We start from the raw sequence: 253,541 nt of genomic DNA, 5'->3' as shown, positions 1-253,541 counted from the left end.
ACAGTGCCAAGGGTGAGAAACCCTGGCTTAAGGCCAAGGCTTTGAAGTCAGAGAGGCCTGGGTTTGCCTCCTGGCTTTGCCACACATTGGCCGCTTGATCGTGGCCAACTTGTCTGACCTCTCAGAGCCTCGGTTTCTTCGCCTGTCCAGTGGGGTCAATAGTAAATACACTCCTCATGAAGATGACGTGAGAATTAAATGAGGTAACTGGCTATAAAGAGCCTGGATAAAGTGTCACACTCATCCTCCAAGCGAGCAGGGGCTGGGTTAGACTTATTATTGGGATCGACCTCCCACACCTGAGTCCTCAGTATGCTGGAATACTGTGGGTACTGAGAACATTTTAAATATTCATACTTTTTCTCTTTATTTTCAACCTAGGCCTCTTAAAAGCCTCCCCCCCCCCCCTTTTTATTTTAATTTGAGAGAGTGGAGGTGAGCGGATTAGCTAGAGGGGGGGGAAATGGCAGCTAGCTGTAATGCAGGAAAGAACCCCACTGCAGACTAAATGGGGAGAAATGGATCTGAAGTCTAGCCACAGCCTGTTTTAGGAAACACGGGATTTCCTTTTCTAAAGATCCTTGGGCCAAAGATAAAGATCTACTATTTATTCAGGATGCCTCAGGACAATGGGAATCAAATGAGGGTCATTTCCATGGCGGCAGTGCTGTCCAGTTCCACAGCCACTAGCCACACACGGGGCTTCCGGCGCACTGGGGACGTGGCCGGTCTGAATTAAGAAGTGCTGTAAATGTACAGTGCACCCTAGACCAGGAAGATTTAGTATGAAAACAAAATGTAACCTATCTCATTACTGGTTTTCAAGTAATAATGGAAATGATAATATTTTGTATATGTTGGATTAAATAAAATATATTATTAAAGTTAATTTCACCTTACGGTTTTTTTTTTTACGTTGAAAACGTTTTTAAAGCCCTGTGGTCTCCGTGGCTTGGCACAACGGGTATTAATTCCTCACTTAAGCTCCTCCATGCCACTGCAGATGTGCAGAAGGCTCTGCTCACCATAGTCACGCAGGGGCCCTGGCTGACGAAGCAGCTGCCACCGAAATCCCTGTCAGTCACCTTGCTAGAGAGAAAGCTAGAGCTCTGGAGGATGTGGCACTGGCAACTACACGCTCTGGACTAGAAATGATGTCATTTCTGCTAGCAGCTCATTGGCCAGAATTAGTCACTTGGCTCTCCACTCAACCACAAGGGGGTGGAGCCATCCCCGTCAGGTGCCCCCAAGGCAGAGTTCCAGAAATATTTGGCAAACAGGACAAATGACTAGCTCACTTCCTATCAGCCTTTTTGTTTTTTAAGAAAATACATATAGTAGGATATTAGAAAAAAAGTAGAATGGAATAAAATAGGAAATATATCGGGGCATCACAAAAACTTTTAAATCATGACTGAGTCTCAATAAATATACGGTATGTGGAATGATGAAAATTATTTTTTAACGGGGTCACAGCCACAATGAACATGTCTCCTCTGCATTAACACTAACAAAGTGCCTACCCACTGGTTATCTCATTTAGGGTATTATGGGCACCCCTCATGGATGAAGAAACTGGCTCAGAGAGGTGAGTGATGTACTCACGTCACCCAGTCGAATGGAGAGCTGGGACTTGGGACAACAGGGTAACTGAAACTCCCTCTTCCAGCTTCAATCTTTCTTCTCTTTCATTAATCAACCTTGAATCTTAAACTTGTTCGTTCTTTGCTTCTTTTTAAAAAATACATATATTTTATTGATTTCAAAGAAGGAGAGAGAGATAGAAACATCAATGAGGAGAGAGAATCATTGATCAGCTGCCTCCTGCATGTCCCCCACTGGGGATTGAGCCCGCAACCCAGGCATGCCTTGACCAGGAATCAAACCATGACCTCCTGGCTCATAGGTCAAGGCTCAATCACTGAGTCATGGTGGCCAGGCTGCTGCTTTTTTGTTTTTTTGAAATTAAAACTTACATTTTATTTATTTTAATAATTCTTTATTGTTGAAAGTATTACATATGTCTCCCTTTTTCCCCCATTGACGCCCTCCAGCCTGCCCTCACACTGACTCCCCCGCCCCCCCCCCCCCCCCCCCCCCCCCGCCCAGCCCCAGGCCTTCACTACCCTATTGTTTATGGCCATGGGCTATGCATATATGCATACAAGGTCTTTGGTTTATTACCTCCCACTCACCCACCCTCCCCCGCCTTCCCTCAGAGATTCCGACTCTGTTCCATGCTTCCATGCCTCTGGATCCATTCTGTTCATCGGTATATTTTGTTACTTAGATTCCACATACAAGTGAGATCATGTGATACTTGTCTTTCTCTGACTGACTTATTTCACTTAGCATGAGACTTACTCTCCAGGTGCCTACAGGCTGTCTCAAAGTGCTTTTTTAATAATACTGACATTTGCCATATACTGAGTTTAGTAATATTATTACTGCTATTTTTATAGCCAAGGAAACTGAGGCTTAAACAGATGCAGTGACTTGCCTAAGGTTACACAGCCACCAAAAGGCAGGTCTATGAGATTCAAGGCTCTGCCCACAATGCTCTTTTGAACCTCTGGCTTATGGATCTGGTTCTAGAAAATACGTGGATGGCATCATGAATAAGGTGTGAGGGAATTTCCCACAATTGTTTGGTCCATGTGGTCTTCACCCAGCAGCACCTGCCTGATGCCTTGGGCCCTTCTCACCAGCCTAATCCCAGAAAGGCAGAGACTCTGAGACCCTGCATAGAAGTTGGAGCTTCAATAGCCCATGGACATTAACCAACAGACCCACCAACAACCCAAAACTCCTTGCTATTCGCAAGTAGAACCAGATGACTAAATTATGCCAGGGTTACATTTTGAAGATACAATTTTATTTCTTGCTTTAGGGGGAATTGATGTAAGCTCTTAGAAATGTATTTTTATGAGATTCAAACTTTACGTGCCCTTTAAAATGTACCAGCACCATAAATAATAATAACTAACATTTAGTTCCTGCTATTTGCAGGCACTCTGCCTAGAACATTAACACGGATTATTTCATTCAATCCTCACAGTGTCAGCGAGGTCAAGGTGACCCAGGGCTGTGGGGGTGAGAAGCACCTTGACCCCTCAGTATGGTTGAGGAAGTGGCCGCAGCTGGGACTCTCAAGGTCTGAGACCCAGCGGCCTGCTCTGCCTCTATTGCAAGTTACTGATTGATACACTCTGGTCCTGAGATTCCACATCTGCATCAGTCTACCATCCAGCTGGATGATCTAGAAACTCCTGGAGAGGAGGGGCTTACCCGAGTCGTGCTGAGCCCAGTGCTTACCACATCAGGACTTCATCAACACCGCTATTGTTATCGAGACAGGGACCATATCCTCAGAAATGAAAACTCAGTGTGTGCAGCCTGACAAATGAGAGTTCTCATAGGGACTATGGACAGGGTATTTGAAATTGGAGCTTCCCTGGAAACTGAGTTACAAAGGTTTAGTTTGGGCTGCTAGCTTGCTTGCCATTAGGAAATGAGGCAACACTGATTCTTTTCGTCTTTTAAAAAATATATATATATTTTTTATTGACTTTTTAAAAATATATATTTTATTGAATTTTTACAGAGAGGAAAGGAGAGGGACAGAGAGCCAGAAACTTCGATGAGAAAGGAGAGGGACAGAGAGCCAGAAACTTCCATGAGAGAGAAACATCGACCAGCTGCCTCCCGCACACCCCCCACCGGGGATGTGCCCGCAACCAATGCACATGCCCTTGACCGGAATTGAACCTGGGACCCTTCAGTCCGCAGACCGACGCTCTATCCACTGAGCCAAACCGGTTTCGGCTTTTATTGACTTTTTACAGAGAGGAAGGGAGAGGGATAGAGAATTAGAAACATCGATGAGAGAGAAACAGCGATCAGCTGCCTCCTGCACCCCCTTCCCACTGGGGATATGCCCACAACCAAGGTACATGCCCTTGGCCCAAATCGAACCTGAGACCCTTTAGTCTGCAGGCCGATGCTCTATCCATTGAGCTAAACAGGTTAGGTCTGATTCTTTTTGTCTTTGATTAGACTGGTTCACATTTCCCCAGTGCTCACTACCTCCCAGACTCTGCACTCAGACATTCACCTTTAGTCCCCATAACACCCTATGTGGTGGAAACTGTGATTATCTCCATTTCACAGACGGACGACTGGAGCTTCAAGAGGTGAGCAATTTGTCCAAGATCTCACCGGTGGTAGGAGGTTGAGTCAAGACTCAAAGCGGGTACTCTGGGGGGTCCTCATTCTTATTGCCCTGCTTACCCTTCTCCAGCATACTGAGTTCCTAGGTTTGGGGTGGGGTAGATCCAGACTAAGTCTAACCCAGCCCCTGCTCACTTGGAGGATGAGTGTAACATTTGCTTCAGGCACTTTAATAGCCAGCTATCTCATTTAATTCTCACATCATCTTTATGAAGAGTGTGTTACTATTGACCCCATTTGACAGATGAAGAAATCGAGGCTCTGAGAGGTCAGATAAGGTGGCCAAGGTCAAGTAGAGGATTATGTGGCAAAGCCAGGTTGCAAACCCCGGCCTCTCTGACTTCAAAGCCTTGGCCTTAAGCTGGGGTTTCTCACCCTTGGCACTGTGGACATCTGGGGCTGGACAATTCTTTGTTGTGGGGGGTGAGCTGTTCTGTGCGTTGTAAGATGTTTAATAGCTTCTTTGACTGCTATCCACTAGATGCCAGTAGCACTCCTTCTCCAACTGAGACAACCAAAATTATCTCCAGACATGGCCAATGTTCCCTGGGGGCTACATTGCTCCTGGTTGAGAACTCTGGCTCCTGGTTGACCGGGCCACCTCTGATTCGAGGTTGGGGATTCTGGCAAGAAGAATTGAAAGGAAACTTTCATGATCTTTTAAGGGTCTGAGGGCAGGTGTTCTGGGCTCTGTAATCCTGAAATCAGCCTCAGTGCACAGAGAGGTACTGACTGCAGCCACTGGAATGAGCCTAGCACAGCCGCGGGGCCTTTTATCTGGGGACTGACCTGGCATGCTCTCACCCAGCAGCTTCTGTCATCAGTGTCTCTCCTGCCCAGGGCTGAATTTGTCTGGAGGCCATTAAGGAAGCTGCCTGATGATTATCTCTTGGCTCGACCTTGGCTTCATTTCTAGTCTTTGATTCTAAATGGGACTAATGACCATTTGAGATTCAGATTCTGCACCAACTGTCTAGCGCCTTCCTGGGCAGACAGGAAGCCCTGCCTGGTTCGCTGCTCCCATCTCAACAAATGCCACGGCCCCCAGGCAAGTGAGAGACCTGGGAATGACTGCAGATGTCTCCCTCTATCAACATCTAATATCAAGCCATTACCAAGTCCTATCAATTTTGGATTCTAAGTCTGATTTGGATCTTGCAATCCTGTCCATCCGCACTCCCCCAGTCCAAGACACCACCGACTTGCCATAGGGAGGGCACCCACTTCATTCACTCCTGCTTTCCATTCTGTTTCACACTGTAGCTAGAGTAGCTTTTTAAAAAATGTTAATATGAATCCACCCACCCACCTACCCCTACACACATTCCTACTCCTGCCCTAAATCATCAGTGACATTTCCTGTCTTTCTCCATCATTCTCTCTACTGGCTTGTCTGTTCTCAAAAGCACCACGTTCCTCCCACCTCAGGGCCTTTGCATATGCTGTCCCCTCAGTCTGAGTGTTCTGACTACCCCTCTTTGCTTAGGTAACTCCACTCATCCTTAGGGGAGGTCTTCCCTGACCACTGATGGCCCAACCCGAGTCAGGGACCAGATCCGTTGTTACATATTATTATAGCAGCATTTCTGCCTTCTTCCTTTCTCTTATCTCAGCTTGCATACTTATTTGAGGGTTGCTTATTTGTTTTAACTCCTCTTCCCCGTGAAACTTTAAGCTCCACAATGGGAATAATGTGTCTATTTTTGCTCATCATTATATCCCTAAAGCCTACTATATTGCATGGAACATAGCAGGTCCTTTATACATACTTGTGGAATGACTGAATGAGCTCATATAATCCAACAAGCCTGTGATAATTTCGCCTGAGGCTAGTGATCTTTTTCTGCCGTGCCCTTTGACAGCACCTGCTGTTGTGGCATTAGAAGATGGAGAGCAATAGACTCTGAAAGACAGTAGGGGGCCTGGAGCCTGACCACCTGGGTTCAAAATCCTCCCTCTGGCACTTCTCAACTGTGTGACGTTAGGCAAGTTCCGTAATATCTCCGTGTTTTAGTTTCCTCTTCTGTAAAATGTTGGCAATAAGAGTACCTGTCTCATGGGTGGTTGTAAGGAACAAATAAGTGAGCTTCTATAACATGCTTTTATAAGGGCTTGACACTCAGTGAATACCCCGTTAATCATACTTATCATCAATACTAGAGGCCCAATGCATGAATTTGTGCATGGGTGGGGCCCCTCTGCCTGGCTATCGATCGGGGCTGATTGGAGCCTGCCAGGCTTGGGGAGGGACTGTGGGAGGTTGGCCAGCCGCAGGAGGTTGGATGTGGGAGCACACGGACCACCAGGGGGCAGCTCCTGCATTGAGTGTCTGCCCCCTGGTGGTCAGTGCACGTCATAGCTACCAGCCAGTCATCCAGTAGTAACGGTTGCTTAGGCTTTTATATATATATAGACTAGAGGCCTGGTGCATGAAAATTCATGCACTGGAGGGGAGTCCCTCAGCCTGGCCTGCCCCCTCTCTCAGTCCAGGAGCCCTCAGGGGCAGGAGGCAACCAGGCGATCAAGGGAAGGCGACAGCCCCATCACACCTCTTCTGCTGCCACTGCCGGCAGCACAAGCCTCGGCCGGCCTGGTTATCTGAGCCTCGGGCCGGCCCTGGGCAGCTGGGGGGCTGAGGGGACTGGGGGACTCCGGAGGCAGGCGTGTGGAGCGGCCAGGCCCGCCTAGGGGTGGGCCCAGCTGTGCCGCACGCCTGCCACCCTGGCAGGGTTGAGGGGACTGGGCGCCACCATCTTGTGGCTGTGGGTGCCGCCATCTTTGAGGGAGTGGCAGTCAATTAGCATATTCCCTCCTTATTGGCTGTGGGCGCTGCCATCTTTGTGAGGATGTGACAGTCAATTAGCATATTCCCTCTTTATTAGATAGGATAGATTATTAACAGAAAAAGAATAGGTTCTGGGACAAGTCTGGTTTTCTCTCATATTTACAAATTATTCCCTATGTGACTTTGGACAGGTCATGTCATACCCCTGAGCCTCAGTTTCCCCATCAGTTAAAATGAGATCTCAAGGCCTACTTCAGAGAGGACCATTGTGAAGGATGGATAGGGTGAGAGTGAAGGACTTAGCCATTGCTCAGTGCCTGGGGTTCCCTTTCTAACGGGCTGAATTGGTCCTTGTTGCCTTTCAGACAAGCATTCCCTGAAGATAGGCTTCATGCCTGCCCTATTTAGGGCTGTTATGCCAAGCCCCTCTGTACCTGGCACATAATAGGTGCTCAATAAACAGTTCTTCACTAAAAGAATGAGTGAATCAGCAATGAGAGGGGCCATGCCTTGCTCATCTTTGTGTCCTCTCAAGACTAGTGTAATACCTAGCATCTAATTTCAATAAATGTTTGTGGACAGGATAAATAGATTTTTAAAATAGCTTTCATTTCTGTGCCCAATCCCACTTGATTTTCTAAACTAAACTGAGAAAGATACTTGTTAATTGACTCTCAATATGTCTAAGCCTTAGTATTCTTATCTGTAAAATGAGGCTATTAATAGCCTCATAAGATAGTCTTGAAAAGTAAATGAAGCAATATGTAATTGATACATAGAAAAGGTTACTTCACTATTATTCCCTATCCCGAGCCTCAGTTTCCTCACCTGTGAAATGGGCATCCACTCATTCATTCATTCATTCATTCATTACTCAACAAACACAGTACCCGTGTGCAAGACATTGTAGTTAAGATCTAGGGCAGTTAGAGAGGTGAACAAGCCATGGTCCCTGCCGTGCAGACCCCAGTGTCTGCTATGGGACAGCATATCAATAGTAAAAAATCCAGTGAGAAAAGAGCAACCGTATGTGTAAGGCCTCTGGGGGCTAGAGGTTCAAGGGTGGGTTGGGGGGTGGGATAGGGACCTCCATAGTTTCAGTGAGCTTGCTGGGGAGATTGTAAAGGTTATGGTAGCACCAACTCAGTATAATCACCAAAGGACATTGGTTGGAAATGGAGTTGTCCCTGCTGGGCTCTGGTTTTTGTAGCCTGAGTCTGTGGAAGGCATGTCAGTCTTACTGCAGCTCCACTTCCTTTAAAAGATTTTTTAAAATACATATTTGTATTGGTTTCAGAGAGGAAGGGAGAGTGAGGGATAGATAGAAACATCAATGATGAGAGAGAATCATTGAGCGGCTACCTCCTGGACGCCTCCTACTGGGAATAAACCCACAACCCAAGCATGTGCCCTGAGTGGGAATCTAACTGTGACCTCCTGGTTCATAGTCGATGCTCAACCACTGAGCCACACCAGCCTGGCAGCAGCCCCATTTGATACCCTGGTTCACCAGCACACCACAGACTGGTCCAGTGAGCATCCGGTTCAAACAGACATGTCCTCCTGAGACTCAGCCTTGCCTTCCTCCCATTCTCCTGGGTCCTACCTTCTCAGGGGACTGAATAGTGATTTCCTTACTCTTTCATCATGGAATGTGGGGTACTTTCAAGGAAAGCTGGGTTCCTCCCTGGTTCTCCAGAGTCAAGCCTGCCACTTCTGGAGGTCAGACCCAGCGAGGAGATGCTTAGGCATTGGGAATCAGGAGCGGCCAGGCCAGGTTTCTGGGCTCCTGTATCCAACCGGATCACATCCTTGTCTCTGATGATTCCAGGGAACTGACTCCTGCCAATCAAACTCGGCAAGGACTGAAACATCTGAATTAGAATTTGTGGGGTTGGAAGAAACTGTTCAACCCCATGGCCAAATTATTTGTACCTGTTACCCAGACCAGCTTTTATCTTCAACTGAAAGAGATTTACATGGCAAGGGTATTTAAATATCAGGGGAGGGTCTGCTGTCAATGGCCTGGCCAGAGGTACAAGGATGTCTGAGTCCCAAGAGCCCATCCGAAGCAGGCCTCAGGGAAGAAGCAAGATTTAGGAGGTGAGAGTCTGCCTGGGCCAATTCTTCTGTCGGGAAAGGCCTCCCTGCAGTATTTTCTGTCTCGTCAACGCTGCATTTCATTTTAAATTGCAGCTGAAAGCAGATATTTTCCCTCTTGCCTATTACACCTCTTAATTTGTCTCTCCCTCTGCTGTTATTTGTCTCAATAAAGTGTTTTGCATGAAAGACCCACACAGCACAATGCTGCTTTGCCCTGGGTTAGATTTAACAGGAAGGAAAGACACAGAGAGACTTAAGTCCAAGGAGGAAGGAGTGAGGGCCTTGAGGTGGAGACACAGGTCTGGGCAGTGTGCACATGTGCTGGGACCGATCTGTTGTGCATCTGTGGGTATGTGAATGCACATGCCAATAGTGGTACTAATATGTCTATGTCTATGTATGCTTTGGTATAATCACTTGGTGTCCACACCTAAATTGTTATCACACGTGTATGTAATCCATGCATAGGAACATACAAATGCATATAAACACATGCAGGCATCTAGGTACCCATGCCACGCGTGTGTGGTCCTCTGTGCACACAACCAGGTCTCTTTCTTGCCCTTCTACCGCTGCGGTTAGCATCTCTCCCTGCCCCACCCTGGGGTCCTGGCCCGGTTTGGGGCTGAGGGAAAAGGAAGGCAGAGCAGTGGTCTGCAGGAGTCCAGTCTACACACTGCCTTAACCCGGCCCAACAGCAGCCACAGCTCCCGGCGTGGCCACCCCTTCCTCACAGCCGGCCACAGCAGCATCACCGCAGCTTCTGCGGAAGCTCTGGGGTCCCTGGGCAAGTCCCCAGCACCCTGCCAACCTGGACTGACCCTGAGGGGTGAGAGAGGTTACCTAAGGCTGGCCAGAGCCCTCCAGACTAGCCAGATCTTCTGCCTCCCAGGGACCAACCACCAAGTGGCGGGGCGAAGCGGGGAGGTCTCGGTCGCTTCCAGGCCAGCGAACGCTGGGCACTAACCAATGGGCGACTGGGGATCCCTCGGAGGCAGCCAATGACCTCGCTCCGCTCGCCCCCCCACCCCAGGGCCCCCCCACTCCCCGCGCCAACCCAGCGCCCGGGACCGTTGGTGTCGGTGGGATGTGGGAGTGCACGGTGCTGGCCACTGGAGGGACGGGGCGTGGCTAGGAGTCCGGTCCCGCTCCCTCCCTCGCGGAGGCCCCGCACTCCCGCCCTCAGACTGGAGGCCAGCGGCCTGGCTGCGGCGCCGCGGCCGAGGTGGACCGTGGGCGCGCGCAGTGGGCGTGGTCGGAGGGCGTGGCCCGGAGGGAGGCGGGGCCTGGGCGCTGTCTCGGTGACTGCCGGGCTGCGGCGGCGGAGGCGGCGGGCTGGCCGTGCGCTCGTGTGGGGCGCAGGCTCGGCGGCGGCGGCTCAGCCTGCGGCGCGGCGGCTCGTCTGGAGCGGCCGCCGCGAGCAAGCCAGCTGCAGCGGGGGAGGCGCAGCCGGGGCTGCGCGCTCCGCGGAGCCGGCAGGGACCGGGAACAGGTGATCCCCGCGGGAACCCGGAGCCCTCCCGAGTTGCCGGGGCGAGAGCCCCCACTCCCGCGCGCAGCGGCGGCCGCCCCGCCGCGGCGGGTGGCGGACGGCGCCGGGCTCCGGACCTGGGCTCGGGGAGCCCCTGCCCGGCGGGCTCCGAAGTGTCGCTCCCGCGCCCGGCGCCGTCCGCGGAGGGCAAAGTTGTGGCCGCGCGCCGAGAGCCGCGCCGGGCGCTGTCGCCACCTGGCAGGTCGGCGCTCGGAGCGCCGCGGACACGCCGGCCTCGCCCCCGAGCCCGTCCTCTCTGGAAACTGCTTGTGAGGCTGAAACTTTGGGCGGAGGGGCGCGGCGTGGGGACGAGGCCTGCGGGCGCCTCTGCGTCGACAGCGGGCCCCGCGGACGGCATGTGACGGCTCCGGCTGCGGCCGCAGCGCGGGAAGGCGCGGGCCCGTGGGCTCCGGTCGCTGCGCGGGGGGCTGCGCGGCGGGAGGGGAAGGCTGCGGCGCGCGGCGGCCCTCGCGGGCCCGGGCCCTGGGCCGTGCTGCCTGGCTCGCCCGGGCCCCGCCGAGGCCGCTGCGCCCCCGCCCCGGCGCGGGAAGACTCGCCCCAAACTCCCTGAACTTCCTCCAGAGGCGGTCCCCGACCGGAGACAACTCGGGGCCCCCGCCCCGGCGGCGCCCCTCGACGACCGCCCCGGCTGACAAGTGCCTGGACTCGGAGCCGCAGGGCCGGCGGGAGCTGACGGTCGCCAGCCCCGGGCCAGGCCACGATGCTCATGAGGAAAGTGCCCGGCTTCGTCCCGGCCTCCCCGTGGGGGCTGCGGTTGCCGCAGAAGTTCCTTTTCCTCCTCTTCCTCTCGGGCCTCTTCACCCTGTGCTTCGGCGCCCTCTTCCTGCTGCCCAACTCCTCTCGCTTAAAGCGCTTCTTCCTGGCCCCCCGGACCCAGCCGCCAGGCCTGGAGGGGGTGCCCGAAGGCCCTGGACACCCCCTGGCCGGAGAGCAGGAGTCGCCCCCCAACCCGGCCCCCGCCGCGCCCGCGCCGGGGGAGGAGGACCCCAGCAGCCTCGCCAGCCCCCGCCGGAGGAAAGGGTGGGCGCGGCGGCCCCAGCCCACCAGGCCGCGGGAGGAGGCCACGGCGGCCCGCAGCAGCAGCAGCGGCGGCGGCGGCCGCGCGGAGGCCCCCCAGGAGGGGAGCCTCCCGTTCAGCTTTGACTTCCACGCGTTCCGGAGCCGCCTCCGCCACCCGGTGCTGGGGACCAGGACCCGCGGCAGTGAGGAGCCCCAAAGCCTGGTTCAAACCCGGCGGGAAAAGATCAAGGAGGTAAGGACTCTCCTCCCCCCCGCCCCCCCCAAAAAAAGAAAAGACCCTCTTGGGCTTCCATCCACTTCCCCGGCCGTCACGCCTGGCCCCTGGTCTACTCAAGACTTGCCCGGCACACACTGCACCCTCCTCTCCTCTCAAACTTCCTACCTCGATTCCTGCCTGCTCACTTCCCCACCGTGGGGTTCCCTTAATGATCCCTACCCCTGGCAAGTGGCAGCCGAACCACTGGGCTTCCCCCACCCCCAGTCTCTGGTCCTTCCAGTCCAGGCCCCGGCCCAGGTGGGCTCCACTCCTTCCTGTGGAGCTGCCAGTAGAGTTTGGTGCTGTTTCTGGTAAGGTTCTTGATGGACAGCCTATCTGCTTGCAGGAGTCAAGGGCCGTGTTCTTTCTCACTGGAAATCCTGACTTCCCCCAAACGGCTATAGGGTCTGCTACCTGGAAACCCAGGGTTTGGGGGGCATTTGGTAACCTACAAACCAGAGTATGATGTGCATTCTTGCTAACTATTGCTGTTGAGCCTTGGAACAGTTGCACATAATTGTATGTGATGCGGGAAGAAATGATCAGTAAGATGGTAGTCATGTTACAGACGCTCCAGGATTATTGGCTTAATGAAGCAGTTCTTGGACTTGTTCCCTGAAGGGATTGTACTGGGGAGTGGTTTAGAAGGATCACTTTGATCGGAATCTTAGTCTTAGTTTAAGAAGCCAAAAAAGCAAACGCAGCCTCACCAGGGCTTGAAGACCGTTGCCAAGCTGCCACTGGTACCTAAATACTCTGCCCTACCACTGTTAGAGCTGCCGGTGGGAGGTTTTTGCCCAGCAGTGCATAGGGGGCTGCGGTGACACCCCAGGCCACCAGGGGGCCTTGGGCAAGCAGTGGGCCTAGAAAGGAGGATGCTCTTTTCTGCCCCCCCCCTCCCCCCCAGGAACCCAGGAGGAAAGGGCTGCTTCTCTCTGGACTTCTTGGTTTGCGGCAAAGAAGTCAGCAGGTCTGCTGTGATTTCCAGGGGGAGCAGGCAGCCAGGTCAGGACCTGCCTGCTGGGACCTACTCAGCCAGTGGAGAGCCTAGTTGTCCCCCTCTCCTTGTCCAGATTATCCTACCCGGCGCCCACCTTTTCCCCACTCCTTGGGTCGGCTGCTACTCAGCTCTTCTGCTCTAAGCCCTGTTTGGAGACTGTCTTAATTAGTATTTGCAGGACATTTTGTGACATCAAGATAGAAAGCCACAAAGATGAGTCCTTGTTGTATGTGTGTGTGTGTGTGTGTGTGTGTGTGTGTGTGTGCATTCTCACCTTCCAAATTATTGTGGAAATCTCAAAGGTGAGTTAAAGGCTGGGACTTGCAGTCATTAAGGAGGGGTTAAGAAACTGTTGTCGAATACTCACCTGGACCACACACAGCCCCCTTTCTCAAAGCTACCTTTGAGTTTCTGCCCTTTCAGACCTCCTCCAGAGGGCAGTAACCCCCAGGCAAATGACATATAAACTGCAAGGATGCAGTTTTTCATGGGGTATCCAGAGCTGCCAGAGATTTTCAAAAGGATCCCCAAAGGATTAAGTATTAACTACTGTCCTCTTCAGAAGCGGTGTTTTCTGCATTTGTATCTGGATGTGTGACCCATTTCTGAAAGCCTGGGGTTGGGAGTCATGGTGGCCTGGCTACTGAGGACTTGGTTTTGCCCCTCTATACAAAGACAGCCTCCCTTGCCGGCAGAGGCTGTGGGCGTGACTTGCTGCAGCAGCTGGGGGTGGGTGGGAGTTGGGAGGTATGGGGACTATGCTTTGCAGGTGGGTGTAAAATAACATGATGGGTGGAGGTCCATGTTAAGTGCCACATGTCTGGATCTTTCTATGTGGCATCTCCGTGTGCCCCAGTAGTAGCTGGAGGCCTCCTTGCATTTGCCTGAAGTTGATGTTCAATGAGCCCTCTCTTACTATCTTGAAGACCTTAAGCTCCTCAGAATGGAGTGGCCTGGACTATATACATTATTATGTTTTGAAGCCTCGTGCCTCTTCAGACTTCCTGAGTTTGGACTCCCGCCCTCCCCTCCTCCCTCCCAGCTCCCACTCTTTCAAACAACCTGAATAATGTGGGGTTGAGTTTTTGGTTTAACTCTTAACCCAGAGTGACCTTGTTCCCTGGTGTCCTGCCTGATAGGGAATGCATATGACTATTGCTGGAGAATGTCTTTATTTCCTCCTCACTTAAATTTCTATCTGTGCCATGCCCAGGGGTGGATCATTTCAGAAAGGTGCCTGTTTTCATAAAAGGTATTGTAGCTTTTCTCTCCGGCTTGTTTATTTCCAGACATGGATTGATTAGACCCCAGGAGCAGAGGGGGAGCTAGCATCAGATAAAAAGGGCTCTGTTCTTATAAGATTAGTTTGTTTTTTTTTAAAGTGAAAGTAAACATCAAGAGAGAGTCAGAGAGGTTGATAAATGAGAGTAAATGAAGACTGGACACTGGGCTCTAGATCGACGAACTATATTTATAAACATTCTGGTTTGAAAGATGGACACAAGGTCTGTGCTGATAAGTTGGGTTGGAGCTGCATGCTCTGGTACGTGCACCAGGAAACAATCTGTCACGCAAACCAACTATTTCTCCTCACTTTGCGATTTTGGAACCTAAGAGGAGGCAATGTGGTGTAAAGGGGAGACCCAGAGGACGTGGGTTTTGACAGTTTAGCTCAGCTGTCAGCTGTCTGACTCTGGGCAAGTCACTTCATCTCCTTCCTGGACCTTATTTTTCCTTCTGTGAAATGGGGTGAGGGAGAGGATAATAGGCTGGCACATACACTCTTGCTTCCAGACCCAGCCTCCAACTAGACTGCCAGTCTTCTCTCTCAGCAGATGGGCTTCCCCAGCTCAATATTCAACATGTCTTAGTTCCATGAAGTCGGGACAGAAGTGTGTTGCTGTTGATGGTGCTGGTGTTTATGTTGTATCCCTAACACCTAGTCGAGAGTAGACATTTATAGAGTTGATTAAGTTAATTATTCCTATCGCCCATAAATTGAGTTTAGAGGTGAGATTGAACAGTGACAGATCCTCAGCTTGGGATCATGAAGAGTAAAGGGCTGGCGAAAATGTAAAACGGCTTGCCAGCAGTCTTTCCTTTCAGATCTGATGATGATCTAGGAAATTATTGTTAAAATTAGTATAGAGACCTCAGCTATAGCTGGGTTTCTGATGAATTTAAGTTCAACAGACTCTTCTCAGTCATGACAAGAATGAGGGGTATATAGCTTGTCAGGGTTACATCCCAGTGAAGGGATTCAAACTCTCTTGGCCCCTATTAATGACGATTGGTTGTTGATCGGGGGAGCCTCAGTTGTCCCGTCCAGTGAAGGGGGCTTTTGTTAAAGGGAATTGAGCAGTCTGGGACAGTGAGTATTAGAGTGGGGCTGCCCTTAGCCCTATGGAGAATATGGGTTAAATTTCAGCCTCGTTCCCATCCCCTCTACCCTTACACACCACTGTATGTGGCAGTCCCACTAAGAATCCAACCTGTGTCACACTATCACCCCCAACCTAAGAGGAAAATCCCTATTAATCACTGTGCCTCAGTTTTCATGGTAAAATGAGCAGACTGGCATTTAGAGGATTCTTACCTCTCCATCATCCCACCTGTTTACTGTTTTGTTTATGGATCTGCCCAAGCACCGGGAGTGGGGTACGGTACCTAGTTGGCTCAGATACTTGAATGAGTGGCTGCAGAAAACATCTATAAACTAACAGTTAAGGTTACTTTGGCAGAGGCTGGCTCTTCTTCCTAGGGTGCTTGATTCTGAGTCTCAGAGTAGGGGGCCACAGCCAGATTTGGGGGCTTCTAAAAGACTCAAGAGACCTTACAGGAGTGCAGTAATTTTCCAAGTCCAAGTTTAACTCTAAGGGAGTGGGGAGGGGGCAGCCATGAGTGAAATCTTTCATGCCTGGATAGCAGGCATCTGCGGGATGCCCGAGTCGCCCTGGAATGCCTGCAACTTGGCAGGGAGTGCCCGGGCTCTTGCCGTCCGTGCCTGCTGCGTTAAGCCTCCAGGATATTGCTGGTTATGATATGTGGCTATGTCTGAGTAAGTCATCTTGGCAAATGATCTTTGCTCCCCATTAATGGGCTGGTTCGTTAGTCATGTGTGGTTTCTCTGTATGTCTGATTTATCACCGCCAGTGTCAGGGACAGGTAGGAAAATTAAAAAGCTTTGTGTTCTTTGTAGCATGTGAATCTGAGCCTGTGAGATGTTAGGATAATTAATATTAGGAACGCCTCAGATTTACATAGCTTTCCTTTGAAGAGCTCTGTTTAAATTGCAAATCCATTGAATGTTGGATGGATCCCTCCCCTGTCCTTCAGTTTTACTCTTGTCCTGCTCTATGATACGTTTCCTCTAGATGGGAAGAGTGGCCTATAATAACTGGGAAGGTCCCTTGGGAGACCTTGCATCCTAAGCTCATTCACATACCTCATCCTTCCTCCTCAGAGCTGAGTACTGCAGGAAAGCTTAGAACTTGTCCCCGCCAGGTGTACAACTTACCACCTGCAGGTTGGGTGGATCTCACTTTCATTTTGAGTTGCACCATCACTTGGGGGAATTAGGAGCAGACATTCCAGGAGCAATTGCTTCTTGGGCCTCAGATCCCTAACTTTCTTTAGTGTTTGGTTTAGAAACGAGTAATCCAATGACTTTTAAAAGTCAGCTGCTTATTTCACGTTGTAGTTAGCAGGGGGGTAAGAATGTAGATTCCCATGCAGTTTTCAGAGTGACTGATTTACATCCAAGCTCAAGAAATGCCTTTTCTCTAGCTTTCCCTGAAGACTGATCCATTACTCCACCGAAAATAAATATTGTGATAGATATCAGGCATACTTTGCTCAAAGGGACTTACATCTTTTCTCTTATTGAAAAAAATAAATCAGGCGTGCAGATGGGAAGGCCCTGTGTAGGGAAGCTGTTTGGTAATCTAGGTGGGCACCCAGCCTTGAGGTACTGCCTGTGGCTGGGGGAAGGTGCCTGTCTCTGCATCCTAAGTGGAGTCTGTGTTAAGGGAGGAGGTGGGAGCTCTAGGAAATTCTCTCCCTGCCTTGCTTTCATGGGTCAGGTCAGGAAAGCCTTAGCAAGGAAATGATGGACAGGATTCAGGAGAGTAGTTGCCTCAGGTGAATTCATGGGCATTTATTACATTTCTTTAAAAGAAGGGCCATGCACAGGGCTGGGATGAATGTCATAAACCAAGGATTATTATTATTCCAGTTCTGTACACCTGCAGTCCAAAAAAAAACAAACAAAAAACAGGCTCATCAAATAATAAGCCCTGGTTCTTGATTTCCCATTACCCTGGGGCCAAGGCCTTATGCACAAGTGTTTGAATAATTTGGGGAAATTTCAGCTTTCTTAGCTCTGTATTTTCATGGCAGGTGATGGTAGGAAACAAACTGGAGATCCTCAAAGAATTTTGAGGACTCAAAATTCACCCTCACTCAGCTCTGGGGACTCGTTAATAGGTGAGGCAGCATACTTGGTTCTCTCTCTCTCTTTTTTTAAATCCTCACCCGAGGATATTTTTTCCATTGATTTTTAGAGAGAGTGGAAGAGAGAGAAAGAGAAAGAAACATCGATGTGAGAGAAACACATCGATTGGTTGCCTCTTGCAAGAGCCTTGACTGTGGCCCAGGCCGGGGGGAGGAGCCTGCAACTGTGGTATACACCCTTGACTGGAATCAAACACGGGACCCTTCGGTCAGCAGGCCAACACTATCCACTGAGCCAAACTGGCTAGGGCCATACTTGGTCCTTTTAAATGCAGAGATCACTGTAAGCCACACTTGCTGTTTGGTGTCTCCATTCCTGGAGAACAGAAGCTATAGAGATCACATGACCTCAGTGTGATGGCCCAGCTGAAGGTGTTTCTTCCCCTGAGAAAGCTGTTTTTGAAGATTTGGGGTGAGAGCTCCGCAAACTCGGCAGCAGAACAGCTAGACTACAAGGCAGGGGTCCTCAAACTTTTTAAACGGGGCCAGTTCACTGTCCCTCAGACCATTGGAGGGCCGGACTATAGTTTAAAAAAAACTATGAACAAATTCCTATGCACACTGCACATATCTTATTTTGAAGTAAAAAAACAAAACGGCAAAAACACCCGCATGTGGCCCGCGGGCCGTAGTTTGAGGACGCCTGCTACAAGGGGTCTGAGTATGTCTCTTAACTCTGAATTTTCATTAATTAAAGGCCAGGCAATTGTCCATCTGTGTTAGCGCAGCACTGTTAGTGGTCACTTTTACCAAAGAAACTTTGACATACTGATTAGTGTCCTCCTTAATAGATAAGCAATATTTATGCTCTTATCTGGAATGTTCTGGGAGTCAGCTGCTCCACAGGTGAAACTTACAGGCAAACAGTTTTCACTCCATAGCCACCATTTTCGCGGACCGAAGAATAGATTTTGCTCCTCTCCTTCCGTCTCTGCCGTGACGCGGTGGTCACATGAGTCCACCGTGCAGCACAGCCGTGCTCTGTAGACGCGGTGGTCACATGAGTCCACTGTGCAGTACAGCCGTGCTCTGTAGACGCGGTGGTCACATGAGTCCACTGTGCAGTACAGCCGTGCTCTGTAGACGCGGTGGTCACATGAGTCCACTGTGCAGTACAGCCGTGCTCTGTAGACGCGGTGGTCACATGAGTCCACTGTGCAGCACAGCCGTGCTCTGTAGACGCGGTGGTCACAGAAGTCCACTGTGCAGCACAGCCGTGCTCTGTAGGGCCTGGTGAGGCGCACGGGTAAGACTCTTGGCCTCTCAGTGCCTGTCCCTTGTGTTCTCGTCTTTTTTTTTTTTTTTTACAACAACCCTGTGATACAGGTACTATCTATTTATTTAAGTATAATTTATATATAGCAAACTGCACAGGTCTTAAATATACAGTTTGGTAAGTTTTAACAAATACAGAAAGCCATATAAACCACTCCCCTATCAAGGTATGGAGCATTTCCACCGCCTCAGAAAGTCCCCTCTGCTCCTTCCCAGTCAGTCCCCTATCATCCACCTCCAACCACTGTTTTGATTTGTCACCAGAGATTAGTTTCACCTGTTCTAGAACTCCACTTAAATGGAATAGCACAGTATATGCCTTTTTGTACAAGGCTTCTTCATGCATGTGGGATCAGTACTTCATTTCTTTTTATTGTGGAGATGTATCCTGTTGTATAAATATACCACAATTTGTTCATCTACTGACCTGTTGTTGGGCTTCTTGGTTGTTTCCAGTGTTTGGCTATTATGAATAAGCTGCTATGAACATTGTATGTACAAGTCCGTGTAGGCATGTTTTCCTTTCTTTTGTGTAGATATGTTTGCTCAACTTTAAAAGAAACTGTGACACTTTCTCCAAGTAGTTAGATTATTTTATACTTCCACCAACAGTGTGTGAGGATGTCTTCAGCAACACTAAGCATTGTCCACCTTTTTAAGTTTAGCTATTCTGTGTGATGTGTACTGATATTTCATGTTGATTTTAATTTTTGTTTCCCTGTTAACTATTGATAGTGAACATCTTTTCATGTGTTTTATTTGCCATTTCCGTATCTTCCTTTTATGTGCCTATTAAAATATTTTGCCCTTTTTTGTTAAAAAAAAAAGAGCTCTGTTTATAATCTTATTGAATTCTAAAAATTCTTTACATATTCTAAATGTAAGTTCTTTGTCAGGTATATATGTATTTGCTCCCCTTCTATGGTTTATCTTTCCATTTTCTTAATGGTGTCACTCAGAGAGCAGAAGTTTTACATTATTTATTTTTTAAATTTATTTTTTTATTATATTTTTTATTTTTATATATTTTTATTGTTTAAATTATTACATATATTAGTACATATATCTCCTTTTTTCCCCCCATTGACCGTCCCCCAGCCTCCCCTACCCCCTGTCGCATGCCCTCATCCCACCCCCCAGTGTCTTGGTTCATTGGTGTGCTTATATGCATGCATACAAGTCCTTTGGTTGATCTATTTCCACCCCCGCCCCAACACTCCCCAGCCTTCCCGCTGTAATTTGACAGTCTGTTCGGTGCTTTACTGCCTCTGTATCTATCTTTTTATTCATCAGGTTATAATGTTCTTTATTTTCCATAAATGAGTGAGATCATGTGGTATTTTTCTTTCATTGCCTGGCTTATTTCACTTAACATAATGCTCTCCTGGTCCATCCATGCTGCTGCAAATGGTAAGAATTCCTTCTTTTTTATAGCAGCGTAGAAGTTTTAAATTTTAATGAAGTCCAATGTATCAATATTTTTTATGGTGATTGTTTCTGTGTGTACTTAAAAGAAAATCTTGCCCTGGCCGGTTTGCCTCAGTGGATAGAGTGTTGGCCTGCAGACTGAAGGGTCCCAGGTTCGATTCTAGTCAAGGGCACATGCCTGGGTTGCGGGCTCGATCCCCAGTAGGGGGCGTGCAGGAGGTAGCTGATCCATGATTCTCTCTCATCATGGATGTTTCTATCTTTCTCTTCCTCTCCCTTCCTCTCTGATATCAATAAAATATTTAAAAATAAATAAATAAATAATAAAAGAAAATCTTTGCCTACCCTAAGGTCATGAAGATTGTCTCTTTTTAATTCTACAAGCTTGATAATATTAGTTTTGACAGTTAGGTCTCTCATCTATTTCAAATTAATTTTTCTATATGGTAGGTAGGGGTTGCAGTTCATTATTTTCCATTTAGATGGTCCAGTTGCTTAGCACTGTTTTCTTTCCCCCATTGAATTGCTTCGATGCCCTGTTAGATTAATTGACCATATATACATGTGGTTCTGTTTCAGGACTCTTCTGTTCTATTGATCTATCTTAATGCCAATTCATACTATTTTCATGCTGGAGCTTTAGTAACTGTTAAGAACTTAAGGTCATCTGATTCCTCCATCTTTGAACTTCTTTTTCAAAATAGATTTGGCTATTACATAGGTGCTTTACATTTCTGCATATATTTGAGAACAAGCTAATCAGTTTCTATGAAAATTTCTGTTAGGACTTTGATTGGATTTTCCTTGAATTTATAAATCAACTTGGGAATAATTGATTTCTTAACAGTATTGGGGCCATGAATGTGGTATCTCTATTAATTTAGGTTTTCTTAAATTTCTCTGAACAATGTTTTGTAGTTTTTAATGTAGAGGGCTTAAATATCTTTTATTAGTCATGTCTCTAAGTATTTTATATTTTTTATGCTGTTGTAAATGGTATTCTTTAAATTTTTATTTTTCAATTGTTGCTACTATATAGAAATACAATAGATTGTTTTGTACATTGACTTTTCATCATGTGACCTCATTGAATTTATTTATTAATTTTAAAACATTTTTAGGATCTTTTATGCATATACTCATGTTGTTTGTGAGTCAAGACAGTTTTACCTTTTCCTTTCCAATGGCTATGCCTTTCATTTATTTTTCTTGCTTCATTGCACTGGCTAGGCCTTCCAGTTCAATATTAAATAGATGTGAGAATTGACATCTTTGCCTTGTTCTTGATAACAAGGGAAAAAAGTCTTTCACCACTAAGTATGATGTTAGGTACAGTTTTGATAGATGCCTTTTATCAGATTGAGGAAGCCCCCTTCTATTCCTAGTTTGCTGAGAGTTTTTATCAGGAATAGGATTGAGTTTTTTTCAATTTTTCCCCCTATACTTATGGAGATGATCATCATATGATTTTCTTCTTTAATTCTGTTAATATTGTGATCATATTGATTTTAACAGAATGTTAAGCCCAACATGCATTTGATTTTCTAGTATTTGATATTTTTTGCTGGATATAGAATTTTCAGTTGACTTTTTTCTTTTTTTTACATAAAAGACCCATTGATTTGTAACTTGCATTGTTTCTGATGAGAGGTTAGGATATATTCCCTTGTGTGTAATGTTTTCCCCCTTTCTTTCAATGCTGTTAAGATTTTCTCTTTATCTTTAATTTTTAATAATTTGACTATGCTGTGCTTAAGTGTGGATATCATTGTTTATCCTTCTTGGGGTTTGTTGAGCTTCTTTGGGTAATATTTTTTTCATCAAGTTTGGAAACATTTTGCCCATATTTCTTTTTTTTCCCATAAAGAAGAAATTGCATGATTTTTATTAATATATTCAATTTTCTCACTGTTACTAACAGAATAAACCCAAAGTTTTTAGTATAACAATTATGTCCTTCCATCATTGATTGAGGTTTATGTTTCATCTTTATCATATATATATATATATATATATATATATATATATATATATACACACACGCACACACACACACACACACACACACACACTTAATCTTTATTGTTGAGGTTATTACAGATGTCTCTCTTTTTTCCCCCCATTGCCCCGGTTCTGGCCCCATCCCAGGCCTTCGCCACCCTATTGTCTGTGCCCATAGGTAATGTATATATGCATATAAGATCTTTGTTTAATCTCTTCTTGCCTCCCAACCCCTTCCCTCTGAGAATCATCAGTCTGTTCCATTTCCATGCCTCTGATTCTATTTTATTCACCAGTTTATTCTGTTCATTAGATTTCTTAGTCGTTTATTTTTAGATTCAATTGTTGATAGATATATATTTGTCGCTATTTTGTTGTTTATATTTTTTATCTTTTTCTTCTTCTTCATCCTCTTCTTACAGAATACCTTTCAACATTTCATATAATACTGGTTTGGTGATGATGAACTCCTTTAGCTTTTTCTTGTCTGTGAAGCTCTTTATCTGACTTTCAATTCTAAATGATAGCTTTGCTGGGTAGAGTAATCTTGGTTGTAGGTCCTTGCTATTCATCATTTTGACTATTTCTTGTCACTCCCTTCTGTCCTGCATAGTTTTTTTTTTTTTTTTGAGAAATCAGCTGACAATCGTATAGGCATTCCCTTGCTTTTCTCTTGCTGCTTTTAAGATTCTCTCTTTGTCTTTAGTCCTTGGCATTTTAATTATGATTTGTCTTGGTGTGGTCCTCTTTGGGTTCCTCTTGTTTGGGACTCCCTGTGCTTCCTGAACTAGTAAGTCTATTTCTTTCACCAGGTAGGGGAAGTTTTCTGTCATTATTTCTTCAGATAGGTTTTCAATATCTTGCTCTCTATCTTCTTCTGGCATGCCCACAATGTGAATGTTGGTAGTTGTCCCAGAGGCTCCTTACACTATCTTCATATTTTTGATTCTTATTTCTTTTGCTCTTCTGGTTGGGTGTTTTTTGGCTTCCTCATATTTCAAATCGTTGATTTGATTCTCAGAATCCTCTGCTCTACTATTGAATCCCTGTATATTATTCTTTATTTCAGTCAGTGTATGCTTAATTTATGACTGGTTCTTTTCCATTTTATTTTTGGAGGCTTCTAGAAGATTCTTGAATAACCTTATAACTGTGGTTTTGAACTCTATATCCAGTAGTTTGCTTCCTTCCATTTCTTTCATTTGTGACATGTTTCTTTGTCTCCGCATTTTGGCTGCTTCCCTGTGTTTGTTTCTATGTATTGGGTAGAGGTGCTATGTCTCCTTGAGTTGGTAGAGTGGCCTTGTGTAGTAGGTGTTCTATAGGGCCCAGTCACCTGAGCTGGGATCTCTAGGTGCACCCCTTTGTGGTCTGTGAGCACAGTTTTGTTGTAGTTGAGACTTGATTGCTTTTGGTGTCACTGGGAGGAATTGACCTCCAGGCCAATTTGCTGTGAGGACCAGCTGTAACTATAGTGGGAGAGCTGCTGTGTAGGAGACACCCCTATGGAGCAGAACTTGCTTCAGTGGGGCTTTGGTGCTCACTGAGTCTGCCCCCTGAGTGTGTCGCTTATGGATGTGTAGAGTTGTAATCTGCTATGGTCTGACACTGACCACTGGGTACACTGGCTCTTGGGTCTCCAGGGAGGTGCAAAGTCAGCCACTGCCTGGGGCCACCCAGCAGGAGCTACAGAGATCTGCAGATTCTTCCTCTTTGTATTGGGTTTGGAAGTGCCCAGACGAGGCCCAGCTTTGAAGCAAGGCAGGCTGGTGCTGGTGCCGGGTCTTGGGCCTTTTATTGATAGGTCTGGAGCTCCCTGACCCAGCTGCAGCTTGTTTGCCAGATTTTAGCCTGAGCAAGGTCAGGCCATTCATATGAAAAAGCTGCTGCACACAGCTTGGTTGGGGTTGTAAATTGGATGAGGCAGGGTCTTAGGGAATCACCAGGGCGGAGCAAACAGAAATGGTTGCCAGTCAGCCCTGCTACATGGGAGGTCCCAGCATAGGAACAATGATCCCTGAGAGCACCTCCGCCTGGGAGAAAACTGCCCCGAGTTCCTGCCCTGATGCCAGACAATCCAGTTCCTCCTCGTATGTGTCTGTGTCTTCCAAAGCCTCGCCCTGGTGCTGGAGCTCAGAGGAAGTGGGACCTTGTAAGTTCAGTTTGTGGTGCCGGCCTTTTAAGAGGAACAGCTAGGTCTCCACCAGCCTCTGTGTCACTGAGCCCCAAGCAGCACTGGTTTTTACAGCTTGTAGTTAGGGGGACTTCTCTTCCAGCTCTGGGACCCTGGGCTGGGGATTTGGTGTGGGGCTGGGACCCTTGCTCCTCACAGGTGGCCTCTGTAGAGACGATCTTCCTCCAGATTGAAAACGCAGCACACGTGGGTGTTGGACCAGCCCATTCTGTGCCTCTGCACCTCCTACCAGTCTCAGTGTGCTTTCTTCTTTACTTAACTAGTTGTAAGACTTCCATTCAGCCAGCTTTCCGGCAGTTCTGGATGATGGTTTCTGCATTTTGGTTGTAATTTTGATGTGGTTGTAGGAGGCAGCGAGTACAGGCATTACCTATGCCGCCATCTTAGTTCCTCTCCTGCCCATATTTCTTTAATATTTTTTTTACCCCAATCTACTTTTCTTTTAGAACTCCAGTTACATATAAGTTAGATTTCTTAATATTTTCCTAGAGGTCACTGAGTCACTATTCATTTTCTTTTCAGTCTTTCTTTCTCTCTGTGCTTTGGTGTGGATAATTTATATTAACCCACCTTCTAGTTTACTGAACTTTTCTTCTGTAGTGTCCAATCTGTTATTAAGCTCATCCAGTGCATTTTTTTACTTCTAGAATTTTAATTTGGACCTTTTCTTTATTGTTTTTGTTTCTCCAATATTCCCTCTATTCACTCATTGTTTTAAAAAAAGTCTTTACGTTCCAGTAGGTGGGGCAGGCCAAAAAAAAAAAAAAAAAAAAGTCTTTGCTATTTCCAACATCTTTGTCATCATTGGGTCTTTCCCTATTGACCATTTATCTCCTGGTTATTGCTCACATTTTCCTACATGTGTCCACTCAGTTTTTAAATTTTATGACAAACATTGTGAATACTACTTTTTTGAGATTCTAAATTTGTCTGCTTTTAAGTAGTTTTTCTTACCCTTTATGCTAGGGCCTAGCAGCTAGGCTATCAGCTGTCAGTGCTTTTAGCTGCCAGGATACCTGCCTCTTGCTGCTTTATTCTCTGCTCTTCCTATTTTGCTATTTTCTAATCTGCAGTTAGCTAGGAAACCATTCAATCTAGCTTGTTAGCATTATGTAAAGTACAAATAAGCAGACTTGAGTAGGTCTCTAAGGACTCCTGAATCAAGTGCAGAACTTTAATGTACATATTTTAGTGTAGTTTAGATATTTAAAGATTCTTATTCACTTTTGGTAATTGGTATTAGATGCATGAAATATACTATTGTGTTGAAACCATGCCCTGAATAGAGACAATAGTTCTCAGAAGGGCTCCTAATTTCTGGTTGATGTCATCTTAAGTTATGTGTGCATATTTTTGCTTTTCTGCTTTTAGATGTTAGAAGAAATATTTGTTGATATTGTGATGTTCCAGCAGCCTCCATTAGTGTGACTTTCCTCTTAGGATTTTTTAACGCGTCTAATATTTTCTCTGGCTCTTTGCCTTAAGTCTAATGACGGCACTTTAAAATTTGGTTTGTAAATCCTCACATTAAAAAAAAAGTACTGTTTGAGTAGGCCAAATAGCTGAATTACTGATCAGAAGGAAGCTAAATGTACATGGCTAAAGGATTTCCAAGGTGCATTTGTGAGATTTGATCCCTTATTTCCCCTTGTTCAGGAAAGCTCAGAATGAAATAAGTGTAGTATCTTTTTGAAAAGGCTACCTTTAATTGCATTTGTCTCATTGGGGTATGTGGGAGTTGAAAAAAAGTTATGTCTCTTACTACTTAAGATCCTTCTCCCCATTTGCATTCGTAGAATGAGCCTCTCAGAGGTTAAACCTACATTTTACCAAGTAAATGCTGGTTTCCTGGGAAGACATTTGGCATCTTTTTGTTTTTCTTTACTTGTGTTCTTGACCTAAATTAGCAAGTTTCCCCCTTTTCCAACTCTTCCCGAAGACACTCTTCATGTCTTGTCCATGTCATACCTGACAGAGCTCGGTGTAGTCTTGGTTTTTAATTATAAGAATCATGGGAAAAGAAGACTTTAGTGTCTTGCTTTCAGAACTGGATCTTTTAGAGAACAGCTTATCAAATACAAGCAAGTTTGCTACTTTAGATTATAAGGAAACCCTCTATAAGAAAGGTTCATGTATTGACAGAAAAATAGAAGCTCGGTCTAGAGACTTTTAGCAGTTTCAGATACAGGCCTTCCTGGGTGTATAATATTATGTAAGGGACTTCACACTGCTGTCTCTCAAAGGTGGTCTTGTGTAATAACCTCCCTATTATCATTCTAGGAGGTCTATGTCTAATTATCCATCTTTAAGTAGGGAAGAATGGTACCTGAGTGGCAAGAGTCCAGATGGGACTGAGGGAGACAAGCAATGTTAGACATTTCCTGTGATTAGGCTGGATTAGATGGAAGCATAATAAGATTTTCTGTGCTCTGAGTAAAGTGCTCTTCAACTTGGCACCAATGGGAGCAGAATTCCAGTTTGTCAGCCGTGGAATTTGAAGTCTTCTTGCATGCTAGAAAAAGGGTTTCAGGCTCTCTGGCCTCTGTATCACCCATTGTCTTTTAAATTCCCAGGAGAATCTCTAGGGGGCTTGCTCTGGAGGGAGTGGGGCCTGGGTTGGGCTGATGCCCACCCCCGAATAGACGAATCAGATCAGTAATTCCTCCAGTGTGTGGTATTCTTAGTAGAGCCCTAGGTTCCCGGTAAGAATTTAGCTGATCCCCACAACAGCCTCTGGCCTACAGGGCACGTACTGTAATTCCATTTTATAGCGAACATAACCAAGACCTTGAAAAGGAAGTGACCAGCTCCAGGCCCTGCCAGTTTAAATTGTGATGCACTGACTTCAACCTCTTCCCCTGACGCTTAGGTTGACATTCTTTCTCTTACATCATCTGAAAGCTAATGAGTGATAATTAGAGGAAGAGTTCACTTTGGGATGGAATAAAGTTTCAATTGTCGTAGTCTTGGTAGATATTCAAAAGAATTGGTCTCATTAATCTTTAGAACAGGGATTTTTATCTTCATTGCAATCTGGAACCCACTAGGAGATCTTAGTAAATACTGAGGCCCCAGTTCCTCCCCCCCAGAGAGTCTGATTTAATTGGTCTGGGGTAAAACCTAAGCAATAGAATTTTTAAAACCCTCCGAGGTGGTTCTATCATGCATCATGGTTTAGACTCATCTATGTCAGTTCTGTCTTCACCTGGGCTGTATCTCCTTTCAGGCTAGATTTCCCTTTTACCCATTTGTGGAAGAGGTTGGACATTTTCTATATTTATTAAGACCTCAACCAGGATTGGGAAGAAAAAAATGAGCTGGGGAAAAGACTCCATTAAAATTGAGTTTTCTAGAGTTAAGAGCACATGCTATTAACATGATCAACAAAAGCCATGAATTTATTAAAACTGTAAGAAAAATATTAAAAACAACAACTAATTGAGCCCCAGTTATACACTGAAAGCTATATGAGCTGAAGGAACAGCAAAGACATCTCTGGCTTTAAGACATTTTATAGTGTAAGATTGTCGTGTGTCTGAATCACTTCCCACCACATGCAGATGTATAGAGGGAGAAAAACATTGGTTAGCTGCATAAATATTTGCCTGTTCCACCTAAATCTCTTTTGGGGAAGCAGGTGGGGCATAAACATCTGAAATGAAAATAGGTGCTTGCCCAGAAGTAGATTTCCCAAAAGGCTATCACCCTCTCTCCTGTGGCTGCTGCCTCTGCCGCATTCCGGCTAACAGAGCAGCCTTTTCACATTGCTGCTTGGGCCTTAAAATCGAGTAACGGCTGCTCAGGAAAAAGGAGATATTGAAGGAGTAGAAGAGCCAAACCCAGTCTCCAGTGTTCACATTCACAGCAGCTGCAATCATATCTTCTCCACCTTGCCAGGAGCCGCATGTGGCTTAGCCTGAGAATTGCTGTCCTGGGTTGATCAGATCAAATCTATCCGGGCCACTTCCGGGGGAGGCTGCGGAAGGTGAGAGTACACTGTATGTGAGTGTGAGTGTCCTCCCTGCAGTTTAGTGACGGTCCCCTGGAGAGCTGTTTCCATGTAAGAAACCTTTGAATTCTCAACCAGTGCCAAGTTGCAATCTTTCTTCAATCTGTCCCCACTACTTCTAGCAAATTCTTTGGCTGATGTGGACTATAGAACAAGTCCTTTTTATCCTAAACTTATTTCATTCCAGCTTACAGGGGGTGGGCATTTAGAACTAATGGAGAATCAGACTTCGGAGAAGAAATTTCCTTCTGTCGTTCAATCTTATGTTTGAGTGAGCTCACTCGGAGGCGCTGGCTGCAGGAAGCAGTGACGAGGATGGAGCCTGGCAGATGGCTGTAGCTGCGGCTTCCTGCAGGCCTGTGTGGGGAGATGATTGTTTGTATATTGGTTTTCATTTATGTGTTGGTCTTATTTTCATCTTCCTGAGGTACCCAGATGCTATGGTGATAGATTGGTTGGAAACGACTCATTTGTCAGGGTTCCATGGGGGACGTGGCTTTCCTTCCTGTGTGCAGTGGAGTCTAAAATGTTTAATTAGATGCTGAGGCATTTCTGCAAGGGTCCATTTCTGCCAGTTCTCCCAGGTGGATGCCAGTCCTTAGGTTGGAGAGGGTTTGGGCTTTTCTGAGCCCAACCTTCTTTCCCCTCATTTCTGTCTTGATATAATCCTCATCTACCTCCTTTTAGCTGCTGGGGTTTTGTTCTCTATCATTTTTGTTCTAGAAACTGCCTTCATGTGACTGTCAGAATTTGCAGAGCTGATGCGTGTTAGAAATCTAGTTGTCAAACAGGTTCAAACCAGACTTTATGGAATAATGTAGTTGAACGATACGTAGTGAGAGGAATATTAACAACCTGCTGCTTATCTGTCTCGTCCCAGTTCAACTTTTCCAGAGAACTTACCTTGCTCTGTCTGCGTGCCAGGCAGTGCCCTGGAGGCTGAGGATGCAGAGATGAGGCTTCTGCCCTCAACGAGTGCAACAACGCGTACACACTGTGACACCATGAAGGTGCCAGAACAAAGGAGTGAACAAAGGGCTGGGCAGTCATGTCAACTTGGTGTGAGCTTCGGGGGAAGGATGGCATTTCAGGCAAATGTGGAGAGTAGTGGGGCAGTGGGCTTGCAAAAACAAGGAGCTCCATGTGCTGGGTCTGGGGAGGTGTCATAGGGTGGTGTGGGAGGGGAAGTTTGAAATGGCTAAGGTTTCCACCTGGGGTAGATGGAGACATCAGGAATTGGGAACGGAGAAATCCAGGGAAGGGGACAAGAGTTGAATTCTAGACAGGATAAAAATGATGCGCTTACAAAATCTAGGTGGTTGGGAATGTGGGTGTGGGACTGATGGGGTGCTGGGCCAGGAGATGCAGATTTAAAAGTTGTCATATGGTGTGCCAGGGGTTGAGGCTTGAGCACAAAGCTATCTAAGGAAAACCTGGACTGAAAGGCACAGGGGTCACAGCCTTCAGGACAAGGGAGAGTTAGGTGGCAGGGGGGCCAAGAGAGCCGTGCCCACTCTCCTTTTCCTTTCACCGGCTGGTCGGTCACACCTGGCTGCCCATGGAGCCCAGTGAGCAGTTCTCAGCCTCATGCATGTATGGTCAAAACTATCTTTGAAGATCTCTCATTGCCAGGATCCAGGCCTTTGGAGGCTCAAAATTATAGCTTTTTGTGTTTGCTTTTCAGGGGTAGTTTCTCTTCCTGGAGCAGAGGAAGCCAAGGTCTTGTTTGAGTGAGAAAAGGGTAATAGGGAGAATAAAGAGATGGAGTGGCAGATAGGTAGGATTGATTGTGTGTGAGTTAAATGTATACATAATGTGACTCCTCCGTCCTTCTCTCTGTTGTACTGATGGCTTGAGACCTAGGGTAGGTGCGGGGCTGGGCAAGACCAGAAAGGCTGACATCAGAGGCTCTGGGGCTGTGGCATGTGCTGCAGGGATGTCCTCTCACCCTGCATCACATCGCTCATGGGGAGATGGAGTCAGGCCATCATAAACCCACAGCAGGGGTGAGGTGGGTCCCTTCACCGGAACCAGCCTCTGGGAGCCCAGCCCGCATCTGGCAGAGGCCTCCTCTGGGGCAGGTGAGCCAAGTCAGTGCCACCTTTCATGCAGTGTGACAGTTTAACAGCATTACAGTTTAGTAGTGATGCGTCTACATTCACTGCCTCCTTGGAGCATCTGGTAATCAGGAAGCATATTCCCAGTTTACGGATTGCAGCTTAGAAAACGAGTGGCTTTCACAGTTCCATGATGAGGAAGCGACAGAACTGGCATACACACCTGGGACTTCTGACTAGATTCAGCACTCTTTTTATTGTGTTCCACTTCCTGGGGAAGCTGTCTGATGTCGGTGCTAATCTTTCCCTACGTTCTCTTTGTTGGAACAGATGAGAGTCTTGGGGTCATGAGGTGCCAAGAACCTGGGGGAGGATCAGGGTCATGTCTGATTCTTACACAGGTGGCTTTTGCTCTACCTGGGCTCCGGTCAGACATGAGATGGAGCTGCTTTCTCTGGCTCTGCCAGGCCACCTTAACCCCCCCTTCATCCCCCCCAACTGTCTGTGTCCCTTTCTGGGCAGCAGCCTCCCAAAGAGACAGATCTTATCTGAAGTTGGCTGATATTTTGGGGTCGAGCCTTGGTTCTGATGAGGCAGAGTTAGCATCTCCTGCCGCAGCCCCAGCTTTTAGCAAATGGTAAACGCTACTTGAGGGCAATATTCAATTATGAAAATCTATTTCTCTTGCCACATTCAAAAAGTCTCCTAACGTGCCTTTGTGCACACACAAATTTAGTGACACATCACTAAATGTGTATGTGGTTGCCATGGAAATGTCTCTCTTCTAACATGGCATTCCAAAAGCAAAGAGGAGGGAAGTTTTCTTTGTAAAGAGAAGCAGAGCAGAACTTGGCTAATTGTCATCGCACTAATCCCCAAACTGTCACTCTTCCCTGACTACCTGTCTCCTACTTCCTGTCAACAGTGGAAGCCGAATCAGCCTGCTGCTGTACTTCCTTAGGAATTTCACAAGCATTGTTCTAACTTTTATGCCAGGCATGTACCGGGAAGGACCCCAGGACTCGCAATTTGAATTTTCACCTGACTTAGTGCACCGTCCTGGACCGCCTGGCACTTGAGTCTTATACACACTCGTGTCTCCAAAGAACTCTTGGCACCAGGTCTTCTGAAGATGCTTTGTGTTTTCCACCAGAGACTCTGAGCCTCAGTTTTAGTCTTTGTGACAAATGCATGGTATGATGGTGTACACAAGGTGCTAATACCAGGCACTTTTTGAATGTCAGAAATTCCAGACATGTTCCTGGTAGCGGGTGTGAATCGGCAGAGGGTGGGAAAGATGGAGGACTTCAAAGGCCTCAGCCTTCTGTCTCTCTGGCCCACGCTCACCCCGTTTTCACCTCTGCCCTATTGACTGTCTTGACTGAGCTCTTGGCCAAAGAAGTCCTTGTATTTCTGGATTTTACCGGCACCTTCTGGGGGATCCTTGGTCCATATTGGCTGATCCTATGCCTAAGTCATTGGGCTGTACCAGCTTCCCCAGTCTTGGAGCTAGGTAGCTGTTTTTTGTGGTTATGAAGTTCAAGTTGATGGGTCGTTTTGCTACTAGAGTTCACCAGTGGCGAGCTCTGAGGCAGAAACCTTACCATCTTGCCCTGAATACCTGCCCTGGGAACCTGTCATTTCTATTCTCAGTGGCTCTGCATTTCTCTGCAGGCCCCTTTGGCCTGTAAGATGCCCCTGTCATTTCATAGTCAAGAGATGGTTTGGGGGCTTCAGAGGCCAGTTCGTCGAGGTGCATGTTTCTGTCCCTGGAGTACAACACACGGTGGCTTCTAGGCTGAGTGTCCCAGCGCACTGGACTCCCTGCCTCCCAAGGGGACTTGTGGTTCCCGGGGTTCTGACAGCCTGCCTGCTGCTCTTCTCCAGCTGCCCTGCCTCTGATGGAAGCATCTGGTCCCTGACAGTGTCACAGAGTGAACTCCAGAGGTTAAGTGTATTCCAGCCTTGTTGCTTTCAATGCTTTTAAAACTCTAGATGCTCCATCTTGTCCATGGCTATACTGGCTCCTAAGAAGATCTTTGGCCACAGGCCATGCCGAGTTGCCAATGGGGTGGGACAGAGCTTCTGACTCTCAGAGCAGAGGATATAAATGCTGCCGGACCCCGTGTACACAGATCTGCATCCCCTTGGGGTCCTGTGCGTCTCCACTTACCATGGGCATGAGGCGGGTCTTTTCTACCAGAAGACAGATTTTTCTTCTTCCTTTTATAAATCAGGTCCTCAGCATTGTTTCTTACCCAATGTTTATTTATTCTGCCCTCAAGGAATGAATAAGGAGGCATCTGGCTCATTGCTGGGCTGTGACCTTGTGGAACACGTGTAAGTTTGACCCGAGAGCCAGAGAGCCGAGGGGATCCAACTAGCAACTGTGTAGGAGTTTGGGGCCTTTTGTTTCCAAATCAGTGCCCAGTGCTCACCATGCTGAGGCCTCTAGGAGACGCGTCAGCCTCTGCAGGCAACCACCGCTCCAGGCTACTTCCGTGTAGTTGTTGCTTCTGAGGTTGTGCTGAGCTTATTTTCAGGTCTGTGTTGAGAGCTCATGGCCTGCCCCGAGAGAGGCTAAGTCCGACATTGCCTGCTTGACTGTGTTCTCTCAATGGTATAACCCAGGTCTCCCCTGCAGCCAGGAACAGGGGCTTTTAACAATAGAAAACTCTATTTGGGACAATATAGAAGTTATCTCTGACATAATCATGTTCTGATTTCTCTCTCTGCCATTTTAGACGCTGATAAATCTGCCACACTTGGATGTATAAATAGCTGTTAGGAGAGCTGGCTGTCCCTTTTTGCTCTTGGCTTGTGCAAGTAAATGTCAATTTAGTTCTTATAGAAGAAAAATAATGGAGGTTTGGTTGTTTTTCTAATCCACAAACCCTGTAATTCTAACCTGGAAAATCTGGCTCTCCTATTTCAAATCAGTTTTAATGGCAGAGGCTAACAGAGGCTTTATTGCTCTTATCGGAGCTTATTTTAAAACTTTTTTCACTTGTTTGTTCAGTAAATAAGAACCCCTCAAAGGAGAACTGGAGGGGACCGGTTTAAGAGAAAGAGAGTACATGACCACAGAAAGAGTTGGCTGAGAAACTCGGTTCTGGAGAGATTCCCACCGGCTGTACACTCAGAACGGTGTTCACCAACTAACGAACAATCTTTCTAGAAATCAGCGAATGCCAAGAACCAGGGGCTGCTCGGCGGGCCACTGCTGAGGTCCGGAGTGCCAGTTGGAAACCCCCTCCCATTCTTTCTTATGTCCCAGAGGGGAAGTGCAGACTAGCTCTTGCTGGGGACTCCTGATGGTAACCAGGCCCACCGGGCCAGAAAGACAAACTGCCATGTTTGAGAGGAAAAGGGTTCTTGGTTCTTCCAGACCTGGCCCTGAGCTTGCTTAGCTCTTCAGCTGTACCTTAAGCCTCTCCCAGCTCACTGCCCTGTTCCTGGGGCTGGAGGGTTGCTTCAGGCTGCTCGTGGTCCTGTATGAGCTGGACAGATTCCTGTTCCCATTCTGCCTGTGTCATTGTGGGCAGCTTCCCAGCAGGTGGGAAAAGACAGCCATGCCCAGCAATGTGACAAGACTCCGCAAAGCAGTGACCTGCCTTTCTGTGTCCGTGGGGCTGTGACCCAAGGAACGCCATTTCTCCAAGTAAGATGCTCTCTGCAGGGAGAGACTAATGTATGCGCCTCTCTCTGGCTCCTGTCACCGAGCAGGTCACACAGAATTAACGTGTTCGTCCTTTAACCGCAAACTGATGCTCCTGGCCTGTTAGTGGGAATTCTAATCCCCGCCCTGGCGGAGGCCTGAGGTCAGTGTCAGAAAGAAAGTCTCCCTGGGAAAATATGTGCTTTATATCAGGCTTCTTACAGGTGTTTCCTCAGACTCCTGGGTGTGGGATTTAGAAAAGCAGGGAGTGTGTTCTATCTGAGGGGTGTTAGCATCCTGGTCCCATATCAGTGTCAGGGGGTCCTGAGGGGGAGGGAAGCTCCTGCAGCCTGCCAGCCCACAGTGGCTTTAGACCAGCCTGAGCAAGGATGGCTGAGTAGTTTAGGGACTCAGCGGGCCTGTCCTGCTTCCAGCAATGGCACCCAGAGCCAAGTGCTTCATTTTTCCAATTTGCCCCTTCATAGTAGCTCCTGACTCCTAGGAGTCTGACTGGCTGACCGCCAGGCCTCCAGGCCCTTCCCGAGGACGCTGGTAGACACTCTACTCCCAGATTCCCAGATGAGGATCCTTTGCCCCAAGTGTCAGAGCTGGAAGGCTGTGTGGTCCCCGGCAGAGGCCTCCCTGACCGGAGGTCCAGGCAGCGCCCGTGGCTCCTGCCACCGGAGGGCTGCCCCCTTCCTGGTTGCTGTTGGGAAACAAATGGCTTCTCTAAAGGACGCGGGGACTCCTGCGAGTACTGTTTGCTGCCAAAGAAGTATACTCAGTGTGGAGAAATTGTGCTCTCCTAGGAAGTGAGACTCTGCTAATGTGTTCTCAAGTTCTGTTCCAGCTGGCGCCAGCTGTTCCTGCCCCACCAGCTGGAAGGCCTCTAGCACCCACTCGGGCATGGGGCTGAGCTGGTGGCAGCACTTGGCATGTGGCTGTTTAGCAAAGATTGCTGCTGCCTCCAGTCATGCCATCTTTCCCCCCAACCTTGGTGGGTTTTTCGAGCTGGGGCCAGAGCCCCAGGAGGCACTGTCATGAGGTTGCCTCCTCCTACAGCAGAGCTTGGGTGCACAGATGCAGGATAAACAGGGGCCTCAAACAAGTTACTTAACTGCTGCCTCAGTTTCCTTTTCTGCACAACAGGTGAGTTGGGTTGGAGTATTCATAAATTACTTAGCATAGTGCCTAGCACATAGTAGGTATTTAATCATTATTAGCTTCTATTGTAACGTCTCTGCTGAGACCTCTAAAAATTTCCTAGCACTGCTGGTCATGGCCCATCTCTCCAAGGATCCCTTACCATCCTTTTGTGTTGTGATGTGACTGTGCTCCCCTAATTCAAATGCCTGCTAATCGGCTGTCCTGTCACCCCACTTGGATGCTCAACTCCCTGATTTTTCTGAATCTGAACCGTCTTGCACCCAGCAGGTGTCAGTGTCCTAGGCTGAGGGGCCATGTTGGAGAGGGTATTGGTCTTAAGCTATTTCCCCAGAATAGCTTAAGAGAGGAAGGGAGAGGCAGAGAGAGATGTTCTGGCCTCAGCTTCCCTCAGCCTGACTTTTACAGGAAACTTGCCGAGTAGCCCAACTATTTCCTAGGGGGCAAGGCACATTTGGGAGGACAATACAGGTAACTGCACTCTGAAATCTGCTGTCTTTTCCAGTTCTCAACTGGGGTAACTCCCCCCCCCACCCCCGCACCCCACCGCCCCAGCCCAGGGGAAGGAGACATTGGCAATGTCCAGAGACATTTTTGTTTTTTTATTTTTATTTTTTTAAATTTAAAATATATATTTTATTGATTTTTTACAGAGAGGAAGGGAGAGGGATAGAGAGTTAGAAACATCGATGAGAGAGGAACATTGATCAGCTGCCTCCTGCACACCCCCTACTTGGAGATGTGCTCGCAACCAAGGTACATGCCCTTGACCGGAATCGAACCCAGGACCCTTCAGTCTGCAGGCAATGCTCTATCCACTGAGCCAAACCGGTTAGGGCCAGAGACATTTTTGGATGTCACAACTAGGAATGCTATTGGCATCCAGTGGGTAGAGGCCAAGGATGCTGCTGAACATTGAAAATGCACAGGTTAGCCCCCTACAATGAAGAATTATCCATCCCAAAATGTCAATAGTGATGAGGTTTAGAAACCCTCATCTATTCCTGGTTGAACAGGGAGACAAGTTTGGGAACTCTAAGAATTGTAGGAGCTGTGCCACCCAGATATTCAGCCTGAGTCCTTCATTCATTCCTGCCCCCCTGCCCAAAACCTAGAACTACTTATCTCTTACAGAGATAAGTAAGGGCTCGATCCCCAGTGGGGGACACACAAGAAGCAGCTGATCAATGATTCTCTCATCGTTGATGTTTCTATCTCTCTCTACCTCTCCCTTCCTCTCTGAAATCAATCTCTTTTTTTGGCTTCAAGGGAGCAGGCTGTGCAACTGTGGACAAATTAATTAACCCCTCTGAGCCTTGTGTACAGTGATAAGGGGGGTTGCCTTTCTAGATGAGGATCTATCAAGGACTTCAAGTCTAGTGTAGAGATTGTTGTCTTAGGAGACACTGTTATATGGATTCATGAGGCACCTGACTCCTTCCAGAGCGTAAGGCTTTGTAAAAGAAAAGCAGTTCTGACTTTTATTTATTTATTTATTTATTTATTTATTTGGGGGCGGGGGGGAGTGTTGAGTTGGATCCAGTCTCTGAGTTAAGGAAGTTATGACCCACAGGTTGAGTGGACCTCCCCACCCCACCCCCAGCTCTCCCAGGTCCCAGGACCTAGCCATTGCCGAAGCAATTTTTCTCATCTGCAAATAATTGTCCTTTCTTCATGCTTAGTGGAGCTTTCACCATAATCTGTGTATGGCCGCATTGGGAAGTCTGACTTTATGGCAGATGCTATGGAACGTAATCTGCTCACATTTAGGTTGTAAATTTTCCGTGGTTCCACAGTGCTGTGGAGTTCACCGGAACACATGCTGTTCTCTGAAAATTGACGTGGCTTAGAACAAAGAAAGGCCTTATTGGTTTGAAATAAACATCTTGTGAGCTAGGCTATTTTAAAATAGCAACAAAACTTAGAGCCTATCTCTGATAGACACTCCAACCTGCTTCATCCCCAAAGGTCATGGATTAAGGAAATCATTTACTGTGTGACCTTGGGTAAGTCTTTTAGCATCTCCAGGTCTGAGTTTTATATGTAAAATATGGGGCCCAAACTAGTCCCATTCCTGCCGCAGCCTCTCCCTCAGCTCCTGGAGGTTATGGAACTTGGGGAGGGACTCTGCTATCCGTGACTGCTCTTTCAGAGCTAAAATCACCCTTCTAATAAGTGTGGGCAGTGCTGGAGAGATGACCTTCTCTCCTCACCTCCATGATTACAATTCTCAGGTGCTCTCAAGAAACCAATCATGCCTGGCCGGTGTGGCTCAGTGGTTGAGTGTCAACCTATGAACCAGGAGGTCACAGTTGGATTCATGGTTGGGTTCAGGGTACATGCCCTGGTTTGCGGGCTCGACCCCCAGTGGGGGACACACAAGAGGCAGCTGATCAATGATTCTCTCATCGTTGATGTTTCTATCTCTCTCTGCCTCTCCCTTCCTCTCTGAAATCAATAAAAATATATTCAAAAAGAAACCAATGACTAGTTTAGTTACACCGAATGGACAACTCTTATAGTTTAAATCTCTTTTCTTAGCTTCAAGGGAGTGGGCTAAGTTTGACAAATACAAATGGAAAACTGTCCTCTGGCCCTTGGGGACAGAAGATGATCGATGTGTGGGGCAGAGTGTAGCAGGTTAGAAGGCCGGCTCTCCCTCTCCCATCCTCCACTCCTGGTTTCTCTCCTCGGGTCTATGGTTGGCCTCGTATTGGGGTACTGACTTCTAAGTCTATTGGTTAAAATCTCTTCCTTTTACAAACTGTCTAGAAGAAGCCACTTTTCCCTCAGGGAATTGTGCCAGTGGTTAATAGGACAACGTCAAGAAGTTCACTCTTACTCTGAAACCTCAATTGTTCCTGTTGCAGTTTGACTTAAAGAAAAAAATCTCATCCTGGAGCCTGTCAGAGTGAAATAGCTCCCCCGGGCTGGGGTGGGCGGGCGAGCCCAGGGCCTAGACTGGGGTCCTCAGGAGCTGCTTCCTCTTGGGGTGGGGGTGTCTGCAAATGGATTGTGTGCCAAGGACTGTCTACAAAGCTGATGTGGGTCTTAGGTTGGCTCATATGTCCCTTTAAAGACGTCTTTTCATAATATGGCTTACAGGTACATTTGGCACCTTCTCTAGGGCTAGCGATTTTAGTAGTGATTTGCCAGAGTGTTAGCTGAAACACTTGCCTCAGTTTTATAGGGTCAGCTTCATATTTGGAATAAATAAGCCTGAGTATTAAATTCCTTCTGGGTCTCTACCTTCTGCAGGTAATTCTGTGTGTATTTCTCTGCTATCCAGCTGTGCTTATGCCTGCCTAGCTGTAGTGGTTCTTTTGTGGGTGCTGTTAGAAGTAGAAAATTAAAGGACAAGACATTTTTTGATCATGCTCATGCTGGCATCTTGCTATCTGTTTAGATTCATTGGCCAGGGAGGAGCCAGAGATGAGATAGGGGTTGAGACAGACCAACTTGGGTTGTAGCTAGGCAGAGGAAAGGTCTGAAATCTGGATATAAAATGAACCCCAGGGCCTCAACCTTCTAAGTAAGAACCCGTCATTGTCATGAAACTCACTAGGAGTGAAGAACTTTCCTTCTGAGAAAGCCACCCTCAATATGTGCCTTGTTCCAGAGGTTGGAGAGAAGGAGGGACAAAGGTTATAAGGATGGGGGTGAGGGTGTTTTTGAGGAGCAGAGGAGCTTGAAATATAGGAACAAAGCTATGAAGCAAGGCCCCGAGGCTCTAAGTGGTGGTGACTTCCTTTTTCAGTCAGAGTTGCTCACCTTCTAGTGAATCATCCATACACACAGCAATTTATGGTCTTCATTATTCTTTAGCAAGAAATAATTTCCTACTCATCTGTCACTTTGAGACTAAGGGCCTTACACTTCCTGTGCTGAGAATATAGTAGCTCTTTGTACATCAATTCTATTTATGTCCCATTTGGGGGCTTGGGGATGCCCTTTGACAAACATACAAAAAAGTGATTTAATACAGCAAGAGCCATAGAAAAACGAGAAGGCAGAACTAGGGAACTCAGTGACCTAATGTTGGGCCCTGTTACCCACAGGGCTTTGGCCTCAGTAAGTTATCACCGCCCCCCCACTGTCTTCCTTTTATATATTATTCTTACTAGAATAAAAACATCCATGTAACTTGCACGGCAAATCACTGCCCTGTAGTAGTCAGGGTAATGAAGTCTAGGCCATGGCTTGCCTCCAGTTTTCGAAAACTACCTTCCAATTCAGGAAAGAATCTGCTCATATCATTGACAAAATAAATTCTGGTATGTTTTTGTTATTTCATTTTTGTCTTAGTTTTTTTTTTTAATCCTCACCCCAGGAGTGAGGATATTATTTCCATTGATTTTTAGAGAGAGTGGAAGAGAGAGGGAAGGGGGTGAAAGAGAGAAACATAGACATATCAATCGGTTGCCTCCCACATGTGCCCCAACTTGGGGGGCAGGAATCAAACCTGCGACCCTCCAGTGTGCAGGCCTACACTCTAACCACTGAGCAATGCCAGCCAGGGCCATTTTTGCCTTACTTTTTAAGATAAATGAAAATATCAACCAGTGCTCATGTGGGAACTACACCTTTGCCAGGACACCACTAGGTACAGCTTTGCTGCATGGCCCATCTGTGTTACCACTTCAGTGCCTTGACTGGCATGCCCAATTCCCCTTTCACTCACTGACTCGTTTATTTAACAAATAAGTATTGAGTGTATATTATGTGCCCGGCACCAGAGATGCAGCAGGGAACACAATAGACAGTAATCAAAATCAATATGTCAGCCCCATAGTTTGCATTTCCAACCTCTTCCCTCCTTCGAGGCACAGGTGCCCCCTCCCCTCCGTGTCCTGATCATCCCCACCAAGAGGGAGCTCTGCCTCCACTGTGGTCACATCTGTCAACTTTGCATTGATGGGGATGCGCCGTGGCTCAGCTCGAGGGCAGCGTCTGAGCAGAGCCATGTGTGCATGGTATGGAGCTTGAATGAAGGCCCAGGATTGAATACTAAAGAAGCTTTGTGGGAGAAAGCCAGTAAGCGGGAAGCAAAGTCACAGTTTCTTTAGAGTTTGTGAAAATGGGATGCACCCTCTCAATCTAATGATTTGTTAGCTTTTCTCTGTGCTATGAGGTTGAAGGACGCCTAAAATGAGACCTTTGCACCTGAAAGGGCTTAAAAATATTTAATATAAGAAATATTACAGGGTAGCCTGCTGATTCACTCATCTATTTGTTCAGCAAATACAAATGCCTACCCAGAGCCAGGGGCTTGCAAGCTGTATGAGCTGCCAACCCAAATTATCCACGGTCTCTCCCTGTGAGGGATTTTCAGACTCGTGGGGCAGTTTATAATCCATATTGCTGGCCAGTGAGCAGAAGCCGTCCCTGTCTCTTTGGAATCAGGCCCCGTGGATAGTCTTCTCTTCTTTCTCTGTTCTCCCCCTGCCTAGCATTCATCTCAGTGTGCACTTATATGTCTCTGTCTATGCTTGATGGATGCCTGTCTCTCTCATAAGAATGTTGGATCCAGAAGGGCAGGAACCTGTGTCTGTCTTGTTTATAGGGTACAAGTAGGCACTCACTCAGGAGAAACTTGTTGAATAAGCAAAAGGAGGGAGGAACAAGCGTGGAGGAGGGAGATTGATATGAATGAGGGGTCCAGAGGGCATTGGAGGAAGAGGCTTGAGCTAGAAGAACGAGCCTTCATTCTTTGACTTGGGCCGGGTGAAGCCAAACTCATGCACTTGTCAAAGTCCAACCCAAGCATCACCTTTGTTGCACAGCTTTGTCTTATTCCTTCTCTGTGGCTAGATCTCTGGGACAGAACACAGCAATTTGCATTAAAGCTTTATGTGATTCTTAACCTTTTTTGAGTCACAGATTCCTGTGTTAAGCGGATAAAAACTATAAACCTTCTTCCCCAGACTAATGCTCATGGTGTGCACATGTGTGCACAAAAAAGCACACAGTTTTCCTTTCCTTTCAAAGGATTCACAGGCTCCCCTTCCAACCAAAACCCCAAATCAAAAATCCCTGCTTTTAAAAATGATTCCCCTTGACATAGGCATGCATCTTGTTCCTCTGTAGCCCCAATCTCAAACATGGTTCTGACATAGAGGCATTACTTAATGTGGAATAGTGGGTAGATGAATAGAAGGATGGATGGGTAGATGATTATGTTAAGAAGTGCCCTGATTTGCCATGACCTGTTTAGAGTTGAGCTAATAATTCCATTGAGGTCATCAGGGGGAGACTTCAGCTTTGAGCAGAGAATGTAGCACTCTTTATACCACTGCTCTGTCCTTGCCCTAAGAGTGTGGTTCTGCCCACACCAGAGAGGCCCACCAATTCCATAAGACCATTTTCCAAATAAAAGCTTAGGACACATTGATAATGGGACAGAATATTTGAAATTTGGCCTGTCTCAGAAAATCAGAGATTGTGTGATTCTAAAGGAATATAACCTCGTCCAGAGGCAATTGGCCTGTTCTTGGAGCTTCTTTAAACCCAGAAGGGGATGATCAGGGACTAGGCTGCACTCCCTATAGAGACCAGGTTAGTCCTCCAACTCTGGGTAGAGGGGTCCAGCATGGCAGGCCATCTGTCCTCCAGATTCTTCTCCATGGTCCCTGTGTTAAATAAGTGATCCCTAGAGGTACCTCTAAATGTTGTCCATCTTTTGCTCATTACTGTGCCCGCTCCCCCCCCCCCCCCCCCGAAAAGGCAGTGTAAATCCCTGGCTTTAAAAATATTCAACTCTAGAAGCTTGAACATTTTTTTGCTTCTATTTTAATCCCTATTTTTCACATTAGGGCATTTGACAATGTTGATTTTTAGACATCAGAATAGTTCAAAACCATGGGGTAAAAACCCCCACAGTACTATCATTTGCTTGTAAAACAGTCATCAAGGAAATGGATTTTGCAAAAACACTTCCCCCAGGAGAGCTCTCTTTCCATGTATCCCCACGTTGAACATTATTGGCCTGTGCGATATTGATAGGCAAAGGTACCGTTGGTAGGTAATTTGTCTAGCCAACATCTCATCATGAGCTGAAGCCCTTGCTGGCAGGTTCTCAGGTCAGCAGCTGATGGTGGACGAAGTTTAAGTTCAATTTATAGTGCATCTGAAATGTTCTTGGACTTACAGGAATGACGGAAATGTTCTTGGCCCTGGCTATAGACTGGGGAATAGGATTCTGCAAATTCTATTAGCAGACCATGGAGGTGCCTGATAAATGGAGCTGATATTCCAAAACTTTGGTCGATTAAAAGAAAAGGTGAAGGCTCCTGGGGTAGGGGCTGTGACTCAAGGTGCTCACATAAGGAGATACCTATCTCATGATGAGAGTGCTGGAGCCCAGGCACCAGCCAGTGGGACTTGGAGAATTCGTCACCGTTAGACATGCCAATGTATGTATGTGCTGCTCAGTTGTGATCAGACCTTGCAAGTGAGGCTGGTGGGTTTAATTATCACTGGAAAGAACTTAGTCGAGGAAGTGCTGCCCCAATTAGAGTTATGGCCACCAATGCTGGCAGGTTAATACAGACCTCTCTAGTCCCATAGAAGTGCAAGGTCCATGTGTAGACAGGAGAGTTGCTGACAAAGAGGCAGAGAGATGGCTGTGTCTCCGTTATTCCCATTTGTGTGGGGATCTATTGTATTTGCAGTAATCTTTAATTATAAAAGCTATTACCATGGGATGGATTATCAATGTTATTCGTTTTTGTCATGTTGCCTGGTAACATCCCTTTGTGCCCAAGACACACATTTCTGTAGTTACAGGCTGAAAAAGTGAAACCTTCTTTCTTAGCCATTTTACCATCACAATATTATAAAAAGCTATTTTGAGAGATAGTCGAGTCGTATCTGGGGGGTAAAAAATGGACCTGATGACAGCCCGAGTCTTTAAAATTCTTTAAAGACTTTTGTAAAGCTGTTTTCTGGGTACTGAATAGGAGAATCCCACTGCACCATTGGAGCTCCCTAAGGGCAGGGACCAAGGCTCAGTCTATCTTTTTTAAAAATTTTTAGAGAGAGAGGGAAGGAGAGGGAGAGAGAAACATTTATGTGAGAACAAAACATCAATCCGCTGCCTCCTGCACACCCCCTACTGGCGATTGAGCCCACAACCTGGGAATCGAATCAGCAATATTTCAGTGCACAGGAAAACGCCCAACCAACTAAGCCACACTGTCCAGGACTTCTTTTGAACCAGAGTAGTTCTTTATGATGCAACATTCCCCAGTAGCAAGACAGAAAAACAAAACAAACAAACAAAAACCCCACTTCTGAACAGTTGACTGCATTCTGCTCTCCTCTTTCGGATAACATTCTGCCCCATTACAGACCGATCTCTACTACGGGATCCATTCTGCACACCCTTACAGACTGCATGAGAAGGGAGAAGTTGTGAATCTTTAGATTTTTGATGATTTCCAACCTCAGAAATGATCACCAATGGAGAAAATAGGAGATCAGATAGTGGAAGTAGAGTCTATTTGCACTCCTGTGAAGTCAGGTTATCTCCATCACCCTGCTGGTTCTGAAAATGCCCCATTAGTGGAAGAAATGGTGGCAGAGTTATCACCAGAAATACTCAAAATCATTCTCTTTAAAGGTCACACTGGTGGAATTTTCAGATAACACTTGGCATTGCTATTTTTCTTTTAAGTTGGAGGCAGCTGCTCTGGGCATGGGGAGAGGTCATCTATTGGGTTTCAGATCTCAAAAGTGGTTATCACTTAAAGATAATTACATTCTACATTTTCATGCTAAACTCTTGATATGGACTGATTGGCATATTTAAATCTCATCTCCTAGGCATTTTCTAATCATCATAGCCTCATTGGGGGGAAAAACACCTAATCAAATAGCTGTTTAGAGATGCTTTGCATTTAAAAATTTTGCTGGGTTTATCCCAGGAAAAGAGGAAATGTGCTTCTGATTTTCATCTGGTTCTTTCCCTGACCTCAAGAAAGTTTAAACTTCTAATGGTTAAATAGCCACAGTGAATCACTCAGGAAATGTTTTTGCATTTACATTCTCTGTCTCTTTTGCATCATTTCCACCCCTGACCCCCTTTCATCACCCTGAATGAAGCTTTCTCACTTAGTGACTTCCCAGACATGAGGAGGCTGTGGAATTCCAGCTAATGAGGCTCATCCTTTTTTTTCTTTTTCTTTCACTGTAAGTGGTACCCGCCAGGCCTGGAATCGGATCTGAGAGTGAACAGTGACTCACATCTTTCTCAGGTTCATAAATGGGACACCAAGTCCACAGTAAAAGTAAGAGGACTTTCTTCCTCTTGCCCAGAAAAAGACAGACACACAGAGCAGCTTCTCAGTGCTGCAGGGTGAGCAGAAGCTAACCTCCTTAGAAAAGGCATCCGAGACGTGATGTTACTTTATTTACAGTAGCTGGAGAAGACCCCATCCCGCCAGCTGAACTGATACCATTTTATGCAATTTTTTTTTTCAGGATTGTGCTCAGAATTGAGGATGGTTTTCTTCCTTATACAGAATATACGGCTGTCAGTGACAGAAATTTCACCAAGGCCTTTCTTTTGTCGGGAATGTTTGAAAGGGCCTGTCTTTGAGATTTATGAAAGAGCCCCAGTGAGCCACCACCACCCATAGTTGTACCTCAAAAGCAAGACAGGGAAGAGAAATTGTGTGAAAGCTCCATCACCTGTCACAGCCATCAGTCCGTCTGTCTGCCTTCTGTGAAAGGGTCTGTTTTGCCGGCTCTGCGGGAGCTGCCACCTTCCTGCCATAGGTTCACAGGCCCCAGCAGGAAGCTCAGATCTGGTGGCAGCTTAGTAAAGAGAAAATCCTGATTCCATTAGAAGCCACAGCAGCGGAGCTGGGGCCGGGAAATTCAGTTCTTTGGGAGTGGGATGTGTGCATTTGAGGGAGGTGGGAGGGGAAAGCAGAAAATCAAGCCAGGCCTGTCTGAGCTTTGATTCTGGTCATTCAAACAATTCAAAAATCTGTGACACTTGATCTGAGTTCTTTCTCTCTCTCTCTCTCTCTCTCTCTCTCTCTCTCTCTCTCTCCTTCTCCTTCTCCTTCTCCTTCTCCTTCTCCTTCTCCTTCTCCTTCCTAGTTTGTCCCATTCGTTCATCAAGATTAGAGCCTTTTGGTTTTCTTAGTTATTCTGTGGTATTCTATTTCAGGGTTTTGGAATCAAGTTACTTGATGTTTTACTCTCTCCCATGTGATTAGGTGATCTTTCACAATAGAGCTGTAGGAATCCTTTTAAGATCACAGGACTTCGGCTCAGCACCATCAAGGAACGTGCCCATGAAATTCAGTCTTATAGGAGTGAGAAATCTCCATCAGCCCCTGATTATGAATCCAGAATATCCCTGCACATCATCCATCTTCACAGACCTAGAAAAAATGAAAAGAAAACCTATGCTGAGCTGTCTGATCAATGCAAAATTAAGGAGCTTACAGGATGGCAGCTACTTGGCTTCCTAGGACCAATGAGCTCCAAGACCTGAGTCACTTTAACGGTTTTTGTAGGGCTGAGGCGGGTCTGTTTACTGCTTTGAATTCTCTCTCCTAGTGTGAATGGGTAACCTTATCAGTGGAATTTTGCAAGCCTTTCTAGCCAAAAACAAAACAAAAAACAAAATATGTACTTAGAAATCTCTGCTGATGGGCACCTAGGAGGAATGAAGAGAAAAGTCAAATGCATTTCTCAGTTACATGTGAGAAACAGAAGGAGCTTTTATTTCAGATACTAATTAAGATCTCAGTGCAGATGTTCTCTTGGAGGCCTTCCTTGGTCACCTCCACCCACTGTCATCCCGTATCCCCTTCCCTTGCTTGATTTTTCTTCATAGTGCTTGTCACCATTCCGAGTTACCCTGCTAATTTGCTTCTTTCTTATTGTCTCTCCCACAGGAGGGAACACCAGCCATGAAGGCAGGAGCTTTGCCTGTCTTATTTACTGCTGTAGGTATCAGAACATGGGGTACATAAAGGATGCTCAATAATGGATGCTCAATACATATTTTCTTTTTTAAAAAATATATTTTTATTGATTTCAGAGAAGAAGGAAGAGGGAAAGAGAGATAGAAACATCAATGATGAGAGAGAATCACTGATCAGCTGCCTCCTGCACGCCCCACACTGGGGATCAAGCCCACAACCACGGCATATGGCCTGACCGGGAATCTAACCGTGACCTCCTGGTTCATAGGTCGACACTTAACCACTGAGCCACACCAGCTGGCCTTAATACATATTTTCTGAATGGATTTCAGATAGGGGGAGGTTGAGGAAAGAACAAAAAGAGGTAAAGGTTGGAACCAGACCTGGGTTTGAATCTAAACCTTCCACTTACTGGTTGTACGCCCTTGGAATAGTTTCAGAACCTCTCTTAACCTCAGTATCCTTATCTATAAAATGGGCATAATACCTGCTTCCTAGAGTAGCGATGGAGGATTAAATGAGATGTATGTGATGAACTCTGACACAGGGGCTGCTACATGGAGATGCTCAGTGGCTCATTCTCCAAGCTTTGATTGACCAAGCTTACTGGACAAGAAACAGGGCCTTTTCCTGCCCATGAGTGTCCAGGAATTGGATCTCCAAGGATTCTGTACCCAGAGCTGGTTCCTCAGAGATAGCGATGTTGACTGGAAAACAAGGTTCCTGTCAACCTGAAGCCTTTGTTCTCATCCTCAGCCGAGGGCTTCCCTGTGAACCCCAAAGGCCCAAAACAGGACACCCAGGCCACTGATGTCTAGAAAGTGATGATCAAGGCTGACCTTCCATATTTCAAATGGCTTTGCCTCCCTGGGAAACCTGGCAACGGAAATTACTCCTCTCCGTGGTCCAGTCAAGGTCTCTCTGCCTTTTACTTTGGTATTTTCCTTGTTTTCACTTAAACCTGTGTTTGTTTGTTTTTTCTCTCCAATTCATGATGTTTAGGCAAAAGAACTGATTCTACCTCTTTCTCATTTTCAGAGGCTCCAGGCTCAGCTGGGGCAGCTTTAAAGCAGGTCATCCATTCCCTCTAGCAGACTGAGCCTCTGGGAACAGGGAATTTAGACATTTCTTGTTTTCCAAGAGATGCAGAACCTCAGGATGGGCCAGTTGGCCCAGGCACAAGGCAGCAGCCGGTTCTCGTTTTGAGTCTCGGAGTGCCATGTGCTGTCCATAGGTGGTGGGTCGATGTTTCGTTCATTCATTAGACAGCGAAGCAGCCTGGTGGGATGGAAAGGATACCACAGGCTTTTGAATCAGCCAGACCCCAGCTTCAAACACTGGCCCATCCACTTGCCAGCTGCATAGCCCCAAATGCTGGGGAAAGAGGCTTGTTGAGTGGGAGGCAGTGTGCTGCCACAGCGAGAGTGCAGGTTCCAGTCTTCCTCCTGCATCCGTTGCCTGGCTCTGCCACTAATTTGTTCTGTGTCCTTTGCAAGTTATTTAACCCTCCAGGACTTGATTGCTTCATCCAGTAAAATAGGGATGATAATAATGGTAACCTGCCATGAAAAGGTTGGTGCAGGGCTTGGCCCAGTGCTCGGCGCACAGTAAGTGCTCAACAGATGTCCACTACTGGAAAACAGAGGTAACACATGTAGCCATCATTATTACTATTTGACTTCCTCTGTTTGGCCAGGCTGTGTGCTAGGGGTTGGTTTGCAGAGATGAATAGGTCACAGAGCTCAAGGACAGGGGAGGCAGACATGAAAGGAATTGCCCTGCAGAAGGGTTAAGTGTTATTGATGGAATCTTCGAGTAGAACGGTACCATCTTCTCTGGGCTCCAAGGAGAACCACCAGGGAATGTAGACGATGCTGGTTCCCATGCTGCAGAATATCAGAATTTCTTCTTGTGCACTAAAAGGGCTATGGTGGAATGGAAAGTGCATTGGAGATGTAGTTTATTCATTCAGTTTTTTGTTGGCAAGTGCAAGGGCCTCAGGATGATAGTCAGTTTCCTAGTGCTACAGTAACAAATCACACAGACTCTGTGCCTTAAAACAACATAAATTGATTCTCTTATAGTTTTGAAGGTCAGAAGTCCAAAATGGGTCTCACTGGTTTAAAATCAAGGAGGACCTTTCACTTTGCAGTCAGGGAACCGATCTCAGTGCAGTGACAGAGCTCGGATTTGCTTGTGATCTTCTTCATCAGCTGCTTTTGTCCATTTGCGAACTCCATACCTAGATCCTAAAGGTTCTCAGTAGGAAAGTGTCTCATCCATTCTGGATCCCCACTGTGGCCTCACAGTTGGAGCTGTTCCTTTGTTGGGCCTTTGGTAAATCCCTGTTGAGGCAAAGCCACTGGGCAGTGTGTGTCTGTCCCAGGCATCGCCATTTTCTCATGGTCCTCACAGCAGAAGGGGGTGGGGGAGGGAGCAGGGAGATTCCCCCTGTGTTGTCACCACTCTTAGGCATTTATTCACCATATTTTCATGGAGGGCCTCTAAATGCTAGGCACTCTGCTAAGTGCTGGGGAACAATAGTGAGCAATGTAGTCTACATTCTGGTGGGGGGAATAGGTACTAATTGTGTGAATCAACCACACAATTAATATAAAATTCTGATTTTAATATTCCTCCTTATAGGGGCATTCAAATGATCTAGGAGTCTAGGCTTCACTAGGACATGGCAGCTAAGCCGAGATCTGAAAGATAAGTGCTATTTGCCAGGCCAAAAGAGGAGTGACGGATGGTTCAGGGAGTGGGGCTATGGTGTTAAGAGGCCCTGTAGCAGCAGGAGGAGTGGATTTTTGAGGAACTGAGAATGGAAGCTAGTGGGCTGGGACAGAGATGGGGAGGACAAGCTGAGGCTGGAGGCAGGAGTGGTGGGGCTCTGCAGCTCTTGATGGGCTTTAATGAGTTTGATCTTTATAACTGATGGAAGTGTGTGAGTGTGTGCTGGAGGGGGGCAGGTGGAGATATGAATAAATTTGCATTTCAAATAATCTCCCAGCTACAGTGTGGAGGAATGTGTAGGAGGCCAGAAAGGACTCCTCCAAACCAGTTACAGGCTGCTGCAGGAGTCCCATGGAGAAATGCCAGGGGCTTGGGTTACAGTGCAGAGAGAAATGGGTGGAAAGATACTTAGTAAGTAAATTATCTAGCAACCATCTTATGGCTGCTTTTTATTAAGCACTTATTATGTACCAGCTGCTGTGCTAAACATTTCATATATGTTATCTTATTTACTCTCAGGGCTATTGTAAGGATTAAATATTCCTATCCTCCTTTTACAGATAAGGAAACTGAGTCTCAGAGAGGTTAGGTTACTCATTCAAGACCACACAGCCAATAGGTGGCAGAGCCCTACAGCAGTGTCTAACTTTATTTTTTTATTAATCCTTACCAGAGGATATTTTTTCCATTGATTTTTTTTCTTTTTTTTTTTTTTTTTTTTTTTAGCGAGAGTGGAGGGAGAGACAGAGAGAGAAACATTGATGTGAGAGAGGCAACAATTGGTTGCCTCCTGCAAGCACCCTGATGGGGCCGGGGATGGAGCCTGCAACTGAGGTACATGTCCTGGACCAGAATTGAACCTTGGACCCTTCAGTCCAAGGGCCGATGCTCTAACCACTGAGAAAACCGGCTAGGGCAGCAGTGTCTAACTTTAATGTGCATTTGGATCACCTGAGGATCTTGTTAAAATGCTGGCTCTGATTCAGCAGGTCTCGGGTGAGGCCCAGGATGCTGCATTTCTAACATACTCCCTGGGTGTGCCCATCTGCTGGCCCCGAGACCACACTTCGAGCAGCAAAGGTCTGTTTGCCTCCAGGGCCCACACTTGCAACCATGGTGCCTCAGAACAGCGAGAGATGGGGTAAGATTTCTGAGACTGATCAAATCTGAATCCCCATAGGCAGGATGTGGGAGACCTGTGTGGACCTCAGATAGGTAGGGAGTCATATCACATTTTCATTTCCTACATGTGCCTTTTTTTCTTTCTTTCTTTTTAATATACTTTTATTGATTTCAGAGAGAAAGGGAGAGGGGGAGAGATAGAAACATCAATAATGAGAGAGAATCATCAATCGGTTGCCTCCTGCATGTTCCCCAATGGGGATTGAGCCCACAACTCGGGCATGTGCCCTGACTGGGAATTGAACCTGGGACTCTTCAGTCCACAGGCCGATGCTCTATCCACTGAACCAAACCCTACATGTACCTTTCAATAACTCATTGAAACCCGAAAGGGAGAGGGTTCTACTCCTTTCCCCACTCCCAGCAGATAATCAAATTCCAACTGCATACAGCTTCTGAACTATAGATTGGGGGTTATGTCTCATCACCAGCCACCAATAAGATCATTTTGTGGGGTACCCATAGATGGGGGTGAATTGAGAAATCTAACAGATGATGTTCAGGTACCAAGCTGTCTGCTGTTTCCCTGGACCTTGCTAAAAGTGAAGGAAAAATATCAACTCGATATTCTGATCTCTCTATGTGGTCATTAGATCCCAGGATTATTAGAGACCAAATCCTTTCCCATTTTGCCCCTGCTAACAGGGCCAGGTGTCTCTGCTGGGAGATGCAAATAAGGTGTGAGGACATCTTTAATGACTGGGAAAATCCATTTCCCTTCTTGGCAGCCTCGAGTTGTTGCAGCTATGGTTCTGGGCCAGACTTGATCCTGTCTGCGTGTGTGTGTTATTTTAAAAAGAGGAGCATAGCCCTAGCTGGTTTGGCTTAGTGGATAGAGCTTCGGCCCCACACACTGAAGGATCCCGGGTTCAATTCCGGTCAAGGGCATATATACGTTGGTTGTCAGAAGGCAACCAATCGATGTGAAACTCTCTCATCGATGTTTCTCTCTCTGTCTCTCCCCCTCCCTTCCACTCTCTCTAAAAATCAATGGAAAAATATCCTCGGATGAGTATTAACAACAACAACAAAAAAGAGCAGGCAATAAAGGGAGAATATCTCACTGTTTCCATGCTTACCTCCTTCCTCCCCAGGTGCCTTTAGAAAACTTTCCAATGCAAACTTTCTATTAGTTTTCCCCTCTGGAGGTGGTCTGTCAGTATTCCCATTCCCTCCCTCCTCAAATGCAACCTTTCTCTCTTGGTTCCATTGTTCTGAGGCTCCCTGGCTGGGGTGGGCTGTGCCTGGGCGAATCACTGAATTCTAGTCACTTTTCTGCAGGAGAGAATCCTAGAGTTCCAAGACAGGTAGAAAGAGCATCTTAAATAAAATAATAATATCTTCCTCACACTAGTAAACTGTTTTTCACTGTAAGATTTCATGTCATTGTAATTTGTTCCGGTGGACAAGAAGAGCTTTCGTCTGAGAAAGAACTGACAAGCTGTCTTGGGACTCAGCACCAATTGCTCTGCCTGTCTCCCTATCACTGGAGCTTTGTTTGCTGCCTTCACGGGGCTCGGTGAAGGGAAGGCTTTGCGGGCTATTGTTAGGTGTTCTGTGAACCCATAAATCACAGACTGATGGAGGGAGGGGCCTCCAGAGACCATCTAGAGCTGCCTGCTGTCTCTCGCACAGGCATGTGCACACGCACATGATAACTGCCTGCGGTGTAGTTCTAGAACCCAGTGGGAGCAGAGGTATGATTTCTCTTGGTGTTTACTTCTCATGTCTCTTGATTCTTACAGTCATATTGTTGAGTGTGTCCCAAATTTCGCGCCACAGCTCAGGCCGCCCCAGGCCCAGTCAGTTGCTTCACTCTCCTGGCCCATGGTTTGGAGACACAACTACCCCTCTGCTAATGACGTCTGTGTCCTGGCCATGACCAGTCACTTCCCCTGTCTGGGTCTCACATGTACAATGTGGCTTTGGGACTAGATGATGTCTCTGGCACTCAGATTCTGTTTGACTCTGAGATTCTGGTTCTTGATTCTACTTATGTTGTTTCTCTTGTTGATTGGCCTTCTCTCTCATCAAAACCCAGCTCCATCCCATCCACCCCATGGCCAACCACCAGGCACTTCCTTTTGATTTACGAGTAGCACCTTATCATTTATTCCTATGTTTTTCATTTTAACAACCTTTAATTTTCACATTACAAACATTTCTAGATATTAACCATAAAAAATCCAGAAAATCTAGGTCAGTAAGAAGAAAAAAAAATAACTTCTGACAAACATAAACACTGTCAGCATTTTTCGTATATTTTCTTCCAGTCTTTTTTTTTTTTTAATTTAATAAACTTATACATAGGCCAGTGAGTTTCATACTATATAGTTTGGTATCCTGCTTTTCCACTTAATATATAGTGAGCATTTTTTTTTACATCCCTAACATTTGGAAACATCATTTTTTTTTTAATTGATCTTAGAGAGAGAGAGAGAGGGAGAGAGAAACATCAATTGGTTGCCTCCCATATGCACCTCAACCAAGGATCGAAACCACAACCTGGGAATGTGCCCTGACTAGAAATCGAACCCACTACCTTTTGGTGCATGGGATGACACTCCAACCAACTGAGCCACACCAGCCAGGACTGGAAACATAATTTTTAATATCTGTTTAATTCTTTACATCTCATACTTTATTTAGCCCTTGCATGGTTATTTCTGAATGAGCAATACCTATCCTGTCAAGCCCACTGGACTATCCAGATCAAAAGAGATAAGCCTTTCTATGTGTCGTCCTCTTCTTGTGCCCCTCACAGTCCTACTTGGCCATTGGGACACTTGGGTACCCACAAAGCTCCCTTGAGACACAGGCTTACTCTTTTCTGAGCACCTCTGTTGCTCATAGACCCTTCCCTCTGACCTGTTACGTATCCTGTGCCATGTATGGTCCACATTGAGTCTCCCAGCCATATATTAAGCTCCAGAGACAATTTTCTTGTGTGATATTCATTCAGCAAGTATTGAATGAACACCAGTCATATGCCTGTGATATCCCTGAGTGAGTTGCTGGGCTTGTGGCAATGAATAAGGGTAAGGGGACTGACCAAATAGTTGCAAGCATAAAAGCTTGGCTGCAGGCTGCTAAGGGACTGGGTATCAGGAATGTGGGGTAGAAGTAGGTTCCTGACTGGGGCTTGGCTGGGGAGGAGGTCTTTCTGCAAAAGTGCCCTTTCAGCTGGGATCTGAAGGAAGACGAGCCATTGGCAGGGAAGTAGAGGGTGGGAGTTGGAAGACACTCCCCCATAGCAGCAGTCCAAACTGTGGCCAAGCACAGACAGGACATCTGGTGTGTGCTGCTTTGGGTGCGTGAGGAAGAGAAATGAGGACTTCTTGGCTGGGGGTCTTTCCTGTTCACTGCTCATCCAGTGCCTGGGCTGAGCCACTCATGACTCAAGGTAGGAGACCCACGGTTTGCGAGTCTGTGTGTACTGTGTGTGTGTGTGTGTGTGTGTGTGTGTGTGTGTTCGCGCATGCGATTGAGAGAGACTCTGATGGCCTTCTGAATCCAGTCCCCAGTGACTCGGGATCACTGGTGCCATCGTCCCCTTCATTGACGTGGATGGCTATGAGAACGTCCCATGTTCCAAACATCTCAGCATTCCTGCAGTGACAGCTTCTTTGAGAATATGTAGATACCTGTGATTTTCTTAATTACTCCTGTACACCCACATCTCTCTCTCCCTCCCTTAAGCAGGAGGGCATATTGAGGATAGGGTACTGTCTTTCCCCCTCCAGACCTCTGCTCCTCCTTTCCTGCTGTCATTTATGTTTCACAGCCTCCTGCTGCTCTTCCGCCCACCACCGCCTTTCCCTCCCCTCACACTGACTTACTCAAGGGGCTCCGCATAAGAGAGACTGAGGGAGGAGACCAGACTCCCTCAAGTGCTCATACCCAGCAATTAGTTTCTGTTATTGGCAATTCAAGATAAATAGAAAATGACAGAGGAATGGAACCAGGACCAAAGCCCGTGCAAAGTGCTTGGCATGCATTATCATGACATTTACATGTGTGTCACGTGGGCCAGGCACGCGGGGGGGTGGGTGGGTGGGGGGTCAGGTCCGCTGGCCTGGGAGTTGAAAGAGCTGGATTCCAGCCCTGCTGGCTGTGCCGCCCTGAGCATTTTCCAGTTGTGGGCCTCAGCTTCATCAACAGTGAAATGGAGAGACTCTAGGTTATTCTGCCATTGATAGAGAGCACAGGCCATAGATGTGTCACGTCTGCCCTCCTGGTCTGTGCAGCAAGCACAGCAGAAGTTACTGTCCTGATGTGCCTAGAAGTGATGGAGCCGCAGAACACAGAGGATGCGGGTGGAAATGTCCAGAAGGAGGGGGCTGAGGCAGGAAGGGAGGCCAGAGATAGAAGAAAAACAAAAGAAAGCCTGGAAGTGAGGTGACAAAAAATAAACACATCTGATAGGTCAGTGTTCTCACATGTGGCCCGTGGACCAGCAGTGTCACATGGGAACTTGTCAGAAAAACAAACTCTTGGGCCCACCCCAGGCCTGCTGAATCAAAAACTCAGGAATGGGGCCCTTTTTACAAGCCCTCCAGGTGATTCTGGTGTGCGCTGAAATTTGAGGACCTATAGGATGGAGGGAAGGAGGGGTGAACAGAAGAGGCTAGGCCAGTGGTCGGCAAACTCATTAGTCAACAGAGCCAAATATCAACAGTACAACGATTGAAATTTCTTTTGAGAGCCAAATTTTTTAAACTTAAACTTCTTCTAGCACCACTTCTTCAAAATAGACTCGCCCAGGCCGTGGTATTTTGTGGAAGAGCCACACTCAAGGGACCAAAGAGCCGCATGTGGCTCGCAAGCCGCAGTGCCGACCACTGGGCTAGGAGAACCAGATGGGTATGTTAAAAGCTGACCAACCAGTGTTTGTTGGTCACTTGCTGTGTCAGGTCAGAAACCGGGCATTTCATTTAAACCTTTCAGGATTGTGGTAGAGCAGGCCTGTTATTCCCAATTCAAAGATGAAGCAACTGAGGCTCAGGGATGTTTAGTCACTGGCCAAAGTCAAAGAGATAGTGACAGAGATAGAGTTCTTTCCACTGTACCAAGCTGCTCCCCACCCATCTGTCCCTTAGCTGCCTGCCCTGGTTCCCTCCTCGGCCTCACAGTCACCCCAGAGCTCTGCTCTGCTCTCCTGCTCTGCAGCCTGCTGCAAAAGCAAAAAGGCGGCACCATAGGAGCAAATAAAGGAGACCCTAGGGAAGTGGGCTGGGGCCACTGTCACCTTGCATTCCTCCAGCTCAGTGCCAAGTGCAGCCAGGGGACCAAGTTCCAGTGTAATGCTCCCAAGGAGCTGACATAGTTGCCTTAATGTAGTAACAACTCACATGCCTACCTGTGCCAAGCCCTGTGCTGGGTGCTGTGGGAGAAACTGAGGCAAGATCCAGGTAGTTTCTGACTTCAAGGGGTTTATAGTTCAGAGCCAGGAAAACAAAAAATAACAGTGACCAGCTGGGGTACCAGGGAGCCTGGGACAGCCAGGGTAGGTCCAGCCAAATGTTGGAGGAGTTCGAAGAGACTCATGTGAGGACAGCACCAAGGCTTTGGGGACAGTCTTAACGCTTCGGAGCCAGAGGCATGAGTTCAATTCCCAGCACTGATTCACTGTGTAACCTTGGGCAAGTCGCCTCCTGTATGACCTGTCTCCTTTTCTACAAAATGGATTTCGCTATCCTGCGCTCGGGGATTGTTCTATCTGATTGTAACGGGCATCATTCAGTGAGTTGTTCCTTCCTTCCGAGGATCACTTGAGGTCAGAGCAAAACAGAGGAGCCTTCCTGGACGAGGTGGGCCTTTGCTTTGGCTCCGACTGTCTTCTCTAGGAAATCTATGCCTCGGTTCTGGACACGTGGGGTTGTCCAAGGACAAAGGCCTTCCGGGCAGCTGTAACTAAGAATAAAATTATAGCAAGAGGAAGTCATTTTCCTCAATTTGGAAGATTATTTTTTGAATGTGATTTCAAACCCTGTTGCAAAGGGCAAAGCCGGGTGGCCCGTCCGTACTCTTGGGAGTCGCCATGCTCATGTTGCCCACCTTTTCTTATAGATGATGCAGTTCGCCTGGCAGAGCTACAAGCGTTACGCGATGGGGAAAAACGAGCTCCAGCCCCTCACAAAGGACGGCTACCAGGGCAACATGTTTGGTGAGTGGCTGTCGGGGAGGCCCACTGCCCCCCGGTGGCTGAGCTGAACTTATTGTTGCTGTTTTTACCTCCTGAGCTGTGTACCTATTTCTCCAAGTCTGGGTTCCTTCTGGACTGGTTAGGTTTCTGAGCTTTCTAGATCTGGGGCAACCATTACTCTCCTCACACACTTCTTTGTGTGCCCCGATCACTTACTTCTTAGCTCAAACGAACTTGGAAATGTAAGTGGGGACCGTGAGTGATGGAGACTCGTTTAACCCACCCTTCCAAGGACAGCTGTAAAACGACATTGGGTGTTTTCACAGAGAAACGGAACACGTTTCCAATGAGATGGCCGCGTACGCTGCCTTTAGGGTCCGGGGGGCGGGGGGGGGGGGTGTCGCGCTCTCTGACTCGGTGAACGTGTGAGGGAGTAGCACAGGTTCTGCATGTGTTGGTGGCTTGTCTTTGGCCTGTGACTCTCCTAACCCAGCACCTCAAGAGCCTCTCTCAGCCGAAGAGACTGCAGGGTGCCTTATTGTGGGCAGGGCCTTGGGTTTCAAATTTAACGCTCATCCAAGTTGCCAGCTCCCCTCTGTGCTGGTCTCTTATGTGAAAAGATGCTGGAGGCAGCCTGACTCCCTTCTTCCCTGAGAGGCAGGAGCTAGCTGGGGCTGGAGACGGAAAAATTCCGTACCTGTATTCCTCATCCCCTAGAGACATAGGCTCCTGAAATCGAGACCCAAAGAACCAAGTCAGATCACAAGTCCCAGGAAAATCTCAAAAGCAGGTTTATAAGGGGCAGCCCCCCAGTGTATGGCCCTGGCAGGAGGACTTGTGTTGTGGGAAAAGGGACCTCCCTTCCTTCCTCTAACCGTCCAGCTTCACAACCGTTCCGGCTGTTCAGACAATTCACCCCCTTGTGAGGAGGTGGGTGTGTATTTGGGTAGCTCCCCTGCCCCCCAATTATCATAGGACTGTAGGGAATTGAGAATGTATAAAAAAAAAAGGTAAAGCAGGCCAAAAATATCTCTTTCTACCAATAGATGCAGCCTCTGCTGACATCTTGGCTCATATCCATCCAATCTTTTCTTCTGTGTGCTTTTCTCCCCTTCTATATACTATTTTATGTCCCTTCTTTTTGTTTTCTTGACTTAATGTTATATCATAAGTGTTTCTCTAACTCATTTAAATTTTTTCATAAAGAATGCTGTTAGTGGTTGCAGTTATTGCCGGGATGTGCCATAATTCATTTAACTATCCACTAATGTTGGACAAAGGTTGTTTCCAATTTTTCGCTCTTAAAAATAATGTAGCAATTATCATCTTTGTGCATAAAATGTTGTCTTAGGATAAATGCCTAGAGAGGACTCCTGAGTGAGAGGGGAGGATGACAGATGTTTCTTTACCCTCAAATAGGCAATGTGTGGATTCCAGGTTAGGTGCGCAGCTGCCTTGCCTGCCTAGAACACAGACCTTCCCCACAGCCCACATCCACACTGGGAAAGATGGCTGGTGTGGATCTGGGCTGTTGGAGCTTTGGCTTCTAGTGTAAGTCAGGGATGTGATCCAGGAGGCTTCTTCGCTCTTTCTTCCTAACCGTCTGCAGATAGTCAGGGGATTGGTGGAGGTTGGGGCAAGGCTGTTGATTTCTGACCCTGCACAGCATGGGCGTAGCTATTAATCAAACTGTCAACCGGGGGAGAGGGAGCGCCATGGGGAGCACTCTGGGAGGAATTAGGCTAAACCAAGTCCCATTTTGCAAAATTCCTCAAGGCCCCAGATGTAAATCTCAACCCTCCTGCCCCTTTCCAATCTGTGAGCCTGGTGGAGAGTGGGAGCCTGGAATGGTGGAAAGACACTGGACCTTGAGTCAGAAGACCTGAGTACAAGTCCTCATTCTGCCTTGAACTATCTGTGTGACTAAATTCAGGTCACTTAACCTCTCTGGGCCCCTGTTCGTTCATCCTTCACACTGGGCTGCTATGAAAGTGTGCCTGAACCTGCAAGTATATAGGAGTGATTTACAATTTCCGTTGCAAGAAATGTGTTTGGCAGTTGCCCATGTGAGCCCATAGAGGGTTCTGAGGTCCCATGGGTTATCTGTCTCCCAAGTATGGCTTTGGCAGAGCCCTGGGTGCCCCAGTACCCAGTGCCTACAGCTGTGCTGGCAGCGAGCAGAGCCTTCCTTCTGCAGTCAGAAAATGAGCCACAGTGGGTCCGGCTCCTGGGAAAGGAGGATGTGTAAGGACCCAGGCACCAGCAGGGAGAGCTGGTCTTGATTTACTCACTTTTTCACTCAACAGATGCTTGTTGGGTGCCTTGCCCAATGCTGATTACTAGGGATATGGGGTAAATGGCACAGTAGAAACTCCACCAGATCTGCCAAGACATACATTGGCAACCCTCCCCGGGTCCCTGAGGTCTGTCCAGGTGCTCTCAGAGAGAGGGACAAGTAGAAGGTGATCACAGGTGAGCACCTGAGCAGTCCTTCACTGGCTTTACTAGTAGATTCTGTGCCTCAAACCCAACAGACCAGGGTTCAAATTCAGACTTCACAACTTCCTGGTGTGTGACCTTAGGCAAGTCATTTCTGTCTGGGCCTGATTTTTTTCTGTAAAGTAGAGCTAATAAAGACATCAACCCCCAGCCCAGGCCTGCCTGACACACAGGACCTGCTTAACCGGTAGGGCTATGATCACTGTTACCACAAATGGGTCTTGTGATGCGGAGAAGAGGGCTTAGGGCAATCTAGGAGCCTGGGGGAGGCAAGTTTGGGGTAGACCCATGTGGGGCTTTGAAGCCAGGCAATTTCCAAAGATAAAAGGAGATGAACTGGCCTGAATTACACTGCTTGTCTTATCCCACTTCTTTTTCTGGACTCATGTGGGTGGCTGGGCAACATCATTCCTGGACCCTGGCTGCTGCCATCATCAGTGACCTCCCACTAAACTGGGACTCTGGGGAAAGATCAGGTGGCAGCAGTGCCCACCCTGCCCCGCCTGGCTGAGTGGATGTGCAGGGGACCCTGGGCTGCCCCTGGTGCTGTTTGGACACGGGCTCTTGCAGCCTCCTCTCTAGGCCTGTGGGGCCGGGAGGGCTGGATATGGGGAAAGGTAATGAGTTCACACCAGGGCCTGGCTTTGCAGGATTTACAGGAGCTGCAGCGAGGACATCAGATGGTAGCCTGGTCTTCCTGTGTGGCATTGCACCAAATTGAATCCCCCTCCCAACCGATCATGTGCCCCTCCCTGAATATGTTCTTACTTTGTGACAAGACCGCTAAGTGAGGTGTCTCTCAAGCCAGTTCTTGTGTCCTAAGCAATTCATTGTCAAAATGGCTTCCTTTTTACCAGCCTCCTGCTGAGCAGGCCCCATCAGGAAATGTTCCCAAGACTCCAGGGACTGTGAGCAAAGAGGACATGGCATGCTCCCCACCTGGGCTCCGGCCCCTTTCCCTTTCCTCTGAGAGGTGGCCAGATGGGACAGTAAGTGTCAGTGGGGTGGTGGAAATAGCATGGACTTAGGACCCAGTGGGCCTGAGTGGAAGCTCTGAGTTGCCATTTAGCAGCTGTGTGGACTCTGACTGCAGAGTGGGACAGAGGCCACTGCCTCCTGGGCTTGTGGTGACAGTTAGAAGACGTGTGCAGGGCCTACTCCCATGCCAGGCACAGAGCTGGCACTTGATGGCAGTGCTCTTATCACCATTAAGTCACAGAGGAGAGCCTGCCACTTGCAGAATGGAATCCAGGAGTGGAGAGTAGAGGCACCATCTATAAGCAGCAGAGGCCCAGCTTCCTCACCTATAAGAAGGGGCTGCTGCTAGAATGTGGGGGGGTTTCAAATAAGCTAAGTGAAGAGCATGGGCTCTTGGGGCCAGGTAGCTTGGATTTGCATGCTGTTGTGCCACTTACTAGATGTGATCTTGGGCACGTTTCTTAACCTTTCTGGGCCTTGGCATCCCAGCTATAAAGTGGGGACAACAGGACCTACCCACAAGATTGTTTTAAGAACTAAATGAGTCAACACGTGAGAAGTGCTCATATTCATGCCTGGCACATAGGCAGCAGCATTCTTCAAATGCAGCTGCTCTGAGGAGGATATAAGGCCCCTGGAACAGTGTGTGCTTCTCCTGCTTTGACCAAGGTGTGCCTAAGCCCTCTGGACCCAGGGACCCACAGGAGGACTCCAGGACTTTGCCAGCCTGATCCCTCCTTCCGTTCCCCCAGCCCTTGGGTGTTTATGGCAGAGATTGTGTATGGGCAGCCCACTAGTAGGCATTGTACCTCTCACCCCTTCATTTAAGCAGCTTACAATTGCATTTTTAACAGGGGAGAGGCAGAGGAAGATTAGGGTTCAAGGCCGTGAGATAAATCGGCCTCCTGCTAGCATTAGGGTTTCTGGGCGAGGAGTTAGTGACACCTCACACTGGGTGCCAGCTGCCAGCCTTGAAGCACTTAATGAGCATTCATGCTCCTAAGAAGCCAGAGCAATCTGTGAGAATTTCATCCTGCTTGGCAGTGGGGAAATCTTCACAGGGCACAGAGTGCTAGGAGGTGGCCACCAAGAGGCCCTCCAAGGCAAGTCTGACTCCCTCGTCTTAGAGTTGGGGAAATCAAGCTCAGAGAAGGGAAGGGTGGCATAGCATATTAATTCTAGGACTGGCACCACCCACTCTGAGGTTGGCAAAATGTCCAAGGCCAGATTGTTGAAACATGGGCCTGTGGTCATGGCCAAATCACCACCAGGAACTAGACATTCTCAAAACTTTAGCAGGAGCAAGCTGTGGGGAAGTGTATGATTTGGGGGGCAAGATGCTACCGCTCCCTGTACATGCGTCACATCAGGCATTGTTGCTACACTCCCTTGTATTCTCCTCACAGCCCTTACCTATCTTATCCTCATTTCACAGATGAGGAAACTGAGACGTGGTGACTTTTGGGACTTGCTTGGTCACACAGTTATCAAGCAGGGACTTGATCATAGGTCTGTTGGATTCCAAAACTCAATTCATCAGCCACCATGCTGCCCTGTCCCTCAGCGGTCACACACAGTGGCCATGGAGAAGGGAACTGGGCAGAGGGATGGCCTCAGGGTTGGTGATGTTGCATCTTTACTCCACTGCCCTCCTGGGAGCCGGGGAAGATGTGTACTTCATGGCCAGGTTCTGCAGCCACCCATCTGTAGGCATCAGTATTTATTGGACATCAACTGAGTGTTCAGGGCTTGGAAAAAAGATTCAGGTGTCCCTCCTTCCTCCCAGCACAGGAAAATATTTAACCCTGTCCAATAACCTAAAAACACCTAATTGAAAGCTGAGAGGTGCATGGATTTGGGAACCAGACAAGCCTGAGTTTGAATTCTGGCTCTGCCACTTACTAGTAATGTGGCCTGGGCCAGTTTCTTAACCTCTTTGCACCTCAGTTTCTCCATCTGTACAGTGAGGATAATACCTATTTCACCCAACAGTTGTGAGGATTAGATAAAGCAGATGTGTCTAAACACCTGCCCATGTACACTCACTAGCTATAAGCTGCTGCCATTGTTATATTTATTATAAAATAATTGTGAGGATAATTATATTCCAAGGAAAGGATCATAATAGGCTCTTGGTAAGTTTTGTAGAATGAAAGAATTGCCTCTTGCAGTCTCTGCCTGCCCTACGTCCTGGGTTTGGCTGGGGAAGGGCTGGGCCCTGCTTTGCTCTCTCTTCCTCTCATTCTCTTCACTGCCTTGACCTCTTCCTCTGTCACAAAGTGCAGTTAGAATCAGCAAACTGACCCTTTAAGAGCAGCCGTCCTGCCTGGTCAGCAGATGTGATCTCAGGCATCTTCTCTGTGGAGGACAGAGGTGCTTGCATGGCCAAAAGCAACGCCCCCTCTCGAGCTGGCCCAGGATGACTGTGAGAGCCCCAAATTGGATTCTGCCTCTACCCTGTGAATCCCTGATGGAACTGCCAACCAAATCCCTATTTCGAGGGATGATTTATGGCCTTGGGTGAGTTAAGAGGCAAAATGAACAGAGCATGATTTTCAGATCACAGGCTGGGAATGCTTGGCCTTGGCAAAGAGAAAAATCATCTTTGCCTTGTAAACGGAGCAAATATGATGTTGAAGAGGGAATAAATCCAGGCCCCAGGATGTCATTTTTACAATTGCTTTCTGGCGTGTGACTCAGTAGTGCCTTCTGCAAACTGTTCGCAGCCTTCTACACGTGCACACCAGTCTCACTGGGTCTTTTTGTGGGTGACAGTTTCTCTACCAGTTGTGGCTGCCTGGGGAACTGCACACTTTGCCAGTTTGTGAAAACCACCTGCTTCCCCAATTTTCCTTGAATCTCCATGTTGTTTCCACGGATCTCTGACTTTGTTTCCGGGAGGCAGCAGTTTTGACTTTGGATATACGCCCAGGCTCAAATCCCCAGCATTTACCAACTGAATGAAATTGGACAAGTCACAAAGTTCTCTGAACCTCAGTTTATTCACCTGTAAAAAGGGCAAGGGGGCAGGGGACAGGGTTAGTAGCCCCAGCACACTTTCTAGCACATAGTAAATCCTCACAGAACTTGAGTGTTTTTTTCTCTGCACACACACACATCCTTCCTAATTTCCTTTCCTTCTCCCCTTTTATTGGGTAACAGAGCACTTTGATGCATCTGGCTGAAAATACTGCAACCTCTTTTTATGAGTTTTGTTTTATGAGTACTTTTTCTTTTTTGAAAAAGAAAAACAAAATACCAAGTGTCCATAGTTCTTGGGAAATCACTGGCAGGCCGTTGCGCACATTCCTGACCCAGGCCTTGAGTCTGTTTGGAGAAAGAGCTGTCATCAGCCTCGGAAGTGGTGATGTAGCAATTCCTTGGATAGAATGGGTCAGTCTTAAGGGCAGCAGAAAAACCTTCCCGGGAGTCACATGTTTTTGGAGCCCTAGTTGCTCCATCTGGAGGCCAGAGGCTGTCACATTGCAGAGCAAATGGATTAGAGGCACCTGGTCCCGGCAGACGGGCCTTTAGCACAAAGAAGGGAACGGGATTAAAACATGAGCCCCCGATATGGGAAGGACAGGCAGAACTGGCAGTCACAGGTCAGATGCTGTCACCCAGGATGGTCTCTGTGGCCTTGAATGACACATCCATGAGTCTTCAGCCACCTTCTGAAGACCAGAAGGTCCCATGGGGGCACACTGGGAATTATCAAAGCGAATCATTCATCTCCAAATTAGCCTGCTTATTTTCACACTGTGGTCCCGCTGACCATTCATGGCGTGGCGCTCCGCGCCCTCCTGCCTCAAAGATTTTTTCCCAAGCAGTTTCTAATTAAGATGCATCTTGGCTGTTCTCTTTGACTTTTTCTTTAAAAGGCTTCCTACCAGCACAGAGCATAATTTATTTCTCTAGAAAATATAGTAGCAGGTTGTTGTAAAAAGAAAACGCGAGGTTAGGAGTCTTGTCTTGGGTCCCCGTCCCAGCCCTGGCGCCAGCAGCCTCCTGAGGCGGCCTCCTCCTTTGGGCCTCGAACAAAGAGGTCCGTACCCTGGGCCCTCCCTGTCCTCTCTGTGATTCCGGGTTGGTTACTGGGTTGGTTTTGTTGTTGTTTTTTCACCTCTGCTGGGCTCTTTGGGCTGTGCTGGTTCTCTTGAACCTGAAATTTTAGTAGCAGGTCTTGTTCCTGTCGGGAAGGAGTGAGTCAGGGTATCTATTCCCAGAACAAGTTGCTGGGGAGACATAAGATGATTCATATGAAACTGACATTCCGGGTGGCGACGTGCTCCCACCCACTTTCCATAGATCTTTTCTTCCTTAGAAACAAGGCTGAGCACACAGCAGCCAGCCAGCCCCCTTTCCTTTGCACGGCATTGAGGCAAGCATTTGCCAAATTGCCCAGCAAACTCAGTGGCAAATAGGTGTGTGAATTCCCAAAATCTCAGACTTGCGGTGCCAGTTGGATTCTTTGAAACCAGCTGGTCCAATTGTCTGATGATGGGATAAAGGGCACTGAGAGGGACAGGGACTCGCAAAGGTCTGACAGCCAGGACTTGAACCCTGCTTTTTAACTTGAGCCTCTATCTTTTTCTTTTCCTTTTAATTACTTTTAAAATTTGAGATGTAACTTATAACTTGCATACAGTAAAATGCAGAAATTTTAAGTACACAGCAGAATGAATTTTACATACGGATTCATCCCCGTAACCAACCCCGCAGACAAGAGCATTTCCATCACCACAGAAGGTTCCCTCAGACCCTCCTAGTCAGTAGCCCCCAAGAGTCGCCACTGCTCTGACTTCTATCACCTTAGATTTGTTTTATCTGCTTTAAAATTTCATATCATATTGTATATACTGTTTTATGGTTTACTTTTTTCACTCATAATTATATTCTAAACTGTAGTTCATTTTTCAAGTTTACGCATTCTAGTCTTGCTGGACAGCTTTGTTTCCAGTAGTTAGTAATTATGAGTCAAGTCGCTTTGAACGCTTTTTTTGTTTTAGTTTAAAATTTAGTGACTGGTTATTTTCATTAGCCCTCGGCCATTACTAATATACTTTCCATTCCTATATAGCTTTGTCTAATCTGAACATTTCATGTAAAAGGAATTATATCTGGCTGTTTCTTTCACTTAGCATATTTCAAGGTTCATTCACATTGCAGCCAAGTATCAGTACTTCATTCCTCTTTATTGCCAAATAATATTCTACTGTATGGACATACCACATTTTATTTATCCATTCAGCAGTTTTGGACATTGAGATTATATCTACTTTTTTGGCTATTATATATAATGCTGCTATGAATATTCATGTATAAGTTTTTATGTGGACATAGGTCTTCTCTTGGGCATATGCCTAGGAGTAGAATTGCTGGGTCACTTGGTAACTCCATGTATATCCTTTTGAAGAACTGCTAGACTGTTTTCCAAAGTGGCTGTGCATGCTTTTGAGAGTTGTAAACACTTTTTGCACATTTTTTGGCAGAAATAAGCAGTCATTTATGTTGAGTTCCACCCAGGATTTGAATTGCTAGGTCATACTGTATTATAGTATGTTGAGCTTAAGTTGAATGCTGCCAGTTTTCCAAAGTGAATAAACCAATCGGTAGTCCCACTAGCTATGATGAGTTCTAGTTGCTCCATTATCCTCACCAATGTTTGCTGTTGTCAGTATGCTTAATATTAGCCTCCTGCTGAATGCTTCCTCCCTCCTAAACAAGCCTCCACCTCACCCTGTGTTCAAAGCCCCAGCTTCCTGGGCCTGTGGTCCCTGGAGCTGAGCTGCCCTGTACCGCCTGCTCAGCCCTGGTCTGGAGAGGGTCCCTGTTCTTCCTGCCTTAACTTAGTGGGGAGTCTGGGCTCCCAGGCCACCTGCTTCAAGTGCTCCTTGCAGAAGGAATGGTTGGCAGTGTCCTCCTTCACTATCCCCACTCCACCTGTCTTCCCAGTGAAATGGGGTGGCCTCTATTTCCCAGCCCACCCCAGCTGAGACACACAGGCCCAAGAGGGCATGAACTAGAATTTCTCTAGTTCAGTTACTATGCCTAGAAAGGGGAGAAAATGTAGACCTGGGAGTCAGAAGACTTGAGTTCTCCAAATCCTGCTCCGCCCATGACACGGGGTGAGTGTCATGTTTCCTTTCTGGGCCTTGATTTTCTCTCCTGTGGGATGGGGATGATGACACCTTCTTACATGACTGTCACTGGGATCACAGGAGAACATTTCTTTGTCTGTCAAGGATTGTTCAGTGCCTACTGTGTGCCAGACAGTGTTCTAGACACAGAGGAAGCAGCAGGGAGCAGATGGACACCCTCATGAACCTCCCAGGCTAGTGGGGAAATGAAGGCATGGACTTGTAATTTCAGTTAAGGCAATATAAGTGCTATGAAATACAAACTCACTGCAAGGGCTCCTTAACTCATTCTGGGAGGGATCGGCTTCAAAAAGGTTTCCTGGGGGAGGTGACCTCTACACTAGGGCCAGAAACATGAATGAAGAAGTATAAGAGGCCCTGGCTGGCTAGCTCAGTTGGTTAGAGCATCATCCCAATATGCAAAGTTGCAGGTTCGATCCCTGGTCAGGGAACATACAAGAATCAGCCAATGAATGCATAAATAAGTGGAACAACAAATTGATGTTTCTTTCTCTTTAAAAATCAATAAATAAAAGTTATTTTTAAAAAGAGATAAACTTTTTTTTAAAGAAGCATAAGAGAAGGGTTTATGGGCACAGAAATACATGTGCACAGGCCTAGAGGGGCGATTGAGTAAATCCATGGCCCCCTGGGGTCTGAAAGATGTTTAGTGGGACCATGGTCGGTGTGGCTCAGTTGGTTGGGCATCATCCCATGCACTGAAAGGTTGCTGGTTTGATTCCTGTTCAGGGCACATGGCCGGATTGGGGGCTCAATCCCTGGTAAGGGCTGTGCAGAAGGCAGCTAATCGATGTTTCTCTCTCTCCCTCTAAAAATCAATAAAATGTTTTTGAAAAGTGAAGTTCTCTCTGATTCTCTCATTATTCACCTTGGGCTCCCTTAAAAAAAAAAAAAGCTGTTTAGTGGGGTGCGGGGGCAGGGGGCAGCATGGTAAGAGACCATCTGTGAGCACTGCTGGTATATAAATAGGGCCCCAGGAATGTAGCTCCCAGTACTTTATCCCCACCCCAGGCCCCAAGAGCCAGGAGAACTGGCTTCTAATTGCTTCGTGGCCATCTATCTGTTCTGTGACCCAGACAAGGCATGTCTCTCTCTGAGCTTCTCTCTCCACATACAGCGTGGGTGTCTGGCACATGGTCTCTCATGTTACTTGTAGGTCCTAAAATAGGAATGATTAGGCCACTTTTGGGTGTGTTTCTCCCTGGCTGAAGAGAGCCTCTGAGTTAGGTGCATCCAAGTGGTCACCTAACTCAGTGATGGAGGCATAGATGCCACACTAGTCACGGTGGCACCACACAGGGTGAGGACCAAACTGGAACCACTTTTCTGGGAGGTGGGAGCCAAGACTTCATTCCCCCCACCCCTTGGGGCCTCTCTGACAGGCAGTTCAGATCCCTGCTCCACAGAGGGCTGCTCTCCAAAGCATGAACGGTCGGATGAGAACATGCAGGGCTCAATGGGAATTGTTGCACATTTCTGAAGAGAGCCTGGAGGGGAACAAAGAGACCCGGAAGTGTGTTGTCAGCACAATTTGGGGCTAATACTCAAGTTTGTTTTTCTTTTCATCAAGTCTGCAAGGCGGTTTGAACTCCAAGGCTCTTGCTTTTTAATCACTGGATAAAGCACAATTGCATTTTCTCCCCCAATAACTTTGAATTCTGGAAATAGACCATGTGGGGATAATTGCTGTTGTCTAATCCCACCGATGGCCAAGCAAACGATTAGGACGGGGAGGAAGGGAGCCACCGTGGCGGAGGCCATCAGCCTGTTTCTTATCCAGCAGGCAGGGCTCAGCTCCCCAAATAATACTGTTCCCGAAATAGAAATCGCCCAGAAATGCATCTGCATATTGTTTTGCAACAAGTAACTGATAGCATGTGGGGACATGGAGAGTTTAAGTTATTTCTTAAGTTTTAATTTAATTCCACTACTTTGCATTGAGTACCTACTGTGTGCCAGATTCTAAGCTGGGTATGAAGTGAGAAAGAGGGTGCAAAAATGAACAAGACATGATGAGCTCATTGGACAGGAGACAGATAACATCTGGCTGTGCTGCCAGACAGAGCGCGTGCCTAAGACACACGAGCAGGAGAGAATGTGTCTCTCAGGAGAGTTGCTGAGCAAGTTCCTGAGACTGTTTACCAAGTTTTCATGAAGTTCCCCACATTTCATTGCAGGGGAATCACAAAGATAGTGGCATTTGAGAGGCATCACCTGGGAGAGGTTGGATTTTGACAAACATCAATGAAACGTTATAGGTGAAGGAACAGCACAGGCCAAGCCTAGGAGGTCAGGCGGGGTGGAGTGTTTTCTCTCAGAGAGAGAGAGGGGTGCTTGAGGGGAGACAGAGGCTGCAGACCTGGAGTGAAGGGACTGAGTCTGAGCACCCGGCACCCAGCTAGGCACTCCCCAGCTGCCCCTGCCCCGGGCCAACGTCTCCATTAGGCACAGTGCCCGTGTTCACAAAAGTACTTTAATTTCTTTTAAAATCAGAAGAAAAATATGAATATAATAATGAGCAGATAATAATGACTCCAGCCTGAATTATATTCAACTTTATACCAATGCAATTGTAAAAGATGGTTTTTAGTATTTTTTTTAATGGTAGTGGGGCCCATGGAAGTCGGAGGACAGCCCTGCTCCTGCGTCCTTGTCTTCCTCGCCAGGTGAGGGGCCTAGCAGCCTGTGCCTGCTCAGACTGAGGGGCAGGGTTCCCTTCCTCTCCTGGTGCTGCTTAAAGCGGGCAGATAGAGCCACCAACAGCTCAGGTTCTTGGTCTCCCCTAGTGGCCGGTGGGAAGGGTGTCGCCGCAGGTGCCACCTGGTAGCACAGGCACCTTTTAGTGCGTCTCCTTTGTTCCTCACGGCCCCCCTCTGAGGCAGGTGTTGTTATGACAAGGAAACTGCGACTGAGAGGAGGAGGAACTTGTCCGCGCCTGCAGAGTGGCGGTTCAAACCAGGCTTACCTACATCCAGAGCCCACACGTCCGGGTTCCTGCCTCGTGCATCACTGGGGTAGCATCAGGCCCAGGGGTTTTGGCGGGACCCAGAGGTAACAGTGAATGGCAAAGCAGGGTCTTTGTGTATATTGATTGAAAGGAGGTTGTGACGTTCTCTGCTGACCCTGTTCAGCCTTGGTCCATTGTCCCTCTCCCCTGCATTAGGCTGTACAAACAAAGCCAGCGTTGTTATTTATCTTCCCCAAACCACAGAAGGACAAAATCCCAAGCACCCCCGACAAGGCATGACCCTCTCCGCGGTCTGAGGGGACGTCAGGGGGCTGGGCTGGGAAATGCCACCTCTCCGGTTCTTCCCTCTGTGACTGGCTTCATCTGCAGGGCCTTGAATTCCTGGGCCGCGAATCACACCCAGACCCAAACCTAAGTGCAAAAGCCGGTCCCTTGGCCAACGGCCAACGAGACCTACTGTCGGCTCCCCCAGGTTCCGAGGGTCAGGGCTGCGGCTCTGCCTCCTCCTTCAGGGTGCAAAGCTGGACAGCTCTACAGAGATCATTTCTCCAGAAACATCCCAGAGTCTGCAGTTCAACTCACTCGTAAGAGGAAGCAAAACCCCTGAGAGAGGATCCTGGTGATTTGAGGCAGTTACACCAACTGGTTAGGATCACAGGCTTTGGCACCAGGCTTCCTGGCCATCATTTCACTACTTTCTCACTGTGTGAGCTTGGGCAATTGAATTAACCTTTCTGTGCTATAATTTTCTTCCATAGGGGGGAAAAAAAGGGAATAACAATACCTACCTCATAGAGTGGTTGTGAGAATCCAGTTAGTTAGTACATGTAAAGGCTTAGAGTAGTATCGAGAAATAGTAGCTGCTAATACCACCATCGCCATCATCTGTTAATACTGTCGGAGCTGCCCAGGAAAGCAGGAGAGTTGTGTCCATCCCTGCTCTGCCAGTGACTGCCTGTGTGACCTTGGACATCACTCTTTCCCCTCTCCTCCCTGGGATGGTCTTGCTATCTTTGAAATGAGTGGTTTGGACCAATCTGTGGCTCTTAACCAGGGGAAAGCATCAGAATTACCTGCAGAGCTTTTGCAAACATGGACATCTGGGTTCCACCCCATAAATTCTGATTCAGTGGATCTGGAGCGTGCCCAGGATCTGTATTAAAAACAGAATCTCCATCAGTGGTTCTGATGCACAACCCATTAGGAACCTCCTCGTCTAAAGTCCATTGCTCCCGAAGTGATCAGGCCCCCTCCCACAGCCCCATTTGCCAAGGTGCCTTTGCCAAGGGTGATCCCCTGCCCCTCTGTGCTGAGTCTGCCGCCTGGGTTGGGGTCCTGCTTTATCGGAGGCGGCAGGCCCCCGGGTCAGCAGGAAGGCTGTGTGGCCTGGAGAGCATCTGAATGGTGTGAGTGGGTGGGTGTGTCCAGGGGTTTTCACTCAGCAGCTGTTTGGTGAACAGGAGCATTTGCAAATGGCAGCAGAACAGTTGTGAAATGGGGGTGCTTACTGGCACTTGGTACATGGGGGCCAGCCTGCCCTTAGGTAACATAGTATATTCTCCCTGTAACTTGGCACTGTTTCTGAAATGTGGCTGAGAAGGGCTGGTGGTGTGGATGTGTCAGCCCCACCTTCCTACATACCCAGCAAAAATATTTTGGATGCTTTTGATAAGAAAAGCCTTGAGGAGCTTTTTTATCATAAATGGCCCGTCTCCTTGGGCACTGTTGGACCCTACCTTCCCCCCTTCCAAGGAAGAGCTCATCCCGTTGCCCAGCCCACCTGCAGACCCCTGCTTGCCGTTCCAACCTGCTCCTCACCACTTCAGCATATCTCTGCTCCCTTCTCTGGTCAATAAGAGGGAAAGGGGCAACTTTGCCCCCTTGGTCTCTCCTGAGGCTCAGTGGCAGAACAGCCTCTCTCTATCCCCTGTGTTGTCCTCCCTGCCTCCAGTCCTGCTGTTCCTTTTGGAGGTATATTAGATTTGTGTTTCTCTCTTTGAAGAACAAGCTCTGTGGTAGAAACTGCTTCCTGAAGGCAGGCACAGCTTCTGACTGACCCTTACAGCAGTTCAGATGCTGGAGGTGGGCAGGTGAATAAACCAGTCAGCTCCTGTCCTGAGTCCAGGTGTGGGGAGCAGAGACAAGCAGGCCGCTGGGCACGAGCTTGCTGAAGAAGCTCCATAGTGACTATAGCTTACCCATTTAACCACTTCAATTTGGCATCTGTCTTGAGGTGCTGGGTAAGCATCTTGTCAACTTCAACACAGCTGACAAAGTTATGACACGGAGATGTTTAGACTTCTGTTTCCCCCGACCTCCAGCTGAGCCTGTTAAAATGCCTCTCCTTCCAGAGAGCTGATTTATGCCCCAAGGTTCCTCATCTCAGCGGGAAAGGTCTCCTTTTGGAGTCAAATAGAAATTTGCTGTCATCCTGATCCTCCGATGTTGAATTCCCCGGGAGGAGGGCACGGTTCATATCTGGTTTGTTGCTGACTTTCAAGGTTGGTGTCCCACGGGACGGAGCGATGGGGAAGGACACATAAGGATGCTGGAGACACTTTCATTTTGAAGCCACTCTTCACAGACACTAAACCTTGAAACGTGGATTTTCCCTCTTCTGAGGCTGCTGTTGGTCATGCCTCTTCCCAGTTGGAGAGTGATGCGTTTGAACAAGTCCCTTTATTCCTGTTGGAATTATCTGAGTGTGAAAACCTCTTTCTACCCTAAAAATTACTTTATCTCTTTTTTTCCTTTAAAAAAATGTTAAATGTAATATATGACCACTGTGGAGAAATTAGAAATTACAAGTAAGAACTGGAAAAAAGGCTTCTGAAATCCCACCAGCCAGAGGTGGCCCATCGTTTCAGGTGTCTCTTTAGATACATCCTGTGAAAATGAATAGATATAAATATGTATTTTTGCATCAATAGAATTATATGATAATACTGTCTTGTTTTACTTATCAGTATTTTGTGATTACCTTTTCAAGCTGTTAAATACTAAACACCTATATTGTCAGACTTAATGGCTGTGTGGTATTCTGTTGTCTGGATGGATTTTATATGTATGTGTGTATGTATATGTATATATATTCACATATATATGTACATATTTTATATATATTCTCATTCCTATTACTGCAAATTTAGATTATATCTGATTTTTTTTTACTGTTCTAACCAATGGTGAGATTAATTTCCTAATTCAATTCACTAATCTTTGCATACTTATCCTAATGTTTCCTTAGGATACATTTTTAGACCAGGACTAGCCAGCATGTCCAAGCATTTACCACATGTCACTCTGCTGAGTGCTTTAGATATATTGTCTATTAGATCTTACAAATGATTCTGTACAGAAAGAGCTGCATTTTACAGATGAAGCTACTGAGGGTCAGAGAGGTTATGTACCTTGGCCGGGTCACACAGCCAGCAAATTGTAGAGTGAGGATTAGAACCCAAGCCCTTTGACCCAGAAGCTTCTGATACAAAAGGTTAGACCTGTTTCACCTCCCACTGTGTGGTGTAAGGCTGCCTGTCCCCTACGTCCTCCCCAGCAGCTCTTCACTCAGTGATTGCCTGGCCTGAGACCTGGCCTCTCAAACTCCCCTCAGGCCCACAATTGCACAGTGGGAACAGGAAAGGAAGAAGCAGTGGTATTTGTGCTGTGTCACTGTAACCTAGAGGTGGTTCTCAGTCCCTGGGAGGTGCCTTCTAGGAAACCAGCAGGCCAGGAAGAGGCAACTGGAGACCCACCACAGGGGAGCGTGAGCGTGAGCATGCCTGCACAGCTCAGCAGGGTTGGATGGCCTGGGGCCGGGGCTGAAGTATAGCCGGGCTGAGCGAACACTTGTGCTGGGAGGATCTGAACAGGCTCCTTGCAAACACTGGGCTCTGGCTGCGGGATCTTGCAGGCCACTCTGTGGAGAGTTGGGCATGCACAAGGCACCTGAACGCTCAGCAGGAAGTGCTGGGAAAAGAAGGGTATGAGGGAGAGGCATATTCTGGAACAAGGGCTGTGGGGCTGTGCTGGGGAGATACTGCTAGACTGGGCAAATCCAAGGTCAGGGCCAGAAGGTAAGACCTGTTTTGCAGGGACTTACGAGTGAACACTAGGACAGGCTTGTAGCCTGGAGGTGAGACCAGGGCTCTCTTCTCATGACCCTCACTGGCCTGGCTCAGCAGCCGCAGCTCTGCCCGTTGAGGACAACAGAGGTCCCGCTGCCTCAGACCTTGGAGCTCTGTTGTGGAGCTGGGGCACGGAGTGTGACGAGCCCTGATACGTGGACATTACAAGGGAAAGCATCTCCGAGGATTCCACTTGGCAGGGAATGGATGTCTTGGCCCAGCACAAGAGCTGGATGGGGAGGGCTTGCCCTCCACTCGGCCCAGTTTTCTCTTCCTGATTTATCCATAGATTGAGCTTGATGATCCAGACTCATATTCATTCAGCTAATCACGCGAGTTATTTCTGCAATTTAGGTCTTCGAATAAGTGCACTTGGTTGCTGAATATGTGATCAACCACAGATTTCTCATTCTTTAAAACCCAAGGAGCGGAAATGCCAACATAGAAAGCCATCGCACAAAGGCAGAGATTTCTGAAGCACTAAAATCAGGCCGTTCAATGCCCTGGCCTCTGGACCTCCCATCATGCTGCCTCTTGGCCCATCAGTGCTCCATGCAGAGCTGGGGGTGGGGGTGGGGGTGAGGGGAGGGGATGGCTGTTAATCTATAACCACCCCCCCCCGGGGAGTGGGGTACTGACAATCAATAGATAATCTGCTCACATTCTCTTTACTTAACCAGAGAGTTGGGTGCCTCTGAAGTACTTTATCTTGAGAAGAAAATGCATTTGAGAGCTTCAAAAGGGTATAGGACAACTGGGAAAGCTACTGCAGGCTTTGAGGTTGGAAAGGTCAGCATCTGTTCTCCCTGCCCAGACGCTGTTCTTCTGCTATAACCTTGAACAATTTTACCTCTTCCTCCCTATGTCATCCTCACAGTCCTATCCAGCTGGGCCCCTGGTACAGCAAAGTAGTCACTAGACAAGACTTATCAGTTATTGATTTATTTGTCTATTCAATGAGCCATTGTTGAACTGCAGAGTTCCAAGTATTGGATTAGACACTGGAGATTTCAGAGATAAATCAGACCTGGGCCCTCTTACATTGCTCGTAATCTCACGGGAAGACAGCTGCAAACAGCTAAGATGCAGGTGGTGGGAGCAGAAGGGAGCAGGTCTCCAGCCCCTGTCCCAGGGCAGGAGCTCAGTTTCTGTTTCCTGTCCACGGGGGCCTGGGATAGATCACATCTGAGGTCTCAAACTGGCTATGGAGAAGCTGTTTGTTCATTTCTCTGCGGAGCGTTCAGATGCTGCAAACTGGAGTGGTTGATAGAGAAGGTGTTCCGGGAACTGGTGACAGCTCCACCGCCTACCTCAATTGGAATCTTCCCATTGCCCAGAGCCAATGACACTCACCACAGCCCCAACGCACGAAGGAGGGGAAGGTCTCCTGCCAAAATAAGTATTTGGGGGCAAAACCCAAGAGCGTGGCCTGAGATAACAATGCATACTGGAGCTGTAATCCTGGGACAGCCCTTCTTCCTTCCAGACTGACAGTCTCATTTTATTTGACCTTAAAACTTACTGTTTTTAGCTCGCTCGGCAGGTGTGGCTCAGTGTTGAGTGTTGACCTGTGAACCCGGAGGTCATGGTTCCATTCTCGGTCAGAGCACATGCCCCGATTGCGGGCTCAATCCCCAATGGGGGGCATGCAGGAGGCAGCCGATCAGATGATTCTCAGTCATCATTGATGTTTCTATCTCCCTCTCCCTTTCTCTCTGAAATTAATAAAAATATATTTTTAAAACACTGTTTTTAAAAACAAACCTCCTAGAATAACCTAAGTGACTCATTTTTTTTCAAGGTGGGCTCCTTCAGAGGATAGCTTACGAGTTCCCCGATGCCACAAGCCTCAAACAGCTCAACTCTCCCATCTGAGAACGGCTTTCAGAAGTCAGCATGTGACCCACACCTTATTTTGTCCTACTGATTTCTTGTCACTCACAGACCAGGACCCCATTAACTCTGTTTCTAGAAAGTAGGTCTCTGCCTGCCATTGTGGAGATTCAAAACCTGGGTTTGAATTTTTTGCTTTACCACTTGTTACTGTCATTACATTGGGCAAATCACTCAGCTTCCCTAGATTTGTTTCCTCATCTTGAAATGGGCACAATAGCATCTAACCTGGGTGTGGTACCTAATGTGGTGCCGGGCACACTGTAGTACTAACCCCTTTCTCCCTGTCTCTCTGCTCCCCACCCTGCCTTATTTACGAGAGGGCATGAGATATTTAGTTGAAAGACCACTGGACTGAGCCAGGTAGGAAGACTATGTGATCCTAAGGAATTCACCTTCAGACCTCAGTTTCCTCATCTGTAAAATGGGAGGCTATTTTCTAACTTTGGCGGCCAGCCTCAAAGGGTTAGGGTCAGAAGGATGAAACCAGAAGACTCATATGACAATATTTTTTAAATGTTAGAAAACTACATATGTGATCTTAGAACCTGAGGTGGTGGTGAGTTCAATCCCAAGTCAGTACCAAAGGGCTGCTGTCTTGGAAAGTATTTGAGAAAGTCCCTGAAAAAATATATTACTCACTCAGTTCAAGCCGGGGCTTAGGCACTTGCATCTTCCTGAGCCCAGGACCTGGGAATGCATAGATCTGTCCAGATGAAACACAGCCAATGTGCACTGCCATGCAGGAGTCCAAGACCTGCTGAACTGAGTAACCCTAGGGCACTAAGCAAGGGAGCACTGGAGGGGGTGGAAGAGCATCTTGCCCCCACCAATCAGCATCTGTCCTAGTTAGCTGGGGCTGCTATATATAAAAATACCGCAGATTCAGTGGCTTAAACACTTATTTCTCACAATTCTAGAGGCCGGGAAGTCCAGGATCAAAGTACCAGCAGACTCACTGCCTGCTTTCGAGCTGGCTTCCTGGTTCATAAATAACCATCTTCTTGCTGTGTCCTCACATAGCAGAGGGTGAGAGCGCTCCCTGGGGTTCCCTTTAAAAGGGCCCTAATCCATTATGAGGTTTTCACCCTTATGACCTAATGACCTCCAAAAGGCCTCACCTCCTAATACCATCACATTGGGAGTTAGGATTTCAACATATGAAATGTGAGGGGACACAAAGATCCAGTCCATTGCCGCATCACCATGTTCCAGGAGGGAACAGGTTTTCCTGCTTGAGAAAGGAAAGGCAGGTATGGATGGCAATCCCTGTTGCTTTGGTTATTTCTAAGCTGGTGAGGCTTGGATTGTAGGTGATATTTCCTGCTCTCAAAGAGAAGGACACTCAGGGACCTGTAGAAGAAGAGGTGGCCAAAGACCAAGGAGGCTAGTTGAATTTTAAAAAGTCCAATAGGCCCACTACTTATTTTGCAGTCATAACAGTAGCAGCTCCAGAGTCTCAGTGTTGGCATATAGTAGGTGCTCAATAAAGTCTGTAGAGGCAATGAATGAGTCCCATGGAAAGGAACAGTGCTGGGTCAAACTAAGGCTCTAGATGCAGTGGTTCTCAACCTTTCTAATGCCGCGACCCTTTAATACAGTTCCTCATATTGTAGTGACCCCCAACCATAAAATTATTTTTGTTGCTACTTCATAACTGTAATTTTGCTACTGTTATGAATCGTAATGTAAATATCTGTGTTTTCCGATGGTCTTAGGCGACCCTGCTAGCGGTTCTCAATCTGTGGGTCGCGACCCACAGGTTGAGAACCACTGCTATAGAGCCTAAGACCATCGGAAAACACAGATATTTACATTATGATTCATTAACCAAGAGGGCAGCAACCATATCTGATTGATTAACACAACTAAGCATAGACCACGATTATTCACCTCTGTTCTCTCTAGTGTTTAGCCTAGAGTGGGTACTGGAAAAAGTACAAAATGAATGAATGAATAAGGAAATGAATGAATGAATCTATCAATCTCTCCCTCTCCCTTCCTCTCTGAAATCAATAAAAAAATATTTTTTAAAAGTCTTATTGATTTCCATAATTTTTTACAAATTGGAAAAAGGCTACTGTGGTTTGTTTTATGGCAGGACACATGGTTACAATATGTGGGTACCCAATGGCTTTCTAGGAGTATGATTCTAGAACGTCAGAGGTAGCAAGCTGGGAACTAGTGATATATAGTTTGCTTCTTTATGACTGCTCAGCGACCTTCAAGGTACCTGCTCCTGCCCTTTTGTTTAGAACTTGAGGGCTGATGGCTTACAAAGATGCAAAAGGGGTTCTTGGAATAAGGTCAGCATCCAGTACAGTTGAAAGAGCCCTGGGTGAGTGGTTCCGTACTTGGACTCTTGTCACTGGCAGATGTGATTTTAGGGACTGTCTCTTCCCTGTATGGACCTCAGGGTACCCACCTGTTTGGAATGCTGAACTCAGTCTATCCTGATGCTGTGGAACAAACCATCTCAAAATAGTGACCAAAAACCATTTATTTCTCATGAGTCTGTGGGTCTTGGCTGTGCTGACTCATGTGTTTACAGTCAGCTGGTAGGTCACCCAGGGACCCATTGGTCTAGGACAACCTTGCTTGGATGACTCGGCTTTGCTACATGTAGACTTGGACTTCTTCTCACTGCAGAGACAGGTGGAAGGAAGCAGGCACAGCCTCTCAAGACCCAGGCTCAGAACTGCCAGTCATTTCCTTCACATTCTGTTGGTCAAGCAAGTTAAAAGGCCAGCCTAGGCCTAGGAGTAAGGAGTAGATTCCATGTCTTGATAGGAGCTGCTGCTAAGTCACGTTGCCAAAGTCATGGATACAGGGAGGGGTGGAGAAACAAATATTTTTTCAAACCACCACACTGAGATTCCTTCCTGCTCTAAAATCAGATAGCTCATGGATCAGTGTGAGAGAAAGAAGCTGAAGTTCCATCGTCTCAGGCCAAGGCTAGATGTGCCTTTCCTGGAATTGGGATAAACTGACCAGGTTCCTAGTCACTGTTGGTGCTGAGTTCAGCTCCAAATGGACAGAACTCAAGAACAGGTTTTCCCTCAGTACCTCACTCTGCATTTATGGAGCACCAGGTAATGAGCGAAGCCCTAAGGAGGCAGACTGGCCTCGCTGGCAAGGCACCCTCAGGATCACAGACACAGAAGCACTGTAATGCAGCACACACAGGTGCTCACGGGGTCACGGAGAAGGCACTATCAGAGACCTCCCTATGGTCTGGCCTTCCTTTAGCCCAGTGCTGAGGCAGATCCGCAGGCCTCTTTTCAGACGACTTACAAATTAGGAAGCCTTAGGGCCCAACAATTCCACTTAAACTCCATGGCTCTGGAGTTAGCCCCGTCCAAACCCCTCCAGCACTGGGAAGCCAGGAAATAGGAAAAAGCACACGGTGTCCAGAACCAGCGTGTGGACTTATTAGCCTCCTCCTGTGCTCCAAAACTGTCTCCGTCTGCTATTTGCAGCCGCGACCCCAGGCTGCAGGTTGGTTACTCATGCACTTGCAAGCAACTGGGGCTTCAGAGGGGGTTAGAAACCGAGGTTCCTGCGGCCCCTCCTCAAATAGACACCCAGCTGGCATTTTCCCTTAAATACCACTCATTTTTAAAGGGAGAAAACTGTTGGAGGCATTGAAATAGATCACATTTTAAAACGCAGAGAGTCCGTTCAAATTATTCTCTTAATAGAGTTTTTCAGAGTGAGGAAGTGGCAAGGGCACATAACAGCTCGTTGGAGAAAATCTAAGGACTGCAATCCATTCGTCTGCAAATGTGTCTCTTAGGTACAAATTGCAGCAAGCCATCCATTCCCAGGGTAAATGGTCTTTAATTAAAGTCGGTCAGTTGTCCCTGGTGTTTGAGGGAAGGGGAAGGTTGTTTGAAGCCTCCTTCCCTTCAAAAATGGAAAAGAACGTATTTTTTAACTTATGTTTTTCCTTGATTTGAACATTAGGGAAAAGCTTGGTTTATGAATAAATCTATTCTGGCCCTCATTCATGAATAAAAACTTGGGTAGTAAGGCCTCAGGAAAGCAGTAGAAGAATTTCCGTAGCCATCCTGGTAAAAATGCATCCTCCAGTATTGATTTTTGTGGCTGAAGTGCATTATGTGTTTTGCATGAGCTTTTGAAAGCTTAGATAAATGAGGTGGCTCAGAAAACAGATTTAAAAAATGGGAGGAAATTATACCGATCCAAAGGAAGATAAATGTCCACTAATTCCCAGATTAACATTTTAGACTCCTGTATTTTTATAGGGGGATTTTTGCAATGCTGATAATGTGAGATTGGTTTACAATGTCACATACCAGTAGAATCAAGGAGGCCTTGTTTGAGTTCTGAGTCAGCTGCACTCGAAAGGAAGTAGAGTTAATGCAACAACCTGGTGGTGCCCTGGCACCTGTGTTAGATGGCAGCACTGCCCCCAAGATGACATATTTTAAGGGTGACATTAACCTCAAGGTCAGCTGTGTTAGTGTGCACTCTCTGAGTTGCAAGAGACGAAGACTCAAGCCCATTTGGTTTAAGCCCAAAATGAACTTACTAGATCGCTTACTTGAAACCACTAGGCATAGACTTCAGTCACAGTTTGATCCGGGCATTAAATGAAGTCACCGAGACTCAGTTTCTCTGTCTCTGGCCCTACTCTCTCTGGGTTGGCTTCATCCTCAGATTGGTTCTTCCTTGATGATGTTACCGAATTAAAGGGGTTTGTTCGCCTGCATGCATCAAAGCCCAATCAAATGCAAACAGGAGTTTAAGCCAAAAAAGTAAAGCTTCATTTTTAAGGAAATGGCACTATGTCTAGGGTCACAAGTGAGTTTGTGCTCAAAGACCTGGCTTCCTAATGGCTTCCAGGGAATGGGTTATACGGGGGAAATCATTAATCATGGTGGCTAAGGGAGTTAGAGTCATGGCCAGGGTCATGGTCTCTACTGATTGTTCGGTGCTAGGGTTGGGGGTAGTCCATCATCGCCGCTGGTCCTGATAGCAGCCATGGCGTCACTGTTTAAACAAGGGTGTGGTCAGTGGGGTCATCCCGATTTTCTGGAGCTGAAATACAAATGAGGCCTAGATGTTATCTCTAGTTTGACTAAAACTCTGTCTCTATGGTCTACAGGCCCAAGGCTTTGTTCCTAAGATTATTTAATGCTGACCTCATTGTCCTGAGGGCTTAATGATTAAGGGAGTAGACTTGCAAGGGAAAGGAAAGTGGGTGAGTCAGGGTGCTAGGTAAGGCCAGTTTTAATAAAAGGAGAGAAAGGTGAAAAGTTCATATTAAAGAAATGAAGTTTCTGTACAATTACAGTAACAACATGTTCCAGGTACTTTAGCTTTAATCTGTGTGTGGTATAAAATAGCTATTGCCACTTTCTTGATTGTTTCCATTGAAATCCCAAGATTAGCTCTGACAAGCTTTAATTAGGCCCATGGCTCTGTCTGTCTCTAATTCTTATGTCCGGAGAGATGAAAGGTATGGATTGGCTGAGGTCTAGACCTCCTGCTCATTCCCTTTGCTGAAGGTTTGCAGTTCCACCCCAAGAAGGGCATGGACTAGGAGTGAGGGAGGAGAGGAGGTACCCCAGATGGCAATTTGGGGACCTGTTAACAAGAAGGATGTGTGGATACTGGCCTTTAAAACCTAAGATTTCTGTTACATCGACCTTTCATTCTTCCTTCAACAAACATCTGAGGTCCCATAATAAGCCTTCTGGAGCTGGGTGCAAGGATTTTGGTGGGGGACGGGAGGTCCAGACTTTCCCTCAGAGAGCAAGCACATAGTCTATCCTGTGTGTGTTAGTCATCTCCGCTACCATAATAAAATGCCATAGATTGGGTGGCTTAAACCACAGAAATTTATTTCTCAAAGTTCTGGAAGCTGGAATTCCAAGAATAAGGTTCCAGCAAAGTGGGTTTTGTCTGAGGTTTCTTCTCTTGGCTTGTAGGTGGCCACCCTCTCTCTATGTACTCACATCTCATATGACTTTGTGTACATGTGGGAGAGGGAGGGAGGGAGGGAGGGAAAAGAGAAAGAGTGAATGCTCTCTGGTATCTCTTCCCCTCCTCCTCCTCCTCCTCCTCCTCCTCCTCCTCCTCCTCCTCCTCCTCCTCCTCCTCCTCCTCCTCCTCTCCCAAGGATATTTTTCCATTGATTATTTTTAGAGAGAGTTCAAGAGAGGGGGAGAGACAGAGAGAAACATTGATGTGAGGGACATCGATTGGTTGCTACTTGCACGCCCTGACTGGGGCCAGGGATCAAGCCTGCAACCAAGGTATGTGCCCTTGACCGGAATTGAACCCGGGATCCTTTAGTCCTTGGGCCGATGCTCTATCCACTGAGCCAAACCAGGCATGGATCTTCTCTCTTCTTATAAGGACACTAATCCCACCAGAGGGTCCTACCCTTAGGATCTCATCTAAAACCTTATTATTTCCCAAAGACCCTATCTGCCAGTATCATCTTATTGGGGGTTAGGGTTTCAACATATGAAGCTGGGGAGACACAAACATTCAGCCCATGGCATCATGCTGGGGCTTGAGCCATGTTATGGTCTTCCAGGCAACTCAGTGTTTTTCCTGAGCACCTGCTGGGCCCAAGCCCTGGAAACAGAACCATGAGGAACACCAGGGCCCTGCCCTCAAGCAGTACATAGTCCAATCTTCATGGTGGTGTCCAGGAGTCTATGGCACTGGGGACATTTTCACTTCACTTCTCTTTGCCTTTGCTCATTTTATTGCTTGGTGTTGGATTCTCCCAGAACTAACAGAAAACCCTAAAAAAGCAACAGCTTAAACAACAACAACAAAAAAGATGTTTATTTTTCTCTCAGTCACAAGCCCAGGTAGTTAATTTAGGACTGGTAAGGTGACTCCACTCGCATCAGGGACTCAGGTTCCACCATTCATTCTTAGTAGTGGTTCTACCTCGTGGTCCAAGATGTCTGCTCTGGTTCCAGTCATCATGTCCACATTCCTTTTAAACACACTCTCCAGAGCTGCACACGCCACTTCCAATTATATCTCATTGGCTGGAACTTGTGCACATGCCTACACCGAGCTGCAAGGGAGGCAGGGAGATGTAGTCGTTATTCTCATGGCCATGAGCTCAGCTAAAATTATGGCTTTTGTTTCTGTAGAAATCAAGGAAGAATGAATATTAGGGGGCATCTAGCAGACACAGCCACGCTTACACTGTTTGCTCTACTTGACAAGTCCATGCCCTTCTGTATCTCTCTCAAATTCACTTTGTGGATTTTTTCAGTCTGGGAGTCCTTCAGTTTTGGAAAATTTTCTTGAATTATTTTTTTAATTACCGTATTTTCTGTGTATAAGACACCTCCATGTATAAAGCGCCCCCCACTTTTCCAACCCAAAATTAAGAAATCAATATTTTAAACATTTTGCTGATTTTTCTCTTAAGGCCTTCTTTTTTGGCATCTTAAGGAGTTGTTCTTCCTGTTTTCTCCACTGTCTGATCATACACTCAGTGGAGGTCCAAATTGTCTCTCTGCAGCTCTTTTTCCATGCTCTAGTGCATAGCTGATTAAATTCAGATTGAATTTTGCAGAGTAAGACAATCACTTACTGGTATTTAACTTTTTATTTTTTGACATCTTTATGGGCTCAGAACGCTCCGGTCCCTGTTTCATCTGCGCACTCTCCACCTCCACCTCCACCTCCAATTACAGCATCAGCTGACATCAGTAACAATAAGGCTCGTGATTGGAGGAAGCCTGTTTGACAAGGTCTGGGCAGCTATGCACCCTAGCACCCTCGTGGCTCTCTCCTCCGCTGACTTGCATGGCTCCCTCCTCCACTGACTTCTGTGTATAAGACACCCCTCGATTTTCAGTCTAACGATATTAGAAAAAAATAGCATCTTATACACGGAAAAATATGGTAATTTTGTCCTCTATTTTCTCCATTCCTAGAATTTCTGTAGTTTGAATATTAGACCTCATGAGCTGGTCTTCTAATTTTCTTATCAATTCTCTTCTATTTTCTCCCTCTCCCTCTTCTTTCCTCCCTCCCTCTCTCTTTGGTTCTATTCTGGGAAATTTCCTCAAGTTTATCTTCCAACTCTTGTATTGAGTTTTCCATTTCTGCTGTCAGAGGGTGTATTAATTCCGAGAGCTCTGTTTTATTTTATGAATGTTCTTTTTGAGCATCCTGTTCTTATCTCATAGATGCAACATTTTACTTTGTGTCTCTGAAGATATTTTTTGTAGTTTCCTTCTTCTTACAGAGAGCCTCCGTGTCCTTTAAATTTACTTTTCCTGTTTGTTTCTTCCTTGCATGTTAGTATTTCTCAAATGTTTGGGGATTCTTGGCTGTGTGCTCGTGTTAAATGTGAGCAAAACTAAGATGGCTGGAGCTCCAGGGTGGTGAGTGGGTTCTGTTGGCCAGGGTGGTGAGTGGGTTCTGTTGGCCAATGCCTCACTGTGGGCTGACGGGACAGGGACACTCTTGATATAGGTGTTTGCGATCTAGGGCTGGTCAGGTTCTGCATAGACAATGTTTTCATTCTCCTGTCTAGAGAGTGGACCCCTGGCTGCAGCTTGCTGAGAGCCAGGTGATCAGAAGGGCTGAGGGACACAGTGGGGCAAGGATGGTGCCCTCTGCCTCTGCCACGTGTCCCACAACCCAGAGGACCTTTGTCTTACTCCCTCCAAAGATTTAACCCCTAGTTCTCTGCTGGGACGAAGGGGACATTTTCTTAGCTGGGTAGAGGCAGGGAGGAGATCTATGCGTCTTACTTCCTTTCATGCTGCCTTTCAACAAACCCTCCTGTTATTCCACTTCCAGAGACGCCTTGTGTTGCCACCCATCCCAGAGCCCCTGGGGGTTTCTGGTATAGACCCGAGAGCCTGTTTGCTTTCGGTGTCGTGGCTCAGATTCCTACATGTCTTTCTCCTTTCCAGCTGCCAAGACTTTGTTGCTATTGTGTTTCCCCTGTTTGCTTTGTCCTTATGGGTTATGCCTTAAAAAAACAAAAACAAAAAAACCCTCATACTGAGGTGTTAGCACTGTTTCTGTGGGGAAATAGAAGTAATGCATTCCTTCAACCCACTCTCTTTAACCTCAATCTCTTGCTCTTCTAATTGCTTGGTTTCCTGAGCATCATCATCATCTGTCAAATGGGGCAAATGATCCCTGTCCTGACTACTTCCCAAAAGCCTTTGTGAGGATCAGATGAATTTTTGCATAAGGATGTACTGTTCAAACGCCAAGATACTTGGCTGAGGGTACAGGGTACCTTCTAGAGGCTGTGGCTGGAGAATGAGCCACCCTGGGCTGAGGGATACTATATCATTTATCTGTTGTCACAGTGATACTGCATTACAAACACCCACAAACCTCACAGCATGCAACAGGAAGTGTTCATCTAGCATGGGAGTCTTCATGGCTCAGCTGCTCCAGGCTGGGTTGGCTAAGTGACTCCGCTGATCTTGAATGGGTTCACCCTCATGTCTGGGGGCAGCTGACTTGGGCCGTCCCCTGGCTGGACAACTGGGCAACACAGGTCTCCTCCACGCGTCTCTCCCTTTCAGGAGTCTAGTCCAGCCGTATTCTCACGGTGATGGTAAGGGGGCAAGAAAGCAAGTGGAAGCATGCAAGTGCTTTTTCAAGCCTCTGCTTACATCACATTTGCTCTCCTTGGCTAGTGTTAGCCACATGGCTGAGCCCAGAGTAAGACGACAGGGCAGGGCACCCTGCTCAGAGTGGCAAAGGGTGTGGACACGGGTATGAGGACACTGGTGGCATTGATTCTGCCTCTCTGCCATGGTGCCCAGGCATGGCTCTGGAACAGAGCACTTCCCACCTTCAAGTTTTCTTCTGTTAAACCCTGAATTATTTGCCTAAACCAGTAATGTAGGGTCCTGCCACTCTGATGGATACTGCTGAAAGAGTCACTCCTTTACTTACCACTCAGAAGAAACCGCTCTCCATCTCTAACACGATCAGAAATGCTCTCTCTGACAGAGAAATGCACTCTCCAGGCTCGGGCTGGGGCTTGGCAACTGATGTAATCTGCTTAATTATTTGATTCAATCACAAGTTGGCTTAATTATTTTCTTGCTTCTCACCTCTTTTGAATCCATTCTGGAAACTAATCATGTCTTTAACACCAGCCCAGAGAGAAGCGTTTCAGTTGGGAAATGTAATTAGCCAAGGAAAATGAACGTGGGCGCTGCCCTTTGTCCAAGCACCATTAAAACCCAACTCTGGTCAATACCAACGTCGTCTGGAGACAGAGGCTCAGTTTGTTCCTCTCCTCACGGGAGAGGGAAGGCCCAGCAGGAAGTGGGGAGTTAGGCATCCTGGGATCTTAGCGTGAGGCTCATTCATTCACTCATAAGCCATTTCTAGGCCAGTTCTGGGCTGCTGCCAGAGATGCAGAGGTGAGATAGCCATGTCCCTTGCCCCCAAAGAGTTCTCCTAGAGAGAAGGATCCACATGTAGTTGAGAGATACAGAGTGCTGGAACACACAGGAAGGAGCCGCTGACTCTACCTCTGGAGCTTTGTCAAACTGGGTCTCGAAGGATGAGCTGGAGCTTCCCGTGCAGAGAAGAGCAGACTGCATTCAGGTCGAGGGCACAGCATGTGCAAGGGCATGGCGTTGCGCGGGCCCAGGAGCTGTTGGAGGCGGGCTGGAGCCAGGCTGCCCGGGGCCTCTGAGGTCATCCCGAGGCCTCAGAGCAGGTGTGCAGTGTGTCCTTGGGCCATCCCGTCACACTTTTCAGTTCCTCTCTCCCCTTCTTAGTCCACTAGACAGTAATCTGAGCCAGGTTCAGCAGGCCCCATAACAATCATGGTCACTTGTTTAGGACAGTGGTCGGCAAACCGCGGCTCACGAGCCACATGCGGCTCTTTGGCCCCTTGAGTGTGGCTCTTCCACAAAATACCACGTGCGGGCGCACATGTACAGTGCGATTGAAACTTCGTGGCCCATGAGCAGAAGTTGGTTTTCGGCCTGGGAGAGTCTATTTTGAAGAAGTGGCATTAGAACACTCAAGGAGCCAAAGAGCCGCATGTGGCTCGCGAGCCTCGATTTGCCGACCACTGGTTTAGGACATCCTACATGCCATCCACTAAACTGAGCATTTTATTCTTAATCCTCATAACACTCTACAGCATAGCAAATTATATTATCTCCATTTCCAGATAAAAGAACGGAGGTTCAAAGAGGGTAAGCAACTTGTCCAAGGTTACCCAGCAAGTATGCACTTTGCCTTTTAAAGTGTTTAACAGAAGTTTAAGGTGTTTGACATTTAAGGGAGGCTCTAAACAATCTGAAAGGTGGAGGGTGGATTCAAGGCAATTAGAACAACAGCTGTGCACTCTAGAGATGAAGAATAATAGGAGGGCAGGGAAGGGAGGGCATTCTGGGCAGACGGGCAGCCTGGGCAAAGGCTTGGTGTGCTGTGTTGAATGGAGTGCGACTGTAACCTGAAATGAAACGTGGGTAATGAGCTGCCCAGGTGGGCAGGGGCTAGATCACAAAGTGCCTTTTAGAGGGTAATTGGAGACCAGCTCCTTGGTCTTGGTGTCTGTGTTGGGGGGACTGCAGACACGGGGCCTCTCTAACACTGCGGCTTCAGCCCCTCTCCTGCAAGCGTTCACTTTTTCTAAAGCCATGCGTCCCAGAGGCGTGGTCGCTGGTTTGCTTTGATCTCTGATCTCTGCCTGAGACGGAAGCCTGTCTGGAATGTGGTGGGGTGGAGAGGTTACCTGGCCAGGTGGCTCTTGCACCTGGGGAGAGGACGGGAGGACCCGCTGCCACCACGGCCAAGAAAGGTTGTTGAGCCACCACACCTGCACCCACTTGGTTCCTATTCACCTTAACGCCCAGCCATCCTTACAAAGAAAAATTCAGCCAAGAGAGACTATGAGCTAACATGCTGCCAGGCCCTGCCTCACTCTGAGACGCACACCACTGTCTACCATATCCCACCCATCTGATCTGTGCATACTCATGGTTTTAAGGGAGTTCTGACCTGCAGGTGTGCAGTTTTATAGCCTGCTTTTTCACTTAATAGGATTTTATAGTCTCTTTTCCTACCTTGGTTCCTGCTTACTTGCTGTGTAACCTTGGACAAGTTGCTTAACCTCTCTGAACCTCAGTTTTGTCATCTGGAAATGGATATAATAGAATTTGCGATGCTGTAGAGTTTTTATGAGGATTAAAAATAAAATGCTCAATTTAGTGGATGGCAAGGCATGTAGGATGTCCTAAACAAGTGACCGTGATTGTTATGGGGCCTGCTGAACTTGGCTCAAATTACTGCCTAGTGGACTTGCTGGGTGACCTTGGGCACCAGTAATTTAATCTCTATGAGCCCCAGTTTCCTCCTCAGTGAAATAGGGGTGATGGCATCCCTTGGGTATATATAAGAATCAAACACATGCATTATTGTGTGTGAAAAGACTGTGGCAATGGATGCTTTTTGTCGTTGTTGTGGCTTCATAGAGTCTAGTTCAGGGTGTTGATGGTTTCACTCCATCAGGTGATTTGAGAGCTCCTGGCTGGAGCTCCTGGCTGGAGCTGGCAAGCAGGGCAGTGGGCAAAGGTGAGGGAGCACAGGAGGGAGGCCAGTGTCTGCACCTGCTCGCCCAAGAAGAGGGCAGCGGGGCCAGGTATACAGAATGATGTGGCCTTGCCCCTGACTTCAGGCTTAAGAGACTGGGGATGGGGCATTCTCCATCCCCTGCCCTCAAGACACGGAAAAGGAAAACCCCATCAAAAGGACATGTAATGACCAGGGTCCTGTTAAAGTTGCCCAAGGCCAGATCCAGCTCAGCACATCACACATTGCTCAGGCCTCGCTCCTGTCTTCCTTCCTACAGGGTCTCACACCAGTCCTGGGCTGGGTCTGCAGAACTCCTTAGGAGTGGAGTGCATGGTGAGCCTCTATTCCATCCAGAGCCCCTATTCCCACCAGACTGCCTGACAGAACACTCAACCACACAAGGTTCTCGAATCTCCAAAGGCAGCAAGTGTGTGCCCTGAGTAACAAGCCTGGCAGGAGGGCACCAGAGCAGAGAATGTGGGGGCTGTGCAGAGACAAGACAAGGTTTTGATAACAGTGTCTACCTGACATGTCTGAAGAATCAGGCGTGCCTCTTCCTGGCAGGGCACGCAGTTTCCTGGTAATGAGTTGTGAGAGGCTGGACCAAGTTACCAGGGAGGCTGGGCCGACTCCACCAGGAGATGGAAGCCAGGTCCCAGGCGACTCAGCTATATGGAAGGCATCTCTGCGGAGGGGCGGAACTTCAGCCTGGAGTGAGGACCCAGGCTGGGTCAGAATCTGCTGGGGGATCTCAACCCCTTGTTTCTCCAAGCCTGGGCTGCACTCCCCCTGCCTCAGCAGTGGCTGGGCAAAGTCCCCCTCCTTCAAGCTCTCGGAGAGACCTAAGCCAATAACACTTCTATGAACGGCACCTCTGCAGTACTTCCCGGCTTGCAAAGCATCGCTCACATTTGTCGTTTGGGGCCTTCACAAAAATATGCAGTAGAGAAGCTGAGGCGCAGAGAGGTGAAATAACATGCCGAAGGTCATTCCATTTAGTGGGTGTATTTATTTAAGGTAATGCTAGCTGCTGTAACAGATAGCCCCCGAGATCTCAGGGGATTGAGAACAGACATTTCTTTCTTGCTCATGTAAAGTCCAGTTGGTGGGAGGAAGAGGGAGTCTGCTTCTCACGGTCACTCAGGGACCCAGGGTGACGGAGGCTCCATCTTCTTCAGATTATGACTCTCAAGGTTGCCTCAGCCTTGGAGGACCCCATAGCTGGTGCTAATGGACCAGGCCTCAAGGGGTGTATGTAACTCAGGCCCACATTCCACTGGCCAGAACTTGGTCATAGGGCCCCACCTAAATGCAAAGGGGTGACGTGCCGTTCCTGACTGGGCAGCAGTTTCCCCACAACGGCTGTGCTCTGAGGAAGGGGAGCAAGTGTGTTGTTGGCCATCGTAAAGGCTATTTTCCTCCAACAGGGCTGGGACCTTGGATCCGTGTGATGGGGGGCAGTCATTTAAAAGTCAATAAACCCCAACATGGACTGAGACCTGGAAGAAGACACAGGTGTCCCTAACCCTTTGAGGAGCCTGGATCACACACTGTCCCAGCCTTCTCCACCTTCTCCACAGCCTTCTCCTTGCCCCTTAATTAGCTCCTGATCCACACAGCTGCTCATGGGCCTGGCCCTGCTACCACACCCCCATGGCTCCCCAGTGCCCTCTCAATAAGGCCCAAACTGCTTAGCCGGCATCCACAGACCTTCACAGGGCTCCAGCTTAGCTTGCAGCATTCCCCTCTCATTCCCCTTCCCACATACCTTGTGCTCCTCCTCCCTGACCAAAGTCTCCCCGCTGGGCCTTTGCTGGAATGTCCTCCCTCCAGCTCTACCCCTGCAGACTCCTCCTCATCCTTCCTGATCCAAATCAAAGGTCATCTATGGGGCCTCCTTCACCAGTGTTAGCTGCTCAGCCAGCACTGAATGAGAACTGGGTATGTACCAGGCAGTGCCTGAAAGGCTTCACAAGAATTAACTCATCCGTAACCTTCCAAGCCTCTGAGATGGGCATCCCATTTTATAGATGAGTCTCTGAGATATAGGAACTTGTAAGGTCACACAGCTAGTGAGTGACAAAGACAAATTCCAAACCCAGGTCTGTATGCTCACAGCTGAGACTTAACCACTGGGCCAACTTCTGCCTTTTATCAGCACCTGCCACAATTCATCACAACTACTCGTTCACTGAATAGTTTGCTATGAATTTGCTGTTTTTCCAAGAAAGCAGCTGCAGACTCCTCGAGGGCAGAAGTCACAGCTGATCCATCCTGGACTCCTCCTCCCCACCACCCCCACCACCGCCAAGCCAAGGCCTGGGTGGCGATTTTCTCTCAAATAAATCCCTCACCTTCCTGAGAACCAGAACCAGAAATTCCTCAGATTATCATCTGTCATAATCCCCTCCCTGCTTGCCTGTCAGGTTCTGAAAGTTAACCTGAAACGATTTGAAAATGATCTAAGAGGCATGGACCAGCCTTCCCTGAGCGTGATTAAGTACGATGGCTTTTTAATGATTTGAGCAGTGCCTTCCTGGATTGACAGAAATGGATTACCATAAATTTCTGAACACGGCGCCGCCAAAACCAGATCTTCTTTCATTTTCTCAGTCATCCTCGCAAACCTTTGCTGAGAATGACAAATACTCGGGCTTTAATTGTTCAGTCTCGTGAGGGCGGCGCCTGCTGAGTTCCCAGAACTGCTCTCGCTGGGAAAACCTTGAAGGGCTCCTGGGGCTCCATCTTCAGGAAATTGAACTGTTTTCTCTGAAGCAGAGAGAGCTGTCTCGGGGCCGTGACACGTTGGCTGCATTTGTGAACTGCTTTGGCCCCGAGATCTAGAACAGAGGCGGGTCTCACCCAGGAAGCATGCTCAGGGCTGTCCCACCAGGGGCTGAGGACTGGGTGGGCCTGACGAGTCGGGTAGGGGCTTCTCCCTGCCCAGCCCATGCACAGACCCTCCACCTCCTGCTCCTCCTTTCTGCCAGACTCTGTGCCTCATCCAAGCTGCCCACACCTACGGCTCAGAGAGGTTAGTTGTGGTCACACAGCTGGCAATATGCAAAGCCAAGACGCGAACATTTGACCAGAACCACTCTTACTGCTGCCTGTAAAAGAAGTCAAATTAAATTGAATAAAAGGTGGCTCACAGGCATCCCCAGAAGCCCATTTACATTTAAAGAAAAAAAAAAACACCTTTACTGTGCACCTTCTAGTGCCAGTCTCTCTAATAATATGCATTCTCTGACATTATCCCCATTTCACAGATGAGGATGTTAAGGCTCACATGGGTGAAATAGCTAACCAAAGGTCACACAGCTAGGAATAGCCAATGTAAGATTTTACACTATGTCTACCTGACTCCAAAATAAGTTCCTGCTCCATTTTCTGTAGGAAATAAAAATCTGTCTCAGGAGGATGTGGTGCCAGGCTGGTCTAAGTATATCATGGGCAGGGTTCCTGCAGGAAGAGACACTCACCTCTTCTCATGCAGTGCCTGCTACGGAGGGCCATTACCCAGCACACGGGTAGGGGTACTGCCAGGCCCTGAGGAGATGGCCTGGGGTCTTGTGGCTGTGGGCACCTCCCTGGGATCCTCGCGAACCCTCTGAACCTGGCCAAGTTCTCAGATATTGCACAGGAGCAGATGTGACAGTAATAAAATGCAGAGCCTCCGAAGCAGACAGCGGAGTTGAATTCTGGCTTCCCCATTCAACAGCCTTGAGACATTTACACAACCTCTCTAGCCTCAGTTTCTGCATCTGTAAAACGGACACTAAGCACCCTCCTCATAGGGCTGTTGGGCTTAAAAGAGGGGCTGCCTGTGGGGCGCTCAGCAGCACGGTGTCTGCCTCCACACGCTGATCGCCATCGCTGAGGCCTGCCGTGTTTACACACACTGTGCTCTCTACGCCTCAAGATAGTTCTGCAAGGTGGAGGTGTTGTTGCTCCCATTGTACAGATGAGGAAACTGAGGTAGCTAGAAAGTGTGGCTCCAGGGCTCAGCCCTTTCTGCTGTCCCATACTTTGCAGCTCAGCCATCTCAGTGCCTGGAAGGACCCTCCGCGGGGGCTCCATTCTGTACCAGGTTCTCCCAGCACTGCCTCTGCCGTCTCTTTGTTTCTTGGGTTGAATAGGGCCTCTTTGATTTCCTTTCTTTCCCCCTTTCCAATAATCATCATTCATCTTATTATCAGAGCCACGCATCTGCGCCTCTTGGCTCTGGCCCAGAGGCTAACTTTGCCATGATCAATGCATAAGTCTGTGTGGCCACAATGTATATCCAAGATGGCATTGTGGCCCTGTGCCTGCGGGCCTGGGCTGCCCTGGTGCTGTCAGAGGACAGCTGGCATCTCCCCTGATGGGGCCGAGATGAGGCAACTGCCCGGTGTTGCTCTGTGCTGCCCTGTGCTCTGGGTTAATTCATCTTGTTCCCTACGTGGTAAACAGCTACCTCGAGGGGTCTCAGTGACAGGCCCAGTGCTCCCTGCTCCCTCCTCCCTCCATAAGAGATTAGTGGGCACTCAGCAACCCAGATCAACAGCTCCCCGAATGACCCCACATGGGGTCCTCTCTGGGCCACTCTTCACTCAGCCGCAGGAGGATCATTTCAAAACACCGGTCAGAACAAGTTTCTGAGCCATCCCCACAGCCCCAAGGCCCTGGGTGGCCCGGCCCCTCCCCCTCACCGCCCACTGCCTTCCCTCTTTCTCACTGCCCTGACCTCTCTGCTCCACAAACACAGCGAGACTTCCCCACCTCAGGCTGTTCTGTTTGCTGTGCATTCCGCCTGACACGCTCCCATCCCCTTTCCTCCTGTGCTTCCTTCAGGAGGCAATGCTGCCGCCCCCACCCTCCTGCCACGCTGCTGCTTGCTCACTTTCCTTTATCACACACATTACTTTGTAGCCAGATGTCATCTGTGTGGCGCCTGATTGGTGTCTCTCTCCCAGCAGCTCTCTGAGGGTGGAGACCAGGACTGCCGTGCCCCACTGTGCTCTAGCATCAGGCGCAAACCCCCCCACCCCACCCGGCCCCAGCACTCAAAAATGTTTTTGGTTGAATAAATAAATCTTGAGCGAGTGACTCAATTCCTTGAAGTCTCACTCTTCATCTGTAAAAGAGAGACAATAATAGAGTTGTCATGAGGTTTAAAAAACAAGATGTGTGTGACACGTAGCACAATGCGTGGCACCAACCAAGTGTTTGGTCACTGCTAACTGCAATTATTTCTATTAGCCTGTGATGGAAAGGGGTGGGGACTGGCGTTTAGGAGAGTTCCACATCCCACCAGCAAACCTTTGTGGGCTGTCTGCCCTGGGCCAGGATCTTGGGGTTGATCTCTGCCCCCGGGACCTCACTCCACAGGAGCAGCCGCTGGCAAGGGGCACTGGCTCTCAGGGAGGCCTCCTCGCCTGGGTCGGAGGCGGTGGGAGGCTGCCCAGCCCTCAGTCAGCAGGTCGCAGTGACACCCCGACTCCTCAGGGCCTGTGCCGGCTTGGAGTGACGAGGCTTAGACTCAGCCTGCAGATACCCGCTGCCTGGGACGGATTTGAGAAACTGCAGAAATGACCCAGGTTACTCTATTCCAAATTGGAAAGCAGTTCTTTCCATAGAATTCCGAGGAAGAAGACCTCAGGTCCACGGGGAGAATCAGAGATGCCTGCATGGTCCTGGACGAAGCAGCCTTTTCTCTAGGACTCAACATCCATGTGTGGCTTGGGCCATGGTGGGGGCATGTTGGGTTACAGCAGGGCATTTGAAGCAGAGGGAACAGCTTGAGTCAAGGGCCGGATGGCTAGGAAGAGTGGACCACATAGAATCCATTTTCTAGCTGGAGTATGAAAAACATGAAAAGACTATTAAGAAATAGGGCTAGAAGGGCATATTACATTAGTCAGCTGTTTCCAAAATAACTCGTGTAACAAATTACCTCACAGTGAGTGGCAGACAGCAGTGAGCATTTATTTCTCATTTGTCCAGCGGCAGAGGCTGGAGTTTGGGTTATACGGGCTCCGCTCAGCGGAACCCAGGTCTGCTCCACCTGTCTCTCATCCTTCCTGGACCAGTGGCCACCTGAGACTGACCTTCTCATGACGAAGAGCAGGAGCACAGGAGGGGCATGTCCACTAATCCCATTGGCAAGTCTCGTGGCCAAGCCTAGAGTCAGGCAGAGTTTACTGCCCCACCAACAGGAGGCCAAAGCAAGTTACATGGGCAAGAGCGAGGTTGATGGGACAGGGATGTTTACCCCTCCCATGGAGGTGCAGAGTACTGAGCAAGCAATCATCTGATTTACAGGGAGAAGCCAGAGCATGGAGTGACTCGAGGTCTGCCCTGAGGAGCCGCCGAGAGTAGCCAATGTGTCTTAGTGTTTCTTGGGGTGAGCAGCTCAGGGCTCTGGCTCTGGCTCTTCTCCCCATTGAGGCAGGAAGAGTATTAAAAATGCCAGTGCCTTCCTGACAGCCCACACTTCCTGCCTGCCTGGCGCAAAGGCTGTGTCGTCCTTCCTGCTGAGCAACGATTGATCTGCAAAGGGTCCTAGCTTTGCCATCCCTGGTGTGGCTTCCTCGACTGGAACTGAGCCTTATGATAACAGCCCCATGCTTTGAGCACCTTCTGTGTGCTGGGTATATAAAATTCTCTTATATTGAGTGCCTGCTGAATGCTCTTTGTATGCATTTGTCTGAACTGGCCATACCGTTCTAAAAAGGAGACCTCATTGTCCCATTTTCTGAGGCCCAGAAGGGTCAAGTCAGTTGGACAGGATCACTCAGCTGGGAAGGGAGGAAGCTGGGAGTGGCCCGGAAGGTGGTATCTGGTTACAGCTCCGCCCTGAGCGGCTGAGCCTCTGTGAGACTTTGGAGAATCACCGCAGCATCCTGGGCTCCAGTTTCTCTGTCTGCCTCGTCTTCTCTGAGATGTTCTGAGATAAACGCCGTGCAGAGCATGATCCACAGCACTGTCAGAGGGAGTTCTTAAATACAAGTTTCCAGGGCCCAGGGCCGACAGCACCCTCAGCTCTTATTTAACAACAAACAAATAAAGCATTAACATTTAAAAAAACAGACCCTTATTTCCAACGGAGGCCTGTTCAGTAGACTGGTTCAATGAGCCATGTCCGGCCTTTCGTCACAGTGAACCTCATCCAGCCGTCCACCCCAGCAGGCATTCTCCAGCCGGCCGTGGCAGCGAGTGGCATCTGTTTGGGAAAGCTGGAGGAAGCCATTAGTTCCACCAGGGCCCTGATGTCTGCGGCCGCCCATCTTGTCCTCCAACAGTGTTTTCCTTGGAAAGCTGACCACTACTGCCCGCGGCGTGTTTTCTCCGAGGCCAGGAGGCCCTGTAAAAGTATTTGGAGATCCCTAGGAAAGCACTGTAGGCATTGCCACTAGCCGATCATTCATTCAACAGTTATTTGTTCCCATCTCCTCTGTGCCTGGCCTGGGGATGGATGCTGGGGCCCTGGGGAGAGTCAGGTACCGTCCCTGCCCCGGGACTCACAGGCATGTCAGCACAGGGACAGGCAGCCCTGGGACGGAAGCACCTGCCGCAGAGCAGGATGGGCTTGCAAAGGAGGGGTGGTTAGGTTTGCTCGGTGTCTCGGGGACTTGACATTCGAGCCAACGCCAGAACGATGAATAGTTGTTTATTAAGCTATCTCGTAAAAGGAAGGCATGCAGGCATAGGGACCCGTGTCAGCAGACACTCCAGAGCTTTTGGGGAGCTGCTAGTGATCTGATGTGGGTAGAGCATGGCATGCAGAGAGAACAGTGGAGACGCGAGGTCTGAGAGGTTGGCAAAGCCTAGACCACAGGCATCCTGCTTGCTGTGCCCAAGACTTTGAACTTGGGGAACAGGGGCATTGGCAGCTTTTAAAAAGGACAGTGACGTGGTCAGATCTGATCGTCTTTTATTAATCAGCCTCTAGTAAAAGCATTCTGTTGGGTTCCAGAAATAGTTCCCAAAAAAATATCGTTAGTCCTTCCAGAGGCTCCAAGAAACCTTTGCCTGGAAACAGCCTCTGAACACAACTTTGTGACCCAGCAAATAGCCATTATGGGAGGATTCAAGAAAAATTCCTACTGGAGGGGAAAAAACAACACAAAAACCAGACCTGATAGAAATGGAGAGGTCCTAAACCCTACACGAATTTCATGCAGCCAGAAGACCTCACCATATACTAGTAAGATGATGTGGTTTTAAACAATGTACTTTGGGGTAGTGGAGCTATCACTTTAATTAATCTTCCTAGAAACCCACGTGGCAGAACATTCCAGTTGCTACTGCTGCATAACAAAGTACTCCCAATCTTAGTGGCTCAGAACACTTGGTTTGTTATGTTCACAGATTCAGTGAGTCAGGCATTCAGAAAGGACTCAACAGGGACAGCTTATTTCTCTACCGCCATGTATGGGCCCTTGGCTGGAAGGGCTTAGAGGCTGGGGGTGACTGACAGCTGGAACCTTTTTCACGCACATGTCTGGAACTGAGGCTGGCTGTTGGCTCAGCGCTCAGATGGGCTGTCAGTCAAAAAACCATACACATGGCCTCTCCCTATGTTCTCTGCTGTGGCTACCTTGGGCTTCCCTGCAGTATGGTGGCTGTTTCCAAGACCTGGCATTCCAAGAGAAAGTGGAAGCTACCAGTTTCTTAAGGTCCGGGCCTGGAAAGTAGCACATGATCCTCCTGCTCTCTTCTGTCCAGGTAGCCCCACAGGTCACCCAGGCTCAGGGAGGGGAGCCCTGGGAGGAGTTACTCTTGTGGGATGGGATGTATTTCCCATCTTTGGAAGCGGAGAAAAACAGTTGTGTTGTTTCTTCACAGATTAAGAAGTCTCTGCGGATTATATCATCAAGTTAAATGCAACCATTAGTATATGGCTCTGGGGATACTGTGGTAATACGCCTTGGGTGATTTTTTTCTTCTACTAAATGTTCTTCCTGGAGCTTATGTTGCCCAGCCTGAGCCATTTATCTTTGCTAATATAAAATCACATCAAAAAACCCCACCATTGTCATTAATATGGCAGAACCAGGAGAGGACAAACCACAGCCCAGCAGGGCAGGGTGGTTCCTGGCCAGGCGGCCCTCAGAGAGGAAACTCCAGGAGCTGGGCCGGTCCCTGTAGAGCTGACACACACACGACCAAGAGCTTTGCACAGGGCAGTGGTGCCAAGCAGACTGGGAAGCTGCCCTGGACATGGTCCCCGCAGACAGTGGGCTCAGTTTGTTCAATGGACATGTTTACCTTTAATGCCTCTGGGGACCATGCACTGAGAGGTGTGAGTGGGCCACTGCCCCCTTGATGCCTCCCCCAGGGGGAGCGGACCCTGCATTCCCAAATACTTATCGGGCCCCTGTGAGGGGCTGGAAGGGGTTCTGGGCGGAGGAGGACAGCAATGGACAGAGCAGAGCTCTCCCCCCAGCAGCGTGTGCTGTCAGCAAACAGGAAAGCAGACCCATGTGTACCATCCCTGGATAAAGGGGCTGAGGAAGAAGAAAGAGGGTAGGGGAGATCAAGGGAGTGCTCTTTCCAGCCAAGGCCTAGGGAGGGAGCAGGCTTCAGGAGGGTTTCAGGAGCAGCGTGTGACTGGAGGAAAACAAAGCCATGGGAGGGTTTTGAACAGAGGAGTCGCATGATATGACTTGCATTTTCAAAGGCGGTAGCCGGAGGAGGTGAGAAGTGGGTGGAGTCTGGAAATGGTGAAGATAGAGCAGGATGTGGGGGTTGGAGCCACAGCTCTTGGGAGAAAGGGGTTGGCATTAACGGAGGTGGGAAGACTGCGGAGCAGGTTGGGAGGGAGGAGCAGGACTTGCTTTCAGAGAAGTTGAATGTGAGATGCCTGTGGAGCTCCACGTGGAAATGTGGGAGGGGAGCTGTTGGATAGGTGAGTCTGGGTTCAGGGACAAGGTCCTGGCAGGAAATTTAAAGCTGAGTTCATCAACATGTGGAGGGAATTTAAGCTGTGAATCACTAAGGGAATGGAGGGGGATAGAGAAGAGAAAAGGCCCAAACAGAGCCCTGGGCACCCCAGTCTTTAAAGGGTTAGAGATGAGGAAGAACCAGCAAAGGCAGCTGAAAGAAGCCATCCCAGGGTTCGAAGGAGGAGCAGGAGGAAGAGGGATGCCGCCCTTGTCTTCCCACTTTCACTCTCGGGTGTTTCTTGAGCTTGGAGATGACCCTGATGCAGACTAGAGCTCCTGCTATTAGGGAGGGGCAGGGACAAGTAAATCCACGATTCCTTTACAGTGTGACAAGAATGGGGGAGCACTTGTGCTAGAGATGGGGATAGACAGCTTGGGGGCATCCAGTGTGGCCGCGGAGGGCCCAGGGAACATGAAGGAGAGTCAGGGAGGCTGAGGCTCCATGTGGACCATGGGGTGCAGATCACAATGGCTTCATGGGCCAGGGGTGGGCTCTAGATTTCCACAGGGGAAGGTGGAGTGGGCAGGCAGTCCCTAGCAATTATTTGTAGAAGTGTCACAGAGAATGGTGGGCGGCCCATTTGGGTTGGGACTCTGGCCTTTGGGGTTGCTTGGAGACAAGGAGGGGAAGAGGTGCAAGAGAGGCCATGAGAACCTTTGACCTCAAAGAGACAAAGCCCCACAGTGCAGGGTGGGAGGAGGTTGGCTGGGGAGGATCAGGGAAGGTTGCCAGGAGGAGGCGGGCTTTGAGGAATGTGTGGGCATTGAGTATGCCCAGATGCACAGAGAAGCTTTCTTGGCAGAGGAGACCATCGTGCAAAGGTATGGAGGCAGGAGCTTGCAGTATGTCTCCAGGAAGCAGAGCTTGATGGCAGATGAGATTAGCCAGATCTTTGGGAGTCAGACCCGAAAGGTTTCGCCTCCTTATTGCATGGTTACTGGGAAGCCATTACAGGTTCCTGCGGTGTGGAGGGACACAGTGGGATCTGGTTTTAGGAAGACAGGTCAGGCAACAATGTACAGGGTGAACTGGAAGAAAAGGGAGGGGGTCCCGGAGGTAGGAAGATACCCAGGCAGTTGCACACCCAGGTCAGGGGTGGTGATGACCTCAGCAGTAGACACAGGTCAGTCCCATGTGACTCTTTTCCTCTAAGTTGGGCCAAGGGTTTTTGCAAATTGCAGTCTCAAGACCAGACTGCCCTGCAGGGTGCGGGAGAGGCCAGAAATGCAGGAGTGCCACAGGCCACCGCGACCCCAGAGGACTTTGGTAGGAGCTGCCCAGGGCCAGTTGGAGGGAAGGAGGACTACACTTCTGTTTACTAGGTTAAGCTCACGTGGACCCAACATCTTGGGTACTTTCTGTCCACTGCCTCCGTTTAACCCTCCCTGCAGCCTTATGAGGCAGGTCCCACTGTCATCCCATTTGCAGATGAGGCTCAGAGAGGTACAAAGCTAGTATGTGATGGAGCCGTTTTGAACCTACATCTCCCTGGTTAGACCAAGGTTTCAAGATGAGCTGAGGGACCACAGAAATAACCAAGGAACTGATTTGTCAAGTACTTGCTCTGTGCCAGGCACATACAAATGTCCTTATCAGGTGTATATGATACATGTACTTGTATCATATATGTATCTGATATCCAGGCTCAGGAACCTGCAGTGTGTCCCCAGTGGTCCAACTTCATTTACAGATGAGAACTTTGACACTTAACACAGATGTGTTGCTGGCCTGAACTGAGATTTGAACCCAGAGCTTTGTTGTTTTAAGACCCTCACTTCCTCCTGCCCTGGCAGGGAGGGGATGAGGAGGGGGTCCTTTGTGAGCAGCAAGTGTTCAGAGCTGGAGTTGGGGGGTGAGCCAACCCAGAACCCTCCCCAGGCTTAGGCCCAGTCCAAGCTGACTGCCTGACTTTTGTGCCCTGTTGGTTCTTTGCATATAAGTTATGGGCCTCCTTACTGAGTGGGCATGTGTCTTTCCCCCTCGGGAAGCTGCCCAGGCTGCCACAGGTACAAGTAGAGTTGAATTCAGGATAGGGCCTTCTTTCCTGCCCAGCCTGGCCGCTGAGTAACCTCTGGCCTGGAATGAAAGGCTTTCCAATAAGTGCCTTGCTGGCCCACAGCCCAGCTGTGTGGTAGGTGGGTGTGAGGGTGAGAGATCTACCAAGAGAAGGATTCAGGAACCTGAGAGCAGGGGCAGAATCTTGCCAACAAATCTCTTAGCAAGCTGCCTTCTCAGCCGATGCCTCTAGAGGGTTTGGGAATGAGAGCTGGTCACGAGGAGCCCTGGCCGCCTTCCTGGCCCAGCCAAGGGCCGGGGCCTCTGGACTCAGGCTCAGCCCAGGGGAAGCAGGTCCCATGGGGTGAAAACACTAGGCAGCCCAGGGCAAGAATCGGAAATCAGATATTCTGGGCCACCTCTCCCTTGACCTTGAAGAATGCACAGCACACAGTGTGGGTTTCTCTCCAAGCCTTCCTGCTCAGAGCAGCCTCCTACCCCTGCAAGGTTGGGGCAGGGTCAGCAGTCAGATCTGATATTGTTTTCACAGGGAGCTGAAAGGCATCCTGGTCATGAAAAACACATCACGCTCGAGGGGGGCTGGGGCTCCACTCCTCCCTTGGTCTAAAGTCTCATCTTGGGCCATCCCAGCCCTGCTCTGTGGCCCTCATCTATGACATGAAGGGGTTGGGCAGCAGGATCTCGAAAATCCCTTTAAGCCCTTAAAAAATCGGTCTAAGGCTCTGTGGTGTAAAAGCCGGCCTCTGTGGCCGGGGCGTGTCTCGGACTGTCCATGTGTGTCTCATCAGTGTCCGTGCCTGAGCACCTCAGGAGGGCAAAGAGTTCCCTTTGACACCTACAGGGGAAGCAACTGGGATAAACCAGAAAAGGCTCGACTTTGTTTGGCTTTGGGTATGTTTTCCTACAAAATCCTTCAGTATAGGAGGGGTTGACATTCTAGAAATTCAGCCCAAAGCCCTCCCAGGTGACTCCGGATTGGGAAGCCCCTCTCTTCCCCAGCCCTCCCTTCCTTCCGCTCTGTCTTACAAATCCTCCCTTCTGGAAATGGATTCTTTAACCTCCGGCCTTATCTTTCTCCCAACTTCTCCCTGATCTCCCTCCGGACATTTTCCAGGCAATGCCCTTTTGTTTGAGTTTCAGAAGGATTCTCTGCCTGCAAAGTCAACACAAGTGAGCAGTTAGGGAACACTAACTAAGGAGATGAGGTGCTAACTGAATGCAGAAGTGCCCACAAAGACAGCTGGAGACTCGAGTGGCGCTCAGCGCTGTCAGTGAGCTCTGGAGTTCCACTGGGAAGGCCGAGCCTGCTCTTCTCAGTGCTTTGAGCCCCTTGCAAGGAGGGCATTGAAGGAACAATTACTTCTCATAAGCTGCCCTCTGGTCCCTAAAGGAAATGGCTGCTGACTGCAATGACTATAGTAGCAAGGAGTTGATGGGAGGACGCAGCCACCTCTTCCAGGAAGCCCTTTTACCTTCCCTTCCTCCTTCACAGTCCTCTACTCTTCAGTCTCTGGTTGTGCCACATGGGGAGGTCTCCCTCATCTTCTCTAGTTTGTGGTCTGGAAAATTCATTTTTGCACATTTTTTCAGCCTTTATTCCCAGGACAAGATTGAAGTCCCGATGGCAAGGGCCAGGCCTCATAGCTCATGCGTGTGTACTCCCTGCCCAGAGCAAGCATCACTATGAAAATCTTTGGTTTGTGGATTTGTGTGGTTTCTTTGGCCAAACTTTCTTTCCTTTTTTTTTTTAATGGAAATAAATTTCTCATTATAAAAATAATTCATGATTGAAGAAATCAGAAAGCCTGTAATGCCAGCACTGGGACTGACCACGGAATCAGGTCCTGCCAGACAGTTCTGTGCAGACACACCCACATCTGACATACAATGAAGAAATTATACTGTGCTTTTAATTTGTTTTTACAGTCTACTTTTTAGAAATTATTTTATTAATTTTTTGAGAGAGACAGAGAGAGAAACATTGACTGAACCCACTATCTATGTATGTGCCCTGACCTGGAATCGAACCCCGCCACCTTTTGGTGTACAGGACAATGCTCCAACCAACTGAGCCACACTAGCCAGGGCAAATATCCTCTTTTATATTTGAGCCACGATTTATATAACTAATCCCATATTGTTGGACCTGGGATGTTCCCCCATTATATATGGCACTGCAATAAATACCTTCCTAAGAAAATCTTTATGAACATCTTTGTATTTTTTTTCTTAGATGTAATTGAAGAGCTAGAGGACTGGCATGTTTGTTAAGACTGTGTAAGCCAAATGTCAGTTCATCCTTGCCCCCAGCATCACAGAGGAGTGGTAGGTGCCCGACTGGCACTGAGGGTGGACTTGCTGGCATGTATCAGTGGCCCCAGGTCTGGGAAGTGGCTCAGCCCATGAACTCAGTCTCCCCTGCCCACTGCCTGCCCTTTACTGCCCTGAGGAGGAGCAGCCCCTGGGGGACACTGGGTCCTGGGCTTGCCTTCCAAGGATGGTGGTACTGGATTCTCCCTGGATTGTTCCTGAGCTGGCCTTGGCCTTGGAGACTGCCAGGCATTTAGAGGAGTCTGGGGAACGGTGGCTTGTGTGGCTGGATGGGAAGGGTAAGAATGACCCTGGGTCACGCCTTCGATCTTCTGTGCTGCAGGAGGCCTCAGCGGGGCGACCGTCATTGACTCCCTTGACACCCTCTACCTCATGGAGCTGAAGGAGGAGTTCCAGGAGGCCAAGGCCTGGGTTGAAGAGAACTTCCACCTGAATGTGGTGAGTCAGAGCCCTTGGGGTGTTAGGGCCAGAAGCAGCTGGAGAGGTCATGGCTCCACCCTGTCATCTCTGCGACCCAGAGGTGTGGAGGCTCTGGTCCCAGGCCGCCAGCAGAGCAGTCCAGCTGTGACCCTGCCTTCCCCTCCCTGGGGCTCCAGGCACCGTGCTCACACCCAGGAAGACCCTTCTAGGGCTGCATCTGCCACAAGAGCAATAGGGGAAGTGACTGTGGAGAAGTGACTAATCTGCTCAGAGCGGCTCTTAGCTGGACCTCCTCCCCTACTCCCCCCCCCCCCCGTCCCCGTCCCCCCGGCCCGTGCTGCCCTCCTGAGCTAGCTGAGAGGCCATGACCAGGTCTGAACCCTCTTGGTTTCCAGCCTCACAGGCATCCCTGGTCAGGGACCAGAACCTTGGGGAGGAGATGGGAATGTGTCTGGATGGCACAAAACCCTTAACTACCAGACCTCACCCCCACTGATCTCCCAGCTCAGACTAAAGTAACCGATCCATCCTGGAGGCCTTGCTCACATGGGGAGAGGCTGCTTAGATGGATTTGGGGAGCAAGAAATTACAACAGATATGGGGGATCCATCAGGCTCCACGAGTGAGAGGTCCTGGAGGGAATGGGGCGGCTCCTGCAGCTTATGGCCGAAGTGAGGCCAATATCAGCACAGAGGGGCAGAGAGAGCAACGGGAAAGTCTGGGAGAGCATCACTGCAGGGGTGCTTCTCCGGCTCGGCAGGCGCCTGGGGGAGGCCAGCCTCCCTGGGCCTCAGAAATTACACAGCAGCAACAGTAATGATGCCCGGCGTGCAGGCTGGTGAGCCTTAACTATCCCGGAGGTTGTAAAAAGCATTTTATAACCATGAAGTCCAACACAGATGTAAGTGGTGCTGTTATCATCATCACCATCATGATTATTTTGAGGCTTGTTATGACTTCCGATGGTCTGTGTGAGGAGAGGAGTTTAGAATCCCATTTCCTACTGCATCGAATGGAAGAAAGGCAGAGGTGGAGGAGGGAGGTGTCTTCATAGACCCACCTTGTCCCTCTGCAGATGGGGGGTAGAGAGTGGGCGTCAGGCAGCTGCCTGAGGAGCCAGATGGGGACCTTCAGGCAGGCTGGGGCAGGTTAGGGGGTCTCCCTGGAGGAAATCAAGACATGGTCACTGCCCCTCTCTGAGCCTTGGCTTTCTCATCTGAAAAATGGGAGTGATGGCATCACCGTGCATTGTGAGGCTAACGGAGAGTATGGCTTTGCCAGTGCTCAGTCAAGGGGAAAGCTCTCCCAGATAAAGGGATGATCATTGTTCTTGTCAGTAATGAAAGGCCATGACAGGGGAAGTGCACCAAGGAGAGCCCTTGGGGGGGGGGGGGGGCAACAACAGGCACCTTTCTGAAGCCGCTCCTGGCACTGGGCGGCTCCGCACCGGCACCACTGCCTCTCACCTCTGCCCTGCCCGGGACGAAGGCACCGGGAGAGGGAAGGCTGAACGTCTTGTTCAGAGTCCCAAAGCCAAGGAAGTGGCTCAGGCAGGTTTTCACCCAGATCTGGTCCTTGGCATGATGCCCAACACCCCTGATTCACAGACAACATTTCAGAGAGAAAATAACAATGATTCTGGAAGGTTGGGCGTGCCCCAAGGGCTGCAGCTCCAGCAGAGAAATTGCTGTTTACCTACAAGCATCTGCTTGGCGCGCCTCCCTCTCAGGCTCGGCCCTGCCCCGTCTGCCCCAGAACCTCCTCTGAGACCCTTCCTCTGGCCCTGCCACCTCAGGGAAGGGTCACACCGGCTTCCTGCTGCGCCCGGCGGCCTGGCTAGAGGAAGATTGCCTCCCCTCAGGCTAAGCTTCAGCCAGCGGCTCCCCGTGTGGGTTCTTAAGCTCCTTGGAGAGCGGCCAGGCAGAACTTTGCTCTGATGGCCTCGGGCAAGGGCTGGGGAAGGAAGCCAAACCCCGTGTTTATTTGGGATGTTGTAAATGTGCAGTGGCCGCCCGCCTGGTAGGTGCCTTTTGTTCTCAAAACCACCACTGCATCCGGGGAACCAGCCCAGGTGCAGCCAGATCAGCAGGGTGGGATGGGGCGCAGTGGTGTGTGACCGGTCTCGAGGGCCTGGCTGCCCCTGAGAGCCCAGCAGGCATCTCACAGGTGTCCCCACTGCCCTGCTCCTTCTTTCTGCCCTGCAGAGTGGAGAAGCTTCTTTGTTTGAGGTGAACATCCGGTACATAGGAGGACTCCTCTCGGCCTTCTACTTGACAGGAGAGGAGGTGAGTTGGTACTTCCAGGCACCTGGACCATCCCGGCTGGAAAGGGCTTGGGAGCAAGCACATCCATCCCATCCCCCCACTTCCCCAATGAGGAGACAGGATCCAAGAGGATTTGCCCAGGGCTACCCATGCCCCCCACCTCTGTGATGCCACCTGCAACCTCTTCTGTCTGGTGCTTCTGTTCTGCTGCCCCGATGGTAGTAAATTCTCTAAGGGCAACGACTAGGTCTGCTCACCATCCGTGCAGCTCCTTGCAGGGCGGGCAGCAATACCTGGGCTCGGTGTGGGCTTGCCGAGTGCTGGGCTGGTTATTGCAGGTGCCGGTTCGCAGGATGGATGGAGCCAAGACCATTGTTTCGCCATTTCTACCCAGGGGCCCCTAGGTCTTGCTCTATACTCCACAACCACCCCTTGCCCTCGTTTCTGGGCCAGACACCAGCTCCAGGTCTCGGGGGCAGTAGGGGAGATGGAGCAGCCACATGTTGTAAATCCCAGGTGCACTGCGCTGCCTTCCAGAGGGCCGTGGGCAGTCAGGAACCTGGACCTCCTCCCCACCCCACCCCTGCCTGTGGCCTCAGCAGGTCCCTTTTCCCTTCCCTGGGCCTCACTTCCTTCCCCACCACGGGGATGGTCCTAATCCCCCCTTGAGTCAACAAGTCTTGTGAATGGGCTGGTCCTTGGGCCTGGGCTCTTTTTTCCTCACATTCCCCCTCTCTCTCCACCCAGAAATGAGGCATTGAGCCTGTGGGGGCCTTGGAAGTGAGGCCAGCTTCACCGCTAGAGACAGCTCCTGTCTGAGAGTCAGGTCCCCTTCACTTCATTTCAGGCACACGGCTGAAGCCGAGAATTTAGAGGCGGCGGGCATGCACTTTAGCTCTCCAGTCGCTTTAGGCCTCTCTCCATCAAAAATAATCTCCTCAGCGGAGATTACCGCTTGTACCAATTTGTCCCCAAATAATTGTAGATGGGAGCCCTGGGCTTGGAGCCACCCAAGGCCTGAATTTCATTTGAAAACCCAGGACAGGAAATGACATATGGAGCAGAAAAAAGCATTCGTGTTCTTCACGGGCCCTTGCCCACCTCTGTCTAGGTTGTGGGAGGAGGGGGTGGATGCAGGGAAAGGGAGGCAGTGATTCAGGGGGCTTATGGGGGCTGGTGTGGGGGCCAGCGGCTCAGGATGGAGCTGGTGCTCCCCAGACCTGCTGTCCCTCTCTCCCTGCTCTGAGGTGTCTGGGATTCTGAGAACTTGTTCTGAGGCCTCGGCTCCCTAGAAGAGACCGTCAGCCTGTCTTTCCAGAATGCAGACCAGACAGTGGAATGTGGATAGGAGCACCTGTGACTTAGAAATAGTTTAAAAGGCCCAAGGAGAGGCCCAGGTGGCTCCGAGTCCCTGAGCAGGCAGGCTCCTACCTTCCAGCCGCGCCTTCCTAGTCCCCTCTGTCCCCAGCACCTCCACATGGCAGAGATGGGACGTGTGCACCATGTCCTCGTTCCTCAAACAGCCCATGGAGTGATGTCTTCACCAACTTGCAGGTGGAGGATCTGAGACTTAGAAATCACTTGCGCAGGTCACAGGCTCTGAGGCTATTTTGAGTCAACTTATGACCCTGTGACCTCTCTGCCATGGGTCCTCGTTCAGCCTGGCCCAGGGTCACCCTCCTCTCAGTCCTTCATTTCCCACACAGAAGGTGCCTGAGGAGTGAGGTTTTCTTAAAATCCCCCATGAGTATTTGCGGAATGAATGGTGAAAGAGACCCCACCCCCCCTCCTGGGCTGAGGCCTTTCTTTGCTTCAGAGGGAACCTGTGGGAGGAGAGTCCCCTGCAGGTTAGCCAGCCCTACAGACACTCCCACGGGAACCACAAGCACAGCCACAGCCATAGCAGGTGGCATTGACATAGCACTTTACAGTTTACATAGCACATTCACTATACACATCCTCTTATTTGGTGTCTAGAAGGACCCTGTGAGCTGGGGTAGCAATACTTATATCTGACAAAATAGACCTCAAAGTGAAGGCCATAACAAGAGATAATGAAGGCCACTTCATAATACTAAAGGCATGGATACAACAAGAGGATATAACTCTGGTAAACATATATGCACCCAATACAGGAGCATCCAAATACATAAAAAAACTTCTGGACGATATCAAGGGAGAGAGAGACAGCAATACAATCATAGTAGGGGACCTTAATACCCTATTGACATCATTGGATAAATCTTCTAGACAAAAAAAAATCAACAAGGAAACAGCAATCCTAAATGACTCACTAGATCAAATGGAACTAATTTCAGAACATTTCACCCCAAAGCTACAGAATAGACATGCTTCTCAAGTGCACATGGGACATTTTCAAAGATAGACCACATGTTAGGACATAGGCTAAGTCTCTACAAATTCAAGAAGATTGAAATCATATCAAGCATCTTCTCAGATCACAATGGCATGAAATTAGAAATCAAGTACAGTAAAAAGTCAAAAACAATAAAAGGACCCTGTGAAGCAGCCAGGGCCATCACCATTCCATTGTGCGGATGAGGCTCAGAGACAGTGCATGGCTTACCCACGGTCACATGCCTGCTAAGTGACTCCCAGAACAGTGCCCGTTTCACTCTACAGAATGTAGTTCTTGCTGGTTTCTTTCATCTCTGTCTGGAGCCAGTAGGCCACTGCCCCGCGCTTACCGTGGCTGCCTGAGGCCTTTCTGTGTTGGAAAGGCAGCTTGGTGTCCTGGAAAAGAGTCACTTCATAGCTCCTCTTCTCGGGCAGATTGCTTTGCTGAGACTCAGTTTAGTCCTTCTCCAAGTGGGTCAACACCTTGCCCGCGGCGGCTGCAAGGGATGAAGGTCCTGGAGATGAGACACCTGGCACATTGTGATGTTGTGACTTATAAGAAATAGGTATTTGGTCTTCATCCTGTTTCTGGCACAGAGTTCCTAAAACCATAGGCATTTCCTAAGCAATGACAATGATAAGTGCCTTTTGTTATGTTATTGAGGTGACTTTTGGACCCCATCTAGGATGGAGGCTGGTTGCCAGGAGTAACAGTCATGTGATTAGAGGGTTGGAGCTTTCAGGCCTTCAAGGAGGGGAGAGGGGCTAGAGGATGAATCAGTAGCCAGTGGCCGGTGATTCCCTCAGCCGTGCCTGTGTGATGAAGTCTCCATGAACACCCGAAGCACTGGGTTCAGCAGGCTGCTGGCTGTGAGCAGATGGGAGCCGGGGAGAGTGGACTTGGAGCACGGAGGCTTGGTGCCCGGCCCCTGTCCTGCCCTGTGGACCGCTTCCATCTGGCTGGTCCTTTTATAATAAACTGGCTCGGTGAGTAACATGTTTCCCTGAGTTCTGTGAGCCGCTCTAGACAAAGAATCAAACCCAAGGTGGGGTTCCTGGGTAACACCTGCTCTTCTGTTGGCAGCTGAAAATGGGGGGTGGGCGGTCTTGTAGGCCTGAACCCTTAACATGGAACCTGATGATCTCTCCATTGTAGACAGTGTCAGAATTGAGTTGAATTCTTAGACATGGAGCCTGTGTCTGGAGACTTGCTTGGTGGTATGGGGGAACTTCCACACGCACATTGGAATTGGGTTCTGAACCCCTTACACACACACTCACTTCCAAGATGACAAGGAGGAAAGTGGGCCTGCCAGGGTCTTTCCACATCTACAAGGGTTCAAGAATCTGGAGAAGGGGCTGTGCATAAATTAATTGAGAGATTAGAGAAGAAATATGAATTTGGAAGGCATTTTGGGGTGCCAGACGGAAACTTAGTTCTAGTGACTAAGCTCCCCGAATCTCCGGACCCCCGGCTTTTTATTCCCACATTTTGCCCTATAGCAAAGCAGATATACATATCAAAGGTAAGGCCTGGTAAACAATAAATGACCATCAGGTTGGGGGAATTGCCCTCAGCTGTCCAGCAGCAGGCAATAATATATGCAGATCTTCAGCCCTGCTGAAGCCCCAAGGTTCATCAGCCTTCTGATGAACTTCTTGCATTTATTATATTAACTACTGGAATTTGCTTTCAGTATGGTCCCACTCTTGTCCGCACACACTCATTCAGCATCCTCCCTGGAGTGTGGAGACCTGCACTGCCAGCAGGCAGCAAGACCTTCCGAAGGAGAAGACAGGGTTTGCTGGCTGAGGAGAGCATCTAAGAGGAGTGAGCGTGGAGTCCTGCAGGCAAAAGGCAGCAGACAGCAGCCTGGAGCCTCAGCCTTGGGCTCCAGCTTGGTGGGTCCCTGTGTGTCTCTGGCTCAGCCTCCTCAGAAGCCTCACACGAGAGCTCTTAGTTGTTGCTAAACCAGTGGGTTTTGTAGTGACAGGGGACTTGAAATCTGGATTCTAGACAAGCTCCCAGAAATTCAAACATAGGTGTCCCTGTGCCCACTTCTGGGACCTACTGTCTGGCACTGGCATTAGCATCTTCTCTTCCTCAGCACTGCCAGGCCTCATGCAGTTCTTTCCTCCTGCTCCTTCCCTCCTGCCCTCCTCTTTCACCCCTCCCTCCCCCTTCCTAAGCAAGGACCACACCCACCGAGGCCTGTCATCCACTTCCCACTGCAGTCCCTAAACAGCTGACTCAGCATTAGTAAATTGCATGTGTTGGGGTTGGGGGACCTCAAGATGACTTTGTTTTGCAACGACACGCACGAGGTCAGCAAACTGGGTCACCCTCGAGCTGCAGAAGTAAAAGGAAACGTGTTGTCCCACTGGGAGCGGTTGCTTAGGGACTTGCATCTCATCTTTTAAAAGATATATGACGTTTATTGTGGGTTTTATGATAAAAAATGGCACAGAAAATAGATACACCATGAGACGGAAATAAAAGTCCTCCGTGAGCCTACCCCTCCCAGGAGACCCTTGCTAATATTTCGGTGCACTCCATCCTTTCCCCAAGTGTCCATATAAATATAATTTTTACGAAAGTTGAATTACACTATTTTGACATACTTTTCTCTTAATGCATTATAAACCCTTTCTTTGCTATTACTAGTAAATATTCTCCTACAGCATCATTTCAGTGGCTGCATGGTGTTCCCTTGCAGGGATAAGCCATCATTTAACCACTTCCCTATTGTTTGCTGTTTAGAGTATTTCCATCTTCTCCTCTAACAATGCTGGAATAAATAGCCATAAGGTTAAGTCTTCACAGCATCCTCGATTATTTATTTCCTTAGAATAAATTCCTGCGAGGGACACTGCTGAGTCAGGAGGTCACAGGTGCTTTTGAATTAATCAGAAGAACAGTTTGACAGGTCAGAGCCTCGGGCAGGGACCCTGAGGCCTGGGGCCTCCTCGTGGCTCCCTGGCCATCATGTTGGTGGTTCAGGATGAGCCATTCTCCTTCTCCTTATTCCATCTATAAAGTGGAAACAGTAGGCAGAATCCGAAGGGGAAAGGGAAGAGGCCCTTCCCTGGTTTTCAGTTGGGAAAGGGTTGTCCAGAAGGAGGCCATGGCTCACTAAGAAGCACACAGATGCCAAGCTGTGAGACACGGCCTGGAACCGGGTGGGGTCTGGCTCCCCATCCAGTGCTCTTTCTATTCTGTACACAATGTGTTTCCCACGAGCTCAGCCTGTGGCAGCTGGTCCCACGGTGTGGGCAGGCATAGACCCTTGTGACCCACCGCCCTGATTGCTTCATCTTCCCAAGGGCCACCCAAATCACAGTTATAGTCACTGAGCCTTCATCGTAGTCCTGGCACCCCGTAAGTGCTTTATAACTGTCACCTAATTTGTATTCCTCCCAATAACCCTCTGAGGAAGGCAATACTGTCATTATTTTATGACCAAGGAAACTGAGGCTCAGAGAGACGTGCCTCCCCTCAGACCACAGAGCCAGGAATGAGCGGAGCCAGGCTCACACCCCGGCCGGTCCCACTGCAGAGCCTAAAGCAGTGCCACCGCTGCTCGGGGGCCGGCAGTGCTGGCGGTTTATCCACCAGTGGCACCCTCCTGCAGTGACTGCACTCCACCCAGCCCAGTGCCCTTTGACCCTTCCAGGTGTTCCGAATGAAGGCCATCAAGCTCGGAGAGAAACTCCTGCCGGCCTTCAACACCCCCACGGGAATCCCAAAAGGTGTCGTGAACTTCAAAAGGTAGGACACGTTTGGCTGTATCTGCATGGAAACTGAGGCACAGAGAGAGGGGACCATACACGCCTCTGGAACCACAGCCAGTCAGCGGCAGAGTGAAAACTGGCCTCCTGGGCGGGTGTTTGTCACCAAGCCTGGCTCTTGGGGGTTAGGACACCCAAGACCTGATCTTCAGGGGTCGGGAGGGGCAGCTGTTCCTCGTGCTTGTCCCACAACACTGCCTTGGCTCAGCCCTCCAGTGCCCGCCCTCCCCAGCCAGGGTCAGGCACACCATACCCTCCTGCCGTGAGAAGGGACCCAGCGCTGCCAGGGGGTTTCAGGACCCTGGGCAGAGGGACTCCTGGTCTGCCGCCCCCACCCTCAGGGCTGCGTCTCAGGAGCCCAGAGTCAGAACACAGAGGGGCTCTGAGGAGTGTCAAACCCCCCGAGGAGGAAAGTATGTGACTGGCTGAGATCATATAAGCCAGTAACTGACTGTTCCAAGATCTAAACCCAGGAGTTTAAAAGTTTTAATAATGATATTGGGATTTCCCCTCTATAAAATAATAAATCCTCATTGCAGAACACGAGGTTTATATAAAAAATGCTGGATGAGACTGAAAAGTCACATGTGGTCCCACTAATGAAAGAACCCACTAGTAGTGTTTCCTTCCTTAGCTCTGTCTTAAAACATTGATTTTTATTGGCCGCTTTCATCATTTCCCCTCCTGACCTGTTGCTTAATTCAGTGTGTGAACTAGGATCTCTCTGGGCCGTCACCAAGTCAGAGCCAGAGGGACACAGCCAGAGCGGGGGAGCCAGGGCTGCAGCTCCGCCCAGCTCACCTGTCCCCTCAGCGTTCCCCTCTCCTGGGCTGGGAGTGTATTTATATCCACCCGTTTTCCAGATGTGGCAACCGAGACCCAGAAAGGGGAAAGGACAGGGTCAAAGCCAAGAAAACTAATGGCCCAGCCAGCTTTAAAATACCTTGGGGAGCATGAATCTTGCCCCTGGACACCTCAGATGTGCCCTGTCTTGCCTTCTCTCACTCTGTTGCTTCACTGGATTGCCCGTCTCTCACAGCTTCCCTGGCCATCAAAATTCAGCTCAGATGCCACCTTATCATTGAGCCAAAAGCGTCTGTGCCTGTCCTGGCCTCGGGCACTTTATCTCCATTCTCCTGGCCCTCGTCACACTCGTCTTCATGTTCCCCCACCCAGGAGCTTCTCAAGGGCAGGATCCCCATCCAATTCTTTGTGCCTTTGACACATATTCCTGCTAGACAGTGTGTGTGGGATAAGAGTGAATAACAGCAGTGGTCCTACCACTTATTAAGCACTTACTATGTGCCTAGCATTGTGCTAGGAGTTTCCACACATTGCCTCACCAAACTTACTGCTCTCAGCAATCCTTTGAGGGTATTTATATTATCCCCATTATGAAAACGGAGTCTCAGAGATGAAATAACTTGCCCAAGGTCTCATAGCTAATAGGTAATGGGGCTAAGATTTAAACTCATTTTGTGACGATTGATGGAAAGCTCTGCTCTTGCGGCCTGCCAGCCCGCCCTCAGGTGGGAACCCTGCTGCCCCTGAGCTGCGTGGAGTGGGCCCCTGGGAGACCTTGCAGAAGGCACCCAGAGAACTCTCTGGGGCCATCCTCAAGCCTCGGGCCCTCCTATAACCCCAGGCCTGGGAGGAAGGCTGTAACATTTCCATCGCACCAGACTTCCCCCTTCCACCTCTTACAGTGATTTATCTCAGGGCTCTCAGCCCAACAGGGGCTTCAGCCAGCTGCCTGGGCAGGAAGGAGGACACTGGAGGGGAGGGGGGCCCTGGGCCCTGGTGAGAAGCCCGCGGCTCCCTCTAGGTCTTGGGGAGGTCCTGCCCTCCTTCAGCCTGGGCCTTGCAGAGGAGAGAAGACTTGGCATCTTCTCTTACTGTCCTCTGTGGCCCGAAAGCTTTCTCAGGGTGTGACCTCACGTAACTCTCACCAGCATCTCTGAGGGCTGGGGAGGGCCCTCAGGGCCAATGGAGTTCCATCTCGGGCCCAGGGTTGACTCCCCAGGACTAGACACTTGGATCTCTGCTCAGATTCCTTCCCACAAACACTAACCCTAAAGAAACGGGACCAGCTGGCATGGAGCCGGGACACAAACGCCCTTTCTTTCCAGCTCTCCCATGTGCAGCTTCTGGGGCCTTGCTGTCTGGGGTCCCTAGGATCCTAGCTCAGGCACCTCTCCCTCCTCTGTGTGTGGCACTGCCAGTCCTACAAATCACAGCCCTGGCCATCTGCATTACCCAAGTCCCTCAGAGCCCGGACCTGATACACACAGATCTGCCATTTCTGATTAAGAAAGCACACGTATTTGGGGCTGTTGCATGCTGCCGGTGCTGTACACACAGATATGCATGTGCTGGTTTCCTGGCAGCACCCCTTCCATTTTCTGGGTCGGAGTCTGTTGCTAAAAGTGCGTCCCTGTTCCCCAGGGAGAGCGTCAGGGATGTATGCGGCCCGAGTGGTGCTGACTCTGCTCTTCGGAGGGTGTCTGGGGAAGCTGGGCCACACGCTGCCCCTGTTCTGGGCAGGGCTGGTGATGGGCCCCAGCAGGAGTGGGGACTGGCCCTGCCCCCAAACTGTCAGTCAGGAGGACCCTGAGGGGAGGTGGTCCCCTAGTGAGCTTTGCTGCTCCTCCTCCCTGGTGGGGAGGTGTGTCTTTGCAGCCTGGCCTGGGAGGCAGAGGCAGGGTAACCAGGGCCTGTGACCCGCAGGGACCCCTGGGCTATCTGGGAGAGCGGCAGTGGCCACTCCAAGGCCCTCTGCAGCTGACTCACTGGTTCTCACACACATTCCACTCTACTGCCACCCATCTAAACATAACGGCTCAGATACACAAGCTCGCCTTTGTCACACACACTCTCACGTCCATAAATATGTGTGCGCACGCACATACAAATATGCATTTCCATATGCATACACACACTGAGGTACATATCTTACATGTATACTAGAGGCCCAGTGCACGAATTCATGCACCTTAAAAGGAACTGTGGGCTGCGAGGCTGTGGTGGGCACAGGGGCGGGTCTCGGTCCATCTTCCGTGCCCCTGCCTGGCCCCTCCTGCCACAGCCCCTGGTTCCCTGTCTGCCAGCAGCTCTGCTCCCATAGCAGCTGCTCCCATGCGCTGACAGTTCTGGCCCCGCTCGCACCCGCTGCCGGCGCCGAGCTATCGGGACCAGCACCGGGCGCTGGCAGCAGGTGCCAGCGGGGCCAGAGCCGGCAGCAGGTGTGAGTGCCCCGGCAGGACCGCGGTGCACAGGAGCAAAGAATTTTCAGTAACCACCAGAGGCTCACCCTGATGAAAGCGACCAGTGCCCGCCTTGGTCTGATGCCCCTGCTCACCTGCTCCCCCATCCCGCCACGGCCAGTGCCTGCCATGTTCCACGCATGTCTCCTGGTGGTCAGCGCACATCATAGTAACCGGTTGTTCGGTTGTTCTGCTGTTTGGTCTATTTGCATATTAGGTATATATGTATACACACACACACACAGTATTGATTTCAGAGAGTAAAGGAGAGGGAGAGATAGAAACATTAATTATGAGAATCATTGATTGGCTGCCTCCTGCACTCCCTCTACTGGGGATGGAGCCAGCAACCTAGGCATGTGCCACGGGACAGGGAATCAGACTATGGCCTCCTGCTTCATGACTCCCTGGTTCATAGATTGACACTCAACCCCTGAACCACACTGGCCAGGGGTACGCATCTGAATAATTACCACCATTTAGTGAGTTTTCACTGTGTGCCAGGCCCAATATGAGCCTGTGACATAGATTCTCTTTTTCAGTCTCACAACCACCACATGGATTCCATTTTACCAGTGAAGAAACTGAGGCTCAGAGAGGTGAGGTATCTTACTCAAGGTCACTCGGCAGCAAAGTGAAGTTAGAATCAGAATCCAGGTCTGGCTGCAAAGTTAATGATTACATCATACACAGGAGTGCACACACAGGCACACACACAACTCTGCCAGGCTGGGGCGGGGCATTGTGGAGCGGCCCCTCCCACAGGGGAGAGAACAGGGGCTGACCAGAGGACCCTTGCAGGCCTCACAGGGCTGACCAGAGGACCTCCGGGCGCTGTCTGCTGCTCAGAGAAGAGGCATTTGGGGGTGGATTTAGATTCAGCTCTGCCGGCTTTATCACTTACTGTGTGGCCTTGGAGACAGTGTCTCCCCTCTCTGAGCCTGAGCATCTCCACCTATGAAATAAGGATTATGGTATCTACCCTCCCAAGTTAGAGGTGAAGTTAAAATAAGATACCACAGCTGCCTGGCACATATCAGGAACTTAATAACTCTAGCAAACAACACATAATTTACATGTGCATAATTACATAATGACAAAATGACAGTAATTACATGCATAATTTATACCTCACAATGACTCTATGAGGTGTGGGTACTGTCATTTAACGGATGAGGAAACTGAGATCTAGAGAGATTAACCGACCTGCCTGAGATCAGCGGGGAAGCCAGCATTTGGAGCCAAGCAGGAGAGGGAAGGCCCCTGCCCGCCGCCCGCTCGGCCCTGGCTGGCATGGCCTGTCGGCCAGAGCAGAGCGGCTCAGAAAGCCCTCCAGGGAGGTGAGCATTGGGGGGCGGAGGAGAGGAAGGCTCCTGTGGGGGAATGAGAACAAAAGACGGATGGTGGCTTTCTTTGTACCTTGAATCTCTGCAAGGGCAGGAAGCACCGATTATTCAGGAAACCTCCTGCCCACTGAGATCACAAGCTGGAGCGACGTCTCGCTTGTGAAGAGGGACAGTGGGGACAGCTTCCCCTTTCCTCCGGGCGGAGGCAGGGCCACCTGGGTGGGACACCCCTTAGGAGGTGCCCTGCAGATCTGTTTGAATCCCACCCCCACCACCTACCAAGGTGACCTTCGACAACTCACTTCCCTCTCTGAGCCTCAGTTTCCTCTTTTGCATATCGGAGTTAATGATGCTTTACCTGTGAGCTGTAAATGAAATAATGATGCAGGCAGCTTTCCCCAGTGCCCGCCATCTGTAGCAGCTCAATAAGCGGAAGCTGTTTTATTTATTATTCAGGAGCCAAGTGACCCCTCTCTACGAACCCATCCCTCCCCACCTGCCCCCTGCCCCCAAATCAGGGAAATGCCCCAGGAAATGGAGACCGGAAGAAGGGACCGGTGGTCTCCTCTATGTTTACTGAGGTCACCTGCCCCCAAAGATCCCAAAACGAGTGTCCTCTCTTTCTAGACGCTAGGAGACGTGAGTCTCTGACCCTCCTGGAAACCACATCCAGGCCAGAGAATGGAGTTTAGAAAGGAGAAGGGGAGCCCCAGCCCCACCCCAGGAAAAGCTGCCACCTCAGGTGGCAAACTGTGACCTCCCACACCCACGCCTGCCTTCCTAGGCCTCACCCTAGGAGGCAGAGGGACAGGCGGGCTGTTCCTGGGAGCCTGAGCTATCACAGCAAGGAAGCAAAGGGCTTCCCCCAGCCTCCCTCACGCTCACTGCACCCTGGAGCCCCTGCAAATGGGGAGCTCACTCCACCCCACTCTGTCCCCACCCCGTCCTCCGCCTTTACAATCTCTTGCAGCAGGAGGTTGATCCCTGTCCCTGCCCCAAGTTGTCCTAAATGTCCCATAGGAGAGATCATCATGATGCATATAAGGAAACTGAGGCACAGGGAGAGGAAGCAGCTGGCCCAAGGCCACCCCCATTCTGCACCTTCCTCTTCTCTCTAACCCCCCACAAAAGCCCTAGGACGGAGACTGGGAGGTATTGTCCTTGCCCACTTTGTCCGGTGCAGAAACGAAGTACACAAGGAGGAATGGTTTACCCGGGGCCTCTCGGCTAACACTCCTGGCTGTGAACCCCAGGGAGGTGTTAAGTGAAAGCACCTGGAAAGGCAGCGTCCTTGCTTATTATTATGTAACTAAAAGCATGGCGATTAGGTGGTTAGGACATCAGCCCAGCGTTGGGACCCAGCTGCTTCACTTGCTGTGTGATCTCCGTGGGTGACGTTACTGCCCTGTGCCTTGTTTTCCTCATCTGTAAAAGGGGCAGGTGGGAGGGTTACTGGAGGCCCTGCGTCCGCACTCCTCCATATATATATTTAATTTGTTTTTTCAGAGAGGAAAGGAGAGGGAGAGATAGAAACATCAATGATGAGAGAGAATCATTGATCGGCTGCCTCCTGCACACCCCCTACTGGGGATCGAGCCCACACCCCGGGCATGTGCCCTTCACCGGAATCGAACCTGGGACCCTTCAGTCCACAGTCCGATGCTCTATCCACTGAGCCAAACCAGCGAGGGCTGCACTCTTCCTCCTCGAAAGCACCCAGTGTGTGCAGTTCTTTGACAGCCTTGTCTGGCGAGGTGGCGGCGTGCTAATATACCTCATTACTTCATCTAAGGTTCTTGAGAAGCGCATGGTTCACCGGTGAGGAAATCTTTGCTCCAAGGCCCCTGCTTCTCTTACTCCTAACCTTGGCTTCTCCAGGGTCAGGCTCCAGGTGTGTGGTTGTATCAGAGCTGCCTGCCTGTCAGGTGCGGGTTCCATGAAACTCTAAGAGGGGGGCATTGTGTCCTTGGGCAGCATTGGCAGTGAGGGGAGAGAAAAGGGCCTGCTTTTCATCTGCCGCTGTTCAGACCCTCCCTCTCCATGCAGCGCCACTGACTGAGCAATTGGGCTGCCTTCAGCCACAGGGTGGAAATGGAGTGTCTGTGGGTCTTTATGGTCCATCACAGCATTACCGATATCACCTATAATTTAGCAAAGCACGTGTGCCATGTTTTGGCCACCAAGACAGCTTTGCTACTGTCCTGCTCAAGCCCAGTCTTACAGGGACAAAGACTATTGCAAGTCAGACAGGCCTGGGTTCAAATGACCTTCAGCAAGTCACTTCATCTCAAGCTCAGTGTCCTCATCAGCAAAATGGGTCTATTACTAGTACAGACCCCCAGGGGGGATTAACTGACATTATGTGGCTAAAGCTTTTAGGACAGTGCCTGGCACAGTAGGTCTTCCCCTACTAAGCAGGGGAGTTACCCTCCGTAGAGGAGCCAGCCGGAGGCGGGGGGACGTGGGGGTGACGATGGCTACTTCTGTCTTTCCAGTGGCTCCAACAGGAGCTGGGGCTGGACCACGACCGGGAGCAGCAGCATCCTGGCAGAGTTTGGATCCCTGCACTTGGAGTTCTTACACCTCAGTGAGCTCTCCGGCAACCAGGTCTTCGCTGAAAAGGCAAGTCTTCTCCCTGCTCCCTCCCCAAGCAGCCCTCCGCCTTTTCCCCACAGAGAGCAGAGGGGTGGGCACTCAGCCCTGCAGGCCACAGGAAAGGCTCCCAGATCAGCACGGTGGTGTATGGGGAACACAGAGCCCCCTAAGTTACTGTGGGAGACCTGATCGTACCCAATCCCAGGTGGCAGGGAAGGCGAGCACGGGGAGTCGTCGGGACCCTACAGAGGGCAGGGAAGAGACAAAGCTGCCGGGAGAAGGTTCTCGCCGGCATGTGTCAGCTTCTGGCAACCACCGCACGTGGGTCTGCAGAAAGCGCAGCGGCGGAAACCTAGGCACCAGCTCCCGTTGGCAGGAATGGGCCACCGGCTGCTAACGCCGCCTTTCCAGAGACATTTAGCTTTTTCCTGCGAGATCTGCCTGGCCTTTCCTTCCAGATGCCCGACTAGCTCATGCCATCAGCAGGCTGGCAAAGCGATTTCCATCTCCGGGAGAGGCACGTGGCCGCTCCTTCTCACTGGCACCAGGCTGGCTAAGGCCCCGGGGAAGCTGAGCGATGGCGTCCAGGCTGCCATCCATCTGACAGCTGCGGTCCTCTGTGAGGCCCTCCAGAGGGACAGTTTCTCCCAGCCTCGGCAGTCCCACTGTCTGGAAGTGGCACCGTGGGTCTAACCCTCAACCCTCAGAGGACACTCAGGCTCCATGCAGGGAGATGAAGCCCCGCCCTCCAAGAAGAACCCTCTGGAGGGCCCCACTCCCAAAGCCTTCTTTTCCCCCTAATGGTTAGTTAGCCAGGGGGCTGGGAGCTCCTAGAGCCACTCTCTCCCCTGTGGCTCCCAGTGTCCTGTTAGACCGCCGGCCTCAGAGCATCACCCAGCAGGCCCTGGCCCTGGGATCTGCATTTTTAATAAGTGCTCATGTACTTTCTGACACGGGGTTTAGGAGCACTGCTTATTCAGTGTGGGAATCCACCCACATTCTTGAGAAAACACTTAAGAAGAACAATTCAAATCTTTGATCATTTCCTCTGTACTGGGGCTCACTATCACCCTTAAATAGCCCATCACATTGTCAGACCTTGTATGGAGAGGACTCTGCCTCCCTGTGACATTCCACCTCAAAAGGTTAGTTTAATCCCACTTCCCAATGAATCTTACTGGCTGATCCTTTTTCCCACCTCCACGTCCTCCCTCCCCCCCAGCCGCTCTGTTTCCATTGCTCTTGAGCCAACTCCTCCAGGAAGATTGTGGCCGGCTCAGAATGGAGAAGGACGAGCAGCTCCCTCTAGTCCCTGGCTAGTCTGGAGGTAATTAGCTACTACTGCCTGAGCACCTACTGTGTGCTGGGCACCTTAGAGTGTCTCTAATCCGCCCAACAGCCCTAGGAGTCAGGTCTTCCTGTCATCCTCATTTTACAGGGAAGGACACTGAGACTCAGAGGTTAAGTCACTTGTCCTGGATCATCCATCTGGGAAGTGCTAAAGCCAGGTTTCAAACCCAGGACTTCTTGTCTCTAAAGCCCACGCTCATTCAAGAGCAGATTAACACGACAGGGCTTTTCCTCCAGGGTCCACGCTCCGTTTCTCTGTCTCCCTCTACATTTACATTCTCCAGCTATGTTCATCCCCCAGCCATGCCTCCCACAGAGGCGATTATTGGCAGTCAACAAATTGGCCCAAATTCTAGAAGCGCCCGCACCCTCTGGGGGAGCTCATTGAGCCTGCTCCACTGCTTATCACCAGGACAGCCGGGAATAAGTCAGGTACAAGCGCATTCCTGTCCCCATAATGGACTGCATTAGCATAAATGGATGTGAAATCTGACGTGGCGAAGCAATGCCGTCCCCTGAAAAGAAAGGGCTGACAGTCAAAGGCTGCTTTCCCTGCTCCTTGCCCTGCAGGTGAATCTGTGAGCATTACACAGTACGGTCCCCGCGGGCCTTTCTCTCCCGCAGGTCTGCACTGGGAGGGTTTCATGTATCCATGAGGGATACGGCCTTCCCGCTTTTATAGCCCAAAGCCCCCTTGCCCTTGGTCTCCCCAAAGGTTGCAAACCTAGCTTCCTCTTGCTCAGGTGGGGCAGCCTCCGCTACACGTCGCTGCATGGCCCGTGTTGGACCCAGGGACTGCGCCGTTTGGTCAGAAGTTGTCCTGGCCCTGACACGTACTGGGTAGCCATGGCAATCACTGAATCTCTCTAAGATCCGGGTGTCTTGTCTGTTAAACTGAGCTAGTAATACCACATAAGTCGTTCGATGATTGGAGATGTTGTGTATAACAGTATGGCTCAGAGGAGCTGAGAAATGTTATTAAAAGGGGCCTATGGTGTATCGAGGAGCCCAGGCCTCCCCTCTGGAATGGTTCCTATGGTGTCAGAAAAAAGAACATATTACCAGGTTAACCATAGGAAATTGCCAATGTTTGACCATTTCTGACCTATCAAAAAGGCATGGTATTTACAAAACAGCTACCATCCCTTAAATGAATCCTCCCTCCCATGAAGACCCTCCCCGCCAAAAGCAACATGCAGTGAGGAAGGGGTGAGATGGGGAGACGCGGGGGGAGTGGCGGGGGGTAGGGAGCCTGGCAGACCCCGGGCAGAGTGGTCAGTGCAGACGTGGTGAGTCAGGCCCCTGTGGCACTCCTGCAGCGCCCGCACATGGGCACAGGTCAAGGCCGTCCCACCAGCTCTGGTTGGAGCCTGCTGTTGGTTTCACAGCTCCCCCTTCCTGCCTCCTAGGAATGGTTTCCTCGGGGTCTGAACCAGCTGCCCGGTCCTTGGCGAGCTGGGAGGGGGCTGGCTTCTTCGGAAAAGTGAAGGTGTGCCTGGTGTCCATCTCTCGGCAGGTCAGGCACATCCGGAAGTTCCTCAGGAAGATCGACAAGCCATTTGGCCTCTACCCCAACTTCATCAGTCCAGTCAGTGGGAACTGGATACAACGTGAGTACAGAGACACGCCCCGTCCTTCAGCGGGTTCCTGCCCAGCTTCCGGGGGTGGCCCCCGCAGGGCACAGACCAGTCACTCGCTCAGTGCGCCTGGATGCCCCGCCCCGCCGGGTAGCTGGGGGAGCTTTCACTATGGCCAGCTGTCTCCAGCCTCCATGAGGGCTACAGCCTCCATCTCTGTGCCCGCTGACGCCGCCATCATCCCTCACCCTTCCAGGAGTGTTCCTCTCCTAGCCCCCTCAACTTTAGATTTTAAAACTTAAGCAGAACCTAACTAATACAGCGATATAAAAACCACGAATCTACTGCTGTGTCCGGCACGTGCCAGAACTGGTCCCAGGGCTTCCTGCTGTTCTCCGTGCAGAGACTTGCTTCTCAGCCAGAGATGCTGGTCACCTGGTCACCTGTGGAGCCTCGTTCACAGCCCCCAGCTTCACCTGCTGAAACAGAAGGGGCTTAGGGGGACACTCAGGCGGAGAGTGTTGAAAAGTCTCCAGGCCCCTGGCACTGCCCCTGCTGAGAAGCCCTGCTCCACCTTGCCCCCTGACCAAGGCCCCGGTCGTGTCTTGTGCTCATCGACAAACTGGTGGCAGCAGCTTCCGTGGGCCCTGCTCCAGGGCCTTCCCAGAGCCCACGCCTCGCTGCCTCTGCCCAAACAAGGGCCCCTCTCCCTCTACCACCCCCTCCTGCCCCAGCTGTTAGGCATCAGCCAGGCTGGCGTCAAAGGAGACATGGGTCTGATTACTGCATGGCCGGGAGTGACAGGGGTTCATTTTATCTCTGAGCCTTGGTTTCCTCTCCTGCAAAATGGGAGCAGAACTGGAGATGTTATTTGTGCACTGTGGAGGGGGTTGGAGTAATGGTCAACAGCTGCAGGAAACAGATTTCAGTTCATCTGCTGGAGACGGGTTGTCTCAAAAGGAAAGAGGGCCCATGAGTAACAGCGTGCAGGCAGGGCCCGGCAGGGGGGTGGAGGCCGCAGGGGCCTTGTCCCTCCAGCCCCAGCCTCCCTGATCCGCAGGTCTAGAGGCCCAGAAAGTTCGACCCAGGACGTTTCCCTGGTGATGACCTCACTCCCAAGCGGCCTCCTGCAAAAACCACTTCTAGAAACGCACAGTATTTTTAACCAAACATGCCATGAAATCCAAAAGTGCAGGAGAAAACGAAGGTTTGAATTACAGATTATGGCCACAGGAAGAGACAGTTCCATAACTGTACTGCTTTTAATTGCGAGGCCTGACTGGACAAACAGATAAACTGCCCAGCTGCTGGCCTCAGCTGCTCCAGGACAATGCAGCAAAACCCAGGAAAGGAGAGGGTGTGGCTTCCAGCTGACAGCTACCTTGGCAAATTACTGGGGAGCCCCACCGAGACGCATAATTTTCTTTTCAGGCCGCGCCAGGGGTCACAGGGCTGGGCAAAGCCGGTCACGTGTGAACATTTGTTTCATATTAATAAAATACGAATCCACAGCCTGCTAAAGAGCAGATAGGGTTACAAGGCCCGCTCATCGGGCGCCTGCTTCCTCCTTCCCTGGCTCTGGCGCCTGGGGTTATCTCAGGTTTTCATCAGGGTGTTTTTTTGTGATTGTGTATTTTTCCAGATGATAACATTCCCTACTTGCATAAGCTAAGTGTGTTCACATTCTTTTTTCTCCTTGAATCCTGTTTAGCCGATTTGCAACCGTAGAAATTGTAGCTTAGAGAGGCAAAGGAGGAACTGGGGTGCTCTTGGCAGCTCCCCACTCCTGCTTGAAGCTGAGCTTCAGGGAAACAGGGGAGACCAAGACCTCTGGCTGCTAGGACCTCAGCCGGAGAAGCCGCCAGGCTCCTGCTGGCACCCATCACGGAGGAGAGCTCAGAGAGCTGCCAGCCCCGGAGGGCTCGGCCTCCTTGTCCGTTGCCTGAGTCCCACTCTCTCCTCGGTGGGAAGGAAGTGGCAGGTCTGGATTCTCCCAAAAGGGAGCGTGAGCTGCCCGTCAGCCCCAGCCTGGCAGCCTCCCCAGTGCGTGCTCTTCTGCAGGCAGAGTTCCCGGCCGGCTTGCAGGGTGGCTGCTGCTTGCTGCCCGGTGTGATGAGTGTTGACGTGGTCAGGAAGCAGCAGAACCCGCCTGCTCTAAGGCCCATGTACACCAGTGGTTGGCAAACCGCGGCTCGCGAGCCACATGCAGCTCTTTGGCCCCTTGAGTGTGGCTCGGCGTTAGAACCACTTCTTCAAAATAGACTCGCCCAGGCTGAAAACCGACTTCTGCGCATGGGCCACGAAGTTTCAATCGCACTGTACGTGCGCGCCCGCACATGGTATTTTGTGGAAGAGCCACATTCAAGGGGCCAAAGAACCACATGTGGCTCGCGAGCCGCGGTTTGCCAACCACTGATCTACACCAACTCGGGCTCCCCTTTTAAAAGCATTGTACTGGAGAAGACTGAGGACCGGTAGGGGAATTGGCTTGCCGGGAGCTAATAGCAGATCCGGCCTCTGATTCCCAGGCCTATGCTTCTCCCAGCATATCACCCAGCATTGAGCGACACCACACACACACACACACACACACACACACACACACACACACTCACACAGCAGCTAGAAAGCAGTGGGACCTCCAAGTGAGAACTGTCCACTTCAATCAAGGTCCCCTGAGGGACGATGCACACCTCCCCACGCGGGTGTCAGGTCTCAGCCGCCTGTGGAATCCTGGCGACCTGGCTCTCCGCTCCGGCACACACTTGCCAGGTGAAGCCCTGCTCCACGACACACATGTAATGAAATCCGAACTCTTAGGCTTTCCTAACCACTGGGTGCTTTCCCCGGGCCAGGCCGTGTGTGTGTGTGTGTGTGTGTGTGTGTGTGTGTGTGTGTGTGTGCGCGCGCGCCTTATCTCCCTCTCCCTCATGGCCACCCTGCAGGGAGGGATGGGATGGGAAGGGGTCCTGAGAGCACAGGGGAAGCCTTTCTGAGGGCAGGAAGCTGAGGTGTCCGTGAGGAAGCCTAGCCATGCAAGGTGGTGGAGGGGTAGTCACAGGTGAGAAATGGCAGGGGAAGGCTGGGGGTAGGGATTTGGGGGGTGGAGAAACAGGGAGGGGAGGCAGGGCCAGGAGATGAGTGTGGAGGTGGCAGTGCCCGGCTGCAACCTGTGAGCCAGGGCTCCTTCTGTGGGCTGTGAGCTTCAGCGGCTCTGACTCAGTTTGCTTACAGCCTTCCCCCCATCCCTGCTCCACACAGACCTCCTTCTCCAACATGGACACGCCATGGACATGCTGGGCCTGGCACACCCCGCCCCGCCCTTTGTGCTTGCCCAAGCTGTGGCAAGGAATAGGGGGTGAGGGGGGTGCTGTGCTGGTTCTCTCTTCCCTCTTCACTGGCAAAGCCCAGCCCACACTGACCCCCTCCCACTCCTCAAGGCTCAGGCTTTATCTGGTTGGTTCCAGTTTTTGCCAGTGTTTGTTCCATTCCTGAACCCTCGCTGGCCAGGATTTGTTTGTGGAGGGCCGAAGGGCTGGTTCACTGCGGGGGCCTCCTCTCAGCCCTTTCCCGGTCCCCGGCTGCCTTCACCCTGGTCCTCTGTGCCCTGTCCTTTCTCTGTGCATCTTCCGTTTCGCCTCGGTTGACTGTGTGACGCTGCGGAGAGAGCGCTCTGCCAGCTTGGTGGCCTCCGATGAGCGGTTTAGGCTCGCTCTCATTTTCCCGTCTGGTAAATGGGGTTGATAGTGCTCACCTTGCAAGGTTCAGGGGAAGATGTTATAAATAATACAATAAAACTCCTAGCCCACCATGGACCTGGTAGCTGTCGGTGTATTCTCTATTTCTTTCTCTTTTTACTGTTTCTGCAAAGGAGCTGAAAATATTCTTCCCATTCCGCCACCCCTACCTTAATCCATCCCCCCCCCCCCCCTTCCTCTGTCTCTCTGCTTAAGTGAATCATAACAGGGAACTGGCGTTTGCTCTGCGTTATATCATTAAATGCCTGTATGTTTCCCCGTTGTTACTTTTTAAAGCATGTGAGTGTTTTCTGTCCGTGTCTTGCTTCTGTGGTTAAGGGTTCCTCGGTCACCCCATTTTTCTCCCAGGACAGCCCTGGGTGGAGATGCCTCCTCATTCAACCACAGCCTGCAGGTCCTGCTCCATGGGGACTGCGGGCGATGCCACCAGGCAGAGAGGGGCGTCCTCAACCCCATTTGTCCTCCCCCTGCTCCTTTGAACTCCATTCATCCCAGTTTGCTAAATTTAAACTCAGTTTTTCCAGAAAGGCTCTGTACCCTGACCGCCTAAATCAAGCCTCTCCTTCCTCCTCTTCGTGGCCTTTTAGGAACGTTCCCAGCATTAATTACCATGTTTGTCACCAGGTAATAAAAATCTCCACTCCCTGCCACCAGATTATATTTTTAAAGAAATGCAGCTCATTTCCAGTTAATAACCAGAGCCCTGCTGTCCTCGGCCTGCTAGAGCGACATGATTTATAGCCCCTGGCTGAGCCCCTGCACCTGCGTGCAGGGCCATTGCTCTGGAGAAGGCCTGGCTCCCCGAGTCGCAGGCTGTGTCTTTCTCTCAGCCGCTGTTCCGGGCTGGGGGGCTGCTGATTAAACGCTTGCTTCACCCTCACGCCCCGCCCGCACGCAGCACCCAGGCCAGGAGCCCAGTGGGCAAGATATGCGCTCCGCTGGTCCTCAGCGATGGAGATAATGTTCTGTCTGCTTTCCCCTCACAGACCACGTCTCGGTTGGAGGCCTCGGGGACAGCTTTTATGAATATTTGATCAAATCCTGGTTGATGTCAGCCAAGACAGACACGGAGGCTAAAGACATGTACTACGAAGCCTTGACGGTAAGACAGCACCTTCCCGGTCCTCCGCCTCCCATGCTCACACAGGCCCGAGCGCCAGGGCCTTGTCCGCCCATCCCCCACAGCGCGCTGGCCGGGGAACCACAGGACAGCGGCCGCCCATCAGTCCCTGCACACCTGTCTCATAACTCTTCTCCACACCTTGAAATTAGGGCCTGTTAGCGTCCTTGTTTCACAGATAGAAAACCCAGGCGCGAGGAGGTGCGCTCATTTGTCTGAGGCCTCGCAGGAAGCGGCAGGCGGTCTGATTCAGAAACCTCGGTATCTAGGCTTCAGCTGATGTGTCGGAGCCCAGAGCGCAGCAGGCGGTGGCTGGCAGCCCCCACGCGGGAGGCGCTAAAGCAAGACCCTCGGCCGTCTTCCTGCCAAGCCAGAGGCGACAGCTAGTACATCCAAGTGGGCGGGGCCTCTGTCAGTGGAGCATCCAGTTCTGTCCCTTCTCTTTATGGAGATGGAAACCGAGGCCCAGAGAGGGAAAGCACTTACTCAAAGCCTCACAGCACGGAACTGGCAGAGCTGCAGCCAGAGCGAGGTGGTGGAAGGATGGCCGGTGGGTGGGTGGGGGGTATGGGCGGATGGATGGATGACCTCTCACTGCCCTCCGATCACATGAACCTAGCCAGCAATGGCAGTGCTTAAAGGAAGCACACTGAAACAGGCCTGCAGGGCTGTGGACTCTTAAGCTACAGCCTCAGTCATGAGTTTCCCCTGCCCAGCGCCCAGGCACCAGGACTCAGTCATGAAGCAGCTCCTGGGACTCCAGTCCCAGCTCAGCCTGGCTCAGCCCCGTCCACGAGGTTCCATGGCTGAGCCCAGCCCACAGCCAGTGTCTCCTGTCGCATCTGGTTCCGCTGGGGGCCAGGTGTGCTGCCCTTCCTGCCACCCACATGCAGTTAACGAGCAGCCTAGTTCCCTGCCCTCAGGCGCACTGTAGTTGAGGCTTCAGGGGAAGAAATGGCCATGAATTATTTAAGCAAACGGGGAGCTTTATGGAAACACTTGACTGAATAGGAGACAACTGGCTTTGCTCCTGTATTTGATCTTCCCCTGCAGTGTCTCTGACCCTGGTAAGGGCTGGGCCTATGCCAAGTTTGGGGCTTTGAAGAACCTTCTGGTGGTTGTCAACCTTGTTGGCCTGTTAACCTTTTGCACTCGGATGTCGAGTGTGACTCGACACGGTTAGCATTAGAATAAAGGAATCGAGAAAAAGCAAGCAAGTGCAAAGGGTTAAAAACCCTGATGGTCAGCCCTGGCTGGTGTGGCTCAGTTGGTTGGGGTGTCATCCCATGCACCAGAAGGTCCAGGGTTCGATTCCGGGTCAGGGCACATACCTAGGTTTCAGGTTCGATCCCCCCATCAGGGCACATGCAAGAGGCAACTGATCAATGTATCTCTCTCACATCTATGTTTCTCTCTCTCTTTCCCTTCCTCCCTCTCTAAAAATCAGTTTAAAAAAATGTTTATCCCAATGACCGGTCTGCACCCCAACAAGGTTACATCAGAACCTCTGGGTGGGACCCAAGCAACAGCCTGGGAAGCCGCTGGGCTGGGGCTGGGGGCAGTGTAGTGTGCAGGTTAGACCAGTATCTCGGTGGGCATGGGGGCTTCAGACAGGCTGACTGGGCAACCCCCAAGGTCATGGGAGAAAGGACAAGAAGGACAGGGACTAGGCACTCAAGGTCATTCTGGCCTTCTCTGGGCACTACATTTAGTGCCCTAGGCCCCATCTCACAGGTGATGAAACGGAGGCTCAGAAAGGCTCAAGATCACACAAGTGTCAGGCAGGGTGCAAACAGGGTCCGACTGCCCGAGGTGCAGTGCTCCTGCCTCCACTTACCAGCTGCCAACTCACCGAGGAGCCTGGCTTGCCAAAGGCCCTCTCGGGCGGGTGCAGGGGGAGGCGCGGGTAGGGTCCCATCCAGGAGGCTAAGGAAGCCAGAGCCTCTGAATAGCCTCACAGCCCGCCCAGAAATTAGTCTCGTTTTACAGATGAAGAACGGGGGTCTCAGGAAAGCGGAATACGTTCGTTGCCCAGAGTCGCCCCGCTCTCAAAATGCAGAGCTGGGGTTCCAGCACCGCCTGCCGCTCAGTCAGCTCTTTGCTGTGTCTCTTGCCGTGATCTAAGCCTCCTGACCCTCCACGGCAGCCCGTGCTGTCTTGTGTTTCTCTCCGTTTTAGAAGCCTCGGTTTGTGTGTTGTTATTTTTATCTTTGCATCTGCCATCTCAGTTGTCTCTTCAAAGAGAAACTGCGTTATCATTTCCTCTTTACCGAAGTTACTTAGCTTGGGGTCAACCCCAAATAGAAATAACCTATGGGAGACAGTCTTGAAGATGAAGATTTTCGGCTGCAGTGTGAGACTTTCTGGGATCCCCTCCAACTCATGTCTGTGTTCTCTCCCAAGCACTAACCATGGGTAACTGAACCATGTTTCTGCACCTGGACTAGACCTGCCGCCCGCCCCTGCACCTGCATGCTCAGGGATGCAGAGCAGCTGCCTGGACCCAGCTCTGCCCAGCCGTGGCCAGCTGTCCACGCCTCCCCACGTGAGCAGGTGCCCTGGCCTGGCCATCAATATTGCTTCCCCGTCTGCTGCCCAGTGAGGGCCCTGCAGCCAACCCACCAGCCAGACCTTACAGAGAAGAAGGAAAAAACACTCAGGGAGCAAGTTGGGTTTGAGCACCTTCTGTATGCCAGGCCCTGGCTGGAGATTGCTGGTGGTGGCTTCTGTCACACGCCACGCAGAGTCCTGGGAGAGACACGTTCCATAGAAACATACGTGAACATGTGTACGCAGAGTGGGGACAGCACCTTGTAGGAAGATAGTGGGATAGTAGGATAACGTGGCAGCAGTGGTGTGGGCTAAGCTGTCCGCTCCAAGGACGCACCCCGAAGAGGCCCGAGGCCAGGCTGGAGTTAGCAGTGGGACGGGAGCAGCGTGCAAAGCCTGAGACAGGAACCCTCATCTGCTTCACGCACATCACCGTGGCAGAGACCTCTGACCTCACTGCAAAGCAGGACCCCTCCCCACATTTCCCTGGCCTGTCCCCTCAATTTGTTTCATTCAAAATGCTGATCACAAAGCGTGATATTCGTGTGTATTGATTTTGGGGGAAGTCTCTGTGCTCACGAGTGAGCTCCCTAAGGCAGGGCCCAGGCCCATCTTCAGGGGCTGTATCCCTTGCACCTCCACAGCCCTGGCACCAAGGAGGTGCTCACAAAATACTCATTGGGGTTGGGGTGCAGGAGTGAAGAGGCCAGTGGGCTGAGGAGGGAGGGCAGGAGACCGACTGGAGAGGAACTGTGAAGGCCGTTTATTGAAGACTCTCTCTGTGCTGGGAGATCGGCTGAGCTCTACAACACATCTCATTTAACCCTCATGACCCTATGAAGTGGTTCATGTTCTTACCCGCATTTTATACGCAAGGAAGTTACAGCATGGAGAGAACATAGCACCCGCCCAGAGTCACACAGCTCCAAACTGGTAGAGATAGGGTTTGAACCCAAGATGGGGTCCTTGTCCCAGTCCTGGTATGACTGCATGACCCGGGACCAGGCACTCGGCCTCTTGTGGTGAGCACTGCAGACTCTGTACCTGGCTTGTCCTGGGCGTTAAAAGGGAAGGCGTGTGATGAGGGACTGTGGAGAGCACCTCTCAATTTTCTATCGTTTTCTTGTTTTGTTTAGAATCTGATGGAATATATGTGCCCTTGTCCCATGAAAATGCACATACAGCCCTGGCTGGTGTGGCTCAGTTGGTTCGGCGTCATCCTATGCACCAAAAGGTCACAGCTCAATTCCCAGTCAGGGCACATGCCTAGGTTGCAGACTCGATCCCCCGTAGGGGGCATGCAGGAGGCAGCTGATTGATGTTTCCCTCTCACATCGATGTTCTCTCTCTCTCTCCCTCTTTTTTCCTCTCTCTCTAAAATCAATAAAAACCATTTTTTAAGAAAAAGAAAATGCACATACACAAAAGTGTCGTGTACAATTTTAGGGGCATTTGTGACACCCTGAAGCCCATCCACGGGTTAAGATTCTCTAACCAAGGAGGGTAATAATTCTTAAAGATACTTTGAAATGTTTTGTATGTAGATTTTCAGGTCTGTGTAAGAGACTCACCCTGGGGAGCTACCTTATGTCTCAGCCTCCAGCAGGCTGCAGGGCGAGTGGCAGCGCTCCCATGGGCCCCATCAGGGCCAGCGGCCGGCTGGGGTCTGGGCCGCCTTTGCCTGGATGGAGGGCTCGGTAGAGCCGCGTTTGCTGCTGTCTCCAAATACTCACTTTCTGTCCTCTCCGCTCCTTCCCTGTGCCCTCCCACACCCCCTCTCCCTGCCCAATTCCCACCTTGCTCCCAGGCAATAGAGACCCACTTGGTGAATGTGTCTCCCGGGGGGCTGACCTACATTGCCGAGTGGCGCGGGGGGAACCTGGACCACAAGATGGGGCACCTGGCCTGTTTCTCCGGGGGCATGATCGCCCTGGGCGCTGAGGATGCTGAGGAGGACAAGAGGGCCCACTACCGAGAGCTCGCAGCCCAGATCACTAAGACGTGCCACGAGTCGTACGACCGCTCAGGTAACCCTGCCAGGGGACAGGCCGGCAGGACACACCGAGGCTAGACACCTGGAAGAACTGGAAGTCCGGCAGAGTGGGGGAGTGCAGGGAACCGTGGTCTCAGGGAAGGCTCGCCTTCTGCAGATAGGCAGAATTTGAACAAGGGACATGCTGTCTATGTACTGAGGTTGAAACCTAAATTAAAGGGGAAATAGGGTGATGTATTAAGCCCTTTGTGCGTGCCAGGTATTGTTCAGCACTTAATATGTCATTGCTGAGCCTCACAACACAAATGAGGAAACTGAGGCTCAGGGATGATGTGGCCACAGATCACATGACGAGGCCCCATGAGTGGGACACAGAGCAGAGGGTCCTCTGGCCCCTGAGGCAGAAACATTGGCCTCCCGAGCCTAGAGAATTCCTTCTCCCTGACCCCCTAACCCCCAGCACCTCTGCTTTTCCTCCCCAGAACCCCTCCACTTAGTGGGGCTGGGCACCTTCTGGCACCACCTTTTATCACCCTCTTTGATCCAAGCTTGAGCGCTTCTTGACCATCCGCTCAGCACTCATGCAATACAGTCAAATGCCAGAGTCAGAAGTCACGTTAGAGAACATGAACCCGACTTTCATTTTACACATGGGAAACTGAGTCAGTCCAGAGCCGAAGTCACCGCTGTGAGTGGCTAAGCCAGGCCAGAACCCAGGTCTCCTGATGCTCAGCCCCCTCCTGTGTGCTGCCTCTGAACAGCGGCCCTCAGCGCTACCCCCAGCCCCCCAGGGCCCCAGGAGGTGCCCGCTACTCGGAGTTTAACCCCAGTCTTGGCTGGAGGAGATGACCCAAGATTTGCAGTAAAAAATTCCTGGTTCAGGTGCCACTCTGCCACTCACCAGCTGGTGGCCTCCGTTTTCTCGTCGGTTCAATGTGAACAGGAACACGGGTCTCCAGGACGGGGTCTCTACCTGACCCCAGAAAGCACATTGCCAGCGCCCTCAGCCAGCAGCATGGGAGGGTTTGTTAGGTCCACCGAGCTGTGTCTGTGGCCGCAGCAGCTGAGTCCTGACTGAGCTGTTCAGAAAACTAGCAATTCACAACGGGTCCTAAAATTGGTCTTCAAGTCCCCTCAAAGAGCTCTCTCTGTCGGCACCATAAACAAATAGGAAATCTCAGGAATAATAAAAAGCTTGCTATTTGTCTGGGACAATCAGCCCCGACCATAAAAGACAGTCCGCGTAATCGAGCATATTGTTCCAGCCAGCCTGGCTCGTCCGCGGGCGGCTGCAAGAGGCGCTCTCGCCCTCACCCCATTAGCAGCTCGGCAAGACGGCTGTTCTCTGGTGGTAGGAGCGCCTGCACCAGCGGAGAGGATCCGAAGGGCCTGGCTCTGGCTAATTCCTCTCCCAGGACGCCCTCCGCAGAAGAGGAGGACATCCTGCAAACTCGGGGCCTCTTGGGTCCTGAACCATGGGGGAGGAGGAAGGGCTCACAACAGAACCAGAACCAGGCCCTCGGCCAACCTGGACAGGAAGTGCAGGCGTTAAAGAGAGGAAGACCCAACCCGCATGCTCTAAACTCGAGGCCTGGAGGGTCAGACTCGGGAGGGAAAGAGAGAGGACACAGCCTAGGGAGGGGGCATCAGACAAATCCCGGGTAACATCCCAGCCCAGCCTTAGCGCGCTGTGTTCCCCTGGACAGATTACTTAGCCTCTCTGATCCTCAGTTCCACATGCAGGGTAGAGGGGTAATAACACCTCCCTCACCAAGAACACATTTCTTTAAGGACTGAAGTAGTAAAGCACCCAGCACAGCCTTTGAAATCACAAATGGTGGCTGCGGTGGTGGTGATGTAATTGTGGTCATCCACAAAACAGGAATGGCAGTAAATTGTCCACAAACGAACAAAACAATGGCAGCAGCAAAGCCAGACCTCACCAGTCTTGCTCAGTCCGCTCCCTCTGCCCGAGTATGAGTGTGCATCTTCTGGGCAGGTCTCTCCCTCACCTCCATGTCAGCAGTCTCCCAAACTCTGGAAGGCTGGTTCTGAGAGGAGCTAACAGCAGCTTCCTGAGGTCTGTGGAGAAGCTTCATTGCGTATGAGCACATTAAAGGAGCTGATGAGTCCTGCATGAGTGAGACTGTTTTACTTTTTTTTTTTTTTTTTTTTTTTTTAAATATATTTTATTGATTTTTACAGGGAGGAAGGGAGAGGGATAGAAAGCTAGAAACGTCAATGAGAGAGAAACATCGACCAGCTGCCTCCTGCACACCTCCTACTGGGGATGTGCCCGCAACCAAGGTACATGCCCTTGACCGGAATCGAACCTGGGACCTTCCAGTCCGCAGGCCGACGCTCTATCCACTGAGCCAAACCGGTTTCGGCTGTTTTACTTTTTTAACCCACTGCTCTCCAATGTGTTTAAACCTGGAACCCTGGCTTGGCTGAGCTCTGATTAACATCTTGCAGGGCTTATATCTCAAAATACGCAGTTAGGGAGCACCACCCCAACCTTTGTCTCCCGGACTGCTGGGTAGTTCATTTGGATTCTCAGATTCTAAAATTACAAAGTTTTGAGGCCTCAAGGGTCTTGCTTTGGCCAGTCTGGGCCAAGAGGGAAGTTGTATATCCGCCAGGCTCAGCCTTATCAGGCAATCCAGGCAGACCCACCCCACACCCTCCATCACCCCCTGATCTACCCTGGGCAGCAGGTGGACGGTCTGACCCAGGCCCTCTGGTTGGTCATTCCACAGATACCAAACTGGGGCCCGAGGCCTTCTGGTTTAACTCCGGCAAAGAGGCCGTGGCCACGCAGCTGAGCGAGAGCTACTACATCCTGAGACCCGAGGTGGTGGAGAGCTACATGTACTTATGGCGACAGACCCACAACCCCATCTACCGGGAGTGGGGCTGGGAAGTGGTGATGGTGAGTGGGCTGGGCTGGGCTGGTGGAAGGAGGGTGGGGAGGCTTAAACGGGTGGCAGGTGCCCCTGAGAAGTCAAGAGTCCAAAACCCCGTGGCTCAGGCGCTGAGAGGAAGGTCAAGCCAGGTTGGCATCTGGCTAAAGTTCAGAAATCAAGGGTTAAGGTTATAGTTGCAGAGCCAGGAATCTCCAGCTGGGTACAGTCAAGCCAGGAACTTGAAGAGGGTTCGAGGCCCGTAGCCTTGGGGCCCTGGCCCGGTGCCAGCAAACTTAGAGGGGCAAAGACAGGGCAGCAGCCAAGGGGGCCAGGGCACATGCGGTCACTGCTTTCTGACCCCGAAGCCTGGACCAATGCCTCAGATGTCGCCTCTCAAACAGGAACAGCTGCCCGGCCAGCAGCTCCCCTCCCTCCTCTCTCCCCAGAGCCAGCCCAGCCCCTTGCCACCCCGCCCTCTCTGGGCTCTGCTCACCCACCCACTCCCCCCACCCATCTCTCCTCTTGTCCCCAGCTACCTAGTGGGAAATGTCATGCCCACTTTAGGACAAGTGTCAGAGGCAGGTATGGGGACTCTGGAAGGTTCCTTGATGGATGCTGAGCCTTCTCTGTCCTCCCCTCCTTCCCCACCCACTGCTCTCCTGGGGGAGCCACACCCCGAGTGTCATACTCAGGTGGGCACAGGCCTGCTCAGGATCATTGTCATGGCTCTCTGGCCAGAGTCTCTTGCTTCCCCAAGGCCAAGTGTTTGTGCTTCTGTGCCCATCTGCAAACCCTCAGTGGGTGTGAAATGCATTTCTACACCAAAGACAGAGCCCATGGCCTGCCCACCTCCAGCCCAGGGACCAGGTCTTCACGGAGAAGCCTGGGATGACAGTCCCACACCCAGCCCATGAGAACCACCAGCGCCTTCCTCTGTCCCCACTGGGCACGTCTGACATCAGTCTGTTCCCTGAGAGGCAGAGAGAAGCCTCTAGGCTCACACCAGGTGGAGAGCTCGGGCACAGCTCTCCCACTGGGACTGAGCTCCTGGCATCAGGACCCCCAGCCTGGCGGCAGGCGCTGAACCTTGAGAATAGCTCGGCCTTCTGCTTCCACAAACACCAGGGGTTCCCCGTCGAGGGGTCAGGGGCCTGCCTATTGGTGAGCTTGGGGGTCCTCTCCTCTCCCCACACCCAGGCCTTGGAGAAATACTGTCGGACAGAAGCAGGTTTCGCCGGGATCCAAGACGTGTACAGTAGCATCCCCAACCACGACAACAAGCAGCAGACCTTCTTTCTAGCGGAGACGCTAAAGTGAGTCGGGGCTCGGTCACTGTTCTTTCCAGCGGACAATGCGGCTTTCCTAGGGAGGCGGGCGGGCAGCAGTCTGTCCCTTCCCCAGATCAGGGTCTGCAGTCACAGGAAGGGGGCCCTCGGGGTGGGGCCTTAGCATAGTGTGAGACCCCGCCCCATGGGTGAGCCTTGGGCCAGGCCAGTTTCTACTCAGAGAGTGAGACTGGGTTGGACTCTACCCCTTAAAGCCGTGGTCGTGTCGGCAAACTGCGGCTCACGAGCCACATGCGGCTCTTTGGCCCCTTGAGTGTGGCTCTTCCACAAAATACCACGGCCTGGGCGAGTCTATTTTGAAGAAGTGGCGCTAGAAGAAGTTTAAGTTTAAAAAATGTGGCTCTCAAAAGAAATTTCACTCATTGTACTGTTGATATTTGGCTCTGCTGACTAATGAGTTTGCCAACCACCGGCCTAGAGTATTAGCTGTGGGACAAGTTCAGTTCTGTAACCCGTCTCCTCGGGTTCCTTAAGTTCCATAAAACTGAGCTCCTTCTGCAAACTAAGAAGAAGGTGATGGTGTCGACAAGCTGGTGACTTCCCTCTGCAGCGTTGCTGCACTGTTCCCTGGGCTCCTTGCTGCTCCCCAGAGCAACACCCTTGAGCCTTAACCCTTTCTGGTGAACTGGAATGGTCCATTCCTTCTCATAAAAACCCACAGGCTTGGGAAGCTGGGGTTCTGGAGTCACCACGCCCTGTTCATGTTAGTGCCCTAACATGGGGGGCACAGGGAGCAGCCCAGGAGCCTGGCCCAGTGCGGGCTCAGGCCCCCTGCACAGAAAGGAGAAGCCAGGCCCTACGGTGTCCTGGCAGGACCCCCACAGAGCAGGTGGGAAAGGGCCCGAATGAAGCTGTTGGGTGCGCGGGCTGCGGCAGGGCCAGGATTAGACCAGGGCTGTCTGCCCCAAGCCCAGTGCTCTTCTCGGCGTGCACAGCATCTTCCCTGGGCCCCACCCTCTGAGTGGATTTGGGGTCTTGGCCCGCCCTGCACCGGAGGCCCCCGAGGCTCATTCCCGGGGCCCTGTTCCCAGAGCACTGACGGCCGTGTCTCGCCCTCCCTGCCCGGCACAGGTATCTCTACCTTCTGTTCTCGGAAGATGACATGCTGTCCCTGGAAGACTGGGTGTTCAACACGGAGGCCCACCCGCTGCCTGTGAACCGCTCGGACAGCGCCGGCCGGGGGGGCGGCCACCTCTGACCCAGCGCCCTGCCGCCCTGAGCCGCGGGGACGCCTCGCCTTTTCAGGTTTGGGGACTGTTCTCAAAGGGATTGGGAACGTAGGCCCCACTCCAGACAGATGTGCTGGACACGCCTCTTCTTCTCCTCTGTGAGGAGACAGGCCGGGAGACCGCTGTCACACCAGGCCCGACATTCCTTTCTACGGAGAATTTCTATGAAACCCACTGTTGCCATTCCAGGGCCAAAGGACTGGAGGTTTGCGTACCGACCCCGTGTATTTGGTTCACTTCCTTTCGTATTGGGGATATTTTGGGTTTTGCTTGATTTTGCCTTTTCTCTTACAGTTGTGTTTTATCACAAATTATAAATTAGTTTTCAAAATCCCATGCTTTCAAAAACCATCACCTTGATCAACTAAACCTTAAAGTATTTGTACACGTACAAACACCTTGACCTTATTTCTATATTTTAAATGCCTCTTGCCCAACATTTACTATTCGTTCAATTACCTGTCATTTACCTTATCATTTGAGGAGGGGTTCCCCTTTGATTTGGGTTTAAGTGTTACGAATACTAGTGCTATTTTCATTATTGTAATGGAGAAATCTGAAAACTTACAATAAAAGAGTTTATTGAATAAGAAATACGATTGGGTTCATTGCACATCAGTGATTTCTGGGAAAACTATTGCAATGTTTTCAGAAAAATCAACCAGCAGTTGGTTTAAGGTATAATTTAGTAAATGACTCCAACTTCTATTACCTTCCCTTAAATAGGACCTAATATATTCGGAAAGGGGAAAATACTTTGAAAGAGTTGGATATTTATACTTAGGTCAAGGCTTGGAAGAGGCCCAGAGAGAGGCAGCAACTTGCCTGAGGTCACGCAGCCAGTGAAGGCAGAGGGGACCCAGCCCCTGTGATTTGCCCACCGCCCCAGTCCTGTGTTCATGTGCTCCATCCTTCAGCAGCTGCTCGGTGCGGGCCGCAGGGTCGGACGTGGTGAGATGCCAGAGACACTGCCCTCAGGGGGCCTACAAGGCAAGGAGGCAGAAGCACAGTAAGTGGCGTGCCTGCGGGTTATACGGTATGGAATGCTGCAAAGGAGACAAGCCGCCGAAGGACTAACGGCGAGGGCCTATCTTGGGGGTCAAGGAGAGCCTCCCTGACCAGATAGCCTTCAAGCTGAGACCTAGAAGCTAAGAAGGAACAGTGGGATGAGCACCCACAAATCCACTCTCCCCTGTGACCATCCCCTGCTTCCCTGAGGCCCCCCGAAAGGAATCCAGGTCCCAACAGTGAGGTGAGCGCGCGTCCTCCCCTCGCCCCTCCCCCCTCGGCAGCTTGTCCACACAGCTTACTTCACAGGGACATTGTGAGCCCTGGCGCATGCTCAGCCGCTTCATGTTGGCTCTGTATGGACCCGAGGAGCCCCTGGGGTGTGGGGCCCGGGGCAGGGGACTCACCTCTCTGGCTCATCTTTTCCTGCACTCACGTGGTTGCTGTGAGAGTCAGGGGGAGGCCACTGGTGCCTGCGGGTGTGGGGAGTGGAGGGCAGAACTCTGGTGTTTCTAGCCGCTTCTCACGCAGCAGCCAGAGCTGTCGGTGAGTCCACCTGTCGCAGGAGCCTGGCACTGGGCGAACAAGTCACTGCCTGAGTCCAGCGAGTCACTTCACTCCTGAACCCGTGGCTTTGGTGGCTCACCTGTGCCCATAAAAAATAAACAAAAACAGCCTAACTAGTTTGGTTCAGTGGATAGAGCATCGGACTGCGGACCAGAGGGTCCTGGGTTTGATTCTGGTTGAGGGCACTTACCGTACCCTGGTTGGGGCATGTGCAGGAGGCAACCGATCGATGTGTTTCTCTCACATTGATATTTCTCTCTGTCTTTCCCTCTCCTTCGACTCTCTCTAAAAATCAATGGGAAAAAATATCCTCGGGTGAGGATTTAAAAGGAAGGAAGGAAGGAAGGAAGAAAGGAAGGAAGGAAGGAAGGAAGGAAGGAAGGAAGGAAGGAAGGAAGGAAGGAAGGAAGGAAGGAAAGAAAGAGAGAGAGAGAGAGAGAGAGAGAAAGAAAGAAAGAAAGAAAGAAAGAAAGAAAGAAAGAAAGAAAGAAAGAAAGAAAAGAAAACAGAAGAACACGTTACACAAACACTATAGAAAGGTCAGAAAATAAAGATAAGCTTAAAGAAAAAGCATTCACTGTCCAGCCCTCCAAGGTGAATACCATTATATTTTCTTCTAGACCTTTTTCTGTGAATGTGCAGGATATATTTTTTGTAAATACTGTGCACCCTGTTTTATTACAATCTGCTTCTGTGCTAAACTATGTATTATAGACATATTTTCATGTCAACAAGTATATATTTATCTCATTGCACAGTATTCCCTCATGTGCTGACTCATGCGATGGGTCTAAGCCCCGATTGCTGGGCATTTGGGTTCTTAGCTACAAATAGAAGCCAACTCCCTCTGACGTAAGCAGTAATAATAATCCTCCTATCTAATAAAAGAGTAATATGCAAATTGATCATCACTCCAACACAAGATGGCTGCCCCCATGTGGACACAAGATGGTTGCCACAAGATGGCCAGCAGGGGAGGGCAGTTGGGAGGGACCAGGCCTGCAGGGGAGGGCAGTTAGGGGTGACCAGGCCTGCAGGGGAGGGCAGTTAGAGGCAATCAGGCTGGCAGGGGAGCAGTTAGGCATCAATCAGGCTGGTAGGGGAGTGGTTAGGGGGTGATCAGGCTGGCAGGCAGAAGCGGTTAGGGGCAACCAGGAAGGCAAGCAGGCGAGCAGTTGGAAGCCAGCAGTCCTGGATTGTGAGAGGGATGTCCGACTGCCCATTTAGGATCAGGCCTAAAGGGTCAGTCGGACATCCCTCGAGGGGTCCCAGATTGGAGAGGGTGCAGGCTGGGCTGAGGAACACACACACCCCCGTGCACGAATTTCGTGCACCGGGCCTCTAGTAATAATAATAATAATAATGATGATGATGATGCTTTGAAATGCCTTGGGGAGGCTCATGAAATCTCAAGAGAGTGAACAGCCAGACCTCAAGAAGGACGAGGAAGAGGATTTGGCCGGGGATCCAGGCTGCGGGAGCCAGGGGCAGCCTCCCCAGGCACACCACCAGGACAGGTGAACCCAAGTGTTTCCAGATCCGGCCTTTTCCCTTCAGGACATGAGCTTCCAATTGGCCTTGCCTGTGTCATGTGCCCCAGCCAAGGGAGGGCAGGGCATCTCGACTGGAGAAAAAAATAAAGTTGCTACCAAAATAATAGACCTGCACGGGGCTGGGCACCAGCAGTGGACTGTTCGAAGGTTTTGCTTCAGTGTTTTTCAGTATCATAAAGAGAGTTACGAGAGCATAGTTGGCCATTCCTTTCCCTCTATCCAGCTCCTCAGAGTCAATTCCTGGAACATCTCCCAACTGCAGAGTCACTTCCAAGTTCCCTGAGGCCCCAGGCTCCCCGCTGGGCCCATGTCACTGTCCTCCTCTCCTCCCCCAGCATCTCATCTTCTCCATCTTCTCTGTTATTGCTGGGAGCAAGTTGTAAAAATGAATATTTTAAAATTCATCCTCCAGGAGGGCCCTTGCAGGTGAAGAAACATCATCCTTTAGGCAATTTAACTCCATCCCAGGGATAAAAAAAAATAAGTAAGACCCAGGGTAGGCTGAGAGAGGAATTAAAGGATGAGTCATCCTCACTGAAGCAGAATCCAAGCTCCAGAACCAGGCCCTGAGTAGACCCTCCTTCGGAGCCGGGGTCAGCGTGATGCTGGGCTCATTGAAGCCTCCTTTTTGCCCTCGCTGTGACGGAACCCTTTTGCACCTGTTCTCGTCATGTGACAGCTTGATGCTGGTTCCTTCCCAGAAAGCTTCACTAGCACCTGGCTCCAGGCACTGAGGCCTGCAGAGCATGGCACCCCTGGGAAGAGGGGGACACGGCCATTTTCCAGATGCCTCCCTTTAAGTGACTGTTTGCTTGTTCGGACTGGCTTCGCGCACCGCATTGTGTCTTTGGCAAGTTACAAAGTTCAATAGCCAAATGCATTAGAAAGAAATGCAGAAACAGAACATCTGATTTAGAGACAGCATCCCCGAGATCCAAGATGGGATTCTCAGTTCTTTCCCTGTGCTTTGGAGAGGTCAGGCTTCGTGGTTTGAGAAGGTGCTGGAGATGGGAACTGGGCCAGCTCCCCCCAGCTGCCCCTTTGGGGTCTATCCCTAAAAACACACTCCGATGCCTTTTATTTTGTTTCTAAAAATATGTTTAGTTTCCTATATTTGGGACAACATATTGATCCCACTCAGCCTGTCTCTCAAATCAGAGCTTCTCAAACTTGAATGTGCACCTGAAACACCCAGGGATCTTGTTAACATGCAGGTTCGGCCCTAGCCGGTTTGGCTCAGTGGACAGAGCATCAGCCTGCGGACCAAAAAGGGTCCCGGGTTCGATTCTGGTCAAGGGCATGTACCTAGGTTGCAGGCTCCTCCCCAGCCTGGGCCCTGGTTAGGGGAGTGCAGGAGGCAACCAATCAATGTGTTTCTCTCACATCGATGTTTCTCTCTGTCTTTCCCTCTCTCTTCCATGCTCTCTAAAAATCAATGGAAAAATATCCTTGGGTGAGGATTTTTTTTTTTTTTTAAAGCAGGTTTGTATTCAGTGGTTCTGACATGGAGCCTAAGAGCCTGCACTTCCAACAGCCTCCCAGGAGATGCTGATGCTGCGGGTCCTAGGACCGCACTTGGAGTAGCAAGGCCTCAGCTAATGGCCTCTCCTTCGGTGTCTGCCTTGTGTCTGCATCCTGGAGTTGTAACCTCTCCAGAGTAGAACAGAGGGACTTAGATGTTGGGATGGCATCTAGAGGTACCTTGGCTGCAGAAGAAGTGACCTTGAAACAGGCGTGGCTATTGCCTGCCCAGCAGCTCCCCCTCCTCCAGGGCCGTCAGGATAAGAAAGGAGCAGGCTTGCAGGTGGCTTGGAGCCACACTGCCCAGTAGAGCTTCCTGTGACAATGGAAATGTCCCGTGTCTGTGCCGTCCTGTAGGGTAGCCACAGGTGGATGTGGAGCGCTTAAAATGGCAAGTGCAACTGAGGAACGAATTTTTTAAATATATTTTTACTGATTTCAGAGAGGAAGGGAGAGTGAGAGAGAGATAGAAACATCAGTGATGAGAGAGAATCATTGACCGGCTGCCTCCTGCATGCCCCACACTGGGAACTGAACCGTGACCTCCTGGTTCATAGGTCAACGGCTCAACCACTGAGCCACACTGGCCAGGCTGAGGAATGAAATATTTAATTTTGTTTCATTTTAATTAACTATGAATAGGCACGTGTGGTTCCTGGTCGCCGATCTGGACAGCGCAGTCTCAGAACTTAGAAAGCCTGTCCTCTGCTCACTGACTCCCTGACCCTCCACCAGTGGCATCATTACAAAAATAATCTTCCCTTGAACGTACCTGGTTATTTTTATACTCATCCCAGCCTCTGATTGTTTTCTGCAAAAGCCTCTGGCTTTTATTTTGTTTTGTTTTCTCACTCACTGTCTATCTGCAGACCACTGTGCATTAGGGCAGGTTGAAGATGAGGAAAGCAGAGTGGCAGGACAGAAGAGAACAAGAGCAAGGTGAAACCTTTCCCTGGCCTGTGTGACCTTAGGCAAGGCCCTTAACCTCTCTGAGCCTCTGCTTCCCCATCTGTGGAAAACGAGGGTGATTTCAAGGGTTGAGCTCCCCAGTGTAGAAATGCAATACATATAGTGATGATTGCTATTATGTGAATGTCCTTTGTAAACTATAAAGCCTTGTGAAAATATGAGGCAAAACATTGCTGTCAAAATTCTTTTTTTTTTTTTTTTAAACAAAATGCTCTGAAACCTGAAGGAAGCTGCGTCAACCAGGCCCAGGAGACAGACCGAACTCTCAAAGCAATAAATCTGAACATTTTATGCCTTTCGCATTGAGCAAGCATCTTGTTGTTGGCCCTGAATCTATGAAATTGGGAGGGAGATTTGTTGACTGTCCCAGGGCCTTGGGGGGTGCTCAGATCGGGGTGGAGGATTGAAGGAAGATGCTGAGAGCGTGCCCCGGGATCTGGCCCAGAGGTGTCTCTACTTTCAGGGAAGGTTGAGGTCCAATTCATATTTCCTCTTCATGGCGTCTGGAGTCTTGACGAATCCTGTAGGCAGAGATTCACAGAGGAGGAAACCGAGGCCCAGAGAGGCCTGCTCAGGTCTAACAGCTGCTCTTGGCCTCTGGGCAGCTCTATGGAAGCCCAGAGCCGAGTCCCCGGGGTGATCCTTTCCCCAGAGGCTTGTAAACCCACCCACCCCAGCACCCGGCTGGCCTTCCCAGTCCCAGCAGCGCATCTCTCCAGCCCTGGGTCCAGAGACCGGCAGGGTGTCCGTGTCTTTAACAAAAAGCAAGTGTAATAAATAAAAGTTATCTGGTAAAGAAAACTTCCCTCGTTTATTTTGCAGGGGCTTTGGCTCATCAATCTTCCCCTCCTAACCTGCTTTGTGCTCTGTTAGCTTTGCTTCCTGATAGAACGGAATTTGCTTTTCTAATGGCATCTGCCGTATGCTGCGTGTCCCCAAACATTAATGGTAACCAGCTGGAAGAGGCACAGTTAGAAGCCAACACCAGATGTCAGGCCCTCAGTGGGTGCCACTGAGGATGTGGGGCCAGAGCGCTGGGCAAGGGCTGGGCCCAGGACCCACAACTCCTGGTCCCTGGGGGTCATTCACCCAAAAGACATAGGCGTGCCCACCATGTGCTAGGTCCCGCGTGGCGCGGGGGAGACGGGGCCCTGCGTGCATGGTGCTGTCATGCCTGGTTACCCATGAAGGACAGCAGTGGTGGGAGAGGCAAGCCCCTGACCCCACGCAGTTGGCTGGGTCATCCCCTGGGAGGTAATCATGGCAAGAGATTTGACTCAGATAAACCTAGGTGCCAGAACTCAGGCCCCTTCATTTTAAAACGAGGCAAGTCATCCTCACCTCACCCGGTGGCTTGAGAGCAAAATGAGGTCACGTAGGGCACCCAACACCCAGTGCCTCGCACAGTGGGTGCTCAGTGCCTGTAAACCCCGCTGACCTCCCACACCTGGCAGGTGCACCAGCGCGGGCTTGGCGTCTCCAAGGACGGCGCTGCTCCCCTGGGCTCGGTTCCGTCCAGAGACTGCCCTCTCCTGGGAAAGTGCAGACAGAGCCCCAGCTCCTGGGGACTTGACAGACAGGAAAGTATTCCCTCCAATTCCACCCACCTCCAGTCCCCAGGTCACTCCCAAGCATGCCCACTGTTGCTCTCGGGAAAAACCACGCCAGTGCCACGCAGGCCCAGCAGGGCAGGGGCGGCCAGTGACAGCCCAGCCCCACCAGGGAAGGTTTGCCCTCCTCACCTCAACCCACAGAAAGGCTTCTTGACTCCTCCCTGCGGTGGGGAAGGCTGGGCCCTGACAGGTGAGGGTGCCCTGGACACGTGTTCTCCATCCCTGATCCATTGCAGAGGTGGCCTTCCAGCCGGACCGCGAAGGGAGTGAGCGTTAAACTCTGCCATCTTTCTAGCTGACATTCTAGAAGCAAGTGGAGAGGGGCTGCCCATCTGCTGCTGGACGGGCAGGGCCAGCGGGGTGGACACGAGGCCGGGGGCCCAGGACCCCGATTCCCAGGACCCCCCTCCCCAGGAAGCTCTGGGCTGTGCGGTTCCCCCTCGCCCCCGTCCGCCTGGAATTGCTCCAGCCCCCGCCTGCGGGTGGGATGCGCGGCCTGGTTTGGGCTTGGAGGCTGATGTGCAGGGAGGAGGCGCGGAGATGGCGGGAGGACGGGCCTGAGGACGGCGGGCCGGCCCGGGGCTCTGGAGCCCTCTCCTCACTCGCTCCGACCGGCGCCGGGCGCTGGGGGAGGCGGGCGCCTCGACACGCGGCCCCCGAGGGTCGCGGCCCCGCCGCCCAGAGGCCGCCCGCCCCGCCCCGCCGCCCGGGCCGCCCCGCCCCGCCCCTCCCCGCCGCCCGCCCGCCCGCCCGTCCGCGTCCCCGCCGCCCGGAGCCGCCGCCATGGGCCGGTCCCGGCCAGGCGAGCGCGGGGCCCTCAGCCCCGGCCCCGCCGCGCCCCCCGCGCCCCCCGCGCCCCCGCCGCGCTGCGCTCGCGCCCTGGCGCTGCTCGGGGCCCTGCTCGCGGCCGCCGCTGCCGCCGCCGCCGCCCGGGCCTTTGCCCGCTACACCGAGGCCCAGGCGGCCGCGCGGCAGGTCCGGCGGGGGGTGGGCGCGGGGGCGCGGGCACCGGAGACTGGGGGGGAGGGGGAGGGGTGCGCGGGGCAGGGGCAGGGGCGGGGGGAAGGGCGGCCTGGAGGGGGACGGGCCCAGGGACCGGTGGGCTGGGGTGCACGGCCTGGAAGAGAAGGGCCAAGAGGGCCCCGGGGTGGGGCCGCCTTGGCGGGACCGATGGGGAGGGAGGCAGGGCTGAGGCAGACGGCAGGAGGCGGGCGGCCCAGGACCCGGCAGAGCGAAGCGGGGACCCAGGGCGTCTGGGGGCGCCGGGAGCACTGGGACCGCAGGAGGCGGGGGGGGGGGGGGGGAGACAGGAAGGACTGGGCCCAGAGAGGGGGCCGTGGGGGGGGGGGTGGAGGAGGGGCTTCAGACGGAGGACCTGGAGGGGTGGGGAGACCTCCGGGAGCTGGTGTCCAGCTGGGTCCACCCGCCCTTCCCCGGCAGGAGGCGGCGCTGCAGGCCCTGGGGGCAGAAGGCCTCTTCCTCTTCTCCTCCTTGGACGCGGACCAGGATCTGCACATCAGCCCGGAGGAGTTCCGGCCCATCGCGGAGAAGCTGACAGGTACCCGGAGAGGCGGGGAGAGGCGGGAGGAGGGAGCCAGGCGCCGCCCTCTGCTTCTCTGCTCTCAGCCCAGGGGCCACCGGAAGCCGAGGGAGACTGTGGGTCCTGGCAGCCCTGGGGTCACCCTGGCCCTGACACTTTCCAGCTGCTGGTGAGGGCAAGCTGCTTGCACACACAACACACACACACTCACACACTCACATGCTCTCCAGTCTGTACTCCTCACGTGCGAATTACTGGTTAGCGTTCCCTGACCACTTCCTCGGGGCCAGACATGGCTTTAAGCACCTCATGTGCGTTCTCTCTTTACTTTTTGCAATGCCCTGTGAGGCTCACACTGTCACATCCCCATGGTTACCGTTTGGGAGATGGCACAGGGAGGTCGCCGGCCTGCCCAAGCTCGAAGGTGCAGAGCCAGGGCCATCTGGCTCCAGGTCCTGCCCAGCTCACAGATGTCAGGATTGGAGAGTATCAGCCCGGGGCTGGTCAGCAGTAGATAGTCCATAGGAGCTATTCTGATTATTTTACTAAACAGTAAAACTCTTAGGTGCTGCCAGATGCCTGTCCCATTCTCGCTACCCATTTTTGCCTGGCTGTAACCAGTGGTTGTTGGATTTTTGTTATTGTTGTTGTTTTATAAAGGTGAAGGCCTGAAGCATCTAATCTACATATATAGAAGCCTAAGTGACCGAAAGACCGAACAACCGGTTGCTATGACGCGCACTGACTACCAGGGGGCAGACGCTCAACACAGGAGCTGCCCCCTGGTGGTCAGTGCGCCGATGGGTCCCGATCAGGACTGGGGGAGACCCCGATCGGCCCAATCGCCAGCTAGGCCCAGGGACCCCACCCATGCACCAATTCATGTACCAGGCTTCTAGTGAACTGTAAAATGCTCTCTCACCACCACCCCAACCTCTGTGTCCATTTCTGGTGACATTTCTTGAACTAACGATCTTGGGCACCTACTTGTTACCCAAGTGGCCCCGTGTAAGGAGGTCAGTTGGTGGGAAAGGCAAGAGAGATGCCAGCTGCTCTCCGGTGAGGAAGCGCCAAAGCCCCGTGTTGAGCTCTCTGGGTCTCGGGGTGGGCCGGTGGCTGTGGTCACGGCCAGAGGAGAAGAGTCAGAGGGAAGCTGCTAATTTGCCAGAGCGGACGTGGGCCCGTGTCTTCGTGACAGCCCGTTCTGTGGTAAAAGCAGATGGCAGGTGTGCAGGTCAGCCCCCCGAGGATTGGCTCCAAACTCTTGATTTGGACACACTCCTCTACGCACCCACACAGCCACCTCCTCGTCCTTTTTTATGGCCGGTGATCAAGAGTAATGCCATGTTGGCCAAGCCTACTGGGCTTGGGGGCCATTTTAATTTTTAAAAAATAAGTCCCCTTACCTTTGAGGCCACTGTGAGTGCAAAACTGGACCAAGTTTTGGGAAAACAAAGTTAAAAAACACACACAAAACACCAAATCTAAGCAGTGACAAGGGGCCAACATTCTCTCTAGTTGGTACAGTTATGAGTGTTTAATTTTCTGCTTTATACCTTACAAGTTTCACAAACTGTCTATAATGAGCAACTGTTACTTATAAATCAGGAAATAAAACTTTTTATTGAAAAACAAAAGGGCCATAAAATGCTGGGCATTATTATTAATAATAATCTGGACAACAGTAAAATAAGCAAGCAGGCTAATAACCCTGTTCGTGCCTGCTGTCCCTTCCTCTGAGGTCCCCAGATGGCCGGTTTTAGGGAAGATTTGCCGCGTGGACTTACAAATGCAGAAATGTCAGTGATTCTTTAGGACTGGGATTTGCATTGGGTGCCCTAGGGGTGCCAGTTAGAAGGGCAGTTCGCTGATTCCAGCCCCTTGGGTTCCTGCTCGGCAGGTCTGAGATGGGCTCTGGGCATCTGGAAGTACAGAAAGCATCCTGGGGGATTCTGATGGTCCCGGTTAAGAACTGCTTTGAGCCCTGACCGGTTTGGCTCAGTGGATAGAGCGTCGGCCTGCGGACTCAAGGGTCCCAGGTTCGATTCCGGTCAAGGGCATGTACCTTGGTTGTGGGCACATCCCCAGTAGGGGGTGTGCAGGAGGCAGCTGATCGATGTTTCTCTCTCATCAATGTTTCTAATTCTCTATCCCTCTCCCTTCCTCTCTGTAAAAAATCAATAAAATATATTAAAAAAAAAAAAAAAGAACTGCTTCGAACGCACCCATGCAGTCTGTCAGCAGATGCCACCACGCGGGGTCCCTACCAGGAACCTGCCCTGGGAGAGCGGGTGTGACAGGACCCACCGCTGCTTTATTCCGGTCTGTGTCCTGGGGCCCTGCCCTTCTCTTCGTCACCTCCTTTGAAATAGGCTTCCTTTCTCCCTTAAACCTTCATCATGACTCCTTCTACACTTGAAAGGTTACAGACTTAGTCGGCCCCTCTCTGAGCAGGAAGAGATCTGAGAAATCAAGGTCAGCCACTGCCAGCCCAGCCCTCCTCATACACACGTGGAAATGATGCCACCCAGGAACTCAGGGAGAAGCACGTCTCCTCACCCCCAAACCAGTGCTCTTCCCATGACACTGAAGGTGGCCTGGTTCTGTTCCTTGCTTCATTCTTGGAGGAGGCTGAGGCTCTGAGATCTTACCTCCCCCAGAAGAGGGTCGTGGTCAATCGTGGGTTTGGAGTGACACCGGCCTGGGTTTGAACCCTGACTCCCCACTGCCTCACTGTGTGACCTTGGAGAAGTGAAGCCACCTCTCTGAGCCTCCAGTTTCTCATTCATCACATGGGAGTTGGTAGTGATGTTGTCTGCCTCACAGGGCTACTCTGACACAAAAATGTGACACGTGTTGGTTCTTACTTGGGCGATTGCTACCTGTTACCCCCCAGCTCCAGGCCTAGTTCCCTTAGTCCCTGGCCAGAGTGGATGCCTAAGGGCAGGGCCCTCCCCGTCTGTGTCTCGTAGGGTCAACTCCTACAACCAGCTACGAGGAGGAGGAGCTGCCCCCTGACCCCAGTGAGGAGACACTCACCATAGAAGCCCGATTCCAGCCTCTGCTCCCGGAGTCCATGACCAAGAGCAAAGATGGGTTCCTAGGGGTGAGTTGGGGTGGGGCAAGGGGTCCCCACAGGCGGGACCTTAGATAAAAGGGCCATCTGTGTGCACTCGCCACCCGAGAACGGGGCCGTGTTCATCTTTCCTCCCCGCCTTCCTTCATCAGCTGCCCTCTGTGCACCCCGTGCGCCAGGCCCTGGGGGTCCCGAGGCGAGTGCGATGCCACCCTGCGGTCCAGGCACAGTCAGGTGGGGAGGCAGGAGGGATAAGCATGAGCCTGGAACCCAGATGGGGATCTGGGACGGCTTCCTGGAGCAGCGACACCTGACAATGCAGGAGGAGGAGGGTTAGCCAGGGGATGCAGGGCAGGAAGGACTGGCTGGAGGACACAGCAAGTGCACTGGAGACTGGTGCCGCCGCCTCATTAGAATCATTGCTTTCTGCAAGTCGGTCTTCTCCCCGCAGGCTGTGTTTGCTGAGGGCCAGGCCTGTGTCCCCCACGTTTGTCACCCCATCCCCAGGCCCCTAGCACGATGCCCCGCACCTGACAGGTGCTCCATTGAACTCCGATGACTCAGACCTGAGGTGCTGCCCCTGGCAGGGGTTGTGGGGTGGGGAGGATGCCTGACAAACGCTTTGCTGACCCGCCCCGCTCGGGCCCGAGGCCCTGTGGACAAGGTCCAAGCCCATCATGGGACCTAAACATCCCCGGATGAGGACCCTGAGAGCAGGTGATGGAGGAAGGACAGCCTGGAGGATGCGGGTGGGAGGCGCAGGGCGTGGCTACTAACGGAAAGTGACAGGGAGGATGACTCAGGCTTCGGGCCGGTGGCCAGGTGCGTGGTGGCCGTTAGCCCCATGGACCGGAGGAAGGAAGCAGGTCTGGTGGAGACAGAAGGGGGGCAGTTTGGACAGGCTGAAGTTGAGGCATTTAGGGGATGTCAGGGGGAGTCCAGGAAGTGGTTTGAGCCCAGGTTTGACCTTCCATGCAAAGTTCTGGGTGGAGATGGGTTTGGTGGTGATGAGCCTAGAGTTGGGTTGAAGCTAAATGAGCAAATGAATCCCCTGCAGAGCAGTGAGAACCTGCACTTACAGGGGAGGTGGGTGAGGAGCAGCACCCCAGTCCGCCCCCTCGCAGAGCCCCGCCCCTTTTGCAGGCAGCTCCCTGCAGGGCTTGCCCCCCGTGAGCGGGACCCTGTGAGCAGGACCCAACGGGCGGGCGGGCGATGCCTGGCCCTGCACAGCCAGTGCTGCCGTGAGGACCTGCCTGTTCCGCCCCCCTCAGTGGGAGCTCCCTGCCCCTCTCTTCCCAGTTTCCCTTCTCTCTCAGCCTGTGCCCCACCCACCGCCATCGCCATCATGGTGGGGACGGGAAAGGGGCCTGCTGCTGTCAAAGACAGAGGCAGCTTCCTGGTGGCTGAGTGTCCCCGGGGAGCCAGGCGCTCAGGTCGTGGGGCTGAGGCCTCGGTGGGAAGGGACGGCCCCTGCAGCCCAGAGGGCAGGGAGGAGCTGCCGAAGGGGGTGCTCGGCAGGGGGCCCGCGCGCTCCACTCCAGGCCGGTGTCCGACTGGCCCGCACGGTCTCCGGCCCTCATTCTCCCTGCCTGCGGCTCATCGGATAGACGTGAGCCGGGTACCCAGCCAGGGTGGCCCAGGCGCCCTCTGGGGGTGGCCTTTCCTCCCCCAAAAGGCGGTGGCTGCCTCTCTCCTCAGACTTAGCTCCAAACCCAGTCTCTGACCTTAGCCTCCTCCGCACACGGGACAGGGACCCCCAAGTCGCGGTGCTCGTGCCCCAGAGCTTCGGCTTTCCGGCCCAGGTCTCCCGCCTGGCCCTGTCCGGCCTCCGCAACTGGACAACCGCAGCCTCGCCGAGTGCACAGTTTGCCGCCCGCCACTTCCGGCCCTTCCTGCCGCCGCGGGGCCGGGCAGAGCTGGGCGAGCCCTGGTGGATCATCCCCAGCGAGCTGAGCGTCTTCACCGGCTACCTGTCCAACAACCGCTTCTACCCGCCGCCGCCCAAGGGAAAGGAGGTGAGGGGAGCCCAGGGGAGCCCAGGGGAGCCCTGGGCCCTGCACCCGCCCAGTCTGCACCGGGACCCTGTGCCAGGCCCACCCCCCTGCTGTCCACCTCCCTCCGGACCCGCCTCCACCCTGAACCCAGGCCCGCAGGCCCACAGCCACTGGGCCCCGCTGCGCTGCCATAGGTCATCATCCACCGGCTCCTGAGCATGTTCCACCCGCGGCCCTTCGTGAAGACCCGCTTCGCCCCGCAGGGGGCAGTGGCCTGCCTGACGGCCGTCAGCGACTTCTACTACACCGTGGTGTTCCGGTGCGTGGCCCTCGCAGCCCGGCCTTCCCCTCCCTCTGGGACCTGGGGCTCCAGGCAGCTCAGGGGCTCAGCTAACACTCGGCACCTGGGGTCTTGGGCTCTGAGCCTCAGCTTCCCCTGGTGAGGATGGGGCGGGGGACTCCCTCCTGGAGGAAAGTGCGCAGCGCGCTTAGCACAGGGCTGGTGCTGTGGTGGCCGCCCACAGAAGGGGGGTGTAAGGAGCTGTGACCCAGTCACACCAGAGCCGGTGTGAGCTCAGAGGAGGGTCAGGCGAGGCTTCCGAAGGCTGCATGTGAACCAGGCCCTGGGGATGGGCGGTGCTTGGAGGCCCGTGCCTTCTCCCTGCCCCACACTCTCCTGGCCCCCTGCCCAGCCCTGTCCCCAACACAGAGCCTGGGTCCCAGGCTTTGGGGCAGATGTGGGGGACCTGCTCCCAGCTGGGCGCCTTCCGCCCCCAGGATCCACGCCGAGTTCCAGCTCAGTGAGCCGCCCGACTTCCCCTTCTGGTTCTCGCCCGGCCAGTTCACCGGCCACATCATCCTCTCCAAAGATGCCACCCACGTCCGTGACTTCCGGCTCTTCGTGCCCAACCACAGGTGGGGACTTCGGCCCAAGCCTCCAGCTCCAGGGTTGGAAACGGTGGCCAGAGGCCCCCTCAGTCTCTGCCCCTTCTTTGCTCCCAGAGCCACCTCTCTAGGGAGGGACCTGGAGCTGACCAGGAAGAGGCAGCTTGAGGCAGATGGAGGAGGGTCATTTCATCACTTGACAAGCATGTCCCAGGTGCTGCATGGGCCTGGCCCACCAGCTCTGTGCCCAGGACCCAGTGCAGCTGGAGCCGCCCCACCCTCCTAATGCTGACCCATAGCCACCGCCTGCTCATACCGCCCTAGGGGGAGGCCAGCAGCTGGGCAGGGGCTCGGCTGGCTAGGGTCTAGAAGGTTTCTGAGAGAAAGGGGCATCTAAGCAGATGGGGGGTGCGGAGGGTTTAGCCAGGCAGAGGGAACAGCACATGCAAAGGCCTGAGGGCAGCAGGCCCTCACTGCCAGTAGTTGCCACCACTGGGTCTCAGGGGGCTCCGACTGGCTCAGGGTCAGCCTCTTGTCGGGGGGAGTGGGGGGGCAGGGGACCTGGAGACCCGGGTTTCAGGTCTTTCCTGATTCGCAAGTGGCTGCTTAGTGACTGTACAGGGACACAACGTGGGCTGGGCGCAGGGAGGCCCAGAGTTAAGTTTCAGCCGTGACACCAGCGGACCGCATGTCTGTGGGCAAGGCCCTGGCCCTCTCTGGGCCTCAGTTCCCTCATTTTCTAGACAGGAGGCTGGCAGGGGTGAGGGGATGGAGAGTGTTGCCCCAAGGAACAGAGTGGCCACCTCTCGCTCCTTTTCCTCCTCCTCTCGCCGCTCAGCAGGCAAGCACCTGCCTCCACCCCAGGGTTGGAGGTGGGGGTCCTGGGCTGGATGAAACAGAAGGAGGGGGGCAAATGACCAGGCCCAGGGACTGCTGACCCCTTCCCAGGGCACCCGCTCACTGTGCCCAAAGTGGTTGGTTGTCAGTCCTCGGGCGCCCCCATGTGGCAGACCTGCAGGTGGCACCTGGTCTGGCCAGACCTGCTGGAGGACTGTGCCAGGTTTTCACTCCACTCCCCTGTGGCCTGGGGGATGCACCGGTGAGCTCTGCCCGGAGGGGCCGAGGGCAATACAAGAGTCATGGGTGGGAAAGCCCTTGGTGAACGGTGAAGGCCGGGCCCCTGCAGGGGGTGCTTGGCCGTCTTAGGAGGAGCAGCCCAGGGGGAGGACAGGCCCGGGCTCTGCAGTCCGAGTCCCAGCAGCTCTGAGCCCTGGGTTCAGCTTGCCAAGCCTCGGTGTCCTCCTCTGTAAAACGGGGACAGCTGTGTGCTTTCAGCAACAATGCCCAGGGCCTTGCTAACGGTGCTCGGCCCCGGCCACCCTCCCGCCCGGCTCCAGGTCTCTGAATGTGGACATGGAGTGGCTGTATGGGGCCAGTGAGAACAGCAATATGGAGGTGGACATCGGCTACATACCCCAGGTGAGCGCACCCTGGTCCCTGCCGGCGAGGAAGGCCGGGCTCCTCTGCGAGGCTGTCGCAGGGCCTCCCAGCCTGGCTGAGGGGGTGCCCAGCTGGCGAGGAGCCTCAGGGCGGTGCAGGGTGCAGGACGGAGCTCCTGGCACCTGTTTCTGCACACGGAACCCAACATCCGCCACGGCCCTCAGACAGCTTCCCGCAGGGAAGGAGCCCTGGCTGGACCCTGGCCTGGCTTCCCTGGGCCTCCGTTTCCCCACCTCTGCGATGAATGGGGTGTCTTTGAGGGTCTCTCGGGGCCCCTTGAGGATTCTTGCCCATCTCTGAGACATCCCTCACTGAGGCCATCCCTCACTGACCTCCGGCCTAGATGGAGCTGGAGGCCACAGGCCCCTCAATACCCGCTGTGATCCTGGATGAGGATGGCAACATGATTGACAGCCGCCTGCCCTCAGGGGAGCCCCTCCAGTTTGTTTTTGAGGAGATCAGGTGGCAGCAGGAGCTGAGCTGGGAGGAGGCTGCACGGCGCCTGGAGGTGGCCATGTACCCCTTCAAGAAGGTGAGGCTGGGCATGCGTGAGGGCAGGGGCAGGATCTATGGGGCAGGGCAGGGGCTGGAGCTGTGGGAGCAGCAGGTGGGCACAGGCCGCTGGGCTGTGTGTAGGGCTTGCTACTTGGGCTTTCTCCCTGCGGGGCCCAGGGTGCCTGGGGAGCCTCCCTTTGCCATTTAGAACTGGGAGGAGGTATCCCCACCTCAGCAGCACCCCTTCTCTCTCTCTCACACACCCACACACACACACACACTATACGTGCATATACACACATACACATTACACACCCGGCACCTGAATGGGACCCTGGCTGCCCACAGTAGCTTCTCTCTCGGCTTGGCCCCAGGTCACCTACCTGCCGTTCACCGAGGCCTTCGACCACGCCAAGGCCCAGAACAAGCTGGTGCACTCGATCCTGCTGTGGGGGGCCCTGGACGACCAGTCCTGCTGAGGTGAGTGAGAGAGGCCTGGCCATCCCCACGGGAGGATGGGAGAAACTCACGCTTTGTGGGGTACAGGAGGCTCTAAGACCTTGGGCCTCCCCTGTAGGAGCACGAGGGGACTGCACAGGGCAGGGGCAGGGGCAGGGGTGAGGGCTGGGGAGGTTTCTGTGCTGAGCTCAGAGGAAGCTGCTGGATACAAGCTGAGCCCAACTCCGCCATTTTCAGCTTAGAAACCTTGGCCAAGTGACTTCTCCCTGAGCCTCCGTTTTCTCACAGTAGAGGAGGGAAACGTGCTTACCTCCCGGAGGGGGGAGAAATGGCTGGGAAAGCGCCTATGCTCTGCACCATGTGGCACACAGAGAGATAACAGAGACGGAGCCGAGGCTGGGCAGGCATTCGCGTACTCAGAGCATCCGCTGGAGACCTGCTGGGCGCCAGATTCTTTGGGTGTCACCCTGTGGGTCCGAAGATGAGTAAAACGAGGAGGCTGTCCCTGCCCAGTCAATCAGCTAACATCCTGGGCCTCCTGGCCCCGCCCTAGGCTGGGTGCTGGGGGCCTTGCAGCGTTATACCGGCAGGTCCGGGGGCATGAGGGTGTGTGACTGGGGGGCCAGGGGAGGCTTCTGAGAGTGACATTTAACCCTTTGCACTCGCTTGCTTTTTTCTAGATTCCTTTATTCTAATGCTAACCGTGTCGAGTCACACTCGACATCCGAGTGCAAAAGGTTAAGATGAGACTGAAGGATGAGTAGGAGTTTGTCAAGTGAGAGGAGGAAGAGTATTTTCGGTGGAAGAACAGTCTGCAAAGGCCTGGGGCACAGTTTTGTGGATTTGGGGCTGCAGGTCCCTGGGTAGGGCTCACCCTAAGTCTCCGCCCAGGTGCCAGGATGTTCTCCATGCGAATTACAGCTGCCATTTATTCAGCACCTACAGACTCTGTTATTTCACCTGGGTGCGTAGTCCATGAGGTTATTTGCTGATTGAAACCCAGCGAGACGTGGGGTTGCCTCACTCTCCTGGCCTTGCCTCTCCCTGCACAGGTTCAGGGCGGACTCTCCGGGAGACGGTCCTGGAAAGTTCGCCCATCCTTGCCCTCCTCAACGAGAGCTTCATTAGCACCTGGTCCCTGGTGAAGGAGCTGGAGGACCTGCAAGTGAGTGGAGGGTGGATGGGAACAGCCTCTTGGGAGCCCCCAGGACAATGCTGGGGGTCAAGGCCTCGAGAGTGTGCCCCGCTGTCCCCACAGAACAACCAGGAGAACCCGTCCCACAAGCAGCTGGCAGACCTGCACCTGGAGAAGTACAGCTTCCCCGTGGAGATGATGATCTGCCTGCCCAACGGCACCGTGGTAGGTCCCCCCCCCCACCCCAGCCCAGGCCTGGCACTGTGGGTAGAGGAAGCAGCCAGCCAGGGCACAGGCTCACAGACCTCATCAGGCTTCGGGTCTGGCTCCCCCACTTCCTAGCTGGGCTCTTAGCCAGCCTGCGCCTCAGTGGTCACATCTATAAAATGGGAATCCTGATGCCCAGTCCGCCTGCCTCGTGCAGCGGTCAGGACGCCCCTCTGGGAAGGGGGACCCCAACAGCACCTAGGGGCCCGGGGAGCAGTAGGCACAGGGTAGCAGCAGCGTGGAAAGGACCGGGGCCTGGAGGGAAGGCTCACCTGGACCACTGCAGTCAGCGCTGGGATGGAAGGAGGAGGGACAGGCCAGGGACCCCCACCCCACCCCACCCCAGGCCCAGCCAAACGTCAAGACCCTACCTCTCCCTGAGGGCCCCTTCCAAGCACCCAAGCGCACCCTGTAGTTGGCTTCTCACAGCAGCTGGGAGCTAGATGATTACAAACAGCCGCTTTACAAACAAGGAGTCCGAGGCTCCGAAGGCCCAGAGATTGGGAGACAGTTGCACAAGTAAGAAATGTCCTGGGCCCTGGCCGGGTGGCTGCATAGGTTGGAGCATCGTCCCAGACACCAAAAGGCCGCAGGTTCAATTCCAGGTCAGGGCACATACCTGGGTTTTGGATTCAGTCCCTGCTCGGAGTGCGTATGGGCATGTACAGGAAGCAACTGATCAATGTTTCTCTCTCACATCAATGTTTCTCTCTCCCTTCCTCTCTCTAAAAAAAAGAAAAAGAAAAAAAGCATATCCTCGGGTGAGAATTTTTTTTAAAAAAAGGAGAGCAGTGTAGCTGGCTTTGAAACGAGGTCTGCCTGGGCCTCAGCATCTCCCGCTCTTCCTGACAGAGGGGAGCGGAGTTCAGGAGTCACGGGAGCAGAGAAGGGGTGAATTGAAGGGCATTAGGTTTTCTGCTAGTGGACGAGGTGTGTGAGCTCTGGTCAGAGGGCCCTGTGTGAGCAGAGGCGGGGAGGGAGGCAGCCAGCCCGGGGTCGGGTTCCGACAGGGCTCTGCCTGGCTGCTGTCCGCCTCAGTGAGGGCAGTTGAGGCCTGAGAGTGGCCACTTCTCCCACGAGCGGCGAGCAGACGGAGCAGGGAGGCTCTGAGCCTGGGGGGCTCTGCACCTCACCCAGCCTTTCTCCAAGGTCCACCACATCAACGCCAACTACTTCTTGGACATCACCTCCATGAAGCCTGAGGACGTGGAGAACAACGCCTTCAGCTTCGCGTCCACCTTTGAAGACCCGTCCACGGCCACCTACATGCAGTTCCTGAAGGAGGGCCTGCGGCGCGGCCTGCCCCTCCTCCAGCCCTAGTGGCCGCCCCCGGGCCCTGAGAGGGGGGGGGCGGGAGCTGGGCAGAAAGGCCTCCAGCAACGAGGCTCCTCCCACCCCACCACTCCCAGGATGCCTGTGAGGTCGGAGGTCAACTAAGGTGGCTCTCCTCGCTTGGCATCTATTTGGGGGGAGTTGGCAAGGAGGCGCCTGGGCGGTGGGTGAACCTCTAGCCCCAGCTGCCACCATCAGCCCTTTACTACCCACCTGGCTCCAGAAGCTGCTCGGGTCCCCCCAAAACGGAGCCTGGGGTCATTTCCCTGACGGCACCCTCTCGGACACATTGTCCAGGCCCTTCTGGGGTGAAGAATAGGGAGAAGTGGGCCACCCCTTCCCCCCTACTTTCACCCCTCCCCAAAAGGAACATCAAGAAGCCCTGGCGTGGGGTGGGGTGCCAGAGAAGTGCCCCTGTTTTTGTCCGGAGCCTTCTTCCTGGCCACAGCCCTCGCTGCCCTCCTGTGCCCGGCCGCCGGTGGGTCAGGCTCGCAAGAGACAGCCATCTGGAGTCTGAGCAGAACCCTCAGAAGCAGAAACCACACAGTACCCCAGACCTTGGCTCCCCAGACCAGTCTAGTCTATTCGACTTAATGAGAGGACCCCAAGCCTGTTTGGGGACTTGCTGGAGGCCAGCTGCCCCTGAGGCCCAGACCCAAGGCACCACCCCCGCCCAGCCCCGCCCACCTCAGCACAGGGTCGCAGGGGCTCTGCTGGAACCAGAGCCCGGGTGTGGCCCTGAGGCCTCAGTTCCACGGGAGTGTAGCCCCGCCAGGGAACAGGGCCGCCCGGACCAGCTTGTCCACCCCGCAGGGTGCAGACACTCCCTGGCCAAGCTTGGGGCCTCAGTTCGCATCCCAAGCCACTGAGCACGGCCAGTCTCTTTTATACATGCGGGGAAGTGTTTTTACGTGAACTTCCTCGCCGTTTGTAGGTATTTTTACAGCCCCGCGCTAAGGAGAAGGAAGGGGCAAGGCTTCCTCCAGCCGCTGCCCATGATGGCTGGATCCGAAATCCTAGATGGACCCAGCCTGATGTCTCTGCAGCTGCACCATGGGAGGGAACAGTCCTCTCGCCCTTCTCTTCTAGTTTTTAAAGACAGTCCTCAGAGGGTCAGTGCACCCTTGCTCTCCCTCAGCCCAGGAGGGCCCCAGGCCTTTCACTAAGGTCTTGCGGCCAAGCCTGCTCCTCCCTCCCCCCTCTTAAACCTGGAAGAGGAGGCAGGCAGACGCTTCCTCAGACACAGTCCCAGGCCTTCCCTAGCTGAAGCACTTGGTTAAGATTACACGTCTTTTCTCATTTAACCCTCACCACAAGCCTGTGAGGGGGATATTAATTGTTCCCATTTTGCAGATGAAGAAACCGAGTCTCGGGAAAACAAGCTGACTTGCCCAGCGTCCCTCAGCGGTAGAGTTGAGATGCGGCCTGAGTCTTGATTGCGGGTGTTTTGCACCCTCACCACGCCCCTCCTGTTTTCACTGAGGTGAAAAAGAGAGCCTTTCAAGCCAATGTCTCGTTCCCTTCTGATCTCTAGACCAAACGAGGCAGGAGTTAGCGAGCTCAGCCAAGTTCATGTCCTCTGGGAGGCAGGCACCATGCCCTGCACAGGGAGGGACGGGCCCGAAGCCTTCCCCAGTGCCGCCAAGCACGGGTGGCAGTGAGGGACTGATTGTTCGGGCTTTCAGCATCCTCATCAGATGCTTCTGCCTGACCCCCATGTGCCTCGAAGCTCGTGGGGGGAGGGGGGGCCCAGCTGCCCTCTTGTCACACCTCTGCCACTTTCCTCCCTGTCCCCAACGCGTCCTATAATAAAATTAAAGATACGAGGGTGGTTTGAAGTGCCTTTCCTTTGAGTGGGGTGTTAACACTTCAGTTTTGTCCTTGGTATGACTCTTGTGGGATTTGGCTTGCCAGGTGGGCTAGGGAACGTTGCTGGAATGCCTTTGGGGTCTATCTGACCTGTCACCAGAGGGCTTGAGTGACTTTCTGAAAATAACTTTGTGATGGCCCTCCTAGTGGAACTCACTATATTTAGAAGCTGATGCTGCGTTTATAAAGTTAAACCCATTGTCTTAAAAGCACAGCTCAAGACAGGCATTAGGTAATTTTTTATTTTTTGAGGGAGTGCACTTCAGAAAAAAACTATAAAAAGAGTGAAACCGAGCCAAAACCGGTTTGGCTCAGTGGATAGAGTGTCGGCCTGCGGACTCAAGGGTCCCAGGTTCGATTCCGGTCAAGGGCATGTACCTTGGTTGCGGGCGCATCCCTAGTAGGGGGTGTGCAGGAGGCAGCTGATCGATGTTTCTCTCTCATCGATGTTTCTAACTCTCTATTTTTCTCCCTTCCTCTCTGTAAAAAATCAATAAAATATATTTTTTTAAAAAAGTGAAACCGAAAGGGAAAACGCTGGGCAGGGATAGAACCAAAGCCTGGCCTTGGCCTGCTCACGGGGAAAGGCTCTGGAGCATAAACCACCCCACGGAGTTGAAGCAGCTTTCTGTAACCTGGATCAGTCAGTCATTGGCTGGGAGGGTGGGGGGTGGAGTAACTTCCCAGGATGGGGCCTCCGTTCTCCCTCCTGCAAGGGCAATTTTCCAGAAAAGGGGGCAGCTGTGAGGAGCCGACACAGCAGCTGGAGAATGGATTCCTGGGTGGGGCACCAAGACAGCATCTACCACGTCCAGGAAAGACAGCGAGGGTGGATTTGCCAGATCTGCCATTGCCCTGGAGGTGAAATCAATGATTAAGCAACAGCTTGCCATCCTGGAAAAAGGGCTGGACCTAGAAGTCAACATCATTTGAAATATGGCAGGGCTCAGGGACAACCTCTGAGGCCTCTGGCCAAGACCACCTCACATAATTTGCAGGCTCCAGTGCAAAATGAAAATGCTTGTTTTTAAAAAACAATACATTTCAAGGGGGCAACAGCAGAACATTAAAGCAAGTATGGACTCCTTACCCAAGGCCATGTGTGACTGGCTGTGCCTGGCAGCTAGAACTTGAAGGATTTAAGACAAAAAAAACCCTGCAACCTGAGTGTCAGGCACAGCCACGTGTTGAGGTCCGAGGAGGGCATGTGACCCAGGCCTGGATGCCATGGAGATCAGAATCCGGGTGAGTGGGCTTGGAAGGAATGTGGGAATGTGGGTGGTTCTCTTTCCCAATGCCTCTGGGATCTACCCTACCCATCTGGTCAACCAAGTCACTGAAAATAGCTTGAGAGAGAGAGAGAGAGAGAGAGAGAGAGAGAGAATGTGTGTAAAATACATAAAGGCTAAAATAGGAGAAAGCTACAAAGCGCTGGAGGGCAGGAGTCAGGAAGCCCGTTCTTGCTGGAGAGAAGGCTGTCTTGGCTGGTAAGCATGAACTGTGAAGGGGACCAGGGCGATGTGCACGGCAAACTGCCGCCGAAGGACCGGAACGCCCGGGTTCCCAAGTTTGCTGACGGGGTGGGGACAGTAGACACCACCATACTTGGGGGCCCAGCGGCGACAGACCTCGGATTCCAAAGGTCGGATCGTCACTGAGAGCCGACAGGACGAAGACCTGAAGGGTTTGCGGCCAATCCGGCCTCTGACACCTCGGAGCTCCGACAGAGGGGGCGTGGTCTCCAGGGGGCGTGTCCTTCCCTAGGGTCCGCACGTGCGGCCGCCCTCCGCCCCGCCTCCCGCGGGGCCGCTGGGGGGGGGGGGGGAAGGCTCGGTGCGCAGGTGCGGAGGACCGCTTCCGGGGGCGGGCAGCGGAAGTGAGGGCAGTGGAGGCGGCGGCCGGCCGTAGTAGGAGGGGCCGTGAGGTGAGGGAGTCCGGGAGCCGGAGTCTCAGGTGAGAGACCAGGTCTAGTGCCGCCCGGGAGGAGGGAGCGCGGCCCAGTGCGGGCGCCGTGCAGGCTTCGCAGCTACTGTCTCGCGGGAGCCGGTGTTGTCGGCCTCGTTTGGCCGGGGGGGAAACTGAGTCCCCAAGGGGTAACTGCTCGTCCGCTCTCCAGCTTCGGGGGGCGAGCTACACCGGAGGCTGCTCGTTTCGACCGCGGTCCTTGCGGGCCGGGCCGCGCTGCCTCCTCGCTCCTTCTGGGCCTGGCCCTGCCTGTGGGTCCCGGACCGCCGGGCCGGCCGCGGGAACTTGGCCGACCTTGGCCCTGTCGGGTCGGGCTGTTGCGGGGAGGGGAGGCGTGGCCGGGCAAGGTCCCCCGGCGGCCCCCGGCGCAGCTGTCCGCTCAGCAGACTTCCGCTGAGCGCCGGTGCCGTGGGGCGCCCGGGACCCAGGAGCGATGAGGCCGGGCCCTGCCCTGCCCGGCTCCCGCGGGAGGCCGTGTGTAAACCCCGCAGCGGCCTCGAGAGGGGCTGTGGGGCGCAGAGGCGGTAAGAACCCACCCGCGTTGCCAGGGGCCGGGGGCCGGATGCCTGCAGCCGGTGACACGGTGAAGGTGGGGGTGAGGCTAAGTCGGTGCTCTCGTTCATTCATTTCTTAACGGACAGATGTTTACGTGTCTGCCGTGTCGAGGGCCGCCCCTGCCCGCGGGACGAGTGGCACAGTACAGTTCATCACGGAGGAAGCACAGGGTGCTGGGGGGGGGGGCAGTAAAGGGGAAGTGACGCTGGGGCTGAGCTCGGAAGAATCGTGAAGGATGAGCTCTGGGGAGGGGAGAGTGTGGACACGGCCGCAGGGGTGGTGTCAGGGCTGAAAGGAGGCCAGGGTGGCTGGAGGGCAGCACCAGGCGGGGTGTGTGGCGGGGGGTGTGCCGCGGCCAGATTGGAGGCTGTGGGGAGTTTGGTCTCCTGAGGGTGGGAGGGCCTCCAGGAATCTAAATCTGTAGGGATTTTAAGTAAAGGAACAATATGACTAGCAATGTGTTCCAGAAACATCTCTGGCTGTTGTGTGAGACTTAGGCCCAAATGAGTCTTTGGAGGTTCGGTTCGGAGAGGAACAGGACAGCATGCGTGTGGCACTGTCAGGCATGGTGTTCCCACAGCCTGGCACACGGCGGGACGTGGACAGAAGGCTTGAGCTGCGCCTGGAAGTTGAGCCGGTGCAGGGGCAGCAGGGTTGAGACCAGACTTGAGGTGCTTTCTCCTGGCAGAGTGACCTTAGGCAAGTTCCTTCGTTGCGGAAAGTGGAGGTTTCCTCCCCTTAGGATCGCTCCCTGTCGCCCCTAATTGAAGAGTGTTTAGACTTGGGGGTTTTCACCGGGGCCCTCATTCAGCCTCACAGTGTGAAGAGAAGGCAGGTCTCTGGCTTCCTTTCCCCGTGTGAATGATAATTCCTTCTTTCCAGCTTTCTTTCTCCGTAAAGTGAGTGACAACTCCTCTTTCGGGGTGAGAGACTCGATGAGGGGTTTCCAGAAAGAGCTGCGTTGGTAGTCCAGTCCATCCCGTTCAGAGCCTTCCCCTGGCCCCCCGTTACTTTACCTGGGCGTTCCAGCCCTCATGACTTGACCCCCATTAATCTTTACCCCTGAGCATACTGTGCTCCTCTCGGATATCTCACCTTCCTGCCCTGCACCTGTGCTGCCGTTGTGTATTTCTTACCTTCCTTCCCCCTCCAAGCTCACCATGGGACCTTGAGGTCAGCACTGAATTCACCTGGCCACCTCCTCGTGTGCCTTTCTCACAGTGATTGATACTCAGCCGTGGCTGGAATTATGTATTCAGGTGCTGTCTCTTCTAGATTGTGAGTTCCTTGAGAGAGTGGCTGTCTTACTCCTCCATCGCCCCTACAGTGTCCAACACAAGGTGGCCATTGTTAGTGTTTGATGAGCAAGGGAATGAGAGCTCATTGAACGAGAGCATCTGCTCACCACACAAGGGCAGCTGTGAAGAGTCCAGGCAGGAGTGACCCTACCCATCTGTCACATTTTAACAGTTCATTAGCCCTTTAAAGTTCCCTAGTTCTGTGGTCGGCAAAGTGCGGCTCGCGAGCCACATGCGGCTCTTTGGCCCCTTGAGTGTGGCTCTTCCACAAAATACCGCGGCCTGGGCGAGTCTAGTTTAAGTTTAAAAAATTTGGCTCTCAAAAGAAATTTCCATCGTCGTACTGTTACTTGGCTCTGTTGACTAACGAGTTTGCCGACCACTGGCCTAGGTCACTGATGGATCCTTAAGGTAGCCAGAGTGGCACCTGTTCTTGTCCTTTTTACAGGTGGAGAAACCAACGTTTGGAAAGGTTAAGACATTCAAAAGGTTAAATGACTTGCCTATGACTGCAAAGCTGGCTGGGCCAGGATAAAGAATTTGGCTCTTTTCCCTGTAGCCTAGTAGACTGATTGGCTAGAGCCGTGATTGGCAAAGTGCGGCTCGCGAGCCACATGCGGCTCTTTGGCTCCTTTAGTGTGGCTCTTCCACAAAATACCACAGCCTGCACGAGTCTATTTTAAAGAAGTGGCGTTAGAAGAAGTTTAAGTTTAAAAAATTTGGCTCTCAAAAGAAATTTCATTTTTTGTACTGTTGATATTTGGCTCTGTTGACTAATGAGTTTGCCGACCACGGGGCTAGAGCATGCTGTTCATTCTGTTGTCTATTTTACCTCTCCCTGCGCGGGCCCCGCAGTGCTAGGTGGGTGACACATGCTGGCTTTTGCATCTCTTCAACAAGGAGTGTGGGGCTTGGGTGGTAACTACAGTTTGCCTTTCCCATGAGCTTTTTAACTACCAAAGGGTTCTATTTCATCCTTAGAAGTTTTGCCTCAGGAAACCAAGGGCCCAGGAGGGCTTCCAGGGTTGTCCAAGCTCATGGGACAAGTCTGAAACAGAACCTTTAAGGGTTTGGATTTGGACGAGCCATTAGTGGGTGAGGGCAGTCTCGTGAGCTGGTTTTCTCCCCTGTGAAATGTAAGAGAAACCTTGGTGTTAGTCATTGCTCTGCAGGTTTTGTGGGGCTTATGTGGTGGCCAAGTCCCCACTGAGGGTTGTTTCACAGGAAGGGAACTCTGGTGTTATGTAAGATGGCCTGATATGAAGGAATCACGCCTCCCCAAGCTGCCTTGTCCTTCAAGTGCAGGAGCCGGTTGAGATGTCGGGAATGGAAGCCAATGCGGTAAGGGGCATTCCCGGGGCTGTGGTGTGGTGGGGAAGGCGAGCACAGGGCCTGTTGTGAAGTGGAGACTCCCCAGGTGATTCCTTTCCCCTGGAGGTCTGGAACTGGAAGGAGTCCACCCTCCCACCCACTCCCCCAGGCAGAACCTGGAGGCAATTAAAGGTTCCGTGTATTTCTTCTGCCTTTCTGTACAGAGGGAAAGGAGGGAAGCCTGGAGGATTCCTACACCCAGCTAATTCCTCAGGCCTTTACTGGACCCTCCCAGCATGGACTGTGCCTTGGTAGCAGCAGGTATCCCTTAGGCGGCTTGCCAAGGTGAAGGCTAACAACTGGGAAAACTGCCCTCACTTATAGTTGAGACTTGACCTCTGCCCACAGGGTGCCCCTCCCTGGGATTGAGGAATCCAGGCTCCCTGGTAAAGGGGAGGGGGAGAGGACGGGGACATGCTTGAACTCATCTCTGAGGTTGTGACTGCCCCTCTCTGCTCTAGACCATCCCAATCTGGCAAAATAAACCGCATGGGGCTGCTCGCAGTGTGGTGAGAAGAATTGGGACCAATCTGCCCCTGAAGCCATGTCCTCGGGCGTCCTTTGAGGTGAGTGCACTGGAAGGGTCAGGAGACTAGAGGCTTAGAGTATGGAAGGATGGTGCTGCTCTGTGGCCGTCTCCTGGTTTTTTTTTGTGTGTGTTTTTTTGTCTGTTTTTCATTTTGTAAATGCTTACTCATGGATCCTGGTCATTGTGCCTTCCTGATTGCACACAAACCTTTGACCACAAGTCAGGTTCCCAATTTGCTCATAAATTCATAATCTTATATGTTTGATCCCTCTGCTAAGTGGCTCAGATTTCATCAGACTCTAGCAGTCATTTCTCAGAACGGGCCAAAGGCCCTGGCTGAACCACATCACCACACTAGCCAGGTCTGTGCTCTGAGGTGTTTGCCTACAATCCTGGCAGAACCCCACGTGGGACACTGAGTACTGTGTTGTGACTCTGCTTTTCTTTACTGGCCCTAAGACTTGGCCACTTAGCCATCTATTTCTAGTTTCACTGAGGCCCAGCCTCCTCTTTCTGGGCAAATCTGGCCTCTCCTTTACTAGGCTACTTCAGTCTTACCTCTGGGTCTATGGGGCCTTTAGCACCCACTCTGCAGTAGAGATTCTTGCCTGGCCAGTGTCGCTGAGACCCCCTTCTGCAATGGAAAACCAAGTAGTGTTTATTAGTCCCAGCTGCCTCCCTCTAAAAACTAATGGTTAAGCACCAGCTTCAGGCTTCTTGCTTAAGGTGTGTGTATCTGGGGAGCTGGGACACAAAAGAATAACTTCAACTTTCTGCCTTCACAGAAGAGGCAGAAATATGTGCCTGAAAAGACATGGGCCCAGTGGTTACAGAAATGAAGGAGATGAATTTGTATATTAGATACTGACCTGCGCAGTCTGTGTAGGAGCTGGATCTGAAGTCAGAAGTAGTGTCAGGGTTGGTATTAGAGTCAGGAATGGGGTTAGGAGTGTGTGTGTTACGGGATGGAGGGGGACCATCCCATGACCCAGATTATCCAGAATTGCCTAAAGGGCACGAGCGGGATGTGGCCCTAACTGCCTCAAGTATCAGAAACAAGGGAAGCACAGCTCGGGAGTTTGGGGGACTTGGTGGAGGATGCTCAGACACTTGGTTATAATCTCTCCAGTCCTTTGGCCAAATGCTGCTGGGCAGAGCTAATCAAGGACACAGGTTCCCACAAGGCAGGGGGTTTGTGTAAATAGTACAAGCATACCTCAGAGGTATTTTCAGGTTTGCTTCCAGATCACCACAGTAAAGCAAGTCGTAATTTTTTACTCATGGTCTTGCCCTCAGTTGTAAAAATGAAGTATCTGTGAGGCTCAATATAGCAAGGTGTGCTTGTATCAGTAATACCAGCTAACATTTACTAAACACATGCTGTATGCTAAGGCATTGTGCTGACTACTTTATCTATGTTCTCATTTAATTGCCAGTGGTAGAGCGCTGCTCTAATCAAGGAAAGCTTCCCTAAATGGTCCATCTGAGCAGCAGCTCCTGGGTCAGTGAAGATCACTCCTGTGAGACCCAGGCTCCCTATCTAAAAGTGAGGGCCATCATTCCTGATCCACCTACCAAACAATTGGTAGCAGGAACAGCTGAATTTAATTCATGTATAGGTGGCTTTTTGAGAAGTTATTTCTGTTGTAAATTACTCTAAAATATTATTTAAGGAAATATTTATTTTTTAAATTTACCCACATAAAAACATTAAGTTATGGAAAATAAAGAGAAAAGAGCCCAGATGGGGTGGCTCAGTTGGTTGGAGTATCAACTACTATACCAAAAAGATTGCAGGTTCAATCCCATGTTGGGGTATGTATGGGAAGCAACAGATCGATCTCTCGCTCAAATCAATAAACATATCCTAGGGTGAGGATTAAGAAGAAAAAGGAGAAAGGAAAATATATTACCTATAATAACATAATCATGACAGTAACTATTGTTTTGGTATAGTTCTTTTTCTAGATGTATGTTTTTTGTATTCACATTCAACATGATTGAATACTCTTAATTTTTTTCATTTAATTTTAACAGTGTCACTCAGACTCTGTCCCTGGTTGTTGTTCATTTGGGTTGAGGGATTATTTTAAGGAATCCTACTATATTCCTTTTATATAATTGTGTCTTTTTATTCAAGTCTAAATGTTCAAATCACCAAGTTGGCTTAAAACAATGTTGTGCCCTAGCCTGTTTGGCTCAGTGGATCGAGTGTTGGCCTGCAGACTCAAGGGTCCCAGGTTCGATTCTGGTCAATAAATACACACACACACACACGTGTGTGTGTGTGTGTGTGTGTGTGTGTGTGTGTGTGTGTGAAAAATCTTAAAAAATAAATAAAACAGTGTTGCTATACCAGTGTAAATCCCAATTAGCTACAAAGGTGTGGTCAAGAGCTAGCCAGAGGAAACTTCCTGTTAATGTAACAATTATTGATATCCTTTCACCTGTATTCTCACAACCAGAGGGCAAGACACTGGTAGACAATAGCCATTTCTGTTAAAAGGTAACTGGCCTGTTCCACTAAAGACCCCCTTTTCTGTAAAAGACAAGATTATAAACATTTAGGCTGTGGGCTGTAAGTGTTACAACTACTCACGTTTGCAGTTACAATTTAAAAGCCATCACAGACAACACATAAATCAGTGAGCCCTGACTGGTGTGCTCAGTTGGTTGAGCGTCATCCCAAGCACCAAGAGGTCACTGGTTGGATCCCAGGTCAAGGCACATGTCCAGGTTGTAGGCTCAATTCCCAGTAGGAAGCATGCAGGAGGCAGCCAATCAATGTTTCTCATCAATGTTTCTCTCCCTTCCTCTCTAAACTAGAAAACATATTCTTAAACACACACACAGAAATTGGTGAGACTTCTTTTTCAAATAAAACTTTATTAAAACAGAGCCCATCCCTCCTCTAGGCCACCTGTTTTGCTTGGATACAACAGCCTCATAACTGGTTTGTTCACCCTCCCATCCGTGTTCCAGACAGCAGCAGAGTAATCTTTTAAAGCCTAAAATTGAATCCTTACTTAAAACTTCCAGTGGCTTATTATTGATCTTAGAATCAAAGCTCCTAATTTGCTGTCCAACCTCTTACAACCTCCTCACCCCCATCCTCTGTTTTAGCCATGCAAAACTATTTGTAATCCCACAAACTTTTGCTTCTGGCCGCTTATTCAAGCTGTTTCCAACCTGGAACCCTCCTCTCCATCCTCTGAAAGAGCAAACAGTAGGCATGGATGGGTCCAAGAAGCCTTTCTGACACCCCAGTGCTGAATTAGGTGTCCTCCTATGTATTTTGCCCAGATTGATTGCCTCATCATGTTTGTTGGTGAATTTTGCGTCCCTATAGACCCTGCCCAATGTCTCTGATCTGTGTCTGAGAGATGTGCCCCCAGTCCCTACTTTGGCTGACATCGCCTGGATTGCTGCAGATGAAGAGGAGACATACGCCCGGGTCAGGTAGCTGAGGCAAAGGCCAGACTGCTGGGGAATGGGGAGCTTCTGCCCAGGTGAGGCAGGCAGCAGGGGGAGGGCTTGTGAGAGGCTGAGGGCAATAGGAATGAGATCTCTGGGTTCAGAATGGAAGCAGAACCTGGCTGTTAATCTTGTAGGGGTGGGTGAAGGCATTTTAGAAGGGGCGAGTGGCCAGCTCACTGATATACCTCTTTCCCTGATCCAGGAGCGACACACGCCCCCTGAGGCACACTTGGAAGCCCAGCCCTCTGATTGTCATGCAACGCAATGCCTCAGTGCCGAACCTGCGTGGGTCCGAGGAGAGGCTCCTGGCCTTGAAGAAGCCAGCCCTGCCGGCTCTGAGCCGCACCACAGAGCTGCAGGATGAGCTGAGCCACCTGCGCAGCCAGATTGCTAAGATCGTGGCAGCTGATACAGGTAGGAGGCTCCGAGTCAGGGCCAGAATATAGCAGGCTGCTCCTTTTCCCCTGGCTTTTGGACAGGATAGTGGTAAAGAAAATGATGGTCCCCGGTTCAGGGGGACTTAGACCTAGGACTCGGTTGCTCTGAGGCCTGGCTAGTCTTGGTCAGTTATTTTGAACTTGACTAGTTTGGTCAGGAACAAGATCTTCACTTAGCCTGTGACCCCAAGCAGGTTCTCTCCCTTGGCCACAAAACCAACACCCTCTGCCAAGTGTCTCTAAGATCATGTCTTCTATGAGCCCTCAGCAGCTTTCCTTTTCCATATAAGAAATAAGCATCCCCTTTGAGCACGTCTTCTCTTCCCTTGTCCTGTCTACCATAGACCACCTCTCCATCCTTCCACTTTCTGTCTGCAGCTACAGCAGAACAATAGAAAAGGATGGGAGTCTGCCTTTACTAGTGGCATGAAATACCAATAAGTGTCTCTCCCAAGCAGCTCAGGGTTTATTTATCCCCATATTCCTTTTTTTTTCCTCTCCTAGTTAAGCTCAGTCAGTTCCTAAAGCTTACCAGGTGGTAGAACATGAAAATTAGTGTTCTTTTTGAAATCTTTTATATATATATATAGAGAGAGAGAAATTGCATTTATTGGCAGCTAAGAGACAAGCTAAAGTAGTTTATGAAAAACTAGAGTGTTTCTTAAAAATTGAGGAAATTCGTTAAAATCTGGGAAACTAGGAGGATGGTCACCATTCTATTGCTACAGAATGCTTCTTCCAGCCACAGACAGCAGTTAGAGGGTAGTCAAAAGCACTAGCCCAGTTAGAGAAAGGAACAAATTCAGGCTTTGGTCCTGTCATTGTTTCAGTCTAAACAGGCTGTGAGTCCAGAGCTCGCTGCAGAATGGGAGCTTTTGGGAGCCAAGGTCTTTACAGGGTGTGGGTGGGAGGTGCTGTGCTCCTGGAACAGGGAGAGCCCTGCTTCTACATCTTAAAACCCTGAGAGGGAAGCTCAGGGGAGGACCTTCCTCAGCTTACAGAAGCCACGCGGGCTCTTCTGGGAGGTCCTGGTGTCAGCCCAGGAAATGAATGTTTGGTAGGCAGTGCTTGTGAGCAGAAGATATGACTGCTGTACTCCAGCCCCCATGTCCATCCATGCCTATTGTTTTCTCTTTCAGCTTCGGCTTCATTAACGCCAGATTTCTTATCTCCAGGAAGTTCAAATGTCTCTTCTCCCTTACCTTGTTTTGGATCCTCATTCCACTCTACAACTTCCTTTGTCATTAGTGACATCACTGAGGAGACCGAGGTAGAGGTCCCCGAGCTTCCATCAGTCCCCCTTTGTTCTGCCAGCCCTGAATGTTGCAAACCGGAACACAAAGCTACCTGCAGCTCATCTGAAGAGGATGACTGTATCTCTCTGTCCAAGGCCAGCAGCTTTGCAGATATGATGGGGATCCTGAAGGACTTTCACCGGATGAAACAGAGTCAAGATCTGTAAGTATTTGATAATTAGCTCTAGTGATCTATTTACTATTTTAGTTACCTGTGGCCAATGATCTAATAGAGGGTACTTACATAGCAAGTTCTCAGTAGTTGCCATGTGTTAACTTCATTCACAAACCTTGCCACCTGCTTGCTAATGCCTGGGGCCCCCGTTTGAGGAGTAACAATTTACATTTGTTGGGGTGATCTAACCCAACCAAATGTTAGACTAGTATTGAGATTGTATTCAAAGACATGGAACACTGCCCAAGACAGAGCAAGTACTCAAATTATTAATAATTAAGCTATTATTATGTCTCTAGGAACCGGAGTTTACTGAAGGAGGAGGACCCTGCCATCCTTATCTCTGAGGTCCTAAGAAGGAAGTTTGCTCTGAAGGAAGAAGATTTCAGTAGAAAAGGAAACTGACAGCACTCAGCTCTGCACTCAGTCTCCTGCTCCTGGAATTCCTTCAGTAGCTGCCTTCCTCACCGCAGATGTTTCTGTCTCTGCATTAGAAGTTTTCTGCAACAGTCTTCCCGAAAGCTAGAGCTTGGACTGAAAGAAAAGAGCTGGATTACTTGTTTCCCATACTTCAAACCTTTGCAGAAGCTAAGGCCTATTGTGAGCTGAGATACTTGTTACAGGTAAATGTATTGATTGGAATGTTTCGGTCTAAAGGCTAAGCTAGAAGTTTCTGGTTTTTCCTTGCCCCTGTGTGAAAATAAGTCCTGAATGACTTACTTCACTGCATAAGACCCTATAACTGGTCTTACCGGACACTTTGTGCCCAGCTGTCACTTACTCTTAGCAGCTTTCTTGCAGCAGAGAGAGCTATCAGTGTTTATGTACATGTTCACAGGGCAGGAAAAATCTTATGCTGCTCCATCACAAACCAACACCAATGCCCAGCAATCACCCTCTTCCCGTGTCTAACACCTAGATGTAGAGGTCGGCCCTCTGGACCAGCTGGCATTTGGGCTGCTTCTGGGAGGCCTGGGCTGTTTTTTTCTTAAATATATTTTGTAATACCGTACAACCAAATCTACCCTCCAAGGCCTTGGGGCCTCATTGGTTCCACTGACTGAACTCTTGCTCTTCCGTGGACTTTAGTTCAATCCCAGTAGGAAACAGAAATGGGGAGGGGAAAGAGAATACCATCTTTCTTTGAGGCCCTTGACTGCTTCTTTGTATTGGGCCAAGGTTTGTATCCACACCATGCATGACTCAGATGCCCTCAGGTCCCTTTCCCTGCAGTATGTATCCCGTGTGTGTTTGGGTTGAAGTACTACCTGACATTAAAGGATTTGGCAAGATACTGCATTTGCTGTGTCCATCTTTGAGTTACAATCATCTGATGTACTCAATGGGTATAGGATTCCTGTTAATTTTGTAGTATATGAACTTTCATTAACAGGCTCCTGACTTCCCCCTTTTCCTTATAAGGTCCTGCCTTTTATTTTTTTTAAATGTAGAGATTTTGCCCTAAGCTCTTAAAATGGTTCCATGTTATAACTTGCAAGCTTGCCCCCTAGGAGCCTCTTAGGTACCACACCTGCATCACAGAAAACTGCAACCTGATAAAGTCTTGGATAGAACAAAGGTCAAATTAGACTCCTGTTCAGCTCAGACCTACTGCAGTGACAGCATCTAATATTAAAAAGTTGCTTTTTCACTCTAGCTGGTTTGGCTCAGTGGATAGAGAGTCAGTCTGCGGACTGAAGGGTCCCAGGTTCGATTCCGGCCAAGGGCACATGCCGAGATTTCGGGCTCAATCCCCAGAAGGGGGTGTGCAGGAGGCAGCCAATCAATGATTCTCTGTCATCATTGATGTTCCTATCTCTCTCTGAAATAAAGTATTTTTTAAAAAGTTGCTTTTTCAAAAATAAAACTGGTAATGTTTTAATTACCACAAGAGCCACTTGGTAAACAGTCATTTATTTGGACTCAGTTTTATAAAGGGAGTTCTCACCCACTTTGTAATAGAGGAGTGTTACAGTCACATCTAGATTGCTATGTAGTTTAGGATTTTTAAGGGAGAGATGTTTAAACAGAGACTATAACTTTAAAATGCTGTAAAGTCACCACAAAAATAAAATAACAAAAAAATAATACTGCTACAATTCTACCTTCTACTTATCTATCCCCCTGCTCCTGTTTACCACTCAAAGTGTTAGGAATTAGTGGTCCCAAGCTTAGGTTGAGTAAGTATGATTAGAACCAGAGATTAAAAGTATACACATCTCTAAGAAGCAATGTCCCAGTTAGGCATCTGAAAGAGCAAAGAGTTGCTTGAGTAACAGGCCCTTTAGTGGAGATAGGAATTCCTCCCCTGCCTCCTCAGTGTTCACTGAATTCATACAAGAAATTTACTAGCCACCTGTTCTTCAGGAAAAGGCATGATGCCAACCATACTGTCTCAAGTATCACCACTGGCTTTATTTACACACAATGTTCAACAACAGCAGCTTCATTCCATACCTCCCCAAGTATTTTTAAAACCAAACCCTCAAAGATATTTAGACTTGGTGTCTGATAACTTGGTTACCTTCAGAGTCCTGGGTAAAGAGCAAATCAGGCTGCAGGTTTAACTGAGTGAGCCTATCCTGGCATTGAGCCCAAGGGCTGTTAGGAAACTGCCCTAAATCCTGATTCCTGTTGTTGGTTACCTCTTGGAAAGGAACTCTGGAGTTGTGAGCAATGACCCGCTGGCCCTGAGAATCCTCAGTGAAAAGCTGACTCCAGGAGTCCCTGTCATTCTTTTCACTGTCCCAGGAGACCACAGGAACATGACAAGATCTTTGTTTCACTACTTCTGTGTTTTCTCCACTCCAGGACTCCCTGTAAGTTTGAAAGAGGACAGGAGCCTGCCTATTTTCTTTGGCAGACACCTTTTCCAATTTAGGCTTGTCCAAGGGCTGTTGGCCCTTGCCCCCAAGTGGTTTACTGCGTCTCTCCATACCCTGATGGTTCCTTTTCTTAGATCCGTGAAGCCATTCCCTTTTCCAGAAAGAATCCTTCTGTCCCTCCTTCTGGTCCAGCAAGCAAGAACTTTCCAAGTCCTGGGTGAAGCAAGCCAGTGAGTCTTGACTCTCTCCAGCACAGACTAAGTTAGTCTCAGGCTGGAACAAAGACAGCCCAGTCAAGAATGGGGTTCCCAGTCTGTGGTGGCCAGAAGACTGGAGGGACTGAGGAGAAAGTCCAGCTTCCTGGATGTCTGTAGGGGTTGAAGTGGCTAAAGGGGGTGCCACGCAATCATCGCCCAAGCCCTGGATCAGATGGTCTAGCTGGGTTGCATCTTTCTTAGACTCTCTGTTGGTCTGACTTTCTATATATGATGAAACACTCCTCTGATCACCATTTTTCTTTCCTAGTGAAACAGACATGAACAAATATTATTCTGCAGGAAAACTCTGCCCTGAGCAGGATTTAGCTGGTTCTTTCTGAAATCAGTATCGGCTGTTATCACTACCTTGTGCAGGGGTCTTAGACTCTTCACATCCCTTGTCGCTGAGCTTCCAGCTTTCAATCTCTATTCTTGCCTGAATGATCTTTCTAAAACACAGATCTACTATATCCCCCTACTCAAATATATAGATTCTTCCCATGAGCTCCATAATAAAGTCAAACATGACATAATCAGACCACTTTTCCAGCTGAGTTTTCATATGTGAAATTTGTGTTACTGATTTCTTTTTTTTTTTTAATATATTTTATTGATTTTTTTACAGAGAGAAAGGGAGAGGGATAGTTAGAAACATCGATGAGAGAGAAACAGCCATCAGCTGCCTCCTGCACACCCCCTACTGGGGATGTGCCCACAACCAAGATACATGCCCTGACTGGAATCGAACCCAGGACCGTTCAGTCCATAGGCCGATGCTCTATACACTGAGCCAAACCAGCCAGGGCTGTTACTGATTTCTTTAAGAATCACACTGCAGAAACTGTTTTGTGAAAGATTTGTCTATTTTGCCTAAGAATTCTACATAAACAGAATATACCAGAATTTTACAATTTGAAGTGGAAAGTGGTGTGTTTTGTGTGTGTTTTTTTAAATATATTTTATTGATTTTTTACAGAGAGGAAGAGAGAGGGATAGAGAGTTAGAAACATCGATGAGAGAGAAACATCGATCAGCTGCCTCTTGCACACCCCCTACTGGGGATGTGCCCACAACCAAGGTACATGCCCTTGACCGGAATCGAACCTGGGACCCTTGAGTCTGCAGGCCGACGCTCTATCCACTGAGCCAAACCGGTTTTGGCAATGTTGTGGTTTAAAAAAAAGCCTGTCCTTGTTAAAGCAAAAGAGCTTAAGTTTTTGTTTGGGGTATGGAGAGTGCATTTTGAAAGTTTATGCAAAGCAATCCTGGGTACCGCACCAAGAATTAGAGCTCTCCTTTCACCTGGCAGGAACCTTGCTCGGTAAGCCCCAGCCTGCTCTGAGTCAGCTGGTCCCCTGAAGTGGGACATGCAGGTAAAGAACCATCAAAGGATGTTGAGACCACAAGCCAACTTTATGCAAACTTTTTTAAAAATATATATATTTTTATTGATTTCAGAGAGGAAGGGAGAGGGAGAGAGAGAAAGAAACATCAATACTGAGAGAGAATCACTGATTGGCTGCCCTCTGCATACCCCACACTGGAAATTGAGCCCGAAACCCAGGCATGTGCCCCTGACCAGAATCGAACCTGGGACCCTTCACTCCACAGACCGACACTCTATCCACCAAGTCAAACCAGCTAGGGCAATGCAAACCTTTCTAAAAAAAAACATTGTTGAACCTTGACTAATTTGAGACGCTTCATACAAAAATATGAATTATCAATTAATCATGCAGACTACTCGTGGCCAATCCAAGACATACACCTAACAAAAGGTCAGCTCCCCTATATACCCTCAACTCCCAAGTATACCCTTCCTCACTGCTCTGACAGGGAATACAAATACTGAATATTAGACTGAGCAAAACAGAACCAGAAAAGTATGTTTGTAAAAGCATATATATATTGCTTTTCAGAAGGCGATTTTGTTTTATAACCTCTTCTAATAGGTGAGCTATGCACTGGTGTCACTTATAAATGTTCCAGCATGAAAAAATGAAAGCACTCCTTTTTGCTCCCTGGGTGCTCCCAGGCAGGTCACCATACCTGACTGCAAGGTGAAGAAGGAAGCAATGCTGGTCTGCCGAACGCCTGCAGGTGGAGTTCTTTGAGGAGCCTTTCTCTCTCTAGGCAAGAGTGTTAGCATTTTGGTGCTTGACTTGATTAAATGTGTCTGAAAATTAGGAGAAAAAGAATAGAAATTATTAATATCAAACCAGTTGCCAGTCAGGAGAAATTCGGTAAACACAGTGACCCCCTGATGGACCCTTTGGATTCCCCTCAGATCCTATTTCCTAGGTAGTTTTTGCTGTATATCATCTTCCATCATTTCTTGCAATACCGATGGTGTGTTTTTCTCAGGAATCACAAATTCCAACTATAGCCCAATATTTCTGCTTCCTCATGGAAATCAGGCTGAATAAACAAACAGGGTTTGTTGAAGGGATTCCAAGGATGAATTTACAGTTAAAAACAATGATTCTCCATCAGCAGCAGTTGATGCATTTCAGGTTTTCAAATAGTCACACAGTGGTTAAGAGCGTGGCGCCTGAGTCACACAGTTTGGGTTCAAATCAATTCCAATTCTGCCACTGCCACTTAGCTATACGACCCTCTGCAAGTTGCTTAATCTCTGTGTCTCATTTTCATGTGAGAAATGGGGTCAAATAACATTACCTATCCTACTGGACAGTTATGAGGATTTGGTGAGTTAATTCACATAAGTCTTACACAGTTCCTGGCACTCAGTAGGAGAAAAGGCAATGAAACAGCATCAGTCTTACCATACTTTCATTTCAGGCCCCTTTATACTTTACAGTATGAATTGGAAGATGGACCAGAGAGGTTTTGGAAGTGCCAGCTTTTATAACTTCATCCTTATTTAGTGTGGTTTTTTATTTCTATTTGCGTGCTATGGAATACCTGAGAACTAGTGAGAATAGGGTTATATTCAATTTAATTTGGCTATAAAAGTCAAAGAAGAGATGGATTTACCAATATTCATGCAGCAAGTTAGAAGTAGGCGTGAAACCTGAACCCAAATTATTAATTCTAGCCCAAAGCTGACTTCATTTTATTTTTATATTTGGAAATTAAAAATGTAAGTGATTGAAACGATAAAAGAAATCCTGGATTTAAAATTCATATTTTGACTTATAATAGTGTATAGAACTTTCCCTTTTACCATACAAAACTAGAAATCTGGATAAGTTACATGAAACAACTGGTTTAGACAATGGGTAACATTCAGTGCAGGACTGTGATCCCTGAAAAGGATTTTTAAGAAGGAAAACAAATAAGGTGAGCCCTGTGACGATCCTAGTTTTCTGTTTGGAAGAACTTGCTAGACTACCGTGTATAGAGTGGCAGAGCACATCTCGCTTGATGAAGAGAGTAAATTGAGATTAGAATTTGAGGAAGCTGAGGTGGCTGGGATTTGCAGCACAGAGAAATACATCCAAAAATCTATGTAGAGATCTCTTGAGTCTATTACTGAATACTAACCTACACATGTGTTAGGTGACAACCCACAGGGCCAGACAAAGAAATGCCAGGATTACAAACTGAGTAATTCCCAGAGCTCACACAGGTCTGGGATCGTTTATAGCCAGAGGAGAGGGACCTCCTTGAATGTGGTGGAGTTCTCAGAAGGATCACCCCTAGCCTTAGAGCTAAACTAGCCAGAGCAAAAGCTATTCCAAAACAGCCTTAACAAAGCTTAAAAACAAGCATTTACAGTAGCAAGCTGATTAGCAAGTAACTACCTACCTAAACAAGTTTCAGTATTCTTTAAAGACAACAAAATCTAGACACCTAAAAATGTAGCACTGAAGATGCTAGCATACAATAAAAATTAACAGATATGTGAAGATGCAGGAAAATAGCCACAATTTGGGGTGAAGGAAATCAGTTAATAGAAACAGACCCAGGGATGACAGAATTAGCAGACAAACCTTAAAACATCCTACCTAATCCTACCTAATCAAAGAGTAATATGCAAATTGACCCTAAATCTGCTACACCCACCAGCCAATCAGGAGCAAATATGCAAATAAACCCAGCCAAGATGGCTACAGCCACAGAGAACAGGAGGGAGGCTTGGGTTTCCCCGGTAACAAAGGAAGCCAAGCTTTCCGCCTCCACTCAAGGCTACAAAGTTTCAATTAGAGAAGGTAAACAAATCCAAACAGAAATGGCGGCAGCCACTGAGCTGGAAAGAGCGGGAGGCTTGGGTTTCTCCCGGAAATGGAGGAAGCAAAGCTTCTGCAGCCCTGGCTGGCCTAGGCCTCCGCTCCAGGCTACAAAGTTTCAATTATAGATACACACAAACCCCAAAAGAAATGGCTGCCAGCCACGGAGCGAGCAGGAGGCTTGGCTCCGCTCCAGGCTACCAAGTTTCAATTGTAGAAGGTAAATAAATTCCAGATACCAGGGCCTCTGCTTGGGTCGCCAGGGGGTGTGGCCGGCTTGCAAACCACCACAGGCCCTTCACCCAGGCCTCCCCACACCCCAAGGGAACCCCCACTCTGATCCAGAATACCCTTCAGGGCAAACCAGCTGGCCCCCACCCGTGCACCAGGCCTCTATCCTATCTAATAAAAGAGTAATATGCAGATTGACCATCACTCCAACCCACAAGATGGCTGCCCCCATGTGGTCAAAGATCCTACCCCCATGTGGACACAAGATGGCCAGCAGGGGAGGGCAGTGGGAGGGACCAGACCTGCAAGGGAGGGCAGTTGGGGGCAATCAAGCCTGCAGGGGAGGGCAGTTAGGGGTGACCAGGCCAGCAGAGGAGGGAAGTTGGGAGTGACTGGGCCTGTAGGGAAGGGCAGTTGGGTGGGACCCAGGCCTGCAGGGGAGAGCAGTTGGGGGGGACCAGTCCTAAAGGGGAGGGCAGTTAGGGGTGACCAGGCCTAAAGGGGAGGGCAGTTAGGGGCAAACATGCTGGCAGGGGAGCAGTTAGGCATCAATCAGGGGGGCAGAGAAGTGGTTAGGGGGTGATCAGGCTGGCAGGCAGAAGCGGTTAGGGGCAATCAGGCAGGCAGGCAGGCAGGCAGGCAGGCGAGCAGTTGGGAGCCAGTAGTCCTGGATTGTGAGAGGGATGTCCAACTGCCCGTTTAGGCCCGATCCCACCAGGATCAGGCCTAAACGGGCAGTCGGACATCCCTCGAAGGGTCCCAGATTGGAGAGGGTGCAGGCTGGCTTGAGGGACACCCCCTCCCACTCCCCCCGTGCACAAATTTCGTGCACCGGGCCTCTAGTCTATATATATAAAACCCTAATATGCAAATAGACCGAACAGTGGAACAACCGAACAACCAGTCGCTATGATGTGCGCTGACCACCAGGGGGCACACGTGCAGAACATGGCAAGCGCTGGCCACGGCGGGATAGTGGAGCAGGTGAGTGGGGACGCCAGGCCAAGGCAGGGCGCCGGTTGCTATCATCGGGCGAGCTTCTGGTGGTTACTGAAAATTCTTTGCTCCCGCACGCTGCAGTCCCACCAGGCACTTGCACCTGCTGCCGGCACAGGCCCCACCCGCACCCACTGCCAGCACCAGAGCCACTGCTTACACCCACTGCCGGCGCCCAGCGCCACCCCCAATTGTGCTCGGCACCGTCAATGGGTGCGGTCAGTGGGTGCGAGCGGCGGGTGGCGGCTGCAAGCAGCAGCTGCCAGCCCCAATTGCCCCTCAGGGTTTCTCCACCTCCCTCTGCTCCTGAGGGGCAATCGGGGCAGCAGCAGCTTGTACCCGCTGCTGGCGCCGGCCCCAATTGCTCCGTGCCATCAGCAGGTGTGATTGGGCTGGCGCCGTCAGCACGTGGGAGCGGTGGCAGCGGGAGCGGGGCTGCCAGCAGACAGGGGACTGGGGGCCACAGCAGGAGGGGCTGGGCAGGGGCGTGGAGGATGGGCTGAGACCCACCCCTGTGCCCACCGCAGCCTTGAGGCCCACAGTTCCTTTCAAGATGCACAAATTCGTGCACTGGGCCCCTAGTTTACTATAAATATGCTCAAAGGTTAGAGACTACTGAACAAAATAGCAGTGAATCTGAAGACAATATAAACTATTCAAAATGAAGAAAAAAACCTGAAAAGAATAAAAGTTTTAATGATCTATGGGGTATCAAGCATACATATAATTAGAATTCCAAAAACAAGGCAGATGAGAACAAAATATACTTGAAGAAATTATGGGTAAAATTGTTTTTTAATTTGATGAAAACTACAAACAACTATAATTGACTGTCTCTGTCAAAGATGGCCAATACAAGATCTCCCATTTCACATGCTCTTATAATGTGAACTTGCCACTCCTCCCATCAAGTGGTGAGATCCATAATGCCTCACTTTGAACTTGGTTCTGAAGAACTGTCACTAACTGACAAAGTATGATAGAAGTAACAGTACATGATTTCCCAAACGAGGTCACAAAAATGCCTTGCTTTCTTAAGATGCTCACTATTGGAACCTGGCTACCATGCTATGAGAAGTCCAAGCAGGCACATGAGTCTCTAGATTTTTATGAAACATACATCCTAGATATTTGAAGTAATATGGCCCTGGTAAAGCTTATAGTTTAAGGGGAGTGGGGGGGAGGGGGAGAGAGTCAAACTAATAATAGCTATTAAAATTACTACAAGTAGCCCAGCTGGCATGGCTCAGTGGTTGAGTGTTGAATCAGGAGGTCACAGTTCGATTCCCAGTGTGGGGCATGCAGGAGGCAGCTAATCAATGATTCTCTCTTATCCTATCTAATAAAGAGGGAATATGCTAATTGACCATCACCCCTCACAAAGATGGCGGCGCCCACAGCCAATAAGGCGGGAATATGCTAACTGACTGTCACACCCTCAAATATAGCGGCGCCCAGTCTCCTCAGCCCCCCAGCCACCCAGGGCCAGCCCAAGGCACAGGCAAGCCTCAGATGGCGGCTGCCCAGCCACCCAGGGCCGGCCCGAGGCACAGGCAAGCCTCAGATGGCGGCTGCCCAGCTGACACCTGAGGCACAGGCAAGTCTCGGATGGCAGCTGTCCAGCCGCCCAGGGACACCCGAGGCTCAGGTAACCAGGGCCGGCCAAGGATTGCGCTGCCGGCAGTGGCAGCAGCAGAGGTGTGATGGGGACGTCGCCTTCTCCTGATTGCCCTTTGAGAGCATGGCAGTCAATTAGCATATTCCCTCCTTATTGGCTGTGGATGCTGCCACCTCATGACCAGGTCGCCTCCTGCCCCTGAGAGCTCCCAGACTGTGAGAGGGGGCAGGCTGGGTTGAGGGACACCCCCCTCCAATGCATGAATTTTCATGCACCAGACCTCTAGTCTAGGAATAAAGCTTTTCACCAACATGACCATACTTAGGAGTAAATGAGACGTTTATTCCTTAGGTCAGAATGATGTCCTGAGTGATGTTGCCCAATTGTAGATTTCTTAGAAGGATCCACATTTATCTCAATGGAATGTTAAGACTGAGTAAGAACAGGTCATCTGGAACTGAGAGGGGCCCAGGCTCAAAGTCCCTCAGTAGATTATCCCCCACCTCAAAATAAAGGCAGCCCCAGTGCATACCGTATGCCTGTCTAATAGGCATAGGGTTCCTATAGGATCAAACCCCCTTGGTGAACCATAACCTAGGTATTAACAATTCTTACCCTATAAGAATGCCCTAAACCAGTGATGGGCAACCTTTTGAGCTTGGTGTGTCAAACTTCGCCAAAAAACTGAGCATAACTCAGGTAGTGTGTCACTTTGAGGGAAAAAACATTATTTCGCAAATGTTTCATCCTCAGGAGCAGCAAATGTTTCATCCTCAATCCAATCCAAGGAACTAAACAATCCAATCTCAAGGAACATATTCCCTCCAAACCAAAGAATCTCTAGTTCTTTGTTATATCACATGCATGGTCCCATCAAGTTTTCTTCTTTCAGAGTAGTGGAAGGAAAAACTGACTTCCTACAATGACAGAGCTCCTGCTCTTCTTGTATTATAAGGATCCTCTGTGATATCTTCTTATAGAGTGTGATGCTTTTTATTTTATTATTTATTTTTTTTATTTCTTGGCTGCAAATCATCCCCAAATTGTGACCCTTTCTTATACTCCACAGAGTATCAAAGCAGATCTGGGATCATATACTTCACTCCTCTTATCGTTAGAAAATGTTTTATTCTGCCGAAACCGGTTTGGCTCAGTGGACAGAGCGTCGGCCTGCACACTCAAGGGTCCCAGGTTCGATTCCGGTCAAGGGCACGTACCTTGGTTGCGGGCACATCCCCAGTGGGGGGGGTGCAAGAGGCAGCTGATCGATGTTTCTAACTTTCTCTCTCTCTTCCTCTCTTTGGAAAATCAATAAAATATTAAAAAAAAAAGAAAATGTTTTATTCTAACACAGAATTTAAATTCAGTTTAGCCTCATTCTATCTTTTTCTCTTCTGATTATTTATCTGTAAGCATGTCTTCAAGTCCTGCTTTCAAACCAATTTAATTCCTTTATGATTCATGTGGCCTTCAGTACAAGTCTAGTACATAATCTGATCCAACTTTTTTTATAATGGTCGCTCTGGTCTTGAATTTATGTATGAAGTTTCACTTTCCATATAAACTAACATAGCTGTGAAATACATGAATGTGTGTATTTCATTCTTTTTGCCATACTATCGCCTTTATGCTTCCCAGGGCTCATACTGATTTCTTCCCGCTTCTAGTCACTGACAGCACCATCACCAAGTACCCCCTTCCTCCTTAGTCTCTTATAGCATTAATTTGATGACATTTTGAACAAAAACCTTTTCCAGCCAGTCACTATCATGACTCATCAAGTCAGGCTGAAAGATGTGCTATCTAATAAGGAAAATTATTTAAGGAGTCTGACCAAGAAAAGCTATCGGATTCTCATCATCTCTAGCAATATAAATAAGCTCCGTTAAATTAGTAACAGTTTTAAATCAAAACTTACTTCAAACTTTCCAAACCTGCAAAACAAGTAACACCCTACCGTAGTTCAGGATTTCATAAACTCTTGCCTAGTCCTAGACCAGTGGTCGGCAAACTCATTAGTCAACAGAGCCAAAAATCAACAGTACAACGACTGAAATTTCTTTGGAGAGCCGAAAACCGACTTCTGCGCATGGGCCACAAAGTTTCAATCGCATTGTACGTGCGCGCCCACACATGGTATTTTGTGGAAGAGCCACACTCAAGGGGCCAAAGAGCCGCATGTGGCTCACGAGCTGCGGTTTGCCGACCACTGTCCTAGACTATTACAACAATCTCTTAACTGGTCAGGTTCCCATTCACTGCCTGTTCAATCAGTCCCACATATAGATCAATCTTCTTAAAGAACAACTGTGATCATACCATCACATTGTTCTGTCAATAGTTTCTCTGCTACCTATAGCATAAAGGGTGGACTCTTTAGACTACACACATTCATATTCCAGTTTACCTTTTCCTCCATTACCAAAAACCCTTCATGCACCCAGCATCATAATACTCAGCTAGATGCCAGTCCCTATTATGGCCTCCACCTTCCTCAGTTTTGTGCTTCACACAGAAGGGCCTTTTTCACACCCAGCTTTGGAAATGCTACATATTCTTCAGCTCACCCCCAAACATTTCTGATTCCTACAGCCATATGTGACCCCTTCCTCTTTTGAACTTGACATGTATCGCTTGATATTTCAAGACTTCTACAAAACCCTAGGATCGACATTTGGCTCACTTTTCTCTCTATCCTCCACACAACTAGCTTAATATAGTAAGTACTCAATTCAATAAATATTTTTACAAAGAGTATGGATATATAGGAAGGATACATTCCTGTTTCTGTGTTATATATACCTACTTATTACAGTTTCAACAACAACACTGTCAGAAAACACTAAGGCTTTTCTAATACTGTGAGCAAGGCTAAGATGAGCTCCTGTAACTGTAAAACGGATGTCACACATAAGATCCAAAACATAGATAGGATGAAAGGGTACAGTCACTGAAATTGTGCATGTTTCCTCTCAAGGTAATCTAACAAATTACCGAAGTAATCTAGAAACTGATAGTTGTGCTATAACATGATACTGATAGTGAAGGAGCCCAGAAATACACCCTCACAGAAGATTCAATGGTGAATTGATAGTCTTTTCAATAAAAGGCAACAAAAGAAAAAAACAAATAGGAATTTATCAAAAGTAAAAATCTTTTATGCCTCAAAGGACACTATCAAGAAAATGAAAAGACAACTTATAGAATGGGAGAAATATTTGCAAATCATATTATCTGATAAGGGATTAATATACAAAATATGTAAGGAACTCCTACCCTAGCCAGCTTGGCTCAGCGGTTGAGTGTCTACCTATGAACCAGGAGGTCACAATTCTATTCCCAGAGCACATGCCCAGGGTTCGGTCCCCAGTAGGGGGTGTGCAGGTGGCAGCTGATCAATGATTCTCTCTTATCACTGATGTTTCTATCTCTCCCTCTCCTTTCCTCCGAAATCAATAAAAATATTTTTTAAAAAACTCAAACCTGTGTGTATTTCATAGCTACTTTAGGAAGCAGCAGGTTTCTACATTGTGTAAAAGGGAACCTTTAGTACTTTGCTATGGGCTGGAAGGCTTAGTCAGAGAAACAGGAACTAGTTGGGGAACCGCAGTTTTAAACAGGACTCTGGGAATAAGCTAACAGGGTAGGAAATGGTATCAGTAACTGTGGTCATAAGGTTCAGGCCTCCAGAAATTAGAGGATGGTAAGGGCCTAGAGATCTTGGAGAGAGGATTCCCGCCACACACTAGATCAGCAGAACAAATGTTTCCATCATTAATACCATGAAAGAAAATGATGCCCTGGCAGGTGTTCTTCAGTGGTTAAACCATCAATCAGTCTGTGGACAGAAGGGTCTCCAGTTCGATTCCTGGTTGCAGATTCTATCTCTAGCCTTGGTCGGGGTGCGTATGAGAAGCAACCAATCAATGTGTCTCTCTCATATCAATGTCTCTGTCTCTGTCTCTCTCTCTCCCCCTCCCTCTCCCTCCCTCCCTCAGGTGAGAATAAAAAGAAAGGGGGGGGAGAAGGGAGGGAGGGAATGAAAGGAGGGAAAGAAGGAAGGGAGAGAGGGAGGAAGAAGGAAGGAAGGGAGGGAGGGAGGGAGGGAGGGAGGAGGGAGGGAGGGGTGTAATTTGGGGTGACAGAGTTGCATACATACAGATAAATTACTGGCACTCCTCAGTGGGTTACTCCCTTTCTCTCTCCTGAACTCTTCCTAATTCTCTTCCATTTCTCTCCTCTTTCTAAATTAAACAAGTATACAGGTTTTCCACCCAGCATATGTGTCATTCCAGAATGTATCCTATATAATAAAAGGCTAGCCGAAACCGGTGTGGCTCAGTGGATAGAGCGTCGGCCTGCGGACTCAAGGGTCCCAGGTTCGATTCCGGTCAAGGGCATGTACCTTGGTTGCGGGCACATCCCCAGTAGGGGGTGTGCAAGAGGCAGCTGATCGATGTTTCTCTCTCATCGATGTTTCTAACTCTCTATCCCTCTCTCTTCCTCTCTGTAAAAAATAAGTAAAATATATTTTTAAAAAAATAAATAAAATAAAAGGCTAATATGCAAATCGACCAAAGGGCAGAACAACTGGTCACTATGACAGGTACTGACCACCAGGGGGCAGACACTCAACGCAGGAGCTGCCCCTGGGGGTTCAGTGCGCTCCCACAGGGGAAGCGCCGCACAGCCAGAAACTGGGCTCATGCCTGGCAAGCGCAGTGGCGGTGGCGGGAGCCTCTCCTGCATCTGCAGCAGTGCTAAGGATGTCTTGACTGCTGGCTTAGGGAGTGGGACTAAGCTGTCAGTTGGCTATCCCCCGAGGGCTCCCAGACTGTGAGAGAGCATAGGCTGGGCTGAGGGAAACCCCTGCCCCCCCCCCAGTGCATGAATTTCATGCTCCGGGCCTCTAGTCCTGCCTAATGATAGACAAATATGCAAATTGACCGTACCTTCGCTATGCCCGCGATTGGCCAGGAGGCGCGGGGGGGGCGGGACTCGGGGTGGCCGGGGTGGCCGATTGGGCCGGCGGAACGCTGAGCTCGCGTCGCCAGCGGCGGCTCGAGCTCAGCGTCTGCACCATGGCTGTGCTGCGGCACAGAAGGGGCCTCTGGGGCAGCAAGCTCACGTCCCTCCACGGACCATCAAAAGCAGGGGAGCTGGGTGCCTGTCCGCTCAGGCACCAGGCCTTTCAGAAGCCTCCGGCGGGGCGGAGGCTTCTGAAAAGCCTGGTGCACCAGCGGACAGGCACCCAGCTCCCCCGCGATCGAAAGCAAAAGCGTGGGAACTGGGTGCCTGTCCACTCAGGCACCAGCGATCAAAAGCAAAAGCGTGGGAGCTGGGTGCCTGTCCGCTCAGGCACCAGGCCTTTCAGAAGCCTTCGCCGCGCCGGAGGCTTCTGAAAGGCCTGGTGCACCAGCGGACAGATACCCAGCTCCCCCGCGATCGAAAGCAAAAGCGTATAGGGGACCCTACACGTGCATGATTCAATCATACACTGGGTCTCTAGTTCTATAATAAAAGGCTTATTCCTAATTCAGGAGTAATAAATACCCATTGCACATTTTGATCATTTTTTTATAAATATGTATATTTTCCCATCAACCATAAATTAGTCTTTTCTCTATATTTGGGGAAAAAACAGTCACCATTCTACCTGTGCTATAATATGATACAACTTATACTTTTTTGCTTGTTAATTCACAAACTAGAGAAGAACAAAATACCAAGGAAGATAACTTTAAACTACTGATTTAACAAGCTTAGTTAACACAAGGTCCTCTCTCAGGAATTCCTGCATTGCAGAAAATGTGTTTCAGGTTTCTGAAGTGATCCAAACTTTAACGATTGTATAGAAGGGAGAGACTTTTATATTTACTAAACAAAGTCATATGTTTCATATTCTTAATTTTAAAAACAGATACATTCCACTACAGACCTAGTGATTCCACTTCTAGAAATTCATCCTACAGATACATTCATGTACTAGTATATGCAAAATGATGTGTGTATAAATTTTTCATTGCAGAAGTGTTTTTAATAACAAAAGATTGGAGATAACTTTTCGTCAGTAAAGGACGGGTAAATACACACACACACACACACACACACACACACACACACACACTATGGGCTGAAATGTATCTACCCAAAAGTCCTATGTTGAAGTCCCAACCCCCATAAGTCACGATCTGTCCATGTATGCCATCTCACACCTTTTAGATCTCATTCACTTGTGTCTGCCTCACTCTGTTCCAGCCACACTGGCCTTCTGGCCAAATATACACAAATCTCAGAGATAGTGCAATTTGGTTTGATAAGAATATTCTGAAAAGTCTTAAATTAAATTGCAGCAACCAGAGAGTGGAAGGAAGAGACAAGAAGGGGTTAATCAGTTAACAACTGCAGGCAAAAAACCATTAAGACTGCTTACATTCCTGAGTGTGAGTTGGAACTTTTTTTTTTAATCCACATCAGAGAGAGAAGAGGAAAGGGAGGCAGGGAGAGGAGAGGGAAAGAGAGGGAGAGAGAGACCAAGAGACCCAGATGTGCCCTGACCAGGTGGGAATCAAACCAACAACCCTTCTGTGCAGGGGAGGACGCTGACAGCCACCCATGTGTGTTGGAACTTTGAATTAACTTCCAGGTGGCTATTTCTGTCATTATCCAAGAGAACAGCCAGGTGCAACTGAACCCTAGGAGCCATCTCATCCTACATATGCATGAACTTTCTGGACTGCTGCCTGTTCATCCAAAGGAGCAAACACTTCCTCCTTATAGACTGTGCTTATCCCAGAACTAGCTCCCCTCCCGCTTCTCCCACTCCTTTTATCTATACAGCCCATGTAAATTCTTTCAAAACTTACATCTTTGTATGGGCCCCAACCAGGGTTGAACCCACAACCTAGGTTGTGCCCTGACAGGGAATCAAACTCAAAACCTTTTGGTTTATGGGATGGCCCTCCAACCAACTAAGCCACCTGGCAGGGCAACCCTTTTTTTAAAAAAAAAGACGTTCAGCTGTGGAAGTTAATTTTTTTGTTTAACAGCTTCCAGACCACCTCAATAAAATGAATATCAGAACGGTAATCTTTTTGCTAGCAGAGGATCTTGCCTTCAACTTGTAAAAATTGCAACATCTGAGAAGAGCAAATTGTATCTCTCACCCCCATCTCTTCTTCTCTCTTCCCCACTTTCCCCCTCTCTCCCCGCAACATGCACCAAGGAAAGGCCATGTGAGCACATAGTGAGAATGTGAGAATGTGGCCATCTGAAAGACAGGAAGAAAGTCCTCACCAGAACCTGACCTGAACAGACTAAAACAACAATGTCTCATTAATGGATACTGTTCCATGGAATGGAATGCTATATAGTCTTTAAAAAGAATGGAGCAGCTCTTTAAGAATGCATATGAAATGATCCATAATATGCAATAAGCAAAAAAGCAAATTGCAGAACAATGAATAATATGATCCTATTTATAAGAAAGAAGATATGATTTGCTTGCAGATGCATAGAATAACTAGAAAGATACATAAGAAAGTTGTGGCCTCCGAGATGGGGAAGGATGGTTAGGACTATTAGGGAGATACTTTACTGTATATCCTATACATTTTAAATTATGTGCCACGTGACTGTATTACCTATCCCCAAAACATTAAGTTTAAAAAAAATTAAAGGAGCAGGTGGCTCATTTACTTCTCAAGAAATGGCTTTAGGGTGTTTCTTTTCCTCTTTTTTAAAATATATTTTTATTGATTTCAGAGAGGAATGAAGAGAGAGAAAAACATCAATGATGAGAATCATTGATTGGCTGCCTCCCACACCGGGGATCAAGCCCACAACCGGGACATGTGCCCCGTCCAGGAATTGAACTGGCAACCTCCTGGTTCATAGGTCCACACCCCACCACTGAGCCGTGCTGGCTGGTTTTTTTGTTTGTTTGTATCGAATTCAGAGAGACAGAAACATCAATGATGAGAGAGAATCACCTACCTCCTGCACACCCCCTACTGGGTATCCAGCCCACAACTTAGGCATGCAACCCAGGCATGCAATCCAGACATGTGCCTGGCCGGGAGAATCGAACTGTGACCTCCTGGTTCATAGGTCAATGCTCAACTGTAGAGCAAGCCACTTTAGAGCAAGAATCCTGTCTTTCGTGTGTTTTGAGCTTCAGTTTTCATGAGCAACACCCGCCGGGCTGTAAGAGGTTTTGTTTGTTTGTTTGTTTAACAATACTCAATTTTCACTCAAGCAAGCTGTAGTCACCCAAAGAAAAGAATGTCGTTCATGATTTCGATTAGGTTAACCACCTGGTCTTGAGACCATTATCCAAACTATCCAAATTCAGCACACTTGGCTAATCTCAAATCCCTTTCTACCTGCTCAGTTAATCTTCCTGGTTAATCCCAAATCATGATCATCTCTCTCGCCTCCAAAATCACGTTTCCCTTGAAACCGCTCACCTGGGCCTATATTCTGCCTTGTCGAGCACAAGAACACTGGCCTCTGTAGCAGTAAGCACTGGGCTCACGTGGGAACATTTCTTAACCTAAGCCTCGATTTTTTTCATCCTTAAAAAAAGATAATGGTTGCCCTGACCGGTTTGGCTCAGTGGATAGAGCGTCGGCCTGGGGACTGAAAGGTCCCAGGTTCGATTCCAGTCACGGGCATGTACCTTGGTTGCAGGCACATCCCCAGTAGGGGTTGTGCAGGAGGCAGCTGACAGGGAATGTTTCTCTCATCAATGTTTCTAACTCTCTATCCCTCTCCCTTCCTCTCTGTAAAAAATCAATAAAATATATATTTTTTAAAAAAGATAATGGCGGTATCTACATCACTGTTTTTGTGAGTACCTACCATTAATAAGTCATGTGATACTTCAGCAAAGTGCACCCCTTTTCTTCCCCTTAAACTGTAAGCCACTTTAGAGCAAGAATCCTGCCTTTCGTGTGTTTTGAGCCCCAGTTTTCATGTATAAAACGGGTATCATTATTCTCCCTCCCGCACAGAGCTGTACCAAACAAGGTAACGTATCTGAAACGCTTAGCACAAGGCCCAGCATAAAATGCTCAATAAGCATTCAAGATTACCTCATACTTCTGTTCCGTTGTAATGCCGAACACAGAACCTCGAAACGTGGCAAACCTGGGTGTGATTCCCAACCCTTCCTAGCTGGGTGCACCTGGGGGGTCACCCCAGTTTCCTCATCCCCACAGGGTGACGGCACAGTATTTCACACGGGGTCTGGCATCCCGGGGGTGCTCACCAAGCACGAGGCCAGCTCCCTTCCGTCTCCTCCATTTTCCCCCCCGAAGTTCCTGGTTCTCTCAGGTAGACCGCCCGCAAGCTGGCGGCTACTCGGAATGAGAATTTCCCAATACTGCAGCCTTTCCTTTTTTCCTTTTTCTTTCATTTTTATATTGACATTATTCAGGGCCCCCCTCACCCCCCTCCCTCCACTTCAGCCCCTCCTCCTGCCGCCTCGCAGGGCTCCGAGCTCCTGAGGAGCCGCCCCCCACCTCGAACCCCGCGGTCCCGGTCTCTCCACGTCCCTCCCGTCTGCCTGCCTCCCGCCCCCACTTCCCCCGCCCTCCCCAAACCCCGTTTTTCACCCTCTTCAGGCTCCACTGCCTCTCGCCTTGGAATTCCCAAAGCTGTTTCCTTCTCAGTCCCTGACTTGACCTTCATCACCCGCCGGCCCCCCGAAGTGTCCCTCCCGCCTCCCCGAACACCCTCTCGCTCCCCGCCATCCCACCTGCACTTTCCGCCTCTTCAGCGCCGCCGCGTCCAGCCACACGCCGCAGGCCTCCTCCTCGGGGCCTGAGCGCCTCATGGCCGCTGCGGAGGCCTGGCTCGCCTCACGCGGGGTCGGACTCCGGCCGCCTCAGGAGCAGCCGCCGCAGCCTCCGCCAACGTTCGGATCTCGCGCCAACGCTGGGGGCGGAGCTACGTCGCCGACCTGACGCAGGCACCGCCCCCAGCGTCCGCTCCGGCCGGCCCAGGCTCCGCCCCTTTCTCAGCCCCGCCCCACGCGGAATCGAGGCCCGCCAACCCGACTTCTCCTGCATGGAGCCCTTTTCTCTTTATGAAGGACTTCGGGTTCTCTTTGCATTCAAAGGTTGTATTCCGGGAGATATGCTGTGTGGACGCGTTTGAGATTCTGCATAAGAAACGTGCATTTTCTTCTTGCTGAGTTAATTGTACTTCCTTATTGCAAATACTAGAGGCCTGATGCACGACAAGTGTAGGCCTTCCTTCCCCCAGCTGCCGGCACCGGCTTCCCTCCAGCACCGGGACCCAGGCTGGCTTCCCTCCAGGCGGCTTCATCAGAAAGGATGTCCGGAAGTCCAGTCTAATTAGCACGTTACCCTTTTATTATTGTAGATTATAGACTAGTAGCCCTGCACACGAATCCATGCGCCAGTAGGTCGCTGCCGCCCTCCTGTAGCTCCCCCACCCTCGCCCTCCCCCATAGCTTGCTGCCCTGCCCCGCTTGTAGTTCGCTGCCCCACCCTCCTGCAGATCCGTGATCAGGTGGTTATTCAGTGGGTCATTAGGCCTCAGGGCATAACGGATAATTAGTATATTCCTCTCTTATTATATAGGATAACTAGCGGCCCGGTGCATGAAAATTCATGCACTGTGGGGGGGGGGGGGCGTCCCTCAGCCCAGCCTGCCCCCTCTCACAGTCTGGGAGCCCTCAGGGGATGTCCTACTGATGGCTTAGGCCCACTCCAGGAGCTGCAGTCTGGCCTCCCTCTGCAGGAGGCGACCAGGAAGATCAGAGGGAAGCGCTGCCCCCATCACCCCATTGCTGCTGCTGCCTCTGGCCTCCCTCTGCGGGAAGCGACCAGGTCAATCAGGGGAAGGTGCCACCCCCATCACCCCACTGCTGCTGCTGCTGCCACTGCCAGCAGCCATGGCTGCGAGGCCTGAGCCCCGGGCCTCGAAGCCACGAGAGCTGCCCCGCCGCACCACGCCATGAAAGCCGCTGCTCGTGGGCCTGGGGGAGGGACCGAGAGGTGCTCAATGCACCTCATGGTGACCAGTCGTTTGGTTATCCTGGTCATCACGGACACTGGCTTTTTATACATAGAGACTAGAGGCCTGGTGCATGAAATTCGTGAACAGGGGAGGGGGGGTGTCCCTCAGCCCAGCCTGCACCCTCTCCAATCTGGGATCCCTCTTACAATCCAGGACTGCTGGCTCCCAACTGCTCACCTGCCTGCCTGCCTGATTGCCCCTAACCACTTCTGCCTGCCAGCCTGATCACCCCCTAACCACTCCCCTGCCAGTCTGATTGATGCCTAACTGCTCCCCTGCCAGCCTGATTGCCCCTAACTGCCCTCCCCTGCAGGCCTGGTCCCCCCCAACTGCTCTCCCCTGCAGGCCTGGTTCCCCCCAACTGCTCTCCCCTGCAGACCTGGGTTCCCCCCCAACTGCCCTTCCCTGCTGGCCTGATCGCCCACAACTGCCCTCCCTTGCAGGCCTGGTCCCTCCCAACTGCCCTCCTCTGCTGGCCATCTTGTGGCAGCTATCTTGTGTCCACATGGGGGCAGCCATCTTTGAACACATGGGGCAGCCATCTTGTGTGTTGGAGTGATTATCAATTTGCATATTACTCTTTTATTAGATAGGATAACTACCCCTGCGCTCAGGGTTTTCTTTATCTCAAAAAGGAAGAGTGGAGTCGAGGCTCAGATCCATGGGCTCCAAATCTGGGGTCCACAACCCTACCCTTAAGTGGTTAACATGACCTGGAGTTTATGAGTTACTTTTGTAATTCAAAGAAAGGAAATCAAAGCTTGACTATGAAACCACATAGGAGAGGATTTAGAAAATGTTAAAATGAAAACTTAAAATTTGGAGTCAAGAACTAGCTTTCAGTTCTGCCTTTCGTGGCTTACTGTGGATTTTAGAGAAGATCGAGTGAAGTAACAGTTGTGAAAGTACTTTGTAAATTCTGAAAGCCTCAGAAATGCAAAAATGATGGCATCCCACCCTGCCCTTCCATTCCTAACCACAATCTTCATAGATGTTATATATTTCTTAGGCATTGGGGGGGGGGGTGGGTTCTTACCTGTACTTTCTCATTTTCCTTCACTGTACATATACTGCTTGTGTACTCTGAAGAAAGCATTATTATAAAAGTTAACATACAGCAATACCATGAAAAATTGACATAAAATCCTCCTTGACTGAAGCCCAAAAAATGAAATCTTTGTCAAATTATAAAATGGGATGATGTATATTTTTAAAACATTCTTTTAACTTCTAAATTTTACTTACTAATAAAACTGTCCCCCACTTCCCTTCCAAAAATATAAAAAGTTCATACATATAGTACACAAGGCCCCAATGTCACCTCAGGCAAAGATAAAACAAACAAAACAAAACCACACCATGAGCAGGCCCATGGGTCTCCCTGGAACAGGAGACAAAAAACAAAGAGGCAGCTGTTATCACAGTAACTTTATTGCACCCAGGGCATAGCAAAGTCCGGACCACCCCTAGCTCCAGCCCCACGGAACTCCTTCCATACCCCTTGGTCTTTGTACAGGTTTTCCCTTCTGCCTGGAACACCTTTCCTCTTCTCCATCTGCAAACTCCTATTCGCCCTTCCCAACCCAAAACCCTGAGGGAACCCAGGCCATACCGATTATTCCCTCCTCAGTGCTTCCCCTGACAGTTCATCCCAATATTAAAGTCTTTGATCCTACACTGATCCAGAGGGCCCAGTGGAGACCAGGAGAATGGCTGGGAACAGGACATTTGGAACATGGAGGCCAAAGCTAGGAGGGTGAGCTCGCTGCAGGGGACAGTGACTGAGGGATATGGGGCACTGGATGGGATCCACCTGCACCTAGCACAATCTTCACCTTTGGGGACCCCGAAGCTCCAAAACTTCAGGCTGGGGTTCAGACCATGGTAAGATCCTGCACACACTTTGGTCCTGCCCCTTCCCCACCCACCAATGAAATCTGATACATGGGACTTGCTGAGGCCTCCTCTGCCTCTCAGCTCAAATCTAACTCTGGCCTAAATTCCACCTTCACCCCCTCTAGATAATCTGGAAGCCCCAAACCAGAGTCCTGGCCCCAGCTGACACCCCCTCACCCCCCATCCTCACCTGTAGCGAGAGGCAATGTGGGGAGGCAAACCAGGGTAGCCACATCTTTATCTCTTTCCCTCTCCCAAGTCAGGGAGTTAGGGCAGGCCCAGGAGTGGACCCCAGAACTCCAGGCCAATCCCTAAATCCAAGGACTAGCCAGTGGCATCCTTGGTAGCTGAGGCGTGCGCACAGAGACACCGCAGTGCAGACACAAACAACTTTACCAGGCCTTGTTCCTATATGGAGCCAAGCCCGGACCCCTGGGATCCCACTCTACCTCCCTCCCTACCAGCTGCCACCTCCCTTCACTGGGTCTTCTGATCGAGTTTGCGCCGTACCAGCTGGCTCAGAAGGAACGCGGTGAGGACACTGCTGCCCACGGTGAGCAGGAAGAGGCCGGAGAAGTTGTGGGGCCAGCGGGTATGCAGTGGCTCATAGATGGGCCGCCGGGCCTCATAGTCCAGCGCCACAGCCTCCAGCTGAGCCAGAGTGCAGAACACCAAGAAGACGTGGAAGAGCTGGTGGCCCTGCCCAAAGAGGTGGCAGCTGCCAGGAAACCAGCGCTCGGGCATGAGGGCCGAGAAGAAAGCGGCAGCCAACAGGAAGAAGACGACCTGGCACTTGTGGTAGAGAAGAGCAAGGTCATCGGTGGCAGGGTTGGGGGACACCAGGATGCGGTGCGCCACCGGGCTGATGTCCAGTGCATAAGCCAGCGCGGAGGGCACTTCCTGGCACGTGCGGCCCAGCAGGCCGGGCTTCTGGATGTACTTGTTGTAGCACGAGCCAGTGCAGGAAAGCCAGGCGAGGAAGGCGGCCGTGGGCAGGAAAATGGCCTGCACCTGGGCGTGCCAGGCAGGCTCAATGGCATAGTAGAAGTGTGCCAGGGCACTGCCGAACTGGTACACAGCCACGCCCACGTAGTCCAGAAAGAAGAAGCTGTAATGCCAGAACTCGGACTTGGCCTGCAGGAGGTGAGCCAAGGCACTGAGGAAGAGGTAGGTGAAGGAGGCGAGGACAATGATGAAGAGGGGCAGTGCGTGGGGGTCTCCCCAGAAGTCCACGGTCCCCACAAAAATGGCCAGCCGCAGCAGCAGCACCAGGGCTGCCAGCAGGTGGGTCCAGACGTTCACCGCCTCGTTGTGCTGCTGGAACAGCGTGCGGAAGTAGAAGCGCCAGGTCTGATGCAGTGGCCGGTAGCCCACGTAGATGTACGGCTTCCAGTAGAGGGGTGGCACCTTGGCTCGGTCCACCGTGAAGACAGGCTCTGGCCGCACAGACGGCGGAGGCTCCTGGCGGGCCTGCCGCAAGCTGGGCAGAAGGTGGCTAAGCTTCTGGGCCACCATCGTGGCCATGGCGGTGGACTGGGAAGGGAGCTGGGAGAGGGACCAGAGCAAAGTCAGGAGCTGGTGTCTTCACCCCCATGCCCAGTTCTTACTCCCTCCTGCCCGCCCCCCTTATCCTGCGCTGAGTTTCAGAAGAAAGGAGTCGTCCGAAGGGAGAGCTCAGCTCTGATTCATGATTGTCCTGCTCCCTGATGAATCCCAAATGCCTACAACAGTGCCTGGCTCTTCATAGGTGCTCGGTAAATGTCTGAGGAATGCATTCGCTAATAAGGCTCACTACCTCAGCCGCTTCCTTCCGAGTCCAAGCTCCACACAACAGCCCCATTGTTTCCTCCTGTGTTTATGCTGCCATCAGTGTACACCTGGTGGTGACAATGACCTTGCTAACAGACCAGCTGCCTCTATTTTTAGCCCCTTTAGTCTCCCACTGACCCTCCATGATCTATCCCTGCTGTCATTTCCAGCCTAGTATGGCTCAACCACAATGTATTCAATCCAGCCACAGCCTCACCAACCTCCTGGGCCTGTTTCACATATGTATACGTTTGCATAAGCTGTTCCCTCCACCTGAGATATTTTCCTCATCTTGCTTATCTGGCAAACTCATATTCATCCCTCAAAACCCATTTCATCTGTGATACTTTCCCTGGCCCCCTGAACCTCAGATGATGACCTCTCCACTTGAGTTCCTACCATCACATATGTATCCTTTGACCATATAACACTTCGCATGGACATTAACATTGTTAATGTGAGCTCGAGGCTGGGCAGTTTGCCTCGTTATTTTGTGAACCCCTGGTGCTTAGCAGGTAGCTGACACTCAGTTTGTTGAGTCAAAGAACAACTAACTGCATTCTGATAAATACCTCATACCCTCTGAGACCCAACATAAAAGCCACTTTTTTTGCTGAAAGTTCCAGGAACTTTACCCTTATAAAAACAGCCCTTCCCCTCAGCCACACCCGCACTCAAGAGTTCCCTCCTGCAGCCCTTCCATCCCAGCCATGGCTGCCAATTCCAAAAAAAAAAAAAAAAAATCAAATCTAACCCCTCACCCTAGCCTTCAAGACTTTATGACCTGCTCCCACCCTCAATCCCCATCTAACCCAAATGTCACACCAACTTCCTTTCCCTCCACAAGCTGCCACCTCCTTACTGCCCCCTGCCCACTTTCCCCTGTGGGAAACTTATAATGGGTTATACAATTTAGCATTTAAAACTCATTCATTCATTCATTCATTCATTCAGCAAATACTGAGCTCTTCTTCTACCTCAGGTCCTGTGCTGGATCCAGGGGAGGGCGAAGTGGAAAAGGATCTGGGCCCTGCCCTCAGGAACTTCATGATATGGTTGATATGGTAGAGATTATAGAAAGGAAAACAAATCATAGCAAATGCTTGCACTGTATTTGCAATGTGCCAGACACTGTTTTAAGCATTTTAATGGCCTCATTTACACTTCATAATACCCTGTGAAGTTGATACTACCCCATTTTTCAGATAAGGAAACTGAGCCACAGAGAAGTTAAGTACCCTATTATCCACCTAGCTAGGAAGCAGCAGAGGTACAATCTAAATCCTGTTTCCAATCTTTTATTTTAATTGATTTTTATTGATTTCAGAGAAGAAGGGAGAGGGAGAGAAAGAAACATCAACGATGAGAGAGAATCATTGATTGGCTGCCTCCTGCATACCTCACACTGGGGAATCAAGTTCAAAACCTGGGCTTATGCCCTGACCAGCAATCAAACTATGACCTTCTGGTTCATTGGTTGACACTCAACCACTGAGCCACACCGGCCAGGCCTATTTCCAATCTTAACCATTACCCTACACTGATCTTTGCAAGATAAGATGGCAAGTGCTATTAATCATTTCATAATTATATGCTATAGATTTTTAGTAGCATTTGTCGGTACCAGTTACTTTATTCAGGCTATCATTATTCAGCATATCATTCATTAAATCAAATATCTATTGAAAAACTAGCACCTGCCAGACAACTCCCCTCCATCAAATAAGTTCCCTCCACCAAGCTTACTGAACTCAGCAGCCAGGTTGTCTGTCCATCATTCATCAGATTTATTACTACTACATTTGCATCAGATTTTATTACAACTACTCTTGCACTGCAAGAGGCAAGGAGACCTGGGCAGGAAGAGCATTCATATTCTTTACCACCAGCAAATGGTCCAGGCGGCCCACATGCCTCCTCGCCCCCCAGCCTAATTTGCATCTGTAAGCTCCTCCCACATGACACTTCTGGAGTCGCTCTGGTCTGTAGCCTTTCCTAGTCCAGTGGGGAGGCAGGTGTGAAAGAAGTCATTACTCTACCGCACGAGAGATGCTACAACAGGGGAGTCCGGGACTCTCCCACTTCCTCTTCCCCAAACAGAACAGGTTTAGGAAGCAGACCTTGCTGATGGACTAATTACTGGGACCACTGCCATCCCAAACATGAAAACCCCTGTCCTGCCTTGCTGGTGGGGGAACCAATATTGGATCTTCTCCTCCTCAAGAGAGCGGGCTACCACCTCAGCAATCTGGCCTCCATCCTTGTCTACAACTTTTTCTCCCCAACTCAGAACCTCAGGGCGCCAAAGGGCCTCTGACCACAGCTCGTGCGGCTCCTCTGTGAGGAAACAGGAACCCAGAGGCAGAGAGGCCTTTCCCAGAGTTGCCCAATCCAGCAAGGGTTCCATCCCACCACAGGGCAAAGACCAGGGCAGGCTGACATGCTATGGTGGCCTCGTTCCTGGGTCTCTGTGATCCATTATGTCAGTCAAATGCTCCCTACCCCACTCTTAGAACTTCCCAAGGCATCAGAGCATATTAAAGGCTCTGAGAAGTCTGCAGGAAAGAAGCCTGCTTCATTCTGTTATTGAACCTACATTTGCCAAGCTTACGTGACTGAGAATTCCTTTCTCAGTAATAATATATATATATAGATATATATAGATACATATATATCTCCTACCTAATAAAATGGTAATATGTAAATTACCATCACTCCACTACACCCATGATTGGGCCAGCGGGAGGCGCAGGGGGTGGGACTCGGGGTGGCCGGGGTAGCCGATTGGGCCAGCGGGACACTGAGCTCGCGTCACCAGCGGCGGCGCGAGCTCAGCGTCTGCGCCATGGCTGTGCTGCGGCACAGAAGGGGCCTCTGGGGCAGCGAGCTCACGTCCCGCTGCGGACCAGACCATCAAAAGCGGGGGAGCTGGGTGCCTGTCTGCTCCAGCACCAGGCCTTTCAGAAGCCTCCACCGAGCTGGAGGCTTCCGAAAGGCCTGGTGCACCAGCGGACAAATACCCAGCTCCCCTGTGATCGAAAGCGAAAGCGTGGGAGCTGGGTGCCTGTCCACTCAGGCACCAGGCCTTTCAGAAGCCTTCGCCGCGCCAGAGGCTTCTGAAAGGCCTGGTGCACCAGCGGACAGACAACCAGCTCCCCCCCGTGATCGAAAGCGAAAGCATGTAGGGGACCCTACACGTGCATGATTCAATCATGCACTGGGCCTCTAGTATATAAATAATAGAGAATATGCTAATTAACCGGGACACCGTAATGGGTCAACCGAACAGGAGGAGGTTGCGTGCACAGCGTCAGGGGTGGGGTGGCAGGGGCCTCCGTGCGCCTGCCCTGGGGGAGGGCCTGAGCAGCAGCGGCCACGGCTGCTTCAAGGGCCAGAGAGGGAGGCAGGGCCGGACCGGCAGCGGCTGCAGGGCCTGGGGAGCAAGGCAGGGCCGGACCGGCAACTCGAGGGTGGATGGCGCCATGCGATTTTGAATCCTAATTATATTATAAAGCCAGCTGAAATGTAATAAGTGTTTATGCTTACTCTTTACAACCTTGTTGCAATTAATTCTCATAACTAGTCTGTGAGGTAAGTATTATTATGCCAATTTGTTGTTCAGAATGGTGAAATTCAGAGGTTAGCTTCTCACCCTAGGTTACACAGGGACACACAGAGAGAGGTGGAGCCAGGATTGGACCCAGCTCTCTGACTGCAGAGCACAGACTCTTAGCCACTCAGCTGCTGCCCCGCCTGCTGTCACACCTATCTGCATCCCACAGAACTACTTTGGAAAATACTGGTCTAAAACAGGCAACCAAGTCCTTTCCTATAAATTATTCTCTTAGGCTTCTAGCAACTGACTCACATCCAAGGACCTGTCTCCCCCAGTTAGCAGCTACCCACTGGCTCCGCCCCAGTGAAGCCCTGGCTCATAGCTACCTCCTCATTCACAGCCTTCCCCTTCCCCCAGGCACAGTGGGCCCTACACACAGAACCCAGAGGCCACATACTGAGATGGCAGAGGTCCTGCCGCCCTACTTCCTTTAGACCCCAGCCAGAGGATGAGGGTGGGTACACCCTCGGGGCAATCTCTGAGGCGTGCCCACCAGGCGGCCAGGACCCACCTATTCCAGGCCCCCTTGCACTGCTTACCTAGGGGTTTCTCTAGAGCCTGGGGTTGATGACTTCTGTGGGACTAGGCAAATTCACCAGATGCCAAGCACTGGGTGGCACTTCCACAGGTCAGGGTCACTAGGGGCGGGGTTTCAAGGGACTGGAGGTGTCTTGTGTGATGTCACCAGAGGGTGGGGCTAAAAACAACCTCCACTCCTCTCCCCTCCCCCCATCACCACTCCCACATTGGTCAAATCCAGGCTAAACTCGGCCCTCTTAGATGGACCTAAGCTGCAGGAGGAAACTCGCCATTAACCTCTGCATGAAACATCCGGGGAAACCAAAAGCTGGCTGAAAAGCTGTGACTTACCCAAGATCACACAGCAAGGCAGGCGAAGTTGGGCTGAGACCAGGTGTCCAGGGCCTGGTTGATGGATATCAGGCAAACTTGATTGGCTTTTGTCCCTTATCCTATATAATAAAAGGCTAATATGCAAATCGACCAAAAGGCGGAACGCTATGACACACATTGACCACCAGGGGGCAGGCACTCAATGAAGGAGCTTCCCCCTGGTGGTCAGTCACTCCCAGAGGGGGAGCGCTGCTCAGCCAGAAGCCGGGCTCATGGCTGGTGAGCGCAGTGGCAGTGGTGGGAGCCTCTCCCGCCTCCACGGCAGCGCTAAGGATGTCCGACTGCCGCGGGCCTAAGCCATCAGTCGGACAGCCCCTGAGGGCTCTCAGACTGCGAGAGGGCGCAGACCGGGCTGAGGGACCCCCCACTCCGAGTGCACGAATTTCAAGCACAGGGCCTCTAATTCAGAGTAAAAGGAAGTTAGGAATAAAAAGCAGATGATATAAAGGTTCATGAATGGACTTCAGATTCAGACAAACCAAGTTTGACTTCTGATTCCACAACATAGTAACTGTGTGACCCAAGACAAGTGATTTACCTTCTCTGATCCTTAGCTCCCTCGTGGCAATTATAATATCTACCTTGTAGGTTGCTGGAAAAATTAAATTTATTAGAACAAAGTTTTAGCACATTTTAGGAACTCAATAAATGACTGCTATTGTTATTAATTATTAATAGTAGTAGTAATTAATTATTATTAATAGCAGTCATTTATTGAGTTCTGTCTTTCCCTCTCTCTCCCACTAAAGGCTCTGTCTTTCCCTCTCTCTCCCACTCTCTCTAAAAATCAATGGAAAAATATCCCCGGGTGAAGACTGATAAAACAAAAAACTCCGTCCTCTTTTAGCTCTCAATCGCTGGTTCCACTGGATTTGGGTCCTTTAAAAAGTTAACTGTACCTCTTTAAATATTTACCTTTCTCTGAGGGTGCATTTAGAGACAAGGAAAGTTGGCTAGAGTTTGAAATTTGGCTAGAGTTTGGACTTCTGGGACACTGACCTTATTAAATAAATTGTTCTCAGCAAAGACCATTCAGAGTAACCCCCCCGGATTCACCGAGGCCTGAAGACTTATCCGTGGCCCTCAGGCCCAAGAGGGGGGGCTGGGAAGTGCAACCCCCAGGGAAGGACTGCAGCCCCACAGCCCCAGCGGCCCCCTCCCTGAACAAGTAGGGGAGAGAGTCAAGGAGGGAAACAGTGCTAGCAGGTAATCCAAAAGGCATGTGGCCTGGCTGGGCATGTCTTGCAAGTTTGGGAGGCTTTCAGGTTGGCAGAGCCTCAGAACTGAAATCTCAGGGCCCTAGTGGAGTTCCTGTCAGTTTGAGCAGCTCCTTTCACCTCTCCCCTCCCCCCTCTCCAGCCCTCCCAATTCCCATTCCCCTTTTCCTAAACTGAAGGTCAATCTCCTCGCATCGATCCCCAACCAAGGCTCACCACCCTCTGTTCCTTGGGGTCTCTCCACCAGATATACCATCAAAGAGTCCCTTAAGGCCTCTGGGGGCAAAGCAGAGGACCAGGTTGTGGGGAGGGGTAGGAAATGAGCTTTGGGGTGGGAGAGCGCCAGGTTATACCCATCCCACAGGTTTTACTCAGTGCCTGCTAGACGCCAGGCACAAGGACCACTGCCAGGGCCGGAGCATCTGGTGAATGAAGCAGACCGCAGCCTGCCTGACACACCAAACAAACCAAACGCCCGAGGGCCCAGGAAAACCCAGCCCAGACAGAAGCCACCCAGGTGGTGACGGAGGGCACCGCTGCCCCAGGGGAGGGCACCCACCACTCACCTGAGCGGACTAGTTCAAAGGAAGCCAGACCCCCACTTTCATGTGAAAATTGGGTTTCAAGACTGGAACTTAGCAGCTGTGCGACTTGCCTCTCTGAGCCTGCTTTCCACATTTATAACCAGAGACTAACAATTAACTACCTCGGGGCTCTTGCAAAAGCAAAACAGTCACGGCTGCTGGGTGTTGGCTCTGGCACAGCCTCGGCTCCACTGTTTCTGTTGGGTGCTGCTCCTGGCTCAGCCACGCGGTCCCTGTGTGACCTTGGACAAGTCCATTCCCCTCTTGACTCTTTTTCTCCACATGTCAATGAGAGTGACCTCACCAGGAACTTCAAAGCGCCCTTCGGTCCCTGAGACATACCAACATCTGTTTTAGGCCTACTGTGTGCCAGGCTGGAGCTTTCACATGAACAAAGCAGTTAAAATACCACCCTCGTCAAATAATAGCCCAGCTAATTAACAGTGAAGGGTAATGCCTAAGGATATGAATTTCTTGACCTTTTGGAGTTTAATAGCCTACCTAAAAAAAAAAAACACCTATTCATAAATATTATTTGGTTATAATTCCACTTCTTCTTTTGCCTCCTGGTTTGCAAAATGCAGTTGGCCCTTGAACAACAAGGGTTGGCACTGTGCAGGTCCATTTATACATGGGCTTTTTTTCAATAAATAAGTACAGTACGTAAATGTATTTTCCTTATGATTTCCTTAATAACATTTTTGTTTCGCTAGCTTGTTATTATGAGAATACAGTACATAATACATATAACGTACAAAACACGCGCTAATCAACTGTTTATGTTATTGGTAAAGCTTCCAGTCAACAGCAGGCTATTCGTAGTTAAGTTTTGGGGGGAATCAAAAGTTTATAAGCAGATTTTTGACTGGGGGTGGGCAGTACCCCAATGCCCTCCTTGTTCAAGGTTCAAAGGTATTGTTGCTTTTCTAAGCTCTGGTTGTTCAGCACTCTCCCTTAAAGACCACCTTATCTTGCCATGGAAAGCAAAGTTTAAACTCATTAAGTACAAATAACAGGAAGGGCAGACCTGAGTTCACACTGGGGTTGTCAGAGGTGAACCCTCTGAGGGACACTGCCAAGGATGACATGGTCTGACACAGCCCGACATGTGAATAAGGTTAGGCACTAGCATTAATAATTTACAGTCGCTTGCTGTTTACAAAGAACTTTAATAATTTACAGTCGCTTGCTGTTTACAACCCTTTCAACCTGCGCCTAAGCGGGTGTCACAGCTCTAGGATATCCTGGCAGGGCACAGCCGGTCCATCTAACTCTGAGCCAGCTCTCCTGCCCTTCATCCTCTGTGGCCAGCTCCCAGGCAGCCCGTGGGTGGCCACAGATTATACAAGCCAAGTTTTCATCCCTGGCTGGCAGCAACTGGGTCACCTCCCTCAATGCAAACCAGTTCCCCAACTCAGCCCAATGCATTTAAGGAAAATATCTTCCAAAATTGAACAGAAACCACTTTTTTTTAATTGATTTTTTACAGAGAGGAAGAGAGAGGGATAGAGAGTTAGGAACATCGATGAGAGAGAAACATCGATCAGCTGCCTCCTGCACACCTCCCACTGGGGATGTGCCCGCAACCAAGGTACATGCCCTTGACCGGAATCGAACCCAGGACCCTTGAGTCCGCAGGCCGACGCTCTATCCACTGAGCCAAACCGGTTTCGGCCAGAAACCATTTTTGTTTTTTGTAACTGCATTTGGGGACTCCATTTGCACTGAACAATGTAATCGGAATGAAAGAAAGAACTTCAGGGAATTCTTCTGGAGCTCAGACTCATAAATGCTCTGAGCACAGGGAGAACCTGGAGGAGGAAGGCAGGCCCAGAGAGGGTGGGTAAGCTGGCCACAGCCACTCAGCACAGGAGACAGAAACAGCCCGAGTTCCCCCACTGACAGCCAGAGCCCCAGCGCAGGGGGACGGAGCTGGAGGGGGGCCAAGCCCCACGACCTCCCTTCAGAAAGCTGGGCCAGCCACCCCGGTGCAGCCAGGCTCCGAGAATCCCTCCAGCTCCAGCTCCCGGCCTGGGCCGGACCTGGCGGCCCTCGGGCCAGGCCCGCAGGGGCTGTCGCAGGAAACTTCTGGGTCCTCAAAGCCTGTAGGCGCGAGGCGAATGCTGTGGGTGGAGTGAGGCCCCATCTTCCCCTTCCCGCACCGGGCGCAGGAACCCCCGCTCTCCGGACACCAGGGGAGCTTCCCATCGCAAGAGCCTCTCTCCGCCCCCGCAGAGCCCCGCACTTTACCCAGTGCCAGCTACTCACACCCCTTCCTGCCCCCAGTCTCCCTAGGTCCCTCCCCGGCGGAGGCAGCAGCCCTCTCCCCGCTCCCGCCCGCCTCCGCCCCCTGGTCCCCGAGATGCTCCCCTTCCCCTCGCGCCTCCTTCCCGCTCCCCCTCCCCGGCAGGGACGCCGCTCCAGCGGATTTCCCGGGGCGTCCGGAGGAGCCCCCGCCCCCGCATCGCGGCCCTGCCTCCCCTCACTCTCTCCCCGTGGGACCCTCGCACACCCACATCCCAAACTTGGGTCCTGGCTGCCCCGCGGCGCCCCGCGCCCCGCAGGAGCACCGGCTGCGCCCGCCCGCTCCTCCCACGCCCCCCGAGCGGGTACCTGCGGCGGGCGGAGCGGAACGGGGAGGTGGCCGAGCGCGTCCGGGCCCGAGCGCGCAGATAAAGGGGCGGCCCCACCCCGAGCCGGGGGAGGGCCCGGCGGCGGCGGGCCGGCAGCGAGCGGGGCAGCGCGGGGACTCGGCCCGGCCTCCGTCCGCCGCGGCCTGGGCGGCTGCCAGCTTACTCCTCCCCCTCCCCCCTCTCCCCCTCTCCCCCTCTCTCCCTCCCCTCCCCTCCGGCGTCCACTTGTTGCACGCAGAGGCGGAAGGGTCACCCACACCGACGATGGAGTCAGGAGTTCCTGTGGTCACGGAGCAGACGGGGAAACGGAGGCCCGCGTCCCAGGGCACCGCGGAGGCTCTAACTGAGCGGCGCCCGCTGCCGGCGGCCTTGAACCACCAGCTCTGGGGTCCGCGCCTTGTTGACTTTGTCCGGAGGGAGCCGGTTGTAGCAGGTTCCCAGCTAGAGCTCACCATAGCCCCCCCCCCCCCCCCCTCCTTAACCTGCTTCTGCTTGAGACAGCCTTCCCCATCCTCATCTGTGCCCGGGGCCTCCACCCACCTCGGCACCCCTGCCTCACTCAAGTGCCCACCTAAGCCCTGTCCTTGGGCAGCGTCTCCAGATCTGCCCAACCCCAGCCACTTTGTTGGAGCTGTATTAAAACACCCACAAATACTCCCTAGTGTAAGTGTACGTCTCCCAGGCGTGGGAGCACCGAGAGGGCGAGGGATCCCTACACAGAGTAGGCCCTCAGTAAACGTCTCATTAACTGCAGGCATTGTCCACTCCTCGGGTGTGCAAAGACTTGGACCAGGCAGAGTGGGGAGACCCCCACTCCATCTTGGGAGCACACAGCCAAGTCCTTGCCCTACCCCTAACTCTCCAGTGATCATGGGCAAGTCTCCTTGTTCTCTCTGGGCCTCACTTTTTTTACCTGTAAAATGGAGATAACACTGCCCTGGCGGGGGGGTGGGGGGGGGCTCAGTTGATTCCAGCGTCCTCCTTATGAGGAATGGCTTCGGATTCCATTAGAAATGATAAGTAAGCCCGCCTAACCGGTTTGGCTCAGTGGATAGAGTCTGGTCTCTTCTCTCTCTCTCTCTCTCTCTCTCTCTCTCTCTCTCCCCACCTTCTCTCTCTCTCTTTCCTTTCCTCTCTCTGAAAATCAAATTTAAAAAAAACATATCCTCAGGGGAGGATTTAAAAAAAAAGAAAAACCACTGGAGATAATACCAACCTGACTGGGTTGTTAAGAGGATTAAATAAAAAGTGGATATGAAGATTCTTTGTCAACTGCAATGTACTGGAGGAATGTATATTTCTTACTTTAATAAAATGTATATAATTATAATATGATAGGATGAAACAGGTCTCTACTTCAACAGGTTTAGACAAACCCATAGAAATTAGTTAAATCTCCATTACTCACGGGGATAGGAAAAGTGTCATATAGAAAATCTAATCATTAGAAAAGGTAGGGTATAGAAAATGAAAACAAGTAAGGAAGGACATTATGGAGATTGTATGCTCTAAGATGGACTTTATTCTATCACTAGAGGCCCAGTGCATGATTGAATCATGCACACGTAGGGTCCCCTACACGCTTTCGCTTATCGCAGTGGAGCTGGGTGCCTGTCCACTGGTGCACCAGGCCTTTCAGAAGCCTCCGGCTCTGCCTGGTGCCGGAGCAGACAGGCACCCAGCTCCCACGCTTTTGATGGTCCGCGGCTGAGCGGGGTTACCCTGCTGTTGAGAGGCGCAGGGGGCGGGACTCCCGCCCAGACTCCTGCCCCCTGCGCCTCTCAACGGCCCCCGCGGACACCCAGCTGTGCCTCTCCATGGCAGGGTAGCCAGGTGTCCGCGCCCCTGCGCCTCTCAACAGCAGGGTAGCCCCCCTCAGTGGCAGCGGATCAGTGCCTCTCAATGGCCGGATAGGCCACCCGGAGTCCTGCCCCCCAGCCTCCCGCCGCCCAATCGTGGGCGTAGCGGAGTGATGGTAATTTACATGTTACTCTATTATTAGATAGGAGGATAGTGAATAAAAATTTAAAACTTGGAAGATTACTTGGATTCAGCTTCCATTTTTGGAATACCTGCTTTGTACTGGGCTTAACTTTATATTTTTTAAAATGCATTTTCATTGATTTCAGAGAGGGAGAGAGCAATAGAAACATCAATGATGAGAGAGAATCATTGATTGGCTGCCTCCTGCACACCCCCACTAGGGATGGAGCCCACAACCCAGGCCTGATTGGTCACTGCTATATCCCCAGGACTGGAACAGTAGGTGCTCAACAGAGTTAAATGGGACAGAGATCAATGGAGGGAGAAAGGAAGGGAGGGAGGGGGGATGCAAAGATGTCTTTACATGTGGAGCAGGCCTAGGCACGGGGAGCGAAAATCTTTGAATAGTCTGAAGTTGTGCCTCTTACGCTGTCAGAGTACTGAAACTGTTTCACGACTTACAGTGATGGGAAACTTTATATATATATCTGAGCTTGTCCAGTAGAGTGATGGGACCTGCTCCAGGTTTTAATCCAGGGACAAGAAGACCCAACCCGCAGAAATTGTCTACACAGGCAGTGGGGGTCAAAGACAAAAAGCTGTTTTCCTTGCTGCGACAGTCACAGGTCCCCCCTTGTTCGATCTGCTGGGACCACATGCATATATATGTATGCTCCCCTTTCCTTTGCGTAAATGTAGTTACCATTCAGATTTGCTGCCTTCCTTTTCTATTTAACTACTCTTGAGGTCATTCTTGTGTACACATAAACGGCTTCCTCATTCCCATTTATGGCTGAATAGTTTCCACTGTATGTATGGATCATAATTTACTTAACCAATCTTCTGTTTATGAACATTTAAATAGTTTCCAGTTTTTTTTTTGCTTATAAACAGTGCTGCGATGAATAACCTCCCATTCACCTACATCATTTTGCCCGTGTGCAAGGACATTTGTCAGATGCAGTCCTAGACCAGGTCAAAGGGAGTCTTGGGAGATATTGCTAAGTTGTGCTTTGCATTGGGCTGGTTTGTAGTTTACACTCCCCCCAGCAATGTATAAAAGTGCCTGTTCCCCAACCTTTTGGTCTCTGCTAATTTGCTAGGTGAAAAAATGGAATCTTGGTTTTCTTTTACTTCGCATTTCTTTTTTAAAATATATTTTATTGATTTTTTACAGAGAGGAAGGGAGAGGGAGAGAGAGTTAGAAACATCAATGAGAGAGAAACATCAATCAGCTGCCTCCTGCACACCCCCTATTGGGGATGTGTCCGCAGCCAAGGTACATGCCCTTGACCAGAATCAAACCTGGGACCCTTCAGTCCGCAGGCCGAAGCTCTATCCACTGAGCCAAACCGGTTAGGGCTTACTTCGTATTTCTAATACTATGGTTGTTTCCTGTAAAACACATGGTTTTGAATGCTGCAGAGTGGAAGAGTGTATCTAGGTTAATGTTCTCCCTGGGGAACAGTCACAGAGGCCTGTACATGATCCAGGCACACAGGACGTTATTCCCAAGGGCACAGCCAGCATGGCGGATTGGATAAAAGCCACTGTGAAGTCTGATTACCCCTGGAAAGGAGACTGTCCATCTTCCCCTAGTAATGCCAAGTGGGCCACCTAAGATGAAGCAGCTGATATGCTTTGCCTGCAAGCCATTCGGGACTGGCTTTATGATGACCGGATATCTACCTACTGACTATGCCCATGACCCGGGTCATGGTAAATGTTGTAAAACAAACATTTGGTGGCCAACACTAGTGGCCACCACACCGAGCATCTGGCTTGTGCCTGGCTCTCTGCTCAGTCCTGGGAAAAGGAAGATGAATTAGATGTTGTCCCTACCCTCAACATTCGTCATGATCAGTGTGATTTTTCCAGGGAAACACATAATCACTTTTTAAAAAAACTCTATTGATTTGAGAGAGAGAGAAAGGGAAAGAGAAAAACATCGACTTGTTGTTCCACTTATTTATGCGTTCATTGGTCGTTTCCTGTATGTGCCCTGATGGGAGATCAAACCCACAACCTTGGCATATGGGCAGATATTCTAACCAACTGACCTACCCAGCCAAGGCTGATCCTAAAATTTATATAAAAATGCAAAGAATCTAAAATAGTCAAAACAATTCTGAAAAAGGAGAACAAAGCAGAGGATTTTCACTTCCTGATTTCAAAAGACAATATCAAACTATGTAACTAAAACACTGTGTTACTGGCATAAGAATAGACATATAAATCAATGGAACAGAACTGAGAGTCCAGAAATAAACACTTACATTTCTGATAAAGTAACTGAAGAAGGATAAATCAGACTTATATTTGCAAATATCACATATCTGCTAAAAAACCTGTATCTAGGATATAGAAAGAACTGTACAACTGAATAAAATGACAAACAATTTAATTTAAAATGGGCAAAGGATTTGAATAGACTTTTCACCAAAGAAGCTATGTAAGTGGCAAATAAACACGAGTAGATGCTCAGCACCATTAGTCGTTATGAGAAGGCTAAAACGGGCTAATTCCAATGTAACTCTGGTATTTGGGGGCTAGTGATCTGAATCCATGCCAGCAAGCTCAGTGTACATTCTTGATAACCTATAATTAAGTCATATCTCCTTCCCAGATACTGGTTTTGCAGACCAGTATCTGGGAAGGAGATAGTGACTTAATTATAGGTTACTGTGAACAGTGCACTGCCCTGGAGGGGGGGTTATTAACGCTGGCGCCAGGCCAGATCATCAGATATGGCCTGGAGACCCGCAACACCTGGGGGCCATCTTGCAAGGCCCACGAAAAGGACCAGAAGCATAATCCATATTTGCGGAACAAAGACCATAGGGAGATACAAAAAGAAGCCCCATGCATGTTTCTGCACTCAGATTTGGAAAGCTATTCCCTGAGTCCGCTGGTGTATTAAACAGTGTCCCTCCTCTTCTTTAAAGCGTTGCTTGATTTTTCTTTGGTCTTCTGCAACAGTTTTAGGGACACAAGTCAAAACCACAATGAGTTTCAACTACTCACCCACTAGAATGGTTATAATTAAAAAGAATAGAAATAAGTGTAGAGGAAATTGGAACCTTATACAGTGCTGATGGGAATGTAAAATTGGTGCAGCCACTTTAGAAAACAATTTGGCACTTTCTCACAGAGTTAAACACAGTTAAATGATCCACAATTTCACTTCTAGGAATCTACCATAAAAGAGAATTGAAAATATACATCCACACAAAGACATACACAAAGGTTCAGAGAAGCATCCTATATAATGAAGAGGTAATATGCAAATTGACTGTCACACCATCACACAAGATGGCTGCCCCCATGTGGTCACAAGATGGCCTCCACAAGATGGCCAGCAGGGGAGGGCAGTTGGGGGCAACTGGGCTGGCAGGGGAGCAGTTAGGCGTCGATCAGGCTAGCAGGGGAGTGGTTAGGGGGTGATCAGGCTGGCAGGCAGAAGTGGTTAGGGGCAATCAGGCAGGCAAGCAGGTGAGTGGTTGGGAGCCAGCAGTCCTGGATTGTGAGAGGGATGTCCGACTGCCAGTTTAGGCACAATCCCTGTGGGCAAGGGAGAAGGAAAAATGGTGTTTCCTCTCCAGTTTTGCCATATGAGGCTGGATGGAATCCAGATGATTCCCAAACCCCTGAATTCCCAGCAAGAGCACCTGGGCAGGAGAGTTGGGGCTCTCTAAGCCACTTTGGGGGCCACAGTGTCTCTGGGTGTAACAGGTAGCCAAATGCTGACTCTGTCCCCAGGGGAGCTCTCTTGGGGATTCCCTTACTCTACATTCCTTGGCAGAATGGTGGCACTCTCTAGCTGACCGCTTATGACCTCCAGCCCTCTGCTTCTGCACCTCTCCCATTGCCCTGCCCTTCGAGGAGGCCCCCGTGGGCAGGGTCCTTTTCAGAAGGTTCACAGCCACCTTCCTTCCTAAGGTTCTAGTTCCCACCCATGGAAACAGTAACCATTCCCCACGATCAGCCTGTTCTCAGAGCAACTGGTTTGTGAGCTGCTGGGCCCTCTATGTCTATTTGATCCTGGCAACAAACTACAAGGTGGGCATTTTCACCTGCCCCATCCCCTTCACAGACAAGTAAATGGAGGCCCAGGCACAGCAAGCCGAACTGGTTGGTATTAGAATCTAAGTTTGCCTGAACTCAAAGCCTTTTTCTTTCTTCCATGTCAAGGGTCCTCTTGGCCAGACTGAGGTTACTGCCATCATTAACAGCAATTTTTTTAAAAAAAATATGGTTTTATTGCCCTAGCTGGTTTTGCTCAGTGGTTAGAGGGTCAGTCTTTTGATCAAAGGGTTGCGGTTTCGATTCCCAGTCAAGGGCATGTAACTCCGTGGCAGGTTCTCCAGCCCGGTAGGGGTGCATGCGAGAGGCAACCAATAGATGTGTCTCTCTCACATTGATGTTTCTCCCCACCCCCCTCTGTTCTACTCTCTCTAAAAATCATTGGGAAAAAATATCCTCTGGTGAGAATTTAAAAATACGTTTTATTGATTTTAGGGGGAGAGAGGAAGGGAAAGGGAGAGAGAGAGAAACATGGATGAGTGAGAACCATGGATCTACTGCCTCCTGCACACCTCTTACTGAGAATTGAGCCTGAAATGCAACCCAGGCATGTGCCCTGACCAGGAATCAAAACAGGGACTTCTCGTTAGATGGGATGATGTCCAACTAATTGAGCCATAGCAGCGAGGGCAACAGAAAATATTTAATAACTACCTGGTGAAGGTCAGACCAGGTAATCCAAGCAGACTGGAGGCCCAGGGTGAGGCGAAAGGCAGGAGCAGGAGGGGGAAGGGGTTCAGAATAGGCCTCCCCAAGATGTACCCACACTTGGGCATGACAATTATCTTGAACTAAAGACCCTATGGGTTAAAGAGAAACCTTCATCTCTCCCTTAAAGAGTGTAAATTGGAGGCCTTGCTCAGATTAAGAGCTATTGCCAGAAATAAATATTATGACCTATCTGTATGTCGGAGCAAACATCTAATCACGGAACATCTGCTATTATTGTCCTGTGAATTACCCTCCTCCCCTCTGAAATCCCAAGACCCTATCCTATTCCTTGGCTTAAGACGTTACAGGCATGGTATAGAAACGTCATATTACTTTCCATCTTGGAACCAGTCACAGCTGTGGGGTTCCCAAATGTACAAAATTAAATTTGTTTTTCTCCTGTTAATCTGTCTCATGTCAATTTAATTATTAGACTAGCTGAAATAACCTTTGTATTAGGGAAAAGTTCATACTCCCCAACGGAGAGATAGGATTGCTCAGCCAAGGTCTGTCCTGGACCCAGGCTCATGTATTCAGAAAGATCTGGGGGGAAAAAGTCAGCAGGTGATCTGCAGTCTGCGGTCCAAGGGACAGGAGGTGGAGGCGCCACTCATTAACGCTAAAACAGTGGCTTCCAAACTTTGCTGCAAATGGAATCACCCTGAGATCTTTAAAATGCTGATGCCTGCACCCCACCCCAGACACTCTGACCCAATCGGTATGAGGAACAACCTGGGCTTCGGGATTTTTAAATGTGTAGCAAAGTTTGTGGCAGGTACAGGGTGTGGGGAGGAGGGGCAGGCAGCTGCGGAGGTCTGATGGGAGGCAGTGGCAGTGAGATAACCTTCAGGGAGCCTGAGGTTCCAGGGCAGGGAGCCCCTCAGGGCCTGGGACACTGCGCTGGCCCAAAGTGGCGCTTGGGAAAGATTAGTTGGAAGAGTGTGGAAGGGTAAGAGGGAGGGAATGGAAGAGAAGCAAAAACCCAGGCAGTGCAGTGAGTGTGAGTCCATTGTCTGTCACAGACTTCCTGTGTGGCCTGGGACAAGTTGCCTCCCCTCTCTGGGCCTCAGTTCCTCCATCTAGAAAAGGAGGAGATTGAACTTGATGATGAAAGATCCTCTGGCTCCAGGGTGGAGGGTGCTCCAGGCCCCACAGGCTGGATGCGCTCAGATGGAGTTCCTGATCTGCAGATGGTAAACAGATGCTGGCCACCATTCTGGGCAGGAGGCAGGCAGAGGTTCATGCACCCCACCCCCACCCACCCTTACCCCGGCCACTCTGTCACCCTGCGAGACACAGTTCATGGAAATTTCCTCTTAGTCCTTCTAGCCCAGCCAGGGAACATAGTTGTTTTTCCATCTTCAAGTGGAAATTTCCACTTTTCCCTGACAGCTGATGGGAGACACAATGCCTTGGAGCTGAAACAGAGAGCATGGCAATGGTGGGAGAGGCAGGCCACGGGTCTGCAACACGGGTCCAGGCATCCTCCTTCCAAAATAATCTATGAAGCACGCCGCCTGCCTTGTGCTGGGCCCTATTCCAGGCGCCAGGGACACAGGACAGGACAGACAAGGTCTCTGCCCACAGGAAACCTATCTCCTACTAGGGAGGAGGATAGCGATGCAGACTGTGAATAAAATGAGGCAGGGTAAGGAAACCGGCGTGATGCTGGGGCAGGAAGGTGGCGACTTAGTGGGGGGGGGGGGGTGCAGGAAAGGCCTTGATCGGATAAGGTGACACGTGTGCTTACAGGGGACAGCAAGTACAAGAGGGGTCTTGGCTGGCATTCCGAGGGTGGCAGGGGAGGAGTAGAAGGTGATCAGATCAGAGTGTCCTTCAGGGGCCTCCCGTGGTAAGGACTTGGGCTTTGACGCTTAGTGCTACCGAGTCCACTAAGGCTTTTGAGCAGTGGGGTGGCCGCTCTGACTTACCTTACAACCCAGGGCTGCTATTTCTGTCCATGTCAGGGCAGGCTTCTCCTCAAAGGCTTGCTCTCGGCTCACGAGGCCAGGGCAAATTACACTCGTGAATGAACTCAGGCAACAAGCACGATGCAGTTGCATCATTTGGAGGCATTGCGGTGGACAGGGAACGGGCCCAACTCCTCCTGCTGCTTCTTGCTCACCCGCGTCTGCTGGACGGAGGTTGTGCCATTGGCTACGCTGTCTTCCTGGCTTCTGCTGGCACCCCAATCGTGTCATGTGGAACGCACAGATCCTTTCAGATGTCCACACCACACTCCAGGACTGAGTTGAAGGCTGTTTCATGAAATGCCACCGGACTCCAAGGCCAGGAAGGAGGGCTCGAGGAGATGCTCTGGACATCTGGACCTCTCTTGTTGCCAGGGGAGACCTGACCATCAGAGGCTCACAGCCCTTCTCCAGGGAGGACACAGTGGGGGCGTCTCCCGCTCCAGGTCCAGAGTGAAGGAGCACAGCATCCCCTCCATGTCCCACACCATCCCCTTGCAGCTGGGTGAAGATTTAACCTCTTTTGTCAGGGTCTCCGTGAGGTCCTCTCTCATGGTCAGCTGTGTGCGGGTGCTGGCATGGGCAGGACGTCACCCTCACTAATGGGCCCTGAGGGTGGCACCACAAGCATCCTGGTGATGTGAGCGGAGGCACACAGGGAGGCCAGGCCTGGGCAGCAGCCATGTGGGAGGTATTGAAGGCCTCAGACCTGATCTGGGTCCTCCTCTCCCTGTTGGCCTTAGAGTATTCTAAGCAGAGCGCTGGTACAGAGAACAGGGTATTCCTCAGGCAGCTGTGGGGAGACTATGATGCCAGATCTTTCTCCACGTCAGCCGAGTTCAGGGGGGCGCTTCAGGGTCAGGACGCTCCTCTTGCTCTGAGCTCCTCACCCACATATCTGTCCCGTCCCACATTTATGATGACACTTTGGGGGCATCGTTCCCACTAAACCCAGCTTTGCCCATGCCAGAGCCAATGTGGGTGCAGCAATTTCTTCTTCCACTTGTTGTTGTTAAAAAATATATATTTTTATTGATTTCAGAGAGGGAGAGGGAGAGGGAGACAGAAACATCAGTGAGTATAGAGAATCACTGATCAGCTGCACTGCCTCCTGCACACCCCACCATGGGGATTGAGCCCGCAACCCAGGCAGGTGCCCTGACCGGGAATCGAACCATGACCTCCTGGTTCATAGGTCAGCCTCAACCACCGGCCAGGCCCTTCTTCCATTTGGATGTAGCTGAGGTGGCAAAGGCATTGGGCGGAGTGGGGAGCCTGACTGCAGGTCCCCGGGTGGCTGAGAGAACGCACTGCAGAGGGGCCAAGACAGCAGAGGGGGCTGGGGTGGAGGGTCCCCTAGAGATCCCAGAGCGTGATGGTTGGCCCAGGCGGGGAGGAGGTGGGGAGGGAAGTGGTTGGCTGGTGTCCAGGCATCTGCTTCCGTTGTCAGGTCATTTAACCAGCCCCTCCCTGCAGGACACATGCATGGAACCCCACAGTCATCATTCCTTTCCTGTGTTCATTCCATCAAGTAGGGAGTGCCCACACCTACCCTGCTCATCTGTCATTGGTGGCTCCCCAGTGCTTACCAAATCAAATCCAAACTCCTGTCCTGGCTGACAAGGTCTTACATGACCTCCCAGCCTCATGCCTCCTGCGCCCTCCTACTCCATAGTCCAGTGGCCCCCACTTACTGTTACCTTGCCTCTCCCAGCCTTTTTGTGCTGCTCCCTTTGTCTGAAATATCCACCACAGCTTTGTTAACCTGCTCGACTCCTGCTTCTCCTCTGGGACGCAGCTCAGGTGTTGACTCCTCCAGGAAGCCCTCCCTGACTGGTCCCCACCACTGTGGTCTGGCTTGGTTGCCCTTCTCTGTGCTTCTGTTGGCCTGATATCCTACCAGCACCCATCGCACTGCGATGCCTGTTAATTGCCTGTCCGCCTCCTGGGCTGGGTGTGCTGTTCCGTGACCTGTCCTGTATTCCTAGCACTTAGTGCAGAAAAAGCTTCTTGAAAAGTGGGATGAATGAATGAAGGGTGTCAGGCCCTTGTTAGATGCCTGGAATAGAGAGATGAACAAGAGACATAGTCCCTGTCCAGCAAGGAGAGGGGAGAAATCAGGAAGCAGTCTGCCAGAGAATGGCCAAAAGGGGTGCAGGAAAGAGGGGCCAAGGGCCCTAACTGGTTTGGCTCAGTGGATAGAGCGTTGGCCTGCGGACTCAAGGGTCCCAGGTTCGATTCCGGTCAAGGGCATGTACCTTGGTTGCGGGCACATCCCCAGTAGGGAGTGTGCAGGAGGCAGCTGATCGATGTTTCCCTCTCATCGATGTTTCTAGCTCTCTATCCCTCTCCCTTCCTCTCTGTGAAAAATCAATAAAATATATTTTAAAAAAAAGAGGGGCCAAGAGTCTACCAGGGGGTCAGTGAGTGCAGAGGCGTTTCTGGAACCCGGAAGACCCGGGTTCACATGCCAGCACAGCCCTGTGTGAATGGGGCTAAGAATAGCATCTCCCTGCAAAGTGGGGGTAATCACACCTCCCTCACAGAGAGGAAGGTGCCCCATGCTGCTCATTATGATCCGCTGACATGATGGGTGGTGAGGGGAACAGACATGCCACATTCTACCCCCATCACACATTTACACTTCAACCCAGACCACCTTGGGACCAAAGGGAAACACACAGCCCAGAAGTCAGGTCTGGCTTCTAGATGGCAGCAGAGTGTAACTCCTCGAGGGCACGCATTTTTGCCTGTTTGATCCACCGCTGAATTCTCAGCACCGAGGTGGTAGGTGCTCAATAGATATTTCTTGAAGAAATGACTGCATTCTGGTTCATCCTCCAAAAATCTCAAGCTCAACGTGACTCCATAGCTGTAACTAACTGATTCAGCAGCAAGCAATGAAAAGCCACGAAACAGTGGCTTAAACAAGTAAAAGGATTCACTTGCCTCCCACAACAGGAACCTGAAGTGGGGAAACCACGGAGCCACCCCTGGAGCCAGAGCTGCCCTATCCCCTCCTCCCTCCTCTCTTCCACTTCCCGTTACAAACAGCAAAAGCCATTCGTGCTGTGAAGCAGCAGAGAGAAAAGGACTAGGCAACCCAAGACCGGCGTGTCAGCTCAGTGGTGTTATCAAGGACCGAGCTGCATTTATCTCCCAGCTCCAGGCATGTTATCATGTGGCTTTTAGCCTCGTGATCCCAAGATGGCTGCTGTGCCTCTCGTATCCTGTCTCCACGCAGCAAAGAGGAGGACGAGAAAAGAGCAAAAGGCAGAGAAGGGGCCAGACAGGTCAATACTTAAACTAAAAATAAAACAAATGAAATAAACACACAAAACCTTCCAGCTTCTGTTATAATTAGAGAGAGAACGGAGAGAGCAGGGTTTGCCATGATGGCTCAGTGGAAGCACTGCTTCTCTCTACCCCTCCCCCACTCAAGTGGCCTCTCAAGGCTTCTTCATTTGAGCAGATGGCACCTCCATTCATTCAGCTGTCCCAGTGAAAAATCCCAGGGCCATCTCTCACCCCACGGCCCACAACCAGTTCATAAGCATCCTATTGGCTTTGCTGTGGCATAGAGTCTGACCTGGTCTCTCCGTCCTGTTGACCTAACTCTAGTCCAAGCCACCCTCATCCTTTCCTCCCACACTCCTGCTCCTCTTACATCCATTCTCATCCTTTCCAAACATCATCTCATTATGTCACCCCACTGTACACCCCCAAAGGCTCCACATCACACACAGAATATAGTGCCACCCCTCGTCCTGGGCCACAGGCCTGCACTGCTTGGGCCCTCCTTGCTCACCTTTATCCTGCCATGGGGGCCTTGTTTGTGCTCCTTCCTCACACCTGCTGGCACCTGCCTTTAGGTCTTTGTACCAGCTGTTCCCTCAGCCAGGAAAACACTGCCCCTACCCCCTTCTCTGTAGAGACCTTCACCCCTATACAGCACTATTACATTGCCCATTTTCATTTTCTCTATTGCACTCATCATAATCTTTTTGTCTGCCTCCTCAACCAGAATGTAAGCTCATGAGGACGGGGGCCTTATCTGCTGTGTGCACAGCTCTGTCCCCATGGCCTGAACTGTGCCTGGCATGTGGGAGGACTCAGTATTTGTTCAATGAATGAATGAATGAATGAATGAATGGAGAGGTTTGTTTGGAGCAATCCCTTAGGAGACCTTCCTGCTCTTTGACATCAGAGAGAAAGGAGAGAAAAGGAGAGAAAAAAGATTCGGAGGGAACATAACACCTGAGATACAGGTCAGAAACTGGAACCAACAAGTAACCATCTTCCCACCAACAGCCAAACCATCCTCCCTGATGCCCAAGTGACCCTGCCAGTGGAGCATCTGAGGGTGGGAGTTGAGTCCATCTGGGGAAAACAGGAGGGAGGGGTGAGCACTGGAATACTGAATGGGACCTGACCGGCTGGGGATCGGTGTTAAGAACACCGCCTGCTGGCTAGTGCCTTAACCTCTCAGGACCTGTCTCCTCATCTGGAAAATGGGATAAGAATAGTATTGACTTCACAAAGATGTTTTAAGGATCCAATAACATGGATTATTAGCTAGCCGTTCAGGGGCCTTGGGCATCCTGATGTAAAATGCATATACAGCCCGTCCGGCGTGGCTCAGTGGTTGAGCGTCAACAGAAGGTCACGGTTTGATTCCCAGTCAGGGCACATGCCCAGGTTGTGGGCTCGATCGCCAATGTGGGGCGTGCAGGAGGCAGCCAATTAATGATTCTCATCGTTGATGTTTCTCTCTCTCCTTCTCCCTTCCTCTCTGAAATATATATATATATATATATATATATATATATATATATATATATATATATATATATATATATATTTTTTTTTAAGTGAAATGATAGACACATGCTTCTTTAAAAAATAAAATAGAATGCATATCCAGTGCACAGCAAATAGTAAGCACTCAGAACACCTCTGCCATAAGACACAGAAGGGAGCAAGAAAGTGCCCAGAGCAACAACAGAGAGAGAGAGACTAGTAACCCAGGGCCAGCCCAGTCGGTGCTGGGAGTTTGACTCTCCCAGAAAAGATACAGAACTTGAAAGCTTCCACACTTTACCCCTTCCCCAAGATGGACTTTTGAGTTCTGGTCCAGCTCTCTCATTTTACAAATATTCTGAGTCCCAGAAAAGACAATTTCTCTAAGATGCCCAGAGAGTTGGCAGAACAGTCGAGCAGAGAGAGACGGCGTCTGCACATGGGGGCTGGTGCGGTGGATTATGAGACCCCTGTCCCCTCATCTGCAATGAGGGCGATGGCAGACGGAGGAGCCCTGCAGCGGGCAGGAGCCGCACGGGGCAGCGAGGGGCAGGGAAGGACATGGAGGGCAGGGGACTGACTTGTCCTGCCCATCCCCTGAGCGCCAGGCCCTGTGCTAGGTGCTACATTAAACCCAGCACAGGCTCGATTCTCTTCAGCCTGTGAGGGATTGTCCCCATTTTCCAGATGAGGGTGTGGATGCCCAAGGCCCCTGAACGGCTAGCTAATAGGGCTGGATCTTGAATCCCATTGTGTGTGACCCCAAAATCTGTCCTGCTTCTGCCTGGAAGTTGAAAGGCCTGGATTTGGGACCACCGTTAAATGGCTGTAGCGTTGGACAAGTCCTTTCTCTCTGGACTCAAGTTCTTTCTCTAAACAAGGAGGGTAGACACCAGGCCCTTCCAGCTGGAGCTGACATTCTTGGAATTCTCAACTAACCCCTCCCAGCGTCCTTCCGGCTGAGTCAGAGGAAAGCCGGCCAGAGCGCCCGCAGCCTCTCATGGGCCCTCTTGCCCCAGGAGCCCTGCCCAGGGGAGCCCCCCACCTGCCGCAGCCCCAGGCAGTGCAATGCCTCCTGCCCTGCGCGCCAGGGTGGTGCCCATCCCTCCACACCCCAGCCCACACCTCTGTCTGGGGCAAATCTCAACTCAGCAGTTTGAGGACATGAAGCCAAACAATGTATCCAGACCTTCCACGAGGCGCCTATTCCCCCCAAACCTTTGAGGCTTTGGGAAGCCCACAGGTCAAGATTTAGGCCAGTGCTTCTCAAACTAAATTTATTTATTTTTTATTGATTTTTTACAGAGAGGAAGAGAGAGGGATAGAGAGTTAGAAACATCGATGAGAGAGAAACATCCATCAGTTGCCTCTTGCACACCCCCTACTGGGGATGTGCCCGCAACCAAGGTACATGCCCTTGACCGGAATCGAACCTGGGACCTTTCAGTCCGCAGGCCAACGCTCTATCCACTGAGCCAAACCGGTTTCGGCTCAAACTAAATTTAAAAAATGGTTTTAATCTGCTAGGAATTATACTTTTGTAGAAATTAAATATAGTAGATCGTAGTAATGGTTACACAACATTGTGAAGGTACTTAATGCCACTGAATTGTACCCTTACAAAGGTTAAAATGGCTCATTTTGGTCTGTATATTTTACAATAGCAACTTTTTGATGAAATGAAAAGATGCAGCTTTCAGTGCCCACAGCGCTCTCGCAAACATGATGAATGTTCCTAAAATCAGCCGGACTTCCTGGAGGAAGTGTGGCAAGCACCAAACCCACAAAGCAACCGAGAACAAGAAGGGCAAGCGTCCTCTATGCGCAGGGAAAGCCGTGTTGTGACAGGAAGCAGAGCGGCCGTGGTGGGCAGACTAAGATGACTTTCTGCAAAAAAACTAAAACTACGAAGAAGATTGTGCTGAGGCTTGAATGCAGTGAGCCCAACTGCAGATCTAAGGGAATGCTGGCTACTAAGAGAGGCGAGCATTCTGAGCTGGGCGGACATAGGAAGAAAAAGGGCCCATTGATCCAGTTCTAAGCTTCCTGCTTTGTCTTCTTATGTGACAATAAAACCTTGAGGATACGTTCGCTTAAAAAAATAAAAAAGATGCAAAATACTAGCCTTTAATAGTATTCAACAGAATCTAAGTTTTTAAATGTTTACTTTGTCTCTATACTTATCTCCTTGCAGACCAGTAAGTTTGTGGACGGACAGTCTGAAGACAGCTCTGTGATTGCACTGAGTGAGGCTGCTGAGAGGTGGCGCTGGCTTTACAGAGCCCCTAGGGCAGTGACTGGCAACCTTTTGAGCTTGGTGTGTCAAACTTCGCCAAAAAACTGAGCATAACTCGGGTAGTGTGTCACTTTGAGGAAAAAACATTATTTCGCAAATGTTTCATCCTCAGGAGCAGCAAATGTTTCATCCTCGGCATGCGGCCGCCTCAGCGTGTCAGTGTTGACATGCGTGTCATAGGTTCGCCATCACTGCCCTAGGGGATGTTCCAGAAGTAACAGTTCTCCTGCATCTGTTCCTCCAAGCAGGTGCTCTGGATGCCAGGCCAGTCAACCCCATGCAGCCTCAGGCGGACACACTGGTTCACATGAGGCTGGACCCCTCCTCCCACCCCAGTCCGTTCATCTCCCAGGCCTTCTTTTTTTTTTATATATTTTATTGATTTTTCACAGAGAGGAAGGGAGAGGGATAGAGAGCTAGAAACATCAATGAGAGAGAGACATCGACCAGCTGCCTCCTGCACACCCCCCACCGGGGGATGTGCCCGCAACCAATGTACATGTCCTTGACCAGAATCGAACCTGGGACCTTCCAGTTCACAGACCGACGCTCTATCCACTGAGCCAAACCGGTTTCGGCTCCCAGGCCTTCTTGATGTGCATTGTCAGTGTCCCCATCAATGGCCCCTGATAACCATAGGGCAGGTGTCCTCAAACTACGGCCCACGGGCCACATGCGGGTGTTTTTGTCGTTTTGTTTTTTTACTTCAAAATAAGATATGTGCAGTGTGGATAGGAATTTGTTCATAGTTTTTTTCAAACTATAGTCCGGCCCTCCAACAGTCTGAGGGACAGTGAACTGGCCCCCTGTTTAAAAAGTTTGAGGACCCCTGCCATAGGGAATTGTGGGGTGGGTGAGCTGGGAGGGAAAGTACTGGGTAGAGGTGTGCCTTCTTTGCTTCTAACCCGTATACCGGACTTGGCCCAAGCATCACCTCCTACAGGAAGTCATCCTGGGCCTGCAGGACGAGCAGCCTGTCTGTGCCCCCACCTCACAGCACAGATCTGCCTGTATTTGCATTGAATGGTTGATCTGATACATTTGAAAGAGGTGCCTGCTCCTGGGGGGGGGCGGGGGGGGCGCTGTTACCATGTGCCTCGGTTCAAGGGGATGACAGATTTCAGGCCTTGGCTGGGTGCCCTGTGCAGCATACCGTCTGCACAACCCGAAGCAGATGGTTGGAGCTCCGGGCCCGCCTCCACCAGACTGTGGGGGTCTGAAGAGCAGGAATTGGGTTTGGGACATCACATCTGAGTACAGTAGCCTCTGCCTGGCTGAGCAACAGAAAACACTGTTGGCTTTAAAAAATAAAAAAAACTACAAAATAAATTGCCCAGCCAGTGCTGCTCAGTGGTTGAGCATTGACCCAGGAACCAAGAGGTCCCCAGGTCAATTCCCAGTCAGGGCACATACCCGGTTGTGGGCTTGATCCCCAATAGGGGGTGTGCAGTAGGCAGACGATCAATGTTTTTTCTCATCGATGTTTCTATCTATCCCGCTTGCTTCCTCTCTCTCTAAAATCAATAAAATTAAGACACCTCACTTCCAATTTTAGAAATTCTACCTTCAAAGGTGAGACAAGGGTCCTGAGTCTCTGAATTTTGAAAAAGTGCCATGTGACTCTGATGCCCAGGTGGTGTCTGGCCCTTGAGAGGCGACAATGATTGTAGCTACAGAGGAGCAGCGTGTCTGAGGAAGAGGAGCTGGGGGATGTCAGAGGGAGGAGAGTCACTTATTATACTGTTTACTGTTTATTACATCTTTTCTACTGACTTTGGACCTAAAAAATAGTTTGACTGATGGATGAAGTGGCTGTCATCTGTCAGTTACTGCAAACTCCAGGCCTACAGCCGGGAGGCGCCCACAGTCCTTAAAGAACAGAAGTGGGTGGTCCAGAGGAATGGAGAGCTGTAGTGTGCACATCCTACCTCAAGGGGGCAGCAGCTGCCCAGCGCCTGCTGATTGTGTCCAGGTGGGAATGTGAGCCCTGTGTTGCCAGATCTTCCGGTTTTTCAAGATAAGCCTGAAATTAGATTTTCCAGAGGAATTCATTATCAGCTTAACTCAAAAATGTAAAACACAACACGAGCTGCACACAACATGCCTGTGGACTGACTCTGGCTGCAGGCCACCAGTTGGTGCCTTTGGATCTAGGTTGCCAGCAAGGACTGGGCACCTCCGAGGCAAGTCTGCAAAGCCAGAGCAGAGCCATCCTTTGCTTCTAGGAAAACGGGCTGACTCTCCATGAGGTCCACAAAGAACGAGGGCAAAGCAAGCGCCTAGAGGTGGACCGCAGGAGTCCCTCACCCACTCCAACATTTAATTGGATCCTTATTTCTTAACCTCCACCATGTGCCAGAGATCCAGTGGTGAAGATCCTGTCCTGGGGAGCGCTTTGTTCTAGCTAGGGAGACACACTTGAAACACATAATTGCATAATAGTTCATTCATTTGTGACACATGAGGGGCGGCAGTATATAGCATGGGAGTTACAAGTTTGGGTTTGACACAAAGACCCCAAATAGTCAAAGCAGTCCTGAGGAAAAAAAGAACAAATCTGGAGATATCACACTCCCTGATTTCAAACTATACTACAAAGCTATAGTAGTCGAAACAGTATAGTATTGGCAGAAAAAGACACACAGGAATAGAACTGAGAACCCAGAAGTAAATCCACACACATATGGGCAACTAACTTATGACAAAGGAGCCAAGAATATACAATGGGGAAAGTCTCTTCAGTAAATGGTGTTGGGAGAATTGGAAAGCCACATGCAAAAGAATAAAACTAGACTGCTATTTGACACCATACGCAAAAATTAACTCCATATGGACTAAAGATGTGAACATAAGCCCTGAAACAATACACAGAAGAAAACAGGCACTAAGCTTCCGGACCTTGGTCTCAGTGGTGTTTTTGTGAATTTGACTCCCAAAGGCAAGGGAAACAAAAGCAAGAATAAACAAATGGGACTACATCAAACTCAAAAGCTTCTGCACAGCAAATGATACTTACCATAAGGAATTAATATCCACAGGATATAAAGAACTTACACAATTCAACAGCAACAAAAACCAATCTGATTTTAAAATGGCAGAAGATGTGAAAAGACATTTTTCCAAGGAAGACATACAGAAGGTCAACGTGAATATGAAAAGATGCTCAACATCACTAATTATTAGGGAAATGAGAATCAAAACCACAATGAGATACCACCTCACACCTGTTAGAATGGCTATTATAAAAAAAGATAAGAAATAACATGTGCTGGAGAGAATGTGAAGGAAAGGGAGCCCTCATGCACCATTGGAATGTAAATTAATGCAGTCACTCTGGAAAACAGTATGGAGTTTCCTTTGAATATTAAGAGGGGATGGGGGTAAGGGCAGGGAAAATTGGGTAAAAGAGGTTAAATATATGGTAACAGAAGTAAACTAGACTTTTGGTGGTAAGCATGCAATTGAGTATTCAAATACTGAATTATAATGCTGTAGAGAGCTGTGAGAGCAAGTAAAGGGGGTGCCTAGCTTAGCTGGGAGCCCCACCAAGCCCCGCCCCAATCCCAGGGATACTGGGGCTTCTTGCCAGTAAGGGGAGCGGAAGGCCACAGGTTGGAAGCCTGGGCCCGAGGCCGCCTGCACCCACAGAGGCTCAGTGCCCCTCACACCCACCGTTCTGCTGTGGCCATGGGGATTTGGCTAATCCCCCACCTGTAGCTTCTTCACTTGGATCCATTTCACAGCCCACTTGTCCTTGCTGGCACTTGTCCTCGTTGGACTTGGTGCCCAAGGACAGGGAAGGTACCACTCTTGACCTCACTGGAAGGCTGGGCCTTTCCTGCTATGGGCCAGACCCTCTCCCTTTTGGAGCTCATCAAATCCTACAGTTAAGTTTTTAAAATCTGGGTGCCTGCACAAAACAAGTCAGAACACCTTCCCTGGCCCTTTCAGTGCAGAAGACCAGCTTTGGCAGAAGCCTGACGCAGGGACACTGTGGACCTTCCGTTTGACCTGAGTGAAGAGCTAGGAGACAGGTGGCAGGAGACTTAAGTAGCAGCAGTGTTTCTGGGGCCTTGAAGTTCAGCTCAGCGGGGGAATCCTGAATAGTCCCTGATCTCAGGGGCCTGCAATCTAACCAGGTAGAGAAGGCCCAGAACCAGTCTTGGATTTGGAGGGGATCTTCAGGGCACCTAATGTAACCTCCTGCCCAACGGGGAAGCTCTTCTCTGAGGAGCCAGGCCTTCACCTTCGTGTTGTTCCTAAGTGAATGTTTAACAGTGATCCAGACAACTGCATTTCATTCAGTTAGGTAGCCAAATTGTACCTGGCAGGATAGACGTACAGGGAGGCTAAAACATCCCTGGAAATCAGAACTCTCCACTGGGAAAATAGCACCCGGAGTAGAGAGGAAACCTTCCTAAAGGCCTGGTGGGTAGGGGCCGAAACCGCTCTTCTTCAGAATAACAGGTTACTCCCTCCACCAAACCACTAAAGCACCTTGGTTAGTACGAGCATAGGGTCCAGTGTTCTTAGCCAAGTGTTGTAAACTCTCCCCCTTCCCACAGAAGCACATGATATGCTGGGACCCCATTTCATCTCTCCGTGGCTAGCATGTAGTCCAATGTGGTCCACATCTTAGGTGTTTGTTAAATGTAGATTTAAGGGCTTCTTCACATCCCTCAAACCTCTTTTCCACCAAGGCCACGCAATCACCATGTTCAAGTGCAAAAGCTTCGGGAAGAAGGGACAAGCCTTATTTTCCACACAAACCAACGCGAGTGGAGTGCGCTCCTCGGAGAGGCCCTGCTGGGCGAGAAGCACGCTCTGAGGCCAGGAGAGAACCCCTGGGCACCCACCATTCCTCCTTCCCTCCAAATTATATGCAAAGAACTTTGGAGTGGAAGGTAGTGAACTAACCTAGCTCAACCTTCTATTTTATCAGGAGAAAACTGAGGCCCAGGACTAAGTGTCTCTCCAAAGGGCAGAGTGAAACAGACAAGCGGGGTTTCTGACTTTGTGGGTAAGATGCACACCCTTCAGTCCGACATCATTGTCATGAGGGGGAGCAGAGGACCACTTTCTGATACTGTCAGGTTGTAACTAAAAGGATCCAGCCTGATCCTTTTCTTGCTTTTCCCTTGAGTCCTACATAAACAAAAGCTTACTGCCATCTATAGGACACCTTGTATCATTACTCCGAATTTCCACCTTTGGGCCATCTTGATATCCCAGCTACTCAGAATTTGTTTTAAAGATTCCACCATCTCACCCAGGCAAACCTCTAACACCTACTAAGTGCCAGAAACTGAGGATCCGACTTCCTGCACACAAGCCTCACCTTGACCTCTATTTAGACAGTGTCTGAACCCACTGTGTTACTAAACTACACTTGATCTTGTTCCTTTTGGCTCTACATGGGCATAACTCTTTAAATTTGTTTTTATTTTGAATTCCTATAATTGATCATTTTGGTCTAAGTAAATTTACAAGTCAGTTCAAGGTACACAAAAGCTGCACAATCATTTCTAATTCAAGTATAAACTTAGCTTCACTCACTGGCCTCTGGACAAAAATAGTAGTCATTATTTATGTGCCGTGCTAAATACGTACTAAGTAGTTCTAAGCGTGCTCTCTTTAAATATACAAACTCACTTAATCCTACATAGAGGAGGACTGAGAGCCTGTTATCCTTCTAAGTTTGGTAAAACCCTCATCAAGGTAAACCCTCATCAAGCTGCAGAGCACTCGCGGAGGCATGCAGACCTTACTGCAGTATTAGCCCTCCTCACCATAGGTGCTGGCTCCCAAGAGCTTGTACACAGATGGCTGAGAGGCAAATAATCATATGGAATTAAGGCTCTTTCCCAAATACCCTGGGAAAGCTGCCAAAGGTTTTCCCTGAACTGAGAGGCAGTGCTCTGACAACAGCGAGTATCACACAGCCTCTGGATACAAGATGAAGTACCTGCCAATCTTAACCACCCGAGTCAAATGCTGCTCTTGGGAATTCGGTTCCCTTTAATCAGGTCACAGGAGTTGCTACAGGGGCACAGAAAGTTTTATGAATATTCCAATTCTTGAGTCATAGCTTCCATAGCAGGAAACGGTTAATATGCATCCCATCCCCAACTGTAACACAAAGCAAACTGTCAATACCTTTAACTAGGATCTTAAGATTTCCTCTGAACTGTTCTCTAGAAACATCATTTGTGGCTTGATGTCTGCCTTTTTAACAGGGACACACAAACAAAAAAACGCTTGTTTGCAAATAAACATCAGAAAGACTATGTAACAGCTGATCTGGGCCACAGCACGACAACAAAGTGACGATTGTGGAAGAAGACAATGCAAACAACTCTGGTGCAAAAGTCTCAGGGCAGAGAGCTTGCAGGACGGGTATTTCCGCCAGCCCAAAGGCCCCACCCAGCACAAATAGAAGCTAGGAGGGTCTCCATCACTGGGCAATTTATTACCTGGATCGAAATAAGTCACTGCCACTAACAGCACTGTGCAGTTTTATTAACCATTCAAGTACAGTAGCATCTGGTAAGATCGGGACAGAATTGGGATTTAAAAGTGAACAGATATTCAGCATCTAACAATTTAAAAGAAGCCACTACATACTCTTTTCACAAACATGTTTTCACAGAGCCAAAACAGTACTAGCCATTGACCCAGCACACCAAGTGTACTGAAGTAGAAAAGGTACAACAAGAAAAATAGCTACATTAGAAAGACCTCAACACTTTAGAAAAAGCGTAAAACACTTTCAGTTTCTCCCCTTTATCCCCTAAAACAACATCATACAGTCTGGATCTACCTATGGTCCTACATCAATCAGCTTCTAGAATATTTGTCAGGAGGGCAAAAATAAAATGACACTGGCCAGTACAGTCTTTGGATATTTAGGAAGGGGAGGGGGAGAAAATCAGTTCTGAAAACAAATTAGTCAGCTTCAGTCTCATCAGCAGGATCTTTGGACTCTTTGTTCTTCCGCACTTCTTCAATGTGCTTGTCCTGTAAAGAAACAGTATATGTCATCAGGCAAATAAAGCAGCCTGCCCAGTCACACCTCCTAAAGAGGTCCCACAGTGTCAGTACATTTATTATATAAGTAATAATGTTATGAATATAGTAGTCACCCATTTCCTCGGTTTTGCTTTTCCTGGTTTCAGTTAACTGCGGGCAACTGCAGTATGAAAATATTAAATGGAAAACTCCAGAAATAAACATTTCACAAGTTTTAGATTATGTCATTCTGAATGGCATGAGGAATTCTCATGCTGTCTCGCTCATCCTGCCGGGATAAAATCATCCCTTTGCCCAGTGTACTCACACTGTACTACCTGCCTGTTTAGTTGCTGTCTCAGTTATCAAATCAACTGTCACGATATCAGAGTATCTATGTTCACATAACCCTTCTTTTACTTAATGACCTGAAAATACAAGAGTAGTAATGCTGGCAATTTAAAATGCCAAAGAGAAGCTGTGAACTTTATCACAGGCAAGTATGCACAGGGAAAAAACAGTGCATACATACAGGGTTTGCTATTATCCGTGGTTTTAGGCATCCATTGGGGGTCTTGGAACACAGCCCACACAGATGAGGGAGGACTACTATATAATTATATTATGTGAATCAGATAATTAAGAGTTCTAAGACATAATCTTCAAACTTCCTGGATCACCCGAGGAATCTAATGATTGAGCCTCCTACTGTTCTTCCAAAGAAAGTGCAATTATGCTGGAAATTGTTGAATATTCCATCTTTTTTTTTTTTATTATTGATTTCATTTTTAAAAAATATATTTTTATTTCAGAGAGGAAGGGAGAGGGAGAGAGAGAGAAACATCAATGATGAGAGAATGGTTGATGGGCTGCCTCCCGCATGCCCCCTACAGGGGATTGAGATTGCAATCAGGCATGTTGCCCTGGACTGGAATCAAACCCGGGACCCTTCAGTCCGCAGGCTGATGTTCCATCCATTGAGCCAAACTGGCTAGGGCTATTCCATCTTATTTTAAAATAAGATAACTCTCATTTATTTATTTATTTTTATTTTTTGGTAAAGAATCATGAATTTATTAGGTCATCTGGAAAACCAGATGGGATGAGCCCTAAAATGGCACCAGCGTAGGACACCTCTCATTTAACATGTTAAGCCCCAAATTGATGACAAAGATGCCAAACACCTTTGATCAAGGCCATTAGCGAAAGCAGTTCACTGGGACATGAAACTTCAAGCCTCCTCCTGCAAGGCGGAGACACCCACCTTCTCTCGCAAACGCTCCAGTTTGGCAGCCATCTGTGCCTCTCGGTTCTCCTTGTTGGCTTCCATTTTGTGGGTCAGTTTCTCCTCTGCCATTTTACTGAAGTTGTTGTTCTCTTCGATTGCTTTCTGAAGCACTTCTTTCTCGTGCTCTCGTTTCTCAGCAAGCTGCTTCAAGACCTCAGCTTCATGGGACTAAAGGGCAGAATATGATCTCTTTAGATAACACTGAAGCCAGGCCCTGAATTATCTGTATCAAAATATTATGAAAATCATTTTCTAGTGTTTGTGTTTACTTTGGAAAACTGTCTGCTCAGAGAATCTTATCCAATTGCTCCTTAAGGAAGTCCTTATAAGATTTACTGCTTAATGGTATCAAGATGACTTGAATGAGGTGCACTTAAAAATGGAACTTTATCATAAAGAATTTTGTTATTTAACTTCAAAAGCTATCCAAAGAAAATTAGCTCATTATAAAAGTGTAACCACACTGATAAAATACATGAATGACAGAAACTTTAAGCCTCCAGATTACTATTTAAGCCAGAAGGATTTCTCTCAAAGAAAAGCTTACTAGCTTTCCTCTGTGTAAGCTGCACTAACTTCCAGACCCCGGGAGCTGGATTACCATGGTGTGCCTCCCTCAGCAGACTCAGAATAGCTTGTTACCAAACAGACTCCGATGTGTTTGGAAGCACTGACTTGCAGGAAAACTACAGAGCATCTGCCATTGGTTCTGTTGATTCTCTTTTGCAAAATCCCAGTCATACAAGAGTTTCCCTCTATTTAGCCAGTCCCTATGTGAAGCGCAGGCTAATGGCTACAGGGCCACGGTGGATTTCTCAGTACTTCTCTGTCCAGCTTTAGGCTGCATTTCTTCCGTGAACACAAACGACAGGAGAGCAGGGAGGAGGCGATGCATCACTGCACACACTGCCATCTTCCTGGGGAAAGGCTCCGCAGTGTGGATAGTGGGCCAGTGTACGTGCATACAACTGTGGCACTGGAAAGTGCACAGCACGTGCTGCAGAAGCTTAAAAAGGGGCCTATATGTGGATGTGTGTGGTTAAGTGTATTGGACTTAAACTGCACGTGCTGTGTTGATGGGGGCAGGTTATTACTTTACCTTTTTCTGACTTAGTTTCCCTAATTTCAAAATTAAACCCATTCACCCCAATCAGGGTTACTGGTAAGGGGGACTAAATGAGAATTTATGGAAAATTCTCAATTAATAGAATAATGTTGAATGGAAGGAAATATTCCAACATGTTAATGGTTATTTCTAGGAAGTAAGATAAAGAATACTCAATTTCCTACTTATAAACTTCTGGGTTTCCCAATTTTTCTATAACAAGCATATTAATGGTTATTGATTTTTCTGATTAGTTATTTTTAAAGATGTCTACTTTAAATAGAATAGCTTACATAAGAGAAAAGCTGCCACAATACCAGAATGCCAGCTGAGCAACAAAATCACATTACTAGCAATTTAAAATGTTTTCTTTTCTTTTCTTTCTTTCTTTTTTTTTTTATTGATTTCAGAGGAAGGGAGAGGGAAGAGAGAGACAGCAATATCAATGATGAGAGAGAATCATGGATCGGCTGCCTCCCACACGCCCCCCACTGGGGATCGAACCTAAAACCTGGGCATGTGCCTTGACTGGCAATCGAACCTGGGACCCTTCAGTCCGCAGGCTGACGCTCTATTCACTGAGCCAAACCATCCAGGGCTAAAGTTTTTATTGTATAGTTCTCAAGGAAACAAAAACAAAAATACTACACAGGCACACACACAAATCAAAAGAAACCCCCAAAATCTAAAAAGACAAAAAAGGAGTCATCCACCAACAATACCGTTTCAAAGAAAAAGCATGAGAAGCATGAACTCTGGTTTCAGACAGACCTGGGCTTGAATTATGGCTCCAATACTCACTGGCTATATGGCTTAGGAAATGACAACATTCTCAAGACCATTTTCTAAGCTTGGTACCTAAGATATCACCTACCCTTTTAGAGTCACTGTATTAAAAGAGAAAAATATAAGTAAAGAAGTTGGTGTATAACAGGAGCTCAATAAATGTTTGGTGTTTTCTTCCAGTCACTGGCATTATGTAATTTTCATGTAAGTATAACCACTGTCTAGCTGCAATTCTGTTTTCCTCCTGTTATGGAAATAAAACTGATTTGCCACAATACTATAATAAATACCATTTTCTGTGAATTCTGATGTTTACCTTGCGTCTTTCTTCTGCAGCTTCTAATTTCTTCTGAATTTCCTCCAGGGAAAGATCCTTCTTCTTTGGAGGGGAAAGGGGAAATTCTGGGACGGATTCTTTTGATCGAGGGCTGAGAATCAGCTCAAAAGCCTGGCCTGAAGCACGCTTCTCCAGTTCTTTCACCTGGATATCTGGATTTGATCGTATTTATAATGAATTCAGAAAAATAGGATTTTCCTATTCTAATAAACTGTTCTATAATTTTCTAAAAACCAAATCAATGTAATGAATAGAATTAGGGCTAATGAAGCTGTGTTTGCAAGCAAGAAATTATGTAAATATCATGTACCAAAAAAACAAAGTTCAACGTTTTCTGATTAATAAATACCATTCTGAAATATCAGTATTTGACAATCACTTTCATGAACAAAAGAAAGACTTGTGCAAAACTCCACATTTTGCTTCAGAGCAAGCCAAATCATCTAATAATGAAACAATTAATTATAAGCTCTCAGTACGTTCAAATGATAGCCATTTTTCTTCTTTAATTATTCTACATTTATAAAATACATTTTTTTTATAAGACCAAAACACAGGTACCAAGTTAATGGCTAAGACTTAAGCCATCTGCTATTCTAAAACCATAAGCCCATCACAATTTCCGTTTTCCCAAACCGTTTACCTACCAGATGAAGCCATGGTGAACAGAAGACAAGAGCCTGGCAATATATTCTACACAATCCACTGGCAAGGAAAGCCCTGAAAACGATTTTCAAAAGCATGCAATCAATTTCTTTGCATTTCTATAGGTCATTGATCCCTTGGGGGCTTCAAATCACATCCACATAAATCAATGTCAGAAAAATCACTATCGTGGAATTAAATAAGACATCATTAACTAGAAATTATGAAAATCTCAAAAATACCAACCATTGGGAAATTTCAACTGAATAGAACGTTGGTTGTAGTTAACTCAACAGTAAGCCCGGAGCCATCTTAATAGTGCCTACAACTCATTGTGCAAATGAAATACCCACCCCTGCTTTGTCTATGTCTGCCATGGTGGAAAACAAAACGCCCAAGCTAATATTAAACAATAATGTTGAACACCTATTGTTCTTGGGGCTTAAGCTCCCTGTCCAACAGCGGGCAAAATTAGTTTTATGAATGTCTAGGTTTTACGTTATATTTGCTGCCTTATAAATGTCACGAAAAATTCTACATCCTATCTTGATTTTTTTAAGGTCATGATTCTTGTAGGCCCTACGCTAGTATCAAAGATGTATGATTACAGGTCCCTACCAGCTGGAAATTAAAATCAGAGGCAGAGAAATGATTTAACATTAGCAGAGCATTAAACGCAGCAGCGGCCCCCAGGATGGGCGTAGCCCTGGTCCCGAAAGCGGCCCCCGGCCAATCAGAACACGCTCAATGCTCCGGCCCCTGGCCCCGCCCCCTTCCTCCCCGCGCCTTTTCGAATCCGAACTCACAACACCCAGGAGCCCGCGAGCGTGGAAAGGGGAGGGATGGGCGGGACTAACGGTCCTATCGGATAACTCCGCCCATCCCGGGCTTCTCCCCCGTGGACGCCCCCCCCACTCCCGCCAAAATCACCTTGAGGCCACCCCCACCCTGCCGCGGCTCGGGAGCAGGCCGTGGGCTAGCCTCCACACCGGCTCACCACCTCCTCCCTGCGCTTCCACCCAACCCACTGCCACCCTAGCTGTCCGCGCCCTGCATCGCGAGGGCAGGAGTCTCCGTGGGGTGTTAGCCTCTCTGGCGCGGCCCCACAGTCACTGGGCGAAGAGAACCGCGGGGAGCGGGTGCAGCCCTAGGGTTGCGCAGTCTGGCCTTAGGGGCGCTGCTGCCAGGAGGCGCCTCCCTGCCCCTTCAGACAATGGGGACCCCAGCGGGGCCACGACTGTAGTAGGAGTGAGTCAATCGGGGACCCACGCCCCCTATTGTCTCCTCGACAGCACCCGGGGACTAACGCCCGAGGCTTGCCCAGCTGGCCGCGCCCCTTCCCCAAGACAGCCGCGCCCCCAGGGAGTGGGGACAAAGCCCAGGCTCCGCCCGAGTCACACACAAAGCGCAGCGACCCCCACCCATCAGCCCCCTCAGGGGCCCGCGGCCCCGCCCGCCGTCTTCCAGCAGGGAGCGGACCCGAAGACGCAGCCCATCTCGTCCATCCCGTCCCCCTTGCTGCCCGCAGGCTCCTCCAAGAACCCCACACCCACCTGCCCGGTCCGAGCCGCCTGGCCGCACTGAGCACCAACAGACCCGAGCGCGCACAAAAGCGCCAAACAGCGGCACGTGACCTCCCCGAAGGGCTCTGCATTGGCTGAGAGGGGCGGCACGTGCCGGCCCCTTCCCAGTGCAGTGGACCCCGCCCCTGTGGGCCCCGGAGCACCTCGGGAAATGTAGTCCAGGCTGGCGAGGCAGGAGGACAATGCGAGGGGTGTGGGCGTGGATGGGTCTCCCCAGGTGTAAACCGAGGACCCAGGCGGTTGTCTAGCCGCGGACAAGGACATGGCCCTTGGTCTGGATCTGAACCAGCTCTCCCATCCCTAGGAAAAGGGCAGGACCGGGCGGGGCGGGGCGGGGTCCCTCCGCACCTCTCAGAGGGTGGCTGCTTGGACTCCGCCTTGGTTGAGCTACTTGCTCCGCTTCGTCGAAAGGACAACACTCACGGCGCAGTGCCCCAACGGTGTCCCCCCACCCCCGTGCCGCTACCTAAGATGCCCAAGCCCTTGTGACAGGACAATGCCACTCTACGCCCCTGGTAAAAGCCCCCTGCACCCGAAGCCGTACCTTGACACCTGCGTTTCACCTGTATTGTGACATCATCATAATCCCTAAGCCACTCAGCCCTAACCGATCGCGGGCGTGGCCCTTTCCTCCCTGTGTGCGTTGTCGCTACCATCCTGCGGGTTCCCAAACTGGTGATCAGAGCTGAGGGGGGAAAGCGTGAGTGACTTAGACCAAAAGCTCTGGAATTTGATCTCCCTTGGTCTAACAGTCACTGGGCTTAAATGCAGACTCCCATCTGTTCTGCCTCGCCTTTGGCCAGATGCTGGGGAAGGAAGAGCAATAGCAGTTACACAGACTGCCCTTAAGTGTTGCTTTTGTTCTCAGAGCACGTGCTCCCCAGAGCGATGATGGGCCTTTTAAAAATAATTTAAAACAAAAGGAGCCACAAGGTCACTCACTATTCCTCCGTGCCTGGATAGACCCAAGCACAGCAGAGGTACAAAGGAAACTGGTCTGACCCTGGCTATCAGATTAGAATGATTGGCCTCCCTCTTCCCACAAAAAGGCCTGAGGAAAAAGAATAAAATGGATATGGTTCCCAGGCTCCTCCTCCCATTCCCCTGACCAAGGCTGTGTCCTCAGGTAGTGGTCATGGCACTAATGCACCTGCTTTGACATCCTAACAGGGTAGAAGAGCACCTTCACTTTATTAATCAATGGGCTCCCTCTCCCCAAACCCAGAAACAAATATGACCAACTCTGAGGAAACAACAGTCCTAATTTAAAAAGACTCTCCATGTCCTGTAGTCACTAATGATGTGCTGAAGATAAATACAGTGAATCGGTGCCCCAGACAAGGAAAACTGGATCATACAGGCAGCAGACACACCACACAAAGCAAACAGTTAGCAATGTACTGTGGCCTGAAATATGCTTGTTGCTGCATTTTCTACAACAATTGCCCTTGTGTGGGGTCAGCCTTTCCCCTGCCCCCAATCTAAGCGGTTTTCCCTTAGCATGTGAGCAGGACCAGAAATTATTCAGATTCTCAGCCCTGGAACGCTTCTCCCTCTCAGACCAAACTTGGCCACGAAACAGCCAGGTGTTTCCATCTCTTTCAGTTTTCTGAGTGAAATTTCAGAAATCGTTAGAAAAGCTGGAGAGAGGTGAGGACTCGACCTCACCGACGTGACAGATTGGCCGGCAACACAGCCGAGCAAGGAACCCAAGACCAAGAGTTCTGTTATCCCTGGAACCACCCTTTATCTTCCAGCCTTTGTACTTGATCTGGAGGTTTCCAGAGGAAGGTCCCACCCCTTTGCTGCATTAAAAAAGAAAAGAAATTGCCACGCAAAAACCTCACATTTCTGACTATTAATGTTGTGACAGGAAAAAATTAATCTTTCAAAACACTGATTATTTTAATGCATGTACAACGCTTCCCCCCCCCACCCCCCACCTTTTCTTTCTCCTTAGAGCAGATGTCTATTTCCATGGAAACCATAGCTAGCAAGAAGATGTCAGAACTCATGTAGATTTCTAATCTTTGTTAACGATGCCACTTAGCTTCCGGGTTTGCTATTAGATGCCTGGCCCTGCCAGTCCCGGTGACAAAGATTTCCTGAGAGCCTCACTGTTGCTTAGGGGCTGAGGAGGCTGGGATAAGGGTTCCCCTAGAATGATCCCAAGAATAACAAGGTGCTTGTGAGGTGGGATGACCCCTGTTTTAGGAATGATCCCCGTTTTGTCTTTCTGAGAGCCAGACCAGAGCTATCCATTGTCAGCTCTTCTGGGTGTTCACGTATGAGCCCTGGAATAGGAAGGGCTTTCAACTGCAAGGGGAGAAAACAGTTTTGCCCCTTCACCGTGGAGAGGGACAGAGCTCCCTTCTCGGATGCTTCCTAAAACTCACTGAGAACCCAGCCCCTCCTCAAGTGGCAGCACGCAGTTAATGCTCACATCTTGGCTCTGTCTATCTTTCCCCAGGAGAATTGTTTTTGCCTCTGCTCAGATGGTTTGGTCGGATTGCACTGGAGCTGGCTGGAACTGGATTAGCACAAAGTGAAGTCAAGATAGGGCAGTCATCCAGCTTATTTGATCTGTGTAGACAGCTACAGGACAGCACTGCAGGCTTCAAAGGCCAGATGGGATGTCTACACGGATCAGCCGCGCCGGGGCCGTTGTCAGATCTCCGTTCTTAGGAGCACCGGCAGCCTTTGTCCATTGTTGGTGCTGAGGCTGCAGGGGCTGTCTCCCACGCAGGCGCCGCAGAGCTCCACTGCGCTTCCAGGACCTGTCCTTGGCAAAAGGGTGTCGTGGGAGAGCTTTCTCCTTGTCCCCGGCCTCTCTGTTCCCTTTGTCCCCTGTCTCTGAGGCGTTGTGCTCCAACACTCCCTTCCCTGTTCAGATGCTGTCTGTGAATCTGCTGTTTCACACGCTTGGCTCCCTCACTGGGGTAGTAAGTCCAAGAAGGCAGGGGCTGTACCTTTGTCTCGATATCCCAGTGCCCAGAACCAGGCCTAGTCCAGGATGGTGGGGTCTAGACATTTGCAGTTGACTTTAGACAAGAACAACTTCTCTCACCCTCAGCTTCCTCTTCTGTAATGCTCCAGGATTATAATGAGGTCGTGTACATGAAAGTACTCAGCATAGTGCCTGGCACGTCAAAAGTACCTAATGTTTGTTAACTATTATTGCTAAAGAAGTTCCTTGATTGCTATAGGTTATTGAATGAATGAATGAATAGCAGACTTTCACCCTTTGGTGGGAATCATAGTCACTGGGTTAACTCTTCCCATGGGGTATTTTACAAATTTCAATTCCTTTAACATTTTGAGTAGATAATACATTCACATAATTTAAAAATAAAGTATGAAAATTCCTCTTCCCTTCTCTGTTCCACCTGCCAAATTTGATACCCCCCTCCCCAACATAATCATTGTTCTCTTCCTGTTATCCTGAAGTTTCTTTAAATGTACACAGGCAAATTTGTAGATATGTATTCTTCCCTTCTAAAATACAAATGGTCGTCTACTGTAACTATTTTGCACTTAGGATGTTTTCACTCAACAATACATGTCAGGAATCTTTTCATACAGAGATCTGTTCATTTCCTTGATCTGGGACCCACTGTATGAATGAATGTTCCACAATCTAACCCTATCTATGATTTTTAAGTTGTTCCAAATTATTTGCTATTTCAAACAATGCAGTAATAAATATAACCTTGTAAATATATCATTTTCCACGTGGGTGAGTATATCTGCAAGATATATGCCTAGAGTATATATATTGCAAGGTCAAAGGGCAAACACATTTGTAATTTAAATAGTGTCAAATTCTCTTCCATAGGAGTTGTACCAGTTCAACACCCACAATGACTTACCTCAATTCATTCAAAAATGGTTTGAAAGGCTTTGTCTCTAGACATTTCAGGCATCAGGGAAAAGGAGGGGGAGGACTAGAAATCCCAAGAAAGATGTGGCTGTCAGTTCTGTCTATATTAATAACTCCTATAAATACTTGACAAGCATCTGCTGATCTCTGAACAGAGCTGGTGTCTGTACTATAGCAGTTGTCTCCATCAGTCTGTCGGTTTAGAAGTGTCTGTAGGTGTTGCTATGAGATTGGAAGCTTTTTGAGGGCGGGGTCTTTTTCAGAGCTTTATCCCACTCCCTTCCTCCTGATGCCTGGCACAATGCCTGGCATACAACTTAATTAATTCTAAGATGTATTTGCCCCACATTTCTGTATCTTTGAAATCAGTTGTACCTCATAGTCAATAAATAACATGTCATAATTATTGACAGCATATTTTCTTAGTGGTACATAAAACAATGGTATGTCTTAAAAATCAATGTCATTTTAAAGAAAACAAAAAGAAAAAAAAATCAATGTCATTTTGAGTGAGTGAAATATGGTAAGCACATATTAAATGATGAGTAGAATGGGGTCAAGATGTCACTGCCCCTGCCAGTCTTCCCACTCCACGTTCTAACCCTCATCCCTCTTACCTAAGTCCATGCCTTCTTCTAATGATTCCTTTTATGGGGGTGGCTCCCTTTGTTTCTTGGGTTCCTATTTCTCTCCTGAACTCCAAAACCACACTATTTATTTCTAAATCCTAAAGGACAGCTCCTCATGGATGCCCCTACCCCATAAGGCCCTCAACTTCCATGTGAGTCACATTGAACTAACATCTTCCCACCAACAACATCTAGGGTTTCCTATTCAGCTAGTGGCTTTGCTGGACTCTTGCCCTCCAGGTTTAAAACTTTGGTCAGACTCAACTCTTCCCTCTTTCTCACCCTCCATGCCCCCAATTATAGAAACTTTGCATTTTCTAGTAGAATGGAACCTTTAAAATGATAATAGCTGCAAGAAGAACAAAGCTGGAGGACTCATACTTCCTGATTTCAAAACTTAATATAATGCTACAAGAATCAAAATAATGTGGTGCTGGCATAAAGACAGACATATAGATCAATGAATAAAATAGCCAAGAAAGAAACCCTTGCCTATATGGTCCAATGATTTTGACAAGGATGCCTATACCATTCAATGGGGGAAAGGACAGTCTTTTCAACAAATGATATTGGGAAAACTGGATATCCTCATGTAAAAGAATGATGTCCTGGCTGGTGTGGCTCAGCAGTTGAACATGGAACCAGGAGGTCATGGTTCAATTTCTGGTCAGGGCACATGCCTGGGTTGCAGGCTCAACCCCCAGTAGGGGGCGTGCAGGAGGCAGTTGATCAATGATTCTCTCTATTCATTGATGTTTCTATCTCACGTTCCCTCTCCCTTCTTCTCTGAAATCAATAAAAAATATATTTAAAAAAAAAGAAATTCCAATTCAAAAATGGGCAAAGGACTTGAATAGACATTTTCCAAAGAAGGCATACAAATAGCTAATAAGTACATTAAAAGATGCTCAACATCACTAACATTAGGTAAACACAAATAAAAACCACAATGAGATAACACCTCACATCCATTAGGATGGCTACTATAAAAAAATAACAAGTGTTGGAGAGGCTGTGGAGAAATTAGAACCCTTGTGCACTGTTGGCAGGAATGTACAGCCAATGTGGAAAACAGCATGAAGAGTCCTCAAAAAATTGAAAATAGAATTACCATATGGTCCAGCAATTCCATGTCTGGGTATACACCCAACATCACTGAGAGCAGAGTTTTGAAGAGACATTTGCACAACCATGTTCACAGCAGCATCATGCACAACAGCTAAAATGTAGAAGTCACTCAAATGTCATTGGCAGATACAGAGATAAGCAAAATGTGGTAGATACATACAATGGAAAATTACTCAGCCTTAAAAAGGAAGGAAATTCTGACACATGCTACAACATGGATGAATCTTGAGGATATTATGCTAAGCGAAACAAGCTAGTCACAAAAAGACAAATACTTATGATTCCACTTATGTGAGATAATTAGCCAGAATCAGAGAGCCCTAGCTGGGTAGCTTAGTTGGTTAGAACATTGTCCTGATACGCCAAGGTTGTGGGTTCAATCTCCAGTCAGGTCACATACAAGAAGCAACTAATGAATGCATAAATAAGTAGAACAACAAACCAATGTTTCTCTCTCTCTCTCTCTCTCTCTCTCTCTCTCTCACACACACACACACAATCAATAAATAAACATTTTAAAAAATCATAGAAATAGAAAGTACAATAGTGGTTGCCAGGAGCTGGGGAGAGGGACAGAGAGGGAGTTAATGGGGATTGAGTTTTTAGTTTTACAAGATGAAAGTGTTATGGAGGTGGATGGTGGCTATTATTAAATACATTCTGAATGTATTTAATACCACTGAACTGAATACTTAAAAATGGTTTTTAAAAAAGTAAAAAAAAAATGTGTTAAGATGGCAACTTTTATGTGTGTTTTACTACAATAAAAATAATTGAAAAAAAGATAATAGCTAACATGCTAATACATGCTCATAGAGTGCTTACCATGCAGCAGTCACTGGTCTAATCACTCCACATGTAGTAACTCATTTAGTCCTCATTAACAATCTTATGAGCTATTATTAGCCTAATTATAAAGGTGCGGAAACAGGGTGACCAACCGTCTCAGTTTGCCTGGAGCAGAGGGCTTTTTCTGGGATGCAGGATTTCCGGTGCTAAAACTGGCAAGTCCCAGGCAAACCCAGATGAGTTGGTCACCCTAATGGAAACTGAGGCACAGGGACAGTGTCTTCTGTAGACATGTCACATAGGGCCCTGGCCCTAGACCCTGCCCTTTGAAGGGCTGTGTTCTCTCTGCCCTTCCTCCTCCAGCTGCGCCCCTTCTCGCAGGCCAAGGCATCCCCTGAGGATCCAATTCAGGACGCCACCTCGCATGTGGCATCATGTCTCCTTAACCAGTGACATTTACTTTAATGTGGAGGCTGAGGTGATTGCTTTCTATTGTTTCTTCCAACACACCTTTTCCAAATAATCAGAACGTGAGCAAGAAACATGATGTGGGGATGGTCAGGTCGGAGCACTCGTCCTCTGCCGGGCTTTTGGGGGCTAGGAGGGTGGTTTTCCTTTGAGATCTAGTCCTTTTCTTGAATGGGCACTGGTGGGCCTAAAAACAGCCCGGATGGCGTGGCTCAGTGGTTGAGCGTCGATCTATGAACCCGGAGGTCATGGTTCGATTCCCTGTTAGGGCACATGCCCAGCTTGCAGGTTCAATCCTCAGTGGGGGCGTGCAGGAGGCAGCAGACCAATGATTTTCTCTAATCATTGATCTCTCTCTCACTCTCACTCTCCCTTCCTCTCTGAAATCAATAAAAATAAAAATTAAATATATATATATTTAAAACAAAAACAGGGAGGGGTCTTATCAGTTACTTTTAATTCAATAAATTTCTGGGTCATTCCATAGCCCATTTTCCCATGGCCTGGCATGGGAACACATTCCCAGTACTCACAAAAACTCCAAGCAGTTGACACTCATCAGCAATCTTAGCAATTCAGTGAGAACAGAGGTTACAGCTATCACAGGAAGTTGAAACCAAGACTGCTGAAATCACACCCATTCTGAGGCGGGGGGGAAAAATATACACTGAGTAGAATTCAAGCCTGGAAGGTGGGGGTGGCTGGGGGGTCCGGCAGAGAAGGATGGGATGCTGTGTAAGAGAAAATACACGAGGAGAAGAAAAGATGTGTCACGGGAATTCAGGGTATTTCCCCAGGGTAGAAACCGAGAGAACTGTCAGGGCACAGGGTATGAACATCTTCAGCTTCCCTAGATAAGGACACATTGAGAGGCTCCATTTCCCCGCAACCTTACCAATACTTGACACGGCCTGGTTTTACCCCTTCTTACATTTTTATATACGAGAAGGCTGAGGTCTGGGGTTGTACTGCTTCCTCCCGGTCACAGGGCAGGTTCAGGGCCAAGTCTAGACCCCAGGCCAGCTGGCTCCTCAGAGCACAGCCTTTGCACCTCGCCACGTGGTCCCCGCCAGCGCTCCCGGGAAAACCGAGGGAAGACCGGGGAGTGCGGGGCTGGGGGCGGCGGCGGGGAGGGAGTGGCTGCAATTCTCCAACATGGTGATTACACTGTGAGCGGAAACGACTCCACATCCTCCCAGAAAATGGCTCCGCCGAGCCGCACCGATCCGCTCGCCCACCCGAGGCAGTTGGCACCTGCCGCTTCCCCAGCGACACCGCGTCCGATTGGCTCTGCCCCGCCCGGCGCGGCGCGAACACGAATGGCGTCCCCGCCGCGGATGGCCGCCGGCAGCTCTGTTCTGGGAGAAGGGGGCGCCGAGCCCCGCTGGGCTTGTGGGGTGCGGAGCGCACGGTGGCCAGGGCCCCCTCCTTTCACCGGCGGCACCTCGGAGGGCCGGGCCCTGCAGCCAGGCGGCGCGAAGATGCCCCGCGGACCTCCCGGCCGGAGCGCCCAGCCGCGCCCAGGAGCCCGGGATCGCTGGACCGCGGGAGGCCCGCGCTGCAGGCGCCTGTCAGCTCCGAGTGAGAAATGGGGGGCCGATCGCTCCTCGCTTCCCAGCCTCCATCCGGGAGTAAGGTCCTCTGCAGGGTGAAGAGTGCACTCTGCTTGGGCCCCTCCAAGGGGCATAAGGTGAATGAGGGTGCGGCCCTGACCCCGGCCCCGCTCAAGGGTCAGTCCTGGTGTGGACTGTTTCTCCCCCAGGAGCTGGTGGCCAGATTTCCATTTTCCGCTTCAAGGCGGGAAAGCCCGTGGGAGAATTTGGGGGGAAGAACAAAGCTGGCCCCCACCAGCCTACCTTCCAGAGCCTTAGCAGGCTGGCTCCCACCTCTCAGTTGGGATTACTTGGAGGGCCAGCATTTCTGTTCTTAAACGTTTTCTTCTTAGCTCCCACCTTTTGAGCCCTTGGTGTATGATCTCATTTCCTCCTCATGGCAACTCCAAGATAAGACAGGTTCAGCGAGGATAAGCAATTCCCCAAGGTCGTACATATATAGTGGCAAAAGTGGGTTAGGACATTCTCCCAGATGCTGTGTTTTATTTTTTTATTTAAAAGTTTTTTAATTAACTATTTGCTCACTTTTGGTAATCTTTCACAGATCCCTTTGGGAAAAAAAAAAGACAATTGAGAACAAACACTGCAAACATCACCATATTATTTTTGAATAGGGGGAGGAGTAATTGATGTATTGCCGGTGAATGTAAATAGGTAACACTTATGGAAAGCAGTTTAGCCATTTGAATCAAGAACTACAAAACTGTCTGTCCCCTTTAATGAGGACATGGTCACCCTCTAAGGAGACAGCAGTAGCTATCAGCATGTAAAATGCACACTCCTTGGGGCCCAGCAATTCCACTGGAAGGAATCCATTCTACAGATGGATGCCCTAGCACATGGACACAATGGTATATCCATAAGACACTCACCACTGCACTGCTCAAACAGCAAAGGAAGGGAAACAACCTCAAAATGTATCAACAGGATTGATTACGATAAATCCATTTAAAGAAATTCTATTTTATATATACATATTTTTATTGATTTCAGAGAGGAGTGGAGAGAGAGGGAGAGAGACATAGAAACATCAATGATGAGAGACTGATCCACTGCCTCCTGCACACTCCACACTGGGGATCGAACCCGTAACCCAGGCATGTGCCTTGACCAGGAGTCAAACCATGACCTCCTGGTTCATAGGTGGATGCCCAATCACTGAGCCATGCTGGCCTGGGCTATAGAAATTCTATATAAATATTTCTAGAAAATGAGGCAGTTCTATTTTTTTATATATGGAATAATCATCAAAAATATTAAGTGAAAAGGAAAAAGTATAAAGTATGTATCTGATGTGCTATTTCGATATGAAAAAAAGGAATGTATGTTTATGTATGTGTGTATTCATTTTTTGTTCTTCTAAGAAAAATACACAAGAAACCAAGTAATGGTGTTGCCTTTGAATCGCTTAATGCTTTGCTGCCTCCTGGATTAGTATTGGTCTTAAGGAGGAAAATCACAGCTAAGTCAGAGAAAGACATTTTTTTTTTTCATTTTATAACCTTTGGAATTTTGTACCATGTGAACATATTAGCAATTCAAAATTCTACTTAAAAAATAGATTCACTAAAATCCTACCTCTGGACCCAGTAATTCTCCTCTTTGGGAATCTAGCGTAAGGAAATTACCAAGATTTATACAAAAAAATATTCACTGGGGTTTAAGAGTGAAAAAATGTAGGCAACTTAAAAATCCAACAACAGGGGAATAACTAAGGAAATTATGGTAAGTACATATAATACCTATCATGAAATAATAAAACAGACACTTACAAAAATACCTTAGTAACATAGGAAAATGCTTATAACATTAAGTAAAAAATATATATAGATCTGTGCAGTATAATCCGAACACGGTGACAATAGCAGGCATAGAGAATAATTGGAAGGAAACACGGCAAAGAGTACACAGTCATGGCCACTGGGTGCAGGGATTGTGAGTGATCTAATGCCCCCTATGTAGCTCTCTACCCTTTTCACTTTTTATTTTTTTGTAATGGGCACCCATGTCTTGGATAATTTTTTAAAGAAAAAACAAAAATAAATCCTCATGGTATTTAGACACATTAAAGATCTACAGACATAGTAACTCAGCGATTCTACTTTTAGAAAGAAACCCTGTATAAACAGATGCACAAGCGCTCAGAGCATTATTAATAACAAAAGGTTGTAAACGATTCAAGTGTCTACGAGAGGAAACCACTGAAGTAAGTACAGAACACCCATAAATGTAGAATATTAAGCAACAGTTATGGAGAGTGGGGTAGGTATGTCAACATGGAAAAAAACCTACAGGGTAGCATTATTGTGGTGGGAAAAGCTACCTGCAGACCAATGTGGATGCTGTGGTTGCATGTATGCTAAAGAAAGAAAAGCTGAATGTCTGGAGAACATTAAACCGTTAACAATAGCTGTCTCTGGTAAAGGGAAAAAGACTAGAAGACTACTTTTGCTTTTAACTACATTTATCTGTGGTGTTCCCATCTTTTATAAAAATCTGTTCTCATATCACTTGTGTAATTAAAATAATAATAATAATAATAATAATATAGGGGGGAGTATAAGCCTAGAGAAAGATCGGAAAAGATTCACAACAATATTACCAGTAGTTTCCAGCAGGAATGAGGGGTTGGGACATTTTATCCATTTGCTTTATATTAAGTCATAATTAAAACAACATTAAAAGCCCGGCAGGTGGGTTGTCGGAGCCTCTGCTTTTCCCCAGCTCCACTGTCCCTCCTACATTAGGACTCGGTTCTCTTAGGTAACGACCCGCTCACGTGCACCGCCCCGGAGTGCAAAGCCCCAGACAGAACGGCCTTGTTTCTCCTCTTACCAGAGAGGAAACCGAGATGCTGAGACGACCTCCTGGCTGCTCTGCTGGGAAAGTGGACTCAGGCGACCTGGAGGCCAGGCCCCTTCTCTCCCACCTGCGGTTTCCAGAGATAACCCAGAGGAGGGGAGAGGAGGACTGGTTCCTCCGGCCAGCGGGGACAGGGCTTGAAGCCACAAATTAATGGTATCAGTGTAGCATCAAACGGGAACACAATAAACCCCATCACTTGCCGAGTTCCCTCTGGGCTCAGCTTCAAGTTCCTTTCCCAGACAATGGCTGGTCACATCCCCACAGGCCTCTGCCAAGTTTTCCAGGGGGGATGGCGAGAGCAAGGGGCCACATTGGCCTCCAGTGGCCAACTCTGTAAGATTCACCTCTAATATAAGGTGACCAGATTTTAACATTGGTAAAGCGGGACACCATTGACCGGGGGTGGGAGGGTGGGGTTCCTTGATTAAAAATTTGGTCTCTAAGGAGCAACAAAAATTTTCATAGAATGCAAAAATAGTATTGTAATATATATTTTTAAATTTCAACATAAGTACAATTTACAAATATATAGTATTATTTTATTCTTTGGCATATTTCTCATTTGAGTGAATTTTTTTTAGTAGATTGCTGTCGTTGTTTAAAAGGTCATGAAATTTTTCACAAGAATTTGTTAAATTATATTTCACACATAAAATGGCTTTCAAAGTCTCAACACTTAATTGTGATTTTTCTGATGTCCACACTTTATTTACCGTAGAAAAAAACGCGTTCAGTCGCAGCATTAGTTCCTGTTAAGGACAGCGCATATTCCACAATTTTTAGTGCATTATTGTATGGAACATGGTTTGTTTCAAAATGATTAAATATTTCTAACCATTTGTTCTCTATTGTGATTTTTGCTGATGCCCAAGATTTAACCTTTTCCTTATTAATATATTTTTTTAATAATGATACCTCATTAAAAAGATCATTTTCGGAAATATTACTATATGGGAAATTTTGAGTAATATGATCGAATGATTTTTGCACATCATTCCAATTAAGTTGTTTTAATGTAACCCAATGAAAATGTTCAATATCATTGTAATGTACCGTCCACTCTTCTAAATAATCTATGCAGTTACTATAGAACTTTTTGACGTGATTCATGATATCTGCACAATTTATTGCACCTTGTTCTTCTAGCTGGCTTATACTATTATGGATAGTTAATGGAAGAAAATTATTTTCTAACTGCTCTTGACACTGAAATTTTAAATTATTAACTTCATTTGCTACTTCGATTACCGAAATTTTGTCACCTTCAATAAGTTTTATAGCATTTTGAAAAAGAGCTGCTTGATTGTGTACAAACTCTAGCCTAATTTTTGAAGATTCTTTTTCCTGAACAGGTTTTGTTATACAGACAGGGGGTGGGGCTCAGTCTTTCTTGGCTGCTGCCTTCCTCATGGCTGCAAGGACATTGCTCAGCTCCTCTCCCTTCCTCTTGGCGCGAATGTGTGTTCCCACCCTTTTCTTGATGAATTTCAGGGCCCAAAAGCGGGACGTCTGGTCACCTTACTTAAGACCCAGCCTACCTAAATGTTTTGTGAAGTTATTCTTACAATCCTTTCTTATAAACACTAGTAAACAACCAGACTTGAGTTGCTGTTACAAATGAATGCATATCTGAACAATTTTTTGTTAAGTCATTCCTTAAAAAAGGAATAGGGATCATCGGTGCCCGCATTTATATTCGACACCAGATCAGTTCTACACCTACAGGATCCCATCAAAAAGGAAACCAGGAGACCGCTATGCATGAAGCAAGGAAGTCAGTGCAGCTTGATGCCTGGGGCCCATCCTAGAGCACTTAAATAACATCAGCCCAGGTATTGGGGTTCTTTTAATCTCCTTACGTGACTAACATGCAGCCAGGTTTAGGTTTGAGCTCTGCACCATCCAACACATTTACCTTTCAACAAGCAAGATCCCTTACAGGAGGTAACTTGGTATCAAAATAAAAGTACTGCTGTTGGCTTTCTCCCCCACTAGAAAGACAAGCAGCTATACACGCGTGACGGTGACCATCGACAAGCATTTTTGGCTCTTTGAAGACACCATTTCAGTTGTTCTCCAAAGGCCTATCAACTTCCGGACAGGCTACATTCATCCACAGTAGAACCTCTAACTTTTCTAACTAGTTCAATGAAGCCTGGATTTGTATGTTTCCACTTACTTTTGATCTTGGTGTTGATGGTTTTGAGTCTTTTCCATTTTGATTTGATTTTTGTGCATTTTTGGCTGGAGTATCTCGTATGGACTGTAATTAAAATAATCATAATCAACACACATACCAGAGTACATAAAACTACCCCAAAGCATGTAAGAAAAGCAGCAGTCAGGCTAAGATGAAGCGATCGTTTTGACATTGCAAAAGGGCTAGCAAAGAGGAAGAAAGCCACATGAACAGAGAAAACAAGTCCTTTCCCACTATTAGCAAAGTTTTCAGGTCAGCCCTATTCAGGACCAACTTCAAGTATGAGATCATTATTTCCTCCTAAAGCCAGCTTTCATTCACTACAAGTCAATAGCACCAAAAATTTCCCAATATTTTCTATTAGCTATTTCTGACAATCTTATAGCATTGTATATCCTACTTACTTTCTTTACTGGAGCTTTTTCTTCTGCTTCATCATCATCAAAATCATCATCATCATCACTACAAATGAAATAAGTAACTATTATTTGTGCACTCAACGAACAAAAAACCTATCTAGAAATTGGCTGAATCTCCATTAAATCAAGATATTAAGAACTTTTAAACTTTGAGGTGTTGTCAAGAGTCAAAAGCAGGATCTTGAAAGACAGACATGCACATTCATGTTCACTGCACTATCTATAATAATAAAAGGGTAATATGCTAATTAGACCGGACGTCCTTCAGGACTAGGACTAAGCCGGGGCCGGAGCAAAACCTGGAGGGAAGCCAGGGCTGGCTGCCCGGGGAAGGAAGGCCTACTCTTGCATGAATTTTCATGCATCGGCCTCTAGTTATTCATAATTACCAAGAGGTAGAAGCAACCCAAGTGTCCCTCAATGGTTAAATGGATAAAGAAAATGTCACATGTACACATGACATTCTGTCTTGAAGGAAATCCTGTCACATGCTGCACCTGGATGAACCTTGAGGACATTATACTAAGTGAAAGACAGTAACAAAAAAGGCAAATACTACACAATTCAACTTATGAGCCATCTAGAATAATCAATTTCTTTATAGAAACTCAGAGTAGATTGGTGGTTGCCAGGAGCTGGGGAGAGGTAGAAATGGATAGTTTTTGTTCAATGGGCACAGTTTCAGGATTACTAGATGGAAAGAGTTTGAGACCTTTAGACAATGTGAATATGGTTAACAGTACTGAACTGTTAAAAAATGGTTAGGATGGTAAATGTTTAGTTTTTACAACTAAAAATATAAAAACAAAATTATTTAGGGTTGAGGTAGATGAAAAAAAGTTTAAATAGAAAACATCCCATGTTTATAGATATATTAAGGTAGCAACTCTCCAAATTAATTTAGATTTAACATAATCCCTAAAAGAATGCCAGCTGGCTTCTCCATAATCATGCCTTAAATCCATTATTGAAATTCAAGAGACCCAAAGTGGACAAATAGGATGTTAAAAAGAACCAAGCTGGAGGGCTCACAGTTCAACTACAACACCGAAGTCAACAGTGTTTTACTGGTAAAGGATAGACACACATCAGTAGAATGGAATCGGAGTCCAGAAATACACCCATACACAGGGTGGGGCAAAAGCAGGCTCAGTTGTTTGTATGAAAAATACAATAAAAAACTGTTTTGTGTTCTCACAACTGTAAACCTACTTTTGCCCCATCCTATATTTATGGCAATTACTTCTAAAAAGAGTGCCAAGAACATGCAAAGGAGAAAGAAGTCTAAAATGATGTTGGGACAACTTGATATCCACATGCATTAAGAACGAAGTAGGATCAAAGGTCTAAATGTAAGAGTTAAACCTATGAAACTTTTAGAAAATTTGGCAATGATTTCTTAGGTATCTTACATGGTGGTTACATCAGAAATTATCCCCAATTTAAAGATAGGAAATCTTCCAAAGCCCAAGCAGAATCAAGATGCTAATCAGGTCCTACTCTAAAGTCTCCCGGGAAAGGACTGTGGCCAAAATCTCTGACTTTGTGCTATTAGATGTTCACTTATAAACCTGCACAATGAATGTTGTTTTCAAGTTTTATGGGACTTGATAATCAATTTCTCATACTCAGTAAATTTGAACAAATGCATAAAAATGCATTTGATGACGTACAGGGTGTCCCCAAAAATGCATACACACTTTAACAGCTGATTTTGAAAATGAAATGCATTTTAATAAACACTGTCTTTATATTACTCAAAGCATGTGTATATATTGGGGGGGGGGGACGACACCCTATAGTTGTATATGTCATCACCTATCCACAGTATGATTACCCAACATTTATTGACCACCTACAAGTTGAGCAGCAGGCTATGGGCTAGTCTCTGCAGGGGACAAAGAACATTTACCACTACCCTAAAAGACTTTCTAAGACATCTTAAGTATAGAAATATAAAAAGTTGGACTTTCACATGATTACCAAAGGAGTGGTAAAAATACCAAGTTTTGTATCAGAGGTATACAGAAAATCAGTATACAATACCCAGTTATAAAAATACTACAATAAAAATTAAGTATTAAGCCACACGAATAGGAACTAAGGCTGAAATCAAGAAAGGTTCAGTAATTTATTTTGAAAAGTTTAAGTACCGTTCATAAAGATAACTGGTGCTCATTTGCATCATTATCCACCTTAAAGTGATAATCTTTGTCGGCCTTTAGTTCACAACCTGTAAATGAAGAAAAAGAGCAACTATAACATGGAGAAAAAATACTGAAACTTCAGTGTGGGTAACCAAAAAGGAGACGATTAACTTGTGGCTTTTCACTATTCTACCAGAAGGCCTCTCTTCCTAGATTTCTTGAACATAAATGCCTACAATCAAATAACATCCATACAGGCCTTAACATATCCCTAGGACATGTCTATTCTTGCCTTAAATATAATTTCTGAACGTAATTTAATGTACATCATTCAACGATGGTATGTCGACATATCGTAGGGAATAGTTCCAATAGAAAGGGTCAACAAAAATATCTTGATATAAATTGATCAGAAACCCAGCTATTCAAAATGGCTAGAAATGAAAGCAGTTATGTATACTGCATATTACCTACTCCACCAATAAGCAATTGTTTTAAGTACCATCAGAGTAAAATTTTAATTAATTTAAATGATCCCACTTAATTGCAATCTAATAGTTACTGGTACATACATGCTTAAATGTTATTGCTCAATTAACAAACCTCAGCATGGCATAAGCAACAAAATAAACTTGGGGAAGAATCTGCAGTGACTTGAAGGCTGACTGACACAAGGAAATGGCTTCAACAAGTTTACTGAAAACCAAATTCTGCTCTCTCCTTAGTGTGATATGTATTGTGTCCTGGGAAGAGGAAGAATCCCAAAACCTTGGTATAGACAGTATAGCAACAGTACCGGGTCTTACTGACCCAAATTGAACCTTAGCACACTTCTCATCTTTTTTAAAAAAAAAAAAAAAGCTGTTTGCACGATTCCGCACATAAGGCACCCTCCCTCCAAAAAAAAAAAAAAAAAAAGTCATTTATAACGCGCCAGCTCTGGAGTCAAGAATCGCGGTTTAGATCTTCTCTATTTACCTGCCCATGCAACTCCTTAAGTCACTTGAGTTCTGAGCATCACTATGGTCACCGCCTAGTGGGCGATGCCCTCCTCCCGCGGTGAAGTCCGGTGAAAGGGCTCCACAGAGGACTGCCTGAACAAAGGCCTCCACCATCCAGGTACACCCACCACTTCACCGACCATTTCCCGCCCGACAGCTCCAAAGAAGCCCCAGGATCCCGGGCTCAGGGGTGACAAGACACCAGTGAGCCCGGGATGTAGCGCCCATACCCCTCCTTCCCCCAACCACGTGGCAACCACGTGCTCCCAGCGCCTGCGCCTCCTCGTGCCGGACCGCGCCTCCCCTCGCCCTGAAGCCGGCCGAGGCACTGGGCTGTCCGGGCTCTAGAATTCCTAAGGCCTGGAGAGCCAGGCCAGGCGCTATCCATCCTCTCCTCCTGGAAGAAGGCCTATGCCTCGCATCTCGAGCCCACACAGCCTCCCGCACCCATCTGGGGCCCTGCACCTAAGGCACTGGCCGAGGATCAAAAGCCTACGGCACTCACACTCCCCTTGGAAAAAAGGATGCCTGGGGCTCTATGGTTGACCCCCGTCAACGCTGAACCCTCAGCCAGCCGGTTCCAAGGAACCCCACACTCTGGGTCTCGGACCGCTCACCCCCAGGCTTCAGGACGCCCCTCCTTCCCATCCCTGAGTGCTCACCCCTCCTGGTCCTCCATCCCTTAGGCTGCAAGGCCCTGGCGGCTGGCTTCCCACTCCCTCAGGCCTCCAGCCTGCCTCGCTTTCTCCCACAGCCTGGCCTCGGCCGCATTCCCGCACCCCCCACCTCAAAGCCACTAGGCCCCGCTCGGCCTCGCTCCAACCCCTCAGCAGTTACCGAGAAGGTAGCTCTGGGGCCTCAGAGGGCTCACATCCATGTCCACAGAATCTTCCCTGGGGTGGTAGCACGCACTGAGGTGAGAGAGAAGGCGGGCAGAGATGAACGGCTTCTGTGCTGCAGAACAGATGCGCAGGACGGAACCGCACCAGGGAAAGGACGCGGGCTCTCCGCGGACCTATAAAGCACCAGGAGGTCTCGCCAGAGTTCCCAAAGTCTCACCGCCCGCCCGCCGCGCGCGTGCTCGAGAGCCCCTCTTCCCGCACAGTAGCTCTCCTGTGCAAGCGCTCTTCCACCCGACTCCTTCCTTCCGCGCCCCCCGCCTCCGCCAAGTACTTGAGGGGCTCCCACCGAGCACGTGCACTCCTAAGCGGGCCCCACGCCACCGCGGCCGGTGCGCACGCGTGCTTTCCCCCCAGAAAGAGGAAGTGTTCCTGTTATCTGCTCAGATCCCAAGACTGTAAGAATACTTGTTTACTGAAATGGTATAAGTACAGATGTTGGTTTGATATTTTGTTTGTCTGCCTGGGTATAATTATTTGTTCATGTGTGGAAGTCTGTGAGAAGAAAAAAGAAACATTTAATTTATTTAAGGCTGAGTGCTCTGACAGATAGCAAACCCACGAGTGGCCACTGGGATTCCTTTTTCCCAGGGGTGTTTGCTCTCTGTCAGAGGGGAATCGGCCCGCCTAACAACATTTCTGTCTATGTTTATTAATTTGAAGGTATAAAGTAGTAACAATTGTGGTCCAAAGAGGTTAAAAGCAGGGACCAAATTCTAAAGTTAACTATTTATAAGAAGGAAGCTTGAGCTGGCAAAGTCACCAAGTCTGCCTAGCAAGCTCAAAAACTAAATGAATCTTATTTCTGACACCTGCCGTCACCCAGTCTTAATCAGTGGTGGAGAAACAGTCTCAGAAGTGTTTGTCTCAATTGGCCATTTAAGTTTGATGTAATTAATGATTACAGTACATTGTAAACCAGTGATGGCGAATCTATGACACGCTTGTCAGCACTGACACACGTAGCCATTTCTGATGACATGCGGCTGCTGAGGCGGCCGCATGCTGAGGATGAAACATTTGCTGCTCCTGAGGATGAAACATTTGCAAAATAATGTTTTTTCCTCAAAGTGACACACTACCCAAGTTATGCTCAGTTTTTTGGCGAAGTTTGACACACCAAGCTCAAAAGGTTGCCCATCACTGTTGTAAACCCTTTAGAAGGAAAGGAAAATATTTTGTGGGCCACTTGGTCCTTGTGTGTGTGTGTCAACTCTTAAGTTATAGTTTTAAAATCAGTAATTTTAATGGAAACACACTCAAGCAGAGGGGCTTTTCAGAAAGGTCAAGGAGTCTGATTGCAGTGTAGGGGTCACCGGTTCCCCCCACGCCACCTTCGCTGGCAGGAGGCAAGCGCTTTCCCCAGTGGACTGCCAGATGAAAACGCCTCAGTGGGAGCACCTCCATTCACCACCTGGGACCCACGCCGTGCTCCCTGCCTCTGTCCACCTGGTGTCCATCCCCTCCAGGGGTTGTTTTGAGTAGCTGCTGGAGGTGTCGACAAGGAGGGAAATTCCCTTGTGACCCCCTGCACCCCAAAGAGACCCAAGAACCCCCCGGCGACTCCTTGGACACTTTTCACCGTGTTCTGTTAGGGGGCTTAAAGACTGCAACTAGTAATTCCCCCATTCCCCTTTTCAGGCTTATCAGAATCTGAGATCCTTATCTGTAGGAAAAATGTGACATTTTGAATTTCAAGCGGCTGGAGGCCTGGAAACAGGGTGATAGGCCTGCTCCCTCCTCCCTCTGCCTTTTTCTAAATATTTTAAAATAATAGAAGATTTGAAAGTTAATTTGAAATTGTGAAGGTTTTTGTGAAGGTTGTACATGTGATGAGAAAGGGGAACAGAGAAAGAAAGAAAAGGCCATCAGCAAATAGGAAGGAATTAGTATGCCTATTGTAGGAAACAGGGGCACTGGAAGAGAGAATGTCCTGGCAGGTTAGCTAGAGAAGCAAAAAGGGGAGACTCAGACTCCAAGGGTCTTTAACTTAGAGGAAGAGGACTGACAGGACCGGGGTTCCTTTCCATTAAGCCCCCAGGGTAACCTTACAAGTGGGGGGAAAACCTGTTAGTTTCCTGGTGGACACTGGGGCAGCCTATTCAGTCTTGACAGAGCCGATGGGACCCGTAACCTCTGAGAAAACAGCAGTCCAGGAAGCCACCGGACAAATTGCCTATTTTCCTTGGACATCAAAAAGGACTGTAGAACTCGGAAGGAACACAGTAACGCATTCATTTCTGGTCATGCCAGAATGTCCGTACCCCCTGTGTAGACGTGCCCTCCTACAGAAACCTTTTGGATGTGCCACCATATCCTTTGAGGGGAACGGAGCGGGAATTCCTAGGGGCAGTTGGATACTACAACCTGTAGATACCAGGGCTCGCGGAGACTGCTAAACCTCTATACTCAAGTACTGGGGGACACAGCCGCTGAACTGGACCAAAGTGGAACAACGGGCCTTTGAGGAGCTAAAGAAGGCTCTCATCTCAGCACCTGCCCTAGCCTTGCCAGACGTCATGAAGCCCTTTCACCTCTACGAGAGTGAGGTAAGGGGCATTGCCAAAGGGGTTCTCACTCAGACTCTAGGTCCCTGGAAGAGACCTGTTGCCTATCTGTCTAAGAGACTAGACCCCGTGGCAGCAGGGTGGCCAGCGTGCCTCCGGGCAGTGGCCACCACAGCATTGCTGGTGAAGGAGGCAGATAAGCAGACTCTGGGCCAGGAACTAGCCTTGACAACACCCCATGGTGTGGAGGCCCTCCTTTAAGGTGCTCCAGAGAGATGAATGTCAAACACCAGGATCACCCAGTGCCAAGCTCTTCTCCTAGACCAGCCCTGCATCCGGTTCCATAAGACACTGGCCATCAACCATGCCAGCCTGCTCCCAGATGATGAACCAGAGGAAACCATTCATGACTGCACAGAGGTAACAGACGCAGTACAAACAGCTCGCCCAGACCTGACAGATGTCCCGCTATCATCACCAGACAAGGTACTGTTTACGGATGGGAGTAGTTATGTTCAGGATGGCATCTGATATGCAGGGGCAGTGGTAGTCACCCTGGACCACACCATTTGGGCGCAGTCCCTGAATCGGGGAACCATGGCACAAAAAGCCGAACTTTTGGCCTTAATCCAGGCCCTTCGATGTAGACACAGTGCCATCAACCTGGAAAGAGGGTTACCAACTGCAGCAGGAAAGGACATTAAAAATAAGGAAGAGATTTTAGCCTTATTAGAGGTCATCTGGCTCCCAAGGGCAGTTGCAATAGTGCACTGCAAAGGACATCAGAAAGGGGAGACAATTGAAGCCAGAGGAAATAGAGCCGCAGACCAAACTGCCAAGGAAGCCACCCAAAAACCAGTGGGGCCTTTACAAGTTTTAGTAACCCTGCTGGACCTGGACCTACGCAGACCCCCTCTTACACCAAATAAGAGGAGGAATTGGCAGAACAGAAGCAAGCCATCAAAGGACCAGATGGTTGGTGGACCCTACCAGATGACAGACTGTTGGTCCCAGAGGCTCTAGGTCGGACGTTAGTTGCCCAGTTACACCAGGCTACCTACTTGGCGTCACCAAGACTTCTGAACTTCTGCGAGGCAGGTACTACCAAGCTTAGATACGGCAATTAAAAGCATAGTCACTAGAAGTACTGTCTGTGCACAGGTAAATGCTAAGCAAGGTAAGAGGTTCCCCCTGGGAATTCGGGCCCCAGGGAAATTCCCTAGGAAAGCATTGGGAGGTGGATTTCACAGAGATTAAGCCACCAGCATCAGATAATGCTAGTTCTCATAGACACCTCCTCAGGTTGGGTTGAAGCATACCCCACTAGGACAGAAACTGCCTCTATAGTTGTCAAGAGATTACTCCAGGAGATTATACCTAGATTCGGGGCCAGTAGTCATAGGATCAGATAACAGCCCCGCCTTTGTAGCCTAGGTATCTCAAAGTATAACTCAAGCCTTAGGCCCAGAATCTGGACAGGCATGAGCAGGACTCTAAAAAGTACTTTAACTAAATTTGTCCTAGAAACCGGTGAAAACTGGACCAACCTCCTGCCCTTCACCATCTTATGGGCCAGGTGTACTCCCTACCGGAAGGGGTTCCCCCTTCTTTTCTAATCATGTATAGTAGACCTCTCCCCATCCTTCCCAGGGTCAGGGAGAAACTGAAACCTGGAATTCATAACCATTCCCTTGCTCAAGTCCTTACAGGCTCTGCAGTATACCCAGAGAGCCACCCATAAGCTTGTTCGAGATGCACTGCCAGTGCCCACCGTGGACCCTGTACATCCCTTCCAGCCCAGGGACTCGGTGTGGGTAAAGAAGTTCACTGCCCAAGGACTCACCCCAACCTGAAAGGGACGCTACACTGTTATCCTGAGCATGCCCACGGCTGTTGAAGTAGACGGCGTCCAGACCTGGCTACACCACTCCCAGCTCCTGCACCAGGAAACGGCCTGGATCCTGGCAACCAGCGGCCTCACCCATGAGATCCCTAGCCTGGGCTCCACGCAGGCCAGGAGGAGACTCGACACCTGCAGGAGAGGAACTGGACTTCACTGTGGACAGTACTGTTGGGGA

At 49.7% G+C, this 253,541-nt stretch overlaps 6 protein-coding genes and 1 long non-coding RNA gene across 18 annotated transcripts; 3 read left to right on the top strand and 4 right to left on the bottom strand.

Moving 5' to 3' along the window:
• The first annotated feature begins 10,461 nt into the window (after nucleotides 1–10,461).
• Nucleotides 10,462–136,098, top strand: MAN1C1 (mannosidase alpha class 1C member 1). Its single transcript, XM_079776377.1, has 12 exons — nucleotides 10,462–11,922; nucleotides 56,175–56,271; nucleotides 102,061–102,176; nucleotides 104,363–104,443; nucleotides 110,455–110,549; nucleotides 117,674–117,800; nucleotides 120,640–120,733; nucleotides 125,445–125,560; nucleotides 129,936–130,155; nucleotides 132,881–133,053; nucleotides 134,225–134,340; nucleotides 135,445–136,098. Exons 1-12 carry the CDS (start codon nucleotides 11,371–11,373, stop codon nucleotides 135,569–135,571), a joined length of 1,914 nt encoding a protein of 637 aa, XP_079632503.1. The 5' UTR covers nucleotides 10,462–11,370; the 3' UTR covers nucleotides 135,572–136,098.
• Nucleotides 136,099–140,060: 3,962 nt separating this feature from the next.
• On the bottom strand, nucleotides 140,061–144,348 carry LOC307103359. The gene is made up of 3 exons (XR_013813810.1): nucleotides 144,209–144,348; nucleotides 142,963–143,136; nucleotides 140,061–142,752 (listed from the first exon to the last, which is right to left on the bottom strand). It is a non-coding gene; the product is annotated as an uncharacterized lncRNA (long non-coding RNA).
• SELENON (selenoprotein N) lies at nucleotides 143,592–157,342 on the top strand. 2 transcript variants are annotated; one of them, XR_013813809.1, is made up of 13 exons: nucleotides 143,592–143,808; nucleotides 144,274–144,391; nucleotides 147,346–147,479; nucleotides 149,252–149,464; nucleotides 149,638–149,762; nucleotides 150,221–150,358; nucleotides 151,726–151,807; nucleotides 152,172–152,360; nucleotides 152,698–152,803; nucleotides 153,835–153,947; nucleotides 154,041–154,142; nucleotides 155,334–156,628; nucleotides 156,870–157,342. XR_013813809.1 is itself a non-coding variant. In XM_079777643.1 (12 exons), exons 1-12 carry the CDS (start codon nucleotides 143,617–143,619, stop codon nucleotides 155,502–155,504), a joined length of 1,683 nt encoding a protein of 560 aa, XP_079633769.1. In that variant the 5' UTR covers nucleotides 143,592–143,616; the 3' UTR covers nucleotides 155,505–157,342. The 2 variants fall into 2 exon arrangements, 1 of the variants encoding a protein (XP_079633769.1); XM_079777643.1 differs by having other exon boundaries at nucleotides 155,334–157,342.
• A 1,416-nt stretch (nucleotides 157,343–158,758) lies between these two features.
• MTFR1L (mitochondrial fission regulator 1 like) lies at nucleotides 158,759–169,781 on the top strand. 5 transcript variants are annotated; one of them, XM_079777437.1, is made up of 7 exons: nucleotides 158,759–158,872; nucleotides 162,428–162,544; nucleotides 163,036–163,140; nucleotides 166,453–166,562; nucleotides 166,783–166,994; nucleotides 168,157–168,475; nucleotides 168,787–169,781. In XM_079777437.1, exons 2-7 carry the CDS (start codon nucleotides 162,521–162,523, stop codon nucleotides 168,890–168,892), a joined length of 876 nt encoding a protein of 291 aa, XP_079633563.1. In that variant the 5' UTR covers nucleotides 158,759–158,872; nucleotides 162,428–162,520; the 3' UTR covers nucleotides 168,893–169,781. The 5 variants fall into 5 exon arrangements, with proteins under 5 accessions (XP_079633563.1, XP_079633565.1, XP_079633561.1 ...); XM_079777439.1 differs by lacking the exon at nucleotides 158,759–158,872 and adding an exon at nucleotides 159,237–159,338 and having other exon boundaries at nucleotides 168,193–168,475; XM_079777435.1 differs by lacking the exon at nucleotides 158,759–158,872 and adding an exon at nucleotides 159,237–159,338.
• Nucleotides 169,782–169,916: 135 nt separating this feature from the next.
• AUNIP (aurora kinase A and ninein interacting protein) lies at nucleotides 169,917–190,772 on the bottom strand. 2 transcript variants are annotated; one of them, XM_079777429.1, is made up of 3 exons: nucleotides 190,693–190,772; nucleotides 173,619–173,745; nucleotides 169,917–171,833 (listed from the first exon to the last, which is right to left on the bottom strand). In XM_079777429.1, the coding sequence occupies exons 1-3, from the start codon at nucleotides 190,768–190,770 to the stop codon at nucleotides 170,983–170,985; spliced, it is 1,056 nt and encodes a 351-aa protein (XP_079633555.1). In that variant the 5' UTR covers nucleotides 190,771–190,772; the 3' UTR covers nucleotides 169,917–170,982. The 2 variants fall into 2 exon arrangements, with proteins under 2 accessions (XP_079633555.1, XP_079633554.1); XM_079777428.1 differs by lacking the exon at nucleotides 190,693–190,772 and adding an exon at nucleotides 188,368–188,543.
• A 269-nt stretch (nucleotides 190,773–191,041) lies between these two features.
• On the bottom strand, nucleotides 191,042–202,434 carry PAQR7 (progestin and adipoQ receptor family member 7). Of its 5 annotated transcripts, none has more exons than XM_079777430.1 (3): nucleotides 202,304–202,417; nucleotides 197,848–197,948; nucleotides 191,042–193,097 (listed from the first exon to the last, which is right to left on the bottom strand). In XM_079777430.1, exon 3 carries the CDS (start codon nucleotides 193,074–193,076, stop codon nucleotides 192,030–192,032), a length of 1,047 nt encoding a protein of 348 aa, XP_079633556.1. In that variant the 5' UTR covers nucleotides 193,077–193,097; nucleotides 197,848–197,948; nucleotides 202,304–202,417; the 3' UTR covers nucleotides 191,042–192,029. The 5 variants fall into 5 exon arrangements, with proteins under 5 accessions (XP_079633556.1, XP_079633558.1, XP_079633559.1 ...); XM_079777432.1 differs by lacking the exon at nucleotides 202,304–202,417 and adding an exon at nucleotides 199,673–201,963 and having other exon boundaries at nucleotides 197,848–198,481; XM_079777433.1 differs by lacking the exon at nucleotides 202,304–202,417 and adding an exon at nucleotides 199,673–201,963.
• A 22,190-nt stretch (nucleotides 202,435–224,624) lies between these two features.
• Nucleotides 224,625–230,967, bottom strand: STMN1 (stathmin 1). Of its 2 annotated transcripts, none has more exons than XM_079776532.1 (5): nucleotides 230,893–230,948; nucleotides 229,338–229,410; nucleotides 228,670–228,842; nucleotides 226,439–226,630; nucleotides 224,625–225,183 (listed from the first exon to the last, which is right to left on the bottom strand). In XM_079776532.1, exons 2-5 carry the CDS (start codon nucleotides 229,348–229,350, stop codon nucleotides 225,112–225,114), a joined length of 450 nt encoding a protein of 149 aa, XP_079632658.1. In that variant the 5' UTR covers nucleotides 229,351–229,410; nucleotides 230,893–230,948; the 3' UTR covers nucleotides 224,625–225,111. The 2 variants fall into 2 exon arrangements, with proteins under 2 accessions (XP_079632658.1, XP_079632657.1); XM_079776531.1 differs by having other exon boundaries at nucleotides 224,627–225,183; nucleotides 230,889–230,967.
• Nucleotides 230,968–253,541: the final 22,574 nt, after the last annotated feature.

This window comes from Cnephaeus nilssonii, assembly GCF_951640355.1.
Source record: "Cnephaeus nilssonii genome assembly, chromosome: 7".
Lineage (NCBI taxonomy): Eukaryota > Metazoa > Chordata > Mammalia > Chiroptera > Vespertilionidae > Cnephaeus > Cnephaeus nilssonii.
This window is presented reverse-complemented; position numbering and strand designations above follow the sequence as displayed.

Excerpts from the sequence above, each read along its gene's own strand:
- MAN1C1 (XM_079776377.1), top strand. The coding sequence starts at position 11,371 with ATGCTCATGAGGAAAGTGCCCGGCTTCGTCCCGGCCTCCCCGTGGGGG. Across the intron at positions 130,156-132,880 it reads CGAGTCGTACGACCGCTCAG|ATACCAAACTGGGGCCCGAG; the intron begins GTAACCCTGCCA and ends GTCATTCCACAG. Across the intron at positions 134,341-135,444 it reads TTTCTAGCGGAGACGCTAAA|GTATCTCTACCTTCTGTTCT; the intron begins GTGAGTCGGGGC and ends TGCCCGGCACAG.
- MTFR1L (XM_079777437.1), top strand. The coding sequence starts at position 162,521 with ATGTCGGGAATGGAAGCCAATGCG. Across the intron at positions 163,141-166,452 it reads GTCCTCGGGCGTCCTTTGAG|ACCCTGCCCAATGTCTCTGA; the intron begins GTGAGTGCACTG and ends GCGTCCCTATAG. Across the intron at positions 166,995-168,156 it reads GATCGTGGCAGCTGATACAG|CTTCGGCTTCATTAACGCCA; the intron begins GTAGGAGGCTCC and ends TTTCTCTTTCAG.
- AUNIP (XM_079777429.1), bottom strand. The coding sequence starts at position 190,770 with ATGTTAACTTTTATAATAATGCTTTCTTCAGAGTACACAAGCAGTATA. Across the intron at positions 173,746-190,692 it reads AGGAAAATGAGAAAGTACAG|ACACATTTAATCAAGTCAAG; the intron begins GTAAGAACCCAC and ends CCTAATTTTCAG. Across the intron at positions 171,834-173,618 it reads CTTCTTCACCTTGCAGTCAG|GAAAGAAAAATGGTGATCAG; the intron begins GTATGGTGACCT and ends CTGTTTCACTAG.
- PAQR7 (XM_079777431.1), bottom strand. The coding sequence starts at position 193,076 with ATGGCCACGATGGTGGCCCAGAAGCTTAGCCACCTTCTGCCCAGCTTG.
- STMN1 (XM_079776531.1), bottom strand. Across the intron at positions 226,631-228,669 it reads CTGCAGAAGAAAGACGCAAG|TCCCATGAAGCTGAGGTCTT; the intron begins GTAAACATCAGA and ends TCTGCCCTTTAG. Across the intron at positions 225,184-226,438 it reads TGGAGCGTTTGCGAGAGAAG|GACAAGCACATTGAAGAAGT; the intron begins GTGGGTGTCTCC and ends GTTTCTTTACAG.